The sequence below is a fragment of the Mustela nivalis genome, assembly GCF_964662115.1.
Source record: "Mustela nivalis genome assembly, chromosome: 19".
NCBI classification, from domain to species: domain Eukaryota; kingdom Metazoa; phylum Chordata; class Mammalia; order Carnivora; family Mustelidae; genus Mustela; species Mustela nivalis.
In genome coordinates, this window is record NC_139038.1 from 37,363,421 (window position 1) to 37,594,979 (window position 231,559).

At 57.6% G+C, this 231,559-nt stretch overlaps 13 protein-coding genes and 1 long non-coding RNA gene across 40 annotated transcripts; 5 read left to right on the forward strand and 9 right to left on the reverse strand.

The window, feature by feature from the left end:
* Positions 1-8,881: 8,881 nt before the first annotated feature.
* TBC1D24 (TBC1 domain family member 24) lies at positions 8,882-32,711 on the reverse strand. 5 transcript variants are annotated; one of them, XM_082713429.1, is made up of 8 exons: positions 32,640-32,711; positions 17,259-17,377; positions 14,978-16,055; positions 13,699-13,857; positions 12,559-12,622; positions 11,563-11,658; positions 11,115-11,337; positions 8,882-10,750 (listed from the first exon to the last, which is right to left on the reverse strand). In XM_082713429.1, exons 3-8 carry the CDS (start codon positions 15,940-15,942, stop codon positions 10,596-10,598), a joined length of 1,662 nt encoding a protein of 553 aa, XP_082569555.1. In that variant the 5' UTR covers positions 15,943-16,055; positions 17,259-17,377; positions 32,640-32,711; the 3' UTR covers positions 8,882-10,595. The 5 variants fall into 5 exon arrangements, with proteins under 5 accessions (XP_082569555.1, XP_082569553.1, XP_082569554.1 ...); XM_082713427.1 differs by lacking the exon at positions 17,259-17,377 and adding an exon at positions 14,319-14,336 and having other exon boundaries at positions 32,640-32,690; XM_082713428.1 differs by lacking the exons at positions 17,259-17,377; positions 32,640-32,711 and adding an exon at positions 14,319-14,336 and having other exon boundaries at positions 8,882-9,896; positions 10,580-10,750; positions 14,978-16,027.
* Positions 32,712-32,929: 218 nt separating this feature from the next.
* On the reverse strand, positions 32,930-36,407 carry NTN3 (netrin 3). The gene is made up of 6 exons (XM_082713426.1): positions 35,383-36,407; positions 35,123-35,311; positions 34,883-35,032; positions 34,694-34,744; positions 34,492-34,566; positions 32,930-34,236 (listed from the first exon to the last, which is right to left on the reverse strand). Exons 1-6 carry the CDS (start codon positions 36,308-36,310, stop codon positions 33,896-33,898), a joined length of 1,734 nt encoding a protein of 577 aa, XP_082569552.1. The 5' UTR covers positions 36,311-36,407; the 3' UTR covers positions 32,930-33,895.
* A 5,880-nt stretch (positions 36,408-42,287) lies between these two features.
* On the reverse strand, positions 42,288-46,377 carry TEDC2 (tubulin epsilon and delta complex 2). The gene is made up of 10 exons (XM_082713898.1): positions 46,295-46,377; positions 46,106-46,204; positions 45,809-45,879; positions 45,309-45,711; positions 44,823-44,876; positions 44,128-44,221; positions 43,846-43,957; positions 43,658-43,759; positions 43,099-43,289; positions 42,288-42,847 (listed from the first exon to the last, which is right to left on the reverse strand). Exons 1-10 carry the CDS (start codon positions 46,318-46,320, stop codon positions 42,701-42,703), a joined length of 1,299 nt encoding a protein of 432 aa, XP_082570024.1. The 5' UTR covers positions 46,321-46,377; the 3' UTR covers positions 42,288-42,700.
* Positions 46,378-47,414: 1,037 nt separating this feature from the next.
* Positions 47,415-66,392, reverse strand: CCNF (cyclin F). 4 transcript variants are annotated; one of them, XM_082713439.1, is made up of 17 exons: positions 66,240-66,392; positions 65,404-65,558; positions 64,350-64,456; positions 63,269-63,336; positions 61,891-62,144; positions 61,495-61,548; positions 60,490-60,594; positions 60,089-60,166; positions 58,210-58,361; positions 55,618-55,782; positions 53,845-53,968; positions 53,407-53,587; positions 52,981-53,068; positions 51,253-51,352; positions 51,040-51,167; positions 50,256-50,425; positions 47,415-49,428 (listed from the first exon to the last, which is right to left on the reverse strand). In XM_082713439.1, exons 1-17 carry the CDS (start codon positions 66,253-66,255, stop codon positions 49,007-49,009), a joined length of 2,367 nt encoding a protein of 788 aa, XP_082569565.1. In that variant the 5' UTR covers positions 66,256-66,392; the 3' UTR covers positions 47,415-49,006. The 4 variants fall into 4 exon arrangements, with proteins under 4 accessions (XP_082569565.1, XP_082569563.1, XP_082569566.1 ...); XM_082713437.1 differs by lacking the exon at positions 66,240-66,392 and adding an exon at positions 65,952-66,237; XM_082713440.1 differs by lacking the exon at positions 60,089-60,166 and having other exon boundaries at positions 66,240-66,367.
* Positions 66,393-69,798: 3,406 nt separating this feature from the next.
* Positions 69,799-137,084, reverse strand: LOC309854381 (ATP-binding cassette sub-family A member 17-like). 8 transcript variants are annotated; one of them, XM_082713451.1, is made up of 30 exons: positions 137,008-137,084; positions 127,403-127,480; positions 126,905-127,163; positions 124,521-124,648; positions 123,506-123,668; positions 121,952-122,211; positions 121,203-121,319; positions 120,205-120,322; positions 115,833-116,006; positions 111,726-111,898; positions 110,762-110,905; positions 109,545-109,674; positions 108,413-108,567; positions 107,444-107,599; positions 107,023-107,233; positions 105,572-105,722; positions 100,806-100,904; positions 92,827-92,980; positions 90,941-91,244; positions 88,951-89,224; positions 88,560-88,764; positions 87,816-88,035; positions 83,116-83,274; positions 80,972-81,150; positions 80,255-80,383; positions 79,378-79,572; positions 71,915-72,102; positions 70,760-70,930; positions 70,303-70,493; positions 69,799-70,159 (listed from the first exon to the last, which is right to left on the reverse strand). In XM_082713451.1, the coding sequence occupies exons 2-30, from the start codon at positions 127,469-127,471 to the stop codon at positions 69,960-69,962; spliced, it is 5,076 nt and encodes a 1,691-aa protein (XP_082569577.1). In that variant the 5' UTR covers positions 127,472-127,480; positions 137,008-137,084; the 3' UTR covers positions 69,799-69,959. The 8 variants fall into 8 exon arrangements, with proteins under 8 accessions (XP_082569577.1, XP_082569571.1, XP_082569570.1 ...); XM_082713445.1 differs by lacking the exon at positions 137,008-137,084 and adding an exon at positions 135,988-136,089; XM_082713444.1 differs by lacking the exon at positions 137,008-137,084 and adding an exon at positions 135,760-136,089 and having other exon boundaries at positions 69,800-70,159.
* Positions 137,085-137,250: 166 nt separating this feature from the next.
* ABCA3 (ATP binding cassette subfamily A member 3) lies at positions 137,251-175,821 on the forward strand. Of its 5 annotated transcripts, none has more exons than XR_014306190.1 (33): positions 137,251-137,491; positions 143,676-143,884; positions 144,766-145,008; positions 145,627-145,722; positions 145,888-146,152; positions 147,209-147,336; positions 147,950-148,115; positions 149,831-150,090; positions 151,244-151,360; positions 151,542-151,662; positions 155,684-155,857; positions 157,310-157,491; positions 158,253-158,396; positions 158,812-158,941; positions 159,126-159,280; positions 159,554-159,709; positions 159,920-160,130; positions 160,892-161,042; positions 162,281-162,379; positions 163,153-163,339; positions 164,039-164,342; positions 166,554-166,827; positions 169,352-169,556; positions 169,858-170,077; positions 170,297-170,455; positions 171,315-171,487; positions 172,002-172,124; positions 172,203-172,397; positions 172,984-173,171; positions 173,651-173,821; positions 174,206-174,278; positions 174,423-174,496; positions 174,964-175,821. XR_014306190.1 is itself a non-coding variant. In XM_082713441.1 (33 exons), exons 4-33 carry the CDS (start codon positions 145,669-145,671, stop codon positions 175,093-175,095), a joined length of 5,109 nt encoding a protein of 1,702 aa, XP_082569567.1. In that variant the 5' UTR covers positions 137,251-137,491; positions 143,676-143,884; positions 144,766-145,008; positions 145,627-145,668; the 3' UTR covers positions 175,096-175,821. The 5 variants fall into 5 exon arrangements, 3 of the variants coding, with proteins under 3 accessions (XP_082569567.1, XP_082569568.1, XP_082569569.1); XM_082713441.1 differs by having other exon boundaries at positions 174,088-174,278; XM_082713442.1 differs by having other exon boundaries at positions 137,283-137,491; positions 145,561-145,722; positions 174,088-174,278.
* A 1,839-nt stretch (positions 175,822-177,660) lies between these two features.
* LOC309854391 lies at positions 177,661-181,591 on the reverse strand. The gene is made up of 3 exons (XR_014306197.1): positions 181,045-181,591; positions 178,739-178,814; positions 177,661-177,912 (listed from the first exon to the last, which is right to left on the reverse strand). It is a non-coding gene; the product is annotated as an uncharacterized lncRNA (long non-coding RNA).
* A 289-nt stretch (positions 181,592-181,880) lies between these two features.
* On the forward strand, positions 181,881-191,137 carry RNPS1 (RNA binding protein with serine rich domain 1). 3 transcript variants are annotated; one of them, XM_082713461.1, is made up of 9 exons: positions 181,895-181,993; positions 182,255-182,364; positions 184,887-185,074; positions 185,314-185,469; positions 186,277-186,468; positions 186,745-186,847; positions 187,119-187,272; positions 189,502-189,643; positions 190,279-191,137. In XM_082713461.1, exons 3-9 carry the CDS (start codon positions 185,004-185,006, stop codon positions 190,376-190,378), a joined length of 918 nt encoding a protein of 305 aa, XP_082569587.1. In that variant the 5' UTR covers positions 181,895-181,993; positions 182,255-182,364; positions 184,887-185,003; the 3' UTR covers positions 190,379-191,137. The 3 variants fall into 3 exon arrangements, with proteins under 3 accessions (XP_082569588.1, XP_082569586.1, XP_082569587.1); XM_082713460.1 differs by lacking the exon at positions 182,255-182,364 and having other exon boundaries at positions 181,884-181,993; XM_082713462.1 differs by lacking the exons at positions 182,255-182,364; positions 184,887-185,074 and having other exon boundaries at positions 181,881-181,993.
* Positions 191,138-192,195: 1,058 nt separating this feature from the next.
* On the forward strand, positions 192,196-200,141 carry ECI1 (enoyl-CoA delta isomerase 1). The gene is made up of 7 exons (XM_082713463.1): positions 192,196-192,306; positions 192,434-192,547; positions 195,123-195,250; positions 197,322-197,468; positions 198,370-198,491; positions 198,577-198,755; positions 199,876-200,141. Exons 1-7 carry the CDS (start codon positions 192,255-192,257, stop codon positions 200,040-200,042), a joined length of 909 nt encoding a protein of 302 aa, XP_082569589.1. The 5' UTR covers positions 192,196-192,254; the 3' UTR covers positions 200,043-200,141.
* Positions 200,142-201,343: 1,202 nt separating this feature from the next.
* DNASE1L2 (deoxyribonuclease 1 like 2) lies at positions 201,344-204,284 on the reverse strand. 2 transcript variants are annotated; one of them, XM_082713465.1, is made up of 7 exons: positions 203,123-204,284; positions 202,944-203,032; positions 202,756-202,839; positions 202,583-202,683; positions 202,405-202,517; positions 202,013-202,264; positions 201,344-201,671 (listed from the first exon to the last, which is right to left on the reverse strand). In XM_082713465.1, the coding sequence occupies exons 1-7, from the start codon at positions 203,264-203,266 to the stop codon at positions 201,618-201,620; spliced, it is 837 nt and encodes a 278-aa protein (XP_082569591.1). In that variant the 5' UTR covers positions 203,267-204,284; the 3' UTR covers positions 201,344-201,617. The 2 variants fall into 2 exon arrangements, with proteins under 2 accessions (XP_082569591.1, XP_082569590.1); XM_082713464.1 differs by having other exon boundaries at positions 201,344-202,264.
* A 94-nt stretch (positions 204,285-204,378) lies between these two features.
* E4F1 (E4F transcription factor 1) lies at positions 204,379-214,827 on the reverse strand. 2 transcript variants are annotated; one of them, XM_082713452.1, is made up of 14 exons: positions 213,707-214,827; positions 211,221-211,372; positions 210,306-210,411; positions 207,711-207,904; positions 207,506-207,626; positions 207,244-207,405; positions 206,986-207,152; positions 206,493-206,702; positions 206,100-206,208; positions 205,724-205,941; positions 205,311-205,509; positions 205,083-205,225; positions 204,951-205,013; positions 204,379-204,871 (listed from the first exon to the last, which is right to left on the reverse strand). In XM_082713452.1, exons 1-14 carry the CDS (start codon positions 213,870-213,872, stop codon positions 204,515-204,517), a joined length of 2,367 nt encoding a protein of 788 aa, XP_082569578.1. In that variant the 5' UTR covers positions 213,873-214,827; the 3' UTR covers positions 204,379-204,514. The 2 variants fall into 2 exon arrangements, with proteins under 2 accessions (XP_082569578.1, XP_082569579.1); XM_082713453.1 differs by having other exon boundaries at positions 206,100-206,201; positions 206,489-206,702.
* A 3,695-nt stretch (positions 214,828-218,522) lies between these two features.
* Positions 218,523-221,397, forward strand: PGP (phosphoglycolate phosphatase). The gene is made up of 2 exons (XM_082713454.1): positions 218,523-219,216; positions 219,323-221,397. Exons 1-2 carry the CDS (start codon positions 218,577-218,579, stop codon positions 219,646-219,648), a joined length of 966 nt encoding a protein of 321 aa, XP_082569580.1. The 5' UTR covers positions 218,523-218,576; the 3' UTR covers positions 219,649-221,397.
* A 555-nt stretch (positions 221,398-221,952) lies between these two features.
* MLST8 (MTOR associated protein, LST8 homolog) lies at positions 221,953-228,430 on the reverse strand. 5 transcript variants are annotated; one of them, XM_082713456.1, is made up of 9 exons: positions 228,355-228,430; positions 226,804-226,998; positions 226,585-226,636; positions 226,339-226,501; positions 225,877-225,952; positions 225,642-225,794; positions 224,717-224,841; positions 224,450-224,613; positions 221,953-224,339 (listed from the first exon to the last, which is right to left on the reverse strand). In XM_082713456.1, exons 2-9 carry the CDS (start codon positions 226,930-226,932, stop codon positions 224,221-224,223), a joined length of 981 nt encoding a protein of 326 aa, XP_082569582.1. In that variant the 5' UTR covers positions 226,933-226,998; positions 228,355-228,430; the 3' UTR covers positions 221,953-224,220. The 5 variants fall into 5 exon arrangements, with proteins under 5 accessions (XP_082569582.1, XP_082569583.1, XP_082569581.1 ...); XM_082713457.1 differs by lacking the exon at positions 228,355-228,430 and adding an exon at positions 227,602-227,740; XM_082713455.1 differs by lacking the exon at positions 228,355-228,430 and adding an exon at positions 227,478-227,729.
* Positions 222,455-223,894, forward strand: BRICD5 (BRICHOS domain containing 5; the record flags this gene model as incomplete). Its single annotated transcript, XM_082713466.1, is given in 5 exon segments — positions 222,455-222,697; positions 222,890-223,045; positions 223,119-223,220; positions 223,475-223,673; positions 223,676-223,894. Coding segments are annotated over 5 exon segments (825 nt in total). The 3' UTR covers positions 223,801-223,894.
* Positions 228,431-231,559: the final 3,129 nt, after the last annotated feature.

Below are 231,559 nucleotides of genomic sequence, written 5' to 3' on the forward strand. Positions count from 1 at the left end.
GGGTGGCTGTCATCTGGTCCTTGGCTCCCTTGAGCTCCTAGCCCTCTCCCTAAATGTCCTGAGTGGCAGCCTTCTCTACGTGGGCAGTAGGGAAACGACCCCTGGCCTAGCCCTCCTGCTGGTCTCAGCCCAACCTTGCACAGGAACCTCCTTCTGTCCTCCTCCCCTTGGCCAGGCCAGGTCTTGCATCTTCTGAACTGGCAGCCCACGGGTGTCTGGTCTGTCCTGTTTTAAAGGGAGGAGGCTGCCATACGACTAGAGGCCTCCTCACCTTCCTCTGCCACCCTCTTCCTTGTCCCAGACTCTGACTTCTGAGAAGAGAAACCTTCACTCAGCGTTTCCACCTCACCTGCCCTCCCTCCCAGCCCCCTGCCTTTGCCAAGGTCACCTGTGATTGCCATTTCTCTAAGCTGAGGGACGTTTACCAGGCTGAGTGGGCCTCTTTGCTGCATGGCCCGCTGCCCACTCCACCACACCCTCCCCTTTATCTCCAGCTTGCCTCCTACAGCCCTGACACCTCATTCCTTCTTCCTGGGGGCACAAGGAGGAGCAAGGACAGGCGCAGGCCAGGCAGCCTCAGCCTCCCTGCCCCACCTGATATTCCCAGGGTTCCCCCTGTCCCGCCCCACCCCCGGGGCAATCATGTTCTCCAGCTCAGCTATTCTGTCCCTCACCTGCTCCTCTCCAACCCTGATGGCCCCCTGAGCTAGCAAACATCAGAGCTGGCCATGGGCCTGGCCCCTCACCACTGCAGGCATGGAGGACCCAGGGTCAAGGGAGCCCAGGCCAGGGAGCCAGTCCTGGCTGGGGGACTGTGTGCAAAGGAAAAATTCAGACCAAAGAAAGGGGGGGGCAGGGTACCCCCACCATCAGGAAGCCATGCAGTCAAAAACACAGAGGTGGGCAGAGCACGGAAGCCCAGTGTGGCTAAAATCCTAAGACTCAGGGAGACATGTCCCTCCTCGAGCTCGGGGAGCGGGTCAGGCTCACCCACCATCCTCTCATTTTCTGTGCCGTATGAGAGGTCACACTGGGTCTCCAATGGGGCTGCTGGCACCTGAAACCAGCATGTCTCAAACGGAGTTCACCCCACCCCCACCTTCCATTCTATTCCACTCCGTTATTTCCATTTTGGGCAAAAGACACAGCCATCCACCCAACTGCTCGCAGCAGCAGCCTTGAGTCACGCCACAGCTCATTCCTCGTTACTCATTGAGCCCTGAGATCCTGTGGCTTCCTGGCTCCTAGCTCTGCCCACCCTGCGGCTGGGCTGCCCTCTGACTGGGGTCCCCTCACAGCCTCTAACCCAGTTAGCCTGCTCAGTCTTAACCTCCCCCCGCCCCCATTCTTCACCCTAGAGCCACAGGAGCTTCTAACTGGGACATCTGACTGGCCACTCCATTCCTGGAATCCTTCAATGTCTTTCTGTCACAGGCTGGAGCCTTTGGTGGTTCCCTCCTGTCTCCCCATCTCATCCCATCATGCTGCTCCCTCCTCACCTGGATTCCTAAGTCTCTGGCTCTCTCTGCATCAACTACTCTCCTTTGCTTCTTGTATAGGGAGTGCTACTCAATCTTTAGAGCACCACGCCCTCCAAGAAGCCCTCCTGATTTCTCTTCCTCCCTTCTCAGACTCCTTCATCATCCCTCACACTCCATTATTACCTTTTTTCACTCAATACTTTCTGAGGGTCCCTGTGCCTCTTTTTCTGCCCCCCCCATCCCTGCTAGAATGCTTGGCACATGAAGCTAATGTTTACTGATCACCAGGTGTGTGCAAATCCTGTCCTAAGCACTTTTAGGGTATGATATAATTCTCATAAAGACCCTTTGAGAAAGATATCACCATGACTCTTCATTTGGTGGACAAGGAAGTGGGCCTTGGAGGGTCAGACATCTGGTCTTGGTCAGCCTGCTAAGGAGAAGCAGAATTCAAAACTCTGACTCCCAGCGGGGCTGAACCCATGTGGCTTACCACACTGCCTTGTCTCCTACACAAGGGGGTTGGGTGAGCATCCAGGGACCAGTGACAGGGCCAGGAGGCCCCCAGAGCACCTTCCCCTTGGCCTCCTGCACCAGGCAGGGCTGGGGTGACGAGGGACACACACCTCTGCCTTCCCCCTCACAGCTAGGTCCCCAGCTGGAAATCACATCATTGAAAGACCCTGGCCTGTCACTGCGTAAGTGGGGATTTCTAGGAATAAAGGGCGGGCTTTGGGAAACCCAAGCCAGAGACTCTGATAGGGAGATGTAGAGAGACATGTGGCCGAGGGGCAGGGAAGTTCCCTGAGTCCCCAAGAATTCTAAAGAAGACAAAAGGACGAAAAAATGGTGGGAGAGGGAAGTCCAGTGTCACTTGGCAAAGCCCTGAGGGAAGGGAGGGTGACAGCTGGGGAGATAAAGACCAGGAATAACTTTCCAAATGACTGGAAAGATGAACTTACCCCAAGGAAGCTGTTTCAACAACGAAGGGAGTCTGGCAGCTGATGGACACTGCAGGGTGCCTTCTCCTGCAGACAGTCCCTTTCTTCCAAGTCACAGGGAAGATACGCCACAGGGACAGAACGCTAAGAGCAGCACCTGCCCTCCTGCATGGCTGAGTAAAGGCTCCATGGGGCCCACGCAAGGTTGGGATGAGAAGGAGCAAGACCATAGTAGTGCCATGGAAGGGGAATGTGCAAGGGCAATTTTTCTGCTGTGATTTTTAAAAAATTGGGGCTTACATTGAGGCACCTGGCTAACTCAGTCAGAACACCACGTGACACATGATCTCTGGGTCATGAGTTCAAGCCCCATGTTGAGTACAGAGCTTACTTTAAAAAAAAAAAAATTTAAGCGTTTTTAAATGATAGGATTTAAAAAATTTTTTTAAAGATTTTGCTTATTTATTTGACAGACAGAGATCACAAGCAGGCAGAAGGGTAAGCAGAGAGAGAGGGGAAAATCAGACTCCCTGCTGAGCAGAGAGCCCAGTGTGGGGCTCCATCCCAAGACCCTGAGATCATGACACACACCAAAGGCAGAGGTTTCACCCACTGAACCACCAGGCACCCCTAAATGATAGGATATTTTTTTAAGATTTTATTTATTTATTTGACAGAGAGAGAGATCACAAGCAGGCAGAGAGGCAGGCAGAGAGAGATGAAGGGAAGCAGGACCCCTGCTGAGCAGAGAGCCCCATGCGGGACTTGATCCCAGGACCCCGAGATCATGACCTGAGCCGAAGGCAGTGGCTTAACCCACTGAGCCACCCAGGCGCCCCATGATAGGATTTTTTAAAAAGATTTTATTTATTCATTTGACAGTCAGAGATCACGAGTAGGCAGAGAGGCAGGCAGAGAGAGAGGGGGAACCAGGTTCCTTGCTGAGCAGAGAGCCTGATGTGGGGCTTGATCCCAGGACCCTGAGACCATGACCTGAGCTGAAGGCAGAGGCTTTAACCCACTGAGCCACCCAGGTACCCCAAATGATAGGATTTTTTAAAAGACTTTATTTGAGAGACAGAGAGAGAGAGAGAGAGCCAGCACAATCAAGGGGAGGGGCAGACGGAGACGCAGGCTCCCCCCTGAGCAGGGAGCCCGATGCAGGGATCGATCCCAGGACCTTGGGATCATGACCTGAGCCAAAAGCAGACGCCCAACCAACTGAGCAACGTGGGTGCCCCAAAATGATAGGATTTTTAAAAAAGATTTTATTTATTTATTTGACAGAGAGAGAGAGATCACAAGTAGGCAGAGAGGCAGGCAGAGAGAGAGGGGGAAGCAGGCTCCTTGCTGAACAGAGAGCCCAACATGGGCATGGGGCTCGATCCTAGGACCCTGGGATCATGACCTGAGCCGTAGGCAGAGGCTTTACCCACTGAGCCACCCAGGCACCCCAAATAGGATTTTTTAAAATAAAAAACGTCGGGCGCCTGGGTGGCTCAGTGGGTTAAAGCCTCTGCCTTCGGCTCAGGTCATGATCCCAGCATCCTGGGATCAAGCCCCACATCAGGCTCTCTGCTCAGCAAGGAACCTGGTTCCCCCTCTCTCTCTGCCTGCCTCTCTGCCTACTCGTGATCTCTGACTGTCAAATAAATAAATAAAATCTTTTAAAAAAATAAAATAAAATAAAAAACGTCTTCCAAATAAAAATTGTCTTCTAGGTAAATAAAGCATGGTACAAACCAGGGCCTGACAACCACCACCATCACTGCTAGAGGGAGACCCGGGGCCTGCCCTGAGGTCTGGGCAGTGGTGTGCGGCCAGCCAGCTCTCTGGGCTGCTGGGAATGAGGGGGGCCTGACACCCTGCCGGGCGTGAAGAGCAGGTTCTCAGGGTGCCCATGAGGGCATTGTGTGGCCTGGACCCTCCATCCGGTCTAGCCTTAATTCACAGCCCATCCCAAGCACAGAACTGGCTGCTGGAAGGAAGCAGCTGCTCATGTGTCAGCGAGGACAGTGCCTGACCTGGGGTTAAGGGACAGCAGGAGGCTGAGGAAGGGGTACACAGGTGCATTCCCTGAACACGGCTGCAGATGCTAATAGCGGTAGCCCCTGGGGTCTCCCACGAGGACACTCAGGCACCACATTGATGCTCTAGAAGGAGCACAATTCCCCTTGTCAGAACCTGTTAGATGGGAAGGCTTAGGCTTCCTCTCAGGAAGTGAGACATGTGGAACTGGGGGGGGGCGCACTGTGATCCTGCTGAGAGCCCTGAGGGTCAGTTAGGCTGCATGCAGGGCCATCCCCACAGAGGGGCCATGTGAAAGCAGGTGCTGGCGGGGGTGTGGGAGGGGGGACCCCAGGGTGGGCTGAGCTCCGCACAGACATTGGTCACTGCTCACAGAAGCAGCCGCGGCTGAGGGAGTCAGGCGTCTGCAGTGTCCGCAGCTACGGCCCTGTGCCCAGGGCCACCCCTCCCCCTGGGAATGGCCAATGCTACCATCTCCATGTCAATCACAAAATGACCAAATGATACTAAGCACACTTACAGTGAGAAGTAGTTGCTGCAGGGAGTTTGGGGGGTACCCCCAACTGTGGGCCCAGAAATACTCACCCATCTCCCCTCCAGAATTGCCCAGCTGGGGACAGCAGCACTGGGGCTCCTGCTCAGGGGCCAACAGGCTCCAGGGGTGGGGGTGCGGGGGGAGGAAGCCGGCTCCTGGGACCTCAGGAAAGCGTCCTGGGGCAGGGGCACCCCAGCTCCTGAAGACTGGGAAACTCTGGCCTGGCCACAGGCTTGTGTAAAGGCCTCGAGGCAGCAGAGGAATTGAAAAACAACCTACCCCGAGAGCGGCCCCAGGGGCCAATGCAAACCAGGCCAGCCACTTCAGGGCGGGGCAGCAGGAAGGGGCCTGGGGAACCCGAGTGTTGTGGGGGACAGCCGGGAGAAACAGAGAGCATTAGGAACAGGGGTGCTGCCTGTGGCGTGAGGAAGATAAGGAAAGAGAGAAGCAGTTTCCCAGAAGAGGCAGAGGCAGAGCCTTAGCAGCTCCAGGAGAGGTGGAGGGGTGGGGGCGTGGAGGGGTGGAGGAGTGGAGGGGCTTCAGCACCGGGAGGAGTCCCACCAGACGGGCATCCGTGTGGCTGCAGAGAAAATGGTTCCTGCGGTTTTCTGTGTGGGATATCGGTTCACCCAATTGGAAGGTCTTTCCCAATGTTCAGAAAGACATTACTGTGGATCGCTGCGAACCCCCAGGTAGAACCCCTCCCATTGCACGAGGAGGACTTGTTGATACCAGGCTCCCGTGGGTCAGGGCTTGGAGTGATTCTGGACTGAGACTTTGTACCGAAGCCCCTGGAGGCTGTTCCCCTCGCTGCTCCCGGGGCAGTGCGTGTTGGCAGGATGGCACCGTGACCAGGAGTAAACAAAATCCGGACGGACTTGGCCTGCACTGACCGCGGCAGCGAGAGCATCAGAGCGTGTCATCTTCTGGAGAGAGAGATCCAGCCTCAGGCCGGGCCCTGCTGGTCTCCCGCACACCTCCAGTTGTCATTCCCTGCACACCACCCCACATTCCCCAGATGTTCTCACAGCAAATACTTTAGTGAGGTTCCACTACCTGGCAGTAATTTTATTTAGGACTCAAGTGAACATGAATGAAACTAAGATTTGGCTGCCAAGCCACACGCCTGTCTAGTCTCACTTGGTCCCTCACGATTCTTCATTCATTCGGATGCTCCAGAGCGTCAGTCCGGTGAAGTCCATTTCTCAGCCAATAACTGCCCTACATGAGAACGGAGAGGTGAAGAGATTCACATAATCCTTTCTCCTCCTTAATTACCAGCTCGCTAGGTTTTGGCAAACCATGGCCTTTGCCAGGCAGTGCGCTTCTGTTGGAAACAGAGCAGAGGCCCACTCTCGGACCTCCATGTAATCGCCGGCGCCACTGGAGCAGACCCGACCTGCAGGCGCCCCCGTTCAGGGGCGCTTCTCGAGGAAACACCCTTCATGGCTGAAACCAGCTGGCCAGCTAGGGGATACACCACCAGATTCAGCAATCTGAGGCAGGAGGTCTCCCACAGTTGGTGTGTCTGCTCCACACAGAAGTGTCTGGTGATTTTGCTTCCTTGGCCCCCAGCACAAAGTTAACAAATTCCGCACAGGCAGGTCACACGCGTGTGTCTGCAAACGTGTGAGGCATTTCGTCCATAGCCATGAGGCACATGGTGCTGTACTTGTTGACCACGACCCAACACTAATATAATGAAGACCATGATTTTTAATTTTAAAATTTAGTCAACATACAGTGCAAGATTGGTTTCTTCCAAAACGTGGTTGCTTTCCTACCTACAGGCTTGCAGTGTTATTCTCTCGGATCTCCAACCGACAGCCGAGGAGGGAACACAGCAGAGAGAGAGGGAGGCAGAAGCGGGCTCCCCACAGAGCAGGGAGCCCGATGAGGGGCTCGATCCCAGCACCCCGGGACCATGACCTGAGCCAAAGGCAGACCTTAACGACTGAGCCCCCCAGGTGCCCCCTACCAGATTATTCTTAAAGATCCATGCACTTCTCTGCCTACCTTCCACGTGGTAGGGGGAAGCGCTGGCGAGGCGTCCTCCACTTCTGCTTTAGTTGATGACTTTCCCGTGCAAACGAGACATTTGGGGGCAGAGGACAAGGACACTCAAGATGAGCGTCCATTCCAGAGACCTCACTATGCTAATTGGTGGCATTTTTTTTTTTTTGACCAGTGTTAGTCTTGTGAATTTTGAGGACATTCTTGACTTAATGAAAATTTAAGTGTCTGTACAAATTAAATCTATTCCTGGAACACAGAAAGGACTGTGGGAAAACTGAAGGCATCTGATTAAATCTGCAGTTCACAGCACTATAAACCAACATTCACCTCTGCTGGGGTCCCGTATCCACACAAGAGAGGCTGGGCAGGGTCCATGGACACTCTGTGGGACCTTTGCCTCTCTCTGGTAAATCTGAAATTATTTCCTAGTTAAAAGTTACAAACACCGCATCTATTAAATATAAAATACTTAAGGGGACTATAACGGCCTTATGGGCTCAGGAAACAAATAAGAAAAATTTGAAAGCCTGAAATCCTCAGAGATTTCTAAACCAAGGTGCAGTGAAAAACTCAAAAAGTTAATCCCGCAGCTTATAAAAGCAGGAAAAGTTGAAATACGAATTTTTATTCAGCAATTAGAGCTCTGAACATTTCCTAATTCAAATGACTTACTCTTGTATTATAAACTGTTTTTTGCAAAACTCATGTTCTGAAGCCCTAAAGGCATATAGTCCACGTTAAGAAATTATTTAATTTAATGAGCTGGTTTAAATTATATGATTAACTTGTTTATTTATTCATTTATTAATTGATAAGTAAACTCCATGCCCAATGTGGGACTCAAACTTACAACTCTAAGACCAAGAGTCCCAAGCTCTTCCAAGCCTCTTCTGAGCCAGAGAGGAGCCCCTCAAAATAAACTTTTAAATGTTTATAGAAAAATGAATGGTAATTTCTCATGCAATTCCATAAAATCCTAGTGATTTTTAACATCAAAAGCAAGTTTTATGGGGTGCCTGGGTGGCTCAGTCATTAAGCATCTGCCTTTGACTCAAATATCGAGCCCCTCATCAGGCATCCTGCTCGGCAAGAGGCCTGCTTCTCCCTCTCCTGCTCCCCCTGCCTGTTTTCCCTCTCTTGCTGTGTCTCTCCCTGTCAAATAAATAAATACAATGTTAAAACAAACAAACAAACAAGTTTTATAGGGCACCTGGGTGGCTCAGTTGTCAAGCTGAAATCATGATCTTGGGGTCCTGGGATCAAGCCCCACGTTGGGCTCTCTGATTGGCAGAACCTTCTTCTCCCTCTCTGTGCTCTCTCGCTCTCTTTCCTCTCCCTTTCTCAAATAAAATTAAAAACTTAAAAAAAAAAAAGCAAGTTTTAGGTAGTAAGAAATCATAGAGAATATTAACAAAACATATCCTATTCAGGAACACCTGATACGTAACAAGGATGATAAATAGGAATTTTAAAAGTAACAACCACACATACCTCTCCATTCAACAGGCCAGCCAGGAAGACTGCTCGCCAGGGGAACAGACGGCTGCACGTGCACACAAAGACCTCACGCTGGACACCAACACGGTAGCTAAGCCTCAGGGGCCCTCCTCTGCTGGACCTCTGGGAAGGCCAGACAGGGCCCTGGGTAGCCACAGACTCCCCAGGGCTCACTCGGGGACAAGCAATCCCCCAGTCCCCCTGCAGAGGGAGCCCGCAAACAGTGCTGGGACACCGTTTTCAAAGGGCCACAATGTTCCATGCGATGCCCTGACCAGTAGAGCAAGGGTGCAGTTTCCAGCGCCCACCCAACTCGGGGGGCGCGCCCCGGGGAGCCCCTGGAGGCCCCCGTGGTTGAAGAGACCAGACTTGGACCCTCAGAGTTCATGTAACAAGACCATGTTTTAATGAACACCGAAGTTGGCGCTACGACACAGGGCTGTGAGGGCTCAGAGGAGGGGGGACAAGGGTGGCAGTGGGAAGGGGGTGAGGAGTGACACTGCCTCCCAGCACATCTCTCCTCACTAGGGACTCACGCTGTCCCTGCAGAGCCTCTTGAGAGTCCCGTGGGGACAGCGGAGCAGGATGACTGGCCCCATTTTACACCTGAAGCAACAGAGTTCCAGGCAGGTTCGTGGCTTGCCCAATGCCACCCAGGGCTCCTGGTCCTTCCTCCTGTACCATGGTGGCCCGGCTCTGGGGATACTAGAGTGGGGGGGGGCAGGGGAGGGCCAATGCCCCACAGGAGGAGCAAGTGAGACAGAGATAGCGGAGGTGTGGCACGTGGGGACACTGAGGGGCTGGCTGCAGCCACGTGGGGACCAGGTTGGGGGGTAGGACCACCAGGACCTGTGACCCAGGCTGCCACAGTCCCAAGAGGCTGCTTGGGTGTCCTCCCCCAGGTGCCCAGGCCCTCAGGACCTGCTGAGGGCCGTCACGAAGCAGGAGACCACTCTCCAACCAGTCTTCACGTGGCACCTACAGTCTGCAGGGCCCCTGTGGGGTCAGGCTGGGCAGGGAGGGGGCAGGGGAGGCAGCACAAGAAAACCAACCACAGGGCTGTGAGAGGGGCGTGTGATGGCATGTGACGGTGCCGCAGGGGAGGGATCTGGGGAGCAGGCAGCTCTAACAAGCTGGGGTGCCTGGGGACGGACGAAGACCAGCATGCCACGTTGGGGAGTCTGGACAGGACCCTGGGGCCACTGCAGAGACTGTGGGGGAGTGGAGGCGGCCCCGGGCAGAGAGCAGAAGGGCTGCAGAAGCCCCTGTGGGTCCAGGCTTCTCCAGGACACGGAGCTGGCTGGTTTGGGGTCAGCCGCGGAGGGCCCCTCCCTGGGCCATCCTGGGCGGCCTCTTCAGGGATGGGCCCACAGTGAGGCCCAGCAGAAGCCTCAGGCTCTGAAACGCAAGAACCCGTGATGTCCCCTCCAGCCCTTTTTCATACTGGTGCTCAGCACTCCCTCAGGAGGGGTCCAGAGCTCAGCACAAATTCAACCCTCCCCTCCTTCCCCCTGCTGTGACCATCCAAGAGGCAGCCACAGGAGGCCAGCACGGGGAGGAGGGTAAGGGTGAGAGGTGGTGGGAGGGGGAGGGGGACAAGGCCAAGAAGCCGTCCCCAGCGTGCCTGTTTTTTCTGGGGAACCGCCAGTACCAGCCACTGGCCAGGTGGCCGCCCACCCACAGGACCAGTGGTGGCCACGGGCCTCTGCTCAGGAGCTATGCTACGAGGCACCAGCAGGGGGCGCCATGGCCCCACACTTGATGGAAGGTTTCTTTTCCTGTCCCGGCACTGCACCAAGGGATTGAGACTGTGTGGGTGGCCTTGCTAGCCTCGGGCACAGGATGCCTCCACGGAGAACTGGGGCCTGAGCCCACGCTCAAGGCAGCAGCAGGTCTGAGCAGGGACAGGCCCAGGCGGCTGAAGTCCCGGCATCCCCTGGCCAGCCCAGCCCCAGAGCCCCAGCTGCACTTAGACACTGGCCACTGGCATGGCACAGGGGAGAGGAGGGGACCTCACTTACTGCCCTGAAGAGGGGGCCTGGCCTCTGCCCCACCCCACCCCATGGTGATGGCTCAGTCACCGTCTGTGCAGGTCCGTCACTGGGTGTCAGGGTCTTGGAAGCCCCAGGCCTCCACAGCTGCGATGAGGAAGTTCTCAGAGCAGAGGGGCTGGTTGTTGAAAGTGTCACAGTGGCCAGTGCGGCCCCGGTTTAGGTCCCCATCAATGTAGAGCGCCTGGCCGCCCCCTCCACCTGCGGGATGCTCTGGTCAGTGGCTGCTCCTCTGTCCAGCACTGCCCCCCCACCGAGACCCTCTCCCCACTCCTGATCATCTCCCCGGGATGGGGTAAGCCTCCTAGCTGTCCCTGCCCTGGCGCTCCCAGATACTTCTCCGAGACCACAGGGTGACCCAGGGTCCCCCACCATGCACCCTCCTGTCCCCACTCCCGCTCCTGCACCTGCTCCAGCCCCCACAATTCTTTTCCTCTGCTCATCCCTTGGGGGAGGCACCTGCCACGCAGGACCTCCGTGCCCCACGGCCCTGAGCCCATCTCCCAGGCTAAGTAACCAAGGGTGTGCGGGTGGGACCAAGCACCGGGAGCAGAGGGGTGCCCACCTACGATGAGGCAGTCATTGCCCCCAGCCATGAACATGGACTCCGTCTTGGAGGGCAGGTTGAAGTGACGTGCAGCCAGGAAGGGCGAGAGGCGGTCAGCAGGGTCGGAGGACACGGGGCGGCACGGTGGCGACGGGGCGGCGGGGGCCTCCGAGGACACAGGCTTGGTCAGCTCTGGGTGTTTAATGACCACCCACTCATAGCGCTGGACCTCGGGCTGCAGCTGAGGGCAAAGGGGCAGCCGGAGTCACCACACACAGTCCCCCTGCCAGGCCCTCCTGCCCACGCCCCCCACCAGTCTCAGCACCAGACCCCGTGCCCGGGCTGGGGAGATGCTGCACATGGCCAAGGCCCGCTGCGCTCACGCACTGTCATCTGACCCTGACCTTCCTCCCGTGAAGCCAACAGTGGGGGGCCCGTGGGGTGAGGAGCCAGCAGCCTCACTCACCCGAAACACGAAGCACTCTCCAGTCCCAAAGAAGCCCACTTTACCACCAAACTTGTTCCTCTCACTCCAGTCTGTTGACAGGTAAGCCCCACACACCTAGGGAGAAAGGGCCAGGGCATGAGGCCACACCCTGCCTGCCTGCAGAAGCACCCCTCGCTCGCGGCCGGGCGGCACTGTGGGCACAGCCGCACCCCCGCCCCAACCCGAGGCCAAGGGCCAGAGGTGGCCTGCAGTGTGGGGATGTCAAAGTCTGGAGGGCACGGGGCAGGTGGCCGCCTCGGCTTGTCGCAGATACTTCTGTTTCCGTCCTTGGCCCTTAAGCACGGTGAGGAGCCCATGGCCGCACTTGGACTTCGGCCATCAACCCCAGGGGTGCCCCCTCACACAGAAGCTTCCGAGATAACCGCACTCTAGAGTGGTCCCCAATCCCGCCAGCCAGCAAAATGCTACATTTCACCAACAGACTCAGTCCCTTGAGTGGCTGCAGGCTTTGCCCCCTGTGTCTGACACTGAGTCCCTTGCTAGAAGGCAGACACAGGATCAGGGCGGGGTGAGGAACCTAACACTCCCAGGGGTGCGGGTTTGGAAGCCAAGGAACAAGGAGCCTCTCGGAGAGCACAAGGCCCTAGAATGGAGGCCTGGGAGTTCTGGCTTTCCTAGACACTCCAGGGTACTTTCCAGGTGACAGCTACTGCAGAGGACGGCCGGACGACGACTATCTGTGAGCGGGGAGGGGGTGAAGACAGCGGGTGGCCGGCAGGTAGGGCCTTGCTCACTGGGCCATCTCTGTAGAGCTCCTCAAAGCCAGGCCCTGGGGGTTCAGGCTGCTCCCACAGGGGAGCCCCAGGAGAGAGAGGCAGTTCCTCGGGGGGCTGGGGTCCCCCTCCGTGGAGGGCTCTCCCCACCCTGTGCACCTAAGAGCAGGGAGCCTGGGTGGAAGTTTCAGGGCGGCTCCTCCCTCCCTGGAGCTCAGCAGACGCAAAGACCCCTCCTCACCTCCTTCTGTGTGGTCTTGATGAGCAGGAGGGTGGGCTCATGTCCTTCACACTGGAGATAGAACCTGGGAGAAAGACCACACACAGCAGCCTGGCATGGTGCTCGGTGCCCCCTTGGGCCACAGCCTCTGGTGCTCCTCACATCTGAGAAGCCTGGGCTGTCTGCGGTAGACAGCCCTGGGAACTGTGTTGCCCTGTGTCCCGGGGACCAATCATGATGGCCAAGGACCTGGCAGCGCCTTGGCCTGGACACTTCTCAGCCAAGACAGAGCCCAGGCCAGGCAGCATGCGGCCGCAGTCTCCTACCCCAGACCATAGGCCCTGGTATGATTGGGGGAAGTCACATGCAGGTTGCCCTCAGCAGGCGCAGCCACGTGCCAGGTGCTCCAGGGAGACAAGACCAGAGGAACAGGTCCGTGCTCTAGAAGAGCTTGGAACATGCCTCGGGGTCTGAGGCGGGAGACAGCCAACACTGGGAAGTGCCTGAGGAGGCCTGACAGTGCCCTGTGGTGGCACCAAGCACCTGGAGCTTGGCGGACATCCCTGGGACCCCTGCCTGTCTGTCCTGCTCTCCAGCCAGGGCTCCCACAGGGTGCAGAATTGGGGAGCAGGCGAATGTATCTCTAGCTATGCCACATGCGTGGGGTCACCCGGGACTGAAGCCAAAAACTTCTGAGGCCACCTGCTGTCTCAGGCTCAACAGGGGCTGTGCCTGGTGGAACGGCCGTGGGAGGTGGCACGATCTGAGGGGGCCCAGCAGGAGTTCCCCGGATCCACCTGTGCACCAGCCAAGTGGGGGTCAAGGAGTAGTGACCCAACTCCTACCAGCATGGGCCGTCTGTGCTAGAATTCTGTACAGTCCTGGGTAGGGATTCTGCTTCCCGGGTCGTCCCAGCACCCACACAGAGGCCTGGAGCCGGGCTGTGTATTCACGGCACAGAGCCCTTGCGTGTGGGAAGCTTGAGTGAGGGTAAGAGAAGTCCAGGAAGAGGGGCTCCCATTCCAGGGCCCCCAAAAATATCCAGGGGCCCATCTCTAGCCACCACTACAACGTTCTGGAGTGGCCCACAGCTCACTCTGTCCCCCCAAACTGGCAGGCCCCGGAGCCCAGGCCAGTGTGTGCTGGTCTCCTGGGGGTTACCTGGTCAGGCTGTACCCATGCTGCAGGGATGAGAAGAGGAGGAGGGGCTGGCACAGGGCGAAGCGTTCGGGGACCCATGACCAGATGTCTCTCATCTCCTTCACACTGACGATCTCTGAGTGGAAGTTCTCCGCGTGCACGGCCAGGTGCACAAACTGCCTGGGGAAAGTGGGGAGGGCTCAGAGCACAGCCTGGACCCCAGCCCCGATGCCCCCCCCCCCCCACAGAGGGATGCAGAGCCTCTCGTGTAAGCTAAGCCTGCAGGGGGCTCCTCACCTATGGAGGGAGAAATGGGATGGTGCTGACCCCCGGAGCCCCACTCCCAGAGGTTACAGAGGGGAGAGCACTGGCCTGGGCCAGGACAAAAGCACCTGTTCCCTAATAAATGGGGACAGACATGGAACCAGCTCTGGCAAGACAAGGTTTCAGAGTCAGCCAAGCACTGACAGACAGCAGAGGTGAGGCAGCCGCGCAGACAGACAGAGCAGGAACAACAGCCAGGCTTCCAGGCAGCGTTGCCGAAGCCAGTCCTGAGAGCCGGAGCAAGCAGCCGGGCCCTGGGACAGCCAGGCCAAGAGACGGAGAGAGGCCAGGCACGGACATTTGGTTAACAGACCTACCTTTTAGAGAGTGAAACACTGAAAAACAGGAGGAAGCAACGGACATAGAGAAGAAGAAGAAAAACAAAACAGACAAGGACAGGTTAGTGGCAGATACTGACGGCTGGGATGCACCTGCCTGTGGCCCAGGAGAAAGGCCTCCTACCAACAGCCTGGTCAGGCCGAGACGGTGCGGGGACGGTATGGGGACGCTGTGGGCCCTTCCCAGCTCGGGTCCCCCAGGTGCTGTGCTCAGTGCGGGGGGCATACCCAGTAGCCACGAGGACAGCAAGCAAGGGAGCCCAGAGCAGGAGGGGCAGGGCAGGGGCGCCTCTGAAATGATGTTCGGCAGTCAGCCAGGCCCACTGCCAACCTCTGACTCCATGGTCAGCGTCCGGCTTCCGTCTCAGTGGTGGGCCTTGTCCCCGAGGGCAGGACTCTACACCTGTGCCCACAGCTGCCTAAGAAGTCCGCAGCTGTGGTCACAATTCCCCTTCTCCCTGCTGCAGTTTTCTATCCATGCAGGGCGGCCTGGCGGGCGGGCCCGCAGGTGACCAAGAGGCTGGCAGGACAAGGTCTGACCCCCACCCTGGGATGCATCCCAACTGAAGCCCTCCCCCACGCGGGCCCCTCAGAGCTGCGGGGTAGGCCACAGCTGAGGCCCCCAGGGGCCCACCTACCTCTTCTGCTTGACGGTGATGCCCTTCTGCTTCAGAGCTTTCTCGTTGGCCATCTGCAGGAGCTGGATTTCCTTCCGGGAGAAGAGGCGGATGGCAAACGCCTTCTCCAGCAGCTTCTCCGGAGACACGGTCTTGGCGATGTCCCTGACGAAGGCGCGGATGTCCTGCTTCACGCTGTCCGACTCTGGCGGCTGCCCAGCTCTCACCTTGTGGAAGAACTTGAGGATGGCCAGAGCCACGCGGTACAGCACCTTGTAGCCCTCCACCAGGAAGACGTCGAAGACGCGGGCGAAGTGGCTGAGCGGCAGCTCCCCAAACAGCCAGCGCTGCCAGTCTGCGTAGACCTGCAGCACGTCCTCGGACACGGCCACCATCAGCTTGTGGGCCGCCTGGCAGTACTTGTTCACCAGGTCCCCGAAGGTCATGCAGGAGGACTCGAAGGCCAGGAAGCTCTGGTCCACCAGCTTCCTGCTGGGGTCGTTGCAGGCCAGGATGCGGCAGGTGTTCTCAAAGCACTGGGCCTCATCCGTGCTGTAGTGCAGCAGCAGGGCCACGACGGCGGGCAGGGCGGGGCAGAAGGACACGTCCGGGAACTGGTTGGCGATGCACAGCAGGATCTTGCGCACGGCGCCCTCACCGCGCGGGTTCAGGCAGTAGCTGGGCACCTGCGTGTTGTCCACGAACTCGGGCAAGGGCAGGCTGCTATCACTGTGCTTGCCCACGATCTTGCCCACGATGTCGCTGTACACGCTAGCATCCGGCGTGACGGTGCGGCAGGGGATGTCCCGGATCAGCCGCTGGTATACCTTGCCACGCAGGGTGTAGCTGCGGGCCCAGTAGCCCTGGCGGGCCAGCTGCTTCAGCTCCTGCGGCTCCGTGCAGCTCAGCTCCTTGGGGCCCATGTCCTGCACGGCTGCGTCCATCTTGTCTCTGTCCACAAAGCAGTTGTACCCTGGGGGGTCCATGGTGCAGGGCACCCGGGAGGGGGGTTCCCAGGACGTCAGGCGGGGCACGGAGCGCCGAAATCCCCAGCCCCCTCTCCAAGGCCTCGCTGCTAACCTGTTTGCCACCCCATACCCTGTTGGATTAAAAGTCAGGCTTAATACATCCGTACAAAGGTTCGTGTTTTTTGGTTTTGCTTTTTTAAGGGTAATTTATGTATTTATTTATTTGAGAGAGGGAGTGAGAATGCACACACACAAATGGGAGAGAGGAGGAAGCAGGCTCCCCACTGAGCAGGGAGCCCAATGCAAGGCTTGATCCCAGGACCCCAAAATCATGACCGGAGCTGAAGGCAGAGGCTCAACCCACTGAGCCAGCCAGGTGCCCTGAAGGTTCATGTTTTAAAGAACATGTTCTTGTTTTAATCTTTCTATAAAGTATTTGAAGTGTTTCCATTTAAGATAAGTGGATATTGGGTGCTTGGATGGCTCAGTCAATTAAGTGTCTGCCTTCAGCGCAGGTCATGATCCTATAGTTTTGGGATCAAGTCTCGCATCAGGCTCTCTGCTCAGCGGGGAGCCCGCTTCTCCCTCTACCTCTGCTGCTCCCCCGGCTTGTGTTTTCTCCTTCCCTCTCTCCCTCGCAAATAAATAAATAAAATCTTTAAAAAATATATAAGGTAAGTAGATACTTTGAGAATTCACTATAAACTCTGCAGTAGAATTTCTTTCCATGGGTCTTATGCTATCACCGGAGTAGGTCATACAGACTAAGGAGAGGCTAGAGCTGAGATCCCCGAAGGGCTAGGCCAGATGGACCCACTCAAAATAGCTCTCCACGGGGTCGGGGAGGCCCACCAGTACCTCCTCCGGCCCCCACATCACCCTGTGGTCATTGGACCACTGCACCCCAGAGAGTTAAGAGATGCTCGGTTTCTGCCCATCAGGTGTTGGCCCTCCTGCCCTGTGCTCCACTGGGTACTGGCCCTGCCCCTCCCCGCCCCACATCAGGATGCAGAGGCCAGCCCTGAACTCCCTAGAAATGCCAGCTAGCTTTCGGGTGGACAGACATCGCAGCTGGGAAGCAGACATGAGGGCTGCGAAACCCAGTGAAGCAGTCATAGCTTGGCCATGAAGACATTTCTGGGTCTGAATGGGCCCGAGGCCCTGGGGGATTTGGTGCCTGTGGGGAACCACAGAGATCCAGGCAGACGGTACCCAATGGGTACACGGTGTGATCTCTCTCGAGCTAGGAGGTCACCGGTCTACCATGCAGGGGACCCCAACTTAACATCTGTCTTTGCCAAAGGCTACTGTCCTCAGCCACATCTACCTCATACCTCAGACCAGCCTTTCCGCCTGGGATGGAACAAGGGGACAGAGGGCTCAGGGCTCTGCTTTAGCGGGTTTCAGTAAATGGCCAGATCGTTCCAGTTTCTCCTGCACCTAAAACACTCATCTGAAAATATAAAAAGGAAGTCACGCCTTAAAAACGAGGAGTGGAAATTAAAGATATACAGTATAAAACCTGTAGGGGTGAGAAGGCAGCTGGAGAAAGCCCCTTGATACATTGTTTTTCATTGTGGCATAATATACAGAAGGTTTACATTTTAGCCATTTTTAAGTGCCCGATTCTGAGACATCAGAACTGTTCACACAGTCCTGCAGCTCTCACCACTGTCAGCCCCCAGATCGCGCATTAAACACGGACGCCCCCTCCCCAGCCCCTGGTGCCCACCCTTCTATCTCTGTCTCTGTGAATGGGACAATTTTAGAGCTTCACAGAAGTCTCATCGTACATGTTCGTCATTTTGTGCCCACCTCATTTCACTCAGCATCATGCCCTCAAGGTTCATCTGTTTATAGTGTGTATCATAATTTTTTCTTAATTTAAGCTATTTTTAATTCTTTATTTTTATTTATTTATTTTTTAAGATTTTATTCTGTAAGCCCTAGCTACACCCGTCAGTCTGGGACTCCTGACCCTAAGATCAAGAGCTGCATGCTCTACCACCTGAGCCAGCTGGGTGCCCCAAGACTATTTTTCCAGAGCAGTTTCAAGTTCACAGAGAAGTGGAGAGGAAGGCACAGAGATCTGTCACCCACTGCCTGCACTGCCCCCCTCAGACTCGTGCATCACCAGTGTAGCTCAGCACTTAGCAGTCTGCATGAACACGCCATCGCTATGTGAAACCTGCAGGGTAACGAGGGTTCACTCCTTGTGTACCTTCTAGGAGGCGGGACGAAAGTACGAGGACATGTGTCTTCATGATACAGAGTATTTTCACTGCCCTAGAGTACCTCTGTGCTCCACCGTCCATCCCGCCCTCCCCCAATCATAATGTCCTTCCTCTTTACACCTAAAGAATATTCCACATGTGGCCGGAACATGCTGTGTTTGCCTCCCATCTGTCAGCTGTCACAGGTCACTCCCAGCTCCCGTGAACAATGCTGCTACGAACACGGGGGTGCCGGGGTCTGCCGGAGCCCGGCCTCCAGTTCTCCTGGAGATGTATCTGTCAATGCTGCTCTTCCCCGAGCTTCGCCACACAGAGAAGATGAGCTAACCTAAGGTTTTGTGGCAACACCCATTTCACATGTCCCACCAAGAAGTGCCTCACCCACAGCGGGACCGGCCTGCTGCTGGGCTGGAGCCTGCCTCTCCAGAGGAAAAGATGCCTTCACGGAGCTGGTAAGTTTGTTCTGCCCTGTGTGGGAAAGGAGCTGGGCCCGTCCCCAGGCCCTAAAGAGCCACGTCCAGAACCACACCCAGGTGGCACTCCACAGCCCCCATGGGAAAATTACCTATAGGTTTGTGGGGCTTGGGTTTTTTGTTTTGTTTTGTTTTAGTTTTTATTTCTTTATTTGAAGTCCTCTCTACCCCCCGACAAGGAACTCGAACCCATGACCCTGAGATCAAGAGTGGCACGCTTTTCGGCTGAACCAGGCAGGGGCCCCACCTCTAGGGTTTACATCCTTCATTCTAGGCTCTGGGCCCGCTAACCTGTGAAGGGGACCCCAGGCCCATCCTGTGTGTGTGAAAAGCACCAGCTGCTTCTCGGGGCAGTAAACATGTTTATAAGCAGAACAAGAGCCGGACAGGATAGCAGTGACCCTTGCTTAGCCAGCCTCCCATGCTGGTGGGGTACTGGACTGGCAGCTCCAAGCAGATGATCGCACCCTGCACAGCTCCTCCAGAAGACCTTCGGGGAGGAGCAGATGGTCTCGTCTGCTGCAGCAAGGAGCTCAGGGATGGGCACACCAGTTCCGGAGGAAGTCCGGGGCAGGAGCATGTTCCCTGGGCCTCCACAGGCCTTCTCCTCCAGCCCCACCCAAGACAGAGCAGGGCACTCCTCGGTGGCAGGCCAGGCCTGCAGCGACTGCTCTAGGCACCTGTAACACCAGATTCACAGTGGTTTTCTTAGTTGTTGTTTTTAAACAGGAATGCAGCGGCACCTGGGTGGCTCGGTGGGTTAAGCCACTGCCTTCGGCTCAGGACAGGATCTCAGGGTCCTGGGATAGAGCCCCACATCGGGCTCTCTGCTCAGCAGGAAGCCTGCTTCCCCCTCTATCTCTCTGCCTACTTATGATCTCTCTGTCAAATAAATAAATAAAATTAAAAAAAAAAACAGAAATGCATCATCACAGAAAGGGCCAATAATACAAAAGGACAGAACAGAAATGTGAAGCCCTGTTTTAGTCCCTCACCCCAATCCTACCCCGCCTTCTACCCAAGGCCAATCATTACACACGTTTAAGCGCGTATCCCACAAAGTCTTTCCTTCAGTTGACACGCACACTCATTCACAACCACGTTAGACAGTGTAAGCTACCAGCAAAGAGAAGTCCGGGGATAGGAAACACACCAAACATGTAAGAACATATAAACTCCTCTGGGTTAAATACTGGTGCCCTGGAGGTAAGCTCTGGAGCTGACATGGCTGTCCCCCCAGATTCTCCTCCTGCAGCTTGCGGCTACCACACGACACTGTCAGGGATGTGGGAAACAGGCCCTTGTTCCCCTTGCAGCCCCCTGCCCCAGGGGCCAGGAAGGAGGAAGGAGGAAGGAGGCCAGGCTTCCACGTCCACACATAGGGGTCAGTGTGGAGAAGGGAGGCAGGAGCTAGTGCGGGAAATGGTCCAGTGTTCAGTCCGATAGGCCTGGCTTCCAAGTCCAGCTCTGACAGCCTGAACCTCACACAACCCATGCCTCTTCCCCAAAGGACACGTGCCTACCCAGGAGATGGAGCTGATAAGCACTGTCTCATGGGCATGGGTCCTCCTGCAAGCACCACCTCATGGGCATGGGTCCTCCTGCAACATCGGGGGTTGGTGGGGGTGAGCTCATGCTCCAGGCTCACTGGCTGGGGTGTGCGTGACACCCAGCAGACAAGCACACCCCACTCTCTCTCATGTCCCCTCATCTGTGCTCCCCACCATGGCTCTGCTGCACAACCCCTGCCTCTGTGCTCTGGTCGTTCTGGACGCCCCACCTGTGGGGCCCTGCCACCACGTAAACCCCCTTCCTTGGGGGTTTGACTTTGCAGAAAGGAGGGAATGACTTTGGATCACAAACACTGCACTCACCTAGACACCACCCCCCACCAGTCTCAGGCTTGCTGCAGAGCAACAGGGCAGGGCCTGGGCTGGTTCTCAGGGGACACCTCTGACCAGCCCTGTGGGAGGAGGCTGGCTCCAGCTGCCTGTGGCTCCCTGCCTTTGGCACGTAGGGAAGTACTTGGTACGTCCTGTCCTCGGCTCTGGGCCTAGCCTGCCAGTTCCGGGAAAACTGAAAAAACTCCTTTCGATATCCTTTCAGATTCACCAGAAGCTGGCTGATGGCTTCAGACACCTAGGGACATGGCGTGCCCAGCAGGCGATGACCACTAGAGTAATCAGGGTGGACTTCTCTAAATTTGAGCTCAGGTGACGAGAAGGAAGCAGCCAAGAGAGCTGAGGAAAGGTCACTATGGACAATGAGAAGAGCAAGTGCAAAGGCCCTGGGGCAGGAGCACGCTGGTGAGCTCCAGAAAGGGGAGGGCGTCCAGAATGGCCAGAGCACAGCAAGCACGGCAAAGAGCAGCAGAGACCTCCGGGGCCAGATCGCCCACAGGGAGGAGTCTAGATCTCCTTCTAGGTAAAGCCGGAAGCAGGAAGGGATGTGATCCAACCACTGTACTTAAAAGCCAATTGTTATGAGGATTAACGAAGACTGTTTATAGAAAGCACTCAGCCTAGTCTGGCACACAGGCAGCTCATATGTCCCTGGGGCGTCTCTTTTTTTTTTTTTTTTAAAGATTTTATTTATTTATTTGATAGAGATCACAAGTAGGCAGAGAGGCAGGCAGAGAGAGAGAGAGAGAGAGAGAGAGAGAGAGAGAGGAGGAAGCAGGCTCCCTGGCGAGCAGAGAGCCCAATGTGGGACTCGATCCCAGGATCCTGAGATCATGACCTGAGCCAAAGGCAGCGGCTTAACCCACTGAGCCACCCAGGCGCCCCCTGGGGCGTCTCTTTATTGCTCCACAGAGTTCCTTGGCCTGGTATAGGCTCAGGGACATCTGGGGAGGGCTAGGGACCCGGTGGGTCATCCCTTGATCAGTCCTGCAGAGGGGCCTGAGTATGGCTCCTTCTGGTGGGGGAGGTTCTCCCACAGGCCTACCCAAGACCCTGGCTCGCTCTTTAGGGACAGTTGCTGCAAGGGGCCTCTTCGACAGACCTGTTTCCCCAGCCCTGTAAGCCCTCTCCAGTGATCCTCACAAACGCCGTGCCTGTTTTGAGGGTCCAGACTACCTACAGAAAGGAAGCAAGTTATTCTTAATAAAAAATAAAAGAGAACTTGGGGGCTGCTGGGTGGGGCAGTCAGTTGGGCATCTGACTCTCAGTTTCGGCTCAGGTTGTGATCTCAGGGTCTTGAGATCAAGCCCCACATCAGGCTCTAAGCTCACCACGGAGTCTTCTGGAGTTTCTCTCTCCCTCTGTCCCTCCCTGTACTTGTTCACTCTAAGTAAACTCTAAAACAAAACCCAGAACTCTAAGTGGACATGAGTAACCCCTATTTCCCCCAAATGTGATGTTGCTATGCTGGTGACAGCTTGGTCCACCTCCCCTTCCTGTCGTGATGACCACTGTGCCCTCTGGCCATGTACACTGTCCCGGGTATGCCAAAGGCAAGTTGACATTAGGCTGTGGTGAACTCTGATGCACGCGGGGCGTGGGGGGCCTCCCCACAGGCCCCGGCCAGGACAGCTGTTTCTGGGGAGGGAGTTCCTAGGAGGAGACACTTTTGCTGGGTGCACCCCATGTGAGTTCAGATCAACCCCAACCCTGTCCTCCAGGGCAACAGGAAGAGAAGGTACTGGCTGGGCTAAGAAGCAAGGCAAGAAGACGGAGGTGGGAGTGACAAGACCTCCTTGTGGGACAGTGGGGCAGGAGAAGCTGAGGAACAACAAGCCAGCAGCCCCTGTTCAAGCTGGACCCCTCCCATCCCAGTCCACAAGGGCCGCAGAGCACAGGGCCCTCGGCTGCTGGCCACCAACTGACTCTGCCTTGCAGTCTGAGCTCCCCTAATCCTGAGGACAAGTCACGGGCATGGGGACTGGCTCCAGTTTACAGAGGAGGAAACCAAGCACAGAGATGTACCCATGAGTGCCACAGCACAGGGACAACCGCCCCAGGTCTGTCTGCCTCTGGGGTGCTCATGGCGACCCCTGCCGTGCCCAAAACCTCCGGTCACTTTGGGATCACAGGACACCTGGACAGTCAGCCCCCCGCCCCCAACGCACTCTCCTCAGTGTGTGCAGGGCTGGCTTCCCTCTGTTGTACCCAAACACTGCCCAGCATCTAAGGAGTCACGACCTCTGCATTTCTCACCTCTTAAGTGGGGAATATGATTTCCCCAAACTCTTGGCTATGAGCCTCACTTTCTTTTTTTTTTTTTAAGACTATATTTATTTGAGAGAAAGTGGAAGCAGAGGAAGGAGAAGCAGACGCCCCGCTGAGCAGGGAGCCGGACGCGGGACTCAATCCCAGGACTTGATCTCAGGACCCCGGGATCATGACCTGAGCTGAAGGCAGACATTTAACCAACTGAGCCACCCAGGTGCCTATGACAAGAACAGGGACACACATGAAGCCTGGGTGACTCCATCTTAACCACCTACCACGGGCTCTGTGCCCCCCTTCCAGGCCGGGCCTCCCCCGCCCCTTTTATTTGTCTGTCAGGCTTCTGCTGAGGTACAGCCTCTGTGCCCTGAGGGGCCACCAAGGCACTGCACTGGTTCCACCTGAGCCCAGCAGAAGGGGCGACGGGAGGGGCGCTGAGTGTGCGGAGACAGGGAGCAGGCCAGGTGCCAGAGTGGGCAGGGCAGAGAGAGGAGGGCACGCAGAGGAGGGGAGGCTAAGGTGGACGGGGAGTGGCCAGAGCTGGGACAGAAGGGGACCGACATCCTTGTGTGCCAGCTGTCCTGGGAGGCTGGATCAGCCCCACACAAGCGGAATCAGTAGGAGAGCCTAAGCAGAAGGTGGCATGTGAGGAACGTTCCACTGGCGGCTGAGGAAGGAGGGCTGAGTGCAGAGAAGAGGCGCGGGGAGGGCGGGGTAGGGCCAGCCAGGGAGGATGGAGGAGACGGGGTGCAAACAGACTGCCCAGGGGTAGGTTCCACCAGCCGAGGTGACCCAGTGGTGGGGGCAGACACTCAAGCAGGGAACAGAGAATCTGACCCAAGGCAGGGGCAGGGCCGGCAGAGCAGCCAGGGTGCTCCGGCTGGAGTGCGAAGGCCTGGTATGGCAGACGTGCCTCTTGGGCTACTGCCCGAGCTGCTCAGGTTGGAGGCAAGGGCCCGCCCAGACGCCAACGCCGGCTCCTAGACTTGTCAGCCACCAGGTCGGCCTCATGGAGGCGTATACACACAGCCTTGGTCGCCACCAACGGGCAAGGGGCAGCCGTGTGCAGAGGGATTCTCACCACCCCCACCCCCAGCTGCGGAACAGCACTGGGTCCAGAGCTGGGCCTGCTGGGCCTGAGTCACCGAGCACAGGACCGGGGAGCTGTACTGCTGGGGTCGGCAGCTGTGGCTCAGCATTTCCTCTGCTCTGAGCAATCCTCCATCTGTTCAGGGAGCAGGACTAGCAAACAGAGAACCGACAGGAAGGAGGCAGCGGCCCCAGCCGTGTGCGTGTGTGTGGGCGCACGTGTAGGTGTGTGTGTGCACGTGTGCATGTAAGCGTGTGTGCGTGGGCACGGGTGTGCGTGAGCAGCAGGACACCGGGACAGGGACGTGCCTGGCCTTGGGGCTACAGACTTCTGTGGACAGAGCTGCTCCCCTCTCAGGTGGTGGAATCCGTGGCTTTCTTGGTCTCTAGGGAGCCCCACAGCTGTAGAGGCCGTGGGTCTCTCTCAAGGTCAAGCCAGGTGACAACAGCACGAGGAAGCCCGCGACACCCGCTTGGAACTAGAGACTGGCATGCAGCGGTGACGCAGCCCCATTCCAGCCCTCCCTCAGGTGTGTGCATGAGAAAGACGTGTTTGCTGCCTGACACGGAGATGCTCGGGGCTGAGGCCACTGGGCAGTGTGCCAAGCAGGGAAGACAGCCCGTGTGGGAAGGGAGAGCTCAGCTCACAGGGCATTTGGGTATGAGACAGGGTCCGCGGGGCGGGGGGCAGCCTGAAGGGCGCTAGCAAGTCAGAAATGGCAGACATGGCTGGTGGAGCTTCAGGTGAGGACAGTGGAAAGAGGTAGAGGGTGGGGACAGATCCCTGAGGCCATCTGGTCTACAAGACGGAAGGGGCAGGGATGGGCCTGGCCATAGGCCTGGAGCAGGGCACATTCCAAGGCAGGAGATGACCAGCCTCTCCCAGTACTCTGGAACCTTCTTCTCAAGTCTGAGTCAAATTGGACCTCACGAGGCCCAGTCTTCCCACCCATCTGTGGGGAGAACAGGAAAACACCCCATTCCACTGGCAGGAATATGCTGGAGGCCATGGGGAAAAGCTGCAGCCCCCCCCCCACGGTGGGGGAGAAGGGGGCAGGTATGCATCTCCCCATCTCAGCCCTGGGCTGTAAGAGGACTCCATTTGTGCAGACAGTGGTGGTGATGGTGTCACTGACTAGGGTGCCCACAGTCACTGATCCCCCACATTCTCTTACTGTGCTGGCCCGCTTTCACCCACCTCCCCCACTCCCACCACTCTTCTGCCTCTGGAACCTGCGATCCATAGCACCACTTCCTCATCCTCTCTCTGAATGTGCCCTCACCCTTCTGGCCAGACAACAGGGGCCCCCCTGGACCCAGCCCCCTCTATCTGGGCTCTCCCCCGCCCCTGCTCCCCCTCTATGTGGGCTCTCCCCAGACCCTGACCCTCTACCAGAGCTCTCCTCGACCCCCACCCCCCTCTATCTGGGCTCTCCCCGGACCCTGACCCCCAGCTCTCCCCACACCCAGTCTCCCTCTGAGTTCTCCCCAGACCCTGCCTCCTCTATCTGAATTCTCCCCAGACCTGCCCCCTCTATCTGGGCTCTCCCCAGACCCTGCCCCTCTATCTGAACTCTCCTTGGACCTTGACCCCTCTACCCTGGCTCTCCTCAGACCCCATCCCCCTCTAACTGAGCTCTCCCTGGACCCCGCCCCCCATCTGAGCTCTCCCTGGACCCGCCCCTCTCTATCTGGGCTGTTCCCAGACCCCATCCCCCTCTAGCTGAGCTCTCCCTGGACCCCGCCCCCCCCATCTGAGCTCTCCCTGGACCTGCCCCTCTCTATCTGGGCTGTCCCCAGACCCTGTCCCCCTTTATCTGACCTCTCCCAGGACTCTGCCACCCCATTTATGCTCTCCCCAAACCCAGTCCCCCTCTGTCTGAGCTCTCCCCAGACCCTGTTCCCTCTATCTCAGCTCTCCCCAGGCCTTGCCCCACTCTGTCTGGGCTCTCCTCAGACCCTGCCGCCCAGGGTCCTGGTTTCCTGGCCCCCCAACTCAGCTCAAAACCATCACTGCAGAGCACGAGGGGGCAGAGCAGGCTGCCTTGGCTCGATACTCCCCAGCTTTAGAAGCTTTACATCTCTATCACTTCATCCACATCCTGGTCAGCTCCAAAAGTACCAGAGATGGGTGTCATGTGCACCCCACTCTCTCATGACCCCATCCAAGGGCTTTTCATGATGCCCTTCCCTCTTCCCACCCCTCCCCCTACCCAGCGGCCCCGCTTAGCTTCACCTCCTCGCCCTAGACCTGCCTGTCAAGCCCCTCCGGTCTTCCCCGCTGGGCCACCAGGCACACCCACAGGTGAAGCCAGCCCCACAGCACACTTCTCTGCACCTGCACACCAGCTGGAGGGGAAAAATCAGGCTGCCCTGGTCCAAGCCCTCAGAGCCCCATGGCCAGCAAGCTCTCTGAAGCCGCATCCCAACTGATAGCTCCACACCCACCTGTGGCCCTCCTGCTCTGCCCTTAAGTCTGCATCTCCCCCGGGGCCCTGACTCTCCCCTCTCGGGCACCCCATCTGCCGTAGTGTCCCCTAAGAACCCACGGGCTGCTCTGGCCCTGTGGCTCCTTCTTCCTTCCCTCCCAGTGAAGCTTGTGGACAGAGTGGGTGTGCCCACCTTGCAGAGACACCCTTGGGTCCTTATCGCCCTGAAGCACGCATGGGTGACCCTGCTGCTCTCAGCTCTCCTCTGCGGAGGCCTCCGGCTTCCCACCCTCCTGACCCCTCAGCTGCCCCACCTCTCCTGCTCCCATTGGCCCGCGAGTCTTTTAAATGTGGCTTTCACGGGATCCACGCTCTGCTCAGCCTAAGATCCTCTTGTGAACTCAGGTCCTATACCTCCAACTGCTTTCTTGAGTGACGCTTACCACCCTGCACTCCCCATGACCAATGCAGCTCTGGGCTGCACTGGAAACCCTTCCTTGACCCCTCCCTTCAGGATCTGGTCCTGGTGTGTGGGGACCGGACAACTCCTGTGGAGGCGGCAGCAAAGCAATCTCCTTCACCTGCCTTTCATGGCCTCCCAGGCAGGGCTGAGGGTGCCCTTGCTGCATGTGATCCCTTCTTGGGCAAAAACACCTTTAAGTGTGGGCCTGCTGGTGTGAGGATGGGCTTAGGGGTCCAGCTCTTCCACTACATGATGATTTTTGAGTCCAGGGGCCTCCCGCCATAGCCAGTGTACCCGGGAAGGAGGAACCTAGAGACAGCAACATGGAGACGCAGAAAAATCCCAAACCACTTTAGCCCAAGAGGAAAATTTAATTCTAAATAGTAACAACAGGAACGTTTGCCAACCTGTGCTATACATGTGACCTTCCCAGCAGGTGTCTGCATATAACCGGAGTACAGGCTGTGCTCTGCCTCGACCCTGAAGCAGAACACAGGGATTTTCCAAATATTAATGGCAACTGGCAACTCCACAGTGACTACCAGGCAGCCAGTTCTGGGAAGCTGGATAGTAGCCTTCGCTGGTGGCACACGATGGAGGGCGCGTGCCAGGGACAAGGGGTGTAACCATTAACGAGGCATTAATCACAGCATAGCTGGCTGGCCTGTCTGCCTGTCTCCAGGCAGAAGTTCAAATGCAGGTCTTACCAATGACACCTGAGCCTAGGGCACAGGACCTGGAACAGGTCCTTGTTAGGCACTCCAAAGAGTCCCATATGGCCCTCTGTTGGGTCAAACACATTTGCCCCAGCCTGGCCTGGCCTGGTCTGCCCACAGGCAGGGGCTAAGGCTGGAATGGGGTTCTGCTAATGCGGGATCTGGATCTTCCCAGCAAAACAGGGTCTTCCCAAGAGCAGGTGTGAGCAAACACCCTCAGGGCACGGGAAACATCAGCCAGCTACACAGAATGAGAAGCAGGAAAAGAGGTCTCGCCCATCGGCAGCATCAGAATTCCAACCAGTCTGAATCCCAAGCAAGGTGCCTGTCACAGGTGTGCCTCAGAAGGCTGGGCACAGAGCAGGTTCTCGAGCAAGTATTTTTAGACCTCACAACAAAGCTGGGGCGAGAGGGAGTCTTGCAGTCATAATCATTTTAATAGGCATTCAAAACACTTCCTTGGCACCTGGTACCAAGTGCTGGATACAAAGACACAAGCTCTCCATGAGCCGCTGCCCATGGGGACATGGAGGGATGGACCATGCCAACGGAGATGCAGGTGCGCAGAGAGGAAAGCACAGGGTGTCGGGTGCCTCAGCTGGGTCCTGCAGGACAAGGAGGCCCTGGCCCAGGAAGAAGTGACAACCTGGGCCCAGGACAGGGAATCAGGGGGCACAGCTACTCGGGGCAGTGAGCCCAACAGTCTTTAAGAGGACAGGCCACTGACCACCATCCACAGCGCAGATGACTAAACGTCATACAGTCCAGCTGCATGGGATCCCAGAAGCCAAAGGAATCTGAGACCAAGACCTGGCGTGTACTGGGCCGCGGGGAGGGACAGCCCCAAAGGGCAGGGAAGGCTGTCTGAGGCAGGAGGAATTAATGTGTACACTCGAGTCTTTCTAAGTCTGGCAGCTTTACCAAGATTTAAAGGCTAGAATGATCCTTGCTGGACAAGGAATTCCTGAAGAGAGAGAACCCCGGCAAAATGATACAAGGAAATGCTGAAGGGACAGAATGGGGAGGGAAGCGTTCAGTGGGAGCAGGTAAGAACTACATTTAAAATACTACACAGTAAGACTTTTATTGGTAACAGAATCGCCCATCAGTAAGCAACAGCCCTCACTGTGTGTGGTACCCAATTAAAATTGTGTAACCACTAGGAAGACACAGTTTCAGATTATGGGAAACAGGCCAAGCCATATATAGTATGTTCCGGATCACCTGTAAAAAGGGAGAGCAGCAAGGGAGGCTGGAGGGAGAAACCATGACCGCTCCCATGTGACCCCTGCCAGCAGGTCCTTGTGCAACACCCAGGGGAGACTGATAAGGTCCCACAGTCAGCTGGGGGGGACATAACCACCATGGGACAGAATGAGATCTTGTCTCGGGTGCCCTAAGTGAGGAGCACGTTCCTTCACAGACAAAGATAACTTCTAACAGCCCAGTGTGCACTTATCTGAAGGCCAGACCAGTCCTGTGGGGTCCTGTGCCACCTGAGGGCAGAGAGAGGCTCCTTTTGCAACATGGGCCTTTCCCCACCCTCTCCCCCTCAGCCCCCAGGTGTGGGAGAAGACAGAAGGGGCATCACACACTTGCTCAAGAGAGCATCGAGAATCTTTCCCAAGTCCTGCTTGCTGCTAATGCTGGTGTACCACACAGAAACTGGGGTCCCAGAGGTACAGCAAGGGGGCCTCGAGAGTTCTGTAACTTTGAATTGGTTTCTGGGTGTGAAAAACACTTTTTTCAGAGATCTAACTAAGAATGCTCTGAGGGGACCAACCCCTCATCTACAGGGAAATGGGATCCTTTGAGATAAGTGACAATCTGGGTTTCCCAAAAGGCACATAAAGCCATGAGATAGGAAGGCCCCTGGCATCAATCATCTGATTTTGCACCTTGAGGATCTTACATTTCGCTCTTTACTCTAACCAACAAACTGGGGCCCTGTGACAAAGAAGAACCCCACGATCCTGCCCCCAGGCTCCCAGGCAAGGGCTTATGAATCAGACTTCCATTACCTTGCCCACTCTCTTCCCATACGGACATAAAACTTCAGATCCCTCCAGGTTTCTCTTGCTTACTCCATACACAGCCCTGGGGAGACCCACCCCAGTCCTGCGGCTTCAGCACCACTGGAAGGAGTCCCACGAACTCTCCCCAGCCCAGGACGCTCTCCCTGGCTCTAGACTAATGTACACCCACCTCCCACCCGGAAGCCTTACTGACCTTCAGCTCAACATCTCCAACCGGAAGTTGTCACCTTCCCCCAAACCAGCTTCCTTCTAGCACCCTGTGTGTGTGTGGCACGGGGCTGCCAACTGCTGTCATCCACTCTTGGAATGTTCCTTACCCCTCCCTTCTCCCTGGCCCTTCCCCTCCCTACAGCCACCTGTCCCATGGTCCCTCTCTCCTTTCTCCTTTCTGTCTCCCGGCACCCTTCCTCTGCGCTAGGGCTACATCTGGCTAGGGAGGCTTCTGTGGCCCCTTAACGGCTTCTGACTCAGTGCAGGCCTTCACAACCCAACACTGCTACCGCTGCCTGGTCCCCCACTGAGAGGACAATCATATCAGCCACTCACAAACCCGAGACCCTTTGGGGGCTTGCTTCCCACCGCTCTCAGGGTAAAGTTCAAACCTGAACCTGGAACTCAAACCCTCTTTCCCAGTCTGCCACCAGCCTCACTTTCCCTGACCTCTGGAGTCTCCCGAGGCCCTTCCTTCAACTACAGGGTGTGAGATCGTCAGGCCTTTCTCTCCACACACGCATGATCCCTTTGCCCAGAAGCCTCCTTCCCTCACACGGCCTTGCCACATCTATTCTTTGTGAAGATTTAGCTCAAGTCCTTCCTAGGAATCCCTACGGAAGGGCAGCCAGAGGCTACTGCTCTCTCCCCTCTGCACAGCCAGAGGCTACTGCTCCCCACCACCAGCCCCACACAGCAGTCCCCTCCTCCCCATGCGGCCAGCTCCGGCACACGGACTCCCGCATAGGGCCTCCTTGTACCAAGGACAGTAGAATCTCGATAAATTTGTGTTAAAAGCATAATGAAAAGCACCGAATAAAGAATTCAAGTGGATTCTTAATAAAATGCCTTAGGTGTTTTTTCCCCCTCTGATATTATCTCCATTTGGGAAAGTGACACTTGCAACAGCCACTGAAAATGCGGCTTTGAGTGGAAAAGGGCTTCTTTCTTCCACGGACAGAGTTGTCATAACAGGAAAGGTATGCTTCAACGGGTAAAACATTGAACAGGGTAAATGTTAAGTGCTTTTTTATAACCTGCTTTGTTGTTCTTATGTACTTCATACCAGAAACCATCTAAAAGCAAACACTCAAATATGTCTTCTGAGGTTGGCTCAGACCACAACTGGAATTAGGAGCAACATGGTGTACCCAAGGTCACTTGGCCTGCTGGACGGTCCTGGCAGGTGCGCCAGGGCCCACCTGCAGGTGAACCTGCAGACTCGGGGGTGAATTTTATTACTGTTATGAGAAGCCTGTCCAGGTGACGTCTACGTTCCCCGAAGGTCACCCTTAACCCAGACGGGAATTACTGCGCTAGCTTCAGGACCTTGGTTCATGTCAACAGCTGTTCAGAGATACCCGCCTGCCCACTCCATGCCAGACAATAATAAGGGAACAAAGATGAATGTGACGTGGCTCTCACCCTGTTCACAGGGAGAGACAAGCTTCCAAACAGACCACTTGCACCCGATAAGTGCTTCACGTAAAGACTTAATCCGAGGGCTGAGAAGATTAGTCGAGGACCAAGCTTCAGAGCAAAAGAAGTGCGTGAGGGGCTGCACCCCCGGCTAGGGCTAAGTGCAAAACCTTCGTGAGATTCCCTGAACTTTTCTTACTTAGGTTTGCTTCTCAAAGCCTGTACCCCTTCAAATGAAGAGGACCTGCATGCTTGGCTCCAAGACAATTAAGCAAACAGTTACAGGGGTCTGGTGCGAGCCCTCATCCTCAAGTGGAGGAAATAGCTACATCTGTGGAATAATGGGGTTTGGGGGGGCAGAGGGGGTGTTTTTTGTTTTTTGTAATTCACCCTCTGACAGCTGACCAAATATACATCGAAATAATGAAAACCAGCTTCAAGTGCCCCTATTGACCCCAGACAGACAGACTCCTGACTAGGAATAAGAAAATGGGCAAACACCAGAATGCCAGCATCACCACCACAGAGCCATTGGCCACCAGGCCTGTGGCTCCCGAGCACACTGCTATCTTCAGACTACTTGGGCCTCCCCATAGCCCAGGTGGCTCTTAGACAACCTTTGGCCTTTAATGTCAGTCCAGCCAGTGGCACTCCAGGAACCCCACAGCGTCTGTCCCTGTATGGAGTGAGGTCATCAATGAAAACCTACAGCCAGGCCACCAGCACCGCTGCCCAAAGAAAACCCACACGGGGTGCAGCCTATGCCCAACCTCCAGCTATGCCTACTCCAGGCTCGGAAAGCACAGCGCCAGGGGCCCTGACGAAACGCTCCCTTCCGCAGGCAAAGCCTGGAGGATGGCTGCCGCCTGGCACAGCAGCCAGGCCAAGGGCTCCGAGGCTGGGCAGACAGGTACCTGGGTGGCAGGTGGGCAGGCGGGTCATCCTGGGGCAAGCAGAGGGCCCAGAGGAGAGCAATTGCAGGTCTTCAAGGGCAGAACGTTATCAGAGAATCTGTTGCAATTTCGAGTCCAGGAGAGGATTTCCTACCCCGCAGAACCGGAAAGTGCCCCGAGAAAAGAGTGACACAGGAACAGCTCTTTCCGACGCTTTGCCCTGGGCCGACCGCGGACCTCGGCTGGTGGGGGGAAGGGGGGGCGTAGGCCCTGCCCCCGCGGTGGGCGTCGGACGGGGCTGAGATGGGCCCCTGCCCTGAGCCCCTCGCGCCCGGCGCTCGGTCCGCGGGGCCCAGCCCGTGGAGGGCGGGCAGGGCCAGGCGGACGGCCGCGGGCCCCGGGCGCACGGGGTCCGGACCCCTACCCGCGCCACGGCCGGCCCCAGCGCCCCGCCTCGGACGGAGGCCCCGCAGCCCTGCCCCACGTCCCCTCCCTCAGCACGCCCCCGCCGCGCTGACAGCCGGCGACCCGGCCCCGCGCCGGGCCGTCACGCCCCCCGCCCGCCGAGCCGACCGCGCACCCACCTCCGCCCGCCGCGCCGCGCCGCGCCGCTTCTCCTCAGCTGGCCGAGCGACTGAGCGCGGGCCCTTCTGCGCACGCGCGCACGCGGCCCCGCCCCCGCCGAGCACGCGCCGCCGGCTGCCCACCCCGGGCGCCCGCGGGTCTCGGCCGCGGCGGGCTCTGGGCATGCGCGCTGGCGCCCTGCCGCCGGGCCGCGGGAGCCGGCGTTGGCCAGAATCCGGTCCCTATGCTGAGGGGCGCAAGCCGAGTGGGCGGGGGATGCGAGGTCCAGCCAAAGGCAAGGCTGGGGGCGTCCGGAGCCGAGAGGGCGGCCAGCCAGAGTCGCCGCCCCGCCGGGTCACGCGTAGACCGGGGAATGCTCGTCTGCGTGGACACGACGTCCGGTCCCGAGCAGGCGGAGAGGGTGCGCAGGGGGTCCTATGGGCGGGACCTGACCTGAGGAGCCCTGAGTCCGAGGCCGAGAGAGACAGCCGGACGGAGACAGGACAGGGATACAGCAGGCCAAGAAAGGGGCCAAACTCAGGCAGAGACGCAGCGGGGACAGGGACCCGGACGCCCAAGCGGCAGAGGCAGGGCAGGCGGAGGTGACAGGCGGGCAGACGAGGACCGGAGGCGGTCGTCCTCGCTGGGGGAGGAGTCACAGCGCCCTCTGCGGGTCCCGGCAGGGGGCGGGGGAGCCGGTGCCCCCGAGCCCCGCGGGGATCCACGGGCGTATGTGGAGATCAGAGTCCGTGAGGGTTGAAGCCCCCACAGCCCTTGGGGAGTTTTCAGACCTTAGGTGGGTCCTGGCATCACAAGTGGGTTCGTATCTGTTGGGAGAGGGTCACGGTGCCTTTTGGAAAGTTGAGAATGCGCTCTGAGGGGTCACTGCATCGCTGGTGGGGGAGTCTCAGCGGCCCTTAGGGTGTTCGCAGAGCCTCGAAGTGTAGTTCGGCCCCCTGGGGGGCTCCCAGCCTTCAGAGACGATCGCAGTGTCTCTTGGAGGGGGAAGATAATGCGAGGATGGGATGGCAGCTGCCTAATGGAGCCTCGAAGCAGCTCTCTGGGGCCATCACATCCCTCTCTGTCGGGGTGGGGTGTTGCTGCGTCCGTCACAGCCCTCGCAGGCATGGGCGCGTGGCTGGGGAGTCGCTGGGCACGGTCGGGGGAGGGCCTAGATGGCGACGCGCGCGACGCCAGCAAAGACTCCTCTGCGGGCGGATGCAGTGGATGAACGTGCGCCTCGATGTGGAGGCAGCGCCCCGCCCGCGCTTCGGGCTCAGGCCGTCCCGCAGCGACCCCGCCGCTCACGCCGCTGCAGCCTCCGCAGGCGCCGCGTCCACGCATCGCGCCAGGGCAGCACGAGGCTCCCTCGGGTGGCGCTGAGCCCGGGCCCTCGGCCCCCGACCGCGGTCCCTGGCCCGCCGCCGAGCAGCAGGTAGCGGCGCCCCGGCAGCAGGCGCGGGCAGCCGCAGGCCGCGTCCCGCGCGGGCACCCACAGCGCGCTGCTCCCCCGCCTCGCGCGCTCCTCGCCGCTCCGGAACACTGCAAGCACGGCCACCGGGAAGCGCGTCCACGAGCCGCGCGCCTCGCCGCGCGCGCTCACCGCCACCTGCACCGCTGCGGGGAGGGCGAGAGGGGGTGGGGTCAAGTGGGGGAGTAGCCGTGAGGGGGCGGGTCTTGCGGAGGAACACCGCGCGCTAGCGGTGTGGCGAAGGGGGAGCGCGAAAGGGACCGAACGGGATGGCGGGCACTAAGCGCTGGGGTGGGGGTGTGCATCGAGAGGCCACCGGGAGCTGACAAGGCGGGAGCAGCGATAGTGGGAGGCCCAGGGAGGGAAAAGAGCAAGGCGAGAGGGTGAAGGCAGGAGCCTACCATAGTCCTTCCTGCAGAACTTCTTCAAGCTGATGCGGTAACTGCCCCGGGCTGGTTTGCAGTGCAAGTCGCAGTCTGGAGGGGGTGTGGAGGCTGGCACAGAATCCCCACCTCCCTACCCCACCCTTTCCTCCTCCCCTCCTTGAACCCAAAGCCTTCCCCCACGCATACCAATCTGGAACCTTGTTCTGGGTCCACTCACCCTGGGGCTCCACAGGGCTGCTCTCCTCAGTGGGTCCAGGGGCAGGAATCTCTGCGAACAGGATGAAAGAACGGCCTGCACTGAAGAGGGACCATGTGCAGGGAGGGCTCAGGGGACAAGCCGGTACCAGCAGGGAGCTGGCGTGGGTGGACTCAGCTGAGGAGGCAGAAGGAGGGCAAGGTCACTCACTAACACAGGGGGCCACTGGAGAGCGGCTCTGCTGGAAGCCAGGGGCGCAGCGATTACAGGTGAGGCCGGTGACACCGTCCTTGCAGGGACACTGGCCTGTGGTCTGGTTGCAGGTTTTGCCAGCGGCACCAACAGGGTGACAGTCACATGCTGAGGACAGAGACAGGATGGTTAGAAGCCCATGAGGGGATGCAGGAAATGAGAAGGCGAAGATGTGCAGGTAGCTGGTGGCAGGCTCACCCCTGCAAGCACGGCGGTCACTCAGGGCACGCCCAGGGTCGCGATAGAAGCCTTCCCGGCAGTAGTGGCAGTGACGGCCTGCGGTATTGTGTCGGCAGTTGAGACAGACGCCGCCGCTGCGACGGCCGGACAGTCGGTACAGCTCCATGTTGAAGCGGCAGCGGCGGGCATGGCCATTGCAGGAGCAAGCTGCAGGAAGGGATGGGTCAGGGGCAGGCTGGCCTGGTCCAGGATCCCCAGGCCACCCTCCAAGGCCTCACCAAGGCAGGCGTGGGCTTCCCGGGCCGTGGCCCGCTGCCATGGCCTGTCGCAGTAGAAGGGCTTGCAGCGGCCGCAGTCGGGGCCCTCGGTGCCATGCTGGCAGTCGCAGATCAGGTGGCCCTGGGTGTCCAGCAGGCACCTTGAGGCATGCCCATTGCACTTGCAGCGCCCGCCCACCTGGAGCTCAGTAGCTGAGTAGGAGTAAGGGACCATGGCCATGGAGTCCCTGGCGTCCCCCAGCACAGCAGGCCTTGTGAGCACTAGTTGAATGTCTGTGGCAGTCACCCAGTCTTGGAGAACTGGGCTGCTGTCCAGATCCAGGCCTGGTGGGCTTCCGTCCTGCACGCTGAAAGCCAGGAGGCCACCACCATCAGGCTGGACCTGGGGCTCAGGGAAGCACAGAGCTTCAGGCCCTGGGCCAGGTGGGCCATCAGCAGAGGCAGGTAGGCGGCCGTAGTCCAGGCCACAGCGGGAGGAGAAGAAGCCCAGTGGCGCCCAGCTGCGGCCATGGTCCTGTGACTTGAGCAGGGCCACCGAGGCCGGGGGTGCAGAGCAGAAGCGCAAGCTCACGAACACCAGCTCAAAAGCCTTGCCCAGGGGCACCGTGAGAGTCACATTGTGGGGCACCTGCGTGAGTGAATCCGAACGCCAGCACACAGGGCTTGTGGTGCTCCCCGCTGAGGTCAGGAGGGCGGCGGGGTGTGCCCGCCTCGGGTCCGAGGCATCACAGGCCCGCGTGGCCGGCCGCCCGCACGTGCTGGATGCCAGAACCTCACGGCCCAAGGCGGCGTTCACCAGGCCAGGCACGCAGCCGCGGGGCGCGCCCCCGTCGTCATGGCAGGGGTCGGCGGGCGCTGGCGGGCCCAGGCTCAGCGCGGCGGAAAGCGTGCCAGCGGTCAGCAGCAGCCCCCAGGGCCAGCCGGGCATGGCCAGAGCCGCGGTGAATCAGCCAACCCGCCGGGCCCCACGCCGCTGCCCTCGGGGGGAAAGAGCTCGGATCCGAGGCTCTGCCCGCTGGCCCGCAATGCCGCGCAATCCCGGGCGGCCCCAGCCGGGGCCAAGAGGTGGGAGCAGCCGCGGGCACGCCCCGGGCCAAGCGCAACAGCGGGGATGCTGGCGCGTCCTCCCGCTGGGCCTGGAGCGTTGACAGGAGTCGCCCCCGCTCCCTGCGCCTCCGCCCGCGGAGGCCCCACCCGTCGCCCGCCGCTGCACTCACCCACCGAGGGCCGGGTCGAGCAGGTCTCCCGGCCTCCCGGGAAGGGCCGAGGGCGGGCGGGGCCTGGGGCGCCCGGGCCGCCGCCTCCTCCCGGCTGTAGCGAGGGCGGCCAAGCTGTGCCAGGAGGGGGTGGGGGGCGCAGTAGGCGCAAGCCTGGGCCCAGCCGGGGGCGGGGCTGCTCGGGCCGGGGAAGGAGGGAGGGGAGGGGAGGGGGTCTCGTCGGCAGAGCCGGAATCAGAAGCAGATTCAGACACTGGCTGGGCCAGCGGGGGAGGGGGCTGGGAGGCCCGGGAACCGGGGGAGGGGCCGGGGAGCCAGGAATGCGCCGGCGGGAGGGGTCTGGAGGGGGCGGCTCAGCCACGCAGCCCGTGGGGGACCACCCAGCAGGGTCCCCGGCCGGCATCCAGGCCCTGACTGCTCCTGCGGCTGTGCCACGTGCTGGGCGGGGGGCTGGCCGCCTCCTCCCTCAGGCCCATCTGGCAGGCTGGGCCCTCCATCTGAAGGCTGGTGCCCTGATGCTCCCTTGGGTCTCTACAGGGAACACTCAGGGCTGTAGCAGCCAAGCAGGGCTGGTGGTTATGGGATGTCCCCAAGCAGAGGTTGGCTCCAGTAGAAAAAAAACCCACAATTGGGACCAGGTCTGATTTTGAAACCAAGCTGCTCCAATTTCTGGCTCTGTGGTTCAGGCTCCTTAACCTGAGATTTAGTTTTTTTCATCTGTTACTCGACTTTGCTGAGCCTTTGGCGGTGGGGGCGGGAGGAGGGGTTGACGAGCTGCAAAGGTATTGGATGCAGCCAGGGAGGGACCCCACAGCCTTGAGTCCTTCTTGCTTTATGTTCAGGAAGGATGTGTCCTCCCGTCTGACTGGAGCTCGCCTAAGTAATGAAATTGGCATATCCCACCCAGATCGGGCTGAACTCATGTCCCACAGCATCTCTGGGTCTCCATCTAGTTGTATCACCGAGATGGAGCCAGCCCCTAGAACTGGCATGGAGGAAGCAGAAGCTGGGGCAGGGGAGCCCACTAATTAACTGGATCCCGTGGGGTTCGGAGTCTTGGCCAGCGGTTGAGGACTCCTGTAGAGGTTTGGGAGTGGAGTTTGGCCCATGGGGAGGGCCTGGTCACATGTGAGAACCCCTGAGCCTGGACCACATGCTGGCAGGTTTGAGTAGGGAAACTGAGGCAGGAACCCAGCTGGGCAGTCTGGGCCCCAGCTGGGAATGGGGCAGCTGCATCCGAGAATGACCCAGTCAAGAGAGACCAGAACTGCTCCGGATATAGACCACTTCCCCAGAACCAGTAAGCCCCTGATGGAGGGGGGCAAGCAGGAAGAGTGGGCTGCGTTCAGAGGGGCCAGGGAACACGGGAACGTGTGTGACCTGGGAGAAAGTGTGAAAAGTTTCAGTTCAGGCCGGGCCCAGCAGCTGATGGAGGTTGCCATGTGGATGCGTCTGGGCTGGCAGAGCTGCCTCTTCTACAAGAAGAAGGTAGAGAGAAGCAGAATCTCCTTGCTGTATAGGAGAGTAGGGACAGGGGTCCCTGGAGCCTCCCAAGGGAAACCAAAAGAGAAGAGGAGGGAGCAGCCAGGAAGATAGGGTGATGGGGCACCTGAAGTGATTAGCACCTTCTGGTTAGTCCCTCACAAATGCAGGGGTGGGAATGCAGGGGCTGATGAGATCCTGGGAGGCTTGGGAAGAATCCAGTCAGAAGGGCTGCTGGCTTCTCTCCCTTCTCCTTTAGCAGCAGCAGGGCTGCTGGGTCTGTGGGTCCCCTCTGCCCCAGGTGCCATGGCACCTAATCTCAACTTTGAGGTAAAAAAAAAAAAAAAAAAAAGTTCCCCTTACAACGGATAGCCGCAAACAAATGAGAGTGCTGACGGGAAGCCCAGTCTGCTCCAGCATGAGTCAAGTTCAAAAACAGCATCTTACCAGCCACCCTCTTCGAGGTCTTTCTGATCAACAGCCTCAAACCCACCCTGGGGAGAGTGAGCCCCTGGCAAGAGAGTACCAGCTGCGACAGATCCTTCTGGGACCATTAGGAGCTAGACTAGCTGGCCGCAGTGGGGAGAGATGCCCAGGCCCAACACAAGGGTTCCACAGAGCCCGAGATGAGCCTCCAGGGAGCCCCTGGCTGTCTGGAGTTCAAGACACAGGAGGGAAGAAAGGAAATCGGGGGGCAGCCTCCCCTCCAACCCTGCGTCAGACTTGCAGGCTTTGTCTGCAGCCCAGCCTCCCCGGGAGTTGGGGCTAAGGTCTGCAGAACATCTGGTGGTTTCTGGTGTGGGTGGAAGGAGGCCCCCAGGGCTCAGCCTGCTGTGTGCACGAGTGTTCAGAGCTTTGGTCAGTGTCAGCAAGCAGAAAGCTCTGGGCCCAGAGGGCTGTGGTACCACCACCTCCCCAGGGAGGAGGCTGCAGGCAGCCCTGCCTCTTCCCCCAGAATGGCCCCCTGAACACATTCTCTTCTGACCCCTAAGGATGGCCCTGGCAGATGGCCTGATGAGAGTGAGGGAAGGCCTCCGCAGCCCCCAGTCTGGGCTCATTGCTGGACTCAGTCCTGTGGACTGTGCCACCTGTCCCCAACCTCTGGGGCCTCTCACCCCTCTCCACTGGTCCTGGTCCATCCTGGTACCTTAGAGGAGACCCCACCCTCCCATCCCCCCATGCACCTTGTCAGTCCACTCCCACCCCCAGTCAGAGTGACAGCTGCTGGCTTTGGGGGCACTCAGAGAACCTGTCCAGGGAGAAAGGGACTCAGGGGGGCCAGACAGTCCCAAGCCTCAGGCACCTGGGAGTCTTTCCTTGTCAGGCAAACTGGCCCAACACTCCTGGCCCAGCCCAGGACATACTGTTCTGTCCAGACCTTTGCAAGCCACCACTTGTACACATTTCACACAAACATTTATTGAGCGTCTATTATGCCAAGAGGGGCTTCCAACCCAGCAGGCAAGACAGACGGCGTGGGGAGGGGAGCACGGTCTGCTTCACCCCAGGAGGGTAGACCCACCGAGTCCGCGGCCATCTCGCATTTTGCTCCCCCAGCAGGGCCCCCGTGCCACGCAGGCCCTCTCCGTGGTGGCGATCGACTCTGAGCGCCAAGCAGAACGCTGAAAAGCAACGCTGGGAGGAATGGGGAGAGGCGAGTCCGAAGAGCAGAGGGAAATGGCTCGTAGCCCCCACCCCCTTGGCCTCCTAAGGGCTTAGGAAGGAACAGTCTGGGGAGGGGGCTTTCGCGTCCCGCTCGCTGTGCTCTGCGCGCCCCGGCGGGGCGAAGTCCGGAGAGAGGAGGCGTCCGGCTCCCGGTGACTTCGCAGGGGAGGGGGCCGCGCGCGCGCACGGGCTCAGGACGTCCCGGGCTCCCGCCGCCCCGCGCGCTGGACCCGCCGCTGCCGCCGGGCGCGCCAGCACAGGAAGGCGGCGGCCAGGAGCCCGAGGCCCGCGCCCAGCGTGGTCAGCGCCACGCCCTGCTCCAGGTCCAGGTGGGGTCCGCGCAGCGAGAAGGTGATGGCTGTGGCGGCGGCGCCGGCCAGCAGGGTCACGGCGCCGAACGGCAGGACGCAGCGCGGCCAGGAGCCCCCCACGCCGCCGGTGGCCAAAAGCAGCGCGTGCAGGGCCCCGGGGGGCTCGGGGGGCGCAGGGGGGGCGGGGGGCTCGGCAGGCGCGGCGGGCGGGGGCTCGGGCGCGCTCATGTCGCCGATGGGGGGCCGCGCTCAGGGTGGGTGTGGGCGCCCGCGTAGCCCCCACTCCCATCCTCGACCGCCACGTCAGAGCGGATTGGCCCGGGATGCGGTGACGCCACCGGGACGCCGGGGAGAGGAGGTCGCTGCCGCCTCCCGGCTTGGCGCTGAATCAGGGTGGGCGGGCGTGAATGTCGAAGGGGGCCCTAACCCGGACCTCGGCCCTCCTTTTCCCTCATGCTACGGGCGCCACCTGCCTGCCCAGGTGCGGACAGCGCGCCCCTCAAGGCAACACGGAGGACGGGTCCTGACGGGAGGGTCACTGAATCAGCAATCTCTGGGCGCCCATCTGGGCCTGGCTAGGAGCCAAGGTGGACAGCATCCTTGCCCTCAGGGGGCAAAGGTCCAGTAAACCAAGCGGACTGGTGGACTAAAATAATTACAGTGGAGACCATTGGCTATGGAAATGGGTTTGGGCCAGTAGCAGAGTGGTGGGATTCACCCTGGAAATGAAAGGTTCCTCAAGATCAGATCAACTGGGCATGGTCTCTGGAAGAAGCAAGAGTGGCCTGGAGGGGAGTAGCTGTCCACCAGGCTCCCCACCTCTCGGTTCCCCCTTCCCTGTTCCTGCCCTGGTCAGTGGACAGAGCTGTTCCACTCCCTACAGGCCCCTTAGTGCAATGAGGACTGTTTTTAGGTTTCCTGCTTTAGTCTGTCACCTGGTCCCCAGCAACCCCCAAGACCTGGGATTCCATTACTCAAGGTTTCTGGCCTGTGGGGGCAACCCCAAGGCTGCTTCAGCATCACTCAGCTCATGCCCCACACCTGTGACACCCCACCTGGTGCTCAGAAGACCCGGCCTACTCCAGAAGCTGCCTGGCTCGGGGCCTGGGTCCCCCTGGAGCAGAGGCTGGTGTGAATTCCCTGCTGCTCAATCCTAGCTACAGAACAATGCCCCAGCTCTTGAGAATTGTGCTTGGTTGGCTCAGGTGCCTAGGCAAGGCTTATTTAAAGAACACCATGGCCTCCTGGGCCGTCCCAGGGCCCACCACTGTGTAATTTGTCCTCGCCCCAGCCACAGGGGTAAGGGCCATTACTACTGTGGGCCCCTCGGGAGCCTCCTGGGGTCATCTGAGACTGGCTGCACAGGCAGATGGCAGGCATAGGCTGCAGGAAGAGCCGGCCCCCCCAGGTGGGAAGGTGGCAGGGTTCCTAAGCAAAGGGCACTTACATCCCCGTATCTGCCCACCAGAGCCTAAAAGGTGATGTCGGGGGGGGGGGGGCTGCCCTGGGCTCTGTTACCGTGCAGGTGTTCTCTGCCCCACGGCGCTACCTCGGGGCTGGGTCCTCACAGCAGGCTCCGGGAGTGAAAAGGCTGTGGAACCCATAGTCCAAGATGGAGAGGGGAGTGAGGAGCCTCCCGTTGCCCAGATCCAGCTCTAGGGGCCGCAGGTGGTCATGTCTCTTTGATAACCTCTCTTGACAACTACCCCCAGTACGACACTGGGGACGACACTGGGAAATGAGGCTCAGTCCCCTTAAGAATCTTGCTGAAAGTCCCCCAGCAGAAATCAAATCAAAGTGGAAACCCAAACCTATGACTGGTATAAACCCAGAGACCATGACCTTGAATTCTGCGTTTTCTTGCCTTCCTTCAGTGGGAGATGCAAGAGCCTCAGAGGAGGTGACAGTGCAGTGAGGGGGGCCCACGCTGGGCACAGCAACAGCCCAGGAGGAAGTGGTGAGCATGGGTGCTAGAAGGACCACCGTGGCAAAGAGAGCCCGCTCACTGAGTTGGGCCGGTGGCTTTGGCGTCTTTGAGTGAGCCCAGTCTAGGCAAGGGTGGGAAGGGGCTTCTGGTGTGCTCGGGCCGATGCTGGAGGGGAGTCCCCAGTGCTACTCACCTTCAGTGCCCTCCTGCCCCCTCCCTGCATCATGCGTGTTCTCAATAAATATGCTGGATATGTTCGTGGTAAGCAAAAACACAAAGAAAAAAAACGAACACGCCAAGTCCTGCCTTAAATCTAGATCCTTTCTAAAGGAATTTTAATGTCATACAAATGGCTGGTAAGTGTGAAAGCAGGAAAGAACAGAGGTAGCTAAGAAAAAAGCCTAACAGGCCTCTGGTCTCCGAGCCTGCTGAAGGCTATGCCAAGCAGAGGCCTGACTGCTAGCTTTGGGGCCCTGGGTTGTTCAGTAGGAGCCGGGGGCTGTCCCCCACACCCCGGCCAGGGACCTTGCTTTCCTAGGTGGGTAGAGCCATCTCTGAGCCCCCCAGGCCACCACACAGAAAGTTCTCTCAATCCCCCTTGACCTAATAGGGGGGCGCTCTCCCAGTCTCGTGGGTCAGAGCAACCTCACCCTCCTGGCAGGGTCCAGCAGTCTGGGAAGCGGCAGGGTCCGGGGGCAGCCGGCCACAGGAAGGGCTCAGTCGGTAGGTTCATCTCGAAGGACAGTGAGGAAGCGCTCCCCTCCCTCACAGAGCAGGCTATGCACAGCTCGGCAAAGCGCCAGCCAGGGAGGCCCTGGAGGCTCCCGCGCGCCCACCAGCGGGAGGAGATCAGCCATCAGGACCTTGGGGGGTAACACACGACCACAATCTCAGTGGGGGACCGGTCCCGGGCGGCCACTGGAGGGCTTACAGAAGGCCCCCACAGTGGGGCAATTCCAGGGAGGGCTTCGGGCACCATGTGCCAACCTCTTCATCCCAGAGCTCTTCCCCTAGGCCCGTGCACAGCCCAGAGGCTCCATCTTCTGGCTGGGCCCAAAGCCCCCCCACTCCCCTGGCACCCAGTCATCTAGTCCCTCCCCTCACCCGGAAGTACCTTCTGCAGGTGAATCTGCTGGTCCAGCATGGCCACCCGCAGCCTGAGGACCGCCAGACTCTGCAGCTCCTCGGAGCTGGAGTAGAAAAGAAGCTGGGGGCTCCAGGTAGGGTCTGTTCTTCCCTCACAGGACAGTGAGGCTATGCAGCATCTCCCCTCAGGCCACGGCCCCAGCTGTTGTCCTGCCATGGCTGTGAGGACAGGGGGATGTGGCCTCATGGTGGGACAGCCAGGGACCTCCTTCCCACTTGCCTTTAAGGGGGTGTGAAGCCTCCATCTGCCCTGGCTGGAGCGCTACCGTCCAGCAACAACCATCTCTTGCAACACTAGGCAAGTCACCTGACTGTACGCCTGTGACTCTCACACGACACTTTCTCGAGAACTAGATAAACATGCAGACCATTTACAGTGACACGGCTGCGTCGGGAAAGACAGTGGCGAGGGGGTGCAGTGCCGCCTAGTCCTGCGGGACAAGGCGGTGGGGAGACCCTATCTTTCCCAGAGGCCCATGACCACTGACCAGACCTTAGCACAAGGGGCGGGGGGTGGCGGGTGTCACCTGCGCGCAGCTCCTGCAGTCTGTGGAGACACTGCTCTGTGATGGCCTGCAGCCCCTCCAGGGTAAGCAGGGAGTAGTACTCCTGTATCCGGTCAGCAGGGTCTATGCAAAAATCAGGGAGGGCAGGCCGGGTCCACGCCAGTCCTGAAGCCCTCCCAGCCCTGAGACACACTGCAGGGCCCGCTCACCTGCAGAGAGCACTTCCTCCATTCGCTGTCTCATCAGCGAGCAGGCCTTCCGCAGGAGCCCGGCCTCTGCCTCCACCTCCGCAGCAGCGAGCCCAGAGCCGGGCCAGCCCAACTGGACATGGGTCAGGGAATCTCCTCTGTAGCCAGGTTCTCCCCTTCCCCTCCCGCCAAGACAGGACCCCAGAGCGGTTCTGGCCCTTGCTGGAGTTCCTCTTTAAACTCACCAGGCCGGAACCACCCACAGCCCCCACTCTGGGGGTCCCACAAGCCCAGAAAGAATACAGTCGTCTTCATTTTCTGGAGGAACTGGGTTTTGGCCATGGAAGCAGTGTCCTTGGAGTCACTGGTCTGGGGAGAGCTGAGCTGGGCCCACAGGCTGCAACGCACACAGAGGCACCGTTCATCCATCTAGCTAGGCCTCAGGAGGCAGGGAAAGGCTGGGGCAGGGACCCCATGAGGGGTGTTTGGTTCTTCCGAATGCCAGGAGGGGCCTCCCCAGGCTTTGGGGGATGGAGAGGATGCTGTCTGTGAGAGGGGGACAGAGTCCACACACTCTGGGGAAGTACTAAGAATTCAAGGGATGAGAGGAGAGGAGCTGGCAACTCCCCTGGAAACTGGGACTAACTGGAACTACCTGCGACCACGGTAAAGAACTCTGGGTACGGGCTCTAGAGCAGACACTGCACGAACACGTGAAAGGCCCCACCTTGTTGAACCCTTATTGCACCTCTACGGAGCTGACACTATCACACCCACCTCCACAGGGAAGACAGCTGGGGACGCAGTCTCTCAGCCGGAAAGCCTGCTGAGTCCAAGTCCTAGCCAGTCAGACTCTCTTAATATGGAAAGTGTCCCCACCCAGCCAATAAAGCAGAGTGGCCTGCTGGAAACGTCTTACCGATATGGCCTGGGCTGGTGGGTCGCCTGGGTCTCCCTGGTCTCCCCTCCACCCCCACCCAGCGGAGACTCAACCTTACCGGGAGTTCTGGGAAGCCACTTTCCTGTAGGCCATGGGTAGCTTCAGCAGGCTCCTGCCAGGGAAGCCAGTGCTCAGAGTAGCCTCACTCTGGAGGCTCCCCCCACCCCCAACATGCAACAGGACTTTCAGATTGGTTGTGGGAGCCAGCACAGTCCAGCTCTGCTCCCTGCTCTGGAAGGAAGAAAGGACACCAGGAGCAGAGCCCAGGCCCTCCACAGCCTATGTGGAGCCCTGGGGCTGGGTGGAACGGGTGGGTAAGAGGATGGGGCACTGGACAGGTAGGGAGAAGGGGACAGGCTCTAGCAATGGTCCATTCTGCAAGCTTCGGGGCATGGATCCCATGGGATGGCACCCTAGGGGCTCCCCTGGTCCACATCCAGCTCAATACCCTGCCCTGTCACCCCCCATCCCAGATTCCTGCTGCTGGCCAGAGTCTGTGCAGGTACACACAGAAGTTCCTCTGGGAAGGGTTTGGGCAACATACCCCTTCTCCTTCAGTGTGAAAGCTTCTGGGGCCCGAGGAGTAGCCGATGGGGGTATCTGTTGGTCCCTGAGGCTTGGTCTGGGCTTGGTGGTTGAGGCTCCTCTCCCCATATGGGTGCGATCCCCCACTGATGGAAGCCTGCACTCAGGGAGGCCCCTGGCAGGCACTGTGGTCTGGTGGATGCCCCTGGGTGGTTTTGTCTCTGAGGTTTGCCGGCCAGCCTGGCCTGAGGCCCCAAGTGGGGCAGAGGCTGTGGTAGCACGAGAAGTGGCAGCGGACTTCAGGCTAAGGGCCCCATGTCTTTCTCCAGCCTTAGAGACGCCTTTTCTCACCCGCACAGCCTTCTCCAGTGCCTGGGTCAGAAGCTCCAGCTCCCTGAGGTCTTGAGGGCTGGGCGTGTCTGCTGCAAAAGCCAAGAACTCTTGCAGTGGTCACTCACCACAGCTTGTCAGAAAACAGAGCAGGGCAGCACCAAGGACAGGTGGGCGGTGCAAGTTTACCTGGAGGCAGGGCCTCTTCATCAGTTTCTGGCTCTGGGGTTGGCTCCGCAGCCGGCGTTTCGGCTGGTTCCCTGCCAAGACCAGTACAGTGGCGGCACAGCCAGGAAGCAGGGCCCAGACCCGACCGACCCCAAAGGGCCGCCTGGCCTCGCGGCAGCCTCCCAACCTCAGAGCCTGCAGGCAAAGGGGACCAGAGCTGGCAACAAGCAAGCGGGCGCTGGGCCCAGCCTCCCCGCCCGGGGGCTCTGAGCGGGGTTCCGAGGGCGGCCCGGCCGGGTGGTCTCGGGGTCCGCGTACCAGGTCCGCAGCAGCCGGCGGGAGACGCGCAGGCTCCGCTCCAGCTGCCGCTGCCGCTCGGCGCAGGCGTCCAGGGCATCCCGCAGCTCGGCCACCAGCCTGGGAGGGTCGCACCGGCGGCTCAGCACCCCGGCCGGCCGCGCGCCGCGCCCCCTCCCGCCCCGCTCCCTCCCAGCGCGCGGGTCTCACCGGCGCGAGCAGCCCAAGGGCAGCATGAAGGCGGCCGCCGATCCTCCGGATTTGCCGCCTCCGGAAAGTCAGGTCCTTTCCGGGCTAGGACACCGCCCCCTTCCGGCTGCGCGACCCAATCCCGAGCCCAGGGCTCAGGCCCCGCCCCGACCCCCGGAGCCCCGCCCCAGTCCCCGGCCCTCCGGCTTCTGCGTCCCAGCCCCCGCGGCGCCCGCGCGGACTCCTGCGGCTCGGACCCGGGCTGGGAGGCAGAAGAGGGTGCTCCGGTGGTGCACGGACATCTAGTTCGGATGACTGGGCAAATGGTGGCCCTGAGATTGCTTACGGTGGACTTTGTCCTTACTGAAGGCCCGCTAAAGCAGGGCCGATCTGCCCTGCGGACCCCAGGCCACCTTGGCTGGACCCAGTGGGTACTGACAGAGGTGAAGAGGACACATGTGTTGGGGCCACAGCCAGGGAGGAGGGCGCGTTCGCTTGTAGACATCCTTAGGAGGCGCTGACATTCGCAGGTGGCATCAGTCCAGAAGACTAGGGATGGTGGCCTTCGAGCAATGAGCCCAGGGCCAGATGGGCCAGGGTGAGACAGGTGACTATAGGTGGGCACTGGTGAAAGATGGGTGATGGAATGGGAGCTGGAGCCCAGAGAGGTGGAGGGACAGAAGCAACTGGAAACGGTTCCAGGAGGGTCTCCACAGGATGAAGGAGGGGGGCCTTCAGGGGCTCAGACACCTGGGGAGACGGGTGCTGGCTGGGAGGAGTGATGAAGCCCGAAGGGCCCCACGTGATTGGATTAAGTAGGACTGTGACCCCTGCTGGGGCTGAGAAATCTCAGGGGGAGCTACAGGGATGACTTGCTGGGGGTTATGATGGAGAGGTGCCCCTTTCACAGCTGCTGGGGAGCGGAGCTGGGGTCCCTGTGCTGCTTGGGACTGGTCCATGGTGGGAGCTTAGGGTGGGGCTCTCCCGTTCTTATCTGGAGAGGCTCTCATCAGCACCGGCAGGTGGCATTACGTCCCCACTGGAGTAGTCTCCTAAAGGTGCAAGCTGAGAGGAGGCTTTTGTTAGTGGGCCACAAACAAGGAGGTGGGCAGTTCAGACAGGCACATCACTCAGCTGCCACTACCCTCATCACATTTAATCCCCACAACACCCCTGTGAGGTAGGTAGATGGCCCCATCTTACAGACAATACGGAGACTCACACATGCCCAGGGGCACAGTTGACTGGGAAGGTTGTGCCCAGGGGCACAGTTGACTGGGAAGGTTGTGCCCAGGGGCACAGTTGACTGGGAAGGTCGCAATCCCAACCATGCCCCACTCAGGGTGGTCAAAATTCTCTTATAGAAGCAGGAAGACAGCTCCCATCGGAGCACCCAAGTGCTCCAAGCACCCAGAAAAGCCACTAGGGAGTAGCTCTTTGTTCCAGAGCCCAGGTTCAAGAGCATTTGGGGGACACTCCTGGCCCAGTGGTTCTTTCCAATGTTCTGAGAAGAAACAAGCTATCCCAGAGTGGTCCACCTGAGGTGGGAGGGGGGCAGTCTGGAGCAGATCCCACCGGTTTTGGTTGCTGTACTCAGGAGGTGGCAGGTGTCGGGGAGCCTCAGGAACACAAGCAGATCCATCCTCAGCCAGCAGGTGGGGACAGGTCCTATGAGTCTCACTCTTCTGCCCTGGGGCCACCTCAGATGTTATAAATGACATTCAACTTTTTTTCTGATCTCTCTGGGAAGAGGGTCAGGAGACCACTCCGGTCTGAATCAGGTGCTCCTTTTTCCTTTAGTGGACCCTAAATGAAGTTAAGAATCTCTTTATAAAATTTAATGCCTTCTATCTTTAATTTTTCTTTTGTTTCCATCTTAGAAGAACTAAGGATGGAAATAAAGACATGAAAAGAAATGGCCTAGAAATTCAGTGCAAAGAGAGGTGTTCACACGGACACCACCTGCTGGGGACAAAGACAAATCACTCTGGAGGAAGGGACAGACTTCTGCAGGAGCTGAGAGTGTGGTGGGCAGGGAGCTTAGGGCCAAGACATCCAGGCCCTGGCCTGAAAGCAGTCAGGGCCTCCCACCTGGCGGTCCACTGTAGTACACAGCAGTGTGCAGGGGCAAGTCTCCCTCAGCAGGGAACCTGCCACCAAGTGAGGATGGGAACTGGCGGTGGGGGGGGCGGGGCGGCGCAGTATGAAGACAGTCGTGTGCTCAGAGCTGTCAGCTCCCCACTGGAACCCCAAACCAGATAGATGCCGGGAGGGGGGTTGTGCCAGGCCACCTGGTCACACGTGTTCTCAACTGTGAAAGCTATTGGCTCCTGGGATGAGATTCAGTTGGGGCCGGGGAGATCAGGGCATGGGCTCTAGCTCCCCAGGGAGAACAGGAAAGACACAAGAGGGAACAGAGACACAGGCTTCCCAGGGTGGGGCATGATTGCTTTGAGGCTGTTTCCAAAACAAAGAATCTGAGGTTTTGTTCTGATTCAGACATTGACGGGAATGGGACTACCCTGGAGAAAGAGACTTAGCGTCCCGTGTTCTCTCTGTTCCCTGTTTGAGAGCCACTAGGGGCCCACAGGGTGTCCACCTCCAGCGCCCCCTCATCTCCCTAGTGCGGCAGCAGCCCTCCCTCAGCAGACATTCCTTGCGACGAGTGGAGGCACGTGTGCAGCCTCAGCAAGCCCGGCTCAGGTCCCTCTCCTCCTCCTCCTTACTGGGGGTCTATAGGTTTTTCCTCTTCACCTGGGGAACGCTGCTCTCCAGAAGGCTTGGAGAGCGACACTGTAAACACGACTTCTTGGCATGGTGGTGGCAAGGATGTGTGTTTGAGTTGCTGCCTGGGGACAGCGCTGAGGTAGATTGGGGAGGGCCCCCCGAGACACTGTCCACGGAATTTGTGGGACTTGCGCTGCTGATGGAGGAGTACCCTGAGGTCACACTGTCCCTGCCTGGCTCCCTTGTGCCGCAGAGCCGAGGCTCAGGCCCTGGTGTCGGAGGTGTCTGGGGGCCTGGTACCCAGGTGTGCAGGTCCTGGCGTTCCCTGTCCTCTGGGCAGGCCTCCTCATCACTTGATTCCTGGCAGCAGTGCTGTTCGGGGCTCAGATAGACCACGGTGACATCAAGGATGCCACTGGGGGCCGTCACTGTGGGAGACACGGGGAGAGAGATGTGGCCACTGCCCAAGCAATGGGGTGCCCCCCTTGCCCAGCCAGGACCCCAGTGGCCCGGGTCCATCTCTTGACCAGGACAGGTATGGCTCTCAGTACAGTCCCCTGTATTGCTCTCCTTTGGGTAAGAAATTGAAGGTGGCACTCATTGTGACTTGGGGGACAGCAGGAAGCGACTACAGACTAGTCCTCAATAATTTACTTAATCCGGAGTGCCTGGGTGGCTCAGTGGGTTAAAGCCTTTGCCTTTAGCTCGGGTCATGATCCCAGGGTCCTGGGATCAAGCCCTGCATCGGGCTCTCTGCTCGGCAGGAGCCTGCTTCCTCCTCTCTCTCTCTGCCTGCCTCTCTGCCTACTTATGATCTGTCAAATAAATAAATAAAATCTTAAAAAAAAAAAAATTTACTTAATCCCCAAGTGGCCACCACAGCAAGTAATGGGAAAGTTGACAGAATCTGCTTGAGCTGGGCTTCCTTCATGTTCAGCTGGTCGAGAACACAAGGGCAGAGGCTCCACAGGCAGCTCTGGAGGGGCGCACAAGGCACAGAACCCAAAAAAGGCAGCGGGTGGCACATTTCACATGACGTTCTAGAAAGATCTGCTCATGAATTCCAGACAAGGTCTCCTCCGCCTCCCTGCTCTGGTGAGGCCCCTTCATGGGCCTGGACATAGGTCTTCTATCCTGGCCCCCCAGCCCCCCACCTTGCTCTGGTGTTCTAGGGGCTCTGCTCTCTCATGCCTCCCGTGTGTGAATCCCTCCTTCCAAGGGGGCATCTGGGTGGTCTCTGAGTCCCAGTGCTCACCGTCACCGTCCTTCTCTCCTTCGCTTTCCTGGTCACCCTCGTAGCCAGAGCAGTAGTCCAGGCTCCAGTCCAGAAAGCTGCCCAGCAGCATGTCCTCTTGGCTGGACAGCTCCGCAGTGGGCGTGGTGACGAAGCTGCCCCTGTCCTCCTGGAGGCTGTTCTCCCGCTTCCTGCAGGAGGGAAGAGCCAGCAGCCTGATCACAGGCAGCAGTGTGGGAGGCCCAGCCTGGCCCTCTGCAGCTGCCCACCCTTGGGAGGCTCACAGCAAGGCTCCTAGAGGCAGGGCCGGTGGCACAGTGAGGGGCTGCGCTCGGGACTTGGTGGGATCAACAGGAATTCCTGGGGTGGGTAAGGTGGGGGAGGCGAGTGATTCCAGGGGATCACACCAGAACACTGTGACGGGGGGTGCATGTGGCATAGACTTGGGAGACGAGGGTGGGGACAAGACCAGCCCGGGAAGTGTGGAGGGGCCAGGCCGAGAGTAAGAGCAACACCGTGGAACCGGGTGGCCCGTGGATGCCCATGTGGGGCTCGAGACTGTCTTTGCTCAAAGTGGCCCGCTGCACCAGAGAGAGGACAGGGCTGCTGACTGGAGATGGGGCCCAGGAACCAAGGCCTGGATTCAACCCCAGCTACATTTTTTGCGGGACCTGTTGCTTCTCCCTGCTACATCTTAGGAGCCCCCTGTGTAAAAGGGGGTCCATGGAGCCTCTCAAGACAGCCGCGGGGGCCACGAGGGAATCCAGGCCCAGCACATGCAGCTCCAGACCCGGGGCTCACGCACCGCTTGGTCCTTCTTCCTGACGGAGAGGTGAGGAAGGCGTGGATGTCCCCCGTGCTGAGGAAAGCCGCGGGCTCCGGGCTGCCCTGCTTCACTCCCAGAGCTGCGCACAGCTGCCCGTAGCTCAGCACCTGCAAGGAGACCGGGTCAGAGGGTGGGACGAGGCCCGGAGGGGCTGGTGTCTGGGGGGGCCTTGGGGGGCCAGGGTGTGGGCACCTCTTCCTGGCTGATCTCTTCATAGCGCTTGTCCTCGAACCGCTGCTTCACGGCAGTCAGAGACACTTGCCTGTAGTCCTTGGGGGCGTCATCGTGGAAGCTGCAAATGGGGGGATATATGAGGGACAGCAGGGCCACAGGCTGGGCTCTGGGGCAGCGACAGCAGCACCCCCAGCTCAAGGGACTCCGTTTTAGCCTCCACTTGCTGAAGCGAGAGAGTACAACAGGTGTTTAGAAACAGCCTAGCGATGGCAGGGCAGATGGGGCACCCTGCACGGATGTCCACAGTTGCCTCATTCCAATAGCCCCCACGTCCACCAGGGCACAAATGAGCAAGACGTGGTCTGCTTGTGCAGCAGACTGCGAAGCCAGTGGAAGTGTTACATAGGTGACAGGTTGGTTCTGAAGGGCCACATGAACAGGACTGTGTTTCTCTGAAGTGTCCAGAAATGGAAAATCCAGAGAGAAGGAAAGCTGGGGCTGGGGAACACAGGCCTGACCCACGAGGAGTGCGGGCTTTGAGGGCGCCGCCATGGTCTACAACTGATAGTCGGCACGGTCGCATGACCAAATACGCACGGTACGCTTAAAAAAAAAGGTTCGCTGGTAAAAAGTGTTTCCAATTTATCTGATGTGAAAATAAAAAACAACTCTGAGAGGCAGGGGAACAGCCTAGTAGCAACTACTGGGAGCTGGTGTCAGGTATGGACTATTCACACCCGTCATGGAGTGATGACACACACGTGGACCCATCAGCTCACCCATACTTCCCGTCCACTGGCTGTGACTAGGTACAACGGAAAACAGAGTCAGCCAACGCACATGCTGGCCCGAGGACACAGTGACCGGTTCCCCACGGTGGAGCAAGGCAGGGAGCAGGCCAGAGAAGGGGATACCCCCAGGGGCTTGGGGCCTGGCCAGAGAGTTCCGATCTCATTCTGGATGGTGTACAGAGCAGGGACCTCCCCCCCACAACAGAGGCAGTCCCTGAGATAATTCAGGGTGCAGCTGGGGAATGCATACGTGCAGGCAGCACAGGCCTCCAGAGCCAGGGAGACTCGGGAACGGAGAGAAATGGCAGGGCCCAGGTCCCCGCTAGGATGACTGAGGTATACCAGCCAAGCAGCCAACTCAATCTATGACAAGGAGGAATGGCTGGAGAGGGGAGCAGGGGTCTGGCCTACATAAGGCAGCGGCAGGGAATAGGTCCTGGGACTCAGATGTATTCTGAATCCCAGAGGTGCCCGAGGACAGACAGAAGGCCGGAACTGTCCAGCCCCTCACATGCAGGAAGAATGTGCGGAGCGTGGATGGGCAGAGGAGCTGGTGGCTGGGGTCTGGCACAGGCACGTGTCAGCAGCAGGTACCAGAGTGAGCGGGTGAGGGACAGGGCTGTGGCAGGAAGCCATTGCAGCCGGCCAACCCCTAACCCAGGGGACAAGCTGTCCCCCCGCCACACTGAACACGGCTCAGGAACACAGCCTCGATGTTTCTAGTACCGTCAGCTGCCTGTGGGATGAGCTGCAGTTGGGAGGGGCTACTGCGCTCATCCAGTGTCAAACCTGAACTGGGACGAACGTGGCCTGGCGTTTTTACATGTCGACCGTGAGAACACAGCGCACTGCGGGGAAGGTGTGTGTGGGGGGCTGCCAGCCAAGTCCCCGCGGGACGTGAGCACGAAGACTCCGTGGCGGCTGGGTGGGGGCTCGCGTCCGTCTGCAGACTCACCACTTCTGATGGAGGCTCAGGATGCAGGGTATGAGGTCTTCGCAGGAGAACCCGGTCAGGTCCCACAACCGTGGGGTCCAGGGCTGTGCTGGGGAGGAAAGCCGGGTGCTGGGGCCGTGCTGATGCCATCCCCGCTCTGCCCCCTGGCCCCCACAGTTCTGCCGTGCAGTTTCCTGGAGCTCGGGGTTACAGACGCCCCAGGCTCACTGTCGGTGGTGCGGGAATACTATGCTGGAGTCCCCTGTTCAGCTCACCCCCACAGGACAGCTACCATCCATGCCTGTGTCTCCTGGTCCGGGGCGGGCATGCTGCTTTGTCTCTCTCCCTCCCCTTTGTATGAGAGTCGCATCCCGTGTCCCAACTCAGGGGACCCCCAGGCCCTGGCTGAGCCCCCGCTGAGCAGCCGGCGGAGGGCAGGATCCTTACTCTGCCCGTGCATCAGCCTGGCGAGCAGCAGGGCGGCGGCGGCCAAACGGGCCGGGGCGTACACAGCCAGGCTGGTGTGCAGCAGCGAAAGCTCACACAGGAAGCTGCACAGGTGCTGGGTTCTTGGTGCTGCAGGGACCAGCGTCAGCAGGACATCCTTGTAATCCACCACAGTGGGGACCTAGATGGGATGGGAAGGAGACATGTGGTCCTGGCACGCAGAAAGCTCACCCACCCACTCAACAGGGCGGTGGCCTCACCCACATTCACACGGGCACCAGGGTCACTGTAACCAGAGGCAGCTCCGGCCTCAGCCCTCTGGGTCCAGGCAGACCTTTTGGAGCAGGAAAGCTCACACCGAGCAGGAGCCCCTGGTTCCTCCTGTCCCTCCCATGAATTCAACTCTGATGTGAAAGGAAACTGCCAATGGGCGCTTACCCGAATCTTCCCTTCCAGGGCAGAGATGATCTCTCCCATCATCCGCACCAGGTCCTCGTACTTGTAGGTGTTGTCCGTGAGCCACACAGCCTCGCGGATCGTCAGGATCTCCTTGCTGATGAACCTGGAATGTCAAGAAGGGATCTGAGCGCTGAGTCTGCTCTCCCTGGAGGCAGCCATCACTTGAGTCCCCAGTGACGGGGGGTGGGGGTCAAAGAGCGGATGAACTGCCCAACTCCCAAGAGGAAGAGATGAGCTCGTGTGACCCTGTCCCAAGGCTCTGCAAAGGAGGCGGGACTGGTGCCGGCTGTGGGAGGGGCCAGGCTCCAGGCAAGCCAGTGTCTGCACGAGGCACCCACGGTCTGGTCAATCCTCTGGTGATCTGAGGATTAGGCCACCCTTTGCAGAGCGCACGTAAACAAGAGCTTGAACCTGGAAGCCAGGGAGCCAGCGGACCGACCGGAGCTGGGGCTTGCTGGAAGGTGTGTCCTCAGCACAGGCGTGGCCACAGGAATCTCCATTGTCCCTTAAGCAGGAAGCCACCCTGTTCTCTACTCTCCAGCAGCCCCAACTAGCAGGGAACACATTGGTCTGGCAGACTGCCAGCAGGGGAGCAGGGCCACGCTGGTGGTTGCTCTGTCCTGGGGCCTCTGTAGCCTCCCCATTCCCTATAGGCTTGGCCAAGAGACGGGAGATCGGAGAGCACAGGTGGGCATCTCTGCCTCTAGATCTATATAAAGCATCTCACTGCTTGCCAGTTGGCGGCCCAGTAACTCTGTTCCTGATTACAAGGATGTAATGATGCTGCTTGGGCATGAGGTGATGAGGCCCGTCTGTTCTGCCACCTCTAGTGAGAAGGTCTGGACGCAGGGTCCCATGAACACACCCTGCCTGCGGTCCCAAGCCCACACTGGTCCCCTAGAAACCGCATGTCCTATTCCTCTCATGGCCTTGTGACCTAGCACACTGCGAAGTTGGACATAGTGGGCTCAGGGGTCACCAGGGGTGGCAGAGACTAAGAAAGGAGCTGGAGCTTTCCATGACCTCGTGACATACAAAAACCACCCAAACAATGTAAGCCTGGAGCCCCTGCCTCTGGGCTACATGCAAAGGAAGTGCGCGTGTTTGAGCGTACCCCACTACATGTGGCGAGCCTGTCTCTCACCCCCACCCCCCCGCCGGCTCACAGACAAGGCCAGCCAGTCTGCAGAATGCTGCCAGGGGCACAGCAGACCACACGGAATGTAAGAGAACAAGAACAGGCAGATGCTTCCAGGGCAAAACTGGGGCAGAGACATAAGCCGGTCCCACATGAAGAGTCAGAGTTGTCAGGGGTGCAGGCAGCTGTCCGAGGAGGCACCCCATGTTCGTGGTGGGACTGGAGTGTTCTGGGAGCCGGCTGGGGGCGTGAGACCCTCTAACTGCTGGTCTCCGGTGACGTAGGCTAGAGAGCTCGACCGCTGAGAAGGGTCTTTCTATGAGCTCAGCAGGGAGACCCTAGAGGGCAGGTCTCCACATCACTCTCAGGGGCCTGGGAAAGAAGGACCCGGCCTGTACCACTGAGCAAGGCCATTCTTTGGGGTCCCCGCAGGCCAGGATGAGTGGCCGCCCACATGCCGAGGTTCCGTCACTGCCTGGGGAGAACTACTCTGCTTGCGCTCGTCCCGCAGCTCAGACCCCCATCTGGTGAGGTGCGACACTGAAGGCTTAATTTCAGCACTAAGCCCACCGGGGAAGCCCGTCCCGCAGGCCCTGCACTGGGAGGCTCCCTACCGGGTACAGATGACCATGCAGGCGATGCCCAGCAGCTGGAGCCTGTACCGGGGCACCAGCCTCCGCCGCAGGTACCGGTCCACGCACTCCACGGTCAGGTGAAGGCACAGGCTCGTGAAGTCCTTCATGGTGGCCACTTCCACCAGCCAGTCAATCAAGATGTACCTGCAGGACAAGCACCAGCCCTGAAAACGAGGGCGAGCACCCCATTCCCACCTGGCCCACCCGTACTCAGAGAGTGAGCAGGTCATCTGCAGTGCTGTCTATGTACCCGGGAACTCATCCCGGCCGGAGACGCTGGCTCCAAGGGGGCTGGGAGGGCCCCAAGGTTGCTAGGTTCCTAGAAGGAAGCTGGGCTCACACACCTGTGTCCCCTGCCTTCTCCCCGGGGACTGCCAGGTACTGGAGGAGCCCAGACACAGGTAGGGGACAAGGGGGGCCACCCTGTAGGGCTGAGGGTAGATCACAGGGCCAGGGAACAGTCACGCAAAGCTGGAAGACCTCTGGCCCTCCTACAAACCCAAATCCTCCCCAAGGAGCGGCCTGTCCACAGGGTCATTTATCTCGACCCTCTGCAGTGGGGCAGAGAGCAGGAATGGAGCTCAAGGTGGACGCCCCTGAGCCTGGCACTGGACTTCTCAGGCACCCTGCACAGATGAGGGGTCCCTCCTCTAGGGGGCTTAACCTGGGGCCAGCACCGCAGACCACACATGGGAGTGCTGGGTGCCATGGCAAGGACACCCGAGGGTGGTCCACGCCTCTCTGAACAAAGGAAAAGAGCCCAGGAGCGAGAGGGAGAAGACACGTAAAGCTGCCGAGTTCCAGACAAGAGTTCCAGGTGCTGGGTAGAAGCATCTGTCACAGGTCAGGAATAGGATGTAGTAAAGAAAGACAGCCTGAGACAGACAGCCTGTGTTTCCTCCTGAAGCTGGAAGAGCGTGTGAGTGCTGCCAGGTGTATGAGGTTTAAACCAGCCAACACTGGGAACAGAAGAGGACGCTGCCCCTACCCAGACTGAGTGACCTTAACAATGGGACTTCTAAAAACCAACCACCCAGAGTGCCTGGATGGCTCAGTTGTTAAGTGTCTGTCTTTGGATCAGGTCATGATCTCAGGGTTCCGGGATCGAGCCCCGTGTTGGGGGGCCGGGGGCGGCAATTCCTGCTCAGCAGGGAGTCTGCTTCTCCCTCTCCCTCTGCCCTTCCCCCTGCTTGCTTGCGCACACTCTCAAATAAATAAAATCTTAAAAAAACACAACCAAATCGTACACTTTAAAATGGCTAAAACCTAGACCAACATAATGTCGTATGTCAGATACACTACACCTCAGTGTAAAAAACAAAAAAGGTAGCTGTGGCTCGGTATAGAGAAAAATGAAAAGAAGTTCAACTCAAAGGCTGAGGTGATGTTAGTATTTCAACAAAATTCTGTTGTTCTGGAAAAGAAGAAAGTGTCCCCAAAACAGAACAGCCACAGTCCCCCAAAAAAGGGCTGATGGAGAGGGGTACAAGGTGCTCTCAGGATACAGCTTCCCACAGGAGGAGGAACAAGTGGGAGAGAAGGGGGCCGCAGCCGCCGGCACTGGCCCAGGATTCCAGAGCACAAGGGCTTGCTGACACAGGATATGCGACCCTGCACCGTGTGCGTGACACCAAGTCCCTTCAGGGAAGGCACGATAACATTAAACACAAACGTCTACTGAGCACGTCCTAGGAGCTGCTGGAGTACAGCCAGAGCCTGGCCCTTCGAAAGCCAAAGCATGCGTTTAATTAATTGAGTGATTTTTTAGAGATAAAGTGGAGACAGGGAGAGGGAAAGAGAATCTTAAGCAATCTCAGCGCCCTGAGATCATGACCTGAGCCCAAATCAAGAGTTGGACGCCCAACGGATTGACCCCCAGGGCATTCCTTCAAAGCATATCTAGAATCTGGTGGAAGCTTAAAGTATTATTTATGTCCCTGTTATTTTCTTTTCTTTTCTTTTTTTTTTTTTAAGATTTTATTTATTTATTTGACAGAGATCACAAGTAGGCAGAGAGGCAGGCAGAGAGAGAGAGAGAGAGGGAAGCAGGCTTCCTGCGGAGCAGAGAGCCTGACGCGGGGCTCGATCCCAGGACCCTGAGATCATGACCCGAGCCGAAGGCAGCAGCCCAAACCACTGAGCCACCCAGGCGCCCCTCCCTGTTATTTTCGATCATCTCCCATGATGCAGTGAAAAGCCTCAGCGGTGGGTGGGCCGCAGGAAGCAGCAGGGCATGGGGGGCTGGAGGCCACCCCCAGGGCCGCGGACCCTTGTCGGCCACACTGACGCCCACACAAGGCTGTGTAAAGAAGATGTGGTGTTTTGGCTGCTGAAACCGGTGATACAACGTTGTCATTTTAGAAAGACGCTTCAAATGGTTTAACACGTTCTGAGGATTAAAAAGGAAACAAGCACAGACACTCACGGGGGATGTTTTCTCTTCGAAGCCCTGGATAACACCCGGTGGAGGCTCGAGTGGAACGGGACAGGCAGCCCCTCTGCCCCCGGAGCCCTGCCACTGCTCAGCCTCGCCCACCGTCCCGAGCAGACGCTGGCCCTCGAGGTCCTCACCTCATGGTGTCGCTGAGGCCCTTCTGCACGGAGAAGACCTGCTGCTTGCCCATGGCGCGGGAGGTCTGGAAGAGCTGGCGCACCACGCTGTCTGAGGCCTTGGCGTCAAGGCCCAGCTGGCTTCCGTGCGCACAGGCTTTGGCTAAAGACAGCTGCGGGGACAGACACGGCTGTGAGCGCGAAGCCACGGGCTGCTGAGGGAGAAGACAGTGTGGACACAGGGGGTGTGTACACCTTCTCTGCCTTCCGGAAGCAGCACAGCTCAGGTTTTAACTACTCCTTGTGAAATAAACACCACATCACGTGGTAACGGACCTCAAGAGGGACAAAACGCGCATAATGGAGTCAGCGTAGCAAAGTGGCCAAAACCGGCTGGAGGTTCAGATGACTTGGCTTTAAAACCTGGGTCTGTGTGAATGCCACAGGCAAACGAACTGCTGTGTGCCTCAGTTTCCCTTCTCACAAGGGCCTAATGGCACCTGCCTTGGTAGCTGGGTATGTGGGTTGACTGAACCGCATCCTCCACTTGGCACGGGCCCCGGCACCTCTAGGCCCTCCAGTGGTAACTAGCAACCATTTCTAGGTATTTCCTTCCAGATGTTTCCACGCATTCCTGATCATAACGCAGAGGCATTTATCTTCTCTCAGCTCACTTAGCGTTAGCATGGTTTGGGACACCTGGGTGGCTCAGAGGGTTAAACCTCTGCCTGTGGCTCAGGTCATGATCTCAGGGTCCTGGGATCGAGTCCCGCATTGGGCTCTCTGCTTGGCAGGGAGCCTGCATCCCTTTCTCTCTCTGCCTACTTGTGATCTTTGTGTCAAATAAATTTAAAAAATCTTTAAAAAAAACAAAAAAAAACATGGTTCCTTAGCATATGAAACTCCTGTAAGCACGTTTCACCTGTTCCTCCTTCTGGGGTTTGATCTGTTTTATTATTTTGAGGAACATCTCGGTGCAGCTGTTTCGGGGCTGGACCCCGTCTGCTTACATGGTCACCCACAGGGGCAGCCGTGCCAAAGTATTTTCTGAAAGGTCCACGTGGATTTTCATACCAGCTAGGAGAATGTTATTTTATCACATCTTTGCCAGCAAAAAGTGCTATCGTGAAAAAAGTGTGTTTTCAGAATATTAAGGATCCACTCAATACGCACAGAGAAAAGACCTACATACACACGCTATTGTTGAGCTGTGGGCCCCGATGACTAGCACTGAGGGGGCACACTGCCCCGGACTTGGACCAGCTGTTTCTATTTCCTCCTGTGCGGGAGCGCGATGTCAGAATGTTGCTATTCTTACGATTAGTTAGAGTTGCCGAGAGAACCGTACTATTCAGTGCTCTCGCTGCTGCAGATCTGCTGACTGCCTGGGACACAAACATCGCTGCATCTGTGAGCTGTCAGGCTGGGCCACCTGCTGCTCTGTAATTTCTTCCCTCACTTTTAGGGCAGAGGACTCTCAAACACCGCCCCTGGTGGGGCAACAAGAGCATTTCTACCTGCTTGGCAAAGGGGGACTGTCTTTGATTTGTCCTAAATGAGAATTCCTTACAGCTGTAAGAGGAGAGCACCAGGAGAACACCCCCGGCAAATCCCTTGTGTCCTGGTCCTAACCCTGGCTGACCCAGGGAGCAGGACATCACGAGTGCTCACAGAAGACGGTGTGAAGCGGCACCCAAGAACAGAGAGGCGGGCTTGGAGGCTCCTGGGTGAGGCGCAGGAAGGAAGCACTCGCAGCCCCCCCACCTCCCGCAGCAACACTCCTGGAAGGCCTGGCGCTGCCCTGGGCCGGTCCTACTGCCTCTGAGTGGGAGCCCGGGCAGTCTCCACACCACGGGCCCCACGAGAGGAGCTGGACGGAGAAGGCCGGCTCCTGCCTCACCTGTGCTTCCCAGCAGCCTTTGGCCGCGTAGTCCCTGAGTTTCCGGAAGCTGTGGAGGCATCGCCCGGGATCTGACATCTGTCAACGGGAGAGAGGCACCGTGCTCTTACACAGTTGTGTCTCTGGAAAACTCAGAATCAACCCATTGAATCTTAAATGTTCTTCCCAATACGCCCCGAGGGTCTACGGCTTGGCCTCCTTCCCAGACCCTTGTCTAAGAAATGGTGGTGGTTGCTGGGGGCAGCTATGCAAGCAGCTGCGGGCCAGAGGCTCCTGGTGCTCGGGGAGCTGCCAAAGGGTCCGCCCACCCCCATGCAGACCCAACCTTGCCGACGGCCCATCTGGAGACCGCACCTTAGGCCAACACACAGCCTCCTCTCCCCAGACCCCAGCTCACTCACATCCATCCTCCTGTCACGTTCCCAGAGGAGGTACGAGCTGGCCAGACAGCCCTGATTGGCAGACTCTTCAAACAGATCCTGGGCCTGCTGCTTCCGCTCTTCATCCTACAACAAACCCCAGCATAGCAGCTTTCTTCACCCTGCTCCCAGACTCCAGCTTCTCCCAGCGGCCCCTCTCCTGCTCCCAGACTCCAGCCTCTCCTAGTGGCCCGCGCCCCGCGTCCTGCTCTCTGCAGATACCAGCCTCTCCCAGCGGCCTCCTCCACCCTGCTCCCCCAGAACACCAGTCTATGGGCCACCACGGTCTCTCCGCGGACCTCTCAGTTGTCATATTTGGGAGTCTTTCTTTTACCAAAATGAGTTAACTAAACCAGGAGTGGAAACGACTTCTCTCAAGATATGTGCTCTCACAACCACCGGGAAAGCGAGCTTCAGGGCTCTGCCCTCACGGGCCCCCACCCTCCAGGGTTTGTGAGGTTTGTGTTTGGCTCGCCTCTGGGCTGCCAGAGGGTCAGCGCTCCATACCAGCCCTCCCAGAGGGTGGCACACAGGTTTTCCTGAGGCTTCTCCCAGGCCTCGCTCACGCTCAGTGTCCCTCCCTGCTGCTGCACCAGTCACCAGAAGCTACCACTTTCCCTGAGTTTGCTGCAGAGCTGGCTTCTTAATCATGAGCTTGGTAAAGCTTTCTTCAGCATAAGGAGGTCCATGGGAAGAGCGAGAGAGGCTGCCCGGAGCCAGGCCACGAAACCAGCCCATGGCCCAGCAAGTACTCAGACACTCTGCCAGGCTCTAGGCTTCTTCCAACAGGTGGGGCTGGCCTGGGTGTTACACCCCGCATGACCCCTCCTGCGGGTCAAGTCCCATGTACTTCCTGCTCCCTGGTGTCTGCAGCTGCCGGAAAGGCAGGCAGCACAGAAACAAGGAGCCCCGTGCTCCATGTCCACGTGCTCGGGGGCCCAGGGCCACCGCAGCTGGCACAGGGTCCAGGCGGGACGGACGACTCACCTCGAAGAGACTGAGCACTCTCCCCAAGCAGTGCAGTATAGACGCCCGGTGAGTCTGAGCAGCGAGAGGAGGAGGAGAAAGTGTGATCATCGGTGGAAAGAGGACTTCCAGGGCACCACCCTTCCCCATCCACCTGTCCCTATGGCCCCTGCCTGGCTCATACCCTACCCTGAGGGCTGCTCCCTGATTTCAGGCTTCGAGGAGCTGGGGTCCTGTGTTCCCAGCTGTCAATACATTTTCAGCCCAGACCCTCATGGGATTCCCTTGGAGCCCCAGTGGTGAGGCTTCCTCTCCTGCTGGCTCATCTCTAGATGCCCGCACGCCCACGCTCCCGATTTTCCACAGCTCCACTGCCGTCAGGTGCCTGGCTTTACGTGGTCCAGTGTCTCTACTCACCCTATGGGGCTCGGACCGTCCGGCATGCGGGCCCCACGTGTGTCCCTCGCCAGGACCCACCCCCTGCAGCTGGCACTCCGCCCTGAGGCTCTCATGAACCACGGCCTTGCAGCAGCTTCCAGACACCGACCACGGGGGTCGGATGAAGAGCCAGATGAAGGGCGCGGCACCCACATTCAGTCGCTCCGCGAGACTGAAGAACCGAGAAGCCTTCAGGCCATTTACCTCCGCACGGGCTTCATCAGACACAGACACTGCGGACACGGACAGAATGTTACCCCAGACATCTCTGACAGACAGGTGCACAGAAGTCTCGATGGCTTTTTTCAAAGTCGACAATCTCACGCCTGCTACAGTACAACATTGCTGGTATTGAAGGAGAGCAGAGCCCTCCAAGATGGGGGCTCCTCCCTTTCTTCCCCTACCTTGTGAATCACGTGTCCCTGACAGGGTCCTCCCAGCAGCCTAGGATCTGAAGGTCTGGGAGCTACAGCCTAAACCCACTCTAGCAGGTGTGGTGTTTCCTGTGGGGCTAATGTTCCAAATCTGTCTGGTGGCGATGGCTACACCACGCTGTGAGGGAGGTGTGTACAAATTGCTGGCTTGGACACTTGGGGCGGGTGAGGCGGATGGTACGTGAGTCCTGTCTGGAACCGCTGTCTGATGGGGCAGCAGGACTGCTCCTCGCCTCTACTGCTCTCAAGAGTCCTATAGCAGGGGCTGACTTGGTAAGATGCCACATCTTTGAGCAGCAGCGTAGCAGCTCTCCCCAGGCTTTATGTGTTTGGGAGTTGCAAATGGACACCCTACAGGCTGGTTCTGTGTGCTAAGCAACAGGGCAGGCACTGGGACAGGAGAAGGCTGCCCGGGTTCTTTCAAGGAGCACCTGTTCCCTGAGGGGCGAAGGAGTTCAGGCACCAGGACGGCTTTGACCTGCTTGGACCTGCCTCCCACTGGAGCCGGGGCTACTGTGTTATGAACACCCCATGGAATTAGGCATTCTTTGATCGCTGCCCCAGAGTTCCAGGGAGGAACTGTGGCCAAGGAAGGAGAGGAGCCAGCATCTACATGTGGGCTGCAGGGTTCACTGGACGGAGCAGGGAATTGCTGGGGGGCGGGGGGGAAGCCTGGCTTGCCTGAGTAGCCTCCCCTCCCCCCACTCTAAGTCTCAAAGCATTCATCAAAACAAGGTTTGTTAAAATACAGACTCAAAGTTCACCAGCACATCCCACTCCTGTGAGCATAGGCTGCTGAGGGGAGAAGCCTGCAGCTGGACCTGGCAGGGATAAGGGGTGAAGGGGCGAGGAAGGGCTCATGCCTGTTCTACAAGGTCGGCACTGAGCTGGGTGAGGCCAGCCTTGGCCCCGGGAGGACTTACGGCCTTCATTGTAGAGGTAGGCTATGCCCAGCTTCACGGCAGCTTCAAAATTTCCCTTTTCGGCAGCCCTAGACCATTAAAAACACACAGCATCACCTGTGTTGTCCCGGGAAGTTCCTGTCCCTCCACAGCACCCGACGCTAGAACGCTTGTTTCCTAACTGGGGATTTTTTAGGTAATGCAGTCAAATATCACTCATCCATGACGCGCGACAACATGGACCAACCTTAAAGGCATTCCAAGCACAAGAACGCAGCCACAGAACACCACATGTTGTAAGATTCCCCTTACGTGAAATGTCCACAGCAGGCAAATCCACGGATAAGTGGGCAGATGTAGTGCTGCCTGGGACTGGGGGGATTGCAGGGAAAATAGGGAGTGGGCACTGAAGTCAAGCCCTATTCACTCTGGCTTTGCCACAGGAGTAGTGAGGATGTTCTCAAGTTAGTGGCGATGCTTGCACAACTCTGTGATTCTATAACCACTCTTTAACTCTAAAACCACCGAGTTGCACACCTTCAATGAAGAAATCACATGGTATGTGGCTTAGGTTTCAGGCGGCCTGTGTGGAGCCACCGACACGCAGGGACAGTAGGTCTAGCCACTAGCATGCTGGGGCTCCCAAGATGAGGGGCTCACACCTGATCTGACCTCCCTCTGGGTCCCAACTCCAGCAGGAAGATGGGATCAGCCAGGGAGTAAAATCTAAAACGAGTGAAATCACAAGCTTTGAACTAAAAAATAAAATAAAAAAATAAAAAGAGGGTTGAGTAAAATTTCCACAGGGAGGTGACCTGCATTTGAATCATGCAGACTGGTCCCAGCCCAAGGGAGACCATTCGAAGCATGACAGTGACTAATGAGTCTGGTGGGGCTGGTGGCACGGATGGCCAATGACTGTGCTTCATGTGACTCCACGGGTGACGCTGACAGCCCTCAGTCCCTCCCTGGGGGGTGAGGTGTGGGCAAGGGCAACTGCAAAAGAAAAAGCCTGCCCAGGTCAGGCGCTGGGACACAGGCTGGCATACCAGGGAGGCCCAGAGACGAGAGAAAACGGAGCTGTGGTCAGGGGCACGGATACCTTTCAAAGAGCTTCAGGTTCCTTGGAGAAGGCCACAGTTCCTGGAAGCTGGCACATGCCCACACGCTGGCATGGTTGTCCACCAGGTATTTCAGGTGGGAATGCACCTGCAGAACAACGCAAGGGCAGGGATTACCATGGGCCCTCCCAGAAGCCCCACTCCTGGAGCCCTTGAACATGGGACAAAGACAGATGGAGGGCCCCCTGTGGATCAAAGTCATGGCTACTTTAAGAGATGGAAAAAACAAGTTTCTCGGAGGCTCTAAAGGTGGGGACAGTGCTGCCAGAAGGGGGAATAAGCATCCAGACTGAGAAAGGGGGAGTCGCCCCCGTAAGGGTGTATTCCCTACTTGACTCTAACGGGAGCAAGTAGAACAGAATTATGGTTTGTGCTCCTCTACCTGGGGCTTTGCCAGTGGGAACATAGCTGGCGTCTGGAGGTCAATGGAGGGTCTAGAAAAAGACCAATAAACTCAATACCACTCTGGTCGGAGGCAGGAAGTGCCTCAGTTAGGAGCCCTGAGCCCAGGCGACCGTTTCAGGGGCTTAAGTTTCCATTGCTATTGAATACTCAGCACACGGAGGTGGCTTTGGGAGTCAGAGAAACAAGTTCCTGGACAAGTTTCCTGGACTCTTCCCACCAATTTGCTGTACGCCCTTGAGTAAGTCAGTCTGAAGGAGGCTGTTGAGTATGTGCAAACTGACTCCCAGGGTCCCTTTCAGGGCTCGATACTACATGTGGTTTGTCCTCGTGAATGTATTTTTGTTTTCTTTAACACTCTTATTCTTAAGAGGTGAGAAATTCACCACCACGTTAGGGTCCTTTCTCTGTCAGACATCACAATGAACAGATTCAAAACATACTGCACTATGTTTCAGCTTTTCGATTGCAACAACCTCAAACACCTAGTAACAACATCACGCTTGTTGCCTCTTCCCTCTCTTGTAGCCAAAATGTTGTTCTGACACTGAAGAACTGAAAGCCCTGATGGGACAACCAACAAGTCAGGCCAACAAGCTACAGGGCTGATGCCACTTTAATCTGGTGACTTACAGCTCGGACAGCCAGGATGTCCCCAACAGAAAGCCACTTCAGGATATGAAAGAGCACATCTTCAGGGAGGCTCAAGATGGTTAAGTTTCGGGGTCTCCTCTTTATCCTTCGCTTTGTAGGGTAACAGAAACACTTTGCACACCGGCAGTGGATCACTGAAGAAGAACAGCAGAATGGTGTCGGGGATGTGCAGGAAGGGAGCTGCGCTGACAGGCACAGTTGTATCTGAAGACGACTGAACAGAAGGAACCGGCCGCATTTCTCGTCCCAAACAAGCGTTATTTAAAAGAGTGGGGGCCCACGGATTCCCGCAGCCACAATCATTCATTCAGAGTCAGGAAGTGCTTAAGGCAAACAGGAGGCTAGCCTGGAGCTTGGCTACTGGGACGAGAGCGGCCAGGGCGGAGGCTGGTTCTGCCCTCCGACCCCTGCCCATCTCCAGGACGATACAGCAGGAGCCCCTCGCCCCGCTCACCTGGTGTCCTCCCCGCCGCCCGCCCCTCCGGAGGCCTTCCTGCCCTGCCCGGCTCCGCACCGGGGTCGCCTACCAGCAATTACCGGGCCGCGCGGGGCGCCCGGGGCCCACGGGGTAGCTGGATGGTGCCGCCACACCGTCCTCGTCCGCTCTAGGCGGGTCGCGCTACTCTCCGGCCGGGACAGGTGCCCGGCCCGGCGCGGGGTGTTCACGCCGAGCCCACTCGCACCCGCGGCGCCGCCAGGCATTTAAACCGCGCGCCCGACGAACGCCGCTGTGACGCCCCGCACGCGGGGCCGAAGGGCCCGAGCCGCCCCGCCCGTTGTCCGCTCGCCGTCCGCCGCCCGCGCCAGGCACTCACCACCGCCGCTCCCCATCGCCGTCGCCGCCGCCAATTCCGTCGCCCGCGCCCCCGACGGCCGTCAGCCCCACGCGCCCAGCGCAGGCGCAAACCTGCCCCGCCGCCCGCCCGAGTTTTCAAATGCGCCCGGCCCTCCCATTGGCCGGCCGGGGGGGGCGCGCGTCGCCGGGCCGCCGGGCCCCGGCCCCGGCTCCGCCCTCCCGCCCGCGCCGGGCGCTCGCGATTGGCCACGCCAGGACGCGAATTCGAACGCCGGCCATTGATTGGTGGATTCCGCGCGGCCGCCCCGCCTCCCCGGGCGGGGTGGGAGGGGTCCCCGGGGGAGTGCGGCGTCGCCCCGCTGGCGGGGGCGTCTCTGTGCGTGAGCCCGGGCGGTTCTGGCGGCGTGGGGACAGGCGAACAGCGTCCGCGGAGGCCTGTGCGCGCCCGCCGCGCCCCTGGCCCTGGCCCCGAGAGACCGCGCGCCCAGCCTCCGGCCCGCGTCTGGCGGGAGACTGCTGCTCGGACGGCCGGGCCACGGAGGGCTGGGACCGGAACGCTGCCCCTCCAGCGCCTCGGCCGGCGCCTTCTTCCTGCGAATTGTGGCTCCAGCGTCCCTCGGGCAGAACGTCGCCCCGTCTGTCCCCGCTGTGTCCTCCCTGTCCCCCGGGATCCGGCTCCACTGGCTGGGCAGTGCCCTCCGGCCGGGCCCGTCTTTCACGGGGGGAGTGCTGGACGGAGGAGGACACTACTCACCCGCGCGTGCCCCCAGCCAGCCCTCCCCTCCCCTCCCCTGCGGCCGGCCCCTGGGTCGTCTGGGCAGCCGGGCAGCCGCACACGAGAGCCACGCTGCCCGTTCTGCCGCAGGGGGCAGGGAAGTCCACGGACCGCCGCACCATAGGTGTGAGCGGCCCCCCGTTAGGCCCCTGGACCTGGGGTTGAAGCAGAGTGGACGGAGCCCAGCGAGTGGGCTTCGGGGACTCCTCAGACGGCCTGTGGCACCCAGAAGCATAACAAGGAGCCCATGGTGGACCTCGGGCTTCTCATCCTTCCTCACACCTTTGGTTACTGGGCTGTCTTCCTCCCCTGCCCTGTGGCTTCGTTGCTGGGCTCCCCCAAGGCAGTGGCATGCCCTTTCAGCCTGGATGCGGGGAGCACCTTGAAGGGATAGTAAACCATTGTCACTATGGCCACTCCCCTGGGGAGCCCAAAACAGCGTCCTTGCTCCCTTAAGTCCCTCAGGTGTCATCTCCCTGTTTCCTTATGTCGTCATTTTTTTCTTCTTTATTCAGTGGTAAAGTTTTCATATTTTTCAGAAAACCAGTGCTCTTCTCTTGGCAATGCTGTGAGCCCTCGCCTGCAGCTTGCGTCCATCAACCTGGCAGGAAGAACCTGGGGGGGTGATGGGGTGGAGGGAGGTGCCAGAGCCTGTGGGGGTGACAAGCCGCTCCCAGAGGGCGAGGAGAGCCCATTTCCTATGGGACACCCCCCACGCAGGAGGGTTGAGAACTCACTGGAAAAGTCTGGATTGTCGGGGGTCTGGGAAGTTCCCAACTGGAAGAAGATGGTGGCTGAAGTCATGGGGTGGGGGGTGAATGAGAATGATTCAAGGACAGCAGGGTGCAGAGGTGGGAGTGACGGGAAAAGGCTGTGTGTGGGACCCTGTGAAATGCCCCAGAGCAGACACAAGGAGAGAGGGTGGAGAGACCAGCGGGGTGGCCGCCAGGGTGGAGCAGTGCCGCAATTTGGGGTGACTGGTGATGGCAGGTAGGAAGTCTGCTGAGGGTCAGGAGACACCGCTTTCCAGGAGCTTGGCTGAGAAAGGAGGGAGAGAGCTACCTGCAAAGGCTGGAGAAAGGCTCTGTGACAGAGCACGTCCCAGAGGAGTGAGTGCACAGAGGCTGGCCCAAGCCTCTGCCTGGAGCACACAGGCCTGCACTCAGTGGTTGTCACACCTGAGCGGCGTCAGAAGTGCCTGTTAACACGGGGTCCTTACAACACAGATTGCTGGGTCCCACGCCAAGTATTTCCAATTTACCAGGTCTGGGGTGGGGCCCAAGAATCTGGGTTCCTAGCATGTTTCTAGCTGCTGCTTAGGAACCCCACTTTGGGAACCTCTCTGTGACTTGAATCTTGGCTCCACTTCCTGTTGACTGTAGGAAGTGGATGGATGTCTCTTAAGTTTCAGGTTATTCATCTGAGTAACACTTTATGGGTTGATGGGCTGTCTTGTGCAGGCTCACCCCTAAGATTTGTAAGGACCGGGGTGGGTGTGTGTGTGTGTGCAGAGATCAAACGGAGTCTCCCGAATCCCAATACTCAAATGCCGAAAAATTAAGACTTTGCTTAGCAAACTTGTCAATCTTCTTTCTCTTGTTTTCAGAAGGATGATGCCATGAGAACCATGGTCACCCCCAGGCCACTGCACCTTGAAAGGACATGGCAGGTGCATCTCTGAGGCTGCTTCCAACAGCCAGGTCTCAGGGAAGCCGTGCAGCCAGCCAGTAGGACTCAAGGGGATCGTTTTCCACTGAAATGGAACTAGGTTCTCCGCCAGGCCTCTAAAGTGAGAGGGCCCAGTCTCACAGAGAGCCACCCAGACCCTGAACTGAGCTCACTGGGTCCACGAGCTGCTTTTGTACTCCTTGCAGCATTTGGCAGACTGTGCACTCTTTATTATGGGAAGTAAACATCTCACGGAAGTGGAGAGGGAGGTTGGGAGGGAGATGGAGAGCTTGTTGGAGAGGGAGGTTGGGAGGGAGATGGAGAGCTAGTTGGAGAGGGAGGTTGGGAGGTAGATGGAGAGCTAGTTGGAGAGGGAGGTTGGGAGGGAGATGGAGAGCTTGTTGGAGAGGGAGGTTGGGAGGGAGATGGAGAGCTTGTTGGAGAGGGAGGTTGTGAAGGAGATGGAGAGCTAGTTGGAGAGGGAGGTTGGGAGGGAGATGGAGAGTTTGTTGGAGAGGGAGGTTGGGAGGGAGATGGAGAGCAAGTTGGAGAGGGAGGTTGTGAAGGAGACGGAAAGCTAGTTGGAGAGGGAGGTTGGGAGGGAGATGGAGAGAGAGGCTGGGAGGGAGGTTCAGAGGGAGGCTGGGAGGAAAATAGAGAGGGAGGCTGGGAGAAAAGTAGAGGGGGAGGTGGAGAGGGAGGCTGGGAGGGCAGTGGAGAGAGAGGCTGGGAGGGCAGTGGAGAGGGAGGTGGAGAGATTGGTGAATGGTCTGCTGGCTCTCCTTGCTCTTGTTTGTGTTCCTCTTTGGTTGGGTGCGCAGAGCAGGTGAAGCTCAAGAAAATGTCCTCCAGAGACACTTGGTTGACACAGTAGTCATCCAGCCTGAATTTTGTCTTGGCTTGCTCCAGAATGTCAAACACCTTTTGGGAAGAAGGGAGGCCACTGTGGATGATGGGCACAAGGGAGGGGAGAGGAGGCAGCAAAGAGTAGGAAGAGGGAGGGTTTTGGGTGTGATGAAGCCCCTTAAAGACCCATCTCTTTTTCAGCTGTCCCCAGAGCACTTCCCAAGAAGTCAGTCCTAGGGAAGTCAGCTGTCTGATCTCAGAGAAAGGCACTGCCCGGGCATGGGGCCAGCTGGCAGTAGCCCCAGCTGGATCTCTGGCATGCTATGGGACCCTGCACGTGCAGTGTCCCCTCTCTGGACCCGCTTCCCTCTCTCTGAAATGAGGGGTAGGAGGAGCTGAAGGTCCCTTCCAGTTCACACGTCCTTGTGTTTTATGAAATCTGCGTGAATATTACCATGGAGACGGCAGAGAGAAAATGCTATGAATGCAACGTTCATGAAGAAAAGAAAACTCGTCACCCCAGAAAGTCGGTGACATCACAGGTTTGCTCCCTCTGATGCCCAGGTACATGCTCACCTTGGCCCAGCTGAGGTCATCCCCGGGCAGGTGGTAATGGACCATCCCTTGGTGCTCGTCTTCCAGGACACTGCCTGCACGGAGAGGACACCGTGTTCCCCGGAGGGCCTGGGACCAGGGAGTCACGGCCCTCCTCCCAGGGGTCAGGGATGGGGGCAGGGGGGGGGGGCGCTTGGCAGGGCTGAGGCACAGAGGCCCTGTGTGTGGTGTCCCTTACCTGGGAAGGTCAGGGTCACGAACGCCTTGAACTCCTCCAGCGCCTCCTGCTGCCCGTCGCCCCGCACCTTGGCCTGCAGGGAATAGCCGCTGCCGAACTTGCTCTTGAGGTGCTGGGGGCTGCCCAGGCACTTGAACTGACCCTGCACCATGATGGCCAGCCGGGTGCACAAGGCCTCGCATTCCTCCATGCTGGGGAGAGGGGCAGAGGCCTGACAGGGGCGGGGCAGGGGATGCCGACGCTCGCCTTCCACAACAGAGGCTCCTGCAGAGAGGCCGGTGTCCACAGCCAGATCACACTGCTCCTGATTCCCACGTTCAGAGAGGGGCCTGCCTGGCGAGGCTGGGCACGTTCCTCAGGGGCTCCGACACAGCTGCTGACAGGTCTGTGCCCCCGGCCCCACCCAGCCAGCCCTTGTCCCTACTCTTCCACCGACCCCCGGAGACTCTGGCTCTACCTGTGGGAGGTGATGACGATGGCCTTGCCGGACTCGCGGGCCCGGGCCACGGTGTCCCAGAGCAGACGCCGGGCCACGGGATCCATGCCGGTGGATGGCTCGTCCAGGAAGATGACCGAAGGCTCTCCAAGCAGGGCAATGGCCGTGCTCAGATTCCGCTTGTTGCTGCCGCTGGGAGCAGAGAGGGAAAGGTTGGGATGAATGGCAACCAACAATCAGCAGCAGCCCACCTACCCTAGAGACACACACACACACAGGCTTTCTGTTCTCTGTGGGGAAAGCATCCCACAGCCCCTGAGTGGGGCTTTAGTGACATGGCCCGCCACCCTCCTGTGAGGTTGCACTGTGACTTGGCTGTCCACTCAGTATACAGGTCATGGCCCCGGATACAGGGGTAGATCTGCAGAGAGCACGTGGTCTGTGAGTCTTCTCTGAGGGTCTCTGGTGTTGGGAGCTTAAGGACAGAGGACCATTTTAGCGAACTTTTAAAAAATGAACACATAGCATTTACAACGTGCGGGGGAGCTGTTCTAAACTTTGCAAGTGTTAAATAGTTTAATCTTCAAGAGATGCAGGGAAGTACAAAAACCTGTCTGAAACCCTAGCCAGCAGAGAGGGAAGAGCCAAGGTCAGCAGTCGTGGACTGGCCCCTGGGACTCTCCGCCATCCCTGTCCCAGGGGTGTGATATTGTCATCAGCCTCCAGGGGGCGCTGCATACACCGGAGGAAGTCCTGAGATGGGCGGCTTTGGATGCTAAGGGCACTGGGTTCCAGATCAGTGACCTCGGAGTATGGAGGAAGACCCCTTCAGTTTCTCACTTGAACATCGGCAGCTCAGATGCCCCAGACACAGTGAGATATGGTAACGGGAGAGCCTACCAAAAATCGAGGCCCTCTGGGACGTGCGGGATGGTAACACCTGTGATGCTACCTGTTCTTACCCACCTATCCACCTTCCCCCGGGTCGGAGCCGGGAGCAGTGCCTCCCGGGCAGCCCAGACCACAGACCCGTGCGTCTGCAGGACAGGGCCGCTTCCCGCAAATCTGCCCCATGGCACACAGACTGCACAGCCACCCCAAATCCGGAGCTCATGGTCTTGGCCTGCACGGAGAAGAGCGGGAGCACCTGTCCTTGGTGGGGGCGGAAGGCCTCACCTGTAGGTCTTCACCAGCTTGTCCGCGTGTGCGTGCATGAGTAAGTCGTCAAGAATTTGTTCCACACAGGTGGCGATGTGGCGCTCGGGGACGCCCCGGATCCGGGCGTACAGGACCAGCGTTTCCCGGCCAGTCATGTGGTTGAGCAGGGCGTCAAACTGCGGACAGTAGCCGATCTGGGACCGTACCTGGGGTTGGAGCACAGCCCAAGAGGGGGGCCCATCAGAAGGAGAGCCGCCAGTCACGTGCAGGGCCTGGACACCTAACCTGGCCTTGCCCCCGTCAGGCTCCAGCCCTGCTCTGAGTATGGGCCGTGTGCATGGATGTGTGCCACGTGGGGGGAGTGGGACAACAGTGGCATCAGGGAGCCCAGATGAGGTGCTCGTGGACGGGCCACTGTCTGTGTATGTGCACACGTGGGGCCCTTCCCCCTGCCTGCCTGGCGTGTATCCTCAGTGCCCTGCCTCTCGTCACCATCATGGCGTCTGGGCAGTAGAAGGTGCTGTATTCCCCCTCTTAACAATATTTTCTATTAGACATGTAATCCATAAGTAGGTTTCCTCTGTAGGACACTCGCAGGAAGGCTGCTAGAACCTCGGCTGGCTCCCAGCAGAGGACCGGTTGTGTGTCTGTTTTTGCCAAAACAGTATCCTCTGCCGTTCTGCAAATCACCTTTCTAACTCAGCCCGATGTCTTTTTTTTTTTTTTTTTTTAAGATTTTATTTATTCATTTGAGACAGAGAGAGAGCGAGGGTGAGCAGGAGGTAGGGGCAGAGGGAGAGGGAGAAACAGGCTCCCCTCTGAGAGAGGAGCCTGACGTGGGGCTTGATCCTGTGACCCTGAGATCATGACCTGAGCTGAAGGCAGATGCCCAACCCACTGAGCCCCCCAAGCGCCCCTCAACATTATGTCTTAAAGATTTTTCTCAGTCAAGAAATACATGTCTAATCCAACTCAGTTGAACTACTACTTTGCCAGTCAGGGAAGGCTTCTAGATTTTATTTAGTTGTTTATTAAAAAAACTCAGGCACATGTGAGTTATTTCCCTGTTTTTGGCTTTATAAACTTGCACTGAACTGTGCCCTCGTTTGTGCCCCTGGCCAAGGGCTCCCCTGGAGTAGATGATGAAAGCGGTAAGATACCATTCTTGAGAAATAGCCAGTGCTCTTCTTCCCATCTGCGTCCCCACCGCAGCGAGGAGCCACTCTGGGTGCCCCTGGCAGGGGGCGGCGTGCACTGCTCTGCCCGGACGCAGACGGGAAGACTGCATGGATGGAGTGAACGAGGGGAGAACGCACTGGGAACATCACACCGCTGAGTGTGAGGCTTCCCCTGAAGACATCTACCACCAGGAGCAACTTGTGGGCCCGAGAAACAGTCTTGAACCGAGATGCGCCAAGCGACTCACACTACGAGATATGAGCATTTCTGGTAGGTCGCTTTCATCAGATGATTTTAACCTGATGATTCTCCTATTTGTAGTTTGCTGAAAATTGTTTAGTCATGAACAAGGTAGAGGGTTGTTTTTGGGTTTGGTTTTATTTCTTTGTTTTTTGACTGTTTTGTTTTGTTTTTAAAGATTTTAATTGTTTGAGAAGGGGGGAGCAGCAGAGGCAGAGGGAGAAGCAGGCTTCCCACTCAGCAGGGAGCCTGATGTGGGGCTTGAGCCCGGGACCCTGAGTGACAGCCTGAGCTGAAAGCAAACGCTTCGCCGACCAAGCCCCCCAGGAATCCCAAGAAGGCATAGATCTTTTGACCCTTAGTTCCGTTCACATCTGGTTTGGGTCTCTATAAGTTTTCTTTTTTTTTTTTTTTTTTAAGATTTTATTTATTTATTTGAGAGAGAGACAGTGAGAGAGAGCATGAGTGAGGAGAAGGTCAGAGGGAGAAGCAGACTCCTCATGGAGCTGGGAGCCCGATGCGGGACTCCATTCCGGGACTCCGGGATCATGACCTGAGCTGAAGGCAGTCGTCAAACCAACTGAGCCACCCAGGCGTCCCGGTTTTCTCTCTTTTGAAACAGTTTTGGGGTAGAAGCCTTGAAAATGTAATGTGATATAAAGAAAATGAAGAAATATGATGTTCTTACACACCTGAGCCTGTAGTACACTGGGGCTGGGCTGGGGTGATCACAGAGCACTGTTCAGTGTGGGCCAAGGACAACCCCTCAGTGGAGCCACACAATTCCGGGGCGATGAGTGTGGCTCACGGAAACGCGTGTCACATCCAAGCCATGGCTGGGAACACCAGTGCATCCTGGTAAAAATATAGCTTAGAAAACGCAAAAGAATGCTTGAAAGGGCTTGTCCATCTAAACGGTGGTGAGAAGGAGGCAGAGCGAGGAGTTCGGTAGCGAGATGAACCGGTGCGAGATTTCCAGGAGGAGGAGGAGGGATGGAGGGGCAGGCTGAACTAGACATAAATCCCCCATTTCTAATGGCAAGGTCACACGGATGCCAGGAGGCGATGTGAAGAAGGGTTGTGGGGAGGCCGAAGTCCGATTTCCTGGCAGATGCCGTTAGATTTTTAAATAACACAGAGAAATGTAAATTTCTAGTCCCCTGAGTTTATGGAACAAGTTGGTACTTCTGCGTGAGCCTCAGGAATGGTCTGTGGGCTGGAGGGCTGGTGACAGTAAGATCAGGTTCAGGATCTGTCCGCGACCAGCTGCTGTGTCACTTCTCTTCCTCTCCCTTCCTTTCTTCGTTTGTTTTTTGGTTCATTCCTCCCTTCCCTTTTTAAAGATTTTATTTATTTATCTGAGAGAAAAAAAGAGTGTGTGTGCGAGTCGGGGGAGGAAGAGGGTGAGAATCCCAAGCTGACTTCGTGCTGAGTGCAGAGCCGGATGTGGGACTCGATCCCTCCGCCTCGAGACCATGACCGGAGCTGAAATCGAGTCGAGCGCTGAACTGACTGAGCCCCCCGGGCGTCCTGTTCCTTGCCTTTTACAGCAGCTTTATTGAGACACAATTCACATGCCACGGAATCCACCATATTCACGCACTGAACGTATACAATTCTGTGGTTTTAGCAGACTTAGAGGGGTGCCTTTATGATCACAGTCAAGTTTAGAACACTTCGTTTCCCCCAAAGAAACCGCATACCCGTTAGCACTCCCTCCGCACTGTCTCTACTATCCTCAGCCCCCAGCAACCACTCGTTGGTTGATTTGCTTCTCTTGGACATTTCACCCAAAACAAATCATATAACATATGGCCTTTATTTAACAATTGTTTTTAAAGATTTATTTTTTTATTTTTTTAGGATTTTATGTATTTATTTGACAGAGAGAAATCACAAGTAGATGAAGAGGCAGGCAGAGAGAGAGAGGGAAGCAGGCTCCCCGCTGAGCAGAGAGCCCAATGCGGGACTCGATCCCAGGACCCTGAGATCATGACCCGAGCCGAAGGCAGCAGCTTAACCCACTGAGCCACCCAGGCGCCCTGTTTGTTTATTTTTGAGAAAGAGAGTGTGCAAGGAGGAGAGCGAGGGCAAAGTGGGGCAGAGGCAGTGGGAGAAGTGGGATCCCCGTGGAGCAGGGAGCCTGATGCAGGGCTCCATCCAAGGACCTGGGGATCATGACCTGAGCCGAAGGCAGACGCTTATCCGACTGAGCAACCCAGGCGCCCATTAAATAAATTTTTTTAAAAAAATTTAAAAGGGGCTCCTGGGTTGAGCATCCGACTCTCGGTTTTAGCTCAGGTCATCATCTCAGGGTCCTGGGATCGAGCCCCACATGGGGCTCCGGCCTCTGCAGGGAGTTTGCTTCGACCTCGCCCTGGGCCTCTCGCCCTGTTTGCAAGCTCGCTGTCTCTCAAATAAATAAATAAAATCTTTTAAATAAATTTATTTAAGGAACACCTACTCCCAACATGGGGCTCGAACTCCCAACCCGGAGATCAGGAGGCACACGCCCCTCCCACTGAGCCCGCCAGGCATCCCTGATACGTGGCCTTCCGTAACTGGCTTCTGTCACCGAGCTTCCCGGTTCCAGGTCCAGCCGCCTCGTAGCAGGTGTCTGTCCTTCATTCCTTTACGCGGCTAGATGGCACTCTATCGTACGGATAGACCACATTTTGCAAATCCACTCCTCCCCTGACCCACGCTGGAGTTGTGAATCTGCCACTGTGGCCAGGCCCTGTGCTGACTTGATGTTCCGGCCCATGAGTACCTTCCTGATGGTCTTCCCATCGGTCTTCAGTCCGTTTCTACCGAGTGCGCTCCCTGATGCTTCGGGAGTTCTGTCCCCCAGCTTCTTCAGGGCTGACTGTCCTGTGTGCCCTGGGCTCCTCCTCCTGCTTGTGCCTGCTTGTCCTCGGTCACGTAATTGTTCTCGTTTTCCTGCTGTGCCCCGTACTGGCTTTTTGTCTCCCTGGATACTATGGCGTGTGTCCTTGATCTAGTGCTGGGCGCTCGTTCCAGGAACTAGGCCCCTTAACTCCATTTACGCCCCATGACCAGCAGGCATCACCGTCGTGTCCCGTCACAGCACATGTATTTCAAACCTCAGAAGATGTTCTTATTATTATAGCTTCGTTTAATCGAAACTCATACATCTCCCTTTATTTATTTATTTATTTATTTATTTTTAATGACTTTTCAATCCTTCCTGTGTCTTCAGGGATAATTTTCCCCTCTGCCTAAAGATGGCTCTGTCTGTGGTTTTGTTTTGTGTTTTTTTTTGTTTGTTTGTTTGTTCACGTACATGCTGGTGATCTGTCCTGTCAGTGTTTGTTTATGTGAAAATACCTTCTTCATACCTTCCTTTCACAGCATGGCTTTTACGGAATGTGTTCTCATAGGCCGGTTGTTAACACTTCTGTCATTTCTGAGGTGTCCTGTTGTCTTCTGGCCACTGCCATTTCTGTTAAGACATCACCTGCCGACCTGATTCCTGCTCGTCTGGAAGTGGGTACCTTCGAGATTTTCTTCCTGTGGGGGCTCCTGGGGGGCTCAGTCAGTTAGATGTCTGCCTTCGGCTCAGGTCATGATCTCTGGGTGCTGGGATCGAGCCCCGTGTCAGGCTCCTTGCTCAGCAGGGAGTCTGCTTCTCCTTCTGCCTGCTGCTCCCCCAGCTCGTGCCCTCTCTCTCTCTCTCTCCCAAATGCTTAAAAAAAACAAAAAAAATTTCTTCCTGTGTTTATTTTTCAGCAGTTTTATTATAACATTCCTAAAGATTTATTTCTTATAATTTCTTCTGCTTAGGGCTAATAGAGATTTATTATTTGTAATTCTATGACTTTCATAAGTTTTAGAAAATCATAGACACTCATTTCTCGAATTCCACCTCGCCTCTTCTTTGCGCCCTTTCCTTGCAGGACCTCAGTTACAGTTAGACTTTTACTGTTAGACCCTTTCCCCGGATCCTCTGTATCAGCTTGTCATATGCTGCTGTGTAACAAGTTTCACCAAAACGTAGCTGTGGTTTGTTCACTATTTCGTGGTTTCTGTGGGTCAGCTCGCGGGTCTGGGGACAGCTTGGCTGGGCGGACCTGGGCAGGCTCCTTCACAAGGTGGTCCTTGGCCCCCCCACTGGGCCCATGTCCCTGGGAGCCTGGAGGATCGGCTGTCGAGCTCGATCACGTAGTGGTGGGCAGGTCTCAGGACTACGGTGCAGCTGCTCTCTGCGTGGGCCCCCCCCACAGGCTGCGTGAGGACCTCAGGAGGTGACAGTTAGCTTCCCCCATTGTGAGGGATGTGTGGGGGAGGATGTACTCCCAGAGAAGCTGCAGCGCCTTCCGGTGTCCTGCAAATTTTGCTGCCACCCAGACCAGCCCTGGTCCAGCATGGGAGGGGCTGCTCAGGGGTGCTGGTTTCAGGATGGGGACCCCTTGGGGCCATCTTGAAGGTCTACCCAAAGTTCTTACCTTATCTTGGATAGCTTCTGCCCTTTTGACTCTCCAGGCTTCGCTCTAAATTATTTTTTTTGAAGGGGGGGGCTTTGTCTTTTATGCACATATACCTGGTTAATTTTATTGTGTACCAAGCATTGCATTTGCAGAGTTGTAGAAATCATCTGAAGCTAAGGATGCTATCGTTTCCCCCCAGAGGCGGACACTGGCTCCCGCCATGTGCCTGGGAGCATCAGCGGCTTAGGGTCCCATCAGCGCCATTCCAGGGACTGGCACGCATCCCGGCTGTTTTGGGGTCCTTGGAGGAGCTCGTCTGCATGTGGTTCCTCCCTGCACCCAGGGCGCAGCCCTTTGGGGCCCACTCTCTAGGAAGGGGTGTGTTCCCCCGAACTTGCTGCCAGTCACTTCAGCCTCAGGAGCAGTCCTGGGCTCCCAGCCTCCCTGGCAGGACGTGGCTGCCTCCCTGGGCCTCTCCCCATCCTACCTCCTGCCTCCCAAGTCTTCACTGTCTTCTCAGAAGTCTCTCTGGAGGAGTTTTTCACATTTGGTCCTGTCATTACCATTCTTGCCAGGAACGGGGTCAGAGCCACGCAATTTTCCCTCACCAGAAGCCACCCCCGGAATGTGTAGGATCATAAAAGAGCTGAAATGGATCTAAGTGTCTCGCAGCCGTGCGAGGCTGACGTTGGCTTCGGCTGTTCACCCCGGCTGTGGGCACCGAACACAACAGAGCTGAAGGGGCCTGCGTGGGTTCTTGGGCTTTCTCTCTGAACATGATTTCGGTCGTGGACATTGCAGCTGGCTTGATCAAGTTTTGGCAGCTCGATGGCTTGTGCTGTGAAGGGTACATCCTCCCTTACGCTGCTGCGGTTTGGTCTCTCCTTGCACCTTTCACTGGCTCCCCGCGATCGCCCCACCCTGTCCCTCTCCCCTCCCTGCACTGCCGCCTGGCCGCTGTCCTCAGGGCTTGGTGCTGGCAAGGGCCACTGGGTCGGCACAAGTGTGGGCGCCTACCGGGCAGTGATGGAATGAGTGCTGGTAGCGGAGGTGGGGACCCCACGAAGAAGGCTGGGTTTGAGGAGCTTGTGACAAGGTCGGGTGTCAGCAGGAGGACGTCTGAGCTAGGCTGTCTAGGAGGCGTGTGTGCACTCACGGGGCTGGGACTGGGGCCAGGCTGCAGATGTGGCTGTGTGGACACCCTCAGCGGGCAGAAGACGGGGGGCAGAGTAACCACTGGGCTCCGGTGGGGGCAGCCCGTGTAGAGCCTGACAGACGGAACGTTGGTGTTGCAGCCCCACGTGGCGTCTCCAGGAGCCTCGGTGTGAGTGCAGTGCGAGCGGCTGGGAGATGGGACCTGGGACCTGGGAAGGTGTGGGAGGGACGTTTGGGACTATGAGCAGTGGACACAGGAGAGGGTGGGTGGCGAGCTCAGAGAACAGGTCAAAGGTAGGGCTGTGGGACTGGGGGTCACATGTAAACCTGATCGATGGGTTTTCCAAAGACCACGTGCACCCCAGGCCTGAGGTCACACGCCCAGGTGCCGTTCCCCACCCCCTCCTGCCAACACAGCCACCCCTTCCCAGTGCTCCCCTGCTCCCGGGTCCCACTTACCTCCCTCAGGTGAGAGCTGATGCTGAGGCCCCTGACAAAGGCGGCCCCAGAGGTGATGGGCTCTTCCCCAGTCAGCATTTTGAAGATGGACGTTTTCCCAGCTCCGTTGCTGCCTAGAAGCCCAAAGCACTCCCCTGCTCCAACGGTGAAGGAGATCTTGTTCACAGCCAGCAGGGGCACATTCTGCACGTAGACCTGAGGTACCCAGACAGAAGGCATGCGGTGAGGAGCCGCCCTGCTCCTGTCACACCGTCTTGGGTCAGGCACCAGCTGCCCTCGGGGCCCAGGCCTTCGGAGGGGCCTGGCTTCCTTCCCCTCCCGGCAGGGTTGCGGGGTTTGCCCTCCTCTTTCTGTCCCTGCAAACGGAGAGCCTGGTTCTCCGGGGTAAGCCTCTTCCCTTCAATCCTTCAAGCAAACAAAACCCCTTGATGGGGCCTGGGATGTTGGCTGGTTTGTTTGAACCGCCAGTGGCTCTGGGGAAACAGAGTAAGAACTTACAGACTGGGGAAATGCCGCAAAGCTCCCGGATGTTCGAAGGGTCTCCATGAACTCCTGGCTGGAGCTCTAGGGGTGCCCCGCCCCTCACCAGGAGCTCCCCCAGAAACTGTCTTCTAGATCCCAGAGAGGGTCAGCTGGTCATGTCCGCCCCTGAGGCTTCCTGCCTCTGGGGGCTCGTGGCTCCAGCCCTCCTGCCTTACTGGGCCCCCAGGAGAGGCGCTGGAGGACTCAGGCCCTAACTCCTGCTTCAGGCACTTTGGGGGTGAACCTCCCGGACAGTGTGTCTCCACAGCGCCTGGAGCCCCCTGGTGGCTGCTTTCTTCCGAAAGGCCCGCAGAGGAGTGGTCTTTGCTTTTCAGGAGCGTCTGTGTGACTCTACCTTTGTCACTTCTCTAAGAACCAGTGGGTTTTCCGCATGCAGCTTTTCCAAGTACGTCTCCACCATCTTTGCCTCTTGTTCCACGTCTTGGTCTACGGGCATGGATGCTGCCTCGTGCATGGTCACCTGCTTTCCGGGGACCAGGGTAGGCGGTGTGAGTCCCTGCTGGTGCCAGGGCAGGGGGTGAAGGCAGAGGGAGCGCAGGCCTGGCACACACCACCACCCCTTTGTCTAGGGCGACCGGGGTCTACCAGACCCGGAAACATCACATGGTGTTGGCTTTTGAGGAAAATTAAAAGACTTGAAGCCTGGGGATATCGGGGCAAAACCAGTGAATCTTCTCCAGAATTTCCTTGGGGGGCTTTCGCCTCTGGACCATATTCAGACCGAGAACTGACAGACAGACCCTTCTCTTTCCAGGCTCCTGGCTTACTGGGTGCAGGCCGGGAGGAAGAGGTGTTCTGAAAAGGTGACTGGCCTTAGAAAATCCACGGTCTTGTCCTACTCAGCAGACCAGGGTCAGAGGGGCCAAGTCCCCTCTAGGTCCCTATCCCTCCAGGTCCCCAGGGAGGCACGGGCTGTCACCCCTCTGTCCTGGGGTGGATGATATGGTCTCCAGGCTCCCTCCAATGCTGACAGTCATGGCCACTCCCAGCCATGGACTGTGGAGCCAGCCCATGGACCCAGGCTTCCCAAGTTACACACTGACCCACTCACCAGTAGTCCCTTCCTGTTGAAGTCAGGAAACCTGGCTTTCAGCCCCCACAAGACGTTGGTTTCAATGAGGAAGAGCAGGACGAGGTACACAAAGCCCATGATGGCCATGGCTGCCAGGTACTTCCCCATCCCAAGAGGCTCCCAGGCGTAGATGCTCTCCTGGACTGTGGATCCCTCTGCTAATGGGGAAGAAGCTCAGGTTACCGAACTCGGGCTGGCGTCCCAGCCTTTCCTCCTGTAGCAAATGCCACTGAAACCGTACAGGAATGTCATCGGCGCTGTTACCACGTCCCGGCAGGTGGCAAACATGAGCAGTGTTCTGTTTCTCTTGCTACAGCCCACGTTCAGTGCAAATAATGCTGGGAAGTCAGAGACCTCGCCCAGTCCTGTGGCAGTGGCTGGAAATGCAAGACTTCTGTACTTGGGTTCTTTGATCAGTTGTCAGTCACCTGCCGCTTTGGCTGACCTGTCCCACCGAAATATCCAGAAGCCTCCAGTCCCCTCTCTGTAATCTCATCTGCCTTCACGTTTTCCCTTTAGATATGTGTATTTTAGAATTTAGAATTATACCATAAATACACCCTCATCGGAAAGAAGGGATACGTGTGAGGGCCAATGAAAAGGTACCCCTCCCCTGCTCCAAACTACTGTAAGGATTTGGGTGTAACCCTTCTCTCTGTTCCAGACACGAGCTTTTAAGATATGAACGGAATGATGCCATGCATTTTTTCCTCCAGCACACCAGTCTCATTTAATAATCTATGTTGGACAGGGGCTGTCCAGGACCTACAGATCGGAATAATGAAGGTCCCTGGCAAAGGTAAAGACAATTCCAGAAGCTAGTATTCTTGTCAGGTGAATTTACAACTCTACTTGCAGTTTTCTCCACGGCTAAAGAAACTAATACACGAAAACAATTATTGGTCTTCGTTTCTGGATGCACAAAACATGATAATTGAAGGGGAGTGGGGACATGACCATATGGGAGCAGTTTCTATGTTACTGAAGTCAGGCTGATATAAATTCCAATCAGAATGTGATAGCGTTAGAGTGTTAATGTAATCCCCATGGTAACCACAAAGATAGTAACTCCAGAGTGTCCAGAAAAGGAAATGAGACAGGAATTAGGAGGTTTCCTGTGAGGTCCCTAGAGCCGTGGAAGTCACAGACACCAAGGGAATGGTGGGTGCCAGGGACTGGGAGGTGGGGGGGTTGATGTCTTACAGGGATAGTTTCGGTTTTGCAAGATGAAAAAAATTCTGGAGATGGTGGCACAACAGTGTGATTGTCCTTAACGCCACTGACCTGTACGTCAAAAATGGTTAAAATGGTAAACTTCATATACATTTTACCACAATTTAAAAAATGAGTACTTTAGGGGTGCCTGGGTGCCTGGCTCCCTCGGTTGGGTATCCAACTTCTGGTTTCAGCTCAGGTTGTGATCTTGGGGTTGTCGGATCGGGCCCCATGTTGGGCTCTGTGCTCAGTGTGGAGTCGCCTTGAGATTCTCTTCCTCTGCCCCGCCCCCTGCTTGCTCTCTTTCTTTGCAAAAAAAAAAAAAAAGTGTTTAAAAGGTGTTGGGGAGAATGTGGACAAATTGGAACCCTTGTCCGTCACAGACGTAACATGAAATGGTGCACCTGCTGTGGAAGACAGTGTGGTTGGTTCCTCAAAAAGCTAAGCACAGATTCATTCCTAAGAAAGGTATGTAGTCAAGACAACTGAAAACACGTTCCCATGAGAGCTTGTCCATCAGTCTCACAGCGCCATCATTCCCAATCACCAACAGGTGGAAACAACCCGCGTGTCCCTCACGCCATGAACTGATAAACCGTGGTCCATCCACACAACGGACTATGATTCTGCCACAAAATGGGAACAAGACTCCGACACCAGCTCCTACATTGGTGAACCTTGAAACCAGAGCAGGCAGACATGAAGGACCAGAACAGGCAAGTGCACAGGCAAGGTGAGCAGGTGTAGTGGCGGCCGGGGGCTGGGGGGAGGGGCAATGGGGGAAAGACTGTTGGGGGTGATGGAAATGTGGAACTGGATGGTGGCCCTGCTCATACAACCTTGTGAACATATCCAAGCCCACTGAGCTGTGTCCTGCCAAAGGGAGAATTTCCGTGTGCAGTACTCACAAAGTTGATTACACTCCTGCTGGTCCAGTTTCCTGGCTTTGCATAGCTTCTGGATTCCGTAGTTGTAGTATAAGTTGAAGAGGGCCATTCCCAGGCAGTGGCCTGGCAGCAATAAGAACTTGCGGTCCAAGGAGTCCGACAATGTCACGTAGCCCAGCTCTGCGAAGGGGATAGAAATGACTCACTCACCTTCAGGCAGGAAAGGGCACAGCCCCTGGCACACGTCACTCTCCTGGTCCCTGGACCAGAGACTTCATTCAACCTCCATGCCCAAAGCAAACATAGTTTCCTTTGGACCTTGCTTCCTGAGGCTGTCATTTTACTTCTGTTCAGATCGATGGTGCCAATGAATCCCAAAGAGCTGTGTTTGGGAAAACCAGCAAGAGTGTGGCTGCCACATGGGATGTCTGTGGAAGAGGTGAGCCAAGGTGGAAGGGAGATGAGGTGTCCCAGGGAGTGGGGCCCAGACAGCAGGGTCTGGAGGGCCAGCTGTGGGGTCGACCGAGCGCCCTCCCCAGATGGATGGGAGCTAAGAAGGACACCGTCCCCGCCTAGATCATCTGTGGAGACAAAGCCATCATTTGCAAATGCTCTGCTTCACCATGGACCTGGAAAGGCCACAAGAATTAGCGAAAGTCCTATGAGACACAAAAGCAAGGCAGTAAATCGGCTGGTTGTGAACCACATATGCAGAAACTGGGGACTCTTAGAGGTTAAGAGAAGCCAATTTTCAGATTTGTGTCATATTGCAAAGTGAGGAAATGCCAAACAAGGTTGTTGGGCAAGAAATTGAGGGCATGTGTATTTAAGATATTTTAAGCGTTTATTTACAACCAATACACACAAGTGTTCTGTGGAAGAAACATTCTGCTCATCAGCCGCTCATTAAGAGGATGAATTCGCAGTGCTCCGCATAGGACCTGGGCTGGTGGTGACCAGGTCCCCGAGCCCCGCCCCCCCTGCACCGGCTGCTCTCTGCCCTCCCTCTACCCCAGCACATCCTCCCCAGTGGGAAGGAGGAACTGAGGGGCAGGGACAGGAGCTCTAATTTTGGACTTGGTGACAATTCACATAACAGCCCCACCCCTATGGGTAACTCCGGGAGGAGCCTGCGGGCTCAGGACTAACAGATCCCACGGCTGAACCAGTGACGCAAAGGGAGCTCTACCCTCCAGACCTGGGATTAGAGCAGTACAGCTTCTGGGTGCCGACCTGTGAGATTCTTGCGAGCGGGGCCACTCCTCATGGGATTGACCTTGGGACATGAGGTCTCCCAACCAACATGTTCTGGGCCAGGACTCGGAAGCAGCCGCAGAGACAGGGCCCACCCAGCCAAGGGGCTTGAGCTGTGGCGCTCCACACGCTTGCTGCGATCCGGCCCCGAGGCCCAGGGGGCCATGGCTCTGTGACCAGGCCTTGGGCCGCACTTGAGACCATAGTGCAGCAGGACAGCTGGGAAGGTGGCAGACAGGACTGGGAGGGAAGCCCAGAGGCTCATGCCCTCCTCGTCTGTTCTACTTAGAATTCTAACTTTGGAAATCTCGCCTGGAGGCTGAGGCGGCGGGGCCAGGGGTTGGGGGTAACTGGCAGGACTCCAGCCTTGCCCCTCCTGCATGGGCTCAGAGACAGGCTTAACCACTAAACAACGTTCCTGAGCCCAGTCGGAACCAACAGTCCACCCGGCGGTGTCTCTGGGCCCGAAGCGGGAAGTGGTTAGACTCTGAGAGGCGACACCCGCTTCTCTCCAGCTCACCCTAACCAGAATCAGAGATGTCCATGAGCGACCTTCTCACTGAAAAAGCAGATCTTCACGGCTCCCACTCATCTTCCTTCTTTCTCTCTGGCTCCTACCCCAAAGCCGCTCAAAGGCCGGGGCAAGGTCACAAACCCTCGAATCTCGGAAATTCGCCCTCCACCAGAAGGTGGCTATTCGCTGCTGCACCCCAGGGTCAGACCCGCTCCCTCCTGGTCCTGTGCCTTCTTTGTCTCTGTTCCTTCACTTTGCCGGGCCACCGTCTCTCCGTTGACTTTCAAAAAGGGCAACACGGTGGGTCGTGTTTCCCTTGGAGTGGCTCAACTTGTCTTCATCCCGCCCTTCCACTCAGCAGACCGGAGAACAGTGCCTAGAACTTGTCCTCTGGGAAGCATCTGGGTTTAGGTCTGGACCCCTCTCCCCCCATCTTGGGACATCTGACAGATCCCTCCGGCCTTGAACTTGGTTGCAACTCTGGGAGATATTGGTGGTGATTTCCTCAAGTCCACTTTCCGTTTGCGGCGTGCTTTTCAGGGGACGGGGCTACAGCTCCTGGACGCACCACCCCCCCCCCCCCCACGCCTGTCCCTGCCTTCCCTGTTTCCTCCTGTCTTTGGCTCTGCCTTCCCTGAGATCGGAGATCGGGCGGTTGACAGGCTTCCTCGACCACCCCTTCTGCTAAGTGTTTATGTCGGCAGCCAGCTCTTTCTTGCACTCAGATTGTTTGCTTTTCTTTTCCCCCCTCATAGAATTCTACAGTTTAATAGATGCCATGTTTTCTGAAGTGGTGGCTCTGCGTCCCGCATTTCCCCGTATTGCATTTTTGGCAGTCTGCTTTGCTCTCTGTATCTGCTTTGCCTCTCCTGTATCTGCCGTCCTCAAGTGCTCAGAGAACTCTGCCTGTCTAGCCACAGAAACAGAAGGGGCCCCAAGAGGTGATCGCTGGCTTTGTGCACAGGGGCGGGCGACATTTCAGGCAGGGGACTCAGCAGAATGTGTAGGTCTTGTGTGCGAGCAAGTTCCGGCCACCCAGAGGAGGGCTGTCTGCCTTCCAGAGCCTGCCTGTGCGTTGTGCGCTTCCCGACTGAGACGCTGGGACAGGAACAGGCCCAGACTGCCAGCAGCCCCTCCTCCCCTCCCCGGCTTCTGGCTCCCAAGCCTCCCCAGGGTTCTGCGGTGCTCAGTAGGTCCTTGCTCCACCATTGCCCCCAAAGTACCTTTCAGATGCTTCTTTATCATGAAGTCATACACCTTTATTTCCTTTCCTATTCCTTTAGTGGCATCTCAGAAAAAGGAGAGTTCAGATGTGGCTTTACATCCCAGACTCTGTGCTGCCATGGTGACAGCCTCCTAATGAGGCCCCTGGGGTGCGTGTACAGAGGCCAAAGTGTCCTAATGGTGTCCTTCCCCAGGAGGTGGGGGTGGGGTGCACGCAGGAAGCAGCGAGCTACCCCCCAACCCCGCGCTCCCCCCAGACCAGAGCTTCGTGCCCTGTCCCAGCCTCCTTTTCCCGTGACTTTTAAGGCGGAAGGGGCCTCCTGCAAAGCAGGAGAAGGATCTTGGTCTTTGTTGTTTTGCAGGAGGGGAGAGGAGAAAGGGCATGGGGCAAGCTAAGAAGAAATGGGTCCCAGGAAGGTGGAGGGATCCAGAGAGAAGGTCCAGAGGTCAAGGCACCCTGGCTTGATCATTCTTTCTGAGAGCTCTGCCCCCATCAGGGCCCTTCAGTGTCCTTGGACTTGCAGGTGCTTGTCTCCCTGGGATGGGTTTGGGTGGCTTAGGGGAGGAGGAAGGGAGGAAACCTTGGGTTCTTTCCGGAGACGAGGGCAGCACTGCTCAGGGTGATTCCGTGGCCTGCCCATGCTGGGACCGCCTGGGGTCCGTCTTGGCACGCAGACCCATGAACCTCGGACGCACAGCGTGGCTGAGGACTGCGGGGTTAGGGTTCTCTTAGGACATGCCTTTTCTAACCCCCTTCCTCTGTCTGCCATGTGCTTTTTGTTCTGTTCCCATCATAAAGTCAAAATGCTGTTGCTTTTTTGATCTGCTCAGATGAAAACGGCTCCACCTCCAAAATTCCACCGGTGGCGTGCAAGATAACTCGCAGTGTGCGGCACAATGCAGACCGCCGCCAGGGAGATGTGCTCCAGATGGCTGCGGGCACAGGCACGGCCGGTCCTCCACGAGACAGAATGGCTCCTGAGACGAAGAGGGGGAGCAGTTCACATACTCTCAGGTAGAGACAACAGAAACCCAAGCGCCCATTGAAAGGAGGGCGTCGGCATCCAAGTGCCTGGAGAAGAGGACCACGGAGGGAGAAATGGTATGTATCCAGCCTGATGCAGAGAGAGACGCAGCCAGACATGACGACATCTAAGCCCGGGTGCACAGTGTGGATGGCGGCTTGCTCCCGGGGCTCCGCCACGAACCGCACACTCACCGAACAGCCCTCTCCCAGCCTTGGCTTATTCATTGACTTACTACCTTCCTTTAAAATGGAGGAATAACTCATTTCAATGAAACTCCTCATCCTAAATGGACCATGTGATGAATTTTGACACACGGTTATGCCCACATAACCCGCACCTTGTTCAAGACGGAGAGTGTGTCTAGGAGGTTTCCTGGGGTCTCTGTTTCGGCAGCCCCTGTCTCCCAAACCCGAGGCCACCAGTCATCTGACTCTGTTACCTGGATCCGTCCTATCAGCGGGGCCCTATGTCCATCCACGTGGCTGCGTGTTGACGCTAAGTGCTTTGTTCCCTGCCGGCCGCTGCGTATAACCCACCGGGTGATTGTAGCCACGTCTCTCCGCTCCCCAGGAGATGTGTGCTAGGGACACAGTTTGGGGCTCTTCAGGGACCGCTGCTGAGAACAGCCTAATGTTTGGGGGTGTACCGTCTGTGACCGTGAGCGGAAGAATGAAAGGTATGTGTCAATGGCCGGTCCTCACCTTTTTGGCTTGTGACCCAGACGAGAATGTTGGGGCAGATGCTCAGGAAGGTGAGTGTGATGAAGAGCTTGACGAAGGCACTGCCTTCGTAGTGCAAGCAGAAGCTGGCCAGGTAGACGAAGGGGGTGCTGGCCCAGCTATAGAGCGCGAGCGCCAGGAGAACGGCCGGGATGTTGCCCTCATGCGTGAAAGCTTCTTCCTTGTAGTACAGAAACACCACCTCGGGGGAGAGGGGAGAATTTGGGAGGGTCTCTAAGAGTTGATGCTAAGGGTTAGAGAAAGGCTATGATGATACCAACTTTAAGAGTAAGTTTGCTGCCCAGGTGGCCCCTGCCCCGCGCGTCCTCCTCTCTGACCGCTCAGGTGAGGGGCTCTGCCCCAGCATGTCCTCAACTGTGCGGTTACAGAACACAGGCGGAGCAAAGGCGGACGTGGCCATCTCACCCAGAGTGTCACCATCCAGCGGCTGCCCCCTCGGCGCACGGTGAGCCGTTTCCGGGCTCTGAGCACGGGTCCCCAGTGTGCTGCCTCTTACTGGCTTGTGCACTTGTGGGCTTGGCACACATTGGAGACCCCGGAGCCAGCCCCTCGGCTTCTAACGGTGTTGGGACCTTTTCCCAAGAGTCAGTGATGGAATCACGTCCGGGGTGAGCTGTTGGCCCAGACTTCCGGTCCCTGGCAGGGTCCCCACAACAAGCCCACCATGATGTGCAGGGAGGGGTCCCGGCACCACACAGCCCTCACCAGCTGCAGCAGACTGGGGACGAAGGAGGTGATGAGATCCCACAGCAGCGCAGAGAGCCAGAAAGTGGCCACGTAAACGCCGCTGGTGAACTGGATGTCTTTGGCCTTCGTGGACCGCTCTTTCACTGTCAAGATGGAGAAGGAGCTGGACAAGAACGCTATTCCGAAAAGCAAGTTGGTGATGAGGAAGTGTGCCTTCGGGCCCCTGCAGCAGGACATAGGCGGGGGCAGACAGGGGGAGGCGATCTGAGCAGAGCTGCCCACAGGAGCCGTCCTCCACGGCGGCAAGTTGTCGTTACAAGAAGCAAACGCGAAGCAACAGGTGGTCAAGGGGGCCCCGCTGTGGACGTGGTCGGGAAGGCTTTGTTGGGGGGAGGGCAGTGGCACATACTGGTACAAGATATCCTCCGAGGCTTCCAGGGCCGTCCGGGGCTGAGGGTGGTTGACAGCTGTGATAGAGGCTCTGGCCCCGGAGAGCAGCTTGAAGAGAACGTTGTCCACAAGTGCCAGCGCCACGGCGGGCGAGTGGTACGCCTGGTTGTTGAACAGTGCCGTCACTGTGGTGTGGTTTCCTGAGTCCTCAAACGAAGCCGCCACGACGTATTTGTAATCAAAGACCTCGGGATCCTCCTCTTCCTTTTGCAGGAGGAGGTCCTCCACGGAGCCTGCCAGAGAGTGGAGTGTCCAAGAGCTGCGCACCTCGTCCCTGGGACCCCGTGGCTCCTCCGGCTGTGCCCTCCCTTCCGGGGACCCCTGTGCCTGTGGGACCACCCCCTGTCTGGGCCTCACAGCTCTGGGGCAGCTCTAAAGCCTCTTTTGTTGATGGAAGCCGCAGGAAAAACCCAGAAAAGTCTAGTCATCTTTCCAGCTGTCCCTCCCTTACCCTCCCCAGGGCCTTGACGCAGCCCTGGGCCCCTCTCGTGTGCGTGGAAGGCCACGCGTGGTCACACTGCATGCCCCTGGACCACCACTGGTGGCCCTCAGTGCCCACACGGCCTGCCGCTCTCAGCCATCGTCCGAACCCAGCTTCTGTCCTCAGGCTCTTTCTGCCCCTGGGGACCCACCGTTCCCCGCACTTACAAACACTCTCCTTGTGGTTTGGAATGTTCTGCAGTTCTTTTCCCCTTCCGCCAGTCAGCTCAGGCTCACAGCTCAGGCTCTGACCAGGGAGCCAGTCAGCCCCGCTCCGAGGCGGAGCTGTGTCCCCGCCGTCCAGCAGCGCTGCCATCATCCCAGCTGTCTCTCCCTTCCTCACTTCCACTCCGACCTCTAAGCCGGGGGGCAGCAGCCCCTCCTTCACTGTGCTCTCAGCACACGGCGCCGCCTAAACACAAGACCCACCCAGAACTCCCTGGAACCTGGGGGTCTTCGGCGCCGGAAGGGACTGCCATCCCAGCCACAGCGGTAACCGTGCTGCTGGTGGGACGCCCCCTCGGCCGGCCCTCGCTCGCGGAGGAGGTGAGGTTCCTCCTTCTCCCCATGTGCTACACCATGTTCTGCCTTTGATCTCTTTACTTGATTGAAAAAAGTGAGTACGATTTTACTTCTATTCCACGTAACTCATGCAGTAGAACTTTTAAAAGCAAATAATTTTGCAAGACTCACACGGACAAAGAGCGATGCCCTGGCCTGCCCGACGGCCCCAGTGCCTGGTCGCGGGGGGTGCCCCTCCAGAGGGCTAAATGGCGCATTTACCTACTGACCCTGGTCATGGAGACGCAGACCTTCCTCTCTTACCCACTGCCCCTGCAGGCTCCCTGCCCCTGCTGTCCCCTAGAGCCCAGCATAATGTTGGTTAAATCGGTTCACAGCTGAACCAAGTGGTGTGTTCTGTTTCCTTTTTTGTGCAACCTCCCTGCCAGAGTTAATGTCCTGCCTTTTCTTTCTTTTAGGTTAATTTATTTTTGGAGACAGAGAGAGGGGGTGTGCACATGGGAGCAGGGAGAGGGACAGAGGGAGAAGGAGAGTCACCGGCAGACTACACACCCAGAGGCCCCATCTCACGACCCTGAGATGACGACTGGAGCCGAAATCAAGAGTCAGACACACAACCCGAGCTACTCAGGTGCCCCATGACCTTCCTTTTCACATTTGTCACCAAACACCCTTGACAGACGTATAAATCTCTCAGGGCTTGTCCAACACATCAGATAACTTACCAACTTCATTTTTGGACATGCCGCAGTCCCCAGAAAGACACGACCTGGTTTCATCCCTGGGGATCCTCCCCTTCCTGTCATTTAGGGGTTTAAGGATGTTTTCCTGAGCCTTCTGGCTGTTTGTCTGACTTCAGGGAGCACTGCGTGGCCCCCAAGGATGGGGCGTCCCCCCACAGAGAGCAGCAAGCCTGTGCACGCCCTTCCCTGGAGCCTTGGACTTACCCAGGGTCTCCAGAGGGAGCTGCTCCTCAGCCTCAAGCATGTTTGTAAAATATTCCGAAAGCCGAGGACCCAGCCTGGAATTGGGAGAAATATAGAAAGGGACGGTGGTTCGACCGTATGTTTTTAGGGTCAGTTCCAGCGGGACCTCATCCATGCGCGTATCCAAGCTGAGGAAGGCCAGGCTGAAGACGGTGATCGCCAGTGGCGCCAGGACCTGCATCGTTACCATCAACATCCAGTTGCGCCAAGAGTACGTGAACCTTTTCAGAAACATGGCATAGAACTGCTGGCAGATGAGGCGGGCCTGCAATGGCAATGGGGCACCCGTGAGCGTGGCCACGGGGAGGAGCCACCGGAGGCCTCTGCGTCCCCCAGCACCCCCCAGCTGCCCTCTCTCACACTGGGCCCGACATCTTGGGAATGTTCAGAACTTGCTGCAAATAGAAACTCTTTGACTTAGTGATCTGATGGACATTCGATCGCAGAAAAAGAAGTCATAGGTTGGCAAGATCTGGAAGAGTAGCCTGAACAGATAGCAAATGTAACTATGGTGCCATTTTTATTATTATTATTTTTTTAACCTACAAGATTATCAGAAATTTCCAGTTGGGGAGGATGCGGGGAAAATGCCACTGCTGGAGTTTTAGTTTGGTACGACTTTCTTAGAAAACAAATTAGCTGGAGGAATACCTAATTTAATGTTCATATAGTCTTTTAACTTAGAAATCCCACTTCTGGTGATGCATAGCACGGGTACCCATGCTCATGGTCCCTGTGGCCCGGACAGTAACTGTGAAACGTGTGGTGATGCGCGCTGAGCATCAAGACAGTACTGGGCCTGCTGGGGAGAGGCTGGGGGTCAGCACCGTGGGCTCCCAGCCCGCCTCTCGCTGGTGCTACATGAGCCAAGGCAGGGGGAGGGGCCGCTGCTCATCCACCTAGAGACTTTGTGGGAAGAGGCTTGGTGGTCAGGTCTGAGTCAGGGATTCCTCCGTTTCTGGCCCCAAACACTGACGAATCCCTGAGAGTCTCTACCAAGGAACCCGGAAATTTCCTGCATTGGACACAATGAAGGCCACAGTCACTGGAAATATTCCTTTAAAGGCACCGCTCTCCACGTGCCTGAGGTTGTACACTGAAAAATCCTCCCTGGGAAGTCTCCAGAAGCAAAGCGTGGCCAAGCGAAGCCCAGATGAACCTCTTGCTGGAGTCTGGAGAAGAGCCTGGGGGGTGGCTGGCCTCCATGACCCCAAGACCCTTTCCAACTCAGAGGCACCGTGGATAACAGCGTGTGATTCGAGATTACGAAACAGTGGAATCAGTCTCTTCCCTAGCCCATGAAAACCAATCTCACCTATTTCACAGGTCATACCTTATGGATGGCCAAATCGAGACCATTTTGTAGATGCACATCAGTATTTTTTTTTTCAACAATAAAAGAACATGATAGGTTATCCGTATATTTCATAAGGATGCTTAAAAAAATCTTAAACTCCAGGTGATCTAATACATGATCTGTTTCACAGTGAAAGATGAAAAAGGAAGATTAAATATGCTCTTGTGGCCAGCAGACTTTTATTCTTTCTTCTTCTTGGTGAGAAGAAGGGCCAAGACCTTTCCTGTGACCTTTCCTGTGACCTTTTCCGATACTTTTCTCTGTTGGGTTAATCCTGGCCACAAAACACTGGGATGTTGCCTTTGAACTAGAGCCGAGAGCCTGGCATTGCTGAAACCTAGCGGGGGCCTGTCTTTTATGTTGGAAATCTGCACATTTTTCCCTCAACCCCTGTGAAAGGTTGACCTGCACTTCTTGACAGAGGAATAGTGTGATTCTAAGAACTGAACGTGCCTCTGCTCTCCTGTGTGCGTGGGACATTCTTCCTCACCCCTGTGTTCAGCTGGACTGGCAGGCCCGGCTGCATTGAGAAGATCCGGGACTGGATGCGTTTAATCCTGCTGACAGACACTCTTTGTTGGAACTGCGTGGAGGAGATCTTGAGGGCTTGGACATCTGTGTTGCTGTCTGACAGCTTGTTAACCCTAAACCAGGCCGAAACAAAGAGAAATGCAAATTCACAAAAACCACAACTCACATCAGTTTGTTTGGATCTAGAGAGTCTTAAACAGGCCCCGAGTAATGCTGAATTAACTGAATATTGAGTTAACTGACCAATGGCACTTCCAAAGAACGGAGGCGGCCTTACGCAAATTAAGGCAAAAATGAAATACCCCTTAATATCTATCTTATGAGCAAAATCGTCAGTTATAAACATAGCATTGCTGACCATTTTGGCCTGGGCGGGTAAATTACAGCCCGGGGCCAAATCTAGCCCAAGGCCTTGTTTTCTGTTTGGTTCTGAGCTCAGAATGGGTTTCACAATTTTAAATGATTACGTGTTAGATGGTTATCAAAGCACCTGCATACTCTCCTTGATTATGCCCTGAGTCTACGTAGCCTAGGATATTCCTCTCTGGCCAGAAAAGGTTGGCTGAGCCCCGCTCAAGGCAAAAAGACATTTTCATTGCTGGCAACAAACTGTTAAGAAGTCAGGAAAGATATTTTTATTCATAGCCTCTGGGTCAGTTATTCCTCTAATGGAACTTTTCACAACAAAACAGTCCAGTACAGTGTGGCTCATTTTCCCTCTAGTACAGTTCGGTAAGAGACAGTGTGTTTGTTAGTGTCTATGGCGGTGGCACAAATTATCCACAGGTTTAGTGGCTCAAAACAACAGAAGGGGTCTTGTCTCCCTCAGGAATCCAGGATGGTGGGCGATGGGCCAGGGATGTGGTGGTCTGAAGGCACAGCCGAGGCCAGAGGATCCCCTTCCAAAATGATGCCCTTCCATGGCTGGTTTACCAGCTAGCTCTCTTGAGTGCGGTTCCGGTTCCGACCAGAATGTCAGTTCTAATTAACATTAACGATCAGGGTACACGTGAGATCACAAAGACGTGTGCCAGAAATTTGCTTATTCATCCCCGGGGGGAGGGAGTGAGCAGCACTGTTGTTGAGTTGAACGATACTTTTTTTTAATACTGGAAGGATATTATCTCATGTGTTTTGCTCTTCTTAATGAGATGGCTCAGGATAGAAGAGGTTTTCAAACTTCCGTTGCGTTATTTGTGTTTTTCTCCATGACTTTCTAAGTCTAGACAATGAACAAAGTGATCAACTAAACCCTGATTTATAGTGTGTACCAAGTTTCGTGTGTAGACGGTCTCACTGTGGTCGACTTCAAACTGTTGACAGATACGCCCATCGCACAGACACGAGTCAGTGTAGACAACCCATGAGCACTGGTAACAGTAGGACACGGCCAGAGCAGGAGGAGATGAAGTCCGTGTGTTACCGTTTGTGACACTGTGGTTTGTGATAAGAAATAGATATTTGGGGCACCTGGGCGGCTCAGTGGGTTAAGCCGCTGCCTTCAGCTCAGGTCATGATCTCAGGGTCCTGGGATCGAGTCCCGCATTGGGCTCTCCGCTCAGAGGGAGCCTGCTTCCATCTCTCTCTCTCTGTCTGCCTCTCTGTCTACTTGTGATTTCTCTCTGTTAAATAAATAAATAAAATCTTAAAAAAAAAAAAAAGAAATAGATATTTGGTCTTCATTCTGGTCCTGGCACCGAGCTCCTCAAACACTTCCAACTTCCCAAGCAGCTACAGTGGTTAAGGTGTGTTTTGTTGTGCGAATGACGGGACTTTCAGAAAGCGACTGAGGATGGGGGCTGGTTGCCTGGGGAACCATCCACTTCATGGCAAGGTTGGAGCTTTCAAGCCCACCTCCCAACCTCCTGGGAAGCGACAGGGGCTGGAGATGGAGTTTAAGCACCAGCGGCCAGCGATGTAATCCATCCACCGTGCACATGTCCAGAAGCCTCCACAAAAACCCGAGTGGGCAGGACTCAGAGGCTTTCCAGTTGGGGAGCACATGGAGGTATGGGGACTGTTGCGTTCTCAGAGAACGTGGACACTTCGGACCCTTTCCCTGTGTCCGTGTTCATCTGGATCCAGAGGTATCTCCTTCATAATGACCTGCTAACTGTGAGAGTGTTTCTCGAGCTCCGTGAGCCGCTCTAGCAAATGAATCGAAAAGGGGCTGTGGGGACGTCTGGTGTGTAGCTAGTTGGGTCAGAAGCACAGGTGACCACATGACTGGGACTGGGGTCCAGATATGGGGGTGGGGGGCAGTCTTGCCGGCCTGACCCCTCACCTGGGGATTGGATGCCATTCTTCCAGGTAGGAAGTGTCAGGATAGAGTTCATTGCTTGGTGGTGTGGAAAAAACAACAAAAAAACAAGACACACCAGAATGGATATCACAATTGTACCCCTGTTTTTATCATGACTTATTTATAAGCATGAGCCATTTAATTTTTAATAATTGCTCTGTTTCACTGGCTCGCACAATTCTCGATAATTTAATAACTGGCTCTCGTGAGCTAATGTGAGCCAACCCCAGCAAACCTCTGGAAGGCTGAGAGAGCTAGCGAGCAGGGCCCCGACACTTTGGTGACCTAGCCTACAAGTCACCCAACCAGTTCTGCAAACTTGCTTTTACTTGTCAGTCGTGCTTACGGTTAGGAGGCCCGGAGGCCCTCCCTGCCTTTGGCTGGGCTCTGCTTCTCCAGTTGATGGTTCCTCCATGACTTTTCCAGGCGTTGTGCTTGTCTGTTCTTTAGCGTTTCTACACACAGGGAGTATTAGTGACAATCCCTGGGATTTGCGGGGCCTCTTGTCAGGATGTCATCTGCAGTGGGTGTGTGGGGAGAGGGGACACCACAGGGCACTTCACCACAGTGTTTCCTTTGATATTTCACAGCGTAAGGTTGTATTTTTACATTTTTCCTCTTCATGTGGTTTCTGCTAGTAGAATTTTTCTTTTTCCTATTTACAAAAATAAGAGTGTCGCTTATTAAGACTGAATTTCAGGAGGGAGGGAGGGGAGTTTCCTACGGTGGGATCTCTGTGAGCACCATATCGCGCTTTCCTCAGACACCAGAGTGCGAGCTTCTCGGAGGCTTCTGCCCTGCGGTTGATGGGATCCAGCTCGTCCCTCAAATCTCTACCTCCTGGTGTCTGCTCTCTGTCCTCCTCCCCCAGTTTTATTGAGATATAAGCGACATAGGCTCTTGTGTAAGTTTCCAGGGTACGTATATACTGTGGACTGGTCCGTTGCCTCATGTAGTTACAATAGCTTTATCTTGTGGTGAGAGCTTTTACGATCTGCCCTCTTAAAACCTGTCAGATATACAATAGAGGACCGTTAACTGCAGTTGCCACACCATACGTAACATGCCCAGAACTTACTTGCCGTGGAACTGCAGGTCTGTGCCCTGTGACCCTCTTTGCCTGATCCTCCCCAACCCCCCCTCAACCCCCGCCTCTGGCGACCACACAACTGTTCTTGGCTTCCAGGATGTTGTCTGTGTGATTTTGAGATTCCTCATGTAAGTGAGACCATACAGGACTTGTTTTTCTCTGTCTGACTTATTTCATGGTTCATGATGCCCTCAGGGTCCATCTGTGTCAGTGCAAACAATAGGATTTTTCCTTCTTTTTGATGGTGAATAGTGTTCTGTTGTGGGTACTAGGGGTTTGCACACGGTATAGAAATGTTTTACTTTGATACCATCCTACTTGTTTATTTTTGTTTCTGTCGCTTGTGCTAATCTCCTCCCCTAGATGGTGATCTGCACCTAGTGCCTCACTTTTTTTTTAAGTTGTAGCTTTTTTTCTTTTTTGAAGATTTTATTTATTTATTTGAGGAGCGCCTGGGTCACTCAGTGGGTTAAGCCTCTGCCTTCGGCTCAGGTCATGATCTCAGGGTCCTGGGATAGAGCCCTGCATCGGGCTCTCTGCTCAGCAGGGGGTCTGCTTCCTCCTCTCTCTGCCTGTCTCTCTGCCTACTTGTGCTCTCTCTGTCAAATAAATAAGTAAAATCTTAAAAAAAAAAGATTTTATTTATTTATTTGACAGAGAGCAGCATGAAGAGCGGAGGGGAGAGAGAAAGGATTGAGCAGACTCCCTGCTGAGCGTGGAGTGTGACATGGGGTCGATCTCATGAGGCCAAGATCATGACCTCAAGCTGAAACCTAAAGTCAGATGGTTTAGTGACTGAGCCATCCAGGTGCCCCTAGATAATTTTTTTTTTTTAAAGACTCCGAAGATTTGTACACGACAATGAACCCACTGGACCTTTGGTTGTACACAAGACACCGCGCCCAGCCACCGAAGAATGCAGGTTGTAAGCTGAACTACAGACAGAGCATTTTGAAGGACGGAGGCTATCCGGAGTGTATGCTAGGACCAGAGTGAAATGCGGCCAGAAATCAAGTGGATTAAAAAGACAAACAAGGCAAGATCAAACAAGAAAACAGTTTTTAAAAAATATCTCCCTGAATTTGGAAATTAAGAAACACAGTTCTAAGCAAGCCACCTGTCAGAGCAGAAAGCACATGGAAAAATAAGCAGATTTCTAACCAAATGGTAAAGAAAATACTACATAGCCAACAAGCTGAGATGCAGGCAAGTGCAGCTCAGAGGGAAATTTGTATTGCGATGTATTCCCCTCCTCAGGAGAGGCCATCCCTCATCTCAACTTACAGTGGGCCAGTTGTGGTCAAGCCTCTACTGTGAGATAAGCAAGTGGAGATGTAAAGACTGGAAAATAAGAAGCAGCACTGTCTTTACACTTGATAGTTACACACAAAATACTAAGGAAATCAACCCCAAACTGTTTGAATAAGGGAGTTAAATAATATCTCCAGATGTAGATAATGCAAAAATGATTTCTGGATCTGCAACAAGTGATTGGAAACGAAATTCAGAAATCCATTTCCAAACTTTCAAAAATTTCAAAATATGTAGGAGTCAGAGTCAGTTTCACAAAACATACGCAGAACTTCTGGAAACTGCACAACAGGGCTGGTAAAAATTAGCGGTGACCTCCCAAATCAACGAAGCTGTGTGTAATAGCTGTGGATTGGGAGGGTGAGTGTTTGAGGTAGCTGCCTGTGTGCCCCAGATTAATCTGTAAATTCAATTTAGTACCAGTCATATCATATACCCAGCAGGTTAAAAAAAAAATAGACTTAGGTAAAAAAAAAAAAAAAATGGGGGCGCCTGGGTGGCTCAGTGGTTTAAGCTGCTGCCTTCGGCTCAGGTCATGATCTCAGGGTCCTGGGATCGAGTCCCGCATCAGGCTCTCTGCTCAGCAGGGAGCCTGCTTCCCTCTCTCTCTCTCTCTGCCTACCTCTCTGTCTACTTGTGATCTCTCTCTGTCAAATAAATAAATAAAATCTTTAAACAACAAAAAAAATGGACTTTACAGTCTAGAAACTTTTACGTTATAGAAAAACCAAGCAGAAAGCACCGAGTTCCCTTTTATTTATTCTATGCCTGCTCCCCACCCTCTCCCCGTTTTCCCTATTGTGAACAACTTGCGTTCACCTGCTGTTACCAGCTGTAACCGAGGGACCAGTTTTCCAACAAGGTCTTTTTTTTTCCCCCAAAATAGAAACTAACGAGTTTATATTTAAATTTACACATTAACACAAACAACCTATAATGGTCTAAACAATCTTCAAAAATAGACCTGGAGAAACCATCTGCTCCCTGACTTCAAGACGTCCCACAAAGCTGCAGCGATCACAGTGGCGTGGGACTGGCTGGTGTGGGACAGCAGCGAGTTCCATGGGACAGGGTAGGGGATGTAGAAATTGACATACACGTTGACCAATTTTCAGTGAAGGCATCCAAACAATTTGGTGTGGAAGGACGTCTCTTCCCCAAATTGTCCCTCAAGCCTGGATACCCATGTGCAGGAAAAAGAACACCAGCCTTTTGTCACACTGCACACAAAAGTTAGTACCAGGTGGGCCACAGAGCTAATGCAGAAGCTGAAATGGTCCCGTTCCCAGAAGAACACGTAGCAGAATGACTCTGTGACACATGGGTGGGCTCTGAGAACAGGAAGAGAGAAGCCTCAGGCGGGGCAGAAAACGGGCCTGACGAAGGACTCGTATGGAGCCTTAGGGTCGATATTTGTGCCCCTTTTGGTACGTCTGTTATACTTCGATAAAAATGTAATTGTTTAAAAGAACTCAGAGGAAGCATTGAACCGAGGATCAGACACAGCTGGAGGGAGAAGAGGCAACCTGGATGACACATCGGGGGATATTATCCAGCATGCGGCTCTGGTAGGCGGAGGGCTGGAAAAGGTGAAAAAGAAGAGAAAACTAATAGAGCACCGAGAATGAGAAGATCTAACCCCTGTCCCTAGGTGAGAGAACGGAAAGCAGCAGATACACTGGGCGCTGTGGAACTCAGGAAAGGCATTGCACTGGGGCCGGAAGTCCATCAGACATCCAGGACAGTAATTAAAAAGAAAACTGAACCAAGACAGACCATGGGGAACATGCATGACTTCTAAAGTGAAGAGTGGCCAGATTTCTTTCAAAGGAGCACGAGGTAAACCTATGGCTCACTTTCAGCAGCAAGAATGGAGACTCGGAAATAGTCTGGGAATAACTTTCTTTCTTTCTTTTTTTTGCAAGATTTATTTGAGAAAGAGAGTGAGAGAGAGCATGAGTGGGCGAGTACAGCTGGGGAAAGGCAGAGGGAGAAGCAGACTCCCCACCAAGCAGGCAGCCTAGTATGGGGCTCGATCCCAGGACCCCGAGATCACACCCCAAGCTCAAGGCAGATGCTCAAACAATTGAGCCACCCAGGTGCCCTGGCAAACAACTTTCAATCTGGTGACAATATCCTTTAAAAATTAGAGAACTAAAATCATTTCCAGACCCCTGCCCCCAAAATACCCAAAAAACGAAAACCCCCAAAGACCCCCAACACCAAAAAACACTAGTGTTTTTGGCTCCTGCATAAAAACGCTAATGGGTGCCATGCAGAATGTCCCGTGGGCAGGAGGACAGTTATCGGAGATGGAAGAGGAATGAACCCGGAGCAGGTGTATATTTACATGGGTTTAAGTGGCCACTGCTGTTCTCAAACATGAATATTACAGTTCTGTGGAGTTGAAAAAAGGATTAAAATATACAGTCTATACAAGTTGGTGACAGCAGGATGCGTGCCTGTCCCATGGTCTCAGCGTTTTCCAGGAGCAGAGCAAAGATATGACTTCACTTGGCACCTTGACAAATTACAGAGATGTGTTTCAGTATCTACGCCAACCGCTAACGTAGTACAGTAAGAACGCAGAATTTCCCACTAGCGTGGGGGAAGAAACTATAGACTGAGGAAAAAGAACCCCCCAAAAGGGAGAGAAAAAGCCATGTAGACTGCTGGAAAATATAAAAGAAAAAATATATTTTAATGTATCATTAGTAGCATTTGTAAACTGCAGGCGTGTTGCACATAAGAGATACATATTCCCGCATCTGATGTCGCTCTCTGGCCTTGTTTTGCCTTTGGGGTGAATCATCGGGATCCGCCCATCCCGGCCCTCCTCGAAGGACACTGCATCCCCGCTTCCTGACACTCACTACCACCACTACCTTCACTCTGTGCTACCACCAGCCCAGCGGGGGTGGGGAGGGTGGGGGGTAGGGGGTGGTGGATGTGGGGGTGGTAATAAGCCTTCCTCATTGACTAAAGAGCCTCCCAGGTGATACAATTTCTGTTTGGTTTGTTTTTCCCTCCTGGAAGGTGATACAATGTATCCAGCACATCCGAGCTGAGCAGTATCCCTATTCCTGGAAGTCCCCATGGGAGGCTGGCGGGCCACCCTGCAAGGGCAAGGGTGTGCCCCGGAGAAGCCAAGCGTGGGACGTGGGTTAGACGCAGGACCCTCAGGACCCCTCCCACTGTGAAAGCCTTTGGGGTCTGCGGCTGCAAACTTGCTTACCGCATGAAGACCTCCTCCATGGTGGTGACCGCCACTTGGAAGTTGGCGACCCCCAGCTCCTCCTGCCTCGCTTCCAGCTGGGTGAAGAGAGATGCAAACCTGCAAGGGAAGGGCGGTTCCATTCCTCACAGGTGGGAAGGGGCCTCCTCCCTGTCACCCACCACCCCCCCACTTCCCACGGGGCAAACCGTAGGGGCTGGGGAGTCAAGACTCTCTTTGTTCAGAGCTCAGCCTTGTCACCCCCCAGCTCCAGGACTGACGCAAGGGCGACAGCATTTAACCCAGAGTGTGTCTGGGATGACTACTCTCACACCCAGCTCGTAAATAATCCATCTGTGTTCTGCTACTTTTGGAGTGCTTACTAAGTGCCCGGGGCATTCCAAGCCCTGTTCCACCTCACCAGCTCAGTCAATTGTCTCAACAGTTCTTCAGCTCTTCGGAGACAGCTGGGAGAGGTTAAGCAACTTCCCCCAGATCACACAGCCGGATGTAGCCAGAGCGGGAGGCAAACTCAGAGGCCCGCGCAAAAGACTGTGAGTGCCCTTTCCCCGCCCTGCTGTTCCACTAAATGAGGAAAGGAGCTAATGCTTAACCCTGTTAATCCAGAGCCCTTCCTTATGCATGCCTTCCATAGTTTGGAGCTGAAGGAATCGGGACTTTTTGTGCGATATTAAGAAATCCACAATCTCCTACGTTGCAGGTTTCTGCTCCTCCAAGCCAGTGTCCAGGCCAACAACGTGCCTTTAAGAAACCCGTGGGCATGCGGGATGCCCCAGAGAGGCCGCACCATGCACCACCATGGACGGCGCGGAGGGTGAGAGCATGAGCTGCGCACTGTTGGGGGCTGCCTTTTGAGGCCAGTGTCTGCCCCTTATGGGTTGTGTGACTCTGGGCTAGTTCTTTCATCTCGCCCACTCTCCTCATCGGAGTGACAGACACAACCTCCCGCCCCAAGGGAGCTAAATGCAAGGACCGCAGCAAAGCAGCCCGCCTGTGCTGTGAGTTCAGCAGTCAGACCCTCACAGGGTGCGCTGCCTTGCCCTTCAGTCTCCCGGGATTGAAATCATGCCCGTCAATGAGGCTGTCTTGCAGCAAGGTTTACCTATCGGGAAATGCCTTGTTCTCACCCCAGCCAAGAGGCAGACCTTTCCCTCACCCTGCAGAGGGCTCTCCCACCCCCTTCAAGTGATTCCTCTCCAGTCCACACACAACCAGTATCTGGACTCCTACTGTCAGAGGTGCCTTGTACCTCTGTATCTCATTTCATCTGGGTGACATGTTTCTGAGGTTCAACCACACCAGTGCACGCCTTAATAGTTTCTTCTCATTCATCATGGAGGGCTGTTCAACAAAAGTAGTATACTACAGTTTGATCATTGGTTCCCCTGTTGGTTGACTTTAGACAGAAGGGATAGGGTTTGGGTCAGAGGGGCTTGGGCAGGCTCTGGGCGGCTTCTCCAGGAGCCCTGAGTCACCATGAAGCTGCCATGCCCTGGAGGACTTGGAGATGCTCTGATCAAGGGTTCTGGCTGGGTTCAGCCTTCCAGAAATCCTGCTGAGACCCCAGACCTAGGGGCCAAGCCATCCTGGAATTCCAGGTAAGTTCATTCAATGGCTCTTATATTGCTAAAAACTTTGTGTTTATGTCCACGTTCTAGATGTTGGTATTAGTATCAGAGTGTGCTGCTCCCTTCTGTATTTTCTGAAAGATTGGGGAGATTTATTTGCCTAGCAACTGATGGGACCTGCAATTCTCTTTTTGGTAACATTTGTCATCGCAAATTCGATTTAATGAGTAGATGTGTGGTTCTTAGATTTTCCTCTTTTACTTTGTGTCCGGTTGAGTAGGTTGTGTTTTTCAAGGAAATCAGCCCATTCTACAGTGTCCAGTGTATTTGTGGTATTTTCTCATGAAGTTGTCCTAAGTCTGTGCTTGGGCTGAGAAATGGTCCACTCATTCCTGATGCGATGCTGGTTCTTATATTTCTACTTTTCTTTAATGGCTTTGGCAGGAGCTCATCACTGTTACTAATATTTGTAATAAACAACATCTGGCTAGTTTAGTCTTCTCAATTTTTTTTTTTGTTGTTGTTTCTTATTCCATCATTTGCTCTCTTTGAATTTATTATTTCTTTTCTTCTCTGTACTCTTCACTTCTCTCTGCTTTTTCTCCCTCCCTCAGCTGGAAGCACAGGTCATTGGATTTAAGGCTTTCTTCTTTCCTAACGTAGTGTTTCAAAGCTGTATGTTTCCCTCTGGGCACCGCAGTAGCAGCATATGAACATTTCAAGTCTGTTGTGTTTTCATTGCTGTCCAACTAAAAAAAAAAACTCTTTGTAATTCCTTTTTGACCCATAAGCTATTCAGAAGTGTGGTGTTGAACTTCTGTGTGGATTTTCTAGGTATCTTTTCATAATCGAGTGGTAATTTAACTCTTCTGCTATGTGATGAGGAGCCTGGCTCATGGCTGAGACTGTACAGGTGAGGCAGGGATTAGCGTGGGAAGGACCCGGAATCTGCCTCCTCACCAACACAGCAGACTCACTGGCAGGCTCCGTGTAAGGTGCCTGGCACTGGAAGTTAGATTCAGAGACATTAGGTAAGAGAATGAAATAAAAAGCTTCCAGATTGGAGAGGAAGAAGTAAAATGATCTGTTTGCAGAAGACATGATCTTATATGCAGAAAACTCTATAAAGATGCCACAAAGAAGCTGTGAGAACCAATAAGTAAATTCAGCAAAGGAGCAGGATGTAAAGTCAACACACAGGAATCAGGGGCATTTCTAAGTACAATGAACAAATCTGAAAAGGAAACTACAGGAACAACCCCACTTACCATTGCATCCAACAATAAAATACTTAGGGATTAACTTAATCAAGGAAGTGAAAGACTTGTGGAATGAAAGTTGTCAAACACCACTGAAGGAAAGTAAAGAAGAGGGAAATCCATGGAGACACATCCCGTGTTCATGGACTGGAAGATGTAATGCTGTTCAAACACCAGTGTCAGCCCGAGCATTCCACAGTCAGTACAGGTCCTACCAACAGAGCAATGATTTTTTTTTTTTTTTTTTTGCAGAAATAGAAAAACCCATCCTAAAATTCATACGGCATCTCAAGAAACCCTTAATAACCTCTCCCCCCAAAAAACTGTCGCAAAAGAACAAAATGAGAGAATCACACAAAAAATCACACAAAAACTTCACAACATGGGATCTGGCAATGATTTCTTTGGACGTGACACCAAGGGCACAGTAACAAAAGAAAAAATATACACGTTGGACTTCATTAAATTTAAAAATTCTGCACATCAGGAAACACTGTCCTTGGAGCAAAAAGGCAACCCATTGAATGGGATAAAATATTTGCAAATCCTGTATCTGATAAAGGACTAATACCCGTAATATAGAGAGAAGTCCTACAACTTCAGAACAATAGAAAACAGTTTGGATCAAAACTGGGCAAAGGACGCGAGGGGCACCCGGCCGGCTCAGCCAGAGACGCGTGCAACTCTTGATCTCAGGGTCCTGAGTTGGAGCCCCACCTTGGGGACAGAGATGACTAAATTAAAAAAAGTATTTAAAAAAAAATGCATAATAGGCATTGCTCCAAAGAAGACCTGTGAATAGCCAGTACACTCACGAGAAGATGCTTGACATCACCATCGTTAGGGAGATGCGAAGCGAAACGACAGTGAGTCACCGCCTCATACTCCTTAGGTCGGTTACTGCTAATAGAACAGAACAGAACACAGCAGGTACTGGGGAGCCGCGGAGAAACTGGAATTCTTGTGTGCTGTGGGAGGGAATGCAAAATGGCCCAGCACCCCTCCTTCTACGTAAATATACCCCAAAGAATCCGAAGCAGAGTCTGAAAAGATACTTGTACACCATGTTCATGATGGCATTATTCACGGTAGCTCAAGCGTGGCAGCAGCCCAAGTGTGCACGGATGAAAGGATAAACACAGCGCGTGTGAGATGTGAGATGGCACATTATGCAGCCTTAAAAAGGAAGGAAATTGTGCACTGAACCTTGAGGACCTTATGCTCAGCAGTCTAAGCCAGTCACAAAAGGACAAATGCTTCCCTATGTAACAGGAGCTGAGAGCAGCCCGAATCATGGAGACAGAAAGTGCGGCTCTGGGTGCCAGGGGCTGGGGTGCTCTCAGAAGTAAGGGACCCAGTAGAGAGACAAACTGATGGTGTAGGTGAGCAGGGCGATTCAGGCACATGGGCTTTTGAGAATTGAGCATGGAAAGACCTGGAGCCGGGGCTGAAGGGTGAGCCTCTGGGAGGAAGAGGTTGTGTCCTTGGCTGTACAGATGGGAGGAAGAAAGAAACTTGTGATGGGAGTGAAGGGGACTTCCCTTCGGTGGCTCTCATCTTCCCAGAGCTCAGGTTCCTGCTTGAGAACAAGCTGAGGGAGAGGAGCCCGTGGGGAGTGCCAGGGACCACACTGAAGCCCGAAATAAAGAAAATCGGGCCGAACATTCATCTCAGCTCCGCCACCCAATAAAGGGCTTCTGACTTTAACCTGAAGGCTACTGGGAGCCATTGAGGGTTTTGAAGGAGGGAGGGGATATGACCAGAGCCCCGTGTTTTCGAGTGTGATCTGGCTGGAGTGTGCTGTCTTCCCAGCAGATGCCCAAAGCCTGGGGAGTCCAGACCCCAGCAGAATAGAGAGTCCTCGCTGGGGAGACAGGCAGAGAGGTGGCTCTGAACTCTGTCCCCGCAAACAGCTCCTCCTGTCCTCTGGGGTCCGCACCTGTGTGTGTCCTTTTTAGGAAGAATGAAGGTTAATTCTTCTCCCTTGCTGGACTGCAAAACCGCATTTGGGATATGGTGATAAATCAGACAACAGATCTCCTCTGTGTTGCAGTGAGGTTTCTTCACCAAAGTCATGTAATATCCGCCGCCTGAAACATAATTTCAGAGACCCTGAAATGTCCTTACTCCTTTCCCGTGGCTCAGAATGCACAGCTTCGCAGGAAAGTGGAGCAGGGCCAGTGCGGGGCGGGGGGGGGGGGTGCGCTGTGGGGCTGGATGGAAACCCCAGGGAAGTCGCTCTTGAGGGCTCTCACGGGCTTTCATTAAAGGGGCGTGAGGCAGACAATAAGAGAAATGGGGAAAATCTATATTATCAGTGACATAGGCTGAGGAGAAAGATAATCATTGGAGGGGACTTGGGGGGGTCGAGGAGTGTGATTCTAAACAGAGTCATGAGGCCTAAGCATGGCCAGCGCTGGCCGGGGAGGGAGCCGGAGGGCAGGAGCACAGCAGGGGACTGGAAGAGCACTGGAAATGCCACTGCGTGATGGGACCAGGCCAAGCAAGGCCCTGCGGGCCAATCCTAGGACTTTGACTTTCTCTCGGTGGGAGGGAAGATCACTGCAGAGCCAAGCAGAAGGGTAACACAGTCATTCGGACAACCGAGCAGAGACAGGGGGTGAGTTAGACAGCGAGTGCAGTAATCCAGGCGGGGACGGACGACAGGCCAGGGCGCTAGCCAGGCGTGGAGGTGGAAGAAGGGAAGGCCCCCCCGGGGCCTGCACACCGATGGGATCTGGGCTCTGAGAGATAGAGAGGTCAGGGAGCCTCCAAGGTTTTGGCCAAGCTCCCACGAGAAAGGAGCTGTCTGTGCTGGGGGCAGTGGGTGTGGTCGTTGAGAGAAGGGGCCCCTGGTGTGCTCAGGGTGTGTACAAGCCCCATAGAGCTGGTCGGCATCCACGCCGCTGCGGAGTAGGCTCCAGGTGCAGGCCTGCGGAGTTCAGGAAGGCATCCGGGCTGCAGACACACACAAGTTCCAGCACAGGAGACCGGACGAGGTCAGGGCGTGGGCACAGGCACGTCCACGCCACAAGCAGCAGAGACCAGGAGGGCGTGGGGTCCAGGAGAACAAGGGGGCCACCATGGAAACCACCCATACCCACCCAGGCGCTCTGCACACACTGCTCACTCCTTGAGGAACCCGGTTTTTGAGGTCCATTTTCTAGATCGGACGGGGAAGGCTAAGGTCGTCCTGGCCACGTGGATGGAGGCTATGAACCGGCAGAGTGAAGCTCAGACCTCGATCTCCTGACTCAGGGTCTCAGACTGTCTGCACCTCACTCCCCGCTGCTATCTCGGGGGCCCTCCGGGGAAGCAAACTGTCCCGGGGCCGGGGCCAGGGCCCGTGGGGAAGGGAGGCTGGCCGGCCCGCCCGCCCGCGCCGCTCACCGTACTTCCACTTGAGAAACATTGAGGACCCGCAGCACTGCAGCTCCCCCTTGGCCATGATGGCCACGCGGTCCCCCAGCAGGTCAGCCTCGTCCATGAAGTGCGTGGTCAGCAGCACAGTGCGGTCGCTCTTGTGCTGCTGCAGGAGGTCCCAGATGGCCCTCCTGGAGAGGGCGTCCATGCCCGAGGTGGGCTCGTCCAGCATCAGCACCTGCGGGCAGAGTGGTGGCTGCTGGGGGTGGGGGCAGAGCGGGGTCGCGGGCCGGGGCTGGCTGTGCTGGAGGCCCTGTGAGGCTCCGGTTTGGGAAGATGTGGCCGTCCCCACGCTGGCGGGACCGCTCTGCCAGCGTCCGGGGGCTGCAGCCAGCCCGAGCCCAAGAGCCAGGTGGCCATCCCCGTGCACGGCCTCCCGCCCGCCTACCTTGGAGCCCGCTATGAGGGCGATCCCAATGGAGAGCTTGCGCCTCATGCTCCTGCTCAGGAACCGGCTCAGGGTGTCCTGCTTGTCCTCCAGGCCGAGCACGTGCAGCATCCGCTGGACTTCCTCGGGGCACTTCCGATGGGACAAGCCCTTCAGCTGCGAGAGTGGGGACGGAGAGGTCCGGCAGGGGCTCCTGGGGCAGGGTGGCCTGTCCAGTCCGTGAGGAGCCTGGCCTCCGTGTCGTCCCCTTCCCACCTCCCCGGTAGACGCCCACTATCCAGCCAGCCCTTTGTTAGCATATACGTAAACTCGGCACAAGAGGCTTACTACCTTCAGGGAAAGGGATGCGCAAAAGGCTTTTGTATTTTGAACCGCGTGAACATACGTCTCATCGACACTGAGTGCGGCACGTTAAAGGATCACACAAGACCGAACGGGAGGTGTCCCCAGGAGGCTCAAGGGATAAAAAATCTGTGTTGCGTAATGAAGAGTCTGGTCGGCCTCTGTCCCCAGCTACTGGGAGGGACCTCTAAATCCTTGGTGTGATGGGGTGCCTTGGTTATTCACCTTGTACCCTGGGGCCACATCGGAGTTTATGCTAATACGTTGACTCCAGACCTGCTGGGAGTGGAGAGATGTGCCCTAGGATTCGACCGTTCAGGCCTGTGTGATGAAGCTCCGAGAGAAACTGGACACTTGCCGGTTAAGTGAGCTACCGGGTACACAGCCACATCCCAGCCGGGCGGACACGGGCCCAGACCTCACTCTGCATGTCTCTTTTCTTCGCTGGTCCCGATTCGTAACCTCTATAGTCAAACCATACCCCATGCCCCCGGCCCCTTCCTGAATGTTTAGGGACTCACGTCCAGGGAGGTTTCGGGGCCTGCCGAGGCTGGGTTGGAAGGCTACAGTCTGCCCCTCCCCAAGATCGGACGCAGAGGAAACACAGCCTGCCGTCCATGAACGCACCTGAGCATAGAAAGAAAGATGCTCGGCTACGGTGAGGTCTGGGAACAAGATATCGTGCTGGGGGCACCAGCCCAGGCTCCTCCGGATCTCAGCCATATCGCGAGAAATTTCATACCCCTTGATATAGGCCCATCCACCTGAAGGGGGAATAAGACCTAGGAGGAGCAAGTACAAGACATATGCCAAGGTCATGTTCCCACAGAGCACCCCGCAGACCTGGGGCTCACAGATGCCCAGTGCTCGCATCAGATGGCCTCACTCCTTGTCACAGTCAGTGACCTCCATGGACTGTGTGTTCCGTGACCCTGCATGAGGACGTGTGGCAGAACAGGGACGGAGACATCTCTCCTGCTTCTGAGGAGTGCCTGTCCGGCTAGGGAACAAACACATGGGCGCACGGAAAGCAAATTACACTGTCATATGCGCCAGGCGATACTGCGGAAATGGGGTTCGCTAGAACACTTCGCCGACTGAGCCACCGGGCGTCCCTCATGCATTAAAGTTCTTAGCAAACACGGGAAAATATAAATTCTGATTTTTTAACTGACTTTTCCACAAAATGGTCTATTGAGGTCATTTCTCCACATCCACGAAATCTACATAATTTGGGCAGGCTACTAAGATTTACGAATACATGCTCTTTATGTATCCAACGCATGCTAATTAGTTAGTCGGTGGTTTGCAGTGTTCCCGAAGTATGAACTCGTGAGAGGACTTTGCCTTCTTTCTCCTGTATCTCCTTCCTCTATGTCAACCTAAGCAGATTCGGGGCACCTGGCTGGCTCAGTGGGTCCAGCTCTTGGTTCCAGCCCAGATAATGGTCTCAGGGCCACGCCCAGCGGGGAGCCTGAGACGCTCTCTCTGCCTGTGCCCCTCCTTGTGGGAAGAGACGCGCAGAGCCGTGTGCCAGCCCCTTGATCGTGTATGAGACCTACTTCCCCAGACGGGAAAAGCCACCGATGCCCTCTCCCGAGTACGGGGTCACGTGAACCACCAGACACACTACAGACAGTAAAACAAGGAAACAGAGAGTGCTTCATATTACACATCGGTGAGCTCTGAGGAGGGCCGACAGAGGCTCTCAGGGCGGGTGGAAGGCTCTATTCCTTGAGGGGCCGGCCGGCACAGGTACCTGCCAGCATGCAGCACAGGGTGGTTTTGCCGGCTCCGCTGTGTCCCAGAAGGACGGTGATCTGCCCCTGGTACAGATTCAGGGTCAGATCTTTGACCGCTCTGTGGCTGTCCCTTCCCGTGTCATACACCTGTGGAAGAGTCAGCGTGTGACCGACTCCCTAACGGGCCCGGGGCATTCCTGAAGCATCTATGACCCACATCAAGTCCCAGGGAAGCCGGTCCATTGGGGGGAATCCAAGTGGGAATATGGACAAGAGCCCTTCTTTCGGGGCGTAGCTGCCCGGGGCTGCCGGGGAGCCTGATGGGGGTGCCATGCCGGGGGTGGGGGTCTCTCCCCAACACCCACGCCACAGAGGCCAGGGCTCGAGGATGCAGGGCTCAGAGCTTGGCAGGGAGTGTTCTCCCTGCTTCTCCAGCCACACCTTGCCCCGCATGACATGGTAAGTTCTTGGGAAATCGTGCCAGAACCACGTGTCTGCAGACAGCCTGTTTGGTGAGCAGAGGGGAGATCCCTGCTCTCAGAAGCCGCACGAGTGCCTAGCTATTCCCGCTACTGCCATGTATGAAGGAGCTGGAGCCATCCCCTGCGTCGTGAGTCCCCTGGGCTACGATGGGACACCACCCCATCCCCCTCCCCGGCTCTCCAGCTCCCACAGGCAGAGGAAGGCGGCACGAAGTGTGACAAGGACACCGCCTCTCCTTGGGCTCATCGCATTTGAAGAACAGAAGATGCTGAAGGAGAAAATGATGCTCTGTGGGATGTGCCAGGGCACAGGGCCAATGTCCAGGCATCCTGTCCCGGGAGTGTCTGGTCACGTGGGGCTCTGCATGCAGGAAAGGCCCAGCGAGCGCTGGTCACAGACAAACACACCCCATCTGGAAGCCCGTCCCGAAAGCCAGGACAGCCAGCAACCAGGTGTGTAAACCATGGAGGAGCGGTGTGAGGAGCTGAGCTCCAGGGTGTCCCTGGGCACCCGCGCTGGTGCAGTGGGGCTGGGGAGAGTGTTTTAGGAGATGCCACCAAGACCCTCCATCCTCCTCCACTCCACTGCACGACAGCAAACAGGAGACATTTCACGTTCGATTCCTCTCCTGAGGACAGTGTTGCAGGAGAAAATCCCACCAGGGAAGGAACCCCTTAACCACCATCAGAATGAATCACAAGCCTCTACAAACTATTCATCAATTCTAGGAGGAAGGGTCATGCGCTGATACCTTGTAGAGATGCTGGATTTCAATCCCCTTCACCAAACTGGTGGGCTCTTCCTGAAAGAACTTGCTTTCTGCTGGTTTGCTAAGGTCCCCAATGTCTAGCACGGACCGTGTGAGGAGCAGAGACTGTCTGCGCCAGTGCGACGGCTAGACAGAAAGTCAACTGACATTAGCCTGTTCGGGTGAATCGACTGTCGTCTCCAGGAAGATAAATAGTTTGGTAAATTAAATTCTCCACAGTGCCCGCCTCCAGCCCCCCACCTTTCCTGGTATCCAGCATTTAACGGTGCCCGAAGCCAAGCAACCTGCTCGTGGACTCACTACTGGTAAGCTGCGTTTTCGCCTACACCTCATGGTCCCGAGGTTGGGGCGAGCGACGGGGCGTGCACCGCACCCAGGCTCCCAGCGAGCTGGGGAAGCCGTCATGTCAGCTGACAGCCTCCCTGGCTGAGCCTGGGGAGATCCTGAGGTGGACCCTCCTGCAAGGGCCAGCAGGTAGCCACGCAGTGCCCCAGACGGGGTCACCCCCTTCAAAGACCATGGACAGGCCCGCTGGTGGGGCTGTGGGAACACTGCACCCGCAGGTGACCCCACTTTGTAAGGACACAATGACTCTGAGAAGTTGTTGGGGTCGCCAAGAAAGGGGGAGAGGAGGCAGTGGTGTCCCGTGTAGACTTTCAGGGCCTGACACGGGGGTGGGCACACCAGGACATCGCAGACACGCCTGTGAGGGACTCTGCATGGGACACCTGCTGGGGCAAACATCAGAGACACTGAGATGCGTTCATCACACTCCCTTGGCGACCACAGCTGATAGGTTTGGGGTGAATCCAGGTTCAAGAATCTGGCTTCGCTTTCCTGGGATTTGAGATTTCTATAAGGACACCACTGAGATGGCTGAGGGTACGGGGTGGGGCCCTGTAAAAAGGTCTAACATGGCCTATGGAACAACAGCACCGGTACTCACCATGACAAAGAAGTACCACGGCTTAGGGACACCATATTCGCCCAGGAGGACGGCCTCCACGTACCAGGCCACCACGCTGTACAGGACGGCGTCCAACAGCAGCAGCAGCAACACCTGGCAGAAGTTAAACTCCCCGCTCACGCTGCCGATAGTTTTCCACTGCATACCCGTGCCTGAGCCAAAGGAAGGACGATGTCACTGCACGGAAGCCAAACTGCTCCCCTCATACTGCTGGTGACCAGGCCGCTGGCAGGACTGGACTGCCTGGGAGTCAAGGGACGGCCACTGGGAAGGGGAAAGTGAGCGTCGTGGGCTCTCCAGTGAGATAAGCTACTTTCAGGATTGCCAGAAGTGCTAGTGGTTTCCTTAGGCCAAGAAGGGGGTTCTCCATGCGTCAGCACCTGGTGGCCCGTTATCTTGCTGGGCTAATTCTCACTCCAAGTGAGGTCAGGGTAGTTACCTCCTTACCCTGCAAGTTTGCGTTCTCATTCCCCTGTGTGGATTACCGGCCCGGCCCCGGGCACCAGCGTCCCGGGAGCAAGCGTCTGGTGCCAACCGTGATCATAGGGGCTCCCATTCTGCGCGCTGAACCTGGCCCCGTACTGTTGATTCACCATCCGCGCAGGGCCTCATGCACACCTACTCCCGGAACAGGGAAGGGACAGAGGAAGGGCTCGGAACTGGTTCCAGGACTCCAGAGGTGGGAAGTGATCTGTGTGATGCGAAGTGCCAAATCTAAGTGCCAGCTGACAAAGCTTCTCCTTTCGAGCCTCCGAGATACGGAGCGTCTGCTGCCACCTGGCAGGCTCGCGGTGGCGGAACCGCCAACACAGCAGGAGAGACTCGAGGTGGGGGGGCGAGCGCACAGATGGGCCAGGTCCCTGGTCTCCAATGCTTGCCGAGCGCCTGGGGATTCAGTTCTGATCAGGTGTGTTGGGGGTGGGGGGACCCCCGTGGAGGCTGCATTTCCAAACCCGATGGTGAGGGGGACCAGGGGCCAGAGACCTGCGGGCATCCCATTCCCATGACCAGTGCGTCGACATGACTTCCCAGAGTGTCGCCATTCGCTGGCCACCAATCAGATCTCACCCGACTCGGGACGGGTTCCAAGGCTGCAGTGGCCACGGGGCACACTTGGCTCCTAAGAGGTCCATTCCTACTCAGTGCAGATCTGCGGGGTGCAGAGGGCAGATGGGCGAGTCTCCTTCCCCACCTCGGCAGTCATGGGATCACCGGTCAACTTTAGGTATTGACCGTGACCGTGTGACCAAAGAATCACAAAACAGAGCTTTAACAAGCAATCTGAGGGAAATATCGGTGGGACCTGACCCACACCGGGGGGCGGGGAGATCAGTCACCCCAGAAATCCCCAGAGCGCATGCCCCATCTCTGCCCGCCCGTGGCTGGATGTTTGCAGGCAGCCTCAGGCCCGCTCCTGCCTCTTGTCCAAGCTGACAGTCTCTGTACCTGGTCTCCCCACACCACTCACATTCCACACAACTCGCCTCTCGCCAGCTCGTGACTCTTTGTTCCAAACCTTTCTTTTTCTCCCCCTTTTCTCCTTGTTCCTCTGGTTTTCACGATTCCATTTCATTTCCAACATTGATACATTATTCATACTTCTAAAAAATTTTTTTTTCAGTGTCATTGTAGGCTCTACATTATTCGTCTTTAACCAGTGTGTCATCAAATGACGTGGCGCGAGGCCCATTCGCAGGGTCTTCCCAGTCCTTCCCCATCCCCGCTACGGTCCTACGTCTCCCTTCTGCAGGAGCTCTCCACGCTGTAGGCTTCTCCCGCCTTTGCTGTAGACACGCAGTCCTCTCTCAGAGCAAAAAACCAACAAAACAAAAATACCCCCACGAAAACCAAAGTATTTCCCATTTCTGTTGCCCCGCCCCCATCCGTTGCATCCAGACTGCTGTGCACCAGCCTGTCCTGCTGCCCCATGTCTCAGGCTCCCTGCAGTGGGGGTGGGCAGGGGCCCCGAAGTCTGCTCTCCCTTCTACCGCTTTGGGACTCAGCCAATCTTCTGCTTACTCCTTTCTCTCTCTATCCAACGCTTCTAGTCTTCCGTTGGCTCAGTACTGAATTACTGGATCGGCTCCGTATAGCCAAGCCTGAAGTTAATTATCTTTCCTTTCCTCCCGCTAAGTATTTATGCCCTCTCAGTTCTGACATTACCCCCTCAAAGAGCCCCTCTTATGTATTTTAATCTCACCTGTTCAAAATACAACAAAACACAATAAAACCTGAAGGCGTCTCTCTCAGGGCGAACCACTGGCTTTGGCTCCCGTTGAAAAGCACTTGGTTCGCCTTTCGGTTCCTCCAGCTTCTCGTAAGATTTTCCTCCTGCCGTCTGCTGTGCTCTCTCTTACGCTGGCGTGTCCCGTGTAGACGTCTTCTTCGTATTCTTGTCTGGGATTTGCCGGGCCTCCTGGCGTCCAGTTTGGGGAGGGATCTGGGCTCTGTCTCTTCAGAAGCATTTCTCCTGCCCCCTTCTCTCGTTTCCTGCGGGACCTCTGCTTAAATGGGGGCAAGCTCTCCCCACTCTTCTCTGAATGCTTTCTCAGCTCTCGTGCACATTTTCGCATCTTTTTGGTCCTCTCTGCTGCCTCCCGCGTGGTTTCTTCTAACCCAGTTCCAGGTCATAACCCTCTCCCAGCGGTTTCAAAGCCACCGCGAGCCTACCCAGTACACGCAAACACTGCCTTTAGAGAAGAACGTATACTGAGCGTTGCTGTCTTATAATCTGAGCCTTGGTAATTCCGAAACGTGGGGACTTTTCTGCTGGCTCTCACCCGCGGTGGCTTATTGCCTTGGGTTTTTAATTGCTTTCTACTGTGTTGCGTTTTGCCCTGGAGAACGCGTCTGGGAGGATTCATCGTGACGGGGATGAAAGTGCTTCTCCCAGGCACCTGAGTGGGGGCTCTGTCCTCCCAGGACCACGGGAAATCGCAACCCGCTTGAGGGTCCCTGAACGGCCCTCGTGGGGTGACCCCGGGCTGCAGCCCCGCCAGGTTCTCAGGGGCAAATTTCTCCTGGGTTCTCCTCCACGATGTGGTCAGCACCACAGCACCTTCCCCAAGGCCCTATCGTTTATGAGGGGTTGGGGTGCGGATGCGGGGACAGACTCCCCAGCTCCCCTTCAAGAAAGCCCGCCGGGAGAAGAGAATCTCGGCTGTCAACAGAAAGTCCCCATAAAGTTCCTCTATCCACTCCCTAACATAGGAGGAGTCACAGAGACCTTATGAATTCTACATTCCCCCGTGCTCATTTCGGAAGTGTGGCCTCATCAGTGTTTTCTTAAGTTCAGCCACTCACCAGCAATAAATTCTTCACACCCTTAACCCTTCACATCCTTAACCCATTGAGACCACCCTGTTTAACAGAGAAGTAAATTGGAAATTATCCCTGTTGCAGTAAGGAGACCCACAAACCAGATCCAACCTAGAACTCCCATCCCTGCTGCCGGTCCCTAAACCAGGCTGTAGCGTCTAGAACCAGAACTCGAGATAGAAGCCGATGCTGAGCCGTGAGGTCACCATGAAGTCGCTTGCTACAGTGTCCACGGGCGGCTTCGTGCCTCCGAGATGGGCACCGGTTCCACCCAGAAAGCTTCCTGAGCCCAGCAGGCCCTCGGTTTGGATGTGTTAGCTGCCAGCTTCTGCGGTGGCCATCGGCATTCTGAGGAATTCTCCCGCCTCCGGAAGGTAGGACAAGCGAGCCTGTGGGGGTGCGCTTCCCAAAGTGGAGCTTGCGAGGCCCCCAGGCTGCCCCCAAGTCTGTGCGTGAGGAACATGGCATCTGCGAATGGCCCTCCGTTATCTGCAAAGTTCTAACGTGCTCACCGACTCAGCTCTATCTTCTCCATGTAACTACATAGGCTTATAATTGCAAAGTCGTTACTGGCTTTAGCTGGGCTCCCAAACCACCGAGAGCCGTGTGGTGTGAACCGTGTCCTACCACCCACCGTGGTTGCCAGGGTGTTGCAAGCGCTCCTGAGGCTGAAAGAAGCTGCCTGTGAGGGCCTTGCAGAAATGCAGCTCCCCAGGCCCCTCTGAGCTTCAAGGTCACCCCCCACTCCGCGGGAAAGAAAGGGCTCACCTTTTATCTCAAACGTGGAGATTAATTGGACCCCCTGCGCCATGGCCACGTTGGAGAGCAGACAGAAAACCAGCTTTTGGAAGTGCGTCCTCTGGGGGTAGCTGAACGTGAAGTACAGGTACGGGAGGTACGTGAAGAAGAAGCTGATGCCCCCGGCGGCAGCTGCGACATGGGCTGCGGGAAGACACGGCAGCGGCCATCAGCCACACGCCAGGTGGCCCACGCCCCTTCCTGCCTCAGGATCTGCGGGGGCCTTGTTGTCCCAGAAGGGAAGCAGCCTTTTACGGACTCTGTGCTTTCACTCTTGGAAAGGCTAAGGGCACCTGCGGCACTACCAGCGGGCATGGATCCGTAAGGGCACAGGTCTGTGACTGCCGCAGACAGCATGGACAGCGTCTCCTACACCCGAGCCCTCCCTGCACAGATGGTGGCCTACACCGCAGCCCCCAGCCCAGCGGCCTACCGACAGCCCCTCACAGAGCCTTCACGCCCTCCCTGCTGGCAGAGGAGGAAACGGAGGCTCAGCCGCAGTAAGTACGTGTGTGCAGGGTTGTGCAACTCGGGAAGCACCGTCAGGGTCTCGGGGTTTTCCCGGCTGTGGGCACAGCCCTCCGGACTGGGAGATGGGCCAGGCCGACCACAGGCTGGGAGACGAGCTCAGGTGCGATGCCGATGTTCAGCTCCTGGGAAGTGGAGAGTGTAGGAGCCGGGGAGGTGAGGATGGCATCCACGAAGGAAAGAGCCCCGTTGAGGCTCCAGGCGGCCCTGCCCGAAGCCGGCTTCATGAACCATGGCTGACCTTTGATCTTGTCGACGTCTCTGAGGTTCAGGTTCTCCGTTTGTAACAGGCCTTAAGAACTGCTAATATTTATTAAGCTTTTGCTCTGTACCAAGTACTGTTCTCAGCACTTTCCCTGTAATATCCCATTTAATCCTCATAACAGAGTCACAAATACTGTGGCTTTCCCATTTCCCAGAGGGGGAAACGGATGCACCGTCTGTGTGGACTTGCTCAAGGTCAGGGTCCGCACAGAGAGCCCCGTGAGGCCAGCACAGCTGTCAGCCTCGGTGCAGAGGGGAGAAAGGCTGCGGTCCATTGCGGGTCGAGAAGAGGTTCCAAAGTGCTGTCTCAGAGAGGTGAGAGGCAAACTGACCATGGGACGTGGGTGGGTTGCAAGGCCAGGGGACCTCACTGAGACCCGGAAACCAGTCCGCCCAGGGGAGAGTTTTTCTCCAGCCAAGTTCCCCTGCTCAGGTGTAGGTGCAGGGGGGCAGGGAGCCTGGTGGGAGCCGGGCTGAGAACCTGCAGCGCCAGCTCAGCGGACAGTCGACAGGTGTAAGTTTAAGGAGTCAAAGTCATGAGGGGCCCCAGGATCGGAGCGGCTGGGGAAGCCGGCCAGGCACACGGTGGGGTGACGGCTAGTGGAGCAGCGTTAGGGGCGACGATCAGGTGTCTTGATGGGGGTCAAAGAATTACTGGGAGGGGCAGGTGTGAGAGGGAAGAAGCTAAACAGGGAGATGAGGGGCCAAGAATGAGGTGTTTGGGGCAAGGCGTTACTGGCAAGGCTGAGGTTTAGAGAATGAAGCACTCCAGCGAGCGTGGAAGGGGACAGGCAGCAGCAGAGTCCTGGGTAAGAAGGAGTGTGGTCTAGTCGGATGACACCCTCTGGTTAAAGGGGCTGAGTGCTCTGAGCAGGGAGGGCAGCAGGCAGGAGTGGGGAGACACCTTCCCACCCGCAGCCTGGTGGTGGTGGGGGGTCCTGGGTGGCAGCGCTAGCATCCTTCAGAGATCCCCAGGGAGGCATTTCCTGGGGCCCCGTTATAAATCACAGGTATTTGGGGAGGTGTTTTAATCTTCAATTTTAATTTGATTTTAATTTTAATTGTTTTCTCGATTTCCTTTTTGGAGCGTTCACTGCTAGTGTCTAGAAACACAACGGTTTTCTGCGTGTTCATCTGTAGCCTGCAAATTTGCTGAACTTATTTAATGGCTCTAAAAGTTGCTATTGTGGATTCTTAAGGGTTTTCTCTATATAAGATCGTGTCATGTTTGCATGGAGAGAGTTTTGCTTCTTCCTCTCCAGCTGCCATTTCTGTTTCACTCTTAATTGCTCTGCTTAGAACCTCCTGTACATTGCTGAGTGGCAGAGGGGCGAGTGGTCATCTTATCTTTTTCCTGATCTTATGGGGAACGCTTCCAGTTGTTCAGCATTGAATCTGAGGTTAGCGATAGGGTTTTTGTGAATGCTCACTGTCGGTCGAGATACTTCCTTTATATTCTAGTCTGTTAAGTGTTTTTATCATGAAAAGCACTGGATTTTGTCCCATGCTTTTTCAGTATCATTTGAGACAAATAAAAGTGAATAAAATTGTGTTTATCTTTTCCTGCATCCAAAGTAGTGTGTTAAATATATTGTTTTTCATATGTTGAATTATTCTTTTTTTTAAGCTTTTTATTTTAATTCGAGTATACTTAAAATACAGTGGTGATTATCCTTGTATTCTTGGTATAAATCCCCCTTGGCATGGTGTGTAATCATTTAACTATGCTGTTGGTTTAGTTTGCCAGTATTTTGTGGAGGACTTTTTACATCTTTCTTTATAAGGAATACTAGAGTGTAGTTTTATTGGTCTGCTGTCTTTCCTGGTTTGGGTATCCAGATAATGGTATCCTACAGAATGAGTCTGGAATATCTGTGTTCTTATTTTTCAATTCTAAGTTTTCTTTCATTTATTCTGTGGATTGTCTTTCTACTTTCTTGATGGTATCAAAGCACAAAAGTTTTTAATATTGATTTAATCCAATTTATCGAGCCTCTTCCTTATGACTTATGCTATTGGTGTCATGTCTGAGAAAACACTGTCTAACCCAAGATCACAAAGATTCATGGCTGAATTTTCTTTTAAAGGTTTTGTAGTTTTAGCTCTTACCTTTGGGTTTATAAGCAACTTTGAGTTAATTCTTATGTACCACGTGAGGCGGAGGTCCAACGTCATCCTTGTGTGTGTACACACGCAGCTGGTCCAGCTCTCTTTGTTGAAAAGACTAAACCTGCCCTGCTGAATTGTCCCAGCCCCTTCGTCAAAAACCGGTTGATCGCGAACTCTGCAGCGGCGCTACATTCCTGATCCCACTTGTGACTCTTGCTGCTATTTGCTCTCTAGTCTGGTCTTGCTTTGCTGTGCATCTGACCTCTCTGGTTTTGCCTTTTCTTTCCAGCCCTCTGCTTCCTTCTTGTGCTTGACCACAAGTTCAGTATTTTGGGTTTTTGTTTTCAGCACCATGTTAGCCTTAACTTTGAAGTACGCTTTGATACTCGTGCTCCAGGGTCCCCACATAATTCTCTTGCTCGACCCCGACTCCAGCCATGCTTGTCCTGGAGCTACTGCGGGGGGTGGGGGGGGGGGCTTGGTATAGCGTTCAAATCAGGAGACAGCGTCCAGGCGCAGTCAACCTCCCAAGGAACACACTCCCGTCTTGGCGGAGTTGGTATTTGCCAGACCCACATATTAGACTATTACAACATGATGTTTGATGTAAAATATTCACAGATGTCAAGAGTAAACTGCCTGGCTTCATTTATAACATATTTTGATTTTTGCCCAAGTTCTCGTAAGCCCTCTTTCTGTCACCAGCTGCTGGACCCACCCTCCATGAATGTTTTTACCTCTGCCTCTCTATTGGAATTCTCCCATACTCTGACTTTGACCCCATTTCCTGTTATTTGTGTCCCTAGTAGTTCATTGATTCTCCCAATAATTTTGTTTTATTTTAAAGATTTTATTTATTTATTTGACAGAGATCACAAGTAGGCAGAGAGGCAGGCAGAGAAAGGGGGAAGCAGGCTCCCTGCTAAGCAGAGAGCCCGATACAGGGCTCGATCCCAGGACCCTGGGATCACGACCTGAGCCAAAGGCAGAGGCTTTAACCCACTGAGCCACCCAGATGCCCCTGATTCTCCCAATAATTTTAGAGGTAATACCCCTCCTGACAGGACCGACGTCCCAGGAATTCTATTCTTACTGTGGTGTCCTGGAAGCTACCCTACCTTTGTGCCCAAGACACAACCAAGATCTGGGAAACCATCAGCACTGATGCCTGACCCCTCATCTCCGTCCAACGTGGGACTTAACCATTTGCATCCCTCTGAAACGACATTGAGAATCAAACAGCAGAAAAACATACCTACATGAGCTGGTTCCCTAAGCCTTTGATGGGGCATGGAATTAGCCCATTGTTACAGTAAGTGCAGAGGTGACAACCTGGCTTTGGAGGCACGATAATTCATGCCGTGGGTGACCCAAAGAGCGGCGCTGCCAGAAAGAGAAGTCATGAACACCCTCCCTGACAGCCAGCGGCGTCGGGACTCACCTTTTTGAAAGAATGTGCTGATCATGAATGCAAAGAAAATGGTGGCCGTAGCAAAGCACAGTAGAAAAACGAATATCAAACTAGGGTCGCTGTTTCTGAACACCGTCACACCGTTCACCTGCGAGACAGCCACAGGCGGGCGCCATTTTTACATGGAGGGAATGGGAAGACACGAAATACCCGTTAACAAGGCAGGAATTAAACACACACACACCGAAAACGCACGAGATGATCCTAATTAAACAACACATGCCGAATTTTGGGAGGCAGACTTTGGTCCGGTGTCCATCATCATTTACAGATGATGCCTTGTCCGTGCACCGTTCTTTAAAGAAGGCACAAGTCTGAATGCAGGGTGAATCTCTTGCTGTCATGAGGGACTTTATCGCATTGGTCACTGTCACTATTACAGAGGACTACAGTATTCCTTTTGGTAGCTTACGTCTCTCTCCTCTTTTTTGACACTTCCTGGCCATTTTCTTTGTTTTACGTGTTGTGCTGTGTGGCTGGGTTTTCTTGCCTTCCCTTACCCGAAGGGCCCCAACGTTGGCAATTTAGAAGGTAGATTTTCATACATCCACATGGGGGATGATAATTTAGTCCTTGAATGGAAGTTAGCAAATCGGAACCCTGAATTTCAACAGCAGCGTGGAAGAAAAATTTAACAAGGTAGCAGGGGCCTGAGAGACATCCTCATCTCTTTCCAAGAACTGTTTTCAACTCTGCGTAGAGTGCAAAATGTGCCATGTCTTAAAGTTTCTGAAACACATCTCTCAGAATTCCACTTTCCTAATGAAACTAACCATGCCCGTGGCCAGCCCTTGCAGACCCAAGAGTGGAAGGAGGGTCAGGCTCTCCCGGGCAGTGCAGGTTCTGCGCCTGAGCCCCACCAAGCTGCGGTACCACTAGCTGTGTGCTCGCGGGGGGCGGAGCCTCAGCACACACCCCCGGCCCCCCTCTGCACCGCTGAGCACCTCCCGGGGCCCAGAGACGCATACCTGTGTGCAGAAGAGGACGGTCATGAGAGAGACGGCGATAAGGGCAGAGATGAAGAATGTGAGGAACCAGGCGGCCCAGTGCTGCCGGCTGCTCGCCCCCATCATGCACATGTACTCCTGCGGAAAGCAGAAGAGCTAGCGGTCTCACGCGTTCGGCTGAGACACCCACCACCCCTGCCCAGCCGGCCTCGGTCTAGAGCACGCCGTATGCGCCAGCACGCAGAGCAAACAGCCACGGCAGGTGTGGCCGGGCAGGGTCCCTGGAAGCTATATCTAGACACAGTCACAAGAATCAGCCAAAGGGGAAGAAAATTAGAGAGTAATAAGGTCAATGGCCTCCAAAGAGAGAACTGTGCGGAGAGAAGTCATGGGAGCGAGGACGGCAGGGAAACCGGCGGGAGCAGCCCTGTGCCCGGCAGGGCCTCCCGGCAGAGGGCTCCTAGCTGCAGCGGCAAAACAGCAAGCTGCTCCCAGGGGGTCACTCCCCTCCTGTGCGTTTCTCAGGGAGCCCCTCAGCAAGCCCCTCCCGATCGGTGCCCCCGCCCGAGCCCCAAAGCAAGGGCTCACATCGTCACAACAGATGGGGTCACCTCAGTGATGAGCGGGTCCAAGGACAGAAGACCGTCCACCTCCCAGCTCCCCTTGGAGGCCCCTCTGAGGCCTCGGCAACCTCTGCCCTGCCTTGGCCTCACCCCGCTCGGGGCATTTCTCATGCGGCAGAGGCTCGCGTCCCACGCCGGCCCGGTTACCTTCAGCCTCTTCTCCTTCTCCCGGGCCACGGAATTGATGATGATGAGCTCGAGGCAGAGGAAGCTGAGCATGAGCAGGAGAGGGAACTCGCTCTGCAGGACCAGCAAGAACGTGTCCTGGATGTGGGCTCCGTGCGGGAACTGCTTCACCAGCACTGTGAGATCCTGGAACATCTGGGCGGTGGCATTGTGGGCGTGGTGCCGCATGATGGCCTTGTCCAGCGCATGCTGTAGGGTCAGGAAGCCTTCCTTGCTGTATCCTGAATGAGAGCAGAGCGCACACTGGGCATGAGACAGCCAGGAAGACCCACGCGGCAGGACACCCGATGAGTCAGACGGTCGTGGCTAACGGGTCATGAAGGCATGCCGATGGGGGGGCGACAGGCTCCCCCCTTCCTGCTGCTGCGTGGAAGGAGGAGCAGAGTCGCCACGGCCCCCATGGCTGTGATTGGCACAGAGACCAATCACAGAGACCGGGGCAAAGGGTCCCGAGGAGACAAGGGACGTGCCCCACAATGCTCTTGTGTGATGGGCCCACAGCCCCTCTGCTCGGGGCTCGGGCTCCCGGGAAAGGGGGCCCGCTCTGCACTTCCAGTCATCCAAGACGCATGGCATGGTTCAGTTCAAAGCACTTGGGAGACACGGCGCCCCTCCCCAACTATGACCTGTCTCTGAGCGGTCACCACTGTGTTCTGAGGGTAACGGGCATCGGCGTTTGCTGCCAAGCCTCACAAACAGTCGTGACTGTAAGCAGCCCTTGTTCTGATACAGTGTCATCGGTGGGCTGAGATCATCTTTTGGGAAAAGATGAAAGGTGAAGGGCAGAGACCCGGGCCTGGGGGTCTTGTAAGAGGCAATGGCCCCACCTCCAAGCGCGGTTCTGGGCCCTCCTGTGGGCAGAGGCAGGACGGGGCGCACAGGAGTGAGGTGGAGGCATCCAAGGTCTCCCGAGGGCCCAGCCCCCCATGGACCCCAGATCCGGGAGGTTGAACGTGGGAGGAACACACGGTCGGTACTAAAATCCCAGGAGTGTCACGTGGTCTTGACCGCGTGTTGGAGTTTCCTCCGCAGAAGGGCTGGAAACTTTCTGGAATCACATGGGTCTGTGAGCCCTTGGTTTACACTCCCTCGCTGGCCGCTGGCCGGGCAGGCCCAGGGTGTGGGCTCATCCCACAGTGAGGTGCAGCTTGTCGGCGCCCTGTCCTGCGAGCAGCTTGTGCCCTGCAGGGAGGGCCCCCCCCCAGCCCCTGACAAAGAGGGAGCCCAGAGCTCTACGGTGACATGGGGAACGTGCGTCCTTCAGGAGGACGAGCGGGTGTCCCCAGCCTGCTGGAAGCTAAGGCAAATGTTAGTGTGCACAGAAACCTAAGGGACGCCCCCTCCTTGTTTCCTTCCTTCGCAGAGCAGTTCGGCATCGCTGCAACACAGGGGGACGCATCACTGCCGCTTCCTCTAGAATGAAAGCCTTTTGCCCAATGACACTCTCTGATCATTTCTCCCTCATCCTCTCCCGAAACGTTCAGGGCCAGGTGGCACGCACGCAGGCTTCCTCACCAGGGAGGTCCCCGTCGAAATGTCCGAAGGCCCGGGGCACTTGGCTAGGGTTCAGAGGGTAGCGCAGGCCTGTGCACCAGCCCTCCAGGCGCTCATGGTCGGTGGCGACCTTCAAGGCCAAGGGGCTCCTGTGCACGCTGCTCAGGCGCAGGCGGTACTTGATCTGTGGGGGGAAGGGGGACCATGGTCACCAGACCCCGACACCCAGAGGACCCAGGACAGAGCAGCCCTGGGCCTGAAGCCGGCCCGGAGCCCCCGTGAGGAGGCCATGGTTGGGCAAGTCATGTGACCTTTTTGTGGTTTCCTCGTCAGGGAAGGGGGAGGTGTTACGGACTGTGGGGTTCAGTTGGTGACCCCAGGGCGAGCCTGGCCTACATGCTAGCCACGCGTTGCTGGCTGTGGATACGGACGTCCGTCTCCGCCTTCCAGCACCCCACGCAGGTTCTGACACTCTAGACGGGACGGTATGGCCCGACACCAAAGCTTTCCCACCCCAGACAGGAGCGCCTGCCTTCCCCTCAGACAGACAGACCTCCCACTTTGAGTCCGTGCCTGTCACCGTGGTGACTAGGACCAGTCCTTCTGGAAAATGCCTCTTCCCAGCTCCCTTCTGGGCACAAACTCACTTAAGACTCCAAGTTAGGAACTACTATTAATCCCATTATGCTGGCAAGGAGACTGAGCCCCAGAAAGGCCAGTGCCCTTCCCACAGTTAGATGGCCAGCAGTTGTGGATTGGGCTCCAGTCCGTAACCAGGCGGTTGGCACGCATGTTCCCCTCCCCTCGGAGGTAGCCTCCCCTGCACAAGGCTTCCCTTGGAAGGAGCCTGAGAACCGGAGGGGCCCCTGGGTCTAGGCTGCAAGGAGTGAAACCCGGAGGACTTACTTCCCTCCTCTGGCAGTAAGACAGTAACACAGGACAACAGAGGGACAGCTCAGGTGACAAGACTCGCTCATGGACTCACCCCCCCGGGCTGGGCAGTGCCATCAGGCTGTGCCAGAGAGGCTGTCCTTACCTTCAATGGCAGGGGCTGCTTGCTGTCCCTGAAGCTGTGATCCAAGACAATTCCAGCCCACACGTAGAAGCCTTTGGGATCCTGGATTATGTAATTCTCAAAGACGGGCACTGAAGAATAGCCTAGAACTGCGGGGAGAAGACCCAGCCCATGAGGGGCTGGCGGGATGGCCCACGCAGCCCACCCATTGCCGTCCTCCCTGGGCAGGGGCTCCCACTTCTCAGATGAGGGCCGCAAGCCTCACTCACTCCCTTGAGCCTTCTGCAAACCTGCGAGCACACGGAGGGTGGCCGCGAGCCATGCAAGGACTGGAAGGAAAGCCCTGGAACCCACAGTCAGCGCCACATTCCTCTTAGCAGGGGTCAGCCCAACACCTGGGGCAGAATACCCACGGCGACACGACAAGACAGGAGCCAGAAGCAATAAAACAGAAGCAAACGTTCAAGACCTCGACCCCAAGAAAAGATAAACTGCCTGAGCTGGGATCTTAAGGAAAGACAGAATAGAAATGCTTTCCTCTTGGCGGAGGCCACTGAGGGGTCCCTAGAAATGGGGTGGAAAACCAGCCCGGATACAAAGCCTGAATGTTTTGGGAGCAGGAGGGCTGCCCACTGAGAAAGGCCCAAAGCAGGCAGGAGGGCTTCTGACCCACCATGTCCCACTGCAGATTTAAAAAATATATATATTCTATTTATTTCAGAGAGAGAGAGAGAGAACAAGCAGGGGGGGCTGCAGAGGGAAAGGGAGAAGCAGGCTCCCCGCTGAGCAGGGAGCCGGATGCGGGATTCAATCCCAGGAACCTGGGATCACGACCTGAGCCAAAGGCAGATAGCCAACCCACGGAGCCACCCAGGCGCCCCTCCGGCTGTAGACTGATCTCGAATTCATCCACACAGCTCCGTGTCTGCCTATGTGTCCAGCGCCCTCCCCGGCCTTCTCCTGAATGTCTGTGAAGACCACGGGCCCTGGTCTTTCTTCCAGAAAACAGTCAGAGTTGGCTTTTCTAGAACAAATCAGGTAACTTCTCTTCTTAAAACCCTTCCCGGGGCACCTGGCTGGCTCAGTGGGTTGAGCCTCTGCCTTTGGCTCGGGTCATGATCTCAGGGTCCTGGGATCAAGCCCAGCATCCGGCTCTCTGCTCGGCAGGGAGCCTGCTTCCTCCTCTCTCTCTGCCTGCCTCTCTGCCGCTTGTGATCTCTGTCTGTCAAATACATAAATAAAATCTTATTTTAAAAAAAAACAAAAACAAAAAAACCCTTCCCACGCTGGGCGGCCTTGGTAATGAGAAGGAAACCCAGGACCTGGACAAGGCCTTTGAGGCTCCTGCAGACATTCCGACCTCAGGGGGACCACTCTCCCCACTTCCTTCCTCCTTGCTCACAGCTGCCAGCTCCCCAACCCTATGGCAGGCCCCCCTCTGGCCGTCCCCGAGCCCTGAGGTCACCCCCGTAGTTCATTTCACAATCTCACATTTGTGAAAGATACGACTGGACTGGCACGGGATTTCAGGGCGCTAGGCAAGCACAAGGCACCAAACAGCGGTCCCAGCACGCATGGCCATGGACGGGCTTTGAAAGGAGTGTGTGCACGAGGAGTGCTCCGGGCTGCATGGGGACAGCCCCGCCTTTTCACTCTGTACCTTCTGCGTTACTGAAATGCCTTTACAAAAACACATGCCATAATTAGAACTTTGGGAAATCACCCCACGTTTTGTGGACTCTGTGCTTTGAAAGGCCGTGTCGGCCTCAGTGCATTCATCCATCCAGCCAATGTGTACCAAGGGGGCAGTAGGTGCCAGGCACGTGGTAGGCCCAGAGGGGAGCAGAACAGACATGGGCCTCTGTCTTCGTGGAGCCGGAGCCCCACCGGGGATGGCAGGTGCCGCCCAGAGAGCCATTAGTGGCTGTGCGGTGAGAGAGACGGAGGCAAGGGTGAGAGACCTAAGCCCCAGCTGCTTAGCTAAGCACCATGAGGATAGGCCGGCACAGCCCTCAGGAGGCGTGTGGGGCGCAGGGGAGCCTGGAGAAGGGTCTGCCTGGCTCTTCCACCTCCTGTGCAGTATAAGCAACTGGAGGGGCTGAAGCACCGGCTGGCCAGTCCCTGCTGACCTCTGAGAGATCTCCCTGGCTCCATGCAGAGACGGGACTAGAAGGGGTCAGGAGGAGAAGAGAGACCCATCGGAACACTAATTCAGAATCTCTCAAGTGTCGGGGGCACGGCTGCAGGATCCGAGTCCCCCCCGGGCTGCTCTCCCACCACCTCTGCAGACTTTCTCGGATTCGGAGACCCCGATTTGGAATCATGTCTGTGAACACCCTCTGGAGAAGGCCTCCAACTCTGGAAAAATGCCCTCCCCCTGCCCCTCCCCCGTCTTCATGTCTCACCTTCAAACTCAACGTCAAAGGCGTCCTGCACCATCTCCGTGACAGCCCTCAGCGCTTCGCTCTGGGACGGGATGTACGCGAGCTGGTATTTAGCCTGCGTGGGGAAGTAGAAGAACGCTGGCAGCAAACTGATGTTGACGGCGGGGTGGTTCAAAGGAGGCCATTTCCTGGGCACACTGTGGAGGCGAAGGTACATGGCGATCGCAGAGAACAACAGCGGCGTGAGGGCCTCGAGCACGGCGACCAGGGGCTTCCGCTTCTGCAGCAAAAAGGAAAGCGTGTGTTCACCCGAAGCAGGACGCACGTGTTAAGTCACCCGGTGCCGAGGCTTCCCCTAGGACAGTTCGCAGAGCTCCAATGGGAACCGACCGGACTTGCAGAAAGGGGCCCCGTTCTAAGTTTATTTTTTTCTTTCCTCCATTATTAGAACCCAACCTGACTTTGACATTCAGTCCTGCCCCAGGAGACGCCCATGGCCGCACCGAGTGTCATACCCACCTTCAAGGTGAAATTCTTCCAAAGAAGAAGTTTTAAATTCTTGCACATTCTCACGTGGAGGGGAGTCATCAGCAGCAGCTGGGAAGCAAACCAGGCAGATATCGGTCCTCCAGGAGCTTTCAGAGTGCTGTCCCTGCCTTGCTGCTAGCTGCCCCTCCCCTGCACACCTCTCCACACCCCTGTGCCCCGGCTGGGCTGACACCCCGAGGGGTGACCTCGCTGGCTCTTTGGGGTTGCAGTGCAGGACACTGGGGTGACCTCTGTTTGTCTGCAGCCTGCACCGGGGTTCTGCAGTGGGCGCAGGGCTGGTCCTGCCCCAGCCCCCAGCCCGTGTGACTCCACGGCCCCCAATCCCCCTTCCCAGCAGGGGCATCAGAACATGCGAAGCCCTCCCCAGCTCTTCTCCTCTCCCACTTCCTGCCTGCGGCAGGCCTGGCCATGACCCAGAGGGGACACAACTGGCTTCAGCTTGCCCCCCTGGGGCATCACCCCCACGGAAAGCCGCCATCTCCGTGAGGCCTTTCTTCCACCCTGTGTAAAATTTCGGAAATGCCACCAGTCCTCCGTGTTCGTTCTTCGTAGCCCATTTACACCACTGAATGCGCTGTTGGTCTGATTTCCCTCTAGAATGCATGCCCCACGAAGGCAGGGAGTCGGGGCTTTTTGCTTTTTTGTGGTTTTTTTGACCTGATTTTTTGTTTTGTTTTGTGTTGTTCTGCCACCGAGTTGCCAGACCCAAGAGCCGGGCTGGCAGGTGCTGAACTCTCCGTAGGTACGGACACACAACTCCAGGCATTCCGGGGCCGCAGCAAGTGTAGGGTCGGGCCTGTGAAGAAGGGCAGGCCAGCCAAGCCGCGAGTTCCTTCCCCTTCACGCTCTGCTTCCCAGGGTCACAGGCTTTGACTTTTAGCTCCCACCACGATGCGATTTTCACTTCCATGAAGACGTTTTCCTGTCGGTGAAAGAACTGAGGGATGCATATTCCTCAGGGAGAAGGCTCTCCGACACTGCCTGCCGGGAACTGAAGAAACAGTGCTGCGAGCACTAAACGTCGCTGGAGATGGGCTCCATGAGTTTTTGTAAGATTTATTAATTTGAGAGAGAGCATGAGCAGGGGGAGTGGCAGAGGGAGAGGGGGAAGCAGACTCCCCACCAAGCAGGGAGCCCGATGCGGGGCTCGATCCCAGGACCCCAGGGTCATGACCGGAGCCGAAATCAAGAGTGCCACACCAACAGACAGGGCCACCAGCCGCCCCGGAAGATACACTTTAAAGAGTCTCATTGTGTGATATGAATTTCACCTCCATAAAAAAAGAGTGACTACAAGACATGATTATATTAGTCAACCTTGGGGGCAGGCTTCTTATCTGACAACCCCAACCGCAAACATTTACTCCCTGCTCATGGCCTGCTGCCTCCTGGGTTTGGCTGGTCTGGCCTTTAGGTCTGGTTATGCGCTGAATTGTGCCCCCCACCAACCGCGGTGTTGAGGTCCTCGTCCCTAGGATCTCAGCCTGTGACTGTTCTGAGAGGCAGGGCCTTTCCAGAGGCGACAAAGGCAAAATGAGGCAGTGAGGGTGGCCTGACTGTGCCCTTAACGGTGAGAGGAGGTGTGGGCCAGGGCTGCTGGGCGCAGAGGGAAGACCAGGTGAGCACGAGCCCGGGGCAGCCACCTGCAAGCCCAGCGGAGGGACTGAACTGGCCGGAAGATCCAACCTTGCCGGCACCTGGGTCTCGCACGTCCAGCCTCCAGAAATAAATTCGGGTTGTTTCCGGCGCCCGGTCCGGGGTGGTTTGTTAGTGTGGCTGGCGGGGACGCATGCAGGTCTGCTCTGCACATCTCTCGTGGCAAGCTGCTCTCGTGGCAAAGGTCAAAGCAAACCGCACAAATGCATGTCAAGAATCTTCCCACACATACTTGCTAACCATTCCAGCATCAACGCAACAGGGCAGGAAACTCTGTCCGCTCTCATGGGGGCACTGCCGACTCACCCGGCGAGGGGCGTGAGCATCACATTTAATACAGGGGGCTCCATCCCAGGACCCTGAGATCATGACCAGAGCTGAAGGCAGAGGCTTAACCCACAGAGCCACCCAGGCGCCCCCAGGAAGAGACTGTTAAAAACCTAAATATTTCTGCAAATAAACTGTGAAGAAATCGAGAAAGTTGTCCAAGAGCCTGCAGAGAAGGACAAGCAGTAATAACTCAAATGGGTGAGTCGTTTTCAACTGCAAGGAACAGTTTGTTCTGATGCTACTCGATCTGATCCATAAATGTAAAGCCAGAAAATGTCCGATACTTAAAAACCTGTTACCATAACAGTGATCCCAAACTCTGAGAAGGATGGCATTTAAAACCAACCAATCCACCACCCAAACAAAAAAACTACAACTCGTTCCCACTGAAGAAAAGAGAGAAAAGCCCTTGATGGGGTCCATGAGAGGAATAAAACACCATGAACAAACGGGAAATCCATCCCAGAAATACGGGAATGATTCACTGTTTTCACTATCATGAGATGTGTTGGTGTAATTCACCGTATTTACTGGTCAAAAGATTCAAAACATATTATTGTGTCAATAAATTCCAACAAGGCATTTGATAAAATCCACCATGTATTCCTGGATCTCTCTCTCTCTTTTTAACCTTAGAAAAGGCTTGCTTATAACACACTGATATTGCATATACAAATGCAGGGCCATGCAGGTCTCCCTCTCTGCCTCCCCCACATTCACCTGTGCACACATGTGTGCACACTCTCTCTCTCCCTTCCAAATAAATAAACAAGTATTAAAAACTTAGAGCAAGCAGTGGAGGCGTAGAGGGGTGGAGGGGCAGGGGCAGAGGGAGACTCTTAAGGAGGCTCTACGCCCAGCCCAACATGGGGCTTGATCTAACATCCCTGAGATCATGACCTGAGCCAAATCAAGAGATGTACACTTAACCAACCAGCCATCAGGGTGTCCCCGGGGAGACATATCACTGCAAAGGAAGAGTCAGTATGAAGATTTTAATTCTCCTAAATAAATCTACAAATTTTACATAGCACCAATAAAGATTTCAACAAGATTTTTTAAAAACTGATTCAGAAATCCACAGGAAGCCCAAAAGTATGAAATCAGGCAAGAAAATTCTGAAAGGGACAGATAACAACCAGAAACTATCCACATTATTAAATTTGTTGTTATATAACTTCATTAATTAAAAGGATATCATACTAGGGGCACCTGGGTGGCTCAGTGGGTTAAAGCCTCTGCCTTCGGCTCGGGTCGTGGTCCCAGGGTCCTGGGATCGAGCCCCGCATCGGGCTGTCCGCTCCGCGGAGAGCCTGCTTCCTCCTCTCTCTCTCTCTGCCTACTTCTGATCTCTGTCTGTCAAATAAATAAATAAAATCTTAAAAAAAAAAAAAAAGAATATCATACTAGGACAGTAACAGCTCAATAAAAAAAAAGAATAATCTATATATACACCAAAGTATTCATGGGAACTTAGAACAGGATAAAGAAAACATTTCAAATTAACTGAATATTATCAGTAACAGCACTGATTTCTCTATGTTCTACTACCTAGGTGAAACCAATTCCCGGAAAGACATACGCTATCCAAATTCACTCAAGAGGAAATAGGTAGCCTGAAAGTCTTTTATCTGCTAAAGAAATTATAATTGTATTTAAAAGCATCCCAAGACAGAAACCATGACTCAGATGGTTTTATTGGCAAATTCTAACAAACATCTAAGGAAGAAATGATACAAATTCCACACAATCTCTTCCACGAAGTAGAAGAAGTAAGCTACTTCCCAACTCATATTATGAGGTCAGCATTACCTTGATACAAAAGCCAGACAAAAACATTACAAGGAAGGCATATAATGACGATAATAATAATAATAATGTAAGAAGAAAAGTGTCTCTACTCTCAAATATCATGATTTTCCCAAGAAATCTACAAAAAAAAAATTCTACAACTGATAGGTGAGTTCAGCAAGGTCCCAGGAGATGAGGTCAATATACAAAAGTCAGTTGTATTTCTATATACTAGCAAGGAACAAGCGGAAAACCAAAGTTTTTTTCAAGGTATCATTTATGATAATATCAATAAAATGAAATACTTAGAAGTACATTCAACAAAATATGTCCAGAATCTAGATGAAAGAACGTTAATGAAAGTTTTTTAAAAATGAAATAAATGGGAAGATATACCATACTCATGGACTGTAGACGGATGTACAAAGACTTTAGTTCCCCCAAAGTGATTTTTAGATTCAGTGCAATCCCAGTCAAAATCTCTACAGTATCAATGACAGACATCAACAAGGTGACTTTAAAATTCCCACGGAATAGCAAAGGGACTAAAATAGCCAAAATCATACTGAAAGAGGAACAGAACTGGGAGATACCTCCTGCCTCATTGACACTACACTAACTAAGACAATATAGACTTAGCTGAAGCCTAGGCAGGACAACTATGGGCCCTGGGCAAACGCAGCCCACTGCAGCCCAGCTTGCAAACCAATGGCTGGGAGAACTGCCCTCAACCACAGCGACCAAGCACGGAATAGCTCTGAATTTAGCCCCTACCGTGCCCATTGGGTGAGACTTCTTCTGTCATATGATTGTTTTGATGACAAAACAAGCAACATCTTCCAAGCTCAGATGACAGCTCCAGCAGTGTTTTCCAGACCTCAGTGTACATGCAAAGGAAATTTTCGTTATTTTTTAAAGAATTTATTTATTTATTTGACAGAGAGAGAGAGATCACAAGCAGGCAGAGACAGGCAGAGAGAAAGAGGAGGAAGCAGGCTCCCTGCTGAGCAGAGAGCCCGATGCAGGGCTCGATCCCAGGATCCTGTGATCCTGACCTGAACTGAAGGCAAGAGGCCCAACCCACTGAGCCATGCAGGCGTCCTGGAAATTTTCATTATTTTAAAATCGGTGTAATTATGTGACTAAGGACCCTCCATCTCACCTTCAGCCGGCTGGGACTTATCTGTAATGCACGACGGGCAACAAGGCAAGTTATGGAGAGGAGTCTAACGGGGTTCGATCAATGCCTTCAAGCCATGAAGACAGTCAACTGAAGTCACAGTCAAGGTGAGACACACAAAATCTCGTGACCGGTCCACAGTGACAGACAAGCGTGTACAACAGATTCTGATGGTAAGGAGTACTATCTTTGAACCCTGGCAAAGCAATACATTAACCCATAAAAAAGAACTCCGTTGTTCTCATGAGTAGATCTATGTTGCAAAGAGAAAGTTATATTCAATTATTATATTAATGTCTTAAATAATTTTTTGGAAAAAATATAATAAGTTAATATAATTATTAATTTAAGTTACTTTTAAATTAATATAAATTAATGTCTCATATAACAAGGATGTGTATGATACCCTGAAATTTGCCTCTTGGCATGCAAAGCCTTAAGCATTTGCCCTCCAACCCTTTACAGAAAGAGCGTGCCAAAGCCCAGACTAAAATCACACACAGACCAGTGGAACAAAAGAGTTAAAAAAGAGAGGTTCACCAATATGGTCAATTTTTGACAAAGGTGCAATTCAATGGAAAAAGAATTATCTTTTTAACAGAGGGTGGTGGGACAGATGGTATCATGTATGGGGGAAAAAAAAAACCTTTGATCAATACCTCAATCCATTATGCAAAATCAGCTCAAAATACAGCATAGACCTAAGTGCGAAACCTCAAACTCTGAAACTTCTAGGAATAAAAAAAAAACAAAACCCTCCAGGAGAACATCCCTATGACCTTGGATTAAGCAAAGCTTCCTGAGATACGACATGAAAAGCATAAAAGAAAAATCAGTTTAAAATTAGAATCTTTTTCTCTGCCAAAGATTAACAGGGTGGGAAAACAAGGCACAGACTGGGGGAAAATATTTGCAAGTTGCTTACCTGACAAAGGAGCTCTAACCAGAATATATAAAACTCTCAAAACTCAACAGTAAGAAAATTAACACCCAATTTCGAAAGATGCTGGCCCAAAGAGGATGTATGTATGGCAAATAAACCCAGGAAAAGATGTTCAGCATTATGTCACTGGGAAAAGCAAATTCAAACCACAATAAAATACCACAACCAGCTACTCGAATGGCTGGGAAAAAATATTTTTTCAGTGACGGCAAAGTTACAGAGCGACGGGAACTCTTATAAATAAATCAATGGGGCAATGCAAAATGGTGCAGCAGTGTGTTTCTTACGTTTTATTATAAAGCTAAACACACACTTCCATACAATTCATCGATCCTATCCCTAAATTGTTACTGAAATAAAATGGGCATTTTTACTTTCAAACAGACACAAATAATATCTCTTATACAAAACCTATATACAAATTATTACAGAAGGCTTTACTCAAAACCTCCCCAAAACTAGGAACTGGCACCTTGCTAAGTGCCGAGCATTTCTGAAGCATTCCTTATGTTTCCAAGCTTTGAATCCTCACGGCAATCCCATGAAGTGAGTACTATGTGCTCCTTGCTTTAGGCAAGGGAACCAAGGCACAAAGAGGTTACGTGAGGCATTAAGGACTGGGATTCAGTTCGAGGCTGTGCGGCCAGAGTCCATAAGCAGTTTTAACCACTACAATATTAATGCCTCTCCATCACTGAACGAAGGAGTATGTGTACAGCCCTTGGTCTAGAACGAAGCCTCCAATTATAACATTGTTCCTATGGAAACAATCAGAGAAGCTGTCTTCTGAAATTCTGTATTGAATACCACCAACGTGGGCACTGCTGTACAAGAACATACATATCTATAAGCACAGACAGATACAGATGGAAAGGGAGATAGTATTTGTGTCCTTGCAAAAGAAACAGGAGCTGACATATTGGTTCCATTTTTAAAAAGCATAGAGGGTGTACGAGTATATATCTTTTTTTTTTTTTAAGATTTTATTTATTTGACAGAGATCACAAGTAGGCAGAGAGGCAGGCAGAGAGAGAGAGAGAGGAAAGAGAGGTTCCTGCTGAGCAGAGCCCGATACGGGGCTCGATCCCAGACCCTAGGATCACGACCCAAGCCGAAGGCAGAGGCTTTAACCCACTGAGCCACCCAGGCGCCTCTGTACAAGTGTATATCTAAATATGTCAGCCAACTTCTGCAATGACAAGGTTTACTGCCTTTTGTAAAGCCCTATGTTTTCCTTGAGCATAACCTTAATTTTTGACATCAATCTTGAGAAATGTCTGAGCCACGGGAACCCCAAGGAGTATCCCCTGTAATGAATGACCTGGCATGTTTTCACAGTATGTGAGTGTGAGTAATTTACCTCCCAGAGACTGTCAGGAGTCCAGGAGTCCCAACATCGGAACACCTGGGCTCCAGTCCCACATCTACTGTGTGACTTTGGATAAATTATGCCCCTTAACTGGGCCTCCACTTGGAAGAATACCAGCTACACCGTCTAGGGTTAGTGAGCCTTGAGCAAAAGAGTGACTGTTGAGGATCCATCCGAAGGGCTCACCCCTTGTGGGCTGTCGTTTGTGACCACGTGTCTGGAGCCTAGAATGTTCCCACAGAACGTCTTCCTTTGCCAGTGGCCTTGTACCCTCTAGGTTCATGACTGCGGTGACTAATCATAATTACCACACAAGCACCCTAACAAGGTCAAGAACAAAGGTTCTTTCACTATTCTGTAGGCGTCTCTCTTGGTCAGCGCAGTCCTTCCTCCTGGTCCCCACCTTCACCTTCCATCTGAGGGAAGTCTGACCCAGCCCCGCTCCATTCCTGGATTGGGTCACGCAGAACCCTTCCAGGTTTAGAAGGGCTGTGGGGAAATTGCAAGGTGGAACCAGTATGAGTTGGAGATGGCAAAGACTGGTTCCTGAAAGAGGAAAGAGTGAGGAAGACGCCGGTCAGCGAGGTTCATAGAGTTTCTGAGCGGAAACCTGGGCTGGGGGCGGGGGTGAGGGCTGTGAGCGACGATGGGGAGAGATGGTATTTTAAGATGCTCGCCACACATTAATAATCCACTCCTCCACCTCGACTATAACTGTTTTCAGTTGCGTTTTCCATTGTCGGGTTTGGGGGTTTTATTTGCTTCACGGCTGTCTGCTCCGTGAAGACCAGGCTGGTAAGTCCCTGCTAGGCTCACCTGGGACTACCACTTCCTTAGTGCTTATGTGTCAGGCATCAGGATAAGCTTTTACTCATTTTTCCATTTGACCCGAAAACAAAATCCTTCTGAGTTTGGTACTATTACTAGTCTTTTAGCATCCTGACTTGAGGAACAGGAGATGGTGGCTCAGAGCTGTCAAATGACACGCCGGCACTAGTCCAGGGGCCGGGTCCAGAGCAAAGCCAGGACATCTGACCCCTCATTCAACAAATATTTACCGAGTGCCTCCTCTCTGCCAGGCACTCCAGGACCCTGAGATGTCGCGGTGAGCTAGACAAGTCCCTTTCCTCATGGAGCCCACCTTCTAGTGAAGGAGACAGAGGGAAAAGAGGCCAACAAAAGCCCAGGTAAACAGCACCGCTTCAGACGGTAACAGGGAGACCCTCTATGGCTAATCCGGGGTCTTGCGGTGGCAGGGACCGAAGCTTCCCTACTCAGGTCATTACTTTACGGTTGGATCGGTGGCCTCCTGGTCGCAGAGGTGCACGGGGCACGGCAGGTGCGGCCACCCCAAGTACGCCCTGGGAAGCGCTGACGCAGCCAGCGTACAGGGAGATCCCCGCGGCGCTCAGTCCTGGCGCTGGGGACCCGAGGGGGTCGGCCCGCAGCGACTGTTGGCCCTGGCCCTGCGCCGCTGCCTCCCACGAGACTCCAGCCCAGGCCCCTCGCCCAGTCCCGCCCCGCCCCTGCCACGCGACCTCACCGACCTCCAGGTGACCCCAACCCGGCCTCAGGACCCTCCGGGTCCCAGCTGATCCCTGCCTGGTCTCGTGACCTCTCCGCACCAGGTGACTCTCCCCCACCCACGGTGGCCGCAGCCCAGCTTCAGGCCCCTCTCCGCTGCAGGTGCCCCCCCCCCCCGCGTCTAGCGTCTGAGGTGGCCCCGGCCGGGCAGAGCTCCCCAGTAGCCCCCGTGAAAGCAATGAGTCACTGAGCCTCGTCAGGGCACACGGACTGTGCACACGCCAAACCACGGCTGGCAGAGCAGGCCCGCCCGCGGGGCGGGGGGCGTCCGGGCGCGGCCGGCAGGCAGCCCGGACCGCGGGGCGCGCTCGGTGCAACGCGGCCCCTCTCGGCGCTCGCCTCCCGCCAACCCGGGCCCGCGGTTCCCGTTTTATCGTTCGCAGCGGCACCAGCAAGAAGCGGCCCGGGTCAGGCTAGCCCTGAGAAACACGGCGACCCTAAGCTCTGCCCCAGGACCAGACCAGCTCTGTCCGCTCAGGGGCTACACAAGGCTCGTCTCCGTCTGTTTCTGATTTTAGCAACCCTATCCCACGACCTCCCAGCTCAGGTGGCCCCCACCTGGCCTCATGGCCCCCAGGCCCTCCCGCCCTTCTTAACTCCGCCCCGTGACCCTGGACACACCGCAGGATGCTGGGCTTTCCAATCCGCCTGGCCATTTTCTAGAAAGTTCCGCACCCTCCACCCAGCACCCCTGGGCCTCCCCGCCGCCCGGCAGTCCGCACCAGGTCCAAGGGGGCCAGTCGCCCTCCCTCGTGACACAGGGGACCGCGCCCAAAGAAGGGGAGTGCTGGAGGGAACGGCTAGGGCAGGAGTCTGCTCCAGCCGCTCCAAAGGGCAGGTGGATGCAGCCCCGCCCCGCCCTGGGGTCCGGCGCCCCCTGCCGGCCGTGCGGCGGCGCGGGGGCACTGCGCAGGCGCGGGCGGGGCGGATCGGGGCGGGGCGGGGCGTCGGGCGGGCCGGGCACCCGCAGGGCTGGCCCACTGCGCACGCGCGAGCCGGCCGGCGCGCCCCCTGCAGGAACCTGCGCCGCGGGGTCAGCGCCGGCTCCTGTTTGCAGGCGCCCCCTCCCCGCCTGGCTGCCCAGCCGCTATCAGCACGGGCTGTCGGTGTCGCCGCCGCCGCGAGGCCGAGCGCAGCCGGGCCCGAGGCAGGGGACCCCGCGAGAGGGCAGCGCGCCGGCCGCCGCCGCCCTGGCGCCGAGGGTCGGTGAGTGCCGCCGGGACCCGCCGCGCGCGCTCGCTTGCTCCCGGGGCTCGCGGCTCCGGGCCCTCCTCCTCCCGGCAGTCCTGCCCCCGCGGCCGCACCCCGCTTGACCGGCCTGCTCCGGACCCCCCACCCTCTCTCCCTCGCGCCGCCCCGCCCCGCCCCGCCCGACAGGTGCACCTCGGCGGGGCTGCAGCGCCAGGCCGCCCTGACTCACGCTTGCCCTCGGGCCGAGCCTCTGGGCGTGTCCCCCTCCCCGCGGGCGGCTTCCTCCGCGAATCCTGGAGCTGGACGCGCCGCGGCACCCTTTGTGCCGAGCCGGGAGGGTGGCCCTGTTGGCATTCGTCCGGCAGGCAGGCACTCGGGGCGCCCGCCCGGTAGAGCCTTGCAGCCGCCAGGCCGAGAGCGCAGAACAGGGCCACTGGGATGCTGCTGGCTCATCCCTCGCGCAGATTTCCCGGGTGGGTGAGAGTGCTTCCCACCCCGGAGTCGGGCCTGCGCCCAGCCCTTCACTCCGGGGAGCCAGAATCGGGGGGCCAGTGCTCCAGTGCTCTGGGAGCTCAGGGGCGGGCAGAAAGGCGGGGACGCTTGGTCTAGGTGGAGAGGCCTGCAACAGCCCTCAGTAACCTCTGGGGTCCGTGGTCAGTGGGTCCGTAGTGTGAGTTTGCGTTTACACCGGATCCGGCATTCACACACTACCCTGTAGCCTCATGAGGGCAGGGCCTGTAGCCTCATGAGGGCAGGGTACCTCCTGTACTTGGTGCACACTTGGTGTGTGAACCAGAATCCCCCGCCTCACTTCCTTGGACGTGGCCTAAAGAAAGCCCATTGCCTTATCGGGTATTTCTGTTTGTTGACCCCTCTGCCTGCTGCACTGTGAGCCCACTTACTGGCCAGCCTGGGTCTGGTCAGGGCTTGGGTTCCCAGAACAGAGCCTGAGCCTGGCACAGAACAGGGGATGGAGGAACACTGGTTGAATGGGTGACTGACAGCCCGTGACAGAGCAGGGACCCGGGCAGGGTTCAAATGAGTCAGGCTGGTATTTTTCTCCTGAGCAACGGTGTCATTCAGTTCTGAACAGTTGGGTGCTGCCTTGGGTAAACTTGAAAAGATCAAGGCTCTTTTCCTCTAGAAAGTTTGCATCAAGGGAAAATAAGAAAAATGGATGCCCTGGGAATCTCCTCGCTCTTCTTCTTCTTTGTTAATTGCACATTCGGTCATCATATTTGGCACACAGGATGACATCGTTCCATCTCTGGTGATCTCCCCTCATGCTGACGAGACAGCCGTTTACAACAGGAGAGATCAGCTCGGGGGCTTTTTAAAAAACACTAGCCTTACAAGGTGCATGTGCCGGTCTCATGGGAACCTGTTCTGACTTAGTCTAAACCGGGAAGGCTCAGGAAGACTCCCCACTTGATTGTCTGTTCTCCAGCCCAGCTTCCCAAGACGACAGTAGACTTGTCTGCTAGTGAGTCAGTGGAGGGGAAAGAAAACATTCTAGAACTCAGGGGAGAAGGATGGGCAAGACTCTGGGCATGATGGAAAAATGAACTGGATGTGGTCCCTGCTCTTGGGGACCTTAGGATAGAGCTAAAGGGAATGATTGATTCATGAGTAACTGTAGCATCAGACAGAATGAGACAAGTGCCCCCTTGAGACATCAGAGAAGCTGCTTCCAGCTTGTTGGGATGGCTTCCAACAAGAGCAGAAGGTCTCAACCCTGGCTGCATGGTGGCGGCATCCCAGGGCAGGTCCCATGACCAGGCCAGAGTGCAGGATCTTCGGGGGGCGGGCCTCTGATGTCAGCTTCTGTCTTAAAGCACCCCCCCCCCAGAAGATTCTGTTGTGCAGCCAGGGTGAAGAACCCTTGGGCTGGGGTTATCCAGGCCTGCTTCACAGCAGGACTGGGACTGGACTGGGAAATGATATTGCAAGAAGACAAAACCCCAGGAGGCCCAGGCCCCCTTGGGAAAGCATGGGGCGTGTCAGCCCCCGTCCCCCGGAGTGGCTCAGATTTGGAGTCAACAGGCAGACTGGTACCTTTGCAGGAGCCGAGTAATGCGCTTGCTGCAGAAACCCATGGTTACCTGTCCCCAGGGATCTCCAGTCGCCTCATTACCTCCTTTCCTACACCCAGAGAGGCAGAGCAGCTTGCAGGACAGGAGTGGGACCGAGTCTCCAGCTGGGGGGAACAAAGCAGGAGGCGGCACAGATTTTGTGGAAATCTCTCCTTAAAAATGCACCCCCCCCAGCCCCTGTGAGGAGCTTCATTGTGAACTCGGAGCCATATGACCCCAAGGAGACAGCTGTCCCAGCCCTGGACAGGGCAGGTGGTGGTGATGAGCGCGAGGCCAGCAAACTGGGTCTCCGGCTGGGCTTCCGATACAAGTGACCACAGCCTTGAACCCAGCCTCCTGGGGCTCCCGGACCATGACCAGGCCTCAGGGATTTGTTCCCACCTCATCCGTGCAAGGGCCGCTGTGTAAATACGTTGTCCACAAGCTTTTTCTTGCACGCTGCTATGTGTGAGAGAATTTGAGTTTGCACCCCCATATGTTTCATTTAGTTATTAATAAAATAAAGCCGTGTACTACCACACCAAATATCATGGGCACAGAAACACACATACATACGGACCTCTTAAAGGGACAAGAAGCAAAGTGAACACGGTCACTTTGTCCAACGTATTACTGCCACTAGGTCAGTCATTAAAACACAGGCTGTTTTAGTTTTTTTTAAGTAGTTTGTATGCCCATTATGGGCTCAAACTCAACGTCCCCAGGAGCAAGATTCACACGCCCCAGCGACGGCGCCAACTGGGCGCCCCATCCCGTATGCTGTTTTTCGAAGAAAGCCGTGTGAGCAAGCCTGGACCCCATTTATAAAGTCCTGGTGAACCCTGAGTTCTTGTCTGAAGGTCTGGTTCTGGGTTCTGTTTACTTCAGTCCCGGGTTCTGGCAGTGTCGCCAATAGACCCCACGACCCTCGTGAAGCCACACAGACTGTGCTGGGAGCCCAGGACTTGGCTTTCATTCATTCCCCCTCTCCAGTCCCGCAAGGGCGCTTGCTGCTGGGGCAGGGGGTGGGCGGTGCTAAGCGTTTAAGTGTTTAGGGGCTGCTGGTACAGGTGGAGCATCTGGCCTTGGGATGCTCTTGGCGTGTGCATGTGCATGTGTCTGTTGATGGCGCTGCCCCCGGGCTCCGCACACCCTGTTTCATAAATGCTCTATTCCTAGCCCAGGGTGTTTCGAAAAGCCACAACTCTCACTCATTGCCTTTTCTTGAAGGCACAGAATTGAGTGTTTCAGCTTAAAAGAAATGAGCTAGCGGAGATGCAACAGCGGTCTGTTGTCGTGGAGAGAAAGGAAAAGGACCTCCAGATCTGGAACATTCGTTGAAAGAAAATACATATTTCCATCCTAAGTTCCAAGTCCCAAGATGACCGGTGACCCCTCCTGTCCCCAGGGGTATTCACAGTCACATCCCAAATCCCTACGAAGTACCATAATGCTTCAGCCGTGATTTTGTGTGTTTTCATTCCACCCAAACATCCTATCCTGCATCCCATGAAGTCCGGCATGCGTGCGAGACTTAAACTAAACCAGCGGGTGAGGGCCACTGTCCCTGCCAAGGTGCGTGACCGCCAACAAGGCAGCAGGTGTGCCAGAGTCCCTCCTTACTGAGTATCAGTAAAGCCAACTTCCCCCTCATTTCTGGAGAAAAATACTTCTGAGTGCCGTTTCTCACCACTCCTCTCCTCCAGCAGATGGTGTCGCGCAACCCGCTTGGAGGCCAGGGTTGGGCCTCGCTGGCGGGCACCACACTCTGTAAACGCGCCTGCTGCTTTCAGCCTATGCTGTACGGCGCGGACTGGTATTTAGACTTTGCCTGTGCAGAATCCACTGAAATAGATATTTTCACATGTTTCCTTTGCACCCCCCCCAAGTTCCCTCCCCCGAAAGAAGAGCTCATGGGCTGGGAAAACAATCAAACCCCAAAAAACCACCTGGAGAGCAGCTTTACTGCCCGTGTGGAGCCTCCCCCCCACTTCTTGGCACAGCATCCAAGGCCTTGGTCGGCTTCCCTTTCTGGCTTATTCCCCACTGCTCCCTGACCAGGTGCTCAGAACCACCAGCTGTTCCCCGCACACACTCTTCACCTCCGCTCCCGGCCACCAGGACACTGGACACTGGTCTCCTGTGTCGCCCACTCCCCGGAGCCTTCCCAGAGCCTCCCCCGTGTCGCACGTGTGCGTGCGTACACACACACGCGCACACACACACACACGACTTCTGTCCTCTCCAGAACCTCACGCTGCCTCCTCTGGCTCAGGCTACAGCACTCACGGTACACGGACGTGTTCGCAGGCTGTGAGCGTCTTGGGTTGGGTGTGTTACGATTTCCATTTCCACACCGTCAGCACCTCTCGCACAGCAGGCACCGGGCAGGTGTCTGCGGGAGGAATCAATGCCTTTCTGTCTTGCGTGTCCTAGAAGACCGCAGATTCCACCCACAAGTGTTAAGTACCTATCTGGAGTGGACACACGGGGACCTTTACTACCACTCGCTGTTGTGGACTCCCTGGGTCGATAAGGAAATGCTTTCCCAGCTGAACGGGGTCCTCACCAGTCTCGGTCCTCAGGAAAAGCACCAAGGCCTGGCCAGCACCACCCGTAAGGCCCTATCTCTATTCCACGTCCGTGGAAAGAGGGCAGAGCTGGGCTTGTCTTCCGCCGTGTGATGTGTGGAGGCCTGGCTCTGTGGAGACCCCTCTTGTGGGACCGTGGGGTCGTGGAGACCCCATGCCATCCTCCAGGCCTGGACAGACTCAGGTGTCCCTGGAAGGAGATGCACTGAGCTTGGGATGTGACGGGAACTCGTCACCGAACAGGGTGCATACCCTGCACAGGGCCCTGTCCATGTCCACTCGCTGGCCTCGGAGCCTCCTTGGGGGCAACTTCTCTAGAAGCATTAACGCCCCTCTGTTCCTCGTATGCTGAAATAAAACCCTGTTTGGTGTGGGCACATGGACAGTGGACGACAGGTTCAAGCCAATAATGAAAAAGCCACTGGTGGGGAAGTGGAGGTGTCCGGGCTCTGAGCGTGTACCCTGGCGGCTGTGGGTGCTTCCCACTGGCACGACCCATACCTCTTGAACTCATGGAAGTTACTGGAAAAGCCCTCATCGGAGGAATCCTGTGTGTCACCACAAGAGCGCCCCGAAACCAGCAGGCCATAGGCCACAGGACGCACTCACTCTGGACTAGTTCAGTCGTTCACTTAAAAAGCAAACACTGAAACACTCCACACTTTGTGTAATGTTTAATATTTTAACAGTGAGCAAACAAGCCTTTTAGGAGTGGAGGGGGTGGGGGGAAGCTTTCCCTTCCCTTCCTGGCTTTGTCCCTGGAGGAGTGAAGTGAGTCCTGGAGGGGAAGTCCTCAGCCACTCAGTGGCCCCCTCCTGAGTGTTTGCCTTAGAGTAGGAGGCGTGGGGCTGGCTCTGCCTGGCGGTCATCCCTTCTTCTGCAGACCCTGGACCTCAATGTCAAGTGTTTTGAGGAACTTTCAACTTCCTGTCCCGTTGTACATTTGCTTTCTTAACCACAAAGCTGTCTAGATTTTGTAATTCTGGGAATCGCCTTTAAATTCCTTTCTGCTCAAACAGAACAGATGCGGGTAAGGCGTGCGGTGGGACTTGGGCTGCAGCCTGGCACGCACGAGGCAGCCAGCCGGGTGCTGGAAGGAGGCTGAGGGGTACCCCCGCAGGTGGCGGGGCGCAGGGAAGAGTTTCTCTTGTTCATGTCTAATGTGACACAGTGGGAGCTACGCATACAATTTTATGAAGGTTTACTACTTTTTGGATGTCACAGGGCTAGAAATGTGTCCTGGCTCGTAGCTTTCTTGCTGTGTGACCAGGGCCAGGTCCTTCCTCTTCCTTTCTTCGTGCTTAAAAAGAGTGGCGATGGCAGAAGCCAGGGCTGGGTGAGCCCGTCTAACGGGAAAGCTCCTAATATTTCCACGTATCAGTTGGGAACAAAGACCCATCCCCTACAGTCTGTTTCCCTGCATCCTTATTTCTTTGTTGTCAGATCTGCTCTGTTTCAAGGAACACACTTGCGATCTGTTCAGTTTCTAACTTGGTAAAAAAGGTTTTTTTGTTTATTTTTCAAATTATGCTCTAGCGCCGTCCCTTTGCCCAGAGGTGCCGGGAGAGTCATGCCAGCGAGTCCCGGGCCCCTCCTGATGTCCCGTGAGGCATCCGTCACCCCGCTGCACTCAAGAGGCCCACAGGCCCCACCCCAGGGCCCTGGTCACAGAGCCGCCTCCTTCCAGCCAGTCCTGCCATAGCCCCGGAGGGAGACCACGGCCAGGAGCCTCTCCCAGGACCCAGGTCAGTGCATGGGTGCTGCTTGGTCTCATAGGGACTCTGGGAACACGGTTGGTCTGTCTTTCTGTCCTCCCCACTCCTCGGGACAGAGAGACGAGAGTAAGCACAGGGATGTGTCCTTTCCTGGCCAGACTTTGCCAGAAGTCTGACCAGCGACCTTATTTAAGCTGTGACCTTTTTGTATTTCCCTCTCCGGAGAGGAAGAAGGTTCACCCCGGCCAGGCCAGGGCGCATCGTGGGGATGGCAGGCCCAGAGGGAGGCACTGCCTTCCCCTCTTGGCTTGAGCCACTTCTAGAAAACTTTTAAAACCACAGGTCCTCGAGGGTCTTATTTCTTTTTATCCTTTTATGTACTTTGTGTGTGTTTATGAACTGTCCACAGCTGATTTTATGACACTTTATGCACCTTGTGAATTTTGGAAGAATTTGGAACATTTATTAAGTGGCTACTTAACAACGTTTCATTCTCCTTTAGCTTTAATCTCTTCTCATTTTAACCACTTGGTTAATTACAAGCATATTTGAGGTTAATTTGTAAAAAGCAGTTATGTTCTCTACGAATATTCACTGTGTACCCTTTAACGCGAATTCTGAGCAACTATCATCCGACAGGGACGGCCACATCTTTTCTTAAAAAGCAAGAGTTTCATTTTAAAAAGAGCTTCCGTGGAAATGACTTGTAACCCATTGGGTCCAAATGTAAAGTTGGTCTTTGGAAAAAATCGAAGAGCTCTCACTCAAGGCAGGTCCTCTGGGCCAGCCGTGCGGTCGGCGTGCCTGTGTTCTCTAAGGGTCATGCTCCCTTGACCTGCCTGGCAGACAGCGTGGGGCTGCTGAGCTCTGACCCTCCCAGGTGCATCACACAGGCTTCTTCCCCCTTGCAGGACTGTGAGCACCAGGGGACTCTGTCCACTCCCCACCCCGTGCCCTTGCCTCCGTGTGGTCGGGAACCAGCAGCTCTCGGGAGAGGGGCCCGCCACCTCCGCCACTCTCGTGCCCACCCTGGGTGGGCGCGGCCCTGTCTGTCCCCAGCCTTCATGCCCGCAGCCTCGGGCCCACGGTGCACCCGTGTCCTGGGCGCCGTGGGGTCTTCCTGAACTCGTTCAGACCACCTCCTTCTGCAGCAGGTGGGTGTCTCACGCACGCGGGGCTCTGTGTCTCTGCCAGGTTTAAACACAAGACCGCTACGTGATATGGGACAGATTTCCTCTTGAGGAAAACGACTGCTGTCACGTGGAGGCCGCATACCAGCCCTCATGGTTAAAGCAGGAAAAACTGGTCCTGAGAGTTCATGGCAGGAGAGCAGGGGCCATTGTTCCACCCATGTGTCTGCCTACCACGTCCTGTCCGTGGGTCAGCCCAGCTGGCAAGGGCCCCCTCCTGGGCCTCTCCTCCCCGCCCCGCAGCTCTCTGCCAGCCAAGTCTGCTTTCACCACGACCGTGGCCATGGCCAGGGTGGCCAGTTGGTGGGGAGGGGTGATGTGCAGGAGGAAGCACGTTCATCCGGACCACAGGGGATGCCTGCGTGGGTTTACAGCAGCATGAGTGCCCCACCAGCAGCATGTGGCCCCTAGAGCCTGTCACTGAGAGTGTGTCTAGGGAGGAGGCGGGCCACTGCCTAGCAGCGCACTTTCTCCGTGAGCTGACAGAGCCGAGCTGGTATCTTTCTCTGGTGGCAGCCAGGAGGTGGGGACACAGGAGGAGGCCTTGTGTCTGAAGGGGGGGTCTCCCACCCCGGCCCCCAGGTGCACTGCGGCTGCCTCCCCAGCCTCCCAGGCAGCCTGAAGATGGCTGTGCTCCGGCAGCTAGGGCTCCTGCTCTGGAAGAACTACACAGTGCAGGTAGGCGCGCGCCCCGGTGTGCCTGGGCCCCAGGAGGGGTGTCCTGAGGGCAGATAGACCCGGTGTGGCCGGGTCCTAGGAAGGGCGTCCCGAGGGTGGGCCCAGCCCAGCCCCCTGCCGCTGGCCTTGTGCTCCCTGAGCCAGAGCCTCCCCTTCCTCTTCCAGAAGCGCAAGGTCCTGGTGACCGCCCTGGAGCTCTTCCTGCCCTTGCTGTTCTCGGGGATCCTGATCTGGCTCCGCCTGAAGATCCAGTCGGAAAACGTGCCCAATGCCACCGTCTACCCCGGCCAGTCCATCCGGGAGCTGCCCCTGTTCTTCAGCTTCCCCCCGCCGGGCGATGCCTGGGAGCTCGCCTATGTCCCATCCCAGAGCGACGCCGTCAAGACCATCACGGAGATGGTGCGGAGGGCTCTGGTCATCAACATGAGAGGTGACGTGTCCTTGGGGTTCCGTCCCATCCAGCTGTGGGGGAGCGAACCCGGGTGAGCGCCGGTGGCCAGACTCAGCATCTGCCCTTGTTGGAGGGCCACTTTTTTTTTTTTTTTTTAAGATTTTGTTTATTTGACAGAGAGAGAGATCACAAGTAGACAGAGAGGCAGGCAGAGAGAGGGGGAAGCAGGCTCCCCATGGAGCAGAGAGCCCAACGCGGGGCTCGATCCCAGAACCCTGAGATCATGACCCAGGCCGAAGGCAGAGGCTTTAACCCACTGAGCCACCCAGGCGCCCCTCCCGGGTCACTCTTTGTGAAATGGGACCAGACTTGTGAGGGCCAAGTGGAGCCACGTAGGCGACCGCTGGATCGTCCCGGGCTCTGGAGTTGCCCCCAGTTCATGGTGGGGTCAGCTCTGGAATTCCATGGGTCATACCAGAACCCTTCCTGGGATGTGCTTTTGGGGGGGCGGTTCTAGAAAAAGGCATTGGGAAGCACGTTGAGCGACATGTCTGGTACACACAGCTGTCGGTCCCCTGGCCTCACGCTTTGCTTCCAGGATAAAAAGTGTCCGTGTTTTTCCCACCTCTTCTTTGGCATAGGTCATCTGTGGCCTGTTGAGTGCCACATGGCAGAAAAGGCTCAGGGGAGGTTCTCCACCCTTGTGGAGTGATGGCAGGAAAGCCCTTTACATGGTGTGGGGTCTGGTGACAGAGAAACCATGTGACGTACGACATTAGTGTCCACTCCCATCTTCAAGGCACCCCACGTGGCCTGAGACAGAGGCCACCCCGTGCAGGGAGGCCACCCTGGAGAGTGTGGACCAGCCCTGCCCCCAGCTCTCCCCAGAAACCCCGCCCCCCGAAGGCGGATGCCTCCCGTCTCCTCAGCAGCCAGTCTCTCTGCCCCCATCCGCGAAAGCCTCCTGCACTCTGAAGACAAGGGTACAAAGCCCTAGGGAAACCTGGACATTTGCTGTCTTTCACTGAAAATGATGTGAAATGGCCTGATTCCCAAGTAGAACAGGCCCTCGGGCAACTCTCGGCTCCCCCACAGCTCGCGGCTTTCCCTCCGAGAAGGACTTTGAGGACTACATCAGGTACGACAACCACTCCTCCAATGTGCTGGCCGCCGTGGTGTTCGAGCACACCTTCAACCACAGCGCGGAGCCCCTGCCGCTGGCGGTGAGGACCCCCCCATAGAGCCCCTCCCCTCCCCATCCCCTCGGCCCACCTGCGGGGCAACGCCTGGCTTGGCTGTGGGGCCCACATCGCCCGCGGGGTCCCCGCCAAGGGCGCCACTCTAGCCCGTCGGGCCCATGCTGCTGGGAAAGCCAGGAGAAGGCAGCCAGCCGCCTACTGCAGACCCCGTAGTCCTCCGGCGCGTCTCCTGCGCGCTGTCAGGTGGGCAGAGGGGAAGGGAGCGGACTCCAGCAGTAGAATTTCAGTGATTTAAAACACAAGAGGTATTTCTGCCTAATGCCATCAAGCCCAGGAAAGGACGCAGCTCCTCTAGTATTATTCTGGGGACCCTCCCCTGGTGATCAGGGACACCTCGGGCACAGAGTTCCTGGAGGTAGATGGCAAGATGGGGCTGGCGAGAGCACCCCGGGGATGCACCGCAGGGCTCCCTGTCCCCGCCCAGGGCAGGGCTGTTGGTGTGATGCTCAGGGACCCCGTGGACCTTGTGGGGGCTTGCGGGGGTGGGGAGGTCACTGACGAGCCCCTAACCTATCTCTCATTGGACACGATGTTTGCTTCTCTGTCAGAGCAGGCAGTTTTCTCTTTGTTCCTGTAGGTGAAGTACCACTTACGGTTCAGCTACACACGGAGGAACTACATGTGGACAGAAACAGGCTCCTTTTTCCTGAAAGAGACAGAGGGGTGGCACACCACTTCACTCTTCCCACTTTTCCCAAACCCAGGACCAAGGGAACCAGCGGCCCCCGACGGTGGAGAACCTGGTGAGAAGCCACGGCCATGCCCCCGGCCTGGGCTGCTGACAGGGGCGGTCACGGGGAACCCCCACCTTGCTTCTCTCTGCAGAAGTATCTCTTTAGGGCTGTTTGGTCTTCTTCCATGTCAAGGGAAAGCTGGCTCTGACGGGTTAAAACACTCCCAAGTCTGCAGAGGCACTTCTCCGCTTCCCGAGGACGTGTGGTCCCAAAGGAAACCTGCGTCTCAGTCTCGGAGAGGCTGCAGTTGGCGTCTTGTCTGTGGGGTCGGCCTCACGCTTCACTTCCCTCCCTGGCCTTGGCTATGTGCACTCGTACGGGCTTCGGGGGCTCCATAGTCCTGGAGCAATTGTTTGACTGTGTGAGCGGGCCGCTGGCAGAAGCTGGCTCCTGGCTAGCTGTGCCCCTCAGCAAATGTGTTGGTCTGTCCCATGAGGCCTGGGAAGGCAGCAGCATGTGTGTCTCCTCCAAAGCCCGGCTGCCCTCCTGGGACAGAGCTGGGGGTGAGCAGGGCCCCCTCCGTGGGTCCTGGGCGGCAGCAGGGTATTACAGAGAACACAGGATCCCACCATCTGCAGATAGTAGAGTATATTCACGTTTTGGTGGAAAGAACCAGGAATGTCCTGAGAGGAGCGCCAGGCAGCCGGGCTGGTGGGCAGGAGGAAGGGAGGCGGCGGCCAGTGTTTAGAGACCATGGCCAGTGCCTGGGGCCCGCAGCAGGAGAGACCACCCCCCCATTCGTGAGGACCCTTTCACTAGGTACAAATTCAAAATTTGTCTAAAAAGGAAAACCAAGTAGGAGCCTAAGGAAAACATTCCAGCCGATGACCAGGGTCCACGTCTTTTTATGTGGAGGACTCGTTAGTCCACCCCAGTGAAGCACACACAGAGGGCTGAGCCATGGCAGAGACGCGGGCCAGGCACACGGCACATGCTTGGCAGCCACTGCTGTTGCAATTGTAAACGTCTGGAACCCGAGGGAGCCGTGGGTACCCCTGTGTTGAGGTGGGGGGCCGTACTGTTTCTGTCTTCTAGGGGCTGGGACAGAGCCTGCTGGCCTTTCCATGATAGAAATGTTGCATATCTTAATGGTCCCCGTATTTTATGAATAAGGGTGCCTGTGCCCATGTGCCCATCTGTCCTCTGCTCGCCTGAGGCTGTGCCCACTCCTTCCTCAGGCTCCCCATGGCAGGCTGGGCTCTGGACTGGGATCCTCACTCCCAGTCGGTCACTCCTCCCAGGCCTGTCTCACTGGCAGTTTTGTTACAGGGCACATGGCAGGGGCATCAGAAAGGGCCAGCAGAGAGAGCACAGCAGCTCACAGCCCTGAGTACTGGCCTTTGGACTGTGATGCCTCCCCCCCTTCAAGGCGCTAGCGTGGGGGGATGGAAGTAAGGCTGTGACTCAGCGGGCCTCGGGATAGTGGGTTACTGTTGAGTATCCTGGGGGGCTCGACATTATCACCGAGATCCTCCAAAGTGGACGAGGGAGGCAGAAGAGAGGGCCAGACAGATGCCACCTGGCTGGCCTTGGGGGTACGGGAGGGGGCCGTGAGTCGGAGATGAGGATGACCCCTACAGGCCAAAAGACCGGGGTGCCCAGGGGGTGCTAGGTGGTGTCGCTCCGTGGCCCCGAGCACCACGGAGACCGGTACGGCTCAGGGCGCATGGCTGTGTTAGCGAGCCACACCCATGACGTGGCTTTTCCACCCGGCCCGCGCTCAGGGTACATCCGCGAGGGCTTCCTGGCCGTGCAGCATGCGGTGGACCGGGCCATCATGCAGTACCATGCCAACGCCTCCGCGCGCCAGCTGCTCGAGAAGCTCACCGTGACCGCGAAGAGGTTCCCCTACCCGCCCTTCATCTCGGACCCCTTCCTGGCGGCCGTCCAGTACCAGCTGCCGCTGCTGCTTGTGCTCAGCTTCACCTACACGTCGCTCACCGCCATCCGGGCCGTCGTGCGGGAGAAGGAGACGAAGCTCAAGGTAGCCGTGCCCGGTGCGGCTTCCCACCGTCGGGCCGGTTGGGTGCAGGGGGGAGGGGCGTGGGGGCAGGCCGTGGCCCGGGAACTGAACCACTTGAGCAGCTGGCCACGGAGTGAACGCCCACCATGGTGCAGGCGATCCCCGGGCTTCTGGGAACTCAAGCCCAGTGCACCCAGGTCCTTCACACCCTGCTGAAGCAGCCATGCGTGGACAGTGCAGTAGGGCCTGACACGCTGAAACGACCACGGCTCGGATGTGCTGGGTCAAGCAGGAGACAGCGTTGAACTAATTTCGATTGGTTCGTTGACGGTTTGGCTGCGGCCAGTATAAAACACTAAATTATATGCCAACTCATCCAATTTCTGCGGAATACAGCCACCCCCAAGGCCGGACGCTTCAGGGGGCGGCCACACAGAAGGCCCGTTCACATTGCATGGGGCGAGCACAGCCGTGGGTCCACACCGCCAGGCCCAGGGGGACGGGGGTTAAGGGGTATGGAAGGGGTCGTTAACCAAGCACAGCTTGCCTTAACCAAGCACAGCTGTGCAATAGAGTCACCCGTAAACTCATGTTGGCAGTGCTGCCGAAATGACCCAGATTTTATTTGAAGTTCTTCCTTTGGCAGCAGCCACGACACTTAGATTATTCTTGGAGGTGCCACATCTGTGATCACGGGGGCTTGTGAGAGGGACTGGGAGAGGGACAGGGTGCTGTCCGCGTGGGCGCTGGACGTGACGGTGGCGCAGTGGTGACGTGAATGCAGTCGGCAGCAGATGTGAAATGGCTCAGAAGCAAACATTTATGCCCACAGATTCGTGGGTAAAACCAACGTGGCAGATGTTCAGTGATGGTTGAATCTGAGTGGAGGGCGGGAGCACGCTGGGTGAGGGGCGAGGTGGGCTCATCCTGCTGGGAGCCGGAAGGCTGGCCCAGGGCGCAGCACCTAAGACCAGGGAGACAGCGGAGGAGGGCAAGGGATGACAGCACAGGTGGACTGCATCTTCTGCCTGGCGCGTGCTGAGCCTGGGTCCCAGGCTGTCCCTCTTTCGTTCCCTCCTGGCCCACGGGTGACACTGGGCATCCGTACAGACGCACAGGCTCCAGACCACAGGGGCAGGCGTGTCGGAGCATGTGCATGTGGCCCTCTCCCCAGGAATACATGCGCATGATGGGGCTCAGCAGCTGGCTGCACTGGAGCGCCTGGTTCCTCCTGTTCTTCCTCTTCCTCCTCGTGGCTGTCTCCTTCGTGACCCTCCTCTTCTGTGTCCAGGTGAGTGTGGCCTCGTGGAGAACGTGATGGTAGCGTGGACGGGCCCAGCACCCCGGGCAACCCCAGCCTTGGCTCAGGGCTTTCAGAGTGCGTCGGCCCTTCTCCCACCCTCACCGGTTTTGTTGGAGACGGGTGACCTTTAAGGTGTCCCGGTCTTGTCCCCGCTTCCCGGGCCACACAGGTGAAGAAGGGCGTGGCGGTGCTCACCCACAGCGACCCCTCGCTGGTGCTGGTCTTCCTGCTGTGCTTTGCCACCTCCTCCATCTCCTTCAGCTTCATGGTCAGCACATTCTTCAGCAAAGGTGAGCCAGCCCACCCCCAGGACCGGGGCACCCCAGGGACCCCCAGCCCGGGAAACCCCGGGGTTCCTCCCGGTGGGCTGGAGGGAGCTGTGCTCTGACAGGACCCGCGGGGTGGCGCAGGCCTGAGTCGTTCTGAAGCTGAAGCTCAGGGAGCTGTTCCTCCTGTTCTGTGTGTGTCCAGAGCCGTCCTAGCCTTCCTTGCTCTCCCACCTACACATTGTGGAGAGACCAGGAGGCTGTGGGCGTGTCCCCACGGTGGGCGTGTCTCCACACGTGGGCGTGTCCCTGTGGGTGGGCGTGTGTCTGCAGCTCTTGGATACTGTGGCCACAGGTGTGCCTCCCACCCCAGTGGAGTGTGCTTTTCCCTGTTTTACCAGCGGTGTCCGAGGGTTCAGATCTTGTTTCAGTTCCTCACAATTTCGCTCCCACGTCCACCAGACCCTGTGTTCTGCCATCTCCACGCTGTCTTCTAGACTCAGCTGGAGCCTCTGGCTCTGTCCTGCATTGTCTTTCTTTCTCTGTGGCGGCAGCACACACAGAGCAGTGAGCCATCGTCATTGTCCTTGAGCGCAGTTGAGTGTCAGCAAGCGTGCCCACAGGGTGGTATGACCGTGCCCACCCCCACCCCAGAATTCTTCTGTCTTCCCAGACAGAAGCTGTGTCCCCCTAAACCCCGACTCCCCATCCCTCCTTCTGTCTTTGTGGCTGTGGCCATGCTAAGTAGCCAGCACGAGTGGACTCCCACAGTGTGCGTCCCTTTGTGGCTGGCTTCTCTCGCTGAACCTGCTGTCCTCGGGGTTCATCCCCGTCGTAGTGGGGTTCCTCCTACTGTGTGGATGGGGCGCTTGTGCTCGTCCTCCTACCTCTCCACACATGCGTGTGCACAGCTCAGCGCCTGGAGTCAGGCTGCTGTGAACGTGAGCATGCCGGCGTGACCTTGAGACCCTCTGGTCTGGTGTGGGGGTACCCAGAAGTGGCATGGCCGGGTCACGTGCTGGCCCTGCGTTTATTGTCTGAGGAGCTGCCGGGCTGTTTCCACTTGACATTCCCGCCTGGAGCACCCGGCGGCTCCACTCCCTCGCCGCGCTCCTCACATCCTGGTTAGGGGCCAAGCTCGGATAGCAGCCGTCCTGGTGGGCGTGAGGCGGTATCTGTCCTTCAAGTCTCCCAGCCCCCCCTTCATACTCACAGAAGTCTTCGTGCTGAGTCTGTGTGACTTCCTCACGGCTGTCTTCCAGCTCCCTGGTTGTCTCATTGACCGTGTATGTTCTAAAATGTTCTAGAATCTACCGAGCCTTCCTTTCTCGGGCCATATTTTTCTTTTGTCGGGTATTTAGCTGATTCTTGTACGCATCCACTTACTCTTGTTTCTTCATCCATTTTTTGGGGAAAACATCCCCCTTTTTCCGGTGGAAGCTCTTCATGTGTTCCTCTTCGTGTTACATCCACGGCTCCCTGATCCTGCAGTCCTGAGTTTCCTGTCACCTGCCTCTCCTCGGAGGACTCTGGACATGTGGCCCATCCCCAGATTGCAAGCCCCAGCTGAGGCTTCTCTCCCAACACTCACACTCACACACAACTTCCCTGAGATGCTCAGCGTGCACACACCCAGCTGTGCCCACCACCACTCCCTGACCTTTTCCCCAGAAGCCCGTCTCCTGTTTCTGCTGGGGCACCCGGTCTTTCCTCCACTCTCACCAGAACACCTTGGGATCATCCCTGACATCCTTCTCTCTCTCACGTTCTACACCATGTCAAATCAGACCTGCAGCTCATGTTCCCACCACTTCCACTGCCCCACCCAGCTACTGTCACTGGCTGGGTTCACGGTGGTGGCTTCGACCTATCTCTCAGTGTCTGCCCTTGCCACGCTTCAGCTCTGGGCACAGTCCATAGTGTTTGCCTCCACAACCCGGCACTCTTCCGCTCAATCCTTCCCCTGACCATCGGTCTCACTCGGAAGGAACGGAGGGAATGGTACAGCCTTCACCCGTGGCCCTGCCCAGCCCCCTTGCTCTAGGCTGGGCACACCCCCTTCTAGCGCTCTCTTCTCTGCCAGGTCAGAGGTTTCCACAGAGCGGTCCACAGCCTCCTGGGGATCTGCAAGATCCTTAGGAGGGTTCGCAAAGTACACACTATTTTTCTAAGAATACCCAGATGTTGTTTGCCTTTTCTACCACATTGATGTGTGCACGGACTGGCCCAGAAGCAAAGGCAGGTAAGACTGTGGCCTCTGAGCACCAGTCAAGACAGGCCCCAAGCTGCACTGGGAGCCATCCCTGCACACACTCCAGCAAGCCAACAACAAACAAGTGTCAATGTCACTCAGAAATGTCCTTGATGAGCAGCAAAAATTTATTGATTTTGTTAAACCTTGACTCTTAAGCATACTTTTCAAATGTTCCGTGGGATGAAACGGGAGGTTCACGTAACGTGCTTGGTTGCGTACTCAAGGGTGATAATTGTCTTCAGGAAGAGTGCCGTGTCTTGTGTGCCGTGGCCGAGTTGTCAGCTCAACTAGCCACTTCCCTCCTGGGACAGCATTTCACTCAAAAGAATGAGCCCCGGATGATAATTACTCACATCTGAGTGTCTGGCAGGCGCATTTCTCAAACGTGAGCTGTCTTTTAAGAGCACCTGACAGTATCTGATGTCAATTGTGAAATCCTAGCTTTCAAGCAAAAAACAGGATTTTACGAACTCGAGCCTAACATCGTGAGCTCGATGGCGACCCAGTACTTAGCCTCTTAGGAGACTGGAGCTCCGATCAGCCAACGTGATATTTCCGTGTGTACGATAAATTGTGTCCACTCTGGGAGGGTCTGCGGAGTCAACAAGTTACGTTCCGCATGATCAACACAGCACGCCATGAGATCATGTCCAAGGAGTAACCCTTTCGAAGTGCAAAGCAGATTCGCACGTTGCAGAGTGTGAGAGGTTCCTGGGTCAGCCTGGGTCCCCGAGGTACCCGGCCTTTAAGAGACGACTGCCTGGGGCGTGGTGCTTGAGAGACTCTATCGAGGGGTAAGACCCACGCGTGTCTGAGAAGCCTGTCAACGTGCCTGTCCCTTGTTCAGCTGCGAACCCGTGTGAGGCCCCAAACAGCATACCACGACAGGGCGACCACAGAGCAGCCATAATCCCTTAAACCAGACGCTGCAGAGGCATGTAGACACGGAGCACAGTGCCACTCTCCTCGCTAAATTGCCAGAAATATAGTTGACTTGCATGAAAATACTTATGTTAACTTAAAGTGGCTTTGTTGTTCTGAAAAATCTTTACATTTTCTTAGTACTGGGTTGCTGTACAGTAAGAATTGGTACGTGTGTGTGCGCGCACATGACCCACGCGAGTACACGTTCTCTGATGTCCTCGATCACTTCTAAGTCCATAGAGGGGTTGTAAGCTCAGAGCACCTGAGGGCTGCCGGCACGAACCACAGCCAGGCCGTTCTCCCCGACTCACCCATCACGCCTTTACCACGCATCACCTTCCAGTCAGAGCTGTGCTTGGCCTGCTGGCTACTGTCACAGCCCCAGCCCAGGGGATGCCTGGCCCCTGTCTGCGCCTTGTTACTCTGCCCGGGACTGTCCCTACCCAGCACACTCCATTCTGCTCTGTTACCCTCTGTGTCCTTGGTGGCTTGCAAGCTCCGGGAGGGGAGGGGTTCGTGTGTGTGGTTGTGACAGATGCCCCGGTGCCGGCCACAGGACCTGTCTTGGAACGGATGAGTGAGAACGGATGGACGTGGTGAGAAGCAGGCCTAGGCTGGGCTGGGCTGTGTCCGCAGTACTTTGTCAGGGCAAAGTCTGCAGGAGAGGGCTGGGGACATCCGTGTGGGGGTCGCCTGGGTGGGAGGGCGTGCGGCCCCAGGTGAGGTCAGGGTCCCTGCAGAGCATGCGCGTGACAAGAGGAGCGGCCAAGCCTGGGGTCCACCAGCCCTGGGGCTTGCGTCCCCGCACAGTGGCGGATGCCGGGCGCTCCCCCGCGCTCAGCACACGTCTCTTCTTTCTGTCCGTAGCCAACATGGCAGCCGCCATAGGGGGCTTCCTCTACTTCTTCACCTATATCCCGTACTTCTTCGTTGCTCCCCGATACAACTGGATGACTCTCAGCCAAAAGCTGCTCTCCTGTCTCCTGTCCAACGTTGCCATGGCAATGGGAGCCCAGCTCATAGGGAAATTTGAAGCGAAAGGTGAGTCTCTTCCTTCTGATGAGCAGCCCTCGCCAACTGAGCAACAAGGGAGCGTGCTCAGGGCTGTCTCCAGCGCGTGGCTCCAGGACAGCTCACAGAGCAGAGCAGGGGACGGCAGGGGACGACAGGCGCTCTGCGGTGGGGAGGCTCCTGCCCCCACAGATGGGAGGTGCAGCAGGAGTCCCAGGGGAGGCGGCCCAGACCTGGACTCTCAGAGGACAGAGCACTAATGTGCCCAGCGTGGCGATGGCCACCACTGGCCTTGAGCTCCTGCCCGGGAGCAGACGTGAGCACCTGTGTCCCGTGAAGGACCTGCTCAATACCTCAGTGAGCCACTGCCTGCACCTGGGGTGCTCAGAACAGTGAGGCCCTGGCCTCAGAGTCTGCGGGAGTTGACCCGCCCCCTGCTCTTGGTCAGGTGCCAGAACGGGTGCCTCCCTGTGCAGTGAGTGGGAATCACAGCCCAGCACTGATTGTGATTTTCATGAAATTTCCTGATTTCATGAAATATCACAAGGGTCGAATAAAACACGTCACTGGTACATGGGCCACCTGCTCGGTTTCAAGGGTGGGGTCAAGCCTACTGCTCTAAAGGGTAGAGAGGCCTCCATGGGGAATCCCACCTGCTGGAGGTGCTCTGGGGATGACCTCAGAGGGGCAGAGAGGGCTGTCGCCACCGAGAAGAGGCAAGAGGGTGAGCGTGAGCTTCTGTGTGGCCCTGACATTGTGCTAGCCTCTCCTGTGTGGGGACGGACCTGCGCATCTGCGGGCACTGGGCCCTATGCTACCCAGCTTCTCTGTCTCGGGCTGCGTGGTCTCATGGTCTCGTGTCTCATAGCCCTGGCTCTTGTGGTTTCCTAGCATGGGTCTGTGGGAGGAGGGAGGTCGCGGACACTCCATGCGGCCTTATCTTTCATTAGAGTTGTTTTCTCCTGTGGTGGTGTCTTCTCGCACTTTGGCCTGTAACCGTCTGTCTCTGTGTTTAGCTGTGTGGGATAAATGTAGACTTTTTCAATGCACTGGGCCTTCCAGGGTTCGAACACTTTCATAAAAGCTGTTAACCAAGAACCTAACTGTAGGGCAGCTCTTGGTCTTCAAGACCAAGGCAAAACTTGAAAATAGGCAAACTTCTGGTCGTTTGAAAGTGACCGAGACCAAAAGACAGCTCCTTAGAGCTGACAGAGGGTAGCTGGCCGTGCGGAGGCCGCAGGCCCCATTTGGGCTGTGATGTTCCAAATGCAAAGGAAGGCAAGACCTGCGGGGACTAGAAGTCGAGCTTTACTTGTGCCTCAAGTGCTTGTGATTTTTGGAAAGAGTTGTAGTGAATATACACTATTCGCGTGGGACTTCCCCGAATCATGCACACGTATCCCTGTATCTGTGCGTGAGTATGCATGTACAGTGTACGTGCACACGCGTGGGTGAGTATGTGGGTCGTGCTGTGTCTTTCAGGCGTGGGCGTCCAGTGGCGAGACCTCCTGAGTCCCGTCAATGTGGACGACAACTTCTCCTTCGGGCAAGTGCTGGGGATGCTGCTGCTGGACTCCGTCCTCTACGGCCTGGTGACCTGGTATGTAGAGGCGGTGCTCCCAGGGGAGTTCGGCGTGCCCCAGCCCTGGTACTTCTTCGTCATGGTGAGTTCCGCACACTGGCCACCTCCGGGGGGGAGGTGTGTTCCGGGCCCCTCTAGTCCCTGGCACGCGACCCCGTCCCACGTGCAGTCAGTGAGCTGTGTGTCCCCAGAGACCCTAAGGCCCGCCCCGAGCCGAGAGGAACACTGCACTCCAGGGTGTGCGAGAAGGGCTCGTGCTGCTGTCACGGGACCAGCACGCCCCACACCCGTGGCCTCCTCTCAGACAAACATCCCCCTAGCTTTTCTGCCCACAAAGTAAAAATGATCCCCACACAATCCCCTCACCAGAGATGAACTGGGCTGATCCTGTTTGGATTGTTTTTCTGCACACGTGCGTAGCACACACATACGCTTGTGTCTGTAGAAAGGGATCATGCTGTAAAGATGCCTGGAACTTATCTTTTTCCTTTTAACCTTATTTAGCTATCTTAACTCTAAACGTATGGATCTGTTTTTAAATATACTTTTAGATTTTTACCTATTTGCATTTGTGAGTTTTATTTTTTTGGATTACGTTGTCTGTACTCTGGGGAAGGCTGCCAGGGACCGTGTGCCCAGACGGCAGGTCAGGAAAGGGGCTCCGAGCCTCCCCAGGATAGAGGAGGGAGGAGCCCTGTGCCCCCGGGGCCGCTCTGTGGCCTTGGCCTCGCGGTACAGAGGACCCGTGACCTGTCTGTATTCAGCGTGTCGGTGAAGGTTTGGCTTTCATCACACACAAAATGAGCCAACCTCTGCTCATCAGAGGTCTGATTTCCATCCTAGCCCTCGTACTGGTGTGGGCACCCGCGGACGGTTTTGGGAAAAGAAGAGGAAGATGATGACCCAGAGAAGGTGCTCAGAACCGAGTACTTTGAGGCGGAGCCGGAGGACCTGGTAGCTGGGATCAAGATCAAGCATGTGACCAAGGTGCCACCCCCTGTGGACTGGGCAGGGACGGGGACCTCGTGCCACAGGGCGTGCCATCTTGTTCAGAGCTCTCTCCAAGCCAGTGACCATCCTCCAGGCCATGTTGTCCCCAGGACACCTGTGGCTGCCCTCTGACCAGGTCTCCGGGCACCAGCCACTCTGCAGCCTCCATCCCCAGGCCCCGGGGGACTCAGGCTTGAGTCAGCAAACGCTAGCTGTGCTCACCGCACAGGGATAGACACTGGGGACCTGCCTGGGTCAAGGGATGTTGAGAGTGGCTGGGAGCAGCATGGCCTCCGGTCAGACCCTGCCCAAAATTCTCCGCCTCTGCCCTGATTGAGGCAAGCCGGGGGCATTCCTGAGGGCAGCTGGGGGCGGGGCCCACAGTCCAGGGCTCCCTCTGCCTTTGCCGCAGGTGTTCAGAGTGGGGAACAAGGGCAAGGTGGCCGTCAGAGACTTGAACCTGAACCTGTATGAGGGGCAGATCACGGTGCTTCTGGGCCACAACGGCGCAGGGAAGACCACCACCCTCTCCATGCTCACAGGTGAGGGACCGCAACCTCTGCCTCAGCAGCCCCGCCCCAGGCCTATGCACCCACCGAGGCGGGAGCAGGCTCACAGGTGACCTCGTGACCTGCTTGGGAGAATGGAGCGACCCGGGGCACACCAGAGCCGACCAGTGGGTGTCCACACTGCGCTCATACCTCTGGGTCTTCTGCTTTCCCTTAGGTCTCTTTCCCCCGACCAGTGGACGGGCATATATCAACGGGTATGAGATTTCACAGGACATGGTCCAGATCCGCAAGAGCCTGGGCCTGTGCCCGCAGCACGATGTGCTGTTTGACAACCTGACGGTCGCAGAACACCTGCGCTTTTACGCACAGGTGAGCTGGCAGCTGAGCGGACTTGGGGCCCTGCCGGCTCCATGGACTGCATGCTCTTGCCCCAGGACATGAGCCCCCATCCCCAGCCAGCAGAATCCATTCTGAGAAGCCTTTGCGGACCTGCAGTGGGGGCAGGGAGGGACGTGAGGCCACCAGGTGCCACTCATGGAGGAAAGGGGACGATGCTGAGGACAGGCTCCCCGCGGACTGGACGGGCCAGCCCCCCGCCCCCGCGGGAGCCCCTGTCGGACCTCTCCGTCCCCGCTTTCGCAGCTGAAGGGCTTGTCCCGTCGGAAGTGCCCCGAGGAAGTCCAGCGGATGCTGCACGTGCTCGGCCTGGAGGACAAGCAGGACACCTTGAGCCGGTTCCTGAGCGGGGGCATGAGGCGCAAGCTCTCCATCGGGATCGCCCTCATAGCGGGCTCCAAGGTAGGCGGGCGGGAGGCCGTGCACGGGGATGGCCACCTGGCTCTTGGGCTCGGGCTGGCTGCAGCCCCCGGACACTGGCAGAGCGGCCCGGCCAGTGTGGGGACGGCCACATCTTCCCAAACCAGAGCCTCATGGGGCCTCCTGCACAGCCATCCCTGGCCCGCAACCCTGCTCTGCCCCCACCCCCAGTGGCCACCACTCTGCCCGCAGGTGCTGATGCTGGACGAGCCCACCTCGGGCATGGACGCCCTCTCCAGGAGGGCCATCTGGGACCTCCTGCAGCAGCACAAGAGCGACCGCACCGTGCTGCTGACCACGCACTTCATGGACGAGGCTGACCTGCTGGGGGATCGCGTGGCCATCATGGCCAAGGGGGAGCTACAGTGCTGCGGGTCCTCGATGTTTCTCAAGCGGAAGTACGGTGAGTGGCGCGGGCAGGCGGGCCGGCCGGCCTCCCTTTCCCAGGGGCCCTGGCCCTGGCCTGGGGACAGTTTGCTTCCCTGGAGGGCCCCCGAGACAGGAGCGGGGAGCAAGGTGCAGACAGTCTCGAGCTGGATAGGATGATGTCCATCTGTGAACAGGTAAGGAGAGTAGCCAAGTGCCCGCCAAGGCCGCAGAGACCAGCGGTGCCCTTGGAGAGGCCACGCTCGGTAGCGTAGAGGCTCTCAAGCCAGCGGCCCGTGGCATGTCCAGGGCCAGTGGCTAGTGTGTGGTTTGCCACATGAGCATGACTTCCTTTCTTGAGGGCAGTCTGGCACAGTCTAGCATGGCTGGTCCACCTGGGTCCTGCCCATGGGAGAGAGCAAAGACAGAAGCCGAGCTCCCTTCCTCAGACACCCAGCCGCATCCTCCTCAGGATGGAGGGAGGTTGGAGGGAGGCCAGAGAGGATGGCCATGGTCCCAGCTCCCTGGCAGAGAAAGCAGGGAGCACAGGTCTCAGGGAAAGCTCCTGTCACAGCCTCTGAGACTTGGAGCCTGGAGTCTAGTCCCGCTTGGGCCTCGTGTCCTTGCTGTACAGCAACCCCCTCCCCAAGTCCTCTGGCATCTCTGCCCAGCAGGGGGTGGAGAGGCCAGGCCCTCAGGACAGTGGGCACCCAGAGGCTCCACTCTCCAGCCCCTGCCCCATGAGCCGGCCCTCATCGGGAGCCCGGGCCCCGGGGAGACAGCCTCCTTGGTGTTCAGGTGCAGGCTACCACATGACGCTGGTGAAGGAGCCTCACTGCGACCCCGAGGCCATCTCCCGGCTGGTGCAGCACCACGTCCCCACTGCCACGCTGGAGAGCAGAGCTGGTGCAGAGCTGTCCTTCGTGCTCCCCAAGGAGAGCACACACAGGTGCGCACTGGGGCCTACACGGGGTGGAGGAGAGGGCTCCGTGGGCCTCTGGGGCTCCAGGCTTAGAGTCCCCCTACCACTGTCCATGTCGGGCTCTGCCAGCAGGGACCTGTGACAGCACAGGGCAAACCCACTTGCTGGGCCCGGCAAGCAGGCCTCCCAGTGCTGTGGAGCCGGCGGACCGTCCTGTACCTGGAGGGAGAGTGTGTGTGCCCCGCAGCCCCAGGTCGGGCATGCACAGCAGCCACCCCAAGTTCCTGTGAGGCCTGTACTTGTGTATCTTCCTGGTGTCAGGCTTGGCGTCCTGCAGAGTCCTGGTGTGGGGGGGTAACAACCAAAGTCCAACTCACATTAAGAAAATGTAGGTATAAATCTGGAACGTTCTTTTAATCTTGCCACAAGCCCGGCTGACGGGTGGAGCTTTAATAAATTCATATGGGTTCCCTAACCCAGTTACACCACGACATCATCAGTGTCTGTGCTGTGTCTCCATGCTTATGATTTTCCCCCAGAAAACATGCTAGTGAACCCTCTTCTAGAAAGGTCTCTGAACCTCCAGTGAGCCCCGCTTAGGTTAGAATTCCAGTGGTGGGGTAAATTGTACCCCGTTCCCTCCTAGAAAGGAGGCGTGTTTGACGTCCCTGTCAGCAGGGTGGGAGGGGACTGTGCTACCCCACGGCCTCAGCGTCCAGCACTGTTTTCCTAAACACCTGTGTACCCGGCAGGCAAAGCTGGGCTTTTCCGCTCCTGCTAGCAGGCGGTGGGGTCAGACCACGGCGCGTTGCCTCCAGGAGCTGCTTTCTCTGGACAGTGTGTGTTCTGTCCCCTGCTTACTTATCCATCAGAGTGTTCGACATGTTAACATCCGCCATTTTTTGCTATAGTTTTTTGCAGTTGGTCGCTGGCTAGTTCTGTGGGCTCTGTTTGCCACGCAGAAACTTGCTGCGCAATGGGTCGTACCTTCACCCTATGTTCATTTTTCCTACAAAGCGTTACCCTGCAGGCCTTTGGGTTTGTTTTGTGAGTTCACTGGTACTACGGAACGCCCCCACAGGCCCAGGTACCCCGGGTAGAAGGTCCCATGGGGACAGAAAAGGAGGACACCAAGCCCGCAGGGTTTTTTGCAGTGGCTTTGCAAGGACGGAGGTCCCTTTGTTCCCCCAGACAGAGAAGCAAGCTGCCTCGGAAGGCACTTGTGTGGTTGAAGATGTGGTTTTCACTCCGGGTCTTGCTCCCAGGTTTGAAGGTCTGTTCTCGAAGCTGGAGAAGCAGCGGAAGGAGCTGGGGGTTGCCAGCTTTGGGGCCTCCGTCACCACCATGGAAGAGGTCTTCCTTCGGTCAGTAGACATACACTTCCGACAGACAGGCGCACATGCCTGGTTAACGTCACACCCAACACCCCCCAATAGGCAGCCGGACAGCCGGCTGCAAGCAGGACCCCAAGTTCCCCACGGCACTCACCCAGCAGAGGACCCCTGAGCTTAGGCCCTGGAAACTTCCGTCCTTCCTCATGGGGACTGTGCAGCATCCCCAGGGCCCCTTCCTGGAGCAAGTGTCTGTCCAGGATGAAGGTGGAGCCTGGACAGGCGGAGGCCCAGAACCGCGGGCAGGGACAACAAACGTATCTGCCAGGCTTGTCTTGAGGGCGTATTTGGCAGACAGAGTGATAAGAACCAGATGTACAAAAGGAAGTGCGAGGTACGTGTCTGTCCTTGAGGATCCTGGGCAGATCCTAGAGCAGGCAACTGGGCAGCGAGTGCGCATGGCTGAGATCACTCTTGGGCACCAGGGTGGCCCGGGCCAGCCTGTGGCCCAGCACCCAGGGGCCTGCTGGCCTCACTGCCTGTGCCCCCCACATACGCCCGGCCCTGGCTGTGAATGCTGGCTCTGGCCCGTCTCCCAGGGAGGCGGGGCCCTTGTGGGCAGAGCAGGTCCCTTGTCTGGTTGTCTGTCTCTCCCGGACTCTGCTTGACTACGGTGCCCAGTGTCTGGGGCACATGTTGATGAACCAGTGAGGGAACGAAACTCTAGCCAGGACAGCCAATGGCATGTTCCTCCTTCTCCGCGGGGACAGCCAAGCAGTGACCAGGCCTCTCGTGTCTCGGCGCAGGGTTGGCAAGCTGGTGGACAGCAGCATGGACATCCAGGCCATCCAGCTCCCTGCCTTGCAGTACCAGCATGAGAGGCGGGCGAGTGACTGGGCCGTGGACAGCCACCTGTGTGGGGCCATGGACCCGACCAATGGCGTAGGCTCCCTGATCGAGGATGAGTGCACCACCACCAAGCTCAACACTGGGGTGAGCGCAGGAGGCTGGGGGACCCCTGAGCCCCACGTGTTAGGTGTCCACGGGGGCAGACAAGGGCTTGCGGAAGGAAGCGCAACTCGCTGGGAAGCGATCAGAGTACAGGTCACATGATCATGCCAGGGAGGAGGAAAACCCGGAATGTTTGAACCGGCAGCTGTTTCCTTTTGTCACTGGGCTGCTCACCGATGAGCGGATGTAGCACGTGACGCTCACGGTGCTCCGTGGACTGAGGACTAGCCGTGGGCCTCGTGCTCTCTGGTGAGACAGAGGGCAGCATCCGGGGGGCCTGGGCCCAGGTGTACAGCTACCATATGGCTGAGCCAGGCTCCAACCCTGGTGCCTCCACTGGGAAGACAGAGAAGGGCAGCCCTCTGCTCCCTTGTGAGTGCCGCCCGGGTCCTCCCACCAGCAAGCGCAGGGCACCAGGCAAGGGCAGAGGCCTCGGCGCCCCTGTGGGACCACAGCTGGTCCCCCTGTGCCCAGCACCTGCCGGGCCTCCATGGTGGTGTGAACCGCCTCTGAGGCCGAGTCGCGTTACTGAAGGAGCTTCGCAAGCAGCCCTGGGGCCTTGGGGCACATATGTCAGCCTGGAGCCCCAGGCTCGCGTTTGGACTGGGCCCGCAGCTGCTGCACGGGGTTCCCAGGCTGGGCCTGCGTAGCAGCCACGGCAGCTCATCTCCTCTGCCGCAGCTCACCCTCCACTGCCAGCAGTTCTGGGCCATGTTCCTGAAGAAGGCCGCATACAGCCTGCGCGAGTGGAAGATGGTGGTGGCCCAGGTCCTGGTCCCACTGACGTGCGTCACCCTGGCCCTCCTGGCCGTCAACTACTCCTCTGAGACCTTCGACGACCCCAAGCTGGAGCTGACCCTGGGTGCCTACGGCCGCACCGTAGTGCCCTTCGCTGTCCCAGGGGCCTCCCGGCTGGATCAGCAGCTGGCTGAGCGTCTGAAGGGCATGCTGCAGGCTTCGGGCCAGGAGCCGCGGGAGGTGCTGGGTAAGTGGCAGCCACGGGGCCCGAGCTCCGCCCTCTGAGCCTGGCTTCTCAGCCCAGGCGCTGTGCACCTCGTCCTCACACACAGAGGATGTTCGGAAGCCTCCCCCTCCCCCACTCCATCACGACAACCACAGACACCTCCAGACCTTGCCCTTGGGGGAGAAGGCTGTTGGCCAGAGTCAGAGGCAGGCACAGACAGTGTCAAGGGCTCAGGTTTGTCCGGGTGGCCATGTACCCAGGTTGTCTGTTTCGGGGCCATTGGAGGTGACGTGCGAAACCTCCGTGGCCTCTGTTTGCCAGGCAGGTCACCACATGCACTGAGGGGACACTGCTCTTTCTTCTATCCCATCAAGCCCGAACGATCTCTGTCCCCAGTGGTGGCAGCCGGATGCTGCCCCGGGCTGGGAGCAGGCCTTGGGCTTGGGCTCAACGGGTCGTGCGGGAAGGCTGGCTCAGGTCACCGCTCCCCTCCCACATCCTGGCCAGCACACTGGCTGGCCAGCGGGTCTTGGCAGGAGTCGGTTCTTATCTGGGGAAGGCTGAGTGCCCTGGCATAGGCTGTCCCTGCAGTGGGCCCTGGTGACGGCAGGTGCGTGTGCAGCCCCGCCCACCACCGTCACCGCTTATCCCTGCCAAGACCATGCTCCTGTCACCTCTGTGCACCCCAGCTGGGTGCTGGCCCAGCCAGGCCCCAGGAGCTGGGGGCTCTCATGGCACACAGGGGCTCTGGGGCACTCAGGACATAGCCTCGGGTGCCCCTGCCTCAGTCCTTCTGGAACGCCAAAGTGTCCATCTCCTCGTCAAGCACGTGGGTTTGACCACCTCGCTGTGTGGACTCATTACGCCATATTTAGGGACATCTTCTTTTCCTTGTGTAACAGCAGCTGCGGCCAGCCCGGGAAGCCTTTGTAACTTTTTTTTTTTTAATATTTTAGTTATTTATTTGACAGACAGAGAGAGGTCACAGGTAGGCAGAGAGGCAGGCAGAGAGAGAGGAGGAAGCAGGCTCCCCTCAAAGCAGAGAGCCCGATGCGGGGCTCCATCCCAGGACCCTGAGATCATGACCTGAGCTGAAGGCAGAGGCTTAACCCACTGAGCCACCCAGGGGCCCCTGCCTTTGTAATTCTTCACGTTAGGGCTCACGGACATGTCCCTGTTCTCTCAGTGACCCTCGTCCCGAGGGCAGGTGTCCTCGTTGGCCCTGTTTATAGAGAGGGGGAGGCAGGCCCGGGGTAGCCAGGGTGTGAGCAGGTGTGAGCGATGCTGGAGGGAGCTGGCCGGCAACGAGCTCAGGGCAGGCCCAGCACGCGCGTTGGGAACGCCTCTCACCACGCATCTGCCGCGGAGTAAAGTGAGGGCCAGCAGGACTGAGGCAGGTCCTGGCCTCCCAGAACCCGAATGCCCGGGGGGGGGAGGTCCAAGACCTGAAATAGTGATCGGCTGGGGTTCTTCCGGGTGACCAGGGAGCGTTCCTCCTCCCTGGTCCCCCTCCCCCAGGTACTGTTAGTTTTCTTTTTTTTTTTTTTTTTTTTTTTTTCAGATTTTGTTCATTTATTTGAGAGAGAGCGCGAGCACGTGCACACAGAGGGAGGGATAAAGGGAGAAGCAGGCTCCCCGCGGAGCAGGGAGCCCGACACGGGGCTCCATCCCAGGACCCTGAGGTCACGGCCAGAGCCGAAGGCAGACACTTAACCCATTGAGTCACCCAGACGCCCCGGGCCACTCTTTTTAAAAACCATCTTTTTTTTTTTTTTTTCCCTGATTATGAAGGGGTACTTTTTTATTCCATAAAAACTAGAACACCAGGAAAACAGGCAGGGGTCCTATCTGATAGCACCCCCTGAGGGCAGCCCCTCCCTGCCAGCCCAGCGCCCATCACCTGAGACAGCTCTGCCTTTCAGAGCCTGGCCTCCTGCCGTGTAACCCTGGCCCGCCGCTGCTCCCTATAGCATCCCCCCAGCCCGGGACAGGAAGAGGAGCTCTCCTCATCCCTGTGGCCTCCTGTGGCTACAGGGTCCCCACTCACACGAGCCCTGCAGCCTCAGGCCCCGCCCCTCCCATGACACTGCTCCGGGGCCCACGGACTCCGACCATGTGAGGAGAAGGCAGCCTGTCCTTCCCAGCTTCCTCCAGGCCTGAGCTCCTCAGAGTGGATGCCTTGGGTACGTGCCCTGGGGGGCTGTTCACCACTGACCCTTCATTGTCCCCCAGGTGATCTGGAGGAGTTCCTGATTTTCAGGGCCTCGGTGGAGGGAGGCGGCTTCAATGAGCGGTGCCTGGTGGCAGTGTCCTTCAGAGACGTAGGCGAGCGGACAGTGGTCACGGCCCTGTTCAACAACCAGGCCTACCATTCCCCCGCCACCGCGCTGGCCATCGTGGACAACCTTCTGTTCAAGCAGCTGTGTGGCCCCTTGGCCTCCATCGTGGTCTCCAACTACCCCCAGCCCCGGAACACCCTGCAGGCCGCCAAGGACCAGTTCAACGAGTACGTGCGCTACCCCGTCCCTCGGCCCAGCCCCATGCCTGACCATCATGACCTCCACCGAGACTGAGCCCCCGGGGCACTCAAATGGGCTTGCAGGTGGATAGAGCACAGTGTCTGCCTTCGGGAAGCTTCTGGGTTCTGGCCAGGAACCTCTGCCCCACATCTTTCTTAGCCTTCCACACTCACCCTTTCCTTGGGTAACAGATGAGCTGGTGGGACCCTGTCCTACGTCCAATGAGGTCTCCGAGGGGGACCTCCTGGGGATCTGGAGGGCAGTCATGCCCTCTTCCCAGATCTATACCCACCTCCTGCTGACTGCTGTTACTTGGGGTCCCAGCACATGACCAGGATGCAGAACACAGCGAGGTCAGGTGTCCCTGCCTGAGGCGGCCACGAGTCAGGAAACCCCATGGCACCTCTGTTCTCAGGCCTCATCCCGCTGTGATGCATGGGGGAGCCTCCCCTACACTTACAGAGCCTCCCAGACTCTGGGACCATTCAGAGGAAGCCCAGGAAAATCAGTTAATTTCAGAACCATCGCCCCACGCAGGGCAGTTCATTAATGGGGTGGCAGTTTCATCTCCAACCCCTGCCCCGTGTTGGACAGTGGTCTGGGTCCTACGAGGTCCTCCACCTCAATAACCTCCTGTCTCTACCCCGAAAGCAGAGATATGGTGGTCGTTGTCTGCCCCTCTAGTGCGGGGTCAGGAGCCACGCCACCCCAGGGAGGGGCCTCTGCTCTGACAGGGCCCCAAGGAGACAGGCCTGCGGGGCCCTCAGACCTAGGAGGGTGGGGACATGGAAAAGGGGCAGCTCCCTCCCAGTGGGCTCAGTGTGGTGGACGGGGCTGTGGGGACCTTTGTTTCGTGTTCGCGGTGTGAGGAGCTAGAGCTCTGCACCCACGTGTGACATACAGCCAAACGGTCGTTAGCATACTCGGAGCGCGGGCCATCGGCAGGCTTGCTGTCGCTGACACACAAGGTTACGTTAGTTCCAGGTGCGGGGTAAACCGTCACCACCCGTCGTCTAGTCAACACCCCAGTCCCATGTAGTTCCAGAGTCTTCTCTGTGATGAGGAGGTCATCTCTCTGAGCAGCTTCCAGCACTTAATCCAGATCGGTGACTTTAACCGCAGTCACCATGCTGTACATGACCCCCCAGGACGTGCTCATTTTTTGACGGGAAAGCTGGACATGTTAACCCCTCACCTGCCTTGCTCCCCCCCCACACCTCTGGTCTCCGGGTCTGTGACCTCCATGCTGGTTTTTGGAGACTCCAGATGTGAGAAAGATCACATACTATTCTCTTTCTCTGTCTAACGTACTTAATTTGACTCCACGCCCTCAAGGGCCATGCACATTGTCACACGTGGCAGGATGTCCTCCTTTGTTGTGGCCAGAAAGCACTGCCCTGCAGTCCGACCCTGGTTTCTTGATCCCATGGACGGATGCTGGGTCGTCTCAGTCTCGGCTGCTGTAAGCCATGGGGCCTCCCGCACGCAGGGCCCGCATCGCGCCCAGTCAGCGGTTCCGTTTTCTGAACGCAGGATGGCCGGAGCCCCTGGTGGCTCAGGCTTTCACTCTCTGCGGACCCTCCGCGCTGTTCCCAGAGCGGCAGCCCCAGTGTGTGTTCCCGCCTACGGTGCCGGAGGGCTGCCCCCGTCCACATCCTCTCCCGCATGTGCTGGACACGAGAGCTCCGTGAGGTGGCCTCTCACTGCGGCTTGGCTTGGTGTTTCCCTGGTGGTTCTCAGTGCTGAGCACCTTCTTGTGTGCCTCTTGGCCCACAGTGTCATTTTACTCTCACGGGGGTTCCGAGACCCAGCCGTCACTGGCCGCTCCTGTGTCCCCTTCTCCAAGCGGCCTCCATGCTGTCTCTATCTCGGGGACACACCTGCTTGGGACATCTCCTGCTGATAGAATCGTATGATGAGAGGCCTTTTGTGACTGGCTTTTTTCACTTCCAAGGCCCGTCGGTGTTGTAGTGTATATCCGTAATTCTCTCTTTTTGGTCAAATAGTAACCAGATATCAAAGTGCCATTTTTTGAGGCAGACAGGAAATCTTCAAGCAGCAGAATTACGCCATCTGTGCTGGTTTCTGGAAGGCATTGCTAGCCGTTGTTTACAGCATGTGGAATGCACCCAATGCGGGAGAAGAGCCGCCGCAGGGGGGTGCATGGGGGCAGGGGCACAGTGGCAGTGTCTGGCCAGGGCAGAGTGAGCCCCCGTGGGAGTTCTCAGGGGATTCGGGAAAGGCAGGAGGGTGGTGGCACAAGCACCTTGGGGCCAGGGTCAGGGGGCGCCACTACCATCCCTGGCCCAGAAGCCCAGAGGAGCTGTCCTGGGGGGATGGGCTTTTCCCCGCTCTGAGATATACAGCTGTGGCATTCTCTCTTAACCCCCATTAGCGGCGGGGCCACTCCACCTCCTGCCTTGGATGGTGACCAAGGACCCGATGGGTGTCCCCTGCTGCGTGGACTTGACACTCAGTCCCTGAGCTGCCCTGTCCCCCTACCCCCTGCAGGGGCCGGAAGGGATTCGACATCGCCCTCAATCTGCTATTCGCCATGGCGTTCCTGGCCAGCACGTTCTCCATCCTGGCGGTCAGCGAGAGGGCCGTGCAGGCCAAGCATGTCCAGTTCGTGAGCGGAGTGCGTGTGGCCACTTTCTGGCTCTCCGCGCTGCTGTGGGACCTCATGTCCTTCCTGGTTCCCAGTCTGCTGCTGCTGGTGAGGACTGCGAGGTGCTGGGACCCCTCCCCAGCCGTCACAGGGGGCTTACCCTGGGGCCCCTGCACTAACTGCAGCCAGCCTGGGGTGCACACCGGCAGCTCAGCCCCAGTCCTGGGGGGATGGCTAGAGACACCCCTCATCTCTGCACCACTAGCCTCCAGCCCACGTGCGGGGGCAGGGGGCGTCCAGAGCAGCACGTGCCCAGATGGCCCCAAGTGCAGAGGGGAGAAGGGGGCAAGTCGTCAGGGAGCACCAGGCCGCAAAGCCCTCCGAGCCACCCGCCTCTGTGCTGTGGCAGGTGGTGTTCAAAGCCTTTGATGTGCACGCCTTCACGCGCGATGGCCACATGGCGGACGCCTTGCTGCTGCTCATGCTATACGGCTGGGCCATCATCCCCCTCATGTACCTGATGAACTTCTGCTTCTCGGGGCCCGCTGCAGCCTATACCAGGCTCACCATATTCAACATCCTGTCGGGCGTCGCCACCTTCCTCATGGTCACCATCATGCGCATCCCAGGTGTGGGCCTCAGATCCCCTCCCCCGTCCTGCGCACGCGGAGCCCCCTGCTCTGGTCCTGGGTGGCCCCAGCGTGGGCACTGGGCCAGGCGCCTCTGCCAAATACAGCCCTGCTGGGCCCGCGGCACGTCTGCCTCGTGATTTGGGGGCAGGGAAGCATCCTGGAGGTGTTGTCCCGGCTGTCACCCCCAGCACCTACTGGTCTGTGCCCTCCGCGCAGCGGTCAAGCTAGAAGAGCTTTCCAGAACCCTGGACCATGTGTTCCTGGTACTGCCCAACCACTGTCTGGGGATGGCGGTCAGCAGCTTCCACGAGAACTTCGAGACGAGGCGGTACTGCACATCCTCCGAGGTCGCGGCCCACTACTGCAAGAAATACAGTGCGTGTCCCCGCGGCTGCCCCTCCCTGTAGGCTCGCCGACCTGCTGTGTCCCCCTGCCCACTGGGCATCTCTGTGTCTTGCACACCCCTGCCTTTCTCTAGCAAGGTCGTCTGGGGTGCATCCAGGGCACATCCTCACTGTAGGCTCTTACCTCAGGACCTGAACTTACTCCATCTGCGAGACCGTTTCTGAAGTGGGGTTTTCATGGGCTCTGGGGCTTGGGGCATGTCAGGTCATTCTGGGGGCCACCTCTCAGCCCCCTACACACCCTTCCTGTGCCTGGACCAGTCTTCAGCATTGGTCAGCTGTCACGGCTGTGACCATGGGAGTAGGGTTGGCGGGTCCCATCTTCACGTCTCCATGCAGCCCCCAAGCGGCAAAGGAGCATGGGAGCAAGCGAGGCTGTGACTCAGTCACTTGTCATGTGCACACCTTGCAAAGCAAAACTGCCCCCAGATACAGGCAGTTCTTGGGGCTTCTGGGAGGTAGTGACAAGCACAGGGCATGGCCTCAGACGACGAGTGGACCCTGTGCCTTCACAGCCACCATCAGGGCCGGTGTGCAGGCATCTGTGGGTCTACGGGGGGGGGGGGGGCTCGGGCTGGGACACAGGGTAGAGGACAGGGTGGGAGGATGGTTTGCAGGACAAGAGTTGCAGGGTAGAAGGGGACGGGGCGAGGCAGGAGGGCACATGGGGCAGCCGGGGTGGTCGGTGGGAGGGGGGTGCGCAGGAAGGTGGCGGGGGATGGCATGCAAGAGGGGGATCATGGGCCAGGGGGAGGGCACGGGCGGGGGGCACATGGGGCAGCAGGGGCGAGGGGACGGGAGACAAGGTGCTCACCCCCTCCCCCACACAGACATCCAGTACCAGCAGAACTTCTATGCGTGGAGTGCCCCGGGGGTCGGCAGGTTCGTGACCTCCATGGCAGCTTCTGGATTTGCCTACCTCAGCCTGCTCTTCCTCATCGAGACCGACACGCTGTGGAGGCTCAAGACCTGCCTGTGTGCCTTCCGGAGGAGGCGGGCGCTGGTGAGTGGTCCCGGGGCCCCTTGCACTCCACCTCTGGCCTGGGCACCGGAGGCTGTGGTGCTTGCCGGCAGCTGCCCTTGCTCGGACCCCTGGGGCCCCCACAGTCTCCGTCTGGGCAGAGGCTGTCAGGCCAGCCGCCCTCATGTGTGTCATGTCTGCCCCATTGCCCAAGCGAGCCTGGGAAGGAACCTGCGCTGGCCAGACACGGGAACCCAGGGCGGGGTGGCCACTCTGACCTGTGAAGACCCTTCCAACACGGAGCTTCTGTCCACGTAGGGCAGACTCCCGCCCCTCAGCTGACGCTCTTGGCCATCTGGGCGCGTCCTGCACCGTCCTTGCTTCTTGGCGGTGTGCGTCTCCTGGGCGCGCATGTCAGCCCTTAAGTCCCCGAGCCGTCCTTGTGAAAGCCCGAACTAGCACACCCGCGGTCTCAGAGACCCCCGCCCTTTGTCCCACGGAAAAGAACTCCCTGACCCGGAGCTCAGCCGTTGTGGTCTTTTTCCGGAACAATTAGATGGAAGCTCGGACGTCAGCACCTCCTGAGGACCAGGACGTGGTGGAGGAAAGGAACCGGGTCCTGGCTCCCAGCATGGACTCCTTGCTGGACACCCCGCTGGTTATCAAAGAGCTGTCCAAGGTCAGGCGGGTCTCCCCACACGGGCCCTGGGCAGACCCCCTGGGTTGCCTCCAGGCCCCAATACCTGGTGTCCTGCAGGTATATGAGCAGCGGGCGCCCCTGCTTGCTGTGGACAAGATCTCCCTCGCAGTCCAGAAAGGGGAGTGTTTCGGCTTGCTGGGTTTCAATGGAGCTGGGAAAACCACGACTTTCAAAATGCTGACAGGAGAGGAGACTATCACATCTGGGGATGCCTTTGTTGGGGGCTATAGCATCAGCTCTGAAATCGGGAAGGTGGGTGCAGCCAGGGAGGTGGGAAGAGAGGACACTGTGGAGGCAGGGACGGGGCTCGTTCCTGGCTCACAGTTGCGCAGGTGGGGGACAAGGTGGTGGCCAGGGGCCAGAGAGAAGCAACAGGGAGGAGAGAGAGAGGACAGGAAGGTAAGAGCCTCAGGCCAGAAGGACCCTTGCCACAGTGTCTCTCTGAGAAGCCACTTCTCTGGCCCCAGGACCTTGGTGCTCGCAGCAAGGTCTGTGTACACAGACCAATCGTGAGTGTGCCCTGGGCTGCTCGGAGCAGGCATTCCACCAAAAACCAAAGCTGGGTGTGATGTTAGTGACAAAGCATACTGTTTAGAGCATCATGGCACCTGCTGCACAGTGAGGAACCCTGGCCACAGTTCGTGAGCCCAGCGAGGCATAGCCGGGTCCGGCTCAGCAGAGGGTACACAGTGCTCTGGGCCCCCCGGGTGTGGATTTCAGGGCCTCGCTGAGGGAAGGGGAGAAACCACTGGGGCCTGTGCACCAATGGGTCGCCCCAGACCGATCTGCTGGGGGAAACCTGGAGGAGCCCCCCCTGACCCCTGTACCCCGCCTTCAGGTGCGGCAGCGGATCGGCTACTGCCCCCAATTTGACGCCCTGCTGGACCACATGACAGGCCGGGAGACGCTGGTCATGTATGCCCGGCTCCGGGGCATCCCTGAGCGCCACGTCGCCGCCTGCGTGGAGAACGCGCTCCGCGGCCTGCTTCTGGAGCCGCACGCCGACAAGCTGGTCAGGACGTACAGGTGCTGCTGTGCTGGGGCCCACCCCAAGCAGCGGGCACCTCCATGTCCCGGGGTAGAGTTGGAGTCTCCCCTCCCACAAAGCTGGGGGCAGCCAAACGGGTCCAGGGCCAGAACTCCCACCCGCTGTTCCAGGATCAGATGGGGCTTCAGCGGCATGAGCCGGGCGGTGCAGGGTGAGAGGGCCTGCGTGCCAGTTCTTGCCCCTGGGAGGCACAGCCAGGCCAGGGGGAGGTCAGGCCCATCAGGTTCTGGTCAGCACAGATAGTGTTGCTGTCCTCTGTGTGGGTGTGTACGTGACCCCCCCTCAGCACAGCTTTCCTTGGACCCCCCCAAAACTACAAGGTGGGCTTTCCAGGCATGCTCCCCTCATTCCTATTCACCCAGGACGCTCTGGGATCCTGGGGCCCAGTCTGATGCTGGGACATGGGGAGCCCGTGCTAATTATGAGCCTTGCCCTCCGTGCTCCCCTCTGTTTCCAGCGGCGGCAACAAGCGGAAGCTGAGCACGGCCATTGCCCTGCTTGGAGAGCCTTCGGTCATCTTCCTGGACGAGCCATCCACCGGCATGGATCCCGTGGCCCGGCGTCTGCTCTGGGACACCGTGGCCCGGGCCCGTGAGTCCGGCAAGGCCATCGTCATCACCTCCCACAGGTAGAGCCAGAGTCTCTGGGGGTCGGTGGAAGAGTAGGGACAAGGGCTGGCTGGGTGGGGCCGGGGCACAGACCTGTCAGCAGCTGTGTCGGAGCCCCTGAGGAACCGTGCCCAGCCTCGCCAGGCAGGCCCCTCTCTGAACGTGGGAATCAGGAGCGGTGTGATCTGGCCGTGGACACCGGCCTCTCTGCAGGAGCCTCTGTTGTGGAAAGCGGGTGTCGGCTTCCCCTGCCCCGCCCCTGTCAGGCCTCTGCCCCTCTCCCCAGCATGGAGGAATGCGAGGCCTTGTGCACCCGGCTGGCCATCATGGTGCAGGGTCAGTTCAAGTGCCTGGGCAGCCCCCAGCACCTCAAGAGCAAGTTCGGCAGCGGCTATTCCCTGCAGGCCAAGGTGCGGGGCGACGGGCAGCAGGAGGCGCTGGAGGAGTTCAAGGCGTTCGTGACCCTGACCTTCCCAGGTGAGGGCCACCACACAGAGGGCCTCTGTGCCTCAGCCCTGCCGAGCTTCCCCCGCCCCGGCCCCCCGTCCCTGACCCCTGGGAGGAGGGCCGTGACTCCATGGTCCCAGGCCCTCCAGGGAACACAGTGTCCTCTCCGTGCAGGCAGCGTCCTGGAAGACGAGCACCAAGGGATGGTCCATTACCACCTGCCCGGGGATGACCTCAGCTGGGCCAAGGTGAGCATGGGCCCTTCCAGCCTAGCTGGGGCTGAGCAAGGCCCTTCCAGCCACCGCTCCTTCTGTGGTGCTTCTAGGCGCCTTCCAAACAGGAGTCTCTTACAGTTTATACTCTAGCACGCATCCTAAAATTTGCCAGGTTCGGAGATTCGTTCGAGTCAGAAAAAAAAATGGGTGCAAAAAAGGAAACTGGCCCAGAAAGCATGCCCAAGGTCGCCCTGTGAGCTGGGAAGATTCGGGGGATGCCTGGCCCCCGGGGCCGGTTCACAGGGCACAGCCCCCACCTGCCCCTGGGAGCATGGCTCGCCCCATCAGGCCCACTCCCTGCAGTGGCCTGGGGCCCCGCCTGGGGCAGGGCTAGGACCTCTGGGAGCCTTACCCCCACCCCCCCATGGCCAGAGCACTCCCAGCCAACCCCCCCATCCCAGCTCCTGGGCTTGTTAAAGCTGTTTCCTCGTTCCCACAAGGTGTTCGGTGTCCTGGAGAAGGCCAAAGAGAAGTACGCCGTGGACGACTACTCCGTGAGCCAGATCTCCCTGGAGCAGGTCTTCCTGAGCTTTGCCTACCTGCAGCCGCCCGCCGAGGATGAGGGGCCCTGAGGAGCCGGCAGGTGGGCGCGTGGCCGCACAGGCAGGCGTCCTCCCCCTCCAAGTTCATCTTATCCTGCATCTTTACTTCCAATCACCGTTTCTATAATGGACGCGAGAATCAAGGCACAGTGGGGACCAGGGTGTCGGAGCCCTCACGCTGGCAATCAGCATGCGGACATCCGTGCCCAGGGCAGTCGCCAAAGCCCCTCTCTGGAGTGCGGGACCCAGCACGAGCAGCCCAGTAGCCCGTGTGGGCGAACCTCGGGGTCTCTAGGCAGAGCGCCACTCAGGGAGGGGCTGCGGCCGACCTGGGAGTTGCACGAGGCGAGCACTGGCGACACCCCTCACCTGCACACGCACAGAGCCTCCACTGGGGCGATACAGGGAGCCAGCAGGACGGTGGGCTGTGGGGCTCACCAGGTTGCCCAGAACAGAGAGCAGGTCGCCTGAGGCCACCCACGAGGGAGGTGCTGGCTGTGACTAGGCTCCGTGGCCTTGGCTTCCGGGGGCCTGGGAGTCACTGCTGACCCTGCACCCGGCACCATCACACCAGCGTCTTCCAGGGTTCATGGGCTCGGAGAGAGAAGGCAGTCCTTCCTGCCCGAGACTAGCTTCTGGAGAAGCCACCAGCACGAGGCCAGTTGGGGACCCCTGCGGGACCGAGGGACCATCTAAGGAGATGCACTTGACACATGGTGACTCTGTCCAGAAAATAAAGTCCGGGAGGGAACACAACCACGGTGTGTATGGAGGGACTTCCAACACTCACTGCTAGGTCTGGCAGCCAGACCCGCAGGGACCGGAGTGGGTTAGACAGCCCCCCACCAGGTTGGCCATCCCTACCAGGAGGTACAAGCCCAGGGTCAGGGTGAGTGGGGCAGACCGGCAGGGTGGGAGGCCTCTGGCCCTGGGGCCACTCCCAGAGCCTTCTGCATCAGCTCCCTCCATTTATTTATGTATCCTTATTTCTGACCGTTTTTAGAGTTTTAAATTTATTTGAGATAGAGTGAGTGTGCGCACAGTGGGAAAGGGAGAAGCAGGCTCCCGCCAAACAGGGAGCCCGATGCAGGAGTCTGGGATCATGACCTGAACTGAAGGCAGACACTTCACTGAGCCACCCAGGAGCCCCATTTCTGTTTCTTAAATTTCCAAGTTTTTATTCTCTGCTGTCTAATATTCTCTTAGAATTCATAGTTTCAGAGAAGACCTGTCCTATCACTTTGTTCTCTAGGACAGTCTCTTGTGCTTTTTATCAGCCTCTCTGAGCTCTGGAACACTGCAGGCTCTAGGAACTGTCTCTTCGCTTTAGAATTCCTTACCCCCTCATCATCTAGTTTCACATTATAAAACATAAGCCCGGGGGTGGCTGGGGTCCTAGACATGCCCCAGGGGAAGCATCTTCTAGGTAGTGGCCCCTGTGGGGTTGGCCAGGCCCTCTGGGGTGGGGTGGGGGCACAAGCAGTGGCCCTACTGCTTGCTTTTAAGTCTGTGTTAGAGATTTAGAAAATGGGCATTTTTTTCCTTTGAGGGCATGAGGAAAGGCATTCGAGACTGAAGGAATGGCACCTGCGAGGCACACCCCCACTGCAGTCAGCTTGCGTTGGTCCAGAGAGAGGTGGTTCATCTGACAGGGGCCAAGAGGGAGAGTGAGGGCTGCAGAGACCAGTAGGAGGAAAAGTGCCGTGGACCTGATCAGGCCCTTCTTAGGAACACCACCAGTGCCTGGGGAGAGGGCAGGGCAGGGCAAGGCTGAGCTGCTGCAGTGGGGACCCGAGAGGCCAGTGTGCCACAGTCAGGGAGAGCCCACAGGGCCCGGGGTTTCTGTGGGAGGAGCACGGAGCTGAGGCAACGGCAGTCAGGCAGAGGGGACCCCAGGCACAGCAGGAAGGGACATTCCCAGGTCATCTGCAAAGCTGCCAGACACGAAGTACAGGAGCTGAGAATCCTCGAGGAACCAGGAGTGGGACCTGAATCCCCTCCTCCCCAAGCCTAGCTGGTTTGGTTTGAGCTGAGGCAGCTCCCGACCCAGGGGAGATGGAGAAGAAGCCACAGGCACACAGCTGACCTGCTTCACCCCCCAACCCCAGCCCACCCCTCTCCCCAACAATCCTTGGGGCCAGAGGGTCCCCAGAGAGGGAGAATTGAGGTCCAAACAGCTGCTGTGTCTGCTGGACTCCTGCCCCTCCCCCACAGCAGTCAGCAGACCCCAAAGCCAAGGTCATGCGGCGTTGGGTGGGGGAATGCTCCCAAGGGGCTGACACCCACACTAGAGGAGAGTAGGTCTGTGGAAAGCCCAGCCCCATCCACCGTGTGCCTCAACCAAACCACACACAGTGGGCTTGGGGACAGTCCCTCAGCACGACAGTGGCGCACAGAATGTGGCCTGACAAGGGAGGAGGGCACAGATCCTGCTGGATACAGGCCTCAGGCTGAGCCCCTCCACTGCCTTCCCCGTGGGGATTGCCAGGCAGCAGGCAGTGGGTCGAGGGGTCCCCACCCTGGCCACAGAAACAGCTCCCGTGGGAGGCAGGCTATGGTGGACTGGTGGCCCACACCAGAAGGCCCAGCCCCAGGTTTGGGAAAAAACACGTATTTATTTCTCTGCCAAGTACAAAGTCCAGAGAAGGCAGTCTGCGGATTTCATCACCATCTGCACCGTCCAGGTGGAGGCTCCCTCCTCAAGGTCCTTTCTCAGGGTCAAGGTGTCCCCAAGGCTCCAGGTGGAATTGGCAGGAAGCAGGAACAGCAGGAGGGCGCAGCTCCTGGAAGTCATGTGGGCTGTCCACGGTGCCCACACACAGGCGTGGCTGCACCAGGGGCAGGGAGCTGGGATGCGCGATCTCGTGTTTAGTTGGGGAACCCAGATAGAAGCCAGGATGCAACCCCAGCCTCCACCAGGACTGCAGAGTGCAGGCTGGCATCCAGGGGGGCGGGGGGCACCTGACAGGCTCTTGTTGCCCACCCAAGCTGCTGAGAGCCCACCTCACTCAGGAAGCCCCACAGCACAGCGGAAGTGACCCACCACTGCCCCCCAAGGAGTGTCGGGGCCCTTTCACTGCAACGGCACAGGCAAACTGGAGTGTTCTGCCAGGCAAATGCCAATTCCAGGTATTCAGGGCAGGACTCCGGGGGAGCCGAGATCAGCCGTGTCTCAGGGACCCTCAGCCCAGTCCGACAAAGGGCCTGACAGGACTAAGGCTGACAAAGGAGTGAGCCAAGGCCAGCACCTGGAAGGAAGGCTGGAAGGTTGCTCCAAAGGTGGCCACAAGCTGCCTGGGGATGCCCACACACCCCAGCAGGCCCAGCCTGCCTGGCCCGGACCCACATGACCCCAGGCTGAACTTCGTCAATTCCCTGACCACATAGGGATGGCAATGTCCTGACACCCCAGACCTGATGCCTGCAGGGACGGAGCCCGGAGATGAGAGGCCAGAGTTCCGAGAGACGGGCAGCCACACCGCCTGCCAGGGCAACTTGGCTGCTGTGTCTACAGGCCACCCTGCGTCTACAGGCACATCTACAGCTGACACACCATGCCAGCTGCCAGCTGGGTCCTCTGAGAGCCCCAGTCCCATGCAGACTGGTCAGTGTGAAGGGAGGGCCACCTGAGCTCACCCAGAGCCTGTGGCCACAGCAAAAGCCTGAGCCTTACCTGCACACAGAGGTACATTCCTGGGTAGACAGCCTGGGTTCCACCTGGGCCCAGAGGGGCTAACCCCCACCGGCTCCTGCATCAAGGAGGCAGTACACAGAAGTCCTAAGAGGTCCCCCAAACATCAAGGTCAGGAGAGGCTGCTCACACCATCCCGCAGCTAAGGCCAGCAGGCCACATAGGACACCCCACTCTCCAGACCCTTCCAGCAACCCCGGCTCAAGTCTACTCCAAACCCTGGAAGGTTCGACTCCCTTTCCCAAAGGAGGGCAAAGCCACTGGCTTTCCTGCACAAGAGGACTCAGGGCAGGTGGGCCGAGAGGCTACCCAAGAAGGGGCAACAAGACAGAGGTCTTGGCCCCCACAGCCCTTCAGGAGAGCACCAGGAAGCAGGGTGTTGGGGCCTGGGGTCCCATCCCTGCCGGATAGGACCGTATGGCCTGGGCCTCAAGTAGGCATGGAGAGGAGCTGAAGATACAGGGTCGGGCCCGGGGAGCGGGGGCCCTGCCTTCCTTCCTCAACACACAGGGCTGCCCAGGCACCACTCCTAGGGCCCGGCCTACACCCCACAGATGCTGGTGTCAGATGCCTCCAAGGCTGGAGACACTCCAAGTCAACAGGCTGTGGATGGTGCGACAGAGGCCCTGGGAGCGGGGCTGGGGGCCTAGATGGCTTAGCTGCAGGAGCGCCTCCATACACCCTCACTGCACCCCGGGCTGCAGCACTCCAGCCTGCCTGCTTTGTATCCAGCTCAGCCCCTTCCCGTCCCCTCTGACCCCCCCCCCCAGGTCCGGTGTCCCTATCCTTGACTTCCCTGGGGCAGAAATGAACACAGGGCTTCCGGCATGAAAACCAGCACAAGCCCCCAAGCTCACTGCTCAGGAGCGCCTGCGGGAGTCCGGAGTTGCCTGCCAGCAGGAAGGGTAGGATAGAGCTCAGGACTGGACACCCCACACCTTGGGGACACAAGCCTAGAACTGCAAAGGCCTCCCCACAACTCCAGACCCTCAGTGGTGGTCTGGCCCCTGAAGGCCCAGCCTGGCCACCCAGAAGGACCAGCCAGTGCCCCTTGCTGGGCTCCTTCAGGGGAGGCAGGCACTCACCCGCTCAACCACACAGAAAGGAGCCAGGCCTTGGTGATCCAGCCCCTCTTCTAATGCCTCCCTCAAGGTCACCAAGCCATCACCAGCTCTCTGACCCCACCCAAACGGCTCGGCTCAGCTCTGCGGCACCTGGCCGGGCCACCCTGCCCCTAGCGTGGCAACTATTAGCAATAGATTAAAAAAGAGCCTTCTTGACATGCTTTACAATGGAATGCAAAGCCTGGATGGCCCACCATGAGCTCCAGCACAATCCAGGCTACCACTAAACCCTGTGTCCCAGGTGACCGGCCTCCAAGGAGAGCCCCTGCAGAAGCCATCAGGCCCATAGAGAACGAAGGCAGAGGGGACATTCTGATTCCAAAGTGAGAGCAGCCCCACATGCCAATAAGTGAACCTCAACCCTGGGAGGGAAGTGAGGGGCTTAGGACACTGGTAGAACCAGGCCTGGGGCTGGCTGCCGGACACCCTGTCTCTAGGAGCCCTGCCCCACCCCCGCCATCAAACCTGGACCAAAGACCTTCAAAGGTCCCCAAGGACCCATCATCCCAGCCCTGAGTCCCCAGAGCCTTAGTAGGTTGGCACAGGTGTAAAAGAAGGGGAAGCCAGAACTCCTGGAAGGCAGGGGCCGGGGGCCACCAGTTTTAACTTCTTACGTTTCTTCCAAACACATACTGTTGTTCTTCAAAATGCCAAAAGACAAGATGCTCAACTTTTAACGTTCAACAGCTGATGACACACTTGATAACAAAAACTTATAATATTTAGAAACAAATGTGATTGAACTTCTGTGTCTGAATAAATCATGCTTTAGATTTAACATAAAACGTGTTAAAATTTATATGCGTGCCAAGTTATATCACTTTAGCACATTTTTAAAAAGCACAGGCAGCTGTCAGCCCAGCTGGTGGTGTCCCCACCGCCCTCTCCCCATGGTGGGGTCACTGGCCTGCTCCCTCCCCACCCGACTGCGTTGGTGCGCCCTGGACAAAGGCGCTGCTGGGTCAAGGCCCTTCAGGCAAGCAAAGGGCAATGACTTGCAGAGGGCATCTGCAGCCCGATCCATCCATCCCTGGTCACCAAGCGGCAACCCGGACACTCCTGTCCTTGCCCTTGGCAGCTAATCCATCTCCAAATCACAGGGCTTCCTTCCTCCAAAAGAGATCCACTCTCCGGACGCTCGCTTCTCTTCCTGGATGCACCTACCTGTTCAAACAACGTCTGGGGCGGGGTGCCCCTTCCTTCCACTGAGCACCTAGTAACGACCGCTCGCAAGACACGGGCGGGGACACCTCGGTGAACAAAATCCGAAAGCTCTGGCCCTCTCGGCGCCGGGATTTACTCTCCCCAGTCCTCTGCCTGGGCTCGGGGCCACTACTTTGCCAGAAGAGTCGGCCTCCCTGCCTGCACAGTCCGCCGGCCAGGGGGTGACGCCTCGCATGGGATGCTGCCCCAGCATCGCCCTGGCCTGCGAGCCGCCCCCAGCCCCGGGCTCCCCTAGCTTCTTCCGACCGGCCTCGGCGCCGCTGCACCCGCCTTTCCTCTGCCCGATGTCCCCTTCCACTCGGGTCTCAGCCGCACGGGTCCCTGTCCAGGCTCAGGACCCGGACACCTCGGGGTTTTTGACTTCATCAAGCCGTCCCTGCACCCGCCCGGCCCCTGAGCCGCCTTGCGCCCTGCGGGACCCCGGACCAGCCACCAGAGGCCGCCGCACCCGGTCGGCCTCGCCGGCCCAGCCGCCCCGCGCGCACTGCGGCGAGGACAGGGGCTGCGAGGCAGTGCGCACGCGCAACGGGTGGGGCGGGGCCGCGGCTGCATTAACTCCCTCCGCGCCGGCCCGGGAGCTGTCCGCGCGGCGCGGCCCTTCGGAACGTGGCCAGCCAACCATCTGCCGGCCCCATGAAGCACGCACTCGCCCCGGATAGCCCCAGATATGTCCCCAGCGAGGGAGGTAAATGGAGAGTCCCCTACACGGCTCGCCAGAAACGGCCCTGGCCCTTTAACGCTCCTCTCGCTCACTCCCATTGGCTAGGGCGCTTTACGTCATCGCCGCGCGCCCGACAGCGGCGCCTTCCCGCTCCCGAATCCTGACGCCAGAGCGGCGCCGGCCTTAGCGGCTGAGGACAGCGGGAGGAGGTTGCGGCGGCGGGAAGATGTAAGTTGGGGGAATCCGACCCCATCCGAGCTTCGGGGGCCGCCCGCAAAGCTCGGCGGGGCGCGTGGTTGCAGCCTGCCCGCTCCTCGGCCTCTCGGTAGGCCCGGCAGCCTGGCGGCGCGGCCGCGGCTGTGAGAAGAAAGAGTGTGGGCCGGGGCGGGCGGAGTGGGAGGCGCCGAGGCCGCGGCCCGGAAGTGGTCGGGGCGGCGGCGGGCGGAAGGGCGCCTCAGACCGTCCCCCATCTGCGGCGCGCCCGGCTAGGCCCGCGGGACTCGGAGCAGCCGGGAGCGCGGCGTCCGCCTTCGGGGCTCTGCGGCCGGCGTGGAGACCCGGGCCTGCCACGGCAGGCCCGGCGCCTGGACGGGGGAGTTGTGAGTGAACGCGGACGGGGGCGGTGGGGCGGAGGTGCTTTGTGGGGTGCGGCGGAGGACCGTGCCGTGGTCCGGGTGAGCCCCGGGGACGCGGCCGTTCTCTCCGTTCGCACGGCTGGTGCGGAAAATGCGCTCGGAAGCGGGGAAGTGCTCTGCAGGGGGGACCGGAGCGCCGCCGGCTCGACATGTAACTAACTGTTCTCTCTCTCTCCGGCTTTCGGACGCGCACCTTTCCGGAGGATGGGGGCGGTGACCGAGGCCCGGTGCGGTGACCCGAGCTTGTGCGAACAGAGCGCCTCGGTCTGTGCGGTCTAGCACGCGGCCACGCCCGGCAAAGCCCGCTCGCCCTGTGCTCCTTGACGCGTAGGGTTGGCGCATCCCGGTGGTGCTCGTGGGCGTGGGGGGCCGTGGGGCGCGGGGTGGGGTCGGGGAGTGTGTCCCGCGCGTCCGTGCCGCGCACCGGGGCCCTGCGAGCCTGCCGGCCCTGGCGATGTCCATGCCCCACGCGGGTGTTGGAAGGGCCTGGTGCGGGGCGGGGGGTGAGTGTTTGCCCTGGTTGGCGGTGGACGAGATGACCTGGGGCCCATGGGTGGGCAGATATTCACCGAGCGCTAGCCGCATCCCTTAGCCTCCGTGCACACCGTGGCTACTGGGACATTCGGCATGTGCTGTGGCTCCCGCTGTTCCCGGGGACAGTGCTGCAGTGGGTGAGCACTCAGGAAGTCGTGCGGGACTTGGGACACAAGGGTTCATGTGCGGGGAAAGCCTCCAGACACGGAGAAGCCTCCCTTTTTTTTGACACAAGGCATAACCAGGTGCCGGGTTCTGTAACTGAGGACCCTGGGAGCTGCAATTGTCTCTGTAACGCTCAGGAGGAAGGGGGTTCAGAAGGGTTCTGTGACTTACCCCAGGTCACACAGCAGAGCTTCGAATCAGACAGGCAGGCAGAGTCCACGGATTCCTACCCTGAACTGTACTCCCTCGTTGTCCCAAGGCCACTGACCTTGTCCTTCCAGTGTTGCTCAGTACCTGTGGGACCTTCCTGTTTTAAGGCAGAACATTTAAACATTAAACATTCCCCCAACCCAGGGAAGAGCAGCAGAGGGGACTTTTGCTTGCTTCTGCTCTCACTATATCGCCCAGAGCTGGCCTGCCTTCTTGAGTCACCACCTTCTTCAGCATTCTGGGCACCCTTACCCCTGGAGAAACAATCCCAGGTGCTCACTTGTCTGTGTTACGTACAGGCTGTCGAGGAAAACGAGGTAGAATTGGTTGACACAGTCTCCCAGGGTCTTCGCCTGCAGCCTAGGCAAACTGTAGGAATCCACACTGGAGATGCTGACGATCAAAGACACCCCCACCCCCACCCCCCGCAGGAGACAAGGCACAGAGTGGACTAGTAGTTTGTCTTGAGTCGTATTACGGAGCACATGCCGCGGTGTGGGTTCTCCGTTAGACATTAAGGAGCTGTGTCCTTGGATTCCAGTGCCGCCTCACACACACACACATTCACACGCACACTTTATTTGGGGGTAACAGTGTAAACCTACAGAAAGGTCAAAAGAATTGCACAGTGGACCCCTGCATAACCACCCACCAAGATCCTACAAGTCACATTTGTGCCGTATTTGCTTTATCCTATACCAGACCACCCACCATTACGTTTCTGTTGCATTTTGAAGGAAACAGCAGACTGACGTATTTTTCCCATAACACTTCCATTTGCATTTCATTAGCTGAAGCTCAGCATTGGCATTGTCTGCTTCCTAACTTAACTATTTTACTGCTTTTTCAGTGTTCGTATGGGACATTTTGTCTGCTTGCATTTGGGTGTTAAATGTTTTGGTGCTGGTACCTGTCACTTTTTTTTTTTTTAAGATTTTATTTATTTGACAGAGAGAAATCACAAGTAGACGGAGAGGCAGGCAGAGAGAGAGAGGGAAGCAGGCTCCCCGCTGAGCAGAGAGCCCGATGCGGGACTCAATCCCAGGACCCTGAGATCATGACCTGAGCCGAAGGCAGCAGCCTAACCCACTGAGCCACCCAGGCGCCCCTACCTGCCACTTTTGAAATGGGTTTTGCTTCCAGTCATAGTATATCCAGTATGTCCTACAAGGAAATAGAACAAGAGATCTGACCACACCAGTAATCCTAGCAGGAGAGCCAAGCTTTTTTCTGTTCTGCATGCAAATGTGGTGTTGCAGTATTTCTAAGGGGATCATAGAGGGCTTATCAAATTAGGAGAGAAAAACAGATAGTATGCCCCCTGTAACCTAACAGCGACAGGCACCGCCACCGCTTCCTTAAGGAAAAGACAACGAGGTGAGGTGAGGGTCTACTTGCAGGGGTGGGGGGACAGTCCCCGAGGAATTGGAAGCGGTGCCTGTATGTTCCTGGCTTTGTGGACGCTCGCTGCTCCCTGTGTTCCTCGCCATCTTCTCGTGTGCTCACCTTTTGACTGCAAAGTGGATTGTTGCCTTGCCAACTCGTTCACTCTGTAAATCCTTTTATCTTGTTATTAGGCTGAACTTTGGCGTAAATTGCAATCGATTAGGGATCGTTTCTCAAACTCGAGTTAGAAGTGAGAGTTCAGATAAGTGAGGCCACCATTGCTGCTTTGAACACCTCAGAAGGGGAGAATGGATTTATCAGGAGTGAAAAAGAAGAGCTTGCTAGGAGTCAAAGAAAATAATAAAAAGTCCAGCACTAGGTAATCCTTCTGTCAGACTTTTCTAGTGCTACTTTGGGGGTGCTTGTGACTAGGGACTCTCAGAAAGGGGAATAGTGGAAATGACTTACATGTGACAGTGACGTGTCCTAAGCCACAGACCATTTTGCTCTGTGATCCTCTGGGATCTCGGTAACCCTTGGGATCCCCTCTTTTGGGTAGTGTTGTTTCCGGGTTTGGCCAGAGGGGTACACGATCTCACACTCTAACTCACCATCCAGGGCTCCTTCTCCTACCAAACGCAAAGACCGCTCTGATGAGAAGTCCAAGGATCGCGCGAAAGATAAAGGGGCCGCCAAGGAGTCCAGCGAGAAGGACCGCGGCCGGGATAAGACTCGGAAGAGGCGCAGCGCGTCCAGTGGGAGCAGCAGCACCAGGTGGGAGCAGGCAGGGCCGGGCACCCAGCGGCCCCCCTGCGGCTGCGCCCATTTCCTTGCCAAAGAGCCACGCGGGGCGCTCTGTGCCAGACCAGTTTGGGTCTGCCCCCGTTGTCTGTGGAAAGTGGTGCTAGTTAAAGAAGGGGACATTTTGGTTATTTGTTTCTCTCAAGTACTTTTTCATTCACACTCATGATTGGATTACCTTAGCCTAAAGCTTATTTTTATTTTCTTTGAAAACCAGCCCCGGGCGCCTGGGTGGCTCAGTGGGTTAAAGCCTCTGCCTTGGGCTTGGGTCATAATCTCAGGGTCCTGGGATGGAGCCCCGCATCAGGCTCTCTGCTCAGCGGGGAGCCTGCTTCCCTTCCTCCCTCTCTCTGCCTGCCTTTCTGTCTACTTGTGACCTCTGTCAAATAACTAAATAAAATGTTTTTTTAAAAAAAGAAGAAGAAAAAAAAAAGAAAAGCAGCCGGAATCCCTTGGCAGCCCTCTTCGAGGCTGGCTTGGCGCTTCCCACCTGCCAAGCTGTATCCATACTTCCCAGTAGGCACGGCTTCTGTATCGTTAGGAAGTCATTCCTTCCTTTCCTGTGTGAATGCTATGTGAATGCTGTTTCCTGTCCCCACCTAGAGTTTTGGCCGGGGTTGAGGGGGGAGATACCATCGCCTCTCCCTGAGGAGGGAGACATTGAGGCTTGAAAATAGGAGGACAGGCTCTTTTTAGAAGCCTGAGCACGTGCAGGCTCGTCCCGTGGGGAAAAGCGCTGCCGTCCCCTGTTGTCCACGACACCTGCATCTCACTCATCAGGTCCCGGTCCAGCTCTACCTCCAGCTCAGGCTCCAGCACCAGCACGGGCTCCAGTAGCGGCTCAAGCTCTTCTTCTGCGTCGAGCCGCTCGGGAAGTTCCAGCACATCCCGCAGCTCCAGCTCCAGCAGCTCCTCTGGCTCGCCGAGCCCTTCTCGGCGCAGGCACGACAACAGGAGGCGTTCCCGCTCCAAGTAAGCTCCCTGGGGAGTGCCTCGGTTTGGGGGGGATTGCTCCCAAATTTGTAATTATCTGGGAACTTACTTGAGTTTACAAACAGAGGGTTATAATGTTACAGTTGCTGTAAAAGCAGACCTCGAGAGGAGGCTTCCTGAAGCAGATGTAACTTGAATGTGCATGAACCGGTAGAGAAAGCTTCCATGTAAAAAACTCACCTTGGCAGTTAGCAGCCCCACTAACAAAAATTTTGACTTGACAAATCGTTGCTGGTATTTTGTTTTTTCAATCAGATCCAAACCACCCAAGAGAGATGAGAAGGAAAGGAAAAGGCGGAGTCCTTCCCCTAAGCCCACCAAAGTGCACATCGGAAGGCTCACCAGGAATGTGACCAAGGTGAGTGAGTGTCCTGGTTCCACCCAGCGGACAGTAGGGCATGTCTCTTCTGCAGATACGTTAAATGGAAAGCTAGAGAAGCAGGCCTCAGCCACAGGTGAACTGAGAACAGAGGCTCTCAGAGGACTGGCGGGATGTGGTGCGTAGAGCGGGGCTGTTTGGTGTGAGAGAGACCTACCCTAGGTGCCCAGGCGTAGTCGTCATATGGGGACTTCTCAGCTCCCACGAGGCAGTTGTGGGTGTGCCTCAGAGTGACCCTTCTTTCCTCTAGGACCACATCATGGAAATATTCTCCACCTATGGGAAAATTAAAATGATCGACATGCCTGTAGAAAGGATGCACCCCCACCTGTCGAAAGGCTACGCGTACGTGGAGTTCGAGAACCCCGATGAAGCCGAGAAGGCACTGAAGCACATGGACGGAGGTGGGTGACCCTGCCGGCCCCCCCGCCGGCTCCTGTCTCTGCTCCCTGTGCGGCCGCCAGGGCCCCATGCAGGGACCTTAGGGCTGCTTTGCAGCCTGGAGGCACATTGCAGTCTCCCTGGTGCTCTCTCGGGTTCCAGTTCTTAACCAGGGGGTGTGTGTTTACTGAAAACAAGTTTAATGGGACATTGTTCTTGGAAAAAGATCAGCAGATATGAATACATTAGCATTTTGAGAGTTTTCCAGTCTGTGAAAGCGTAAGGATGAAATGGGGTTTTTTGTTTTGTTTTGTTTTTAATAAAGACTGCATTATGAGTCCGTAATGAAGCATTTGGCTTTTTATACGGGAGTGTTTCCTTCCATTTTCTTGGAGAGTCGTTTTCTATTGTACCAACATTTCAGCATTTTTAGGATTACTTTGTTGGATCCACACATTTTACCCGTTTCCTTAAAGCTTGTATCTTAACTGTTGCTGACACTTGTAGCTGTTCTGTAGGGTGCAGCATGGTTGTAACCTCACCTGAGCACCGTGAGTAGTTTCGGACGGCCACTTGTTTCGTCTTCAAGTCAGTGTTTTAAGGAGCTTGGAACTTGTCTCTGCCCCAGCTTGCTGCTGTTGTAATCTGGACAACCAGGGCCAAGAGCCAGGACTGCCTGGAGCACGCTGTGGGCTGCCAGGCCACCTAGGGAGGAGGGTCTGAGCACCCCAGAACCGTGGCGGCCCCATCACACATGCAGAAGAACAAGCGCAGTGGTTTGATGGGTGGCCGCCCTCGAGCCTTGGTAGAGGTGATGTTAGGACACTTTACTTCCACTAAGCTAACTCTCTTTTCACTCGACTTAAATACACTGTCGCCCCCCAGGCTCCACACAGCAGTTCTTAACTTTGTGAATCACACCTTCGTTTTGGAGATCTTCAGTCACACATCTTTCAGAGTTGGAGCACTTGCTAAAAACCCAAGGACGCCGGCCACATCCAGGGTGTGCATGGCTGTACATATTCCACATATTTTAAGCCTCTGGTTGGCCTCAAGTATGTGTCCACAAATGTGCTGCGCACCATGAGTGGAGGCATTGGTCAGATCGGTCCTCACCGCTGGGTGGTCAGTGCCTGTGAAGTTCCTGATTTGGGCTGGCTTTGGCAGTGGACCAGGGCACAGCGCCCCCCCCCCATGGGGGGGGGTATTAGGCTGCATTTAGTTAAGTCTTTTGACTGTGTTCTGAACACGGGTTCACATGCCTAAGTTATTCCCTCGATACCTTTGCTATCTCCTTAACAGTAGGAATTGAGAAGATAAAAGAACTCTCCACCCTTTAGAGGCACACGGGCCTGTGCTCGGTGCCCTGAGCAGTCCCTGGACTGGGGTCAGCGTGCGTCCTCCCTGGGGTTCCTAGGTCTGCCCTTGTCTTTCTTCGTTCTTTCTTTTTCTGAGGCCCCAAAGATTCTCCGGCTTCCGTCCTCACTATTCTCCTTCAGTTGCATTCACACGCCTCGTTTTTTGGTCCGAGACACTTTTTCCAAACCCTTAAGACAGACTTGACAGCTGAACCCTGTTTTATTTTGTTTCCGCACCCCCAGAAGTCTTTTCTTCTTCCTGAGCTGTGGTGCATTCATAGCTCGTCCAGAAATGTGGGTGCCACTCATCCCTGCCCCCGCCTCCACCGCCAAGCTCTTGTGGTGTGGTGGCCTAGTTACGGTGCCCTCATGGGGGCCTAGCACCCTGAGGCCACCTTCTGGTCTCCTGGGAGGTACCAGGTGAGGGGGCTTTTACAGCACAAGAGAGCACCAGGCTACCTAATTGGAGGCCACCTCTTCAGGGGCACTCTTTTTTGAGTTCTTAAGCTTCACCCCCAATCTCAGTCCTGCGGAGCCCCCAGAATGTCCCCACTCCCCTTGCTGGTCCCCTTCCATTGTTCTGGAGGATTAAGTTCAGGGTCAGGGCACAGTCCTCTCCTCATTGGATGGATTCAGGTGTTCCCTTAGGTGCTGCTTCCTCTTGGAGGTGGTTGTGCATCAGGTGCCCCGGGCATCCAGGTGGAGTTCCCAGTGAGGGTCCGTGCTCCCCTGCAGACTTCCTGATGAAACCTCCAGTAGTAGTAATTGTCATATTTCTGTGATGAGTTTTGTTCCCCTGTCCTTGCTTACCACACCGGGCCTACAGCTGGCACGGGCTGGCCTAGGCTCTAGGGGCTTGTCAGATACTGTGTGACTTGATCCCTTTTTCAACAGGACAAATAGATGGCCAGGAGATCACTGCCACCGCTGTGCTGGCCCCCTGGCCTAGGCCACCCCCCCGGCGATTCAGCCCTCCTAGGAGAATGCTGCCACCACCTCCCATGTGGCGTCGGTCACCCCCGCGGATGAGAAGAAGGTGGGTCGGTTTGGAGTCCTACAGGGCATTGCTTGGGGCTGGTGTAGACTTGTACATTTTCAAACACTGTGGTGGTGAGGAAGACCTCACTCAGCCCTGCCCACCCCCATGCTCCATGCGGGGCTCATGCTGTCTGTCCGAGCAGGGCTGCTGCTGGAGGGAGGGGCAGGCCCAAGGTACAGCCATGCATGTCGCACCAGTAGTCCCTGGAGTTCCTCTTCCCCTCCCTAGCTAAGAAGATAGGAAGGGTAGGGTGCGCGGCTGGCTCAGTCAGAGAAGCGTGGGACGCTTGGTTTTGGGGTTGCGGGTTCAAGCCCCATATTTGGTATAGAAATTACTTAAATAAGCAAACATTAAAACACACACACAGGAAGGGTCAGGAGAGGGGGTTGAGTCTGCATCCTTGGCAGAGGCTAGAGGCTGGCCCTCCTCTGCTGGTGGTCATCGGGAAAGGGGTCTCCACAGCACACACCCTGTTCCTTCCGGCTCAGTATCGGTGCCATCAAGAGAGCTGTCCTGACTTTCAGAATGAAAATGTGAAACCTTACAGGATGGTTTCTTCAAGAAGCCAGCTTTGCCCCTGCTGTCCGGGACATCGGCCTCCTTGTCTCATGTGGTCTTTCCTCTTCCCACAGGTCCCGCTCCCCGAGGCGCAGGTCCCCAGTGCGCCGGCGATCTCGCTCCCCCGGCCGCCGCCGCCACAGGAGCCGCTCCAGCTCCAACTCTTCCCGATAAGCAGGGCTCCCGGAGCTCTGCGCCCTGTGACTTTGATCCCATCCACTTGTTTTGTCACTTCTCTAGCCAGAGGAGGGTTGGTAGGAAAGAAATTCCTCACTCAGGGCAGCAGCTGAGACGTCTCCTCTGACGCAGACTACCAGGGGAGTGTTGGCGGTTCGGGTCGTGCCTGTAAGAATGGCCTCCAGTTTCTGGCTAGGAAGCTCCCCCGTTTCCCGTTCCTAAGAGAGTCCCTCTGGTGGCCAAGCCAGCAGGGACAAAGCAGGGCTGCAGGTGGTAGGGTGGCTCCAGCCTGGACATGGGGCACCTCTTTCATTTCCACAAATGCCTGGAGGCTGGGCTGGGGGCCTGGTCCTGCCCTCGCGTGGTGGTCTGCAGGCTCGCTCGGGACAGGCCGCACTTGGGTGCAGCTGCTGCTCCTGCTCCCCTGTTCAGGTCCTCGTCCGACACCTAGGGTCCACCAGCCCATGTTAGTTCCCGGAGATGCTTCTGTGTCCACGTGTACTCACACGCACACCGCCACGCCCCTTCATCTCTCTCTGTCATCACAGACCCTCCCCCTGCCGCAGCTCTTAACGGTGGTCTTGCGGGTTACGTTGGCAACATGTACATTACCTTTTTTGGCTTTTATTGTACAGTCAGTACTATAAATTTGTTGTTTCGAGTTTTGTAACTTGTAGCATTTTAGGCGCTGTTGTGTTTGTACTTTGTTGTGTAGAGTGAAGGGATTGTGTTGAATAAACAGGATTAGAGTACAGAGGAGTCCTGGCTTCACCACCTCTTTCATCCATGGCTGCAGAGACAGCTTCAGCTGCGAGGCAAGTGACAACACGGGACTACGTTCTAGTTTGTTTCCAGAGTCACACCTCCAGGCTGGGCTGGCCAGCTGTGTGGGGTGCCGGGCCACTGCTGCAGGAGACACAGAGCACCAGAGTTCGTCGCCTATGTGCTCCCAGGAGCTCTGAGCCCTGCCGGAACAGACACGCAGACTGTGGTGTGCTGCCACTCAGCCACGCTTCTGTTATTTCAAGGAAAATGTGGAAACGCATCAGATGTTAAAAACTAAAGTCTCAGTCACTCTGTACACACTGTGGATGGTCGGAGCAAGGCTGTGCCCTATGAGGTAGCACACAGGCTGCCTGCTCCTCCTAGCTCATCCTGCCACCAGGCCAGGGGCCACCTGTGTTTCTTGGAACCCTGCCAGGGTCTCCTTGCAGTACGGAGCGAAGAAACACCGTGTTCCCTTTGCTTTCCTGTGGCGGAGGGGGCACTGCAGTCCTGCCAGGAGTGTGTGGGCACCTGCTGCCCAGCTGTGGAAGAGGGAGGTAGATGGGCTGCTCTTAGTCCCCCACACCTGCCTCGGCCACTAGCTTGATTACTGTGCCCCTCCCCAAGTATGTGAGGCAGCCCCTGGAAGCCCTGGGGCTTCATGCCCCGAACAGCCTCGGTGTCCTCTGGTTGCCTTTGCTGCTCAATAGCTGGGACTTTCTCAAAGTCCCTTGTCACTGCCTAAGCTCACAAACCTCTTGGGACTCCGTGGGGCCAGCTGTGGTCTCAGCAGTGCTGCCCGATGGACTTGATCTTAGCCTGGACAGCCTGGGAAGCGAGCTCACTTCCCGATGTGCCACTGAGGCGCAGCACCCGGTCCACGGCGGGTGTGGGGAGTAGCCTGGCCCACACCCGCCTCCTGACCATGGGCTCAGAGGAGCGCTGCGACCTTGAAATCCTGGGAGCCAAGTGAGGCGGTTGCGACCTTGACATCCTGCGAGCCAAGTGGGGCGGGGCTGCGGGCGCAGGGCCCCTGGGAGGGGCGGGCCGCAAGGGCGGGGCTAGGCGTGGACCCAGGCGGGCTGCGACCCCAATCTGACCGGTCAAGATGGCGCTGGCGATAGGAATGCGCGTCCTGACGCGTTCCCTGCTGCGACCCTGTGCGTGACTTAGGGGGGCGGTGGGCGGGGGAGAGGCTCGGGGACAGGGAGGAGGCCCGGGGTTTGGGGGGGCGGGGTCGCGGCCAGAGGGCGGCGAGGCTAACGGGCCTCACGCTGTCGTTCGCAGGGGTCCGGGGACCCGGGGCGACCCCGGGGCGGACGGGGCCGGTGGCCGGCGGCGGGGACTGCGTGCGGTGCTTCGGGAGCCCGCGGGTGCTGGTGGAGCCTGACCCGGCGGCAGGTAAGCGCGCCCGGGACCGCAGGTCCGGCCCAGCGCGGCGCTGCCTCCACGCGGCTTCCCGGGCTCTCGGGGGCCTCCGGACACCCACGGGCCGCGATACAGCGCAGTGCTGAGCACATTTCTTTTGCATTCGGATCTTGAGGGACCTCCGTGTAGGTGGTTTACGTGCGGCCTTCCCCCGTTTTTGTCCATTACTAGTTAGGGCGTGTGCAGGGGCGGGGGGCGCCAATCCCAAGCCGACTCCCCGCTGAGCGTGACCCCGGGACGCGTGAGCTGAGCAGAAGCTAGAGTTTTGCGCTCCCCGGAGTGAGCGCCCCGCCAAGTCACTGTGAAGTTTAAAAGGCTTGGGCTTATGAAGTTTGACGGTTGTGTCCCTTTATCTAAACTATTTAATTGGAAACTGGAGGGCGCCTGGGTGGCCCAGCCGGTTCAGCATCTGCCTTCCGCTCTGCTGGTGATCCCAGTGCCCCAGGTAAACCTCTGTGCTCCTCAGAAGCCTGCTTCTCCCTCTGCTCCTCCCCCAGCTCATGCTCCCTCTCTCTGTGTCAAATAAGATCTAAAAAAAGAAAAGAATTGAAAGTATTTTGGAATAAAATATTTTAGTGTTTCTTCCTTAACCCTCACCATGGCACAGAGCGGTTTTACTAAAGAAAGCCAGCAGCCACATTGCAGTCCCTGCTCACTCACCCCTAGCTCCCATCAGAGCAGCTCTTAAACCTGCAGCAGGGACAGAGAAGGTAGAAAAAGCACTGTTCAGAGAGAAATAGGTTTCCTTTAAGTAAGAAGGCTCCCACGCTGGGGCATGAAAAGGCCTGTCCTCGGAGATGGGCACAGTTCGGGCGCGCTGGCCTGGCTTAAGTTAAGGCCTCAGCCTTTTGACAGAGGCCTGGTGCTGGGGGCTCGGGCGGCCTCCCGTTGCAGCCTCAGCCCCCCTCCCTGCCCCGGCTCAGGGTTGGGGCTGCTTACCCTGGGACAGCCAGGTTCACCCAAAGTCCTCTTCCTTAACGCATGTTCACCTTTGGCCTGTTTACCTTTCCTCAGTGGCCTCAAATCTGCTAGAGCAGGCCCTATGAAAACCCAGTCACCCTCAGGTTGCCTCAGAGGCCCTGGTGGCTAAGCGTCCAACTCTGGATTTCAGCACCGGCCCTGATCTCTGACTCTGACTCCGCACTGGGCTCCATGCTGGGCACGGAGTCTCGACCCCAGACGCAGGAGGAAGGAGAGGGCAAAGGGACCAGACGCTCTAGTGGGGAAGGGTCTCCAGCCAAGCTCTGTCCACAGTGTTGCTGTGAGTCTTATCCACACACCTGGCAGGAGGACGTAGCTGTAACCATGGGGACAGCAGTGTGTGGGGCAGCGGGTGATGGGGGAGCCTGGGTGCCGGGCCCAGAGGTCATGAGGGCCGTGACTGCCACAGGTGTCTGCAGTTCACTCCCTGGATGGGAGCTTTGAGGCACAGTCAGAGTCTGGCCGCACTCAGCCAAGGAACTTGTTGGAAGCAGGCCCAGTGTTCCGGGCCCTCCTCCTCTGCTTTTCAGTTTGTCTTGTCCAGGGAGGCACAGAGAAGTCAGATTTGTCTTCTCCGGACGCTATGAATGCGCACACCTCCCCACCCCCTCATCTCCTCACCGCCGCCCACACTCCTGCACTCTCCAGGAAGAAAAAACCCAGTGAGCCTCAGAAACTGCTCTGAGCCCAGTTCAGAAACTTGCTTCTGGGCACGCCCATTGCTGCTTCTGTGCACACGGGTGTGCCACCAGCAGGTTAGTCAGTACCCCTCCTCATCAGAGACCTCCAGGGAGCCCATTTGCCTCCAGGACTTATTGTCAGTCTGGAGTGAACGGTGGCGTTTCTGCAGCCCTCGGGGTCTGTAGTCAGTCAGGCAGTGAGCACACGGGCCCGGCCAGCAGAGCCAGCAGCCGTTGGCGGACGAGTGAGTGCACCGGGGACAGCTCCACTGTCCATAAACAAGCATGAACGAGAGCACCCTGAGGGAGGTCCTCCTTGCACACCTGGTCTGAGCGTTTGCTCACTCACCACCCTCCTTCCAAGAAACTCCAGCCGTTTGCCCCTCCCGGGGATGGAGCACGCACCTGGGAGGAAAGGATGAGCAGAGCTTGGTGCACAAACATTCACAGCAGCGTGGTTCCCAAGAGCCAAAAGGCGGAACCCCAGCCCATGCGTGGATGCACAGCGTGGGGTCCCCACGCTGCAGCTCGGGTCAGCCTTGAGAGCGCAGTGCTCTGGGAACGCAGCCATATGGAAGAGCTCACAGATTGGACGCTTCCCTTCCTAGGAGATGGCCAGGATAGATGAGTCCGTAGGCACAGAAACCATCGGCTGCAAGGAGCCGGGGGCGGAGGGGGGGTCGGTGACCATTGATGGGCACAGTGTCCTCTCTTCTGGATAGACCCACTCTACAACTAGATGGTGGTGGTCGTGCAGCACTGCGGGTCGCTAACGACCCAAGTGGTCCACTTTTAAAGGGTGAATTTCTGTTGGGTGGATCTGGCTGTGGCCAGGCCGAGGGTGCAGGCTGAATGGGTGTGCTCTCCCCTCTTCGCGTTCACACTAGGGTTCGCTGTGATGAAGATGAGGAACCCGCCCGTGAACAGCCTCAGCCTGGAGTTCCTGACCGAGATGCTCATCAGCCTGGAGAAGCTGGAGAGCGACAAGGCCTTCCACGCCATCATCATCACGTCGGTGGGTTCTCGTTAGCTGCCCAAGTTCGGGCTCCAAGCTTGGGCGCCGGCTGCTCAGCACGTGCGTGTCCCCCAGCAGAAGGGCCTCCCTGTCACAGAGCCCCAGGAGGAGGTCTCAGCTCGGCCGTTGTGAAAGGCAGGTGGTCCCAGCTTCTGCCACCAAGGCTGGGAGCATCCTCGGGCATGCACCTGCTTCCCTTAGACCCTGGGGTTGTACCGGGTATGGCCCGGAGCGGTCACCTCGCTGAATGGGTGGGGGGCTCTTGCAGCCTGATGTGCACCACCACTGGGAGGAGCCAGGGGCCAGGGTTTGCCGAGCCTCGGCCTGCAGAGAGAGGGCTCCTCTGTGCTGGTTCACTGTGGGGGTGCCCAGGACAGCTGCGGCAGACCTGCCTGGACACGTTGCACATGCCTGGGAATGTTGTGCTCCAGATGATTTCTGGAAATATTCCACTTAGGGTGTAGTTTGAGAGCGTGCTGCTTTCTCTCTCGTGCCCTGAGGCCGAGAGTGCCGCAGAGACAGGTGTTCATCCCTTTGCTTCCCCGGCTTCGCAGTGGTGCCAAGCTAATGGGGGTGGGGAACGGCACTGGCCTGCGTCCCTTGGAGCCCACGTGCTCTGCCCGCAGATGGGTCAGTGTTGTGCTCTAGGCTGTGTGTCCTCCGAGTCCTGAGCAGGGTCCTGTCCCGTGGGCCCGCAACAGGCGGTGGCCTGCGACAGGCCTGCTGCTGCGGGGTTATGGGGACATGGAACTGCGGGCCGCAGACTTGGGTACACAGTCCCAGTGGAGCATTCTCTCCTGGGGCTCCCTCTTTGCTTCCTCCAGCTGCTGGGGGGGTCCCAGGGCTCCTGTCCTCCGGCCTCTCCTGCCATGTGTCTCTTTGTCCAAATGTCCCTCCCCTTAGAAGGACCTCTGCTCTCCTGTGATTGCCTGTTGATCACAGCGGCCAAGACCCTGTTTCCAAGGACAGTCACATTCATAGGTCCTGGGGGTAAAGGCGGGTCTGTGTCTTTTTCCAAGGCACAGTTGGGCCGACCGGAGACTGTTGGCGGAGTCTCCGAAATCTCACCGTCATGGTCATGGTGCAGAGCACGTCCCCCGCTAGGACGACGGTGCCTTGTGTCGCGGCCGCAGCGGCACTCTTCACCTTTACTTTCCCCAAGCACGAGGATGTGGGCCGGCTTCAATGGGGCTAGGCCGTGCCAGGGATGCCGGGCTACGGCAGGGACCTCGGCGGGGCAGGACCCAGCGCAGGGACGTCTGCAAGAGGCAGTCACAAGGCTGTGTGGCCTTGCCAGGCCACGGCAAAACATGGGCCGGGGACCCAAGAGGGTGGCTTCCAGGGGCGGCGCAGGGGCTGCAAGGAATCGTATCCAGTACCCTGCTCGCAGCCTGCTCCTGTCACTTGGCACGAGGATGCAGGGACGGTGCCTGTGACTCTCCCATACTCCACCTGTCCCCCGACTCTATGGAGACAGACACGTGGCTGTCGGCCTGTTCATGGAGCAGGGACAGGGCATGTCGGCCCCTAGACCCCCCAGCTCCAGCCACGGGAGCGTCTCGTTCTTGTTTGCTCAGGGACATTGTGACTGCACTTGGGGGAGCCCCACAAGTGCGCTTTTCCCGTGATGACTGCTCAGTCACCGTACTCCTCCCCCTCCCCCCTTCTGGGCCAGCAGGTCTTTGCTGCAGGGCCACCGTCCCCTATCCCAGCTACGTCTGCTGGTGTGTATTTGCTTTCCTCCCTCCCCTGGGGTCTTTGTCGCGGCCCAGTGGCAGCTGCACAGCATTTGTCTCATGTGTGACAGCCCAGGGCAGAGGTCTGGCTTCCTGGTTCATCGTCCCTTTCCTGCCTTGCTGTGTTGTCACAGCAGCCCCTCCCGGCCTGCCCTGCCATCTGTAGCTGGCTTGACCTTAGGGAGCCATCAGAACATGGGCCCCGAGGCCCCAGCTTGCCACCCCCGGGGAACACGACCTCAGCCCCACCGCCTCTGGAGCGCCTGTTGGGCCCTGGGGACCTGCTGCAGGCAGGGGATGGACTCTGACAGGGCCCCTGGCTTTTTCGCCCCCAGGACTGCCCCGGCATCTTCTCCGCCGGCCTGGACCTGACGGAGATGTGCGGGAGGGACCCCACACACTACGCCGAGTACTGGAAGGCCGTGCAGGAGCTGTGGCTACGGTTCTACCTGTCCCACCTGGTGGTGATCTCGGCTATCAACGTGAGTGTCCCCGCGCCCCAGCCACCTTGCTCACTAACCAGGGGCCAGGGGAGCCCCCCCCCCGAGGCACACAGGTCAGCATGACCAGGTGACAAGGGCAGGGGCACAAGGACGGGATCAGATTCATCTTTGGAAACACGGCTTTGACCTGGCCTGTGAAGACAGCGGCTGCTCAAGCTCAGGAAGCCGCCTGCCTGACAACGTCGGGGTCCAGTTAGGTACAAAAGGGTCTGTGCCAGCAAACAGGAAGATTGGCAAGCTGGAGACTCCACAGGGTGCAACGGACAGCAGCTTGCTGTCTCTGAGGCCGTGGGGTGCGTGAGATGAGGGTGCATGAGTCTGGGGTTCCTGGAATGTCCTGCTGTGGATGGAGATGGGTCTTATGTGGTGGGACATGTCATGGCCACTTTGGTTAAGTACTTGTCAGTGTTTTAGCATCCCGGCAAAAGCCATGAAAATAGGGCGCCTGGGTGGCTCAGTGGGTTAAGCCTCTGCCTTCAGCTTGGTCATGATCCCAGGGTCCTTGGATCAAGCCCCGCATCAGGCTCTCTGCTCAGTGGGGAGCCTGCTTCCCCCTCTCTCTCTGCCTGCCTCTCTGCTTACTTGTGATTTCTGTCAAATAGATAAATAAAATCTTAAAAAAAAAAAAAAACTGAAAATAAAGGCAGTTTGCAACCCTGATGGGAGGGTTCTGGGCAGAGTAATTCTCTGGCCCCAAGAGCCACTGGCCAAGCCCGAGGGCCCGTCGTGCCCGCCCAGCCCAGCTGTTGTGGGCATAGCACTGGGGGCTGGGGGGCTGGGGCGGGGGGTGGATCTTCCCTGGGACCTGCCTCTCTGGGATACCCCCACACCCCGCAATGGGGACAGCATGCACAGCCAGGTGGCATCTCTTCCCCCACAGGGAGTCAGCCCCGCTGGGGGCTGCCTGTTGGCCCTCTCCTCGGACTACCGGGTCCTGGCTGACAACCCCAAGTATGCCATAGGCCTGAACGAGACTCTGCTGGGCATCGTCGCCCCCTTCTGGTAAGGCTGGGGGCTGCACCCGCACTCCCCTGGCACAGGGCCAAGCTGGTCCCCCTGGGAGTCCCAGTGAGCTGATGTGTTGCAGGTTCAAAGACACGCTGGTGAACACCGTCGGGCACCGCGTCGCGGAGCGCGCCCTGCAGCTGGGCCTGCTCTTCCCACCCGCGGAGGCGCTCCGGGTGGGCATGGTGGACCAGGTTGTGCCCGAAGACCAGGTGCAGAGCGCCGCGCGGTCAGTGCTGGCCCAGTGGCTGGCCATCCCGGGTGAGGAGCTCAGGGAGGGGCCGGTTCGGGCAGGCAAGCAAAGCCAGCAGCCCCACAGCCTGGGGCTCCTGGTGAGAGCAAGGGCTTCTGCTGGAAGGGGGTCGTGTGCACATCAGATACATGCATCTGTGATGCAGACCGACTTAGTCCTGCGGCCACCGCATCCAATCAGCACACAGTGGACAACGCTGGGGAGTGGGGAGGCGCGTAGAACCCCGCGGTGCGTTCCCTCCAAGTCTGCAGGCCAGGAGTCTAAAATCCAGGTTTGGGCAGGCGGTAGGGCTAAAGGGAAGGCTCCTTCCGGCCGCATCCAGACTCTGGCGGCTCCAGACACTCCTCGGCCTGTCGCTGCGTTGCGCCAGTCGCTTTCCCTCCACGTGGCCTCCCCCGCGTGTTTGTGTCTCCAGTCTCCCCTCTTCCCTTCTCTGGTCAGGACACTTGTTGGATGTGGGGCCCACCCTGAGTCCAAGGTGATCCCACCCTGACTTCATCCACAGAAAACCCTTTTCCAAATAAGGTCCCGTGCACAGACTCTAGGCCGCTGGTTAGGTTCACCCTTCAACCTGCTGCACAGGCTGTCGGAGACGGGCCACGTGTCTGTCGGTAGGAATCGGGCTGGTTATATCCGCTCTGATGGAGACCAGGGGTGAGATGGCTGGCCCTGTGGGTCACTCGGTCACAGCCACACCATGATGCTGGAGCCCAAGGGCATGCAAAGAGTTTGTGACCCAGCAAGCGCCTCTGTTTGCAATGAAACAGGCCACTGATGCTTAAAGTGCGTATCATTTTCACGTGCCACAAAACGTCCTTTTTTCAATTCCAAAACAATGTAAAAACCATTCTTAGCTCCCTGTGGGGGGCCAGCCTCGCTGACCCAACCGTGTGGAGAATGAGTACTTAGTGATGTGGAAGGTACCCCTGTGTTACCAGGGGGTGAGCACAACGGGGTAAGCAGCGGTTTCACAGGGTCACCGCCTGTGCTTCTGACGGGGAGGTGGGGAGCGGCTGGTGCTCGCCTTGTTTCCATGTGTTAGTTGCCAGAGCCTCCGCTGGGTGCTCTGAGAAAGGGGAGTGGCGCGGCGTTGGGGGGGTCGCCTTCACACTCCGGCCCTTTTCCCAGGCCACGCCCGGCAGCTGACCAAGACCCTAATGCGCAAGCCCACAGCCGACCGCCTGCTCAAGGAGCGCGATGCGGACATCCAGAACTTCGTCCGCTTCATCTCCAGAGACGCCATCCAGAAGGCCCTGCGCGCCTACTTAGAGAAGCTCAAACAGAAGAAAAGCTAAGGGCAGGGCTGCCTCCATGGGGCTTGTGGCTGGATGCGCCCCCCCAGGGCCCTCAGATTCCGAGCAGTTTTAAACAAGCTGTTTTCCAGTGTAAACGTACTGCCGGCTTCGTTTGCTGATCATCTCAGTAGGCCCTGTTCCCTGTAGCCGGTGTCCCAAGGGTCACTGCCCCCCACAAGCACCTTTTCCACCTGGCAGGTGGGCAGGGCCTCAGTGGGAATCCTGAACCGGCAGGCCGGGCCATTCTGGACCTCAGTGACAATCACCGCTGAGTGTCCCCTTTACCAGAGCAGAAGTGGAGCGAAGTCCTTGCATGATCCCATCCCTGGCTACCCAAATGCCTGACTGCTGGGGGTGCACCCGTAGGCCGGTGACCCATAGAGGACCCCCCAGAGGAAAGCCCTTTGGCCGCCACATCTGCCCATTGAGATTGAGGGAGCACAGTGGTCCAGAGACTAGGGGGAAGGGGCGTGGTGAGGGGCGGGGGAGGCAGACCTGGGGAGTCTGTCTGCGCTGCAGGACCCGCAGTCTGTCTTTGGAAAGATCACACTAGATTTGTCCAGGCTCTTAAAGCTTTTTCCTCCATACAGTTCAGGCCACTTCGCAGACCCACCACCAAGTGGAGTTGTTTCCAAAACCAGAAGCCTCACTGGGCCCCCGTACCCTAGTTCTGCACATTCCCAGTCCCCAGGCGACAGGCTTCCCGGGATACAGGCCACGGTTCTCCCTGACAAGCCCTGGCCCAGCCCGGGGCTCCTGAGAAGGACCCTACCCAGGCTGGCCCCATGAAGGGGCTCTGCATCCACGTCGGGTGTGTGGGTGGCACCTGCCTGGGCCGTGTGAGGAGTCCAGCCTGCTCACCACTGAAGGGCTCCCCGCACGTTGCAGAGCTGCATACTCACGGGGCCTCCTGACTGCCTGTTCCTGCATTACTGCACGGGGCCCCTCATATGCAGGTGTCTGCAAGTCTGCAGGCCCCCGGGATTGGGGGGCGGGAGGGACACCAGGGGCTGGGAGGTTGGCCTTGCACATCAACACTGTGGCTATGTTTTTACCCCAAGCGCACTCAGCCGGTGTTTGGAAGCGTCTGTGGTCTGTGCAATGAAAGGAAGCAACGGGCATGTCAGAGCCAGCCTGGTCTTGGGATCATCCATCCCCAGCAGGGAGTAAAATGGCCAGGCCGGCCCTGTCCCATAGGGGCAGGGACCCAGGGCCCACTGGGCTGCGGGACCAAAGTTTGGGCCTCAGAGGGTTCGAGTCCTAAGAAAGGACGTGGAGGCCTTGAAGCCGACCAGCACGCAGTCCTGGCTGAGCACCGGCTCGAGTTTATTGAGCACTGCCCTGTGCCCAGCGCTCTGCAGGCCACTCCTCACAAGCCTGGGAGGTAGACGGAGTAGCCCATTTCACAGATGGGCAAACAGACTGCGTGGTCCTGTGATGTTTCCTAGCTGCTTGTCCCACCAGCTCTGCCCTCAGCCTTGCTGGAGGCTGGCCAGCTCCCCACAAGGAGCCCTGCAGGACTGTTCTCCTGGCCTGAGTCTGGAGGCCGCTTCCCGGACCAGGCCTTGAGGATTTTCAGTGCGACTTCAGAGTCACCTCCACAGGAAAATGGTCACTGATGGCGAGGGCCTGGAGAGGAAGCGGAGCCTGAGCCCCCTGCTGGGCAGCCTGCCCTCCCTCGGGCCCCACCTAGGAAAATGAGCAACCCCTCACTGCCTCCACTGCCCACACCCCTGTGCTGCCCGCCTCCCTATGCTGGCCAGGGATGGAGCCCACTGTGCTTGCTGCCTGCAGGTGGGCTGGGGCCCAGACTGGAGACACCCCCCCCCCCCAAACCCCTGAGAAGAGGCAAGGTCATCTTCTGCCATCCCAGACGATCCCTTCAGCCAGAACTGAGCCTCTTAAGGGCTCTGTGTTCTGGGGCACTGGTGCAGGGAGGGGCGCGCCCCCACCCCCGCCCCAGCGCTCACCTGAGCCTGGTCCAGGCCAAACTCCTCCTGGAAGTTGTGCACGGTGGCCGACTGGGGCTTGAGGCTCCTGCGCAGGCGGGCGCCGCACGCCACGATGCGGTCATAGGCGCAGTCCGAGTTGCCCACGGTGGTGTCAGCGCTGTCGGGGATGAGCCACTTGAAGACCTCACTGCTGCGCAGGCGGACGGAAGGCCAGTCGCGCTCCCGCACGTAGTTGCAGTCGGCGTTGAAGTCGCCCAGGAACAGTAAGTCCTGCGGGGACCACGGAGCCAGGGCTGAGCCCTCGGGCGCCGAGCCCTCCCGGCGCAGCCCCCTCCCGCACACGCGCACCCTCCCCGCACCGCACCCCCCACGCCCCCGCACGCGCGCACAGGGGCAGGGGCGGGCCTTACGTCCGTGCCCCACTTGTCGATCACGTCCAGGTACACGTCGTAGAGAGCATCGATCTCCGCCACCGCCCGATGCGGCGCCGCGTGCAGCGGGATGAGCACCAACTCCCCGGCAGCTGCGGGAGGCACGGGTCAGAGGCGGGGCGGGGGGCGGGGTTTCCCGGGGAGGAGGGGGCCTCACCTGAGCCGGGGGCAGAGAACTTGACCACAAACGGTTCACGGCTGAAGGCGTCCTCCGGGTCCGGGTACTGGTACGTGTCCAAGACCGACACCGCGTCCTTCCTGGGGGAACGAGGCGGGTAGGTGCGCTGAGCCGGCCCCTCCCGCCCCGCGTGCCCGGACCCCGCCTCTCACCTGTAAACAAACAGGTACATTTCCTTGTACTGGTCCCGACCCAGAGGCTCGCTGCTCACGAAGCTGTACTTGTGCCTGGACACGCTGCAGAGACACGGGCCAGGCACCGGGTCAAGGCACGGTCCAGGCCATATCCGGGCCTGGACTCTGAACGCTGGGCCCTATCCACCCACCCCTCCTCCCCACACCTGTTGATCTGCTCCATGAGAGCGGACACAGCGCTCAGGTCTGGGTCTCGCACCTCCTGCACCAGCGTGATGTCATAGCCAGCCAGGATCTGGGGGAGGGACGGGCAGATGCGGGGTCACGCGCGGTGGATTCACCCGGGAGGCCCAGCTGCTGCCCCGTCCCCGGTCCCTGGCCTCACTTGCGCAATGATGCTGCCACAGGCCGGGTCTGTCACTTTGCTGTCGCCAAAGCTCTGGATGTTGAAAGCTCCAATGCGCAGCGCGGCAGCTCCTGCGGCCCCCAGGGCCCAGAGCGCGGTCAGTAGGACCTGGGGCCCACCCATGGCGGAGAGCAGGTGGGCTGGGAGGGACAGACGCGCTCCTGAGTGTGGACCTGGAGTCAGACACACCGAGCTACCCTTCTGTGCCCCAGCCCTGGGGGACCGGCAAGGACCTGTGATTCAGAGGTCCAAGGAGGATCCTTCCCCCGCCTCTCCACCTCTCCCCAGTGGTGTGCTAGGTTTACCATGGCCATTCTACTCCTTGGGTAAACTGAGGCTCCAATAGAGGGACCCCACCCCCATCTAGGCTCCTGGTCAGCCCAGTCCCCAGACTCACCTGGGATGTGGATGGGGCGGTATTTGAGACTCAGGATCAAGGTCGGAGATTCAGGCTGGGGGTGTGTCTGTGGCAGGAGACTGACGCCTCCGGTTTGGTGGGGCAGGAATTGTAGGCCAGGGCCCAGGCGGGTATTTGAGGCCCTCGTCCAGGGAGGGGCTACACTGCTCTGGCCCCACCCCCTCTGCAGAGATGGACACTGGAACTGCTGGTTCCGGTTCCCAGGGAGAACCCTGGGGGCAAGGTGGCAGGGGATCCACCCTGAGCTGGCGCTGGCACGAAGACCGTCAAAAGCAGGACCCTGATGACCCTGCCGGCTCTGCGAAACTGTGTCCAGACTGGACGAGAGGTCCGGCCACCCAAGGTCCAGCCCTTGTTCTTGTACACGCACCCCCCACCCCCAACTAGGTCACCCAGAATCTCCCTCCCTCAGGGGTGCCTCCTGAGGGAAGGCAGGCAGTCCATTCATTAAAGACCTTCCTGGTTGGTCTCCTGCTGCTTCTTCGTTGTCACCTCTGGATAAAAGGTCATGGTTCCTTGGCCTTCCAGCCTGGTCCCCTGCCTGTGCACCCCCCCCAAACAGCCCCATGGTTGGAGGCTGTGAAGCAGCACCCCCTTCCGCCCACCTCCATGGGGCTGGGGAAGACAGGGTCACGACTCCAGCTGGGCAGGGCGGCGGCAGCAGGCTGCCCGTCCACATGCCAGGGACACCCACGCACCCCGGTTGCCCTAGCTCCAGTGCCAGCCCTGGGAGGGGTGGCCAGGTACCTGAGTCTGCAGGGGGAGGGCTGGTGGGGGCCCCCAGGGGAAGCTGCCTGGGCAGTGGCATCACAAGTGGCAGGTTTTTGTGTTTTATTGTAAAGCAACAAAAAACTATTTACACTCCCACACCCGCTCTGAACACCTGAAGTCTATGCCCCCTCTTCTATGGCTCCTTGCCCCTGCCCCAGCTCAGGAGCCTGCGGGCTGCCATACTAGACAATAACCGTTTGCACCTCGAGCTGGCCCTCGGGGGATGCGATGACCAGCTCGCCGGCGTGCTCCAGGATCTCAATGTCCTCTGATGAAACCATAGTCACAGTGGCCTGCTCGGTGCCAGTGGCGCCTGCACGGGCCGTGAGCACAGTGCCCTCGCTGATGGCCGAGGCCAGCGTCATGGCCACCTGCTCTGTCAGGCTCTCGGGTGTAGCGATGGTGATGGTGTCGGCTGCAGCCGCCTCTGGGCCCAGTCCTGCCTCCTGGTCCATGGTGACATTCTGCACGATGATCTGGTGCCCAGCACTGGCCTGGTGCACGATTTGCTGCACCACCTTCATGATGTGGCTGTCCACCTGCGGCGGCAGGCGGCTCAGCAGGTGGCTGTGGGGCAGGCGCCAGGCCACCCCCTCCGGCCCTTCCCCTGGCCCCCACCTCCGTCTGGGTGCCCTCGATGATCTCCGCGGCTTCATGGGTCTCTGCGTCATCCGCAGCGGCCTGGACGAGGGACAGAGGTCAGCCTGGCAGTTCTGAGCCCCAGCCCCACCCCAGCGGCCCCACACCCACTTCGATGATGTACTCCTGGGTGTCCGCCACCACGGACGAGAACTCCACCAGCACGGTGTGCGGGTCCTCGGCGAGCACGGTGGCGGCTGCTGTGGGGTTCTCCTCAGACACCAGCAGCTCTTCTACCTCCAGCAGGCAGCCCCCTGGGGGCGGGGGGCTTGGTCAGCAGCACTGTGGCCCTCCCGGCCGCCCCACCCCCACCCCCCGCCGCTGCCCGGCGGCCCTGACCTTTTGTGCGCAGGTGCCGGTTAAGCGTGCCGTGCTCAGCAAAGCCGCGGCCACACCTGTAACACTTGAAGGGCTTCTCCCCCGTGTGGTGCCGCACGTGCCGCACCAGGGAGCCCTTCTCCCGGAAGCCTCTGCTGCAGAACGGGCACACGTGCGGCTTCTCCTCCAGGTGCGTCCGGAAGTGCACCTGCTGGGCATTCTGTGGGGCCCCACCGTCAGCACCCACCGGGCCTCGGCCGAGGCTCAGTATGCGGCTCTCCCACCCCCGCCACGGGCTGAGGGAAAGCAGGGGCTGAGGGAAAGGGCCCGGGCCAGGCAGGAGGGGCGAGGGGCTACGTGGGGAAGGGGGCGCTGGGATCTGGCCCAGGACAGGGGAGCCTGCGGGTCATGGGGGTCAGGTGCCAGGGTCCCACCTTGGTCTTGTAGCACTTGCCACACTCGGGACACGGGTAGGGCCGCTCATCAGAGTGGACGCGCCGGTGGCCACGGACGTGGGCGATAGTCTTGTAGAGCTTCCCACAGTCTCCACAGCGGAAGCGGCGCTCACGCACGTGGACCTCCTGGTGCTTCTTGAGCAGGTAGGCCTTGGGGAAGGCCTTGCCGCACTGCACGCACGTGAATGGCCTTGGCCCTGGGGTTATAGGTGAGGTCAGGCCAGGGCTGTCCCTCGAGGGCCTCCTGCCTGCTGACCGCCCAGGGACCAACCTAGCCCCCCACTGTACACCCAAGGTCCATCTGCTGCCAGTGCCACAACCCCTGCCACCCCCCATTCCGCACCTCGACACCCACCTGCATGGCCTCTTTTGTGGGCTTCCAGGGTGGCTGCCGTCGGGAAGGTCTCACTGCACTGAGGGCACGGGTGGGTCCTGGGCACAGTGGAGGCCCCACTGGCTACCTGCTGGGGGTGGGGGGTGGCCACAGCACGCTTCCAGCACCCACTGTGGGTGGGACCCCAGCAGTACTGAGGAGAACAGACCCATGGCAACCGCCTCCCCTCCCCGGTGCCACAAACTCCATCATGAGCCCCGGGAAGGCAGTGAACAGGGAACAAAGTTCCTGCAGAAGGGGCTCGATTTTTCCACCACAGGGAACACAGCAGGGAGGTAGCCGCTGGGCTGGACCAGTGACCCTGTAGCTGGGGTCCAGCCCCCACTGAAATATGCCGGCAGCGCAGGCACCTACTGTCTCCACGGGCTCCACCTCCAGCAGTGGCAGCTCTGGGGTACCGTCTCCCAGGGCCTGGGGACTGGGTGCGGTGGGAGGGGCTGGCTCCAGGGCCCCCTCCTCTCCGGTGACGCGCTCAAGGACAATGCCAGAGTTCTGCATGGCCTGGTGCAGCAGGTTCTCACGGCCACTCTCGCTGGAACAGGGAAGCTCCTCGGGGCCCGGGGGCTGTAGGCACACGGTCCCCACTTGTAGCCACTGCACAGGACAGACCCTGCAGGGCCTAAACTGTGCGTACTCAGAAGAGCGCTTCAAGGAGCCCCACAGCCCGCGCTCCCCACCCTTACTCTTCCTGCCCCTGGCCCCTTGCTGTCCTCTGGCCACTGGGGTCCTGCCTCCAGACTGAGCACCAGGAAGGCAGGCCAGGTCGGTCCTGTTCCCACTAGAGCCAGTGACCAGAACAGAGCCTGGCAGTGGACAGACAAAGGCCACTCCCCAGGGTGGCCCGCACCTCTGCAGCCAGGCCTTTCATGCCCAGGGGCAGCTCTTGCATCTGGACGTGGACTTCATGGATGACCGTGCCCTTGGCATCTGTCACCAGGTGAATCACAGGCGAGGTCTCCATAGGTTCTCCCGACACTGATGAAGATGGGACCGTCCCCATGGTGGAGCCAGACCCTTCAAGGCAGAAGCCAAAGAACTTTGAAAAAGCCCGCCCAGCAGGGTGGCCCCCAGGCCAGCGGCCAGGGTCAGGGCAGTGGGTCCCTACCTCGCTGGGCTGCGGGCGGGTCCTCCTTGCCAACAAGCACATCCTTGCTCATGCTGAAGCGGATTTTCTCTGTGCATGGGGTAAGAGACTTGAGGTGCCGGGTCAGTGCACCTGACTCCCGGAAGCTCTTCCCACACTTGGCACACTTATAGGGGCGCTCATCTGTGGAGAAAACGGAGTCAGCTCCAGGCAGGGCCAGCCGCCCCAGGGAAGGCGCGCCCAGAGCCACAGCCTCACAGCCCCTGGTCCCCGCCTGGCTCACCTGTGTGCCGCCGGTGGTGCCGGATGAGTGAGCCCTTGGTCCGGAAGGAGGCCCCGCACAGCTTGCACTCATGGTCCTTGCGGCTACTGTGGGTCACCATGTGAGCCTTGAGGATGCTGCCCTGGGGGGGAGGGGACAGTGGGGCTCAGGCGCTGCCGGAGCAGGAGGGGGAGGCGGCCCGCCCGCATGCAGCCCCGGGGCCCACCGTCTTGAAGGTCTTGTGGCACAGCACACACACGTAGCGGCCTTCCTCGTTCACCAGCAGCTTCACCTGAGCCTGCTGGCCCTCCCCGCCGAGCACAGGCCCCCGACGGCTGGGGCTGCCCGGGGCTTCTGCCATCTCGCCGTCCCCTGGCTCTGCCTCGGCAGCCACGATGACCTCTTTGATGTGTCCGCCGCCTGAAGAGAGGCTGGTCAGCCCGAGCCACCTCGGATCCCTCACTGGGAACACTGCCAGGCGGGCCGGGAGGAGGCAGTGCAGCTGCAGCTGTCCCGACCACCCTCCCGCCCTGGGGCCTGACACCTGCCCTGCGAGCCGGAGGCACCTTGTCTGAGTCTGCAAAACCGCCAGGGGCACTCCAGGACCCCGAAACGGTTCCAGCGAGGAGCCCCAGCGTGAGCAATGGTGCCCCTTCCTAAGTCTAGGGGCACAGGACTAGATGTGGGCAGGGGTTCTGCCACCCCCGGGGACAAGTGAGTGCCAGCATGGAGATGGGGGTAAGCCGTCTGCCCTGCTCACTGCCCCCCAGGGATTGCCCGCTATGTCTGGAGGCTGGGAGGGCCGGGGACACGTCTGGGGCGCGAGCGCTCCTAGACACCTGGGACTGCCCGAGGGAGGAGGCCGGGCTTTAGCACCTCTCACGGGTGATGAAGAGATGTTGACAACGTGCAAAGCTAAGCTGTAAACACACTTCACAATTTCTGCTCTTAAAAATGACGTGTGGGATGGGACGCCTGGGTGGCTCAGTGGGTTAAGCGGCTGCCGTCGGCTCAGGTCATGATCCCAGCGTCCTGGGATCGAGTCCCACATCGGGCTTCTTGCTGGACGGGGAGCCTGCTTCTCCCTCTGCCTCTGCCTGCCTCTCTGTCTGCCTGTGCTCGCTCTCTCCCCCTCTCTCTCTGATAAATAAATAAAATCTTAAAAAAAAATTTAAAAAAAAAAATGACGTGTGGGGACCGGCTATAAAGCCACCCTTAGGAACTATCTCAGTCAGGCGCGCGGTGTTTTGACGAGCCACTCTCCCAAACAGAACGGAAGCGCTGTGACTCAGAAATAATTAGGGGCATCTCTCGCCCATGCCCTGGCTGACGCGCCCGAGCTCTATCTCTCCTCCGCCCCAGATGCAAACTTCTGAAAGGACCCGGACTTCTGCCAAACAAGGACTTGAGACAGAGCGTGGCACAACAGGCAGTGGATGGAGGGGTCAAGGAAGAAGGAACGTGGCTGCCCGAGTCCAGGGAGGAAATTCAAGTTTGTCCGCAGGGAAGAGGCAGGAGGGCCTGGTACAGGCACCCCTCCACAGCCCCCACCCACTGAGGCCCCCAGCCCGGCAAGGACTAAGATGCCCCGAGTCCTGAGATGCCAGCAACTGGCTGTTTCAGACTCTAGCTGACCTGGACCAATGAGCAGCTGACATCAAGGGGACATCTGGGGCACCCAAGGGGGCAAGAGAGGCAGGAGGTGCCAGAGAGGAGCCCCCCCAAGCTCAGGGCAGAGCAGCCGAGCAGCAGGTGTGGGCCGGCTGGAGGCTGGGGTGCTGTGACGGGACCTGGCGGGCCAGGGGTCCGGAACCTGTAGGTTCCCTCTGAGCCCAGGGAACTTGTTTCCTACATGACACCACTCATGCCGTGCCGGAGCCAGAGCCCAGCCCCACCTCTGCCATGACAACAGTCCTGTCCCCAAGCAGCACAGGCAAACGTCCCCGTCCACAGGAATGTCAGACAGCACCGAGAGCGGGACAGGTGTCCTGCCGCCGCCCTGAAGCGGGACTTCAGCAGAAAAGCCTACTCTGACATTCCCCGCCCTGAGGTCTCCTCCGTCTCTCTTCCCGCCCCAGATGTCCCTAGGGCTTCGTGAGGCCGAGTTCCTCCTGTTGCCCAAACCTGCACCTGCCAGGCCGCCCACTCACACACCTGCCAAGACTCCTACCCCGCAGAGCGCCAGGGACTGACTACGGCCTTCCCAGCCTCCCTCCCTGTAGGGACACGCCCAGCCCCTGGCTGCCCTTTGAAGGGTCCCCTTCCCAGTCCAGACCTGACAACACCCCTCTCCTACCTCAGTAGAGCACCCGAACTTAAAAAGAGCCACAAGGAGGCTGACCTGGCTCCACACGCTCATAAAAGCCAGGTGTGCATCAGGGCACGCGTCACCACCCCCACACGGGAGGGGACGGCCAAGGTCAGACAGCAGGTCAGGACAGAGCTGGAGCAGCAAGTGCGTCCCGAGCTCCCCCAACCTGACCCTTCAGAGCCAACCACGGGTTAGGGAGCAGGACCGGGGGTGGTAGAAAAATAGCGAAGGTTCCAGAAGGACCCGGGAAAAAACAGTCTGGGGAAGCAGCAGCAGGACACAGAACACCCAGCAAGGACTCTGAGTATAGGCCGTACGCCTCCCCTCTCCCGGCAGGGCCCGCTGCCCGGTGCTCGGCCCTCCTCAGCCAGGCCTTGCTCTCAGGCGAGCAGAGAGACAGGGTGGCAAGGGTCCCCAGCCTCCAGTGCTGACCACAGACAGCTGACAGGTCAGCAACAGCTGTGTGGAAAGCGACATGAGGACAGCCACGGTGGGACCGTGCTGGCTTACCGACGATGTCAGGTGTGTGGCTCATGTCTGCTGTCAAAGCGGCCGCCTCCACCACGATGTGGGCCACAGTGATGGGCTCCTCCGGGCTCGCCACCGCTGGCACCACCTATTGAGGGGGGACAGGGGACACACAGGACTCAGCTGTGGGACTCCAGAGCGCCCCTGGCTTGGAGAGGAAGGCTTGGGTTTATGTCCCTGCAGAAAGGCTGTGGTAGGGCCTTTCATCTCCTCCAGCATCTCTTCTGTCCCTACACTGAGCCTGACTCCCGCCTGGTCCCTCCACTCCAGGCCTAAGGGGTCAGCACCATCACTCAAACGCCACTGGCCACCATGGGCGGAACACAGAGCACTGAGCACCCTTGTGGAGAAGGGCTCCAGGGGGAGGTGGCTCCACCAGCCCCAGCCAGGGGAGCAAGGGAAAGAGCCCCAGGTATGTGTGACTGGGGGTCTTCCTGGAGGAAAGGGCACCACCGGGAGGGGCTGGAGGAGGGCACAGGGTCAGAGTAAGACAGGTGTGAGCCCTGCGACTTCTGGGCCACTCCCTGTGATGACCTGAGGTAGCCCCTTTCCCAAGTCTACACAATGAGGATGATGAGAGTGAGGGTGCTGTGTCCCTTAACAAGACCACGTGTGTAGTCTAAGCGTGCACACGATGCCACAAAGTCAGCCACTTTCACGATAAGGGGGCTCCCACCCTTGGTGGGATCCTGAGGAACTGTGTGTACAAGCCCTGAGGCAAGACGGGTCCTCGGGTCCTGAGGTTCCAAGAAAGGAGGGACCTCAACTGCACAAGCTCCGGCCAGAGGCCGGGGGGAGCCAGCTGCACTCACCGCCCCACTGGCTGTCAGGGGAGCCCGGGGGGGCAGCAAACACATGCACGGGTATGTGCAGGGCAGGGCGGGGGTGGGCGCTCACCTCCTGGCCCAGCAGCGCACCGGCAGCAGGGGCTGCAGGCGAGGGCTCCTGGGTGGCCCGCTGGCACACCTTCTGGAGCTTGTGCTGAACAAAGTCTTCCAAAGCAGTGAACTCCGCCTGGCAGCGGCCACATCTGTGCACGTCGTCCTCATCTGCAAAGAACCTGTGGTCACTGGGGCTCGGGAGGCCTCCAGGCCCGGGGGGCCATCAGCAGCAAAGGTAGCTTCCCCAGCTTCCCATGGAGGCCCGGGATGCCAACCCCCATCCTCCAAGGTTCTGCAGAGAGGCAGGGAGGGCAGCACCCAGCAGGCAGCGGCCCCGCCCATACAGGTAGGCTGCGGAGACCCACTGAGGTTGTGTATCCCTAGCCCCCACTTCAGAGATGAGGGAACAGAGGCTCAGGGGCAGCTAGGAGGTGGGGGGATCCGCCCATGCCAGTCTGGGGGAGTGGGATATTAAGACTGTTGGGCTATCTGTATGGCCTTCGGCACCTCTGGGTCCATCTGCTTGTCGGTAAAATGGGCCAACGCCTTTTACAGTGTACAGTGCAGCAGGCATCAGTGCGCTGAAGCCCGCAGGGCTTTGCCTGAGAGGCCAGCCCTCAGCAAATGCAAAAGAGGCAGCACACCCTGACCCATAACCCTCTTTCCCCACTGACTTGCTGCTTCATTGTTTCTGAACAGGTTCTGTTCTCCTGAAGACACTTGGGGGGAAACTTCCCAGAGGGGCTCCACACCCCCAGGAACATCACACCTGAGCCCCCTCACCATGTAGGCTGACCAGCCAGTGGCTGCCCCAGGTCCTATGGAAGAGACTTCCCACTCACTGAATCCCTACTGGGTGCCAGACACCTCACTGGGGATGTCACCAAATCCAGCCAGCACCCTGGGGAAATAAAGATGACTATTCTCATTCTAGAAAAATGACCTAAGATTCAAGGCCACCCCGCTGGTGAAGTGTTAGGACCAGAGGCTGAACCTGAGGGTCTTCACTGGAAGGCCTGCCATTTGCACAATGGGATGGAGGGGATGTCCCTTGTGCATCCATAAAAGTCTTCCACAAAAGTTCACCAGTTCCCACCACCTCACATGTGGTCCCACATCAAGGTCGAACACAGGGCTAGCACAGAGGAGCCCAGTCAACGTCTTCTGAACTAATGAGCAAAGGAAAGCCTAAACCACAGCCATGAGTGGCCCACAGAAGACCACCGTCCCCTCCAGGTGGCTCACGGTCATGAGCCAAGCACTGAGATGCCCACCACCCTCTTAACTGTCCCACCGGGCAGGCCAAGTCTGACTCAGCGTTATCCAACGCAGAAGGGGACCGGCCATGCCACACAACACGGACAGGGCTGAGGGTGAGCCCAGCAGGGCATGGCAATCGAAAAAGAGATCCCTCTCTGGGGTGGCACTGCCTCTAATGGTCCCCCCTCCCCCAGCTGGAATTAGAAGGATCTAAGAAAACAATGTACTGAGAATAGGAGTTCTGTGGGGAGAGAGACCACCACCCCAATATCACCAGCCAGCCCCCTCCTCTCGGGCCAAGCTGGAGAGCTGAGGACAGAGACACTCCTGTCTGAAAAGCTATCAGGGCACCTGCGGGCCAGCCCTGGGTGTGCTGGCTCAGCAGGTCCCCACGTTGCTCTATCTTCCTTGTCACCACAGCCCTGGGAGGCAGCACAACCCAGAAGTTAGGGGACCTGGCAGAGGAGTCACACAGTCTTGCTACTTACTCCCTGGGTGACCTGGCCGCTTTGACATATTTGGACCTCAACAACAACAGTAGGAGCCTCCAGAGTTGGTTTTAAGATGAAAGCGCCCAATGCGGGGTAAGTGCTTAACACGTTATTAGCAGCAGCAGCACCCTCCCCATTCTGTAGGGAAAGGGAAGCTCACCAGCCCAGGGTCAACCAGCCAGAGAGCAGCAGATCCGGGCCGGAGCTCCCAGGCTGGTTGCAGAGCACCGGCTCCGCACCACTGGGCCCTGCTGCGGCCCCAGGGGCGAGCTCGGAGCCTGGACCCCCGGAGCCCCGCCCCCGGCAGCCTCCAGCCCCACCCCAGCCAGGGCTCTAGAGGCCCGTCAGGTGCCGTGGAAGAGGGCCCAGAGGAGAGCAGGGCCGTGCCCATACAGGCGAAGACGGGCCGGACCGCGAGCCTGAGGGGCCAGGCTGGCCGTGGAGGCAATGGCAGAGGCCTCCACGGGCAGCCCCAGGGGCCTGGCCACCTGTGAATATCCGTGAGTGGATATTGAGGCCTGCGGGGTGACGGGCGCCCCGCAGGAGAGGCCTGAGGGTCTGAGGAAGCCTGGGGGGCTCGTGGAGGGCTACGCAGGACTCCCTTGGGGACCCGGGAGGTCCGCAAGGAACCGGGATCTGGGACCGTCTGTCGCGTCCGCAGCTCAGGCCATCGGGGCCTCCTCCAGCCAGGACTGAGTTGTCCACATCCCGGCCGCGCCCGACCCCGTCAGGCCCCGTCAGGCCCTGTTACCTTCCTCGCTAAAGGGCGCCGGGAGGCCTAGGAAGCCGCCAGGGGCCAAGGCCGCCGCCGCCGCCGCCGCCGCCGCGACCCCGCCCTCGCCCGCCTCCCGCCCGGCTTCGGCCCGGGCTTCTGCCGTATGCGCGGCCGTCACCCGCACTGCCATCGCGCCCTCCATGTCGCAACGCGCCGCAGGAAGATGGCGGATTTACGACCGTGTCGTCATAACAACGGGCCGCGCTGAGGAGAGCGAGAGAGAACGACGAGAGGAGGGCGGGGCCAGACCGGTTTGACAGACAGCCGGCGGGGCGGAGTCTAGGAGGAGGAGCCCGGAACGGCAGAGGCGATGCCAGACTCCCGGAGAGAAGGCACGGGGCTGGGCTGCTCGGGGGCGTGGTTACAGTGGAGAGGGCAGAGAGGCGAAGGGGCGGGGTCAGAGGCGGTCCCTCGGGGCGGGGCTTAGTGCGGTAGGGTCGCGGCCGGGCGGGAGGAGCGGAGGGCTAGGTTAGCATCGCTGTTGGGCCGGGGACCCGCAGGGATTGTAGAGGCTGGCGGGTGGCCCGCGGGACACTGCCCCCGCTCCGACTAGTGTGGTGCTCACCGCCGTGGCCCTACCGCCTCGGGTTAGAACCTTCCTTGTTGGTTGTCGGGTCACAAGGAAGAACCCGAATTGGGGTTGGCTCTCGGGTAGCTTCACTAACCCTTCTACACTAATGCATTTCTTTTAAATTGTAATAAATACCCACAAGATTTACCACTGGTCACATTTAACGCATTCACAGTATTGTGGGAACATTAGCAACATCTAGTTCCGGAACCTTGTCCGGAAGGAAAGGGAAACCTGTCCCCTTAGCACTCCGGTTCTCCCCTACTCCCGGTCTCTGGCAACCACTTTCTGCCCGTCTGGCTTTGGCTTTTCGGGACATTCTCAATTAAGTGGAATTACACATGTATTCTTAGGTCTGGCTTGTTTGGCTTAGCATAATGTTTGCCAGATTCATCAATGTTGTAGCATGACCATACATCATTTTTTTACAGCTGAATAATACTCCATTATCTGCATGACCAGAATGTATTCATGCACCGCATTTGGGTTGTTCCCACCTTTTATACTTATTAAGAATAATGCTACCATGAATGCGTGCAGACAAACTCCTTTTATTCTTTCTAAGACAGTCTTTAGTTCTCTCTTTGAAGCTAAGCGCCATACAGGACTTTTTCATTTGATATCAACCATCCCTATTTTGAAGAGGAAGAACTGAGGCACAGAACTGATAGGATGCTTGCCGGAGGGCAGACTGGAGACTCAAAGTCTGTCCAGAGCCATGGGCTGGAAACCCACAGGGTGTGCTCTCCCAGCTCAGTTATTTTCTGTGACCCAGCCCAGTGCTGGATGCCAGAGACTCAGATGAATCAGAGCTGGTTTCCTCCAGCAAGGCTGGTCTCCAGGCAAGACCAGGCAGAGACACAAGGGCCCAGGCAGAGAGTGGGCAGCTCTGCCCTGGGAAAGACACCAAGCAGAGACTGTCTCCATGCCGGGGATGCCCAGCTGGGGCCCCGGGGACCCTCAGCCTGGCAGGAGCAAGGGATGTGTGAAGCACAAGTCAGATCTTTGGAGGTGGGGCTGGGGTAAGGGTGAGGCTGCTTTCTGCAGGGGACTTGCTCACTGTTGCAGGAGTTTAAGCAGATGGAGTGACAGCATTTCAAAAGGATCCCTCTGGCTACTGTGCAGAGAAAGGACCACAGAAGCAGGGAGATCCCAGATGGATGGTCTCTGAGTAGGACCAATAAGAGGAAGAACAGGTGAGGGCATGTGGCAGGGGCACTGGGGAGGGAGGACCAGGACGACACCTCAGTTCAGGTAGTGCTGAGGAGTACTAGGGGAACCGATGTCAGAGAGACTGAGTAAGCACCCAGGATAATGGAGTGGGGAAGGGTCTCAAAGGTGGAGAGGACAGCCTGCATGTGGGTGACCAGGAGGAGCTGACCTAGGGGAGACAGAGAGCCTGCCCTGCTGTGTGCTCCAGAGCCATGTCAGGCTCCCCAGGAGTCGGAAAAGGGCCTCTTGATCCAGTGACTCCCATGTCCTGCCTCAACCAGAGCCCAGGCAGGCCAGTGGACAGGCCTGAGGTCTCTGAAAGGGAGAGTGGCCAGTGGAAGACAGGAAAACCAGAGTCCCCCTTGCCCCCAGATGGCCTCCTCCTGTCCCACCCAGCCCTCAGCATGGGCTCTAGCTGCACACTGTTTGACATTCAATGCTCTGGTCACAGAAACACCAGCCCCCTTTATGAGGACTGCTCAATCTCTGTTCTTTGGATGTACTTTAATTTATTTAACCAACTCCATGTTGAAGAATTTTTAGATTGTTACCATTTTTTTTTGCCACTTGAATCCTTTTTCAATGACTCCCATTTTTACTTGGCTCATTAGAAGCAAAACCATCTGTGAAAACACAGATTCAATTGCTGCTTGCGTTTTCTAATAAAATTTAAGTCCTTGCAAGGCTATTAAAATTAAATAGAGTCTGTTCTTGGGCCATCTCCATCTATGCCCCATTCAGCTTGTAGGCAGGGCTTCCTCAAGGGGGGAACCCTGGCACCAACCATTCACAGGTATACAGTGAGCATCTACTATGTGTCGGGGACACCCCGTGATCGTGTGGTGCTCCTCTCCCATCTCCCATCCAGACACAGAACATCTCACACCTTACTTCTCCCCGCCACCTGCCTACATGAAGTGTACCAAGTGCACCATCCCTTCCAGCTTCTGGCAGGACCTCACCCGTAACAATGTCCTCTCCTGTTCCAGACCATTCCGTCCTTCCCACTACGCTGGCTCAGGCCCTACAACTCCCAGGGAATGTTAAGGCAAACAGGTGTGACACAGCTCCACTCTGGAGTCACCTGGGTTTAATCCCAGCTCTGCATTGTCCAGCTAGTGACTCTGTGTGACTCAGTCTCCTGATCCATGAATGGGGACACAAACAGTCCCTGCCTCCTAGGGCCTTCTCATCCAACAGCAAAATGCAGGTAAGGAGCAGTGCTCAGCGCCTAGATGTTTACTGGATGCCCAGGAAACCAAAACAACTGGGCAGTATTTTCCAAGCTGGCCGGTGGCTGGGCAGCAGTAAGACTTCCTATTCTGGTCAGTGTATACACTAGATGCTTCTGGGTGGTGAACAAACCCGGTGCTTCCCAGAGTCAGCTCCACATCAAAACGAAGTGGGAAGAGGCAGGGAGGAAGTCTCCCCTTGTGGGTAGTGGGTACATCAGGCAGGAATATTCTGCACGCCCTGCCCTTGTGGACCATGGCCCTTCAAACGTCCTCCAGGAGTTCCCGGGCCGGCAGAGACCAACAGAAACAAGCTGGGTGTAAATAAGCAGGGCCCTAAGGGAACTAAGGTCACTGGTTTACCTCATGGGTTTGGGGGGTGGGGCGGTGGGTCCAAGCTGACTTTATGGAGATCTGGGGTCCAAGAGAACAGCAGCGGTTGACACCCTGGGAGCTGAGAGGCTGGGTGGCCTGGCACAGGGTAGACTTTCAGGAAACCCTTCAGAGCTCTGCTACCTGGCCCGATGGAGCGTAGTAACAAGCGAGCGTCTACCGGTGTGAACCTGCGGCTCCCCTCCCAAGTAGACTTCACCCAAGAGAAATGAGTGCCTGGGTCCCCGAATGGCTGCGTGGGAACCAGAACGTCCATGCAGGTATTATTTACAGCGCTCCCAACCTGGAGACCGCACAGTGTCGCTCAACTGCGAAACAGACACACAGGGGTGTATTCTTAGGACAACGCACCGACAATGAGCGCTCGCGGCGGGACGGCCCCACCGACGGGCTGCTGAGCCGCAGGAGCAGCCCGTGCTTACGTCCCGGCGCTGAGACTATCTGGAAAGGCAGGGGAGGCTGTGACTCACCCCGCGGCGACAGGCTCGGGGAAGTGGCCGGGGGTGGGGATCGCTCGAGCCTGGAGAGGGGCCGCCAGGCAGCTTTCTGCCGCGACGGAGAGGCCCCGGCGCGATCCGGGCCGCGTTTGCCCGGGCGTCTATGCCGCCGCGCGGCACACCGGACGCGCGCACTTCACTGAGGTTGTGCCTCACGAGAGTCGGCCGGGGCCCCCGCAGCACCGCGGCCGGCGAGCGGGGTCGCGCGGCCCCGAGCCCGGCGCCAGCAGTTACCGGCTCACGTGACCCCTGAGGCAGCCCCAAGCGCCCGGCCCTGCTAAGGCCCCGGGAGGGGGCTCCGCGCACGTCTGGAAGCGGGAACGCCGGGCCCGCCGGGACAGAGCCCAGGGCTGGCCCTCAGCAGCGGCCTTACTCCGCCACGCGCCAGCGGCGTGTCCCGGGCGGAGGGCACCGCCCGGCGCCGCCCACGCGAAGGTGCGGACGTGACCCGGGCCCCTCCACGTCCTGCCGGCTCCGGACCGCGGAGAAGCCAGCCAATCCGCAGCCGGCCCGGCCCGGGGTCACTCCATTAAAGGCCTCCGTCACCTAAGCTGACCACGCGCCACCAATGGGCGAGCCGCCCGGGGGCCGCCAATGAGCAGCAGCCTTACGGCCAGCGCCGGCCCGGGGCTGCTCTGCAGCGTTTCCGCAGTGAACGCTCCACTCCGAATGCCGGTTGGCTCCCTGCCAGCCAATCAGCGGGGAACCCCGGGCCCGTCAGCCAATGGACGCCCGTCTCCCCGCGCCGGGCCGCGACGGTTGGCCCTGAGCTCCCGCAGCCCGCGGGAGGCGGGGGCGGATTGGCGCAGGCGGTGTCCAATGGGCGGCGCGCGTGAGCAGCGGAGCCAATGAGCGCGCCGGGGGCGGTGCGGGCGCGGCGGCGGGCGGCTGCAAGGAGCGGCCGGTGGCGGCGGCGGCGGCGGCCGGTGGCGGCGGCGGCCATGGCGGCGGCGGAGGCCGGCGGTGACGACGCCCGCTGCGTGCGGCTCAGCGCCGAGCGGGCCCGGGCGCTGCTGGCCGACGTGGACACGCTGCTGTTCGACTGCGACGGCGTGCTGTGGCGCGGCGAGACGGCCGTGCCGGGCGCGCCCGAGGCCCTGTCGGCACTGCGGGCCCGCGGCAAGCGCCTGGGCTTCATCACCAACAACAGCAGCAAGACCCGCGAGGCCTACGCCGAGAAGCTGCGGCGCTTGGGCTTCGGCGGCCCGGCGGGGCCCGGCGCCGGCCTCGAGGTCTTCGGCACGGCCTACTGCACCGCGCTCTACCTGCGCCAGCGCCTGGCGGGCGCGCCGGCCCCCAAGGCCTACGTGCTGGGCAGCGAAGCCCTGGCTGCCGAGCTGGGGGCCGTGGGCGTCGCCTGCGTGGGCGTGGGGCCCGAGCCGCTGCAGGGCGACTGCCCCGGCGCCTGGCTGGACGCGCCGCTGGATCCCGACGTGCGCGCCGTCGTGGTGGGCTTCGACCCACACTTCAGCTACATGAAGCTCACCAAGGCGGTGCGCTACCTGCAGCAGCCCGGCTGCCTGCTCGTGGGCACCAACATGGACAACCGGCTCCCGCTGGAGAACGGCCGCTTCATCGCGGGTCCGTGCGGCCGGGGGACGCGGGGTGGGGGCGGGCCTCGGGCACCTCCTCCCCTCTGACCCCGGGTGCTCCCCTCTCTTCCCTCCCCTACGTCTCCGCCCCGCAGGTACCGGCTGCCTGGTCCGAGCCGTGGAGATGGCCGCCCAGCGCCAGGCCGACATCATCGGGAAGCCGAGCCGCTTCATCTTCGACTGCGTGTCCCAGGAGTACGGCATCAACCCGGAGCGCACCGTCATGGTGGGAGACCGCCTGGACACGGACATCCTCCTGGGCGTCACCTGTGGCCTGAAGACCATCCTGACCCTCACCGGAGTTTCCACTCTAGGGGATGTGAAGAGTAATCAGGAAAGTGACTGTATGTCTAAGAAGAAAATGGTCCCTGACTTCTATGTTGACAGCATAGCTGACCTTTTGCCTGCCCTTCAAGGTTAAAGATTTAGTGTCTTTAATCTCCAGAATAAAACGAATTGAAAACCACTTACCCAAATTAATAGGTGGGGCTTAAGCATCCGCTCAGCTAGGTGGCTTCAAACAGTATACTTGGAGTTAAGTAAAGGCACTAGTTGTTAACCTTGGAAGTAAACGTTTGGGGGGCGATATTGTTTACAGATGCTTCTATTGGAAGATGCACTTTTAAACCTGGAGGGCATTGTGGGGGTCCTGGGCTTCGCGTGCCATTGACAAGGACAGGCTTAGCATCTGTCCAGGATTCAGGTGACCTCAGGGTGGTTACCCAGCCTGCTGATGGGCCCCGGGCAGGTCTAGGGATGTTAGATGTTTCATTGAAGATTTCATTCAGGGATCAGGCCCCCCCCTTCCAGGCCAAAGGGGAGAGCGGTCTGATGGTTTTGACTGTTGTGAGAAACTTGTACAAACAGACGCACGGCCTGTTGCTCTGGTGATCTGCAGGGGAGCCTGCTGTGGCGTCCCAGCCCCTCACCTGCAGGGTGGGAGTGGAGGACAGCGCTGCTCCCAATGCTGTCTCCCTGTCCTTGGGGTGCAGGGTGCTGACCTCACTACCGCCCCACACTTCCTTAAAAACCACTCTGATGTCACAATCAAGTGTCTGTTCCGTTTCAGATACCCAGGGCTGCCACACCTTATATGTGATCACGGAGTTCTCTAAACTCAGTCCAGCTAAGCCTCAGCTTTCTCAAATGTGCATTTAAATCCAGCTGATCTGGACTGAGCACATTGTTAACTGAGCGGCCAAGAGTGTGGATGCCTTTGCTGAACTCTGGGCAGCTGTGCAGAGAGCTCAGAGTAGCGTTGGTACCAAAAATTATTTTTTTAAACTTTTGAACTTTTGTGAAACGGTGGAATTGAATCTTAAGTGTGTTAATTAATAGCTGTGCTCTGTCTCGTAGGGAAAATCCCTCCGAAGAAGTCTGCGTGCCCCGCACCCAGCAGCACAGCTAAAGGCACGTGCTGGCCAAGAAATGCCTGACACCCTGGGCGTCCTCTGGGTGGGGGAGGAAAGAGATGTCCCCAGGAACAGGAAATCCTTTCACAAAACATCCAGTCTCTTCCTGTTCTCCTGAACCCTCAGCTGGGGTGGCGGTTACATGCCAGTGGTCCTTGAGGCCACTTCTTTTGGCTCTGGAGTTCCTTGTCGGATGCCAGTGGGAAAACTGGCAGGGTCCGTCTGCTAGCCAAGGGTTCTTGGCAGAGGGCTCCGGCCTTTTTCTGCCTGTTCCCTAAAGTTGCTGACCTGATGAGCGGACCATCCAGCTGCACTTGGCGGGTAGGGCCTGGAAAGCTGTTCTTTTGGCAGACCCTTTCCCAGCGCCTCACTCTGTCCCCAGTGGCATTTGCCCACGAGCTTCTCTCCTAGCCGCCGGGGGACTCGTTCCCTCATTCTCAAAGTTCTCATAGCAATAAAGGGTGTCCTGAACCCGCAGCTCTTCCCAGGCCCGGGCTGTCTGGGGATTGGACTTTGCTGTGGGGCATCGTGAGGGCAGCCAGCGCCTGTGCAGTTGGTGGTGCTGACGGCTCTGCGAGGTCGGCTCAAGGTGGGTCTGGACATTGAGCAGGCCTGTCAGGGCGTTGTCGCCCACACCAGGAGCACGCAGCACCACCTGTCCTGCCAGGCAGTGCCCCCGGAGCCCATGTGCACCCCACCTCTGCCCCTTGTTGCACTGTGTGAACCCAAATGCATATTAAAGTCTCAAACCGCGCTAACTCTGGCGTTCTTTGCCCTTGTTTTGATAGCAGCCTTTGCGCAGAGGCTACAACTGCCTAGCCCGGGGTGGGGGTGTTGGGGGGGTGTTGCTGTCTAAGAAGGAGGCATTCTGGGATTCATTCCAGAGCTGGGATGCTGACCACCAGGATGCCATCGCATCCCAGGCCCATGACACAGAGGGCTGGCTTCAGAAGAATCAGCAAGACAGAGGCACAAAGGAAAGCCAAGAATAGGAAAGGGCAACAGGGTGAAGGGGTGCGGAGCCCTCACGTCCTGCCAGTGCCAGAAGGAGCCCTGACTCGAAATCCACAGCACCGAGAAGTCAGAGATGTGAGCTGGGAGCAGAGGAAGCCAGTGCGGGCAGGACAGGGCAGGGGCTGGCCGACCTGACTGACCATCCTGGGGCGTGTGAATGGGCCTGTTGGCTGCGAAGAAGCTGTCCTGCTCCCAGTCCCACGTGCTGCGGACTGCCCTTTGGTCTGGCCCATCTGAGGGGCTGGGAAGTGCCTGGGGGTACGGGCGATGTTAGGACAGAGGCAGCGTGGACTCCCATACAGCATTCGTGGAACACGTTTATTGACGGCCTGAGCCCTGGGAATCCAGGAATAACCTGAGACACTGGTTAGAAAAATGAAGTCTGTCCCCAGCCAGACTCTAAAGTCGTTGTCCTTCCTGGACCTGGGCTGCCCTTCGTGCCAATCCATGGGACTTGATTTCCTTGACCGCTGGTGGCGCTCTTCACCCTCTTGGGGCCCCGCACTCTCCAGTCTGCACAGGCCGGGTGTCCAGAGAGCCAGGCACGGTGACAAACACCCTCCACCCCAAGCAGGGGGAGCTGTCCTGGCTCCAGGAGAGGAGGGGGCCGGGACGGTGGCTTGGCTCATCACGGCTGTACTAAGGTTTCCCTAGCTGACTCCAAGGGGCGGCAGACAATCCCGCATTGTCACCAGGGCTGCGCCATGGAGCAGAGGCGCTGCGGTGAGAGCCCCGGGCCTGGGCTTGTCCAGGTGAGTGCCTGCAACCACCCAGTGCCCTCTAGGACGGGAGACCCTGGGCATGCCCTGGGTAGGGGATGGAAGCGCAGGACCCACCTCATGCACCTCAGCCCCTGCCTTCCTGACCCAGCCTGCTCTCCAGTCTCTGTTCCAGGCCCCACAGACTGCAGTGTGCCCCCAGGTGAAGGCCAAGGTCTGCCCTGCGGGCTGGAGGAGCCCCGGCCTGCTGCTGCTGCTGCTGGCACTGGCCACTGCTGGGGCTGTGGCCGGAGGACTTCTTGGCTTTGCTCACAGTCCCCCCAAGGTGCTCTCCTCCCGGGGACCTGGCCTGGGGCACAGACAGTGGGAAAGGGAAGAAAAGGCCAGGACCTCCCGGCCCTCCAGTGGAGCCAGGACTCAGAGCAGTGGCTGGAACACTGGGAGGTGGGGGGGTGGGGGGAGGTGGTGTCGGGGGCTGCCCCAGCCTGACCAGTGAGCTCTGGCTCCCCCATCTCAGCCTCTGCTGCAGATGCTCCGTCTGACCCCCCCAAGCCCTGGGGCACCCCGGTCCAACCAAACTGCACAGGTGGATGCGGCCCGAAATGTGGCAACCATCCGGGTGACCTCGGCTCAGAGCAACCGCAGCTGGGCAGTGCTGTTCGACGGGCAGAGCGTGAGTGGGATGGGGGAGCGGTCAGCACCCTCAGAGGCTCAGGTGGCCCTGCCTCACCCGCCTGCCTCCCTAGGGCTGCGTCTGTTACCGCCCCTCGGAACACCCGGCCTGCTTCCTCTGCCCAATGGAGCCCCGAGACCGTGAGACCCTACAGCTGCTGGTGAACACGTCCAGGGTAAGCAGCCCTATGCGGCCAGGCTCCCCAGGCCAGGGGGCAGACAAAGGGTCCTGTGTACAGCCCAGGCCTGGGGCAGGCTGGAGCTCTGGTTTCAGGGAACAGAAGGCCTGTCTTCTCTTTGCCGAGGCCGCTGACAAGAGCTGAGGATGGTGCTGGCCCCAGGCCAAATGCCCAGGGACTCACAGGCATGGCCCCAGCCTGGGGGAGCACCGGTACCCCCACGCCCTGGCCCACCAGAGCCTCGTCTGCAGGGCCACGGGCCCCCTGGCCCCAGCCAGGACACCCATTACGCCCAGGAGCTGCTGGCAGTGCTGGGGAGCCGCGAGGTGGACCCTGCCCAGGTGGGCGACTCTGTGCGGCATCTTTGCAGCAAGACGCCCATTTACTGGGCCCGCCGAGCAGAGGGTAAGTCAGGAGCTGTTGTGGGGCCCGGGCGGAAGGGGTTGGAGCTGCGTGGGGCTCACGCAGGCCCCTCCCCCCAGGGCCCCAGAGGCAGCGGCTCATCTACCTGTGCATCGACATCTGTTTCCCCAGCAACATTTGCGTGTCTGTCTGCTTTTATTACCTCCCAGACTAAGTGCCGCACCCGGCCAGCCCCCCAGGCCAACCTCGTCGCAGGTCATGGAGGGTGGCTGCGGGCGGGAATTAATAAATGCTCCACCTGGCCGTGACACTGTTCTCTGGGGCCTCAGGACACAAAATGGGCAGGGCAGAGAGAGCACGGGCTTGGGGTTGGGCCCCAGCCTGGAACCCTGTGGGCCCTGTGGATCTGGAATTTTGGAAGCAAGTGAAGGCTGGCTAGGCTTCTGGGCCTCGTCACACCCACAGAAGCAACGGGAGCTGAGAGAACCCCAGGGCATGCTGGCCTGGCCAGTCACAGCCAGCTGCGGGGTCCAGCGGGCTCGAGGGCGAGGGGTTCACACTGGCCTGGGCAGCTGAGCACATCTAGTCTACAGGTGTTCCCTGGACAGCCGCCTACAATCCAGGGGGCCACGGGCTAGCCCAGCACGCTGTCGTTGAAGGCCAAGCAGACGACAGCTTTCTGGTGGCCACCATACTCTCTCTTGATCTCTCCTGTCTCCACACACCAGAGCCGGGCCAGGTTGTCAGACGAAGCTGCAGGGAGGGATGGGGGCAGGAGCTCAGGGCGAAGCCCCAAGCTGGGGCCCACCGCAGCAGGAGCTGCCCAGCGCTAGGTGGTGGTGGCTGGGCGGGCAGGGGCTCACCGGTAACAATGTACTGCGAGTCCCCCGAGAAGGCACAGCCCCACATCCAGCCACGCGAGGACTCCCCTGGGTTGCCGCTCTTGATGCTGAGCTCCGTCATCAGGGAGAAGTTGGACGTCCTCCAGATCTTGCAAGTCTGGTCGGCTGAGCACGTGGCCAGAAGCCTAGGGGCAGACATGAGTGCAGCGGTGGGGTCGTCAGCAGCCACTCCCACCTTCACCCCGGTGCCATGCAAGGGCTCCACCCCTCTGCAGACCCCCTACGCACGTAGAATCAGGGCTGAAACGGCACTGCAGGGCGTAGCGGGTGTGCGCTGGGATCTTGGTCTTGGGGATGAGCTGTGTCACCTCGTCACCAATGCCTCCAGTCAGGTTCCAGACGTAGCAATTCCCCTGCAATTGGAGGGGGGTCATGGGACACCTGGACCCTTCGGTCTGACACCTGGGAAGGGAGGCCCTCATGGCTAGACCCGGATGCAGGGGCCGCCGTCCCACTGGGGGCTGCACACATGGCAGGCACAGCTGCGCCTGGCTGCAGGGAGCTCCAGGCAGGCTGAGAGCCAGAGGCCATGCCTGGCCCTCGAGCAGAAAGCTGCTGGCTCGCAGGAGGGTGAAGGATGAGATGGGAGCGAGACACGTCAGATGGAACAGCTGGAGGGTGACGTGGGGATGCTACGGGACCAGTGAGTTGAGAAGTAAGGGACTTTAAAGGGGAGAAGATGAGGCCGGATGGGAGAGCGGGGCCACACTGCAGTGTCCCACAGCCAAGGCAAGGACCCAGGGTGCCAGGGGGTCTATGCAGGGAATGCTGGCGTTGGCGGGCACTGAAGGAGTGCCATGTGGAGGCAGAGCCTCAGAGGGAGGGTGGCCGCTGAACGGGGAGCGGAGGCAAACGTGGGCCAGGAGGAGCCGGAGAGGAGAGGGAAGTAGACAGACTCGAGAAGTTGTGGAGGTGGAAGTCACGCCCGCTGGCTGAGCTGTGCAGTAGTGAGAGGGGGCGTCAGCAGCGACACCCCGCTTTCTGGCTTGGCTGGCTGGCTTGGATCTGGAGCCCAGGATGAGGAAGCAGGCCCAGTGGGGGGTGGGGGGAGTCTGAGGAGCATCTGGGGACTGAGCCATGTGCAGGGAATCAGGAAGACCAGGGACTGGGTGCTGAGCCAGTCTCCCCCGGCACACGCGCACCCGAGACTCACGGTGCTGTTGACAGCTGCCATGTAGCTGGCGTCAGGGTCAATGTGGGCGGACGTGATGGAGACCTCAGGCTCGGGTATCAGCTGCTCGTTGTGGTCCGTTTTCAAGTCCCAGATGTGGATGGCACCACTCTGGTCCCCCACAATGAGCTCCGCCTGGGGTGCAGGGGAGGTGAGGGAGGGCCGGTCCCCTGCCTTCCAGAGCCCCATGGTGCCCGGCCCTGGCAGCGCCCCTCACCTGGTTGGGGTGCAGGCACACGCAATTAATGGGTGCGTTCACCTGGAAGATCCGCTGGCACTGCAGGTTCCGAGACCTTTGGGGGCACATGCGCTCTACTGGGTGCTGCTGGCACCCCCAGACACTCTTTTCCCGCCATTTATGCTCGTTCCTCTGCTGACTGCAGTGGCATCACACCACACACCAGCTAGACTCCCCCCGCCTCCCGGGAGCAGCCCCTCAGCCCGGGCCTGGGGGACTCACTCTCCAGAACTCCTTGGAGGATCAGGTTGAGACTGGGCTCATCTTTGTGAGGCTTCACCACCTGCCCTACTCCGCTTTCATCACCACCCTCAGCAAATCACCCGCAAAGAAAACCCCATCTGGGTCTCTGCTTGGAGGGTCCTGGCCTGAGACAGCCCCGGCCTGGCCCCCCACCCCAGCACACCCGGCAACAGGCCCCTCCTGCCCACTGCCCCACACCTGAGGTCCCAGATCCGCGCTGTGCAGTCCTCCCCCCCCGTGTACATCCAGCGGCCGTCCTCATGGAAGCCCACAGATGCGATGTTCTTATTGACCCCGTCGTAGCTGATGATGGGGTTGGGATTGTTGGAGCTGAGATCATACATGCGAATGTGCTGGTAGCCTAGGGACACAGGCTGAGCTGCAGGGTGGCTGTGCCCAGGCCAGCCCAGCAGGGATCAGGGGTCGGGTAGATGGTACAGCTACCTGCAGCGGCGATCATGCTGCGGTCCGGTGTGATCTCCAGGGCGTTCACCTGCTAGGTCTGTTAAGGAGGAGGACAAACAGAGCCCTCGAGCCCCCGCCCCCATCTGGCTTGGCTGCTGCAGCCTTTCCACCTGAGGCACCCCTTCCTTTCCCCAGGCTGCTGCTCCCACCAGGCATCCTTCCCAGCACCGCCCTCCCCAACTCCGCGGTGAAGGATACAGAGTCCTGATGCTGAACCGTGCGCGTGCAGATCCCACTGTGGGCCTGCCAGAACCGCACCGTGTGGTCATAGCCCGCAGTGGCCAAGATCACCGGGTCACTGCCCACTGTGCCAGGGGACGTGTTCATGGTGTGGAAGAAGAATCGCCCGCACAGGACGCACTTCTGAAAGGCGGGGGTCAAAGCTCAGAGCATCTGCAGAGAGAGGGGTGTGCAGAATTTACGGAATACTCTCTAAGTCCACTCGCTGCTGAGAGATAGGCAATAGCATTCCCATTTTAGAAATGTGGAAACTGAGGCTCAGAGGCTCAGGGAACGCATGACAACCTGCGGAAGCGCGAGCTTCATTCCCCGCCCTACGGACCCGGCCGGGACGCCAACCCCACCCGCCGCCGGCAGGGGGCAGTCGCGCCCGGGGCGCCGCTCTGCCGCAGGGGCAGAACGCGCATGCGCAAGGACGGCGGACGGGCCAGAGAGCCGAAAGCAGCGGCTACGCATGCGTAGCAGGCCGGCGGCTGAGCCTGATGGGAGGGGGTGCTCTCTGGCCAGGCCCTCGGGCTCCCCCGTGCTCCGCCGACAGCCCTGGCTTCGTCCCGCTGGGCCAGCTTCCCCACGCGCGCTCTCCCGGCCACCCAGCGGCGGCTTTCTGGCCCAAGTCCCGCGGCCCCCCGTACCTTACACGCGGCTCTGCGCTCCGCCGCGCCTCAGGACGGCGAGCGGAGCGAGAGCGAATCGATAGAGGCTGCGGCCGAGCGTAGAGTTATCGATGGGCCCTTAAGGCGACACCACGGGACTTACGCGGGGGTGTTGGGGCGAGACCAACGTTCTGGGGCGGGAGGGGCCAGTAGAGGCCTCGGTGATGCCTGGCCGCAGCCTTCTCCTCGCGGGCACCGCACCCTTCAGACCGCTACCCGTTTTCCAAACTTGGTCCAGAGGCGAGGCCGGGACCAACCCCTCCCCTCCATCCCCTCCTCCCCACCCCTCGGCTAGGATGCCCAAGTAAGTTGGAGGACTCCCGCCCAGTTAACGTTTGAATTGCAGGTAAACAAGAGTCATTAGAGGTTTTGGTATAAGTATATCCCAAATACCGCATGAGATCTACTTACCCTAAAAAGTTACCCGTTGTTTATGGGGAATTCAAACGTAACTGGGCGTTCTGTAGTTTTATTTGCTAGACATGACAGTCCTAAGTCTGGGCGCTTTCGGTCCTGTTCAGCCCTGACCTGACCCGCTTGTCTGCCCACTCAGCCTCAGTGACCCCTCCAAAGCTGGGGTCCCTCATGCCTCCTGTGCCATTTAGCGCTCCCACACTCCAGGCACTGTGACCTCAGCTCTCCTGCGTTTCTTTTTTCCCCCACGATGCTGAGAAACACAGCTGCACACAACCCCCTTCCTTCCTCTGGCTCCTTGACCAAGGCCTCAAATCTCCACTACGCCCCCAGGCCCTGGGTGGCAGGAACCTTCCCCCATCCCTTCCATGCCTCCCTCCTTCCTTCCCCACAGCCCGGAGTCCCCCACACTCCGGCAGACACTCTTCACGGCTCTCCCCACCTCTCTGACTCCTGTGTCCTCACTTCCTGCTCACTCCTCAGCCCACTGTCATCTTTGGCCCCGGCTCTCCAGTGGAAGTATCGCAAGGTCACTGGTGGCCTCACACCAACAAGCCCGCTGGATACTTTTCCTTTTGCATCTTGACACATCTGCGCAGCAATTGACAGTGCTGGTCCTGAAATCTCCCTCGCTGCTCAGCTTCCTGCCAGTCTTTCTCTGCCTTCCCTCAGAGCCTGGTCCCCTCCAGGGTTCTGGTCTCTGCATGCCTTTCACACCGAGGGGCCTGTGTGCTCTCCAGGACTTCCAGTACCACCCGTGTTGGGAGGCCTTCCGCCCTGTCTCTAGGTCAGACACGCCTACCTGATAGACAGTCCCCAGACAGCTCTGCTTCCCATGGCCGAGACCACTCATTATGGAGCTCCCCCAAACAGCTTCCCCTTCTGTGTGCCAGAGCCCCTCCCGTGTTACAGCTTGGCACGATCCAGTGGCGTCCGTCACCCCCTCTGCTAGAACTGCCTCCTACCCCACCTCCTGCCTGCACTTCTGCCCCCATGCAGGCTGTCTTTCACATTGCAAAGTGGTCTTTTAAAATTCGAGACGCTTTCATGGGTCCCCCTTACCCTCCAAACCCCTGGCCCCTGCCAACTGTGCAACTTTCTCTCCTCTCCATTCCAGAGGCTCCATGCTCTATCCTGCCGGCGTGGACAATAGCCTTGGGCTTCGACCCCCACTACACGCTCCCTTCTGAGCTGTCGCCTGTGCCCCACTGAGGATGCGCGCCCGGATACCTCTTTACATGCCACACTTGGGGTGGTCAGCACCTTTGTAGTGTCTGTAGGAAGCATTATGCTGGTGTTTTTGTTTTCATTGAGGTAAAATCCACACACTGTGAAGCTAACCATTTTTTAAGGTTTTATTTATTTTTTACTTATTTTACAAGATTTTATATATTTATTTGACAGAGAGAAAGCACAAGCAGGGTGAGCAGGAGAGAAAGAACCATTTATTTATTTGACAGAGAGCGAGAGTGTGCGACCTGGGCCTCAATCCCAAGATCCCGGGATCATGACCTGAACCGGAGGCAGACGCTTCACCGACTGAGCCAACCAGGCGCCCCTTATTTATTTTTTTAAGTGATCTGTACACCCAGCCTGGGGCTTAGACTCATGAACCTGAGATCAAGAGTCACATGCTCTTCCAACTGGGCCAGGGAGGCACCTCTGAAATTCACCATTTTTAAAGTGAAAAATTTGGGGACGCCTGGGTGGCTCAGTTGGTTGGACAACTGCCTTCAGCTCAGGTCATGATCCCGGAGTCCTGGGATCAAGTCCCACATTGGGGTCCCAGCTCCACAGGGAGTCTGCTTCTCTCTCTGCCCTTCCCCTCACTCATGCTCTCTCTCCCTGTCTCTCTCTCAAATAAATAAATAAAAATCTTAAAAAAAAAAAAAAGTGAAAAATTCGGAGCGCCTGTGTGGCTCAGTGGGTTAAAGCCTCTGCCTTTGGCTCTGGTCATGATCCCAGGGTCCTGGGACCCAGCCCTACATCGCATCGGGCTCTCTGCTCAGCAGGAGGCCTGCTTCCTCCTCTCTCTCTGCCTGCCTCTCTGCCTACTTGTGATCTCTGTCAAATAAATAAATAAAATCTTTTTTAAAAAGTGAACAATTCAGTAGCACTTAATATGTTCACAGTGCTGTGCAATCACTAATCTCTGTCTACTTCCAGAACATTTTCATCAACCCAAAAGAAAACCTCTGTGCAGTCTTTCCCCTTTACCTCTCTCCGCTCAACCCCCCACATCCTCTGGCAAATATCAGTCTACTTTCTGTCGCTGTGGATTTCCTCTCCTGGGTATTGGGTATCCGTGGGATCCCACAGCACACGGACTTCATTCCTGGCTTCTCTTGCTGGGCAGCATGTTTTCAGCATCCCTCCAGGTGCTAGCAGGTGTCAGAGCCTTGTTCCTTTTTATGGCCAAATAATATTCCAGCGTGTGGCTAGACCCCATTTGTCTACCCACTCACCTGCTGATAGACGCTTGACTTCTTTCCCCTTTTTGGCTATTATGAATAATACTGCTGCGAACATTCCCACACGAGAAAGTGTGTCTTTTGAAGTACGTGTTTTTATTTCTCTGTACGCTAGCCGTGGAATTACTGGGTCACATGGTAACTCTATGTTTAACTTCTTGAGGAACCGCCAGACCATGCTGCACGTTTTCCTGCATTATGCATCAGGTCTTTCTAATGGCTCTGCCGAGGAGAAACCACCCTCATGTGGGAGACAAGGAAACTGAGGCGCAGAGAAGCCGACTCATACGTTGCAGTTCGCGCCCGCGGGACACGATGGAACCCATCCTGCTGGCTCAGCTCCCCGCTGACCTTGCCCCTTCTGTGAGCCCCCACACTTGCCCGTCCTCATCCTCCATGCTGAGTACCGGAGCTCTGCTGGGCTCAGAGGCAGCTCTGGGAGCAGCAGTGAATGTGGGGTCGGAAGGCTGGGGGAGTGAGAGCTCTGTGCACTCCGGCACCTGAAGGACATCCAGAGCCCTGTGAAGCCCCCAAGGAACCTGGGAGCAGGAGAGAGTGGTGAGGCGGAGGAGGGCTGGAGGACTCCCCCTACGGGTCTCTGTGGTCCCACGGTCCCACCTGTGTCCCAGAGGTCAGGCCCTGCTCTGTCGGCCTTTCCTGTGGGCCTCTGGGTAGAGCCTGGGGACCGCACATGTCCCTTGCCTAGGCTGAGGAACAGACAAGGCGGGGCTCCCCCCCAGCCTGAGTCCACCCAGCATCTCTGCTGGGTAAGAAGAGGGCCCAGCATCCATAGTTGTTGATCCCCTCTTACGCACCCAGCACCAGCCAAGCCCTTTATCGAGGTGGCGTCCATGAGAACGAGAGCAACCCCGGGCAGCTGACGTGCTGCATGCTCCCCGCAGCCCGTGGGGAGGGTATGTTCGTCCTCCCCGTGTCCTACAGCAGGGCCAGGCATCAGGGCTCTGGGCGGGGGGGGGGGGGGGGGTGCTGGGAGGAGTGCTGGGGAGGAGCACCAGGCTGGGGAGGAGCAGCAGCTGGTGGACAGGAGCGGGGGCTGCACAGGCCGCCAGGGGAGACCGCCATGCAGCTGGGAAGGGGGCCAGCCTGAGCTGCAGTGAGGCAGCCGCCGGCTCATGAGTCTGGCCAATTCTGCTGGCTCAGCAGCCCCTCCTCCCG

What these genes read in the sequence shown, in the direction of transcription:
- TBC1D24 (XM_082713427.1), bottom strand. Translation starts at nt 15,942, where the DNA reads ATGGACCCCCCAGGGTACAACTGCTTTGTGGACAGAGACAAGATGGAC. An exon ending in GAGAGTGCTTCGTGTTTCGG is followed by an intron (nt 11,338 to 11,562) that starts GTGAGTGAGGCT and finishes CTTTGCCCTCAG; the next exon opens with CTGCAGCCCGAGGTCCAGCG. An exon ending in CAATGACTGCCTCATCGTAG is followed by an intron (nt 10,751 to 11,114) that starts GTGGGCACCCCT and finishes AGCATCCCGCAG; the next exon opens with GTGGAGGGGGCGGCCAGGCG.
- NTN3 (XM_082713426.1), bottom strand. Translation starts at nt 36,310, where the DNA reads ATGCCCGGCTGGCCCTGGGGGCTGCTGCTGACCGCTGGCACGCTTTCC. An exon ending in GGAAGCCCACGCCTGCCTTG is followed by an intron (nt 35,312 to 35,382) that starts GTGAGGCCTTGG and finishes CCCTTCCTGCAG; the next exon opens with CTTGCTCCTGCAATGGCCAT. An exon ending in CAGCCCTGTGGAGCCCCAGG is followed by an intron (nt 34,567 to 34,693) that starts GTGAGTGGACCC and finishes CACCCCCTCCAG; the next exon opens with ACTGCGACTTGCACTGCAAA.
- TEDC2 (XM_082713898.1), bottom strand. Translation starts at nt 46,320, where the DNA reads ATGCTGCCCTTGGGCTGCTCGCGCCG. An exon ending in CGCCGGCTGCTGCGGACCTG is followed by an intron (nt 45,880 to 46,105) that starts GTACGCGGACCC and finishes TGGTCTTGGCAG; the next exon opens with GGAACCAGCCGAAACGCCGG. An exon ending in TTCACACTGAAGGAGAAGGG is followed by an intron (nt 44,877 to 45,308) that starts GTATGTTGCCCA and finishes CTTCCCTGGCAG; the next exon opens with GAGCCTGCTGAAGCTACCCA.
- CCNF (XM_082713437.1), bottom strand. Translation starts at nt 66,126, where the DNA reads ATGCCTGGCGGCGCCGCGGGTGCGAGTGGGCTCGGCGTGAACACCCCG. An exon ending in AACCTGAAGCTCTTTGAAAG is followed by an intron (nt 63,337 to 64,349) that starts GTATCCGTGCCC and finishes TTAATGGTCTAG; the next exon opens with GGCTGCCGAAAAGGGAAATT. An exon ending in TGCATGGTCATCTGTACCCG is followed by an intron (nt 53,969 to 55,617) that starts GTAGGGAGCCTC and finishes TTGACATTCCAG; the next exon opens with GTTCATCAGCAAGGAGATCC.
- LOC309854381 (XM_082713451.1), bottom strand. Translation starts at nt 127,471, where the DNA reads ATGACTCCCCTCCACGTGAGAATGTGCAAGAATTTAAAACTTCTTCTT. An exon ending in AGCAGCCCCTGCCATTGAAG is followed by an intron (nt 123,669 to 124,520) that starts GTAAGGACAGCC and finishes TTCCCCCCACAG; the next exon opens with ATCAAGTACCGCCTGCGCCT. An exon ending in CCTGTGCTGCATGCTGGCAG is followed by an intron (nt 108,568 to 109,544) that starts GTACCTGTGCCG and finishes TGCTCCTCCTAG; the next exon opens with GTCTTATTCCCCCTTCAGGT.
- ABCA3 (XM_082713441.1), top strand. Translation starts at nt 145,669, where the DNA reads ATGGCTGTGCTCCGGCAGCTAGGGCTCCTGCTCTGGAAGAACTACACA. An exon ending in ACCTGCGCTTTTACGCACAG is followed by an intron (nt 159,281 to 159,553) that starts GTGAGCTGGCAG and finishes CCGCTTTCGCAG; the next exon opens with CTGAAGGGCTTGTCCCGTCG. An exon ending in ATGGAAGAGGTCTTCCTTCG is followed by an intron (nt 162,380 to 163,152) that starts GTCAGTAGACAT and finishes GTCTCGGCGCAG; the next exon opens with GGTTGGCAAGCTGGTGGACA.
- RNPS1 (XM_082713460.1), top strand. Translation starts at nt 185,004, where the DNA reads ATGGATTTATCAGGAGTGAAAAAGAAGAGCTTGCTAGGAGTCAAAGAA. An exon ending in AATAAAAAGTCCAGCACTAG is followed by an intron (nt 185,075 to 185,313) that starts GTAATCCTTCTG and finishes CTCACCATCCAG; the next exon opens with GGCTCCTTCTCCTACCAAAC. An exon ending in TCACCAGGAATGTGACCAAG is followed by an intron (nt 186,848 to 187,118) that starts GTGAGTGAGTGT and finishes TCTTTCCTCTAG; the next exon opens with GACCACATCATGGAAATATT.
- ECI1 (XM_082713463.1), top strand. Translation starts at nt 192,255, where the DNA reads ATGGCGCTGGCGATAGGAATGCGCGTCCTGACGCGTTCCCTGCTGCGA. An exon ending in GCGTTCCCTGCTGCGACCCT is followed by an intron (nt 192,307 to 192,433) that starts GTGCGTGACTTA and finishes TGTCGTTCGCAG; the next exon opens with GGGTCCGGGGACCCGGGGCG. An exon ending in CCAGTGGCTGGCCATCCCGG is followed by an intron (nt 198,756 to 199,875) that starts GTGAGGAGCTCA and finishes CCCTTTTCCCAG; the next exon opens with GCCACGCCCGGCAGCTGACC.
- DNASE1L2 (XM_082713464.1), bottom strand. Translation starts at nt 203,266, where the DNA reads ATGGGTGGGCCCCAGGTCCTACTGACCGCGCTCTGGGCCCTGGGGGCC. An exon ending in GTGGCAGCATCATTGCGCAA is followed by an intron (nt 203,033 to 203,122) that starts GTGAGGCCAGGG and finishes TCCCTCCCCCAG; the next exon opens with ATCCTGGCTGGCTATGACAT. An exon ending in ATGTACCTGTTTGTTTACAG is followed by an intron (nt 202,684 to 202,755) that starts GTGAGAGGCGGG and finishes TCGTTCCCCCAG; the next exon opens with GAAGGACGCGGTGTCGGTCT.
- E4F1 (XM_082713452.1), bottom strand. Translation starts at nt 213,872, where the DNA reads ATGGAGGGCGCGATGGCAGTGCGGGTGACGGCCGCGCATACGGCAGAA. An exon ending in TGAAAGGCCTGGCTGCAGAG is followed by an intron (nt 206,703 to 206,985) that starts GTGCGGGCCACC and finishes GTGTGCCTACAG; the next exon opens with CCCCCGGGCCCCGAGGAGCT. An exon ending in GCAAGTGCTACAAGACCAAG is followed by an intron (nt 205,510 to 205,723) that starts GTGGGACCCTGG and finishes GGGGCCCCACAG; the next exon opens with AATGCCCAGCAGGTGCACTT.
- PGP (XM_082713454.1), top strand. Translation starts at nt 218,577, where the DNA reads ATGGCGGCGGCGGAGGCCGGCGGTGACGACGCCCGCTGCGTGCGGCTC. An exon ending in GAACGGCCGCTTCATCGCGG is followed by an intron (nt 219,217 to 219,322) that starts GTCCGTGCGGCC and finishes TCCGCCCCGCAG; the next exon opens with GTACCGGCTGCCTGGTCCGA.
- MLST8 (XM_082713456.1), bottom strand. Translation starts at nt 226,932, where the DNA reads ATGAACACGTCCCCTGGCACAGTGGGCAGTGACCCGGTGATCTTGGCC. An exon ending in GCGCGGATCTGGGACCTCAG is followed by an intron (nt 225,953 to 226,338) that starts GTGTGGGGCAGT and finishes GTGCCCCCAAAG; the next exon opens with GTCTCGGAACCTGCAGTGCC. An exon ending in TGTGCCTGCACCCCAACCAG is followed by an intron (nt 225,795 to 225,876) that starts GTGAGGGGCGCT and finishes CCTGCACCCCAG; the next exon opens with GCGGAGCTCATTGTGGGGGA.